The sequence below is a fragment of the Gossypium raimondii genome, chromosome 10 (genome assembly GCF_025698545.1).
Source record: "Gossypium raimondii isolate GPD5lz chromosome 10, ASM2569854v1, whole genome shotgun sequence".
NCBI classification, from domain to species: Eukaryota; Viridiplantae; Streptophyta; class Magnoliopsida; order Malvales; family Malvaceae; genus Gossypium; species Gossypium raimondii.
This window is the reverse complement of record NC_068574.1, coordinates 46,940,276-47,228,633: the sequence shown is the minus strand read 5'-3', so window position 1 is coordinate 47,228,633 and position 288,358 is coordinate 46,940,276. Positions and strand designations below refer to the sequence as shown.

Genomic DNA, 288,358 nt, shown 5'->3' with positions numbered 1-288,358 from the left:
AACTTAGTGATAGTTAATATAGAATACCTTGGTGGATACTTTTATAATATCGAATGAATATCTATGTGCCAGCTACCATTCTCAACATCTTACTTCTATTTTCGGCAAATGCTTTCACAATTATAGGCTTAGACTTACACGCTAACTACCATACTCTTAGTGTACCAGTTCTCTCTTAATTACCTGATTGACTTGAGATTCTTCCAGACATTTCATTAATCTCTTCTTTCTCTTAAAAAACACAAAAGTACTTTTTAAAAGAATATACCTTCAGAGCCTATTTTATATAGACCGTCTCTTCACACATACACTGATTCCAGAACTGCTGGTCACAGATACTGTTTACTGGTAGATTCTTACACCTTTGATAGATTCCCACGATGAGTTGGATTCCATCAATTTACCAAATCCAATCATTTTCTAATTCAACCTTAATGCATGCTTATACTGATAATGAATTATCCAGATCGTTACAGAACACAAATCTACCCAAGGTAACAAACAACTCAGATTCCATAAGATTTCAGATTAAGACATATTATTCTTCAGATATGGCGGATACCAGATACTCAAATTTCAGCACTATATAACACAGTCGAACTCAAATTGATAATTTCTAATGTCTTTCATAACCACAAATACACCCATATTCAAAACTAACAAATTACCATGGTGGATACCCTTTTTTGAACATAAAGATACACACTTATTTTCAAGAACTTCCTTAGAAACTTATTTGGTTACATCACAGATCTAATTCAACCAAATTAACTTCGGACGAATCATAACCTTATCATAGTAACATCTATCACAGAACACTCAGAATTTATCCAAAACATACCATAAGGGTGGATAATCATATTCTACCATACGAACTTAGTAGAATACGCCACGAGGGCCAAACAAAATACACCACAAGGGCAACATACAAAATCACATGTTTAATATTCCGACTAATTTTTCCCAAAAGGTGCCATGAGTTTCTCTTTTATGGACTTGCACATAAATTTCATGTATCGTGATCTGCCAGTTTGATCTACACATTATCAAAGGCTACACCATGAACATTCATACAATCTTACTTGCCATGGGTCTTAGCCACATGAATTTACACACTTTCATGTATCATGATCTTCTAGTTCAGTCTTCGTTTTACTAGAGGATACACCATGAGTGTTTTCATATCCTATGATGCCATGGGTCTCAACCTCATGGTCTTACACTTGTTTTCATATCATGGTCTACAAATTTGGTTATAACACCCTAAGTCTGGTGGGTCTAAGGTTTTGGCGCATAGTAGTAAAATAGTCTATATGGCGAAGTGTAATCTTCCCAATTTCTTATTGTGGCATATACATGCGGGCGTTTAGTAACTGCCAGATATGTAGGTAAGGATTTTGTTTCATGCTACTCTAATATATTACGGAGAAGTTTGTGTTAGGCGATAAAGGTTAAGTATGGTATGAGTTGGCGCCAAAGCTGTAATACATGTTGTTTGTTTAGAGTACTGTACTAGTTAGATCATAAGTATTTTGGTTAGATATCAACTAGATAGCCTAGCCCGATAATTGTGAATACAAGGTACTTATTTATAATTTTCTCGGGAACTGTAGACCATTAATAAGGTAAGTTCTAAAATGTGTGGCAGTTGTTAAGTCCAACTAGGTAAGTGGGTCATATTTATATGTGTGAGAAGGGTTTTGAGGGAGGTTCTTCTTCTTCCTTAAAAACACTACTCTCTAATTCTTTCGTTAGAAAGTATAAATGTATCCCTTTCTCATTTAGCTAGAAACATTGATTCTAGATCTAATTAGTGGTTATTCCATCTTTGGGTAAGTGTTTTGCCTTTGCATGTTAAGTTCTAAAAGTGTAAGACTATAAGAGTTGTATGAACAGTAAAGCTTTAAATACAAGTTATGCATGAAGTTATCCGCGATTGAGATGATAAGTAAATTGTATGTATAAGAGTTGTAATAGTAAATTTATGTTTCTAAGTAGTTGTTACTTCTGATTCAAAAGGGATGTATAAGTCTGGAGCTTAGAACTGTAGTAGGTGAGTTAAGGTGAGTCACTATCTTGACTCTATTATGTGAATTGTTCAAATAAGAAGTATAAATATATGCACATTCATAGATGGGATAATCATGTCCATGGAAAATGGTAAGGCTCTGGGTATAGTAAGGATGAGAGATGCTCTGTAATAATATGCATAAAGTTTTATTAAAGGATTACTATTTAATAAGCATGCAAGTAAAAGTCTGGTATAGGAGGTGTATGAGTTTGTAAGAAGGTGATTATCTGGGTAAGTAAATACTGAGCTAACGTTCTATTGTGAATCCTCTGGTAGGGCAGTTATATAGCTAACCAGATTGGCATGTTATAGATTGAAACCTAGTGTAAGACCATGAGGTAGAGGCCCATGGTAGCTTGCTATGATTTGGAAACTTTCATGCTATAACCTCCAGTAAGATGGAGACTATATTGTCAAAACATGACACATGAATGTATCTAAGACCATGTGGTTAAGACCCATGGCATTATATGTCTGTTTGAATATTCATGGTGTAGCCCTCAATGATGTATGAATTGAAATGGAAGATTACGGTACATGAATCTCTATATAAGTCCATAAGGTAGAAACCCATGACACCTTCTGTGAAGTCCGTCGGGATAGTAAACACGAGATTTTGTATGATGCCTTTATGGTGTATTCTGTGTGGCCCTTGTGGCGTGGTCTATCATGCATGGTACGCTGTGTATATCTATCTTTATTGTAAGATATGGATAAATTTTGTTAGTTTTGTAATAAGGTTGGCTGAGATAAGGTATTGATATGCCCAGGTTTATGAGTTGAGTAAGATTTGTGAAATAATTGAATAAGTTTTTGGAAAGAACTGTGTAGCTATATGATAATGAAGGTATCTACCACAATGATCTGACAACGTTAGATATGGTTATATTTGTAGTTATGTGTGGCATAAGAAATTGTCAATGTGAGATTATCTGTGTTATGAAATGATTGAATCAAAGTTACTTGGAATCTGTCATATTGAGGTTATGTTTCGATTGTAATGATCTTTTCTGAAATTGTATAAAGTCTAAGTTATGGGTATTCTGAGTATATATGTTTCTGAAAATAATTAATGTGGAATTCTTCTAATGGGTTTATGTGGTGCATTACAAGTGTGGGTTGTATGATATTGAATTTAGAAATGACTTGGTTAATAAATTGATGGTAATTAGTTCTATATAAGTATTCACCAGATGTGATGTATCTGAAGGTATGATCTTTTGAGAAGTATATATGAAATAAAGGTATTTACAAAATGTTTGGAAGGATCTTCAGTTAGTTAGATAAAGAATATTGTAGAGAAATCCGCTCGAAATAAATGATTCAGAAGGATGGTCGAGGAATAGAAGTTCTTATAAGAAAATAAAGTATCCACCCAGGTAATTCCGTGATAAGGTTTATTAAGATCTCTTAAACTTACCATGTTCATTGTTGTTTCAAGTATTCGACACAAGTTGCGCCAGGAAGGATGATGCTAGGAGTATGCCAACGTAATGGCGAAGAGGTCTATTATGCATACAGTGGAAATATGCCGTAGTCTAGGATTGTGCCTTGTATGATCGTCCTTAATAAACTTCTATATTGTAAAGATTTGTATCAAGTCTGTTGTAACAAGTTATTTTATAACACTTCTTTGGTTATCAAATGATAAAATTTTTAGTTAAAAGGTTAAATAAAATAATTAGAGAAATGAGAAATTGTTAACAATTTTTTAGATTATTAATTAGTGTATGTGTAAAACCTGAGATTTGGACCTATTGAATCAGGTCGGGTTGAGGGCGTCACACTGGTTAGCAATATAACTGCCCTAATAGAGGCATCCCAAATGAAAGTTTATTCAGTATTCACTTACCCAATTTTTTTTGCACTCCTAACTAATTCATACTTTTCATATAAGACATTACTTCCATGCTTACCACCAACATTCTATTTGTACATTACATATGCAAGAGTCAGGATAGAGACTCACCTGATACTCACCCACTAAAGATTGAAACTCTAGACTTAGATATCCTTTTTGAACCAGCAACAACAACTGCTTAAAGAACATATGATCACCATAAAAACTCATTCACATACAAATTACTATCATCTCAATAACTAATAACCCCCACGCAAAGCCTTGTACTTACAACTTACTATTCATATACCTTTTACAGACTTACACTTTCAGAACCTAGCATGCACATCTGTAATACTTACCTGGAGATGGAATGACCACTGGTTAAACTAAGAACCTTTGCTTCTAGCTTAATGAGGAAGACATACAATTGGATTTAAGAAAAAAATCAAAGAGTAACATTTTTGAGAAAGTAGAATCTTATTTCAGAACCCTTCTCACACATATATAACCCAACCTCGCTTAGTGGAACTCAACAAGTGTGACTTAATTCAGAATTTGTCTTTCTTAATGACCTACAGATTCCGAGAGAAACATTAATGAAAATCCTTCATTATAGAGGTTAGACCAGTCAATCTAGTTGGTTCTTAACCAGGTCACTTTATAACCCAAGCAACACAGTACTAAGGCATGCAAGGCGTACTTTGCATTCGGTTATAATTCATACCATAATTACCATGTTGCTTAAAATTTTTTTATTTTTAAATAATAGAATAATCTCAAATGGATTTTTCACTTATTTACACGATGTTTAGTATACACCTGCACATATTTTCCAAAATAAGCAATTGGGAGAATTACACTTCGCCAAACAAATTATTTCATTACTATACACCTTAACCTTGGATCCGCTAAACTTGGGGTCTGACAATAACTATCATAAATGCAAAGTATTTTTATGAAAAAACAACCATGATGAAGAGTATTTGAAACTATATAGGTGGCAAGATGCTATTGGTTCCCAAAATTGTGCATTTAAGAAGGAGCATTGAAAAATCTATAAATCAAGAACTTTATCTTCCTTGAAACCACATTGTCATTTTAAAGTTCTTATTTTTCTGCTACTTAGAACTTCTTCTTAGTAAATGCAGTTTAAGATTTGCTTTATTTCATCATTGTTTTTGCGATGTCATCGAAAAAATTGTTAAACTTGTCAAGAAAGGAGGATAAACTGGTAGGTCTACGTCACAAAATGATGAAGGTAGGTACTCTACCATTAACAATAGAGCGAGAACGACTAATCCAGGAGAACAACAATGACTAGGAGTAATAAAGAGCAAATCCTTGAACACCTAAGGGATGTAGATGAATCGATGCAATTGGTGAATGTAGGTGCACTACAACGGAAAAGGAAATGCAGAGGATGCTGTGGTGCAGGGGCCTCCTCATGAGGCATCCCAAGTATTATGGTGGAGGAAGGTCAAGATTCTACCTGTCGTTATACCTGCTAGAGGTATGGTCCCATTTGTTACCTCATCAATTTGCCATAGACTTACCGGATTCTTATAGCTCAACACTTGGGTAGCTAGTCGATGTAAAAAAATTGTATTGAGGTTGTTTGCTAGAAATCAGTTTATAAAAGAAAAAAAGAAAACCTAAAACGCCAAAATCTAATACCAAATGATAAAGAATGAGACGGATGAATGCAGAAGCGGATTGTAAAGTTTGTCAAAGTCACAGATTTGACTTAGGGCTCTAGATGTTCGGAAAGAAACTTGGAAGGCAATTAAATCCAAGTTAGATAAAATAATTAAACTAAATAACTAAGATAATTAAAATAGAATAATAAATCTATGATTAAAACAATAAGGAAGAAAATAAAGAAGATATGAAAAGATAGAACGTGGCGTGTAGAAGTCCTAAGAAGCCTCAGAAACATGAAGAATCCACAACCCCACTCAAGTGGCTCTAATTTCCCTTTCAAGATAGAAACCTTGGCAAGAAAAAGTTTGAATATGACCCCCACAATCTAAAAAGATTGTTAAAACTCTTCTAAAAGAAACTCAAGAGAAATTCTTAAAAAAAGAAAACTTAAAGATAAATTATAAACTTAAAAGAGAAGTTGAATAATAATGAATTGAATGAATTGTGTGCAATGCAAATACCTATATATAGGCTAGCTAAATAAATCTAAATAAAACTCTTAAGTATACTAGAACTCTAATTTAATCTAAATAAGAAGTAGTTTTAAACTAAACTTTCTTGTTAACATAAAACTCCTAAATAACTTAAAATAATTAATAATTATAAAACAATTGAAATAAAATAATAAGTAATGATAAATACAATATTGGGCTCATATGTAATAAAAATTAAGCCTAAAACCCGAACCCAATATGATTTAAACTCGAATTAAAAGCCCGAAACTTGTAATTCCTGTCATAATCCCGTTCAAAAATTCTGCTCGTATAGTCTTCACTAAAACGGTCATAACTTGAGCTCCTAGACTCAAAATCGAGTGACTTAAAATGCATTTCAAGGCTAAGAGATACATCTTCAAACGCCATGAGACATCTCAACCCATAAATGTCAAGATCCCATTGAAAAAGTCATCACAAGTCTACTAATTTCCCAAGCTTGAAAATTGACAGCTTCAGTGAATGAAATTTAATAAATTTCACTCGATCCGTGCATGTATCTTTCCCCGTTTCCTCAAAAAGATTCATCCTCGAACTTGTATTTGATCGAAAGCTGATTTGATTTGCTTAGCCTTTGACATTGTTGTTGAGCCTTGAGGTAGTGTGATCCCATCACATTCATGGGTCTAACATTGGGCATTGAGACTCGCTTCATTCCCCCCTTCCTTAAGAAGATTTGTCCCCGAATCTTTAGCTACACAAAATTAAAAGGGATTAGAATAAATAACAATCAAATGAAACAAATACTTACCTAAGCCTTCTTGTGCGCCAAAATTATTTTTAGGATCAAATATATGATTTTGATCTCCCAAATCAGCATGGATCAAGTATCTCTTATTCAAAAACAAACCCTCAACACTAAACAAAGAAATATAATGAACATGAGTGTTCAAGTAAAAAATAACTTGTAACTTTTTTTGAATATGCACGGTCATCCATAAGAATTTTCGAACGATAAGTCAAGAATTTCACATAATTATAAAAATAAAAATATTAATATTATTATGTAAAAATTCATCGTTAATGGTCAAGATAGAAAATTTTGTTGTAAGAGGAGATATATAAAATGCTTTTAAAACCTATTTGATGCAACAAAATTACTATTTTTAACCTTTACAAAGGTAGATAAACCCATAAAATCAGTTGAACTTTCAGAACATGGTTTAATGAAATTTGACAAATGAGAAAACATGTTGTAAGAAAATATTTGACAAACAAAATCCGTAGCATACTTATCAAAAACATTCAAGGTATGCCTTCTTAAATTAATTTATGTTGTTTCCTTACATTCTTTATCTTGTAGCACTTGTGGGGAATTATCAATATTCAACTTACCTTTTTCCCACAAGTAAAATCGTCTATCGATGGTAGAGTAATATAATTGAAAGTCCGTCAATGGATCCATGAAGTCCTGTAATGAAGAAACACCATTAAACAAATTTGGGTTAGTGTAGCACCCCATACTCGAGCTAGACATTATGGCCGAATCTGGCGATGCGGAATGGAATGGGATTTGAAGACAAGATTGTCAAGTTAAAATCGTTACAGCTAGTTAACTTTTATTTAATTCGGAAAAAATAAGTGCTAGTTGATTTGCTTTAAAACTTGTCTCTTAGAGGAAGCTTTTGTAACCAATTAATTTAGGGAAAATTGTTTCTATTTATGAAAACCTTAGTTTTTAGAAAAACCGTGTTTTGTTGAGTTACAGTTTAAAAAAATCCATAAAAACAGTATAAAGTCCCAAATTTAAAGCCAACCAGTCCATAGTCGAAAAGTTACATAAAAAACCGCAAATAAGTAATACATTCTAGACATTAACGGAAAACAATTTGAAATTTACGTGTGGCCACCGTCGAGTCCTCCGCTGCACCGACCCGTCAAGTGTGGGGATTACGTGTACAGATTAAACAGAGAAAGGGTGAGTTTTCGCAAACTCAGTGTGTAATCCCCACAAAAAATATGCATACAGATAATCAACAAAATTTATTTAGATACAGTTTGAGCCCTGTGCCCATCACAAAATTAGTTTGGGCCTTCGCCCATTTAGACACAGTCTCCGAAATATATTAGGGCTTGGCCCATATCATATATAGAATGCAGATACAGTAAATCAGAATCCTAGTCACCAGCCTCTACACACCATCTCCGTCCAACCCTACACACCATGTTGGGATTAAATCAACCCACCCATCCCTACACACCATGCTGTACCGAAATGCGGCACATAATCAGAAGGTTGCAGCTGAGCTACCAAATAATAGGCTTAATAGCCTTTCAGACACTTCCTCCAAATATCATCAACCCACCCCGATGAAATGCAACATACAAAATATGTCATGCCATTATGCAATTAACAGTACATACATTCAGATATCATAAGTCATGCTCGGTATAGAAATCGGTCAAACAGATCACACATTTAGGGGTCTAAGTAAAGCTTACCGACCCTACAATAGGTCCACCATCGACTTGGGCGACCCCTGCAACCTTACAGAACTTTTTAGAGGAATAGGCTCACACGCCCATGTGGCCCACTCGACCATGTAACCCAATCGACCCAAATTGGCCTTGGCCACGTGATCCATTTTTAATGTACCCTGTGCTAGCTAAATATTCATATATGTTTCACTATTTACTTATGTGTTCCTCCAAAGCTGTCTACTTGAGACACTGTTACTAAATTATTTATATCTTGAGCTACAAAATTCCAAATTAAAATCCACTTGATGTCTTTGAAAATACACTCAAATACCTTTCTACCATAAAATTTATAGAATTTTTGGTTCACCCAATAAGTATAGTAAAATCTTCAAACTTACCTCTACTCTGCTGTCTGACAGCTTCGACCCTTCTTTGCTAAAAAATAATGATCTCTTAGTACAAAATTTGGATAAAGTACCCATTTGTTTCTATTGAAAATAGACTCATTAATAATATAAACATGTAAATTTTAACCTATAATTATTTTTCTCCAATTTTTGATTATTTTCCAAAGTCCGAACAGGGGAACTCGAATTCATTCTAACCTTGTCTCACAAACATTATTATATCTCACGATTTACAATTTCATTACTTACACCATTTCTTCTATGAGACACTAGACTCAATAACCTTTAATTCCATATTTTTTCATCCTCTAATTCAATTTTCAAAATTTATGGCGATTTTTCAAAATTAGCCTACTGCTGTCCAAATAGCAAGCAATTTCGGCTTTTCGCCGAATCCCTTTGTTTGCATTTCAGGTACACACCTAGTTTTGTTTGATGAGAAAACAGTCCCCGGGCACTCCAAAGCCTATAATCAAGACACTCAACATCAATTTAACAGATTTACAAGTGAATTAACAACCAAGAACGAACAGAAACCCAACTTACCTCCAACGATAACCCTCCGTTTAACTATTGTTAAGATGAGAACACTGAATTCACCAGTCCGAGCCTCGTCTTACGACCAAATCGCAGCGAAGAAACATTACCACTTTAGTTACTAAGAGATTCATGATAGAAACGGTGAGAAACAATTACTGAAACTAAGTGAGCACTAACCGCGTGCGAAAATGATGGAAAATAAATAGATTAGGGAAAAATCAAGAAGAAGAAAAAGAAGAGAAAGATGGAAAAACTCAGAGAATTTTGGCAAGAGGAGAGGGAGAAGAATAGACGGCAAAATTTTTTTGGAAACGAGCGTCAAAAATTCAGTTATGGGAAAAAATAAAATAAAATCACGATAACCCCCAAAATCCCTTAATCTTCTCCCCTAATTCCCACTACACATCCACAACTTTATCCCGAAATCTGAGCAAAAAAATAATACCATTTCCTGCATAGGGATTCGAACACAAGACCTCCACCATAATAACACACCATTTAACCACCAGACTGGCAGACTCATTCTGATGTAATTTACCCAACAATCAAATAAAAGCCTACTGAACAAGATTAAGGCCTAATTCATTCCAAATACCAAAATTTTTCCAAGCGAAGACTTGAACTTGGGACCTCCCAAACGCTCCTAGAACATATAACCACTAAAGCTGACAAATATTTGTGTCATATTTTCACAATAACGAAATGAGAATTTTTGGGGCATTACAACTCTACCCCTTAAAAGAAAATTTTGTCCTCGAAATTCTACCTGATCAGAACAGATAAGGATATTGCTGACGCATCGTATCTTTAGGCTCCCACATGGCCTCCTCAATGCTATGATTACGCTACAGAACTTTCACTAGGGAATAGACTTTTTTAGAAGGACCTTTACATCACGCTCCAGAATCTGAACTGGCTCCTCCTCAAAGGTCAAGGCTGGCCTAACCTCAATCTCCTCAATAAAAACAACATGCATGGGATTAGAGCGATAGTGCCTCAACATCGAGACGTGAAAAAAATTATGAATACGGTCCAACTTCGGAGGTAACTCCAACTGATAAGCAACAGGTCCCACACATTTCAGAATGCGGTAAGGTCCAACAAAACGAGGGCTCAGCTTGCCCTTGCGACCGAACCTTAGAACCTTTTTCCATGGCGAGTCCCTAAGAAAAACTAAGTCCCCACAGAATACCTGATCTCACGCCTCTTCAAATCCATATAAGATTTCTGCCTGTCAGAAGCTGCTTTCAAATGATCTCGAATCAATCTAACCTTATCCTCTGTCTCAGAGACCAACTCAGGACCTAGAACACGTCACTTGCCCAACTCTGTCCAACATAAAGGAGTGCGACACTTACGACCATACAGTGCCTCGTAAGGTGCCATCCGGATGCTAGACTAGAAGCTATTATTGTAGGAAAACTCCGCTAACGGCAAGTACTCATCCCAACTGCCTCGAAAATCAATAACATAGCTCCTCAACATGTCCTCTACACCCTATCCAACTGACCATCTGTCTGAGGATGGAAAGCAGTACTGAAGTCTAATATTAAACCCAGAGCCTCATGAAGCTTATTCTAGAACCGAGACGTGAAACGAGGATCCCTATCGAAAATGATCAAGACAGGTACCCCATGTAGTCTCACTATTTTCGATATGTAGAGCTTAGCTAATTTTTGAAGAGAAAAGTCTGTCCTTACTGGGATGAAGTGAGTAGACTTTGTCAATTGATCCACGAGTACCCAGACAGAATCCTTCTTAGTGGGTGTTAGAGGCAACCCACTAACGAAGTCCATCGTTACTCGCTCCCATAACGGTATCTTAACCGGCTGCAGCAAACTCGAAGGTAACTGATGCTCAGGCTTAACCTGCTTACAAGTCAAACAGCGACCAACAAAGTCTGTAACCTCATGCGTCAACCCTGGCCACTAGTACAATTCCCAAAGATCTCGGTACATCTTGTTCCAACCGGGATACATAGTATAGGGACTACCATGCGCCTCTCTCAGAATCGATTGCCTTAAATCATCATCATTCGATATACAAATCTGACAACAAAAACAAAGTACTGCTTCACTGTTTATCCTAAAATCAGTAGTGCCACCATTCTCAACCTGACGAAAACACAACCTGAGAGACTTATCCCCCAACTGTTTACCTCGAATCTATTCAATCCATGTCGGTTTGACCTGAAGTTTTGCCAATAGACTTCCATCGTCGAATAGGCTAAGTCGAGCGAACATCACTCTCAGATCGGTCATAGCCCTACGGCTCAATGCATTGGCCACCACATTGGCCTTGCCAGGATGGTACTCAATGGTACAATCATAATCCTTAAGTAGCTCAACCCATCTATGCTGCCTAAGATTTAACTCATTCTGAGTGAGGAGATACTTGAGGATTTTATGATCAGTGTAAATAATACATTTCTCACCGTATAGATAATGCCTCCAGATTTTCAATGCAAAGACTACGGCGGCCAACTCCAAATTGTGCGTCGGATAGTTTGCCTCGTGTGTCTTAAGTTGACGAGACGCATATGCAACCACTTTACCATCTTGCATCAATACACATCCCAAACTGACATGTGATGCATCACTATAAATAGTGAACTCCTTTCCAGGTTCAGGCTGTACCAAAACAGGAGCCTTAGTCAGTACAGTCTTAAGCTTCTGAAAGCTCTCTTGCTGCGCATTAGTCCAGTCAAATGGTACACCTTTACATAACAGCTTAGTTAAGGGTGCTGCGATCAGTGAAAATCCTTCCACAAACCGTCGATAATAATCTGCCAACCCCAAATAACTGCAGATCTCAGACACATTCTTAGGCGAATTCCCTCAGCAGACACCACATGACCTAGAAATGTTATTTCATGTAACCAGAACTCGCACTTACTGAACTTAGCATAGAGCTGTTTTTCCCTCAAAATATGAAGAACAATCCTAAGGTGCTCGTCATGCTCATCCTCAGTCCTCGAATAAACCAATATGTCATTAATGAACACCACTACAAACTGATCTAGATAGGGCTGAAACACTCGGTTCATCAGATCCATGAAAGTTGTCGGTATATTAGTCAATGTAAATGGCATCACTAGGAACTCGTAGTAACCATAACGAGTCTTAAATGTCGTCTTATGCACATCAGCCTCCTTAACCCTCAACTGATGATACCCAGAACACAAGTCAATTTCGGAAAAAACAGACACCCCTCGGAACTGGTCAAACAAATCATCAATCCTTGGAAGTGAATACTTGTTCTTAATAGTCAACTTATTTAGTTGTTGGTAGTCGATACATATCCTCATGGATCCATTTTTTTTCTTAACAAACAGTATCGGTGCTCCCCATGGGAACACACTAGGGCGGATGAACCCATGATCCAATAACTCTTGAATTTGAGCCTTGAGATCAGTAAGCTCCTTCGGTACCATTCGATAGGGACCGATAGACATCGGAGCTGTACCAGGGTAAAGCTCAATCCAGAACTCCACTTTCGATTTGGAGGTAAACTGGTAGCTCCTCAGGAAAGACGTCTAAAAAATCCCTCACAGTTATGAAGTCCTTAATAGTAGAGTCCCAAGCAGCGAAAACACTTACGTAGGCCAAATACGCATCACATCCCTTGCGAACCAGTTTCTCAGCTACCAGTGTAGAGTTCATGTTAGCTAAGTAATTCCGGCGTTCCCCAATCACAACTATATTACCCCCTTCAGTTATCAATACGACCCTCTTAGTCGCACAATCCAAACTGAAATGATTCTTGACCAACCAGTCCATCCCCAATATCATATCAAACTCCCAAAATGGAAGCTCCATCAAATCAGCCTGAAATACTGCCCCTTGAACCTCTAAGGGAACATCTCTGTACAGTTTGGTAAATGTAACAAATTGCCCCAGCAGGCTCAGCACAGTCACCTCACTAAAAGTACTCTCAACCAGAATCTCTAGGTTTTTGAAAATAGAACAGACAATATAGGAATGCGTAGATCCTATATCTATCAATGCAGTGTAAGGCACAACAAAAATAAGAAACGTACCCGTGATGACGTACGGAGCATCTCTATCCTCTTGGCGACGAGTAGCATAAACTAGGGCCGATTATCTCGCTTCAGCCTGTCCAGTACCTCTGCCTGGTGCTCTCTGCCCATAACCCATACCATTATCACTCCTAGCCTGATCACGGCCCCTAGGCGGTTGCTGAACTACCCTCGATGGCTGTGCAGTACCAGAACCCGTAACTTGCACCTGATTGGTCCTCAGCGGACACTCCCCAACACAGTGCTCAGTAGACCCACATCCTAAACAAGCCCCAGTCGTCCTCCAACATTCACCCAGATGGCGCCTTCCACAATGTCCGCAAAGCGTGATTCCAGTAGATGCAACAGGGGCCCTAACTCTAACTATCCCACCAGATCTGTCATTTTTCTTAGGCCTCATCCCAGAAATCGAGGGCTCCGAATCCCTCTTATTCTTGCCTCTCTCCTTATCCCAGTTTTGCCGCTCAGTGTGCTTCACCTCCTCGGTGATCTTCGTGTTCTCTACCAATGCTAAAAAGTTATGCTCCCTCTACGGAGCTATCAGAACTCTCAAACTATCCCTGAGTCCATCCTCGAAGTGGACACAGTGCTTATATCCAGTCGCCACCATGCCTCACTCATAGCGGCTCAATCTCAGAAACTCGACCTCATACTCGGCCACTGAACGATCCCCTTGTGTGAGATTCAGAAACTCACGTCTTCTAGCATCGATGTAGCTTGCCCCTACATATTTACCTTAGAAAGCAGACTTATAGAAATCTTATGTCAATCATTCGGGCTGAGTGCCCTCCTTAACAGTCAGCCACCATTGGCATGCTTCATCGCGAAGCAAGGAAATAGCCCATTTCAATTTCTGTTCAAGGGTAAAGTCTAGATCGTCCACGATTCTTTCCGTGGCCTCCATCCAGTACTCGACCAGGCTAGGGGCGACTCTAGTGACACCCCTGAATAGTTCAGCCCTATTAGATCGGAGTCGTCCTGTAACTCACCTTCGACTCTCAGATCTAGTGTTGGGCCGAGTGACCCTCTCTAATATCCTCAGCATAGCCTAGGACAAGGTGTTGTCCCTGGCCATATGATCATGAGACCCAGCCTCTGTAGCAGGTGAAACCGGCGTCTCGCACATATCTAGATTTGGCATGCTACCTAACGACAAGGACTCAGCTCGAGCCCCTCTACAGCCTCTACCTCGGCCTCTAGTATCCTGTTCACGAATACCTCGTGCGCTCATCTTAGAATTCGTAACTTGTCTGTGTTAATAGTTTTATGAATTAGTTACAGTTTTGATATCTATTAGTAAATATTTTATGCAAAATAGTATTAGAAGTTTAGAGTTTGTTATCACGAATCGCAGTCTTACTACAGTTTTCAATTTTGCTACTTTTTTCACTATACACTATCTACAATGTTCTCAGTACAATATACTACCTATAATAGTTTCAGAATACGCTACTCATATTTTTAAAAACTTATCATAGTTTTTAGAACACTTACAGAATTGACGCCGGAGACTCGGTGTACCACATACTCAGTCAAAAATATTTCAAACCATTTAAAAATCATTTCTTTAAAACCAATTTTTAAAACCCAAATCCACAGTCTAGTTTTGCAACCTTGCTCTGATACCACTAAATGTAGCACCCCAAACCCAGCCTAGATGTTAAGGCTGAATCTGGCGATGTCACATGAAATGGGATTTGAAGACAAGATTGTCGAGTTAAAACCGTTACAGTTAGTTAACTTTTATTTAATTCAGAAAAAAATAAGTACTAGTTGATTTGCTTTAAAACTTGTCTCTTAGCGGAAGCTTTTGTAACCAATTAATTTAGGGAAAATCGCTTTTATTTACGAAAACCTTAGTTTTTGAAAAATTGTGTAGTTGCAGTTTAAAAAATTCATAAAAATAGTATAAAGTCCCAAACTTAAAGCCAACCAGTCCATAGTCCAAAAGTTACATAAAAAACCCCAAATAAGTAATAAATTCTAGACATTAACAGAAAACAGTCTAAAATTTACGTGTGGCCACGGTCGAGTCCTCCGCTACACTGACCCGTCAAGTATGGGGATTACCTGAACAGATTAAATAGAGAAAGGGTAAGTTTTTACAAACTCGGTGTGTAATCCGCACAGAAAACATGCATACAGATAATCAACATAATTCAGTTAGATACAGTCTGGGCCTGTGCCCATCACAGAATTAGTTTGGGCCTTAGCCTGTTCAGATACAGTCTTAGAAATACATTAAGGCCTTGGCCTATATTAGATACAGAATGCAAATACAGTAAATCAGAATCCTACCCACCAGCCTCTACACACCATCTCTGTCCAACCCTACACACCATGTGGGGATTAAATCAACCCACCTATCCCTACACACCATGCTGTACTGAAATGTGGCACATAATCAGAAGGTTGCAGCTAAGCTGCCAGATAATAGGCTGAATAGCCTTTCAGACACTTCCTCCAAATATCATCAACCCACTCCGATGCAATGCAACATACAAAATATGTCATGCCATTATGCAATTCATAGTACATACATTTAGATATCACCAACCGACCCTACAGTTGGTCTACAGTCGACTTGGGCGACTAGTGCAACCTTACAAAAATTTTCAGAAAAATAGGCTCACATGCCCATGTTGCCCACTTGGGCCAAATTGGCCTTGGCCACGTGATCCATTTTTAATGTAACCCGTGCTAGCTAAATATTCATATATGTTTTCACTATTTATTTATGTGTTCCTTCAAAGCTGTCTACTTGCGTCACTGTTACTAAATTATTTACATCTTGAGCTACAGAATTCCGAATTAAAATTCGCTTGACGTTTTTGAAACTAGACTCAAATACCTTTCTACCATAAAATTTGTAGAATTTTTTGTTTAGCCAATAAATACAGTAAAATCTTAAAACTTACCCTTGTTCTGTTGTCTGACAGCTTCGACCCTTCTTTGCTAAAAAATAATTATCTCTTAGTAAAAAATTTGGATGAAGTACCCATTTGTTTCTACTGGAAATAGACTCATTAATAATTTAAACTTGTAAATTTTAACCCCTAATTATTTTTCTCTAATTTTTGATGATTTTCTAAAGTCAGAACAGGGAAACCCGAACTCATTATTTACACCGTTTCTTCTATGAGAAACTAGACTCAATAAACTTTAATTCCATATTTTTTTCATCATTAATACGATTTCCTCAATTTATGGCAATTTTTCAAAATTAGCCTACTACTGTTGTCCAAACAGCAAGCAATTTCAGCTTTTTGTTGAATCCCTTTTTTTGTCATTTTGGGTACACACCTGGTTTTATTTGATGCTAAAACAATTCCCGAGCACTCCAAAGCCTATAATCAAGATACTCAACATCAATTTTACGGATTTACAAACGAATTGACAACCAAGAACGAACAAAAACCCAACTTACCACCAACGATAATCCTCAGTTTAACTATTGTTAAGATGAGAACACTGAATTCACCAGTCTGAGCCTCCTCCTACGCCCAAATCACAGAGAAAAAACATTACCACTTTAGTCACTAAGAGATTCATGACAGAAACGAAGGGAAACACTTACCGAAAAAACATTACCACTTTAGTCGCTAAGAGATTCATGACAGAAACGAAGAGAAACACTTATTGAAACTAAGCGAGCACCAACCGCGTGCGAAAACGAAGGAAAATAAATGGATGAAGGAAAAATCAAGAAGAAAAAAAAGAAGAGAAAGATGGAAAAAATTAGAGAATTTCGGCAAGAGGTGAGGGAGAAGAATAGATGGCATAATTTTTTTGGAAAAGAGAGTCAAAATTCGATTATAGGAAAAAAATAAAATAAAATCCCGATAACCCCCAAAATCCCTTAATCTTCTCCCCTAATTCCCACTACACATCCACTACTCAAAATCCCCCTATTACACAACTTATGCCGATATCAGAGCAAAAAAATAATACCCTTGCCTGCATAGGAATTCGAACACAAGACCTCTACCATAATAACACACCATTTAACCACCAGACCAGCATGCCCATTCTGATGTAATTTACCTAACAATCAAATAAAAGCTTACTTAACAAGAGTAAGGCCTAATTCATTCAAAATACCAAAATTTTCCCAAACGAAGGCTTGAACTTGGGACCTCCCAAACACTCCAAGAACACATAACCACTAAAGCTGACAAATATGTGTCATATTTTCACAATAATGAAATTAAAAATTTTGTGGCATTACAGTTAGGGTTAGTTAAAACATAATCACTCCTTACTTTTGAATGGGTATTTTCTTACTTTTTATTTTCTCTTTCCACTTGAGAACTCTCCAATTGTAACTCATATGGATTTTCACTCACCAAATTTGGACCATCAAGTAGACTTTTATCACTTAAGGTCTCTTTTCTCTCTGTCTTTTCACATGATTCTTTCTCACTTCCCATATCCCTCTCACAAGTATTATGAATATTCAATTCAATACAATATATCTCAGTAGGAGAGCATGACATTTCTATTTCATCTAACTCTATAGATTCAAGGAAAGAATTCTCATTATCATTTTTTTCTGATTCACAAAGTTCGTCATCTTCTTTGATCAACAAAAGTCTCGTGTTGGCACAATCACGACTATAGTGTCCACTCCCTTTACACGTATAACATTCATTGTCTCAAGCTCTTTGTTGTTTTAGTGAAAAATTAGTAGAAATGAGTTGCTTGAAAGATGTAGAAGAATGTTCTGTAAGAGCCTTACTTTTCCACTCAAAAGGTTTAGTCATAGCATGTTTTGGCAGCAACTTATTAATAGCATAAGAAGGTTTTGAATTCTTGAAAGTAGAATTAGAACTTGTACCTCGATAATAGTGTGATGCGCCAAGTGGACGAGATTTATGTTGCTGAAATTGTTGCTTAGTCTCAATTACCTTGTGTACCATCTCCTCAAGATCAATATAGGTTTGAAGATTAAGAGCATTGGCTATCGAAATGTTCAAGCCATCTACAAATCGCACCATGGTAGTTTATTCATCCTTCCATATATTTTCTCTTTGCATAAGCATCTCCATCTCTTTAAAGTACTCATCAACAAATCGATTACCTTGAACAAGGTGTTGAAGTCTTATTGAGACCTTTCTATAGTGACGAGAAGGAACATAACGCTTCACATCACTTGCTTCAACTCATCCTATGTTTCAATTACCCTTTCGTAGTTCATTTGACAATCAATTCCAATTGGAATTTTTCCTCTTCCCGACATTTATAGTAATGAAACATAAGTTCAATTTTTGATTCCCACTCACAATATGCTTTGGGATCATACTTCCCTTAAAATGGTGGAATGTTGAACTTTGGTTTAGCTAAAACATGTTGCCTAAAATCATTATTAACCAAAGTCTTATCATTTTTACGAGAGACACGTCAAGCATTATTTGCACGAAGACAAGGCTGATCAATCTTATCTCCCCAATTACGATTCTGACGCTCAATTTTTGTACTTAGACATTTTAAATTTTTGTTGATTGTGTATAGAATAGTGTCACGTTACTAATCTCGAGCATTTTGAACATCTTGATCCATTCTCAACTTCCCAATCATAATATTGTGAATCATTGTGAAAGCCTAAAAAGAACACAACACTCATGAAAAGAAAAATTAAGCAAACCTCACTATTATGCACTCAAAAATAACAATCAAATGCTTGACTTTAAATAATTATTAAAATAATAACTCACTTGTTGGAGTCGTGGTCTTGAAACCACTATTTTTGACACCACTAAAACTGGGTTGTTACACCTATAATCATTCATCTTAAACACTCAGTTGAACATATTAGCACTACTCGAGGCCTGTGTTGGCCTAATGGGTCACAACACTCGTAAAATTTGTTAAAAACACTTATTTCACTGATATTTAATTCTAAATACTAAATAATGAAAACATAATATTAAAAACTAAATTACCTAGAAAAATAACTCTTTAAGGGCGAAAATAACCTGAATTAACTACTACATTTGACGACAAGTCAAATATCCCCATACTTAAGTGTTTGCTTGTCCTCAAGCGAAGTAAACAAAAACAAATTAAAAGCTAAAAGCGAACTACTGAAAAATAATAAATAATTATACAAAGGAAAGAAAATGTACTCAAGCTAACTTGATAAAGGAAATTGGAGAGAAATATATTAATAGGACAAGGTAAATAAATATGTAATTCTAGAGTACTATACAACTGACTCACAATTTCTAAAGTTAGACGGGTTAGTTCGACAAGTTACAAGCCAAACAAATAAAACAATTTTAAGTATAAGGTTTCATCAAAATATATGTACAAATATACACGTAGGTTCAAATGACTATAAGTGGTAAAACCATCAAGACTCGACACAATTTCATCCTTGTAAGGTACTACCTAAGTCACATAGCACTTTTTGGCTTCTAACGTTCCGCAACTGAGGTTGGTTTGGAATTCAAAGATGAGGCTCGACAAAATGATTCACCACGAAGGTAGTTTGGCATATGATATTGTTCCCAAAACTCCCCAAAGTATACATAAGCTCACCACCTTATATCTGCTTCTCTCACCTGCCTTATTTCTCCATATACTAAGGCATCGTATAATATTCATGAGTACAATCATTTGAGCTCGTAATTTGTTTTTGAACAAATATGAGCGTACTTTTTTCCAAATTAGTTTGTTTTTATTTTTCATCAATATTTTATCGATTTGCATTTTGCCTTATTTTTCTATAAGCTCAAAATCTTATACTCACTATACCTTACAATTCCTTAGTTCACTCAATTTTTTTATTTTTATTAAACCACCGAGATGTATGTACTTAATCTCTCAATATCGATGGTTGGACGTCTAAATCCATGCAAGGACAAAGAAATAAGGGATCAAATAGAATGTGTAATAGGCTTAAGGTTTCATGTCGGTTTCATTAAGAGAATGGATTAAGGCTCAAAATAGGTACTAGGGAAAATATTTACGGGATAGCTTTTTGGCTTAAAAAGTTGTCTACCAAATAATGCCTTAGGTCGTCCATAGGTAATTCTATACATGGATTAAATTCGCCATGTCTATCAATTTCTATAGCTTATAATTCAATTAAACATGCATGTTTTTTATATATTTATTTATCACATGGTATACTTAACATCTTAAATCTATTCAAAATGTAATGAATTAAACTCAAGAGTCTAAAATTAAAAATTTAGAAACAATTATTATCAAACTATTTTTACAATTTATTCACACAATCCTATTAACATGCTTATAACCAATCACTTGTATTTCTACAAACTCAATCATATAGAAAACATGCAATTAAAATTTAAAACTACTTAAAATAAAGGAAAATAAAATAACAAAAAATTTTAAAAATTTTCCTAAGTCACCCCACACTTTATTCAGTAGATTGCCCTTAATGCACAATAAAAATATAAAGGAAAGAGGATACACCTGATTGGCGTGATTTGTGCAGCTCGATTGGTGGGAATACTCCTTTTAGGTAGTGCCCATCAAAAAATTTGGGCTCTTGCTAAGAAAAATGCAATATCTTTTTATATATAATACCAAAGTTCTTAAAAAAATTAAAACAAACCAATAACCATCATCCCAAAGAAACAAACTTAAGTACAATGTCCAAATTAAAAATTATTCAAAATTAGTCGGAATTAGGCTCTGACTCATCCTCATCATCTTCTTCTTCTCCTAGCGATGGAAATTGCATGAACATGTTTGGTAGTGTGTTGGTGTCGACCATTCATTTAATGGGTTCTCTCTAACCCTTTTTTTCGTAAACTAACAAATATACCTTATATCAAATCTCTAGCTCACAGGGTTTTTCTAAGCACCTTTTGACAATTAGTAATGGCGGATCTTTATCTATGATCCATGGTTAGCCATCCTGTATTTGCTTGCACACCAGACACTACTAGTATGTCCTTTCCCATAACTCTTTCTGGTGGGGTTACCACCTGTATGCCCTGCTGGCTTACAAACCTACCATTCTAGTAGTGGCTTCTCATTTTCTTTACATTCTTCAATTATTGGCAGATTCCTTCAACTCGCTATCCATTGTGCCACATACTTTAATCATTCTTCTAACCTTTTTCCTTGTTTTAACTTTTCCAACAATTACCATTTTGGATAAGCGCTCGTGTTTACTGTCCCAGTGGACTATTCCATGTTTAGAATCTTGATGGTCTCCACAAGCTACCATAACCTTGCCATGGTTTTACTCACCTGGTCCCGTTGCTTACTGTCCCGACAGACTATCCCGTGTTTAGTGCCTTGAAGAACTGTCCCGTGATTAACATCCCGTTACACTATCCTATTTGAATGTCTCATTGGATTATCTATGATGCCATAGCTTCTTTTAGCTATGGTCTTACACATTATTACCCCAATATTATTGTCCCGACGGACAGCCTGGGTTTCCATGTTTCCATAGTCCAACTATGCTCTTACTCCTATTTTCCATGATGTCATAACATCTTTCAGCCATGGTCTTACTCATTTTCATCCTGATGCCATAACATCTTTCTACTATAGTCTTAGTCAGTTTAGACGAATTGCCTCCGATCAGTCCCATGGCATAGCCATGATCTTTACTCTTCCTATTTCATTTTATCCATTCCTATATTTCCCCATCATATACCTTGATGCTTGAACACCGAAGTGCCCTTTTCACACATCACGATTTGCTTTCAGCAATACAATATGGCAGTATTAAATAGATTTACTCTCTTTTCCCATTCCTAACTTCGTCTAACCCGTCATTGATCCCGTTTCATTATTTTCCATTACCATGTATACTAAAAAATGGTGGATGCTCATAAACTTGTGAAACCATGCATTAAAATTTGATAGTTCCATGTTTAAGTACATAAACTCACCTGATGCTTATTCGCCTTTCCCAAACACTAGAGCTTCCATTCTCCTGGCAGCTAAGCATGACAACCAAATCATGGGTTAAACTAAAAAATCTCCATTTAAACTTAGTTTTCTAGAAACATTGGGAACCCTTAAAAATGGTTTCTAGAAACTCTTCACTTTGTTTCTAAATATTCTGTACCATGAATGGCTTAGAGCCTTACCAGCTCACTGAACTCCCCTCATTTCCTACTGAAATTCCATTGTTATCGCTCCATGTAGAGCTTTCTGATAGCCATCTCTTCTAGGAGCTACTAAGGATGAAGATAAAGAAGAAAAATGAAATAGACTAGAGAAGAAGTCTCCCGAGAAGTCATTTCCCAACTATGTATAGCCTTTCCCGCATGATCCTCAACTGTTTTACATCCACCCATTCTTAATCATTTTGTTCCCCACTAAGGAACCGAATGGTTCTAATCTAACCGAACCATACTTGGTTCTCAATCTTGTCCAATTTTAATTGTTATCTTTTCCTGATTTTTCAGTAGAGATCGCCAACTTTTGGCCTCTTTCAATTTAACCCCTAAAGGTTCCGAGTTTCTGGATTTAAAGGAATCCAACTGTGATAGATTAATCTTAAATGGAATTGTACTCATTACTAGATGAGCATTACTAGGTTTTAGCCAATTTATATAAAAAAATATTTCTACCCATCAGAGTTTCCATAATGTTCCTCTTCTAAATTTACTAACAATAAAATAAAAAAAAATCATACCTATAAGCTTTAATGTTCCTACTTATCTTATTAATTGTAAAAAATATTTTTAAAATTTATTTTTGAAACCTCCCTGACAACAACACCAACAACTTGACCGCCTATAAAAGAGTTATCATTTATAGTAAAAATAATACCAAATATATATATACGATTAAAATGGTGGTGTTCGTAAGTACATGGGTCAAATTGTAATATAGTTTAGCTAAAACGAAACACTTGGAAGTATTCCTCTCTAAGGGTATACACTAGGTTGATGTAGATATTGACAATGAGGGACTTGTGTTCCCCTTTCATTCTAAGAAACGAAAACAACGTGAGTGTTTGTCTTGTGCGTTTGTTTGTGTTGATACTAATACTATTCTAACTTCTGTTCTTTGTGTAGGTTCGGAAGGTATGACGAGTAGCAAATACCCTATTGCTGCTGATGTTTTGCTTACTATACTTGGGAAAAAGAGATGCATCTCCTTGATACCTAATCGAACACTGCGAGCACCCTTAATAGCGGAAAAAACTCAATAAAACGTCCTCCCAAAAGGGGACGGGATGACACTACAAAAAATGCCTCCTTTGGTTTAGGGAGGAATATTATTGCGAAATCTTTCTTTGGGAAGAGGGTGAAGGACAATTCAGTGTAGACCCTTCCCAAAGGTGAAGGATGGAGAACTCCCATTACAGGAGGCGAAGGGAAGGATAAATATGCTAAAACTTCTACTAACCCTCCTATTGGTAGTACACAATTGGTGCCTTCCTATACAACAGACTCTATAATACTTCCCTTAGATGAGTGATGAACAATTCTTGCAAGTTATGTTATCATATCCTGATGGATGTAACGTGATACTTGTGCAGGCTTTAAAAATCTCTTTAAGGGGACAAGGGTTACTATTGAGATGTCTATGCACTTTATAGTGGACTTCCATGACTCCTCTAGTACAACTAAAATAAGGATCAAAGTCATCGAGGATTGGGTAAAGATAGCTAAGGGGAAGCTTAAAGCTGTTGAGAAAAAGGCCTGGGATGACATCAAGTATTGGAAAGGCCAAGCAAATGCTTATAAAAAGGAATGAGATGTAGCCTAAAAAGCCTTGGCCCAGTTGAGGGAGAAGCTGCAGACAGAGCAATGTGAATGCAATTACATCTAGCCATCTTTACATCCACAACATAGATATTAAACCACTCAATGGGTTAACACTTACGAGAGAGATGACCTCGAGTTAGATTTTTTTATCCTGATGGTCACAAGTGGGAAGAGTATGTCGAGAGGATGAGAGCTCAATGTGTAACAACCATTCTCAAAGGGGAGAGCTTAGAAGTCCAGGGTGCAGCAGAGGGGGAAACCAATACTTCTGATGTTGGTAAGGATCTACCCATTAAGAAGCCTCTTGTAAATTCTAGTGAGGGTTTAGATATTGATAATTGGTGTATGTTGTACTATATCTTTATATGAATAATACTTTATGCGTTTCTTTAATGCCTTGCATTTGACTGTTTCCTTCTTTGCTCTTCTTGGCATGTTTTACGAATGGTATTCATAATAGTGACTCTATATAACATATGTTTTGATAGTTTCTTTTTAAATTCCAAATACTCTGACTCTTGATTGTTTTGTAAGGAGAGCAGTCATTAGTTGAAGTATTCAATCAAATTATTCTCTCTAAATGTTTGTTGTGAATTGAACTAAGTAGTAAGTGTTAGAATATACTCTTTCATAGAAATATTGTCTTGCTTGTGAATGGTTCACTGGCTTAACACAAATATTTATCAGAATAAAGGAGCAATAATAACTTTTTCCCAGATACATGGGGGAGGATTACTGTAGCAACCTATACTCGACTCGATCTATAACTCCTTATACCCAGCCTAGTCGTCGAACCAAAATACTAGGACACTACACTACCGTCTCACATCGATTTCATCATAATTGTCACATTTAGTACACATACATCATTATTTTCTTTTGTTACTATAGCAATCATGCGAATATTATGACATGCAAACTCAAATTAACGTTTAACCATGCTAACATTTGACGAACAAACATAAAATGGACATACATCGAGCATTGGGACCACTTAATTTTCCAAAACATTTTAGATAGGTATCGATGCTAAAAGAGTGGTATTGATATTTTCTTTAAGTGGTATCAATACCACATGAAAAATCGACACCAAACTTGCATTCTGTTTCTCACCAAAATTTCCAAACGTCAACAACTATCGGTACCATTCGCAAGGTATTTATTATTTTACCTCGAGTATCGATACTCGGGCCAAGGTATCGATACCAATTCTATATTCTAACTCCCTACACTTTTGAATTTACACATGTATCATTTTTAAAACCCACATATCAATACCTCTGCTTCAGACTATCGAATTTCAGCATATATCAGTAATAAAAACATTCAAACACAACCCTAAATAACAAGTTTCATTCACCTAGTTAAATAAACATCAAATTATCCAAAATAACAGTCCAAGCATCATATTCAAGTCCACATACCTCCAAACATAAATACCTTGCAAATACCCCAAAAATGTCGTAGCAAAACCAATATAAAATCTACCACATTGCCCTAAACTCCCATATAAAAAATAACTAGCAATACCTACTATAGTGACTAAAGAATGACTTGGATCAATCCCTTGAAGGCCACACTGCTCACACCGGGAACGCACCTACTCTGCAAAGCTTAAAATGGAGTAGGTGAGCTGAACAAGCTCAGTGAATGCTTAGAATAACCACTTTGTAAACAGACATATCTCATATTCATAACATATTAAACTCTAATATCATATTTCACATGTATAAGCATCTTCCATTAATTCCATTACACATATATCTCAATAATCACCTAAATAGTTAAGCATATATCAAAGCACATTTTAATCACATTTAGTCACTTTCAATCACGTTTTATGATAGTTTGAATCTTGAGGATATTAAACATAATGTGGACTCTCTCACCATACATCGAATACACGGATCTCCAACACACTAATAATGACTCATAGAGTCGTACATATCCCATAAGTGAAACGTATCGTTAACACTCTCTAACACACCAAACATACATATCCTGGTGAATGGAGCGTAGCTCACATTCCCTTATCTCTCCAAAAACTATCCCTGGGCCTCAATGCCCCATAAACCACATCACAAATGTGAGTACGCACAATCCTTTTAGAGCTTGGTAAGTTCCACATCCCAATATTGCTACTACATGGTAAGGTCCCTCCCAAGTAACTGAGAATTTTCCTTTTTGACCAATTGGTTGACTAGCTTCTACATTCCTCATCATTAAGTCTCCCACCTAGTATTGTTTGTCGTAGACTTTGGAATTAGAGTACTGCACCACCTACGAAGCTTGGATTTCCATTCTAAGTGGTGCTTCATCACTTCATCTAAGAAATCTAGATTCTCTTAGAGATTGTTTTCTTTGGCATGCTCAGTATAGTGAATTATTTGGTACGTGTTGAGGTCAATATCAGCTGGTATTACAACTTCGATGCTAAACATAATATTGAAAGGGGGTTTCTCCTGTCCCTGAGTCTAATGTGGTCCATAAAGACTTGAGGATACTAGGCAATATATCCAACCATCTACCTTTTGTGTATTCTAACTTCTTCTTCAAGCACTAAAGGATCTTCTTATTAGTGGCTTTTGCTTGCTCATTCATTTGTGGGATTTTTACTGAACTAAGCACCAAATCTATATGGAGGCTATCACAAAATTCATTGAACTTTATTGGGAATTACATCATGTTATCAATAATGATCAGGCGTAGGATATTGTATATGCGTATGATAACTTTCAAGATAAAGTTCTCCACCTGCTTTTCTTTGATGGTGGCTAATGCTTTTGCTTCTATCCATTTCGTAAAATATTCTATGGTGATGACAATATACCTCTTATGTGTTGTGGCTTATGGAAATGGTCTTACAATGTAAATACCCCATTTGCAAAAGGCTAAGGACTAGAGATGGTATGTACATGTTCAACAGGCGTGCGGGGGAAGGTTTTTATGTCTTTTTGCATGGTGAGCCAATAGTACCCCTAATATGAGTACCAAGGCCCACTTTCAGACCCATTATTTTATTATGTTTTATTTTGAATTTTTATAATTATTAAGTATTTTAAGTTATTTAAGAGTTTTATGTCAACAAGAATGTCTAGTTTAAAACTACTTCTTGTTTAGGTTAATTAGAGTTTTAGTATACTTAAGAGTTTTATTTAGATTTAATTAGATAGCCTATATAAAGGCCTTTGCATTGTACAACAATGAATTCATTTATTATTCACATTGAGTTAATAAAATTCTCTTTGAGTTTTCTTTTTAAGAATTTCTCTTGAGTTTTCTTTTAGAAGACTTTTAACAATCTTTTCATATTGTGGGGATCTTCTTCAAGCTTTTTCTTGTCAAATTTTATTTCTTGGAAGTAAAATAAAAGCCGCTTGAAGGGGGTTGTGGATTCATTGGGTTCCCAAGGCTCTATAGGAATTCTACACACCATCTATCTATTTTGTTTTCTTCTTTATTCTATTTTGTTCCTATTTAATTATTCAAATCTTTGATTTATTTACTTGTTTTTTGTCCTAATTATCTATTTTAATTGTTTCCTTTAATTTTTTTGACATTTTATATTTGACTTGAATTTGTTTGTGTTTTAAGTTTCTAGACCTCTGAGTCAAATCTGCGACTTGGAAAAACTTACAATCATGTTTTGCACTCATTCACACATTGAGTATGTATCATTTTGTATCATATTCTTGGGCATTTTAGGTGTTTTTTGTGTTCTTATACACTGATTTCCACCAAACAACCTCAAAATAGTTCTTTTTACCCAGAAAGTTTTTGGGAAAAATATTTTTTAGTTGTTAAATTTTTTTTCAAGCAATATAAAATTTTACATACTGATTCCTACCACTCTTTTACAATATTAAAGAATATTTCTCAAAAAAAAGTGAAAAAAGTGGAAAAAAATAGAAAAATATGAAAAATAAACAAATTAAAAAAGGTTTTGTGGGTTGAATTTCATGTGGAAACTTTCAAGATCAAATCTACATTATTTGGTAAGGCTCTAGTTCAATTTTCGTGATTTTTTGAAATCGAGAACACCTCGAACGAATTTTGTCAAGCTACTACACAATTTTTCAGGTTTCCAGGTTTTAGGGATTTTCATTGACTCTTAGCCTTAGGTTTTCACTTTTTTTTATTCCTTTGCAAATTCTAACACTTTATTATTTCTTGTGTTAGTAGGTTAAAGCACGCTACACATTCCTTCCTTCATGTAACATAATTATTTGGTGTCTAGCTAATTTTAGAGTCCTAGTGCTACTAGGTTTTCTTTGCTAGTTTGGTTATAATACATTATGATTAATTGATATAAACACTTTTAAAACACTCACAAGATTAATTCTTACCTCATTGAGAATTTTATTTTATTTTTGAGTGCATAACGGTGAGGTTTTTTTTTTCTTTTTGAGTGTTGTGTTTTTTTATCAAACTTTCAAAATGACTTGTGATACCTTGTATTTGAATCTTTGATTATGTTGAACAATGATTTTGTAAAGTGATTTTTGTTAGATTTTGATTTTAGGATTAAATTGTGAAAATGACAAAAGTTTAGGGTTTGATAGTGAATTTCATGTTAATTAGGGATTGTTGAAGGGCCTAGTATATTTGAATAGAATTTTGATTTGACAAAAATGGTTATTTTGATGAGTTTCGATTTAAGGGACTAAATTGCAAAAATTATAAAAGTTTAGGGTATTTATGTAAATTTGAAAAATAAAAGGTTATTAGTTGTAAAATGGATTGAAATGTGAAATGTAAGCTGATATTTGAGAAATTTTACATTTTAGATCAAGATCTCGTAGACACTCGTGGAAAAGGAAAAATAGCGAAATAGTCCCTAAACTTATACAACTACTACAATTCAGTCAAGGTAAGTTTGAACGGTTTAAAATTTAACATCTATATCAATTGTTGAATAGTATAACATGATACCAATATATATATATTCAATTAATGATAATGAAAGATTATTTGAGATATGTTATTGAATTTGATGTTCGGGTTGAATTGAATGCGGGATAGAGTATAATCGTGATATGGTGTGTTGTGGGGGATTCGAGTGGAGATGGTTTTAGAGGGATGTATATATTTATTTCCCGAGTAAATTGAGGTTCAGTATTTGTTGCGAAGTCTCCTGTTATACTCTCTATTTGGCGTGTTTTAGTTGGACTAGCTCTTATCAGTATTGGCATTTTTCGGTTGGACTAGCTCTTATGAGCATTGGCGTTTTTCAGTTGGACTAGCTCTTGTGAGAATTTGGTGTGTTTTGGAGGGATTCGCTCATATGAGCATCTGGCGTGTTATGGTTGGATTGACGATGCGCTTCTATCCGTAAGTCATTCTTCGAATTGAAAATCTCAGTAAGGTAATTTGTTTAACGAATTTGATGGATTTGCTATACATTTGAGCATTAAATTGAATGTATGTGATTTTTTAGTTGAGATTGTGGATGACATGAAACCTTCATGGTTGAATAGTTATTGTTTGAATTGTTGTAATTACTTCGGTAACATTTTTCATTTAAATACATTAAACTTACTAAGCTTCATTTATTTTACTTTTGTTATTTAATGTTCTTGTAGATACTCGAAAGGTTGGATGATCAGTTCAGCACTCAAGTTACACTATTCAGCTTAACTCGATAGTTTTTGAAATGTTTGATTTGGTTTATATGGCATGTAATAGGCTTCTGTGTTGATATTACTAATGTTTTGAAAATAGTAAAATGCTAAGTAAGATATTATGTATGAATTGCTAACTTATATAATGAATGTGAATGAGGTAGATGTTTCAATGAAAATAGAATGGTACATTGGTTACGTGTTAATTTTATGAATTGATAAGTTGTGTTTGAGGTTTTATTTTGATGTAAAATTGTATATACTTATGGTACCAATAAGGGTACATTGGTTAGACACTTAATAGATTGATTTGGTATGTTTTTTGCTTGATTAATGTTATTTTCAATAGGTGCTTTGGTTGGTAAATAGTTTACTAGGATCCAAGTAAGTTTGAAATGGTAAACCTATGGTATAAGGTTCATTTTAGGTCCACACAGCCTGAGACACCGGTGTATGACTCAGCCGTCTGTGACACACGACCATGCGACACAGTCGTGTGTCCCCTATAGGTTTAAGGCTCACAAGTCAAACAGTTACAAAGCCTAGAACACGGCCTGGCACACGGGCGTGTAAGGCTATTCTGAGCGTTACACGGCCTAGCGTACGAGCGTGTGGCTTGGTCGTGTAATGCAGCTCAGAGAGTTCCATAGGTGAGTACACAGGCTGGGACACGGTCGTGTGTCCCTATTTTGAAGGTTATATGGCCTGAGACACGAGTGTGTGTCTTAACCATGTGAGGCACACAGCCTGGCTACACGGCCGTGTGACCCCTACAATCCAAATTTTCTAATTTTTTCTTAAACTTTCCAAATGTTTTCAATTTAGTCCCGGATTGTTTCTAAAATATTTTTAGGGCCTTGAGGGTTCGATTAAGGGACATTACGAATGAAATTGAATATAATTAGATTATATTTGCATTAATGTATGAATTGAATGGTTTACTATTTTGTTTGTATGGTAATGCTCCATAACCCTATTTTGGTGACAGATACGAGTTAGGGGTGTTACATTTAGTAGTATCAGAGCTACGGTTTAGTCAGTTCTCAGACTAAACGTAGCATGTGAAATGCCTAGAATTACCTGCCATATAAATTTGTGATAGTGTGATGTGTTTTATCCGATCTAACCTTTGTTTTTCTTTTAGATTATAAAGATGTCAGATGGATCTGATCATGTCGACAATGATGAGGTTAATAGTAATTTACCGACCTTTAATCATGGGACGAGTAGTAATGTTTCAATTCATCCAACACTGAATCATAAACATAAATACATGTTCCTTGGATTTATGAACCAATGGTTCAATGAGTTTATGCAAATGAATACTCTGGGTCAATGACCTTTACCCCCTTTTATACCTCATGTTATACCTCCAGTTGCACCTCTAGCTCCTCTCGTGATTGAGCCTAGTTGAAGTATTTCGATTGAGAAACTTAGAAAGTGTGGTGCTGAAGAATTTCGAGGTAGATCAGAAGATGATTCGGTTAAAGCTGAGTATTGGCTTTAGAAAATCTTACGCGTTTTCGAAGAAATGGCTTGCCCTCCTGATGATTTTCTTAGATGTCTCATTGCATTACTAAAAGAGGAATCGTACAGTTAGTGGACAACGTTGGTAGCTTTGGTACCGAGGGAGAAAATTTCCTGTGATATCTTTCAGAACGAGTTTAAAAAGAAGTATGTCGAGAAATAGTATCTAGACAAGAAAAAGACAGAATTTCTTATGTTACATCAGGGAAATAAATCGATGGTTGAGTACAAGAGAGAATTTGTATATCTTAGTAACTATGCCCGAGAGATTGTGCCCATTGAAGAAGAGATCTGTATCCAATTTGAAGATGGCCTGAATGATGAAATCCGAATGATGATCGGAGGTAATGAAATTCAAGAATTTATTGTTTTATTCGGTCGTGCATAGAAAATGGAAGAAGTGTACAATCGTAAATAAAAAGAGATCAACGGATTCGAGAGTTTCACAAGAGAAGTTCTTCTAAATCGTTTTCCGCATCACCAGCAAAGAAAACTAAATAAGACTTTAGTCGAGCTATTTCAGTGTCTGAACATCCGAACAAACGTAAATCGATTCAGCATGACTTTAAAGCTCCTATTAAACTAGTTGATAGTATGGGAAGTGTACGGAACGCTCCGAAGCCCAGTTGTAGACATTGTGGAAAATTTCATCTTAGCTAGTATAGAACTAAGTCAGGATTCTGTTATAAATGTGGGTCGACTGATCACTTTCTCTGAAATTGTCCTAAACAGTTAAAAGAAAATGAAGAACAAAATGAGAAGCAAATGTCTACATCTCAGAAAGGTAGACGTCCGGGCCAAAATAGTACTACTGGACTACTTGTACAAGAGTAAAGGACACTGTTGTTTGATCAGAGGCTAGAGTAAATGCTCGCACATATGACATTCGAGCCAGAAAGGAAGGTACTGCTCCTAATGCGATTGCTGGTATATTTTATCTCTTTGATGTTACTGTGTATGCGTTGATTGACCTTGGGTCAACTTATTCTTATATTTGCACTGCATTAGTAATGAAAAAGAAATTATATGTTGAATCTACTAAATATGATATTCAAGTTACTAATCCACTAGGTCAGAGTGTGATAGTTAACTTAGTTTGTTGTAAATGTCCATGAAAAGTTAGAAGCTGTGAATTCCCTGCTGTTTTGATGTTACTACCCTTTCAAGAATTTGATATTATTCTCAGTTTGGATTGGCTATCGTTGCATGATGTTGTAGTAAACTGTAGGCAGAAATAGATTGATTTGAAATGTTAGATAGAATAGGTGATTTTAGTTAAGTCTGATGGGCCGAAAAATGCTGTTCCAATCATTTCAGCTATTTTTGCATAGAGATTGATACGCAAAGGTAGTGAAGCGTTTCTAGCATACATTTTTTATATCAGAGATTCAAAATCGAAGTTAGATAAACTAGCAATTATTAATGAGTTTATTGATGTGTTTCTTGAAGAGTTAGCGGGTTTGCCTCCTGATCGTAAAGTTGAGTTTGTGATTGATCTAACTCCTTGAACTACACTGATATCAATATCAACGTATTGTTTGGCACCAATTGAATTAAAAGATTTGAAAGCATAATTGCAAGAGTTATTAGATAGAGGCTTTATTCGACCGAGCGTATCTCCCTAGGGTGCATCAGTATTGTTTGTGAAAAAGAAAGATGACTCTTTGAGATTGTGTATAGACTACAGACAATTGAACACAGTCACGATAATTAATAAGTATCCTTTGCCAGGAACTGACAATTTGTTTGATCAATTAAAAGGTGCCACAGTGTTATCGAAGATAGATCTCAGATCCGGGTACTATCAATTGAAGGTTAAAGATTGTGATCCATCAAAGACGAAAACTCGTTACGGTCAATATGAGTTTCTAGTAATGCCATTTGGTTTGACTAATGCTCATGTTGCTTTTATAGATTTAATGAATCGAGTTTTTCAAGCTCATTTGGATAGATTTGCTATTGTGTTTATTTATGATATATTGATCTATTCCAAGATAGAATCCAAGCATGCTCAACATTTGAGAATCGTGTTACAGACTTTGAGAGAAAAATAGTTGTACACAAAGTTCAGTAAGTGTGAATTATGGATTCGAGAGGTTGGATTTTTGGGTTCCATAGTATTAGCTGATGGGGTTTGAGTTGATCCGAGTAAAGTTTTTGCTGTGATGAATTGGACAATTTCGAAGAATATTTCTAAGGTACGAAGTTTTCTGGGTTTAACAGGTTACTATCGACGTTTTGTTAAAAACTTCTCGATTATTGCTTCACTGATGACTAGACTACTATAGAAAAATGTTGAGTTTATTTGGTCTGAGAAGTGCCAACAGAGTTTTGATCAATTGAAAAACATGTTGACAGAAGTTCCAGTGTTGACTTGGCCTAAATTTAAGGTAGCATATGTTGTTTATAGTGCTGCGTCTTTCAACAATTTCGGTTGTGTGCTTATGCAGGTAGGAAAAGTAGTAGCTTATGCTTCTCAATAGCTAAAGCCACATGAAAAGAATTATCCTACTCATGATCTTGAGCTGGCCACGATTGTATTTGCTTTGAAGATTAGGAGACATAATTTATACGGCGAGAAATGTCATGTGTTTACGGATCACAAAAGTTTAAAGTATTTGATGACTTAGAAAGAACTGAATTTAAGACAGAGACATTAGTTAGAGCTACTGACAGGTTATAATTTGGTTATTGATTTTCATCTGAGAAAGGCTAATGTGGTCGCAGATGCACTCAGTTTAAAGTCGTCATTGTTTGCACTTCGAGTGTTGAACGCTCATTTAGCTCTGAATGAAGATGGTTCTATGCTGGCAAAGTTGAGAACCAAACCCCTATTTCTACAATGGATTTGGGAATTGCAAAAAAAAGATCCAAAGTTGACGTTGAAACAAAAATTGGTTCAGAATGACATCAGTACTGAGTACAATATTACTGATAACGGTACATTGCGTTATAGTGATAGAATTTGTGTTCCAAATGATTCAGATTTGAAAAGAGATAATTTGTCTGAAGCTCACAGTACTACGTATTTTATTCCTCCTGGTAGTACGAAGAAGTATTGTGACTTGAAACAGATGTACAAGTACAATATTTCTGATTTAGTCCTGGATTATTTCTAAAGTATTTTTAGGGCCTGGAGGGTTCGATTAAGGGACATTATGAATGTAATTGAATGTAGTTAGATTATATTTGCATTGATGTATGAATTGAATGGTTTACTGTTCTATTTGTATGGTAATGCTCTGTAACCCTATTTCGACAACGGATACGAGTTAGGGATGTTATAGACACATTAGTCACTGAAGTGACTCTCTAGCACAAAATCACCTAAAGCACACCCTAACCTTATAACACCCCATTTCTAACTAATAACTATCTAATCTTTTTGCAAAAGCGATTTGTGAACCATTTTAAAACTTCCTTTAGGAATTTAACCCTAAGGGTATCTAGGTCATTTCAGCACTTAAAGCTAAACAAACCTGATTTTAATTCTAAATGGTTACTAAGTTTCTTATAGTCAATTTATGAAACCCCTGATATTATTTTTAATTAGTGAAACCCCTGATATTCTTTTTAACTAGTCATTTTCCCTTAATTCGTTTATTAATTAAAGCTATATTAGCTAAGTTTTATTACCTTAATCATACATACAACTCTAATTAATCTAATTACAACTAATAAACAACATGTGTTTAATAATTTAAACATTCAAAATCATGCTTAACGAACAACAATTAAAACATACAATAGACTTACCTTAGCCACAAAGCTATCCACTCCTTGACAAACTACGATTAAAATGTATTAGTGAGAATTTCATGCTTCAATCACCATATTTTCAATCACCATGTTATCACTTAGCAACATACAATACTACACTCAACATTTAACCATAAAACCAAACATAAAAAAAAACAAATATAACATCTCAAAATTAATATCCAAATGTAAGTCTCAAACATCCATTACAAGTGTATCAAATTATCCCAATTGAGTGCCACAATTCCCTTGAATTTATCTATAGAAAAGCCCTTAATCTATACTACCAAGTAGAATTAAACTTGGACCAACCTTGCCCTTGCTCCTCGAATCCTCAAAGCTAGAAAAACTCTGCACAAAGCTGTGAGGGTGTGAGCTGAAAAATCTCAGTGAATGGCCATAAATTAAATAAGTAAATCACACCAAAGACATACTTAAACCAAGGCAAATCATGTATCAAATTTCAGTTATATGATTCATAGTTTCAATTATATTTTCACGCTGAATTATGGCATTCAATTGACTGAAATTTCCAGCATCAATGCAACATCATAACATCATAATTCCACATGTTATTCCATGAGTAAAAATCACATTTATTATGGCATATGAAAACATATTATATTTAACAAGCACACACTTATATTAGCAAATGACATCCATAGCAAAATATAAACATGTGATCATGCATTGGATAAACGGATCTCCAATCTTCCAAATATCGAATACAATACTCCGGTTCAGTGGGGTGTAGCCATACACTCCTTTATGTTTCCTCGAAATCTCCAATGATTGAGTGGAGAAAAAAGGCTCAACACTCCCTTATTCACTCCAGCAATGTCAATACTCATAAAGCCGTATGCTCACAAATAACACATGTAGTGGTGAGTACTCACTAATCCTATGGTATGTCATCTATATCTAATGGATCCACCATGCAATGTTGCCAATATAACCAAACACACAGGGCATAAATACTGATATTTAAGCACTTAATTCAGGATATAAAAATTTAATTTAAAGCATGTCACTTAGTAATTTTAACATCAACATAGATAAGCTCAATAAGTGTCTTTGTCCATGGATCTAAAACCAACTATAAAATCATCATTAAGTGATCTAATATATAGTAATCCATGCTCCAATTATTAATCAATCTAATTCAAATCAACCATATCAAACACTCTATTCATAGTTTCCATAAATCATTTACAAATATGCTTTCATAAAATTAAAATCAAATTTGAAATGTAAACCATTTGAGATACAATTGAATCACTAGAAACACAATTCAAAACCTCAATTCAGAATGTAAACAATCATGTTTACCAATTTCCTTTAAAAACCACTCACATTCACACTTTGCTTTTCAAGCCAAAGTGTATCAAGTAGTTGTGTTTAGACCTCAATTCTAATCAGCAGTGGCCCCTCCTCGATGTGGATCTTAAGCAGAGGTAAAATACATGTTACAAGTTATCATTAAAAACAATAAAATTGAAAAATCATGAACTACACAGATCTAAAACGCCTCTCCAATCTGCCTTACTGAAAACTCATGATCGATCTGAAACACAAATTTCAACACCCAAATGACCTTCTCTACACCAAAAATGATTTCTAAACATCATTCCTAATCTATCAACACAAAACCTAAACATCAATTTCACCAAACAAACCGTTTCATAATTTTTCAGAAAATCAACTCATGTTTTTAGTTAAAAAAATGGATTTGTCAAAAATGATCAACCAAACGAGTTTGAGCTTAAATATCCATTTAAACTTGGACTCCAAATCAAAACCATGAATTCACCATTGATGAATCTCATGTTCAATAGCTAAGAGATCAAGATTTGAAAAGCTATTTTAATCAATTTAGATTGAAAATAATGATTAAAACAACGTTAGAATGAATTTAGACTTGAGAAAATACCTTCAATCGATCTAGAATCACCAATATTGAAGATTGGATCAAGATCTTTGAAGAACTCGGATGAGTTTTTTCTCAACTTTAGAAATCTTTTCTAGAGAATTTTGAGAGAATAAAAGATGAGATCAAATCTTTGATATGTGGACTTTGAAAATGAAAAATAAAAATGAGAGAAAATGCTTAGAAATCAGTTGATAATTGTGTGTGAAGTGAGGAGGCTGCAGCGTTTTTGAACTAAAGAACCCCCACCTGATTTCCAAAAATTGGGGAAATTGTCATCAGGCCACTCCCGCAATTCCCTTCTTTTACTAAATAATCTTTTCCCTCCAAAATTCTAAAAATATGGGTAATTTTCCATAGAACCACTCAAATATTTCTCTTGTTTTGCAAAATGGTCCTATGTAATCAATATTTTGAATTCTCTCAATTAAACCCCCATTTTAATTGATTTTTCAATTCTAATTCGACCCAAAATATTTATTTTACCCAAAAATTATTTAAGACTATAAAATTAATTTTTCTAAAAATATTTTATTTCGGAATATTATTTCCTTATTTTTAAATGAAATTAAGCTAACTAACTAATAAAAATTACTAATAAACCTGATTAACTCCTAATTTTCACTTGGAACCCATTAAACTTACCCGAAACTGCCAGACTTATTTTTAGGGCCTTACAAATTACTTCAAGGAGATGAAAATGCTCATACAACGAGATAATGTGGATGAGGATGTTTTTTTTTTAACTTTAGCTAACCTTAATGATTTTTTGCCTAGTGTCTTTTCATCTGTTTTGCGAGATTATGAGGATGTTTTTAATAAGCCACCTGAAGGTTTACCAACTTTGCTAGGTTTTGACCACCAAATTGACTTAGAACTTGGTACAACAATTCCAAACTGTCCAGCTTACCGAAGCAATCACAAGGAGACAAAGAAGTTACAAAGGCAAGTGAAAGAGCTATTAAAAAAAGCGTACATTAGAGAAAGTTTGAACCCTTGTGCCGTCCCGGTCCTATTGGTGCCTAAGAAGGATGGTTCATTCTGAATGTGTTGATTGTTGCCCTATCAATAAAATAACAGTAAAGTATAAGCATCCAATCTCTAAACTTGATGACATGCTTGATGAGTTACAAGGTTTAATAATTTTTACTAAATTTGATTTAAAAAGTGGTTCTCATCAAATTCATATGAGGGAAGAGAATGAATGGAAAACAACCTTTAAAACTATGTTTGGATTGTATGAGTGACTTGTTATGCCCTTCTGTCTAACTAACACACCTAGTACTTTCATGAGAATAATGAATCATGTTTTAAGGCCTTATTAAGGTAAGTTTGTGGTAGTATATTTTGATGATATTATGATTTACTCAACTTCTTTAGATGATCATGTTTTCCATGTTAAATTTATTTTGGACATTCCTAGAACTGAAAAGTTACTTCCCAACCTTGATAAATGCAATTTTTGTTGTTATAAACTAGCCATTTTAGTTTTATAGTAAGTGCTCAAGGTATTCATGTCGATAAGGACAAATTAAAGGCAATTAGGGAGTGACCCACTCCTAAAACAATTAATGAGGTGGGATCTTTTCATGGTTTAGAAAGTTTTTATAGATGTTTTGTGAAGGATTTCTCCACTATTGTTGCCCCATTAATTGAGGTTATTAAAAAGTCTGTGAATTTTAAGTGGAGAGAAGCTCAGGAAAAGGCTTTTCAAGCCTTAAAGGATAAGTTATGTTCTACTTCTGTTCTTAAATTATCTAATTTTTCTAATACTTTTGAACTTGAATGTCATGCTTCAGTTATTGGAAATGGAGTTGTATTGATGCAAGACAAGAGCCCTATCGCATGCTTTAGTGAAAAATTGAATGGGGCGCAATTAAACTACTCAACTTAAGATAAGGAGTTGCTTACATTAGTTCAAGTTCTACAAGTTTGGAAACATTACTTGCTGCCAAATGATTTTTTATCCATACAAATCAAGAATTCCTAAAATGGTTAAAGGGACAAGGTAAGTTGAGAAAAAGACACGCTTGATGCGTAGAACTCCTAGAGACATTCGCATATGTAATTAAGTACAAAACAAGTAGAGAAAATGTAGTTGTTGATGCCTTATATCGTAGATATTCTTTGATAACTACATTAAATGCTAAAGTCTTAGGGTTTGAACATAAAAAGGATTTATACTTAAATGATATTGATTTTGCAAATATTTTTTCTAATTGTCAGAATGTTGCCTTTAACAACTTTTATCTTGTAGATGGGTTTCTATTTTGCCTAAACAGTTTATGTGTTCCACAATGTTCCATGAGAGAGTTATTAAATCGTGAGGTATGTACTGAGGGCTTAATGGGACACTTTGGTGTCGCCAAAACACTAGATATTTTACAAGAACATTTTTTATTTACGGCACATGAGGAAGGATGTTGTAAAGGTATATTCTAAATGTATTGCTTGTAAATAAGCAAAATCTAAGGTAACGTCTTATGAACTTTTCACTTCTTTGTCGATTCCTTCTTCACTATGGGTATACTTATCCGCGGATTTCATTCTTGGTTTGCCACGAACTAGAAAGGGTCAAGATAGTATTTTTGTTGTTGTTGACAAGTTTTCAAAGATGGCTCACTTCAATCCTTGCCACAAAATGAATGATGCAACACATGTGGTTGACTTACTTTTTAGAGAGGTAGTGCGCCTACATGGGATAACCCACACCATTGTATCTGACAAAGACGTAAAGTTCCTAAGCCATTTTTGGAAAGTGTTTTATGGTAATCTTGTTACTAAATTATTATATTCTACTACATGTCACCCCCAAATTGATGGACAAACTGAGGTAGTCAATCGAGTCTTAGGTACTTTACTACGAGTTGTTGTGGGTAAGAACCTTAATAGTTGGGAAGAATGTTTTCCATTTGTTGAATTTGCATATAACCGATCTATTCACTTTACAACTGGCTATTCCCTATTTTTACTTGTTTATGGTTTTAATCCACTAACTGTACTTGATCTTATGACATTTCCTATAGAAAAAATTTCTAGTTTGGATAGTGAGAAGAAAGCTGAATTAGTGAAATCCATGCACGAGAAAGCAAGGCAACAAATCGCCAAAACAAATGAAACGAATGCCAACAAAGCTAACTAGGGGTGTAAGCAAGTTATAGTTTAGCCTGATGATTAGGTTTGGGTCCATATGAGAAAATAAGGATTTTCGACTAGAAGCAAGAAAAATTGGACCCACGTGGTGATGGAACTTTTGAAGTACTCAAGCACATTAATGATAATGCATATCAAATCGATCTTTTCGATAAGCATAATGTTAGTGCCACTTTTAATGTCGTTGACCTTTCTCCCATTGATATTGCAGATTCAATGAAGAACCCTTTTGTGGATGAGGCAATGATACGAGCAACCCGGTCCAATTCAAAGGTTATAATAAAGATGGACTTAGTTTCCCTCAGTGCCCAATCACGAGATCTAAATCCAAGTAGTTAAAGTCAAAACTCAACTTATTCGTTTAAGACTTTATCACAAAAAAGTTTGAGAAAAAGAGTTGAAGCTTCAAGATGATGGATTTTGGAGTTTAATACAGAGCGAGGATGAATTAGAAGAGACCAATCTTGTTTGTGGGCCTAAAATCTCAATCTATGACGACAAGCCCATGTGGAAGATGTTAACAAGCCTAGGCATTTCATTTCAAGGATACCAATTAAACCCACACGCCTAGTCATGTAACAAATAATCAAGTTATAGTAATTATTACAGAAATGACGAGTTTTGGGCTTTTAATTCAAGTTTAAATCATATTGGATTTGGGTTTTATGCTTAATTTTTATTATATATAAGCACAATATTATATTTATTAGCTCTTGTTATTTTATTATTTTTATTCTAATTTTTATAATTATTAAGTATTTTAAGTTATTTAGGAGTTTTATGTCAACAAGAAAATTCAAGTTAAAACTACTTCTTGTTTAGGTTAATTAGAGTTATAGTATATTTAAGAGTTTTATTTAGATTTATTTAGCTAATCTATATAAAGGCTTTTGCATTGTATACAACAAATCAATTCATTATTATTCAACAAATTCTCTTTTTAGTTAATAAATTCTCTTTAAGTTTTCTTTTCTCAAGAATTTTTCTTGAGTTTTCTATTAGGAGATTTTTAACAATCTTTTCTGGTTGTGGAGATCATATTCAAAATTTTTCTTGTCAATTTTTCTTTCTTGGAGGGGAAATTAGAGTCACTTAAAGGGGGTTATGGATTCTTCTTGTTTCCAAGGCTCCTTAGGACTTCTCCACTCCATGTTCCATCTTTTTCATCTATATTTTTTAATTTCTTCTTTATTGTTCTATTTTATTTATCATAGTTATTTATTTTAATTTGTAACACCCCAAATTTTGGGCCTAGAAGAAATATGTTTTGAATAAGGGAACAGTTCGAACACTGCACATAAATATTTAGCTGTGACAGAAAGTGACATAAATGAATGTCTGCTTCAGTGGTTAAGTGATTTAGGAGTGTTTGGAAGTGTCTGAGAAGTCAGGGGTTCAAGTCTTGGGTTGCGCAATGGGGTATTTATTTTGCTGCTTGAGTCTTGTAAGTGGCAGAGTTGGAGTGAAATACTGCCGAAGGAAGTTTGAATTGGTCATAGAGGGAGTTGAGGAGAAATCGGTGGAGTGATAACAAGAGAGATTTGAGGAGAAAATCGAGGAGTTGATGAGTAGAAGAGTTGTGCAGATTTTGGAGTCTGGCACTCTAAGAAATTCGGCTAGGGGGTTACTAGTGCCGAATTGGTCTTTTGGTTGGTAAAGTTTCTATATTTAAGAGAATTCTCTCATTCACAGTTGAAATTTTGGTCAATTTCAGTTTTGTTTGGCTTTTCTTTCTCCCCTTTTGTTTTTTCTGTGCCATTTTTCCCAAAGGATCTTGGGAACCTCTCAGGTTTGTTCATCTGCCTTCTCCTACTTCCATTTTATTCTTTTGTTGGAGTGGCCGAATAGTTCTTTGGTATCCTATCTACCGAATCCTTTTCCCTTTCTTCTCTTTTTGTGTCGAATCTTCTTTGCACTTCTCTTTTTCTCCTTTTTTATTTTGTGTTACAAGTATTATCGACTACCGGTAAGTGCTACTGTTCCCTTCTTTCTCTTTACCTAAAATCAAATAGCCTCCTCTGTAATACTTTGATTTTTTTATTATTGATGCTTTTCTCTCGATGTGCTGCCTATTGTGGTATTAAGGTTTTTCCTCGAGAAGTGGTACGGTGTAAGCGTTGTAAATTTGTTGAAATCATCCTCTCATCCCTCGACCAAGGTAGGTAGGCTAGTATTCTTATATGAAGGCCAAATGTTCTTGGTTCTCTTTTTGATTATGTATGGATTTCAACCACATGAATAAGCAATACCGATTAATGTGTGGTAGCATTGCAGATATCTGTTAGCAAGATTGAATCAGTCGACATCGTTTGCAAGTGGCTAAGCCATTCTTTTGTTAGTCAAGGCAAGTAATAAATTGGTTTTGATCAAGGATGTTTAGAAGGTGATTAGTCTTTCTTGTTTAGCGTCTAATGGAAAACGTGTTTGAATGCAGATTTTAGGTGTTCGCAGACTTAGGTGCGCCTTCGCAATCAGGTGTGTAATCACACCCTCACTTAACTGCAAATCGGCAAAAGCTAAAAAGCCGTGAACATGACGTTTGAGACCACACGGGCGTGCAATCGCTCGAGTGATGAGCCCTACGTACGATTTGTGGGCAAATTACCGAAATACCCTTGATGGGTAAAATTATCGAAATACCCTCGATGAGTAAAATTATCAAAATACCCTTGATGAGTAAAATTACTGAAATACCCTCGAAGGGTAAAATTATTGAAATACCCCCGAAGGGTAAAATTACTGAAATACCCTTGAACGGTAAAATTATCAAAATACCCCCGAAGGGTAAAATTACTAAAATACCCTCGAAGGGTAAAATGATCGAAATATCCTTGAAAGGTAAAATGACCGAAATACCCTCAAAGGGTAAAATGACTGAAACACCTCCATAGGGTAAAATGACTATTATGCTCCTAAGAATTGAAATGTGTGTATGAACGACTTGTTCTATGATATATATATATATAACTGTTACTGAGTATGACATACTGCATACACGTATGATTTATGACATACTGCATAGGGTTGGGATTCTGATATGGGGGAAGTGTATTGTACTGGTGGCTTTGCCACAAATCTGTCTTGGCGACTTTGTTGCGTTCTTGATCTTGGCAGCTCTGTTGCATTCTTTATCTTGGCGACTTTCTTTGCGTTACTATCTTGGCGACTTTCTTTGCGATATTGGTGTGTTGGCTGGGTGGGTCAATTTTATCCCTACATGGTGTGTTGGTGGTACGGAGTGGTGTGTTGGCTTGATTGGGATGGGTTGCATTACTGCATTTGCCTTGTTACTGTATTGGGCTAAGGCCCACACTTTGTTATTGTATTGGGCTAAGGCCCACTCTCTGTTACTATATTGGGCTATGGCCTACACACTGTTACTGTATAGGGCTCTAGCCCAGACTGATTCTGCATGTTGTATGCTGATTATTTGGTAGAGGATTACACACTGAGTTTTCGTAAACTCACCCTCTCTTCTAACTGTGCAAGTAATCCTAAGCCTTAGGCGATTCGGTGCTGCGAGAGACTTAGAGGTGGCCACACAACTGCTGCTATTTAAAATTTACTTTAATTTTTATTTAATTTAATGTTGGGTTTTATTTTTGTAATAAGGCCTTTAAGTAGCTTATATTTTTAATTGGGCTTTTGCTTATTTATTTTAAACTTAGAAACAAGTTTTTTTTTCAACGAGTCAAATTTTTTGAAAAACACTTCAATGTGACACACTAGATACGATCATAACTCCTAGGCCGGCTTTGGGGTGTTACACAATTATTTTCATTTATTTTTTTATCTGACTTGGATTCATTGTGTTTCAGGTTGTGCCAAAATCCATGTTTCTTTTCGAACATCTAGAGCCCTAAGTCAAATCCGTGACTTGAACAAACTTACAATCATGTCCCCTGTCACCTTATCATTTGGTATCAAATTCTTGGGCATTTTAGATATTCTTTGTGTTCTTATAAATTGATTTCCAGCAAATAGTCTCAAAAGAGTTTTTGTTTTTACGCAAAAACTTTTTGGAAAAAAATTATTTTTCAATTGGTAAACATTTTTCAAAAGATCTAAAATTTTACATGCTGATTCTTAGCACTCTTTTAGAATATTAAAAAATATTTTCCACAAAAAAAAAGTGATCAAAAAAGAGGAAAAACATAAACATAAAAGAAAAATAAAAAATTATTCTTTAGGTTGAGTTTCATGCCAAAATTTCCAAATCAGATTTTTGTTATTTGGGAAGGTTCTAGTTTAAATTTCATGATTTTTGGAAATTGGGAACACCTCGAACAAATTTTTTCAAGTTGCTCCGCAATTTTTTGGGTTTTCGAGATCCATTGACAGACTTCCAATTATATTATTATACCATCGATAGACGATTTTCCTTATGGGAGAGAGGTAAGTTAAACATTGATAATTCTCCACAAATGCTACAAGGTAAGAAAGGCAAGGAAACATTCTGATTTAAAAAGGCATACTTTGAATGTTTTTAATAAGCATATTACTGATTTTGTTTGTAAAATATTTCATTACAACATGTTTTCTCATTGGTCAAGTTTCAATAAACTATGGTTTGAAAGTTCAATTGATTTTATGGGTTTATCTAGGTTTGTAAAGGTTACTTTTGTTGCATTCGATAGGTTTATTAAAGAACTTTATGCATTTGATCTTGCGAAAAATTTTCTACCTTAGACTTTAAATATGATGTTTTACATAATAATATTAAACTTACGGATTTTGATTATTATGTGAAATTATTAACTAATCTTTGGAATTTATTATGGATGACCATACGTATTCAAATAAAGTTACAAATTATTTTATACTTGAACACTCATGTGCCTAATATTTATATTTTTAGTGTTGATGGTTTATTTTTGGAGGAGAGGTACTTGATCCAAGCTAATTTGGGAGACAAAAATCATATCTTTGATCTTGGAGATAGTTTTGGTGCACAGGAAAGATTATGTAATTATTTGTTTGCTTTTATTGTTATTAATCCTAATCCCTTTTTTTATACAACTAAAGATTCGAGGACGAATCTTCTTGAGGAATGGGGGAACAAAACAAGTCTAAATGTCAACTTTCAAATCGATACATGTGATGGGCTTACACTACCTCAAGGCTCAACAACAAGATCAAAGGTCAACCAAATCAAACCAAGTTTTGGTTAAAGTTAGTAAGTGAGGATAAACTTTTCGAGGCAACGAGGAATGAAACATGCTCGGAATGGGTGAAATCTATTAAAGTCAATTTAGCCAAGCTATCAATTTTAAAGATGAAAAGATTAGTCAACTTGTGACAAATTTTTGGATGGGTTCTAGACATTCTAGATTAATATGTCTTCATAGCGTTCTAAGATATATCTTTTAGCTTCGACACACACTTTGAATCACTTGATTTCGAGTTCGAGAACTCAAGTTATGATTGTTTTAGTGAAAACTGCATGAGTAGAATTTCTCGACGGGATTATTACTGAAATTACGAGTTTCAGGCTTTTAATTCGAGTTTAAATCATATTGGTTTTGGGTTTTAAGCTTAATTTTTATTATATATAAGCCCAATATTCTATTTATCTTCTCTTATTATTTTATTATTTTTTTATTCTAATTTTTTTATAATTATTAAATATTTTAAGTTATTTAGGAGTTTTATATCAACAAGAAAGTTTAGTTTAAAACTACTTCTTGTTTCGGTTAATTAGAGTTCTAGTATACTTGAGATTTTTATTTAGATTTATTTAACTAGCCTATATAAAGGCCTTTGCATTGTACAACAATGAATTCATTCATTATTCACTTTGAGTTAATAAAATTATCTTTGAGTTTTCTTTTTAAGACTTTCTCTTCAGTTTTCTTTTAGAAGAGTTTTAACAATCTATTCAGATTATGGGGATCATCTTCAAGCATTTTCTTGCCCTTTCTTGGAGGGAAAATTACTGCCAATCGAAGGGGGTTGTGGATTCATCGGGTTTTCAAGGCTCCTTACGACTTCTACACACCATTTTCATCTTTTCCATATATCTGTTTTATTTTCTTCTTTATCTTATTTTGTTCCTATTTCATTATTCAAATCTTTGATTTATTTTATTATTTTTTTATCTTGATTATCTATTTTAATTACTTCTTTTAATATCTGAATTCGTAGATCTAACTTGGATTTGTTTCTATTTTAGGTTGTGTCGAAATCCAAATTTATTTTCGATTGTCTAGAGCCTTAAGTGAAATCCACAACTTGGGCAAACTTACAATCCTATTCCTCACTCATCCACACATTCATTTCGTCTCAATCACTACTGCAAAACTTTCTAGGCCATGGCCCTTACATCTAGATGGTGCCCACAAATGCGCTCATAAACCTTCCGTATCACACACACTACTTCGAAAGGCCATCGGCAACTCAAAAGCGGATGGAGGAAAGCTTTATTATAGAGGACTACATCAATAAGTGTGCACTAAGAGGCTAGGAAAGAAATGCAATCAAGTTCCTTAGGATCAAAGGTCTTGAATCACTGGATAAGAATTCCACTAATGGTGTTATCCATGTATTTCCAAAGTCTATGTTGAAAACTTGTCCTACTGAATGTGAAATGGGGACTTTTTTTATGCTCTAGTAAGATTTTATCCCTTTCCTGGAATCCCACAATAGATGCAACTCGAGACAAAAAATTAGCCTTTGTGTTCATAGATTGGGGAACCTTGTCAACTTAAACTTCTAGAAAGCTCTATAATAGTTTTATTGCCATGAAGTATGCAACACTCCACCCTCAGTCTGATATATAGGAGGGGCATTTTTATCTGTGGATGTTCTTTTATTTTCTTTGTTTTTCTTATTTTCTCTGGTTTGCCATAGAAGAGAGAAAGATTAAGGAACGTTCGTGTACAAAGGGGAGAGACTGAGGATTAAGTTTTAGAAATTGGAAATTTTGCATGCTGGTAAGTTTTCTAATCTCTCTACATTAGCGGGTTTAAGAAAAGAAGGAAGTTAAGGATTTAAGTTGACTATTCTTTTTGTTTTGTTTTGGGTAAAGAGACGAATAATCATTTAAATGGTCTCTGCATGCAAAAAAATTAGAGTTTTTATGATAATGAATGGTTTTATTGGATTCTGAAATGGTTGTTGTGTTGTATTGACTAAGGAGGCTAGTGTAACAAGGGGAAAAGACTTAAAAGATGGATTTGGCGATAACTTCCAAGTAAGTCCCAGTACTCAGATCTTAAATGGATGTTCCTTTTTAAATATTGTGTGCTAAAAAAGGCTAATTTAGTGTTATGTAAATGACAAGTCATTCTATGACTGTAAGTAGAGGTGTCTTGTTGCATGCAGTGTGTGATGAGCTTACAAATTATGATTATGTTATGAGGAATTAATGATGTATGGTGATTGTATGTGTTACGGTATGCAATTCCGCAAATGATTGTGAGTTAACTATGTTAAGTAAATGAAAGGTTTGGTATGATGCATTGTTGCATATTGAATTGATATGATTGATTGGTAGTAAGTATGCTTATGATGAATCAATAAAATGACTGGTGTGTGATAAATAGTAATTATTGGTTGAGGGTTCGTGTATGTGATGCATACTATTTAGGTGGCTTTGAGGGAGGTTCGATTGGATTGAGCCAAGAATGGAGTTTTTAAATGGTACGAAGAATAGTGTGCACCAGTATATGAGAGCCCCTTGTGTGGGACATTTGAGAGCCCTTTATGGGAAGTATGGAAGACCATGGCCATGACAATACTGTATATGTAGAAGCCCGTGAGGACTATCTAATATATGGAAAGTCATCCAAGACTATCTTTTCTGGAAGTCTATACGGACTATCTTTTATGAAAGTTCGTGAGGACTATGTAATATAAGGAACTATCTTGTAAATATGATTTTACACTATGTCTTTTGTATGAGTCCAAAAAAAGGTGATCTACTATTATGAGAAGGCCATTGTGCCTGTGCTAGCAAATAAAGTGAGTCTGATACAAGTTATGACTGTTTTTTGACTTATCCTTATAGTTTTGCATCTACAGTAGTTATGGAATTCACTTTGGTGAGAGCTTGCAGGTTCATTCGGGGATTCGAATATAATTTTATAGGTACGCCAAGAATGAATCTGCGTGCTAGTAGCACATTCTATGCTTGAACCTACAATACAAGCAAATTGTATGGAATTCATATTATATATATAACAGTTCGCCAGGTTCTTTGGGGGATGATACAAGGGTATTTTCCTATACTTCCAAAATGAAGGAATTGTTTATCTAAGTAAGTATTGTGTTCAAGATACTGTTTGAAACATTGGTATCTGACTATGTAGTTGAAAGTAGATCCACCTACTAGAGGCCGTTAGATCAAGCACTAATAATGGTTCATAGTGGAAGGCATTCTTTATGATCTATTCTTCAACTTAGTTATAACACAAGATAGATGCATGAGTATCTTTCTTGAGTACACAAGTGAGAATTCGTAGAAAGTATTTTTTGAAGAACTACGAAAAGGTCCTTAAGGAAAATCATTAAAGAAAGGATTTGCGGAATTACTTGCCAACATACTAACGTTTCTATCTGGGTATTCTTTATCATACATCGCTAAGATCTCATCAATGAAACGTTACACAGTCAAGTCCACACCAACATGATTTGATGGATGTGTTCTTCACAAGGAAAGTCATGTGGTTTCCAAATGTTGAAATAGTAGTTCATTTGTGCTATGCTGATGCCAGGTATGGACCACTCACTAGGTTCAATCGAAATTACAGTTGTGTTTCTATGAATTGTAGGTTTAGTAGTTGTTTCTAGAAATCAATAAGTGACCAAGCCAGAATTTACCAAGATCAGGCAACTTATTTTGTGGTCGTAGCAATGTGCATACAACGAGGCGACCCAAGGCGGAGTCTTAGGGTCTGAGTCAAGTTGTAACCAAGACTAAAAATCGATTTCAAATTTTCAAGTCACTAAATTAGTTCAATATAATGGAACTTCCAGTGAAATTGTTCCTTATGTGTCTTAACATGGTAGTAAATCCCTTATTTATCTAGGTTGCAAATGTCTATTTGTCTTCACTCAGCATCCGAAGAGTACTAAATTAAAGATTTGTATGTAAGAGTTAGCATTATAAATTTGAGTTATTGTATTGCTAAAAAGGAGCATTTTAGGTAATAGTTAATGAAGTGTAGCACCTTATAGTTCAGATCCGACGATCGGGTCGGGTATGGGGTGTTACAAACTCAATATCAATTGAACTTTTACAATTTAGTCATTGAACTTTAATTAACCAATTTATCAATTAAATTACTTAACAAAGTTTCAATCTATTTTCATACTAACTTCCTAAATTTTTATTTTTTGCCCTTACGGACCCAGTTTACGAAAATGAGATTTTAAAATCGTATTTTCTTACACCACTGAAATTTGGATCGTTACAAAGGTGAAACACAGGGTCAGGGGAATGACTGTGGGCTACAACAAAGGTAAGATTTTTCTTTTTTGGTTTTGGGAAATTAGGTTTTAGGGTTAGAAAGTTAGAATTTTAGTTTTTTTTTGTTTAATGTTTTTTAATTATTATTACATTTTTAGTTTTTATTAAATTTTTAATTTTAAATTATTATTTTATTTTTATTGGGTTTGGGTATTTGAAATTTTGGATTTAATTTTGGCTTGATTGAGATATGGTAAATGGCATATTGGGTTTGGGTATAATTAAATATATTATATTTTTATATGTAAAGTCAGTGTCATTGATTAAAATAATTTTGAATTTCAAAACTGAAATCGAGCCGACATTACCTTGAGTTAATCACCTAATGTAACCGAGTTAAACTCGAAACCAACTAAACTAATTTAGAAAAATGAATTTTGGTTGGTTCGATCGATTTCTATCGACTTTTTCTCACCTCCTAAACATTATAGATTAACCCGACAAGTTACTATTGAATATCAAATACGATAGAAAAAATCAATAAATATAAATAAGATAATAGATAAGAGCACACCAAATTTATGAAATTCAACAAATTATCTACATCCTCAAAATCCAATATCTAATGATAACTTCACTAATACTAAAAAGATTACAAACTAATGAAATCCTTAATTAAAGGAATTACCCAAATGTATACTAAAGTATACACACTTTCTTGGAGAGATTGGGATGATTTTGAAAGCAAAGGCTAAAATCCTTTTTATAGCAAAAGGTAAGGCGGCTACTGTTTGCTCCCATTCTGTGAGGAACAAACATGCCGACACGAACAGTGAAGAATTTTTGGATCGGTGGAGTTCAACTAAGTTAAAAACCAAAAAAAGCAAAAATCGATTAACTAAATCTAATCGAATTGACTAAATTCAGTTCGGTTGTTTCATTTTTACCTTTTTAAGTTTGGTTCGATTAATTCAATTGCAGTAAAAATTTTTATTTATTCGATTATTGTTATAAAATAATCAAATCGTTCCAACCACCGAATGCACATCTCTAATATGGATTGTGAATTTTCACTCATCAATATACCAGGTAAAACCTTTTTTTTTCTTTTTTTGAGTTTATTTGTTTATTTTATTTCTATATATGTCAAAGACAACCCAAATTCTTTGACTGTAATGAAAATAAAGATGACAAAAGCTCGATCACCACCACTCTTATGTAAATAATTAGAAGACAATTTAGGTTTTAAAAGGAAAAAGAAAATATAAAAAACACACCATTAAAAGCAATGACCACTCTTTAAAACCAAGAATCAGAATTCAAAGCAACCAATATCCTAGTTGCAGGATTCAGGATTAGCCAATAGATAAGCTTCAACAGGCTTGTAAACTCCCTCACTTCCCTTAATGAGAGCCTTGATTTCATCTTCAGTGATTACATTGTCGCCAACAGTGTAGAATTTCATTGAGCTCTTGCAAATACTTCCTCCACCTGCAGCTGCCTCAAACTTGTTCTCATAGCTGATTTTTTCAAGTTTGTCCCCCAAAGGCCCACCTTCGATTAAATCGTAACTGTATGAAAAATTACTTTCATCATGTCCTCCTATCTGGTGCTTCATATATTGGAATGGAAGGCCTAAACAAATAAATACTTGTTATCCAACATACTCGTGTAAAACAGACTACAAAAAGGCCAATGAAAGAACTAACCTTCAACAAAGTTGATTTTACGATACTTCCAGAGCTAGGATTAGCTTCAACCTCAATACTCTTGACTGCATTAGGTGCAGCCGTGGGCCAAACTTTCGGAGCTTCAACAGTAAAGGCCTTGAAAAGCCTGGAAGGGGCGACTGGGGAGGTAGACTCATAGTCATAAGTGACAACACCCATGATTCTAATATTAACTGGGACTTTGAGTTCAAAGAAGAGAAGAAGTGGATGATTGAGTGGTTGAGGTGTGAGATGATAGAGAACTAGGATGCTATTTATACACTGAACTTGAAGCGTAAAAAATTATTATTCTCATTTTTTAATTGGATTTATATCCAACATTGTTATTAATTTTCATTGAATTGGTACTAGTCAAAATAGGCAGCCAGAACTTTCTTATTAAATCGCAAATTGGTGAGTTCAAATATTGTATCAGTTTGTCTTCTACTTATCTACTTATTTGCTTAATTTATTGTTTTCAATAATGCTTATTTAAATATATAGAGGAATAATGAATTGTGCTGACAGAGACTTATGGTTCAATTAATTTGATGTGCTGACGGTTTTATAAGCATTGATTAAAATTGTCTAAAATTATTATTTTAAGAAATTATTTTATTAAATTCAAAATAAATCGTGTTAGTTAGAGATTTTTTAATAAAAAGATATAACAAGATCAAACTAAATGAACAAAAGCACTAGCAACTTTATCATGTTTAAGGAGATCAATTAACTCCCTAAGCGTGCCTATTAATCTATGCATACCATCAATTTAAACAGAAAACATTTTAACTAAACGATTAGCAACTTGATTTCTCTCCCTAGAGACATGCCTAGCTGTCCAATGCTCCTTGTACTATAAAATCTGCTTAATTCATCAAACCAAGGCCTAAATTGATACCCCAAATAGTCATCTTGAATAGCATTGACTGCCTCCAAGCAATTTTCCAGAATTAAGGCTTTAACATACCCCTTTTCTTATAACAATAGTAAAACATCCCAAATACTCAAGAGTTCAGCATCAAAGACTAGACAAACACTTAAATTATGATTGAACCTGACAATCCAATCACCAAACTGATCTCTCACTACACCACCAGCAGATGTGCATCTTGTACTCACATTCATTGCCCCATCAGTATATAGAAAAACACAAAGATTCAACAAAGATTAAACCAGAGCTCCAATGCACCTACTAAACATCATAGTCAAATGAACATTTAAAAATTGTTGAGCCCAACATACTGAAACTTTAATTATCTCTTAAGCATTCCAAGTCAAACACTATAAAATGAATAACTTCTTGTTCTTCCAAAGACACCATGATATTAAACCAAATAAGCAAGACCAAAAAACTTCCTCAGAGTGTACCTTTAAACGTGAGGATAAGTTAGAAACTAAATAGTCTGCAAAGTTGTTAACAGAGAAAAAGTTATCACTCTGATTTACAGGCACTACGCTCAGCCATACATGTTTCACCATAGAGCAATCTCTAAGGACATGAAGAAGGTCTTCAGAGGCATGGCCGCAAACTGGGAAAGAAGGATCCTGACCAATTCTTCTCCTAACACATTCCATACTTGTGAGCAATCTTTGCTTTAAAGTAAGCCACATAAAGAAACGAACTCTTTGCGCCCCTTAAAATTTCCATGCTCTCTTACAAGTCTCATATCTAGGCCTCCTAAAATTCTCCTGAATCATGTGATACGCCCTTTTAACAAAAAAAGATCCAATAGGTTGATGGCTCCTAGCAATCCTGTTCGGACCCGCTGAAGAATGGGGTGTCGAAATACTGACTATACACCGAACAATGTCTTGAAACAGCCACACTCGAAATAAATCAATATTTCACACCTCATCCACCGTTACCGTCACGTTAAGCATATAGTCAGGATCCAAGTTAGCATGCGAAGGGATTAGCCGCATCAAAGGTCCTACACTCGCAATCCAATGATCTTTCCAATAACAAATCGACCTTCATTCCATCTCCCATGGACCATACTAGATTATCTTTAAGCAAAGACCAAACCTTGGATAGAGCCCTCCAAAGGAACAAACTTGAACTTCTCAAAATGCTCTCTGGCAACCTCTCCTTCATACCATACTTCGAAATGAGAATCCTAACCCATAAAGCATTGTCGTTCAAAACCAAATTAAACTTCAATTTCAACAAAAATGACTTGTTCTGATCCTCCAAATGATGAAACCCAAGTCTTCCACAAGAACGAGGCTGATAGACTGAATCCCAACTAACTAACGTCAACTTCTTGTTCCCACTCGACCAACCCCAAATAAACTATCTGACCAAGCGCTCAATCTCATCACATACTCATTTAGGGTTCGTTTGTTTACATGTAAAAGGTTTTACGGAAAAAATTTTCTGCATTTTCCTGTGTTTGTTTCACAGAAAATAGCTTGGCCAACAGAAAATGACATACAGGTCAACGAAAAATAAGCCTTTTTCCTTGTAAAATGACTCACCCTTTTGAAAAGGTCATTTTTCGGAAACGAGCTCCTCAATAGATAATTTTACTTTTATATAAAAATTAAATTAAATCAAGTTTAATATTATTATACTGATAATAAATTTTATTTTTATTTTTATTTTTAAAAATATTTAAAATATTAATATAAAATATTATATTTTTAATATTATTAAACATACGTATTTAATTATTTATATTTAGTCATATAATAAATTATTAATATAATTAACATAATTTATTATTTTTAATAAATTATTTAATATTTAAATTTTATTTTAATAGTAGTTTTTAAAATAATAATTTTAAATAATATTATTCACATATTATTGAAAATATCAATATTAATATTTTAATACTAAATATTTATTACAATTATAAATATATTAATAATAAATGTTTTGTAGTATAAATGTTAAAATATGTCATAAGTCTATATACTCTTTACAAATTTGCAATTTAGTTTATGTACTTTTATTTTAAAGAATTTAGCCCTCTACTTTCTAGATTAGAAAATCAAGTCCAACTGCTAACATTGTTGATTTTTTGTCAATTTTGTTAATGTCACATTTTAAATAAAAAATGCTCAGTTGGTAGTCATGTAACTAAAAAGGATCATTGCAATGAACATAAATTTAACAAAATATTTTTAATATATGTAAAAACAATGTAAAATATAAAATTATAGATATAAAATAAACTCAATTAAACAATGAAAAAAAATCTCAAATGTATGTTTGTTTAATTGAGAACGACTTTTATGAAATATTTTTAAAGAACTTGCCAAACAAAAGAAAATATTTTACACAAATTCATCCAAACACCAGAAAATATTAGCTTTTCCAGAAAAATAAGTCATTTTCTAAAAATCATTTTCCGAAAGCCATTTTCAAAGAAATAAACGGAACGTTAGAATCATTAAAGACTACATGAAATATTTTGCAATGGATAAAAGTACATATTGTGCTAAAGTATCTGTCCGAGCTAAAGATAACTTCCTGGCGTCCCAATTATACAACTTACTTTGAACCTTATCCACCACAAATCTAAGAGTACTTTTGGTGACCCTTTCTTAAAAAATAGGAACACCCAAATACGAACCGGGATTATCCACTTTTTGGAAACCAAGCAAACTACTAATTCCACTACCCACCACCTTGTTAATCCCTTTTGAGAAAAAAATATTAGTCTTCCGAGCCTTAACACAATGACCAGAGATATTGTAGAAATTATCCAAAATCTCCTTTAGGAGTAGTGAATGACCCAAGTCAACTCTGGTAAAAATTACCTGATCATCAACAAAGAATAGATGTGATAAATCCGGCCCAGCTCTAGACAATCTAATTGGATGCCACTGACCATTAGAAATAGCCAAACTAAAACTATACCCAAGCCATTCCATACATAGAACAAACAAATACAGAGATAAAAGTTAGCCCTAACAGATCCCTCTCGTCGGCTTAAATTTCTATGCTGGAATCTCATTCCAAAGAACTTGCACGGAGAACCTGATATTCCATCCATAATGACCTTTATAAAAAAACCAGAATATCTACAGGTCTTAGCAAAGCCTCGGTAAAATCTCACCGCACTCGATCATATGCTTTTTCTAGAACAATTTTAACAGCCATTCAAGACTTCTAGTGGCGTTTCCCTCTCATGGAATGAATGACTTCCTGTGCAATGAGGATATTATTCATAATATTCCTCTTTGCAATAAAACTCGTCTGCTCTTGCGCAATTAATTTAGGGAAGATGCACCTAAATCGATTAGTAATGACTTTCATGACTAGCTTGTACAAGATTGAACACAAACTGATAGGCCTAAACTATTGGAAACTTTCCAGATGCGCAATCTTAGGAATGAGGACAATGACTGTGTTATTCAAATCTGGTTCAATTGACCCACCATTAAATACCCTTTTAACCCACTCACAGACAGCAATTCCACAACATTCCACTGACTCAGAAAAACAAAGCATGAAAACCATCGCTCCCAGGAGCTTTCAAAGGAGTCATGTCAAACAAAGCTTTTTTTTATCTCCTCATCTGAAATTGCCTTCCACATATATGTGGAAAACGGAAAATAGTAGAGTAATTTACTATAATTATCAGTGATTGATATACTAGTTACAAGTTTAAATATCCAACCTTGAAGCATCTCTCAAAGATAATATAATGATTCCATGAGGATTTATGGGTGTTTTTTTAATGCCTTCGTTCCTTTTGTAGGGCTCAGGAGTTTTGGTTAACCTGCTCTCCCAATACAAACGTTAGAAAGGGGAGATGATTTACAACACTATGAATTGAAGTAATTCATGTTCATTTTATTAAATTTTTTTACAGGTTATAATTCCCTATGATAAAGAAAATAGAATATAATAAAATTACTGTCAAATTATTGTACTAAGGATAATAATTAAGATCAATCTCTAAGGCAACCAAACTAGTTAGTTTGTCTATTCCCATCGTGGTAAGCAAGAAACGCACAAGGTTTTTTTTTTTTCCTTTTTTACAATCTCTTTATATGTTTTAATTATATATGCTCTTTTAAAAATAATATTTAAAATTATTTATAATCCCTCTCTAACTTATTAATAGGAGGATAATGCGCTTCAGCACATTCGAACTCACATCCTCCTATATTGACAATAATGCCCTTGTAAAATAAGTAACTCAATTGTCCAAACACAAAATTTTTTTTAGAATATAGAATATAAGGAGGTGAATGAACATTTAATTCTTCCATATAGGATTTAACATATATAAATTTTCTTTGTTTTAGTTTAATAAAGCCTTCTTAATCAACTTAGTTTAATTTTAATAATAATTAAATTTTATTTTATTGTTTTGGATTGAATAAAACTTAAATAGTTACTACTAAGTAATTTAAAATTGGATCCTTGTAGGCATAATATCTATTTATCACTTTATTTTTCATCAATACGTGCATTAGTCTTATAAATTTTAACTCATCAATATACTAGGTAAAACCTTTTTGTTTGTGAATTGGTGTTTATTTTATTTCAGTATATGTCAAAGATGATACAACCCAAATTATTTGATAGTAATGAAAATAAAGATGATCAAAGCTCGATCACCACCACCGCTCTTATTAAAATAATCATAAGAAAGTTTAAGTTTTAAGTGGAAAGAGAAAATATAAAAAACACACCATTGAAAGTAATGGCCACTCTTTAAAAGCAGCATGAGAATTCAAAGCAATCTATATCTTAGTTGCAGGCTTCGGGATTAGCCAAGAGGTAAGCTTCAACAGGCTTGTAAACTCCCTCACTCCCTTTAATGAGAGCCTTGATTTCATCTTCAGTGATTACATTGTCGCCAACAGTGTAAAATTTCATCGAGCTTTTGCAAATGCTTCCTCCACTTGCAGCTGCCTCAAACTTGTTTTCATAGCTGATTTTTTCAAGCTTGTCCCCCAAGGGCCCACCTTCGATTAAACTGTAGCTATATGAAAAATTATTTTCGTCATGTCCTCCTATCTGGTGCTTCATATATTGGAATGGAAGGCCTAAACAAACAAATACTTGTTATCCAATATACTCATGTAAAACACGCTAAAAAATGCCAATGCCAATGAAAATGAAATATCTAACCTTCAACAAAATTGATCTTTACGATGCTTCCTGAGCTAGGATTAGCTTCAACCTCAACACTCTTGACGGTATTAGGGGCAGCTGTGGGCCAAACCTTGGCGGCTTCAATAGTAAAGGCCTTGAAAAGCCTGACAGGGGCGACTGGAGAGGTAGATTCATAGTCATAAGTGAAAACACCCATGATTCTAATATTACTTTAAGTTCAAAGAAAAGAAGAAATGGATGATCGAGTATTTGAGGTGTGGGATGATAGAGATCTAAGATGCTATTTATAGACTGAACTTGAAGCGTAAGAAAGTCATTATTCTCATTTTTTAATTGGATTTATATTCAAAATTGTTATTAATTTTCATTGAATTGGTACTAGTCAAAATGGATAAAAATCTTCTGCTGCCCCACCTCCCTGCCCCAGCACTTTCCTTTTTTTTTAAAAAAAATTGCCCAACGTGTACCTTATACTTTATTTGGCTAATCTTATACGAACCTGCGAAGTTATTAAGGCGGAGCACATGAACACAAATATTTTCTCTTAATGAAATTTATCTATGTAAAAAATATAAACCCAAATATATGATTGGTTCTACACCTTAAATAATATGAAAAAATATAAACACAAATATATGATTCGTCCTACCCCTTAAATAATATGGACTAATCCCATGAAATAATAGAATACTGTAGATGAACCTCTAAATTATTTTTCATATTATATTATAATTTTAATATTATTTTGCTCCTATTATGCATCAAGCGTTTTTTATATATAGCAAGCATTTTCTTGAGTTTATTTTGTGCTTTTGATTCATGCTAGAAATTTTATTACACGTATATGTGTGAAAATTATATACCTAGAACATATATATGTTTAAAAATAATATATAATAAATAAAAATATATGGTTTAAAATTAATAATTATAACAATATATATGTAATATGTACAAAGTTCAAACGAAAAATTTAATTTAAATAAATTTATAAATCCATTAACCATGTATTCCATCTTTGTATATGTTAATTTTAGATTTTTATTTAAATATTATCTAAAAGTATATAATCTTTTTCCATAACAAAACATGATGATAATCATTTAATAGAAAATGTATATAGTTTTTTCTAACTGAGTAGCTGCTAGATTAACCCGTGACATCAACTCAATTAGGGATTTAAATAATCGTATAGATACACAATGTGAGCGGAGAAAACATTTTATGTGAAGAAATATTTTTTAAAATTTATTCAATAATGATTATAGGTGTAGTGGACACAATGTGGGTGGGAGAAAACATTTTATGTGAAGAAATATTTTTAAAATTTATTCAATAATGATTATAGGTGTAGTGGTAAAGAACTTGTTTATAAATTTATTAAACACGTGTTCAATTCTTGGATATGTTAGTTTTAAATATACTTAAATATTACATAAAAGTATAAAAAGACAAATAAGCCATCAAAATAATAATAGTAATCATTTAATAAATATATTCATCACAATTATTTAACTTATAAAATCTATTTGATATATTATTTAAAGTTAATTACGAAATATAGATAAACTATTTATTAAATATGCTTTAAATTATAAATAATTATATTCTACATTTTATAATTATATTTTAAACATTTCACATTATTGTAAGTAAAATTTTATAGTAGAATATAATATTAAAATAAATAATTTAAAATTAAATTAATTAAATGATAAGTAGCTCTTATCTGTTTATCATTTTCACACTTTTATAGAAAACATTTATTGGATTGTTTTAGTTTGAATTGTTAAATATGTGAAAATATTAAATCATTGAAAATATTAATTTTCAATTAATTTATTTTTAATGGTTTATCAAACAGGTCTAAGTTTAGTAAATTTATTTGTATAAAATTTTACATATGTAATTAATAATTATTTAATATAATTAAAGTTTAATTTTAGACATTAATAATGAATTTTCAACCCAATTTATTTAGTGCAAAACGCTAATATTGAGCAACTTTTTTAAAAAAAAAAAAAAAGAAGGAAAATTAGTTCTGGGGCTTTGGACAGGGAGACAGGGGCGGCTTATTTGGCAGACGATTTTTATTCGTCAAATCCGTGGGAAGACTTGGACTATCTAGAAAGCAAGTTGCCTGCGGAAAACGTGGTTGAATATAGTAATACTGTTATAATAAAATAATATTAGTCTTCTTTTGATCACCTGCTATGAGTTTACTTTTGGCCAAGTGTTTTCATTTGGATGCTCTCCAAATCAGGAAAAAGAAAACAAGAAAATATAATTTTATTAACCTATATTTGTAATAATACATGTTTTTTATTTGAATGTGCAGGAGATGCAGATTAGGAAGTTGGAACTCTTGGCATTGAGCATTTGTTTTTGCATCTCCATAAATATTATAATGTATTATTTGTTTATTGTAGTAAATTGGCCTTGATATTTGCATTTAATAATAATTTTTATTTATTTTTATATCCTATTTAAAAATCATTATTAATGGAATTTTTTTTTACTTCACAATATATGTGAAAAATCGAGACGGAATAATTATGACAAATTTTAGTGATGAAAATGTAATAGAAATGATAGGAGATCAAAAATTAGACGGAGTTTTTATAGCAAAAAATTGAAATGTGACAAAATTTAGTGACGCAAATAGTGACAGAAAAAACTTGCAATGATATAATATGGTAACGGCAGCTGCCCGATTTGACAACTAGTGATTGAAAACGCAGACAATTGTGACGACTTTTCGTCACAAATTTAATGACATTGTGAAAAACCTTATTACTGAGGGGGCATCTGTAACAGAATATTTCCGTCACTGAATTGACACAAAATGGATTTACTTTATGACAGATTTTGTTGGTCACTCACTCCTCAAATTCTGGTAGTAACTGTACAACTAAAGTGAATAAAATATTTTAAAATGTTATAGCTGGAGAGTTTGTGATCAAAAGGTTGAGATCGAGTCATGGTAATTTAAGAGCATCACGTGTACTAAGGAATAATTTTTCACCGACATATAGAATAGGTCATAAGCTTGAGTTTAAAACAAATATTATTGGATAATACAACATATTACTTTAAATAAGAGTGAAAAATATATCAACATATCACTTAATTCCACACACACAAAAAACACAAACATATAAACTCACTCAAAGTTTGACAAATTATGCAACTTAAAAGTACCTAAAATGCTAATGTTCTCATTGTAAAAAATAGTGCGATGAAACCCAAAATATAATTAAAATTCAAAAAGTATAAAAGAAAGAAGAAATATAATTTTTATTTCAAGGACAAGAGAAGTTAAGCACATAACAAACCAAAAGCAACATTTTATACCAACTGTAATTTTGTAACTTTAAAAACAACTTAAATACAAAAAAAATCATCTTAAATAATTTAAGAGAAAATTAAAAGACATGACCTAAAAACAAATTAAAAGACACAACTTAAAAACAAAAATTTGTAACCTCTAGAAAGAGAAAATCAAACACAAAATTATATCCTAGAAGAATTAAAAACATGCAATTAAAAAGAAAGAATTAGTAACCTTCAAAGAATTTGATATATAAAATTAAATACAATAAAAAAAGTATTACACCTTGTGACTCCTATATATTAATTTAATTATTAATAAAAAAGGTACAATTTGACCCTATTTATTTCATAAAGCTCCTTTAAAAGGAAAATATATGGCCTTATTTATTTCATAAGATATTTTCAACAACTATATAGTATACAGAATATAGATTACTGAATTAAAAGTAAGAAACACTTTCCTTTGCGTAGTTGAAAACAAAATTTAATGGAAAATATGCCTGTTTTCTATTAGCTTTGGGGATTAAAATAGACTAGATTCTTGGTGAAAAATTCTTTTAGAGGATAAAAACAAAACCAAAAAAAAAAAATGTAAAATTTTCTCTCATGGTGTTTACGAATTGGATTTTGAAAACTTAGACTATTTCTGACAATTATCAAATTAATAGTATGTGAACAAATTTAAATAATTTATTCAACGAAAATATATAATAAAATTATAAAATTTTACAAATCTAATTAACAATTAGTTGAAAATATAATAGAAAATATTGACAATAAATTCTGTAAATTTAAAGATTAATAGTTCTAGAATGATAATTTATCATAAATAATAGTAGTATAAATAATTGATAAATTAGTTGTACAATTGATAACAAAATGAAAAATACAAGTATGATAATTTAATTGTTTATGAGAATCAATTTCTCCATTCAACTATCAAATAATCAATTTAAATATCAAAATTAAGGATATTGATTTTTTAGGCTAAAATACTAAAATCCCTTAAAAAATTTTAAAAATAAATTAATTTCCTAATTGAAATGTGTAATCAATTAAACCCTCGTAATTGTCTAAAGTTGTTCGCAACCCATTAACTCCTTGCTGACTAAATTTAATAAATCGTGGTGAAACATGATTTGCTAGAAACCCTTTCAATGTAAAACCATCACATTATCATCACTTTTATTCACATGGATTTAATGTAAAGTAAAGACATGGATTTATAAAATAAAAGTAAATAATTAATTGAAAGTAGAATATATCAGTAAAACTTATAATTACTTTAAGAACCTCGGTTGGATCTATGTCCAACTTGATTTTTAAACAATATGTTTAGATAGATGTTTGAACACAAGTTCAAACAAAAACACTAGCAGTTAGCAAATAAGAGAATGAGAGAAATAAACATAAGAGATTTGTTAGTGTAGTTTGGATTCACCAATCCTATTCTACAGAGTCTCGCTCGGTGAATTATTGTATTTAACAATTGATCCAACCACCTATTGATTAAATCTCAATCTACCCTTACAAAAGAAGCAATTGTAGCACTAATAGAAAATCCTAACTTATTACAAATCACTCACCTAAAACCTCACAATACAATCAATAAAACTATGAATAATGCCTATGAAGTGAGTGCGATAATACAAATAAATATCGCCAAGTAATAAAACAAGTCATCACAACACCCTTCCAAAAGTAGCATCCATTCATATGAATAAGCTGCCTATTTATAGGCCAAATGAGGCAGCCTTCCACATTAGTTTATATAGAGATAAAATTAGCCTTAACAACATAATAGTCTTGGATAAATAAGGTCCAAAACTTATTCCAAGATATAGCTTGAAAAAACCAAGAACATAAGCACATAAATCAGCAAGGATAAAGGCCAAAATGATAAGTATAAGCCTCATCTGATAAAGCATGTCAATCTCAAACTTCCTTAAGCAGTCATACTCGGCCACTAAGGTTTGATGTCATGCTTGAAATATAATGGGTTAATTGAAGTGATTAATCAAGAAATGAGATATAAACTGAATGGTTAAGAGTTAGTCCCACATCTTAGAGATCCTAGGTTCAAGTTTCCTCCCTCTCATATTTTTCTTATTTGGGTTAGTATGTTTCCCCCTATTGACCCAAGTTCGAGTCGTCCATATCCCTTCCATTTCCTTTTAAATTCGGGCAAGAATTAGGATATTTACCCTTGTCGCCCCTAGGGTTTACAAACCCTAGCTCTTTAGTCATTCCTTTTCCTATTTTGATTAGGATTACCTCTTTACAAAATTTTAGTAAAATTCTTCTAAATCCTATATTTGTTTTTTACCCTTTTCTTTTCCTTTCCTTTTCTCTCATATTTGCATAATAATTTCATTCTAATCTTTGATAAATATTTTGCTACCCGAATCAAATCAACCTTCATTCTATCATTCTTTTTATCGGGTTTGTAATTGTCGTTAATAGTATCCCTTTTCTTGCTATGAATCGGTAAGTACATCTCGTTTTTTATGTTTAGATCCCGAATTTTTGTAATATTTCTATCCGCTGATAATATTACATTGATTAATCATTCTTTTACGGTTCTTGGCAAATCTTTTGTTAATCTTGTCAAATCTTGAAATCAACAGTTAATCCTTGTGAATTTGTGGTTTGAAGGACATAATTTAGGTGAATCAAATCAAATTTGATTATGAAGAACGTCGATCGAACTCCCGGTGAAAGGTGTGTGTTCTTTTAGTAGTGAATTGGGGCAAACCATGTGTAGGATTAGTGCCACACGGTGTTCTGCAAAGGCGTGTGGACCACATGGGTTGACCACACGACCATATGCCTCTGTAAACCCTAGGCTAGTTCGTGAACCACACAGCCACAGCTCTTCCACACAGTCGTATCTCTTATGTAGGGTAATATTTATGTTTGCCACATGACCACAATCTATTACATGGTTGTGTAACCTTTCCACACGGTTTATAGCTTCTCACACTGTCTGACCACACAACTGTATGTCCCATGTTTTACAATTTTGCCAAAAATTTTGTGAATTGTTCATTTTAGTCCCTGTATAATCCTTGAATTAATTTTAGAGATTTTATTCACTCGATTGAGTCCTTGATATTATGAACCTACTAGAATCTATGAGTTAATGATTTAATTGCTACTGTATAATAATGATATGTGAATGTTACATGTCTACACCCACTATTTTTCTGATGAACTGATACTATTATTCTTACCACTATATTTCCAATTGCATATTCAGCATGCTTACTATTATTGTTGAATCGAATACATGTTAAGCATGTCTACTGCTAATGTTAAACTGAATACATGTTAAGCATGTATGTTGTTTCTACATGATACTGTTACAAGCATGTCATAGTGCATTGCATGGGGTGGGACAATTGAAAGGAGGAAGTACTGGTAGTTTAATAATCTTCAACACTGGTGGTTCATCCACAAATTACTGGCAGCTTGTCTACAAACTTTCTAAACTAAAAATACTGGTGGTTCAAACACAACTTTTACTACTGGCAATTTACTTGCAAATACTGGTGGTTCATCCACAAACTGGAGTATTATTGGTTGGGAGAGTTCTGGAAACTCTTACTGTGGAGTGTAGTGGAGTATGGCTAGGAACTTTCTTGTTATTTATGCATTGCATTAACATTCATAAGCATGCTCAAAGGAATTGTCTAATTCTGCTATGCTATACAATTGCAATTTTACTAAGAACTGTTATTTAGTATGCTTTGTTTATTGTTTCGCACTGGTTTACTTGTGATCGAACTCACATTGAGTTTTTCAGCTCACTCCCCCTTTTATTTCAATATTTATAAATAACCCACCAAGTTAGGACGCAGACTCGACACCCAGAAGGTCTCGACTCGGATCATTTTTTAAGAATATTTTAGATTTCTTATTTGAAAATTTATGTTATTAAAAAAATGCATTGTTTTATTTTTGAACTGTGGTATGAGACTTAAGTTTTGGGATTTATATAACATAGATGTCATTTATTTTGATTATAAGAGGTAGGAATATGGGTTTTAATTAATTATGCATGAAATATTGTTTTATTCAATTGTGTTCGTATCACTTTTACGCTACATAAATAAATGAATGAGGTTTGAAAAATATGAAAATTTATAATTCTACAATTCAACTTTTGCAAAAAAAAAAAAAAATCGTTAAGATCATCCAATTTTAGAAACTAAATTGTAACCCTTTGTCGAAACCACTTTAAAACAAAAATGTGTCGACTTTTATTTTGAAAATGAAAATAAAAAAACAAGAGTCGCCACTGATATTTTTTGAGGTGTAATCGAATCACCTTGCAATTCAATCGTTTTAATAAAACATTTTAATTTTACTAAAACAATGATTTTGGTTTACAGAATTCAAGAAAAACGGGTTCGGGAGTCGGTTACGTGCGAGGAAGGATTAGCACCCTCGTCATGCCAAAAATTGGTACCTAATTGATTAATTAATGTCTTAATGTCGAAAAAATGAAAATTCGAAAAGAAATTAAAAAAAATATGATCCTTTTGTTAAAATTACTTAAAAAATTTAAAGAATGGTGTATTTCACGTTAATCGAGAAAAAGAATTATATCTCGTGAGTTAGGACACAATATCTTAAATCCCGAAATGAGAATAAACACCAAAAAATTATTTATTTTTAGAAATTTTGATCATCTCGGTTTCGGAGAAGAAATCAAATCCCGTAAGTTGGAACACGATCCTTTTCTGATTCCCGATATAATTTTTAAAACATTTGTTTTTTGTTAAAAAAAGGGTTCGTATATTTCTGACCCCGTAAGTTAGGGTACGATCTTTTCGAATCCCAAAATACGAAGTATTATTTATTTATTTTAAAAAAAATATGCATTTGGGTCGAAATTGATGCAATACTTAAAATGATATACGAATAAAATATTAAATTGACAAATGACTACAATACAGTATAAACAAATATAACAACAATGATCACATAACATACATCACTTAAATACTAATTAATCAAAGAACAATAAGATCAATAATAATGATACTGAATAATAATGGTATAAACAATAGTAAAAAAACATAACAAGACAATATCAAAATTTAAAAAAAATAAATAAATATACGAAATAGCGTTGAGAAAATTAATCTTGGAAATATTTAAAAAACTATTATACTATGAATGAAATTAGGGTTATGGTAAAAATAGAAATAATAAATAAATAAATAGTCTAAAGCTTTGAAATTACATAAAAAAGGAAATAAAATAAAATAAATGCATTCAAAGTTCTTAAGTAAGTAAATAAAAATATAATGGATATAATAATGAAAAAACTAATTGATTTAATGATATAGTTATAATAATAAATATATAAATAATAAGGGTAAAATAATAATGGTAATAACAATTTTAAATTAATTAATTTACTAATAAAATAGCTAAAATAGCAAAATTGGGCTAAATTGAACTTTAAAACAAAGTTTTGGGGCAAATCAGAAATAAATGCAAAAGGGAGGACCCTCCTGAACACGCGAATAATAAGGAGGGACTAAAAGGGTAATCTTCCTTTCCTCCAAAACGCATCGTTTCATTCGGGATTAAAATGCGGTGAAACAAAATTAACAGGCTAAATTCAAAGAAATAAAAATAAATAAAAAGGATCTAATTAAAACCAGTATAAAAAAGTAGAGGGACTAGGGTTATCAATAACCCATTCAGCAAAAACACGCGGATCCCCCATGGAGAGGGTCGGGTCGCTCGCGGGTAGCCTTATATGGCGCCGTTTTGAGGCCACTGAAACAGGCCCTAAACGACGCCGTTTCATACTTATTTTAAAATCAACATTTTTTTTAAAAAAAAAATCAGTTTCTGCCATTTTTTACAAAAAAAAACTATCATCGTACCACAAAAGGATATTTGGCTCCTTTTCGAGTGAATCTGAAGGCGTCGTAAGGTAAGCCTTTTTTTTACTCTTTTTTTATTTATTGTATTATTTTTTTAAAAAATGAATCGAAACAAAGAGAAAAAAACGAAAATCTACCTTCAATCTATCTCCTTTTTTTTGTATTCTAAAATCTCTGGTTGTGATATCAAATATTTTTCTATTTTTTATTTGATTCGTGAATCCTTTTATAGATTTGTAATCGGCTTTTTATAGCCGAAAAAAAAGAAAATATGTAAAAAAGAAATCTATTCTGTTATCCAGCTATTTTCATTTGCTGGCATATTGTTGCTCGCTTTTTACTGCTATTCGTTTCTGTTTCAGGTGTATGGGGGAGCGATGAGGTGGAGGTGCAACACGCACGAAGGCCTGGTTCCTAGCTTTCGCGCAGACTGTTCCAGAAACCCCTAGGGTTTCTCGAGATTTCAAATTGGGCCACTTCAAGTCGGGATAAGGTTTAATTGGGTCTAGGATTGGGTTAGATTTTGGGTTTTTTTGTATTTGTTTATTTTGGGTTGTTTTTGTAATTCTGGACTTTTTATTTTATTAGACTTTTATTTTTTTGATTTGGTTTATTATTATCATTATTTTGTTTGTGTGGGCCCAGGAAGATTGGGCCTGCTACAGCTGCCTCTCTTTGCCCATTGTCGTGTAACGAGAACGGAGCAAAGACTTTTAAGAAGGATCAATCTTGCCCGGTCTCTGAATCTCGACTTCTTTGATGCCTCTCTTCTTCAAGTAGCATCATTCTAACCCACTGCATCTTTAGGGGTATGGTAATTTCAATCTACTCCACTGTAACTTCAGGGAAATAAGATTTGCTATCTTCAGTCTGCTCCACTACAACTTCAGTGAGATAAGGCTGGTGGCTTCAATCTGCTCCACTGCAACTTCAGGAAGATAAGATCCACCATAATTTGTATCTTTAATCTGTTCCACTACAACGCCAGGGAAATAAGATTTGCTGTCTTCAGTCTGCTCCGCTGTAACTTCAGAGAGATAAGGTTGGTGGCTTCAATCTTCTCCACTGCAACTTCAGGAAGATAAGATCCACCATAATTTCTAGCTTTAATCATTCTCTTTATGTAACGTCGGGAAAAAAGATTTGTCAGATTCGATCTGCTCATTGCAACTTCAGGGAGATAAGGCTGGTGGCCTCAATTTGCTTCACTGCAAATTCAGGAAGATAAGAACAGCCATAATTTGTAGCTTCAATCTGCTCCACTGCATCTTCAGGGAAATAAGATTTGCAATCTTCAGTCTGCTCGCTGGAGCTTTAGGGAGATAAGGCTGGTGGCTTCAATCTGTTATACTGCAACTTCAGGAAGATAAGATCTGCCATAATTTGTAGCTTTAATATGTTCCACTGCAACGCTAGAGAAATAAGATTCACTGTCTTCAGTCTGCTTCGCTGCAACTTCAGGGAGATAAGGCTGGTGGCTGCAATCTGCTCCACTGCAACTTCAGAAAGATAAGATCCACCATAATTTGTAACTTTAATCTGTTCCACTGCAACGCTCGGGAAATAAGATTTGCTGTCTTCAGTCTGCTCTGCTACAACTTCAGGGAGATAAGGCTGGTGGCTTCAATCTGCTCCACTGCAACTTCAGTAAGATAAGATCCACCATAATTTCTAAATTTAATCTGTTCCACTGCAACGCCAGGGAAATAAGATTTGCTGTCTTCAGTCTGCTCCGCTGCAACTTCAGGGAGATAAGGTTGGTGGCTTCAATCTGCTCCACTACAACTTCAAGAAGATAAGATTCACCATAATTTCTATCTTTAATCTATTCCACTGCAATGCCAAGGAAATAAGATTTACTGTCTTTAGTCTGCTCCGCTGCAACTTCAGGGAGATAAGGCTGGTGGCTTCAATCTGCTCCACTGTAATTTTAGAAAGATAAGAACCACCATAAGTTGTAGCTTTAATCTGTTCCACTGCATCTTCAGGGAAATAAGATTCGCTGTCTTCTGTCTACTCCGCTGCAACTTTAGGGAGATAAGGTTGGTGGCTTCAATCTGCTCTACTACAACTTCTAGGGTGTAACAGCCCAATTTTGGGCATAGTCGGAATAGTGGTTTTGGGACCACAAATCCAATAAGAAAATTTATTTTTATTATATTTTTATGGTCTACAATTTTATGGAATGATTTCGTGAAAAGTTCGTTCAAAAATTTTGACGTTTGGGCACTTAATTTAGTCAAAAGAACTAAATTGTAAAAAGTGCAAAACTTGAGTTCTAAAAGCTAGAGGTGTCCAATTGTTATGAAATTTTAAATTGGAGGTCCTTAAATGGTAATTAGACCATTGGTTATATGGACAAAAATGGACATGAGAAAAGTGAAATAAGATATTTTTAAGTTAGGGGCATTTTGGTAAATTGGTAATTAAATGGACTAAAAGACAAAATAAAAGCCAAAATTTCTTGTCCGCCTTCTCCATATGGCTGAATATGTCATGGAAGCCATGGCTAGGGTTTTGTTCAAGCTTCCAAGCTTCATAGTAAGTCCATCTTTGCCCCGCTTTTAATGTTCTTTACATTTTTGAGATCCTCGTAGCTCGGTTTATCTATTTTTACCGTTATTTTGAGCTAGGGTTTGTGTTTAAAAATTTACCCATAGATGAAATGCATGTATTTTGATGTTTTATGGAAGAATATGAATGTATGGAGTGTGATAAGCAACTTTTACTATGTGATTTTTGATGAAATTGCATAAAAAAACTAATTTGTAAAAAGTTATAAAATGTGTGTAAGTGTGTGAATAAGTGAAAATTTTGGACTGCTATAGTTATGGAAATGGTTTGGATAGGTCTAAAATGAAAATTAAATAAAAATTATTTTACGAGCCTAGGGGTAAAATCACAATTTTGTGAAACTTTAGGGGAGAAAATGTAATTTTTCCATAATGTGATTTTTGGACTAGATTGAATAATGTGAGTATTAAATAAGTTAAATGTGTTATTATAAATCAAGAAAGACGAGAAATTGATCTTGATCAGTAAAATGTTGAAACGTGAAAATTCCCGATTAAACCTTCGGAATAAAAAGGATACGAATGAGATAGTTGCGGTCACATGTGTAGTAATAAGTGAAGGCTACTATGTGTACCGGATTACATTGACTATAAGGGTGGTGCTATGTGCTGATCCACCGGGTATCATTGATTATACGGGTGGTGTTATGTGCTGATCCACTGTGTATCATTGACTATAAGGGTGGTGCTATGTGCTGATGCACCGTGTATCTGTTATTATTTGTGGGACGGACTATGTGCAGGCCACCGCGTATCTGTTATTATTGGTGGTACGGACTCTGTGCAGGCCATCGTGTATCTATTATTATTCCGATGAGTTCAACGGGAAATTGACTAAGTGTAATTGAATATGACTATGTGAAAAAATAAGTACAGATATAAGTGTGAAAATTTATGAACAATGTGCTCGATATTTAATCGAACCTTCGATAAGATGAAATGTAGTAAGTGAAATTATGAAAGAGTAAAATTTACAACAAAACAGTTTTGGACAGCAGCAGTTGTGTGACTTTGAAAAATCACCAAAAATGATATAAATCGAATTAGAGGCTGAATAAGATATGAAATTAAGACCGAATGAGTCTATTTTCATATAAAATAAATATATGAGAAAAATAGTTTTATATTATGAGATATTTTAATTTTAGTGAGACAGAGTTAGAATGATTTCAAAATCCCTGTTCTATCTTTGGAAAATTGTTAAAATTTGTAATAAAATAATTATGGGCTAAAATTTATATGTCTAGAATCCTGAATGAGTCTATTTTCAAAAGAAACAAACAGAAATTTCATCTGAATTCTGTACAATAAGATAATTCATTTTTAGTAAAGAGGGTTGGAACAGTCAAACAATGAAATAGGGAAACTTTAGAGAATAAACTGTACTTATTGGCTAAACCAAAATTCTAAAAATTTTATGGTAAGAAGATATCTAAGTCTAGTTTTAGGGAAAATTAATGGATTGAAATTTTGATTTCTGTAGCTCTAGATATAAATAATTTAGTAACTTTGACTCAGACAGACAACTTTGAATTTACATATAAGTAAATAGTGAAAATATGGATAATGTTATTTAAGCGTGTTATATACATTAAGGATGTGGAATGGAGAGGAGGAGGAAAATATATGAATGACTTGTGTATAAATTGGACGTATGTCCGAATATAATCGATAAACGTTGAATTGAATGGTAAATACGTATTGGTATTGAATTTATTAATAGCAATTGTTGAATTTTGAGTAATATGTTTAGTAAATAAAAATAAAGTGAATATCGATATTGAATTTAATGATATTGAATTGTATGTGAATTGAATGAAATTGAAATGAGGCATTGAATTGTTAAGACTTGTGAATTGCATAATTATGTATTGGACCTCGTAAGTCCTATTTAGAGACTCAAAGATAATAATTTGAAAGTTTTAATTTTGGATGAAATTTTATGATTCAGTTTAATATGTTTATAAGTGTATGTGTTTTGGTAATGCCTCGTACCCTATTCCGACATCTAATATGGGTAAAGGGTGTTACATAGGGTGTGTGACCAGATGTTTATGCACAAATGTAGAATTTCCTTCTTCAAGAATAACTTCTTCTTATTGCTTGGCAATCATTGCTTGTCTGTTTATTGAAACTTTATCGTCGACACGATATTTTGCTGTTTTGTTCAATCAATATTTTGACAACAAAATCCGAAGGGATAGTCTTAATGTAGACTCTTCCTTCTCAGATATTTCCAACCTTTAAACCTGGTGCGTTCCAAACAATAGTCCTGTTTTAGGTTCTTGTATCTTTTAGAAACTTCTAGAATAATATGCAAAACTTCCTTTGTGAAAGTATTGTTAGTCCATTAATCATTATTCCAATGTAACATGCTTGCAAAAGATCATAACAATGGATTAGAATAGATTGATTTAGAGCATAGCTCAAAATGAATAAATTATTAAGGATAGTAAAAAAAAGAATTGGTTGAGAACACTTACCTTGGAAAGAATAAAGTATTCTAAGAATAGTAAATTCAACATTATAAACACTATATCGCAGCTTGAACTTCTCTGTACCAACTTTCTAAAAGTCATTTTGAATTTGACATGTGTTTAAGATATCTACAGTACTTTGTCGATGCCCCAGATGTCGCATTCCCTTTTCTGTTGATATAGGTATATCAAGATCACCGCATGCCCCATTTTGATCAATATTTGAGCCGCCCTTTTCGAGTTTTCAACTCAAATCCCCTTTGGTCTCAAGGCGCCCTTTGCGGTTTTTCACCTTGGTCCCTTCTCTTTCTTTAGGTGAAGTACCTCTTGACCGAATCTGAGTTTACAGGATTAGGCAAGTTTTTACCATCCATCTCACTCAAAATCAATGCTCCTCCAGAAAAGGCCTTCTTTACAACATAAGGTCCTTCCCAATTTGGCGTCCATTTCCCTCTAAAATCCTTTTGTAGAGGAAGAATCTTTTTCAAAACCAAGTCCCCCTCGTGGAATTCTTTGGGACGAACATTTTTGTTGTAGGCTCGCATCATTCTTTTTTGGTACATCTGACCGTGGTGAATAGTTTTTAGCCTTTTTTCTTCTTTTAGGTTCAACTGATCATATCGAGATTGGATCCATTCGGTTTCATCCAACTTTTAGCTCAGCCAATACCCGTAGAGAAGGAATTTCAACCTTAATGAGAAAAACTGCTTTCATCCCATAAACCAGAGAAAAATGGGTTGCCCCGGTGGAGGTCCTGATAGACGTTCGATAAGCAAAGAGGGCAAATGGTAATTTCTCAAGCCAGTCTTTGTAAGTCTCAGTAATTTTCCCCACAATTTTCTTGATATTTTTATTGGCCGCCTCCACTGCACCATTCATTTTTGGGCGATATGGTGACGAGTTATGGTGTCTGACCTTGAATTGACTGCTGACTTCTGCTATTGTACTGTTGTTAAAATTCAACGCATTGTCAGATATGATTCTTTCAGGCATTCCATATCGACATATGATCTATTTTTTTAGGAATTTGCTGACTGCTGACTTTGTAACATTAGCATATGAAGCAACTTCCACCCATTTCGTAAAGTAATCAATGACCACGAAGATGAAACGATGCCCATAATGCATGCTTCATATTCTGCCATGTTGTTTGTGCAATCAAAATCCAATTTGCTAGCAAAAGGATAATGATCTCCGCTTGGGGATACTAAGATTGCCCCAATTCTATTGCCCACAGTGTTTGAGGCTCCGTCAAAGTTTAGCTTCCAAATGTGACCCACTTGGGAATTTTCTTCAGTAGTTTCCACATACGTCAAGTCCTCGTTCGGGAAATCAAAATCTGAAGGCTCGTAATCTGCCGTCTGGCCATCCTCCCATTCAAAGCAGTCGACTCTATCATATACTTTAAAGGGTCTAACTTTGAAATTAGCCAAGTTGTATGGTACAACATATACTGCTTCAATCTCCGAGTTGTCCAGATTAGGGCACAACATAATTTCTCAATGGGTGAGTATCTCATTTCACAATCAGTGAATTTCTTACTGAGATAGTATATCTCCCTTTCTTTCCTTCCTGTCTCATCATGTTGGCCTAGCACACATCCCATGGAATTAATAAACACTGTTAAATACAATATTAGTGGCCTATTCAGGCTAGGTGGTGACAGCACTGGAGTATTTGACAAGTACTGTTTTATCTTGTCGAAAGCTTTCTGACATTCTTCATCCTATACACCTAGATTATGTTTCATCAGAGGACGGAATATGGGGTCACATTTCTCGGTTAGTTGTGAAATGAATCGAGCAATGTAATTCAGTCTTCCTAAGAAACCTCGAACTTCCTTCTGCGTACGTGGTGGAGGTAATTCTCGTATCGCCTTGAATTTATCTAGGTTGATCTCGATTCCTTTTTCACTGACTATGAAGCCTAAAGTTTTCCTGACCTAGCTCTGGAAGTGCATTTTGCTGGATTGAGCTTGAGCTGGAACTTCCTCAATCTTAAGAACAATTTTCTCAGGACTTGCACATGTTCCCTTTCTATTCTGGATTTTGCAATCATATCATCGACGTAAACCTCGATTTCTTTGTGCATCCTATCATGGAACAACGCTACCATGGCTCTTTGATACGTTGCTCCTGCATTCTTTAATCCGAATGGCATCACTTTATAGCAAAACGTTCCCCACAGGGTTATGAATGTGGTCTTTCCCATGTCTTCGGGATGCATCTTTATTTGATTGTATCTAGAGAAGCCGTCTGTAAAAGAAAACAATCCATAAAAGAAAAAATGAGTAGCCTACTGTATTATCCACCAAAGTGTCAATGTGAGGCAATAGAAAATTGTTTTTTGGGCTGGCCTTGTTCAAGTCCCTGTAATCCACACACATTCGTACTTTCCCATCTTTTTTAGGGACTAGAACGATGTTGGCTACCCATTTTGAATATTTGACTGTAACACATCAAACCCGGCCTAAACATTAGGGCCGAATCTGGTGATGTCACATTATAGCACCCCTTACCCGTATTCTACGTTGGAATAGGGTACGAGGCATTACCAGAATAAATACACTTATAAACATATTAAATCAAGTTATAAAATTTCATCCAAATTAAAAAAATTCAAATTATTATCTTCGAGTCGCTAATTAGGGTTTACGAGGCCCAATACATACCTATTCATATGCTCAATATATCTGTTAAATCAATCCAATATTGAAGAATCCACTTTAAGTCAGAATCAATATTAATCACAATCATAAATCTTTTCATGTTATTTTCATATATCACTAACTGAACTTTGAATGTCAATTTACGAATATGTAATTCACTAACACATTCTGGTATACACAATGTTTAATTGATGAAATCATTTAATTGAGCTCAATTTCATATTCACTCCGAATTTTCTTCTATATCTATAAATGCTTTCACTTACCATTTACCTAACTAATTTCTCGAACCAAGCTATCACACAACAATAATACATCACTTGTGCTTCATGAATTCAATGTTCGAATCTTATCACCATCAAATCCATGTCATTCGAATACTTAAAGTTTATTCAAACATATATTATTACGTTTCATATACCAAGCATATGTCAAAATTACGAATACATAATCAATTCATTTGTCTTTTCTTTGACTAGCAAATTAATCTCAAAATTCATAACATTTCATTACTTAAGATATGCCATAAAACACTCCTTTAACATAAACTAGCACCATGGCCGAATTTTTAGTATGCTATTTATTCCCCTTTTTCCCGAATCACATAGCAAAATATTACAAATATGTATATATTTGAATACTGTAATTATGCATCAACTTACCAACATGAGTTAATTCATGAGCCACTCATGACATCATTTCATGCCAAATATACCACACGCATATGCTATGAAACTTTATTCTCTCTCATGAGCTTACCATGACCAATAATGCACCAATATAAGCATCACTCCTATTTCAACATTTATTGATTATAATCAGACATTTAACAAATTATACACAATTCATTCATATACTTTATTTTCCTCCTCCTCCTCTCCATCCCACATCCTTTATGTATATAACATGCTTAAATAGCATTATACATAATTTCACTATTCACTTATATTTAAATTCAAAGCTGTCTAGTTGAGTTATAGTCACTAAATTATTTTTATCTGGAGCTACAAAGCTCCAAATTAAGTTCCGTTAATTTTCCCCAAAACTATACTCACATATCTTCTTACCATAAAATTTTCAGAATTTTTGGCTTATCCAATTAGTACAGTTTATTCTTTAAAGTCACCCCTGTTTCACAGCACAACATCTCTGACCTCTCTTCACTAAAAATGAATTATCTCATTGTATAAAATTTACATGATATTTCCGTTTATTTACTTTGAAAATAGACTCATTAAGGATTATAATAATATAAATTATAACTCATAATTATTTTTTACAATTTTAATTATTTTCCAAATTCAGAATAGGGATTCCTAAATCAATCCGACCTGCCTCACTAAAATTCAAATATCTCAAAATATATAACTCTTTCGCTTTCTCTATTTCTTTTATGTAAAAATAGACTCATTAAGATTTCATTTCATATCTTATTCACTCTCTAATTAAATTTCCACCATTTTGGTGATTTTTCAAAATCACACTATTGTTACTATCCAAAACTATTTTGTTGCTAATTTTACTTTTTCATAATTTCACTTTTTCACTTTCAATCATTATTCAATTCAATTCCACACATATATTCATCATTCAATCACACTTAATCGTTACATGATCTCATGTATTTTCACTTAGTAAATTTCCCGATGAACACTTCGGAATAATAATAGATACACGGTGGACTCAGCACATAGCAACCACCCTTTGTAATCAATGATATCCGGTGGGATCAACACATATCAACCACCTTATAATTAATGATACCGGTTCACATAGTAGCCTACACATAGTACTACACATGTGACCATCACTATCTGATACACGTAATAGCCTGCACATAGTACTACACACGTGATCGACGCTATCCGGTACGCATAGTAGCCTGCACATAGTACTACACATGCGACCTATCATTCTGGTACACGTAGTAGCTTGCACATAGTACGACACACGTGACCATCACTTTAACTTTCACATAGTGGCCTACACACAGTCCATGCCACACATGTGATCATTTCTGTCACTTCATTCGTATCCCTTTTTATTCCGAATGTTCAATCGGAAAATTTCTCACTTTTTCTCATTTTTTCCTTTTTCACTAATCAAAGTCAATTCCTTGTCTTTCTTGACTTATAATAGCACATTTAACTTATTTAACACTCACATTATTCAATTCAGTCCAAAAATCACATTTTGCCAAAAGTACATTTTTCCCCCTAAAATTTTACAAAATTACAATTTTGCCCCTAGGCTCGAAAATTAAAATTTATTCCTTTTTCATATGTTTTATGACACGTTGAAAATTTTTCCATTCTATGGCAACATCAAATTCTCACTCTAACACTTACTTATGAACATTAGGTATTTTTACCGATTATATCAATTTACTCGTTTTCACTTAAAATCGACTAGCAAAAGTTATTTAACATAATTTCAAGCTTCATATTCTACCATAAAATATCAAAATAAACATATTTCACCTATGTATATTTTTCCAAATATGAACCCTAAATTAAATTATTGCTAGAATAAGCTAAATCAAGTTACCGGGACTCTAAAAATGTAAAGAACATTAAAAACGGGCCTTGGAATCACTTACTATGGAGCTTGGAAGCTTGAAAACGCTAAATATGGCTTCCCCTTTGCTGATTTCGTTCACCATGGAGAAGATGGACAAATTTTGGGCTATTTTGGCCTTTTTAATTCTTTTAATTACTAAATGACCAAAATGCCCCCAACTTAAAAATTTCCTATTTCACTTATCTCTTGTCCATTTTTGTCCAACAAGTTTAAGGACCTCCAATTTAAAATTTCATAACAATTGGGCACTTCTAACATGTAGAACTCAACTTTTGCACTTTTTACAATTTAGTTCTTTAGACTAAATTGAGTGCCCAAACGTCAAAATTTTCGAACGAAATTTTCACGAAATCATTTTCTGAAATCGTAGACCATAAAAATATAATGAAAATAAATTTTTTTTTCTCGTCAAATTTGTGGTCCCGAAACCACTATTCCGACTAGCCCAAAATTCGGGCTGTTACATTGACCACTTGTAAGAACCCAATATCAAATTGCTTTTTGACTTCTTCTTTTATTTTTAGCACAATATCAGGCCTCATGCTTCGGAGTTTTTGCTGAACTGGCTTGCAATCTTCTTTTATAGGAAGGTGGTGTACCACAATGTCAGTGCTTAACCCGGGCATATCCGAGTATGACCATGCGAAGACATCTTTGAATTCTTGGAGTAACTCAATTAGGTCTCGTTTCATCTTTGTGGTAATGTCAGTTCCAATCTTCACCTCTTTTCCTTCTTCTAAGCTCACAATTTCCATTGATTCCTTGTGAGGTAGGATTTGTTTCTCCTCTTGTTCTACCATCCTTAACAAGTCCGGAGATAAGCCATAGTCTACGTCATCTTTAAAGTCATGGGATCCCTCTAAACACATGTCTTGTTCAAAAGGAAATTCTGAGTCTGTAGCAGCGTCACTCATGTAATTGATATCCAGGGACCTATTGTAGGTACAAAAGAATACACAAAGAATGTATGAATTTAAGAATAATTATTTGTACAATATGATTATGAATGTAATGGAAGAATGATTTGGAAGAAAATCTCCAAAAGAATGAAAAATAATTACTCATACAGAAAGAACGAAAGAATATTTGCTCAAAATGAATACAAAGAGCCTATTTCACAAAGGGGTTCTTATCACTTCTAGGCTAAAAGCAATAAGAGTGTTCTGAACATTACTACGGGTAAGCTCTAAAAACTACAGGAATTTCTTCTGCAGTTCAATTTTTTAGCACGCTCCCTGGTTCATAAGGGTGGATATCTAACAAGGCCCCTCCTTCAGTTGCTTCTTCGTATATAGCATTGATGTGAACATTTCCAAACATTGTACATATGCGTCTCTCTTCTTTAATTTCTTCACAAAACTATATCTCTTTATTGTCTATAATGCTTTGAACCAAGGCTCTGAATTCCACGCACTCTTGGATCTTGTGCCCCTCTTCGTGATGGAACTCACAGTAGTTCCTTATCTTTTCGCAACTTCCTTCTGAATCTGAAATGATTAACCCCCTTCTTGCCATCTCCTTCCAGACCCATCTCAAAGGAGCTTGATTCTTCTCCCCATATTTTCACTCATCATGTTTACCCCATTATCAGCATGATTGGGTAGTGTAACGATGTTTGGTTGGTAGGTTTTTGTTGGTTTCCAGATTAACTGAAATGATTTTAATCAATTAGGATCTTTTGGTGGACTTTAATGCATATGATGTAATGTAAAGAAATGCATGAAATGAATGCAAAAAGACATCAATTCCGATTCAATTCCATTTAGAAAACTTTACTAGAAAACAAAGTTCTTTACATAAAACAAATTACATATACCGCTTCGCCCTAATGCTCAGAATTTAATTTTCCTAAGCAGTGAAGCTAACTCTTGCCCCCGGTTTGATTCCAGTTTGTACGTTACACTCAGTATATCGGCCTGTACTGCCAAGTCTGTAAGTAATCGGCTACCTCTCGAATCTGAGCCACAACTTCTCCCATATTGTGATCTCTTCTATTGCTTTAAGGAATTCAATTCGGATTTCATAGTTTTGTAATGCCATCTCTAATTCTTCTACTCTTCTTTTCATTTCCTCAATCTTGCCTAAGCTCGCTCTTAGCTCCATCACAGAATTACGATTTCGATAATGATGAAGAGTTTTCTCAAGTTCAGCCACCTTAGCTTTTAGTTCACCTTTTTCATTTCGATTTTTTGACAAAATCTTCTCTAAGGCCTCGTTTCGCATTTGAGCCTCTTGGAATTTCCTTTCCCATCTATCAGCTTTGCTTTTTTCCTCTCGAATCTCTTGACACCACTATTCTGAAGTTTTCCCCAACCTAGCGGTTCTCATTAATAAATGCAACTTCTTATAGTGTATCTTCAAACTATCCAAATCTTCCTCGGCTTTATTCTTCCCTTTTCTTAAATTTTCGGTTTATTCTTCCCTTTTATTAATTTTCAGTTTCTAGCTTCTGAACATCAACATCTAATCTCAAGTGCATTTTTTCTCCCTCCAACTATTCTATCTTCTTTCCTAACTTTTAATTTTTCTTTTCAAAATCTTGCTTTATGATTTCTATCTCAGATGTGACCACTTGCAAATATTCCTCTATCAATCGAACGCCTTCTAGACTTGGCCCAGGGATATTGTCATTGACCCTCTTACTCTACCACCCATAATATTCGGGGGTCGTCATTGGTCCTACGGTAAATCTTTTCATCCAACGAGTTTAATTCCAGGCGTTAGACATTTTTCGAATCTTTTTCTTGTAGTTATCACCCTTATAAGAAAACTCACATTGAGCCAGCCCTTGTGTTGCCAGTATGAACTGTCTTGATTTATATTGTCTTAAAACGAGCTGAGGAGCATATCCGACAGCTCCTCAATTTCCAAGCAAAGGGACCCAGTCGAAGTTTCCGCATCAGTACAAAATCTCATCGGGTACCAACCAAGGAGCTCTCCATCCGACATCTTCATCTTGGAGATTTTGAAAGATCGTTATCCATCTTTCTTTTCTAATGCCGTCGCGCCTCAACGTCATTGCTAATTCTTTCAATAGAGAATAACTCTCGGAGAATCCTCGATAAGAAATTTTATCTACTTTCTAGAAGTGACTGTGGAACCAAGCTAACAGAAGCTGTGCACAACCAATGAATCTTCCTTCACCCGTCCTCCGACACGCATTTAAAGATCTGAATGTCTCAGCCAAAATTACCGGGACAAGCTTGACCCTCCTATCTAGTCGATCAAACAAGTCCGAAACTGCCTCATCTATGTGTCCCAGCACTTTAGGAAAAATAATTAACCCATAAATACTCAAAGCAAAATCATCGACCTTTTTCTTCGTATCAGGGTGCACCAAAATCAGATTTCGCAAACTTTTCTAAGGGATACATTTGCTTTCTCCTTTTTGCTTGATCTGTGTTGTAACCCACTGCTCACTCATTCTAGTGATGTTCATTAACTTCTTTACAAAAGTCGGGACATTGACGGCTCTAGAGTAAGCTTTGTCAGCTTGAATCCTCGAGCAACGCAGCAAAGCTGTATATTCCTCCACGGTAGGTACCAAGTCTACCTTCCCAAAGGTAAAGCAGCTATAGGCAGAATTCCAAAATTGGGCCAGAGCTCAAAACAGATGCTTGTCTACCTTGATATCAAGTAAATAAGGCAAATCACCATAATTACCATAAAACAACTGTTTAACTTCATCATTCCATTGAGCCCAAATTTCTTTCAACTCTTGGAGATTGTTCTGAGTCACGCTAATATGAGTGAAGTCCCATAATTCTGATGTGTACCCCTCCGTCAAGTTATCACCTTTCTCAAATTGCGTTTTCTCTAACCACACTCGGACAACCACATTATCCTCCATTTTATCAAGAAATTCATTCTCCATGGCAAGCTCTCTATTTAGTAATCGAAAGCGAATCGACACCTTTTTTTATATGATGAGCATGTCATGCAAACACAATCAAAACAAAGCAAGTTAGTACATTTAAAACAAAAATTTAAAGTAATCAAGAAATCATAAACAAAGTATCTACTCGATCGACCGCTAGGGGTGTGGAGTAGTCCTACCTAGGGTAGGCTCTTAGGGCTTACTACATGTGGTTCGGTTCTAAAGAAAAAGGTACCTGAACCAACAAATTCCTCAATCTTCACCCATTATAGGTTCATACAGACCGAGTTCAGTTCAAGGGAATACATTTCTCTAAACAATACGGAGATGAAAATCTCACGAAGGCATAGGTACGGATGTATCCCGAAAGTGATCCACTATCCTATACGGAGGTGAAAACCTCACGAAGGACTAGTTTCTCACTCCTACTTAAGAGGGTGTAACCAAGTAATTATGCAGTGCAATATGTAGTGATTTAAAAACTTGAACCAACAAAGCAAACGTACCACAGTGATGCAGACTATAAAAATGCAATGAAAGAATCATAAATTGAAATTGAATTTTCAACTTTCGACAAAAAGACAGAAATTAATCAATTTGTCGCTCGAATATCAAAACTAGTCCTCAGTGGAGTCGCCAAGCTGTCGAAACCACTTTAAAACAAAAATGTGTCGACTTTTATTTTGAAAATGAAAATAGAAAAACGAGAGTCGCCACCGACTTTTTTGAGGTGTGATCGGATCACCTTGCAATTCAATCGTTTTAATAAAACGTTTTGATTTTACTAAAAGAATGATTTTGGTCTACGGAATTCAAGAAAAATGGGTTCGGGAGTCGGTTATGTGCGAGGAAGGATTAGCACCCTCGTCATGCCCAAAATTGGTACCTAATTGATTAATTAATGTCTTAATGTCGAAAAATTGAAAATTCAAAAATAAATTAAAAAAAATATGATCCTTTTGTTAAAATTACTTAAAAAAAATTAAAGTATGGTGTATTTCACGTTAATCGAGAAAAAGAATTATATCTCGTGAGTTAGGACGCAATATCTTAAATCCCGAAATGAGAATAAACACCAAAAAATTATTTATTTTTAGAAATTTTGATCATCTCGGTTTCGGAGAAGAAATCATATCCCGTAAGTTGGAACACGGTCCTTTTCTGATTCTCGAGATAATTTTTAAAAAATGTGCTTTTTAAAAAAAGGTTCGTATATTTGGAATTATCGAAAAAAATTGAGACCCCATAAGTTAGGGTACGATCTTTTCGGATCCCAAAATACGAAGTATTATTTATTTATTATAAAAAAATGCATTTGGGTCGAAATTGATGCGATACTTAAAATGATATCTGAATAGAATATTAAATTGACAAATGACTACAATACGTGTATAAACAAATATAATAACAATGATCACATAACATACATCACTTAAATAATAATTAATCAAAGAACAATAAGACCAATAATAATGATAATGAATAATAATGATATAAACAATAGTAAAAAAACATAACAAGACAATATCAAAATTTTTAAAAATTAATAAATAAATATACGAAATAGCATTGAGAAAATTAATCTCGAAATATTTTAAAAAACTATTATAAAATGAATGAAATTAAGGTTATGGTAAAATAGTAATAATAATAAATAAATATTCTAAATCTTTGAAATTACATAAAAAGGAAATAAAATAAAATAAATGCATTTAAAGTATTTAAGTAAATAAAAAATATAATGGATATAATAATGTAAAAACTGATTGATTTAATGATATAGTTATAATAATAAATATATAAATAATAAGGGTAAAATAATAATAGTAATAACAATTTTAAATTAATTAATTTACTAATAAAATAGCCAAAATAACAAAATTGGGCTAAATTGAACATTAAAACAAAGTTTTGGGGCAAATCAGAAATAAATGCAAAAGGGAGGACCCTCCTGAACACGCGAATAATAAGGAAAGACTGAAAGGGTAATCTTCCCTTCCTCCAGAACGCATCGTTTCGTTCGGGATTAAAATGAGATGAAACAAAATTACCAGGCTAAATTCAAAGAAATAAAAATAAATAAAAAAGATCTAATTAAAACCAGTATAAAAAGTAGAGGGACTAGGGTTGGGTCGTGCGCGGGTAGCCTTATACGGCACGGTTTTGAGGCCACTGAAACAGGCCTTAAACAACGTTGTTTCATACTTATTATAAAATCAACATTTTTTAAAAAAAATTTCAGTTTCTGCCATTTAAAAAAAAAAACAAAACTATCAATCTCCCTTTCCCATGCTAGGGTTTTTAACCCAACCTCAGTCGCCGCGCCTCCGACACGATTCCACCGTGAACGGTGGTTGGAGCTGCACCACAAAAGGCGTTTTGGCTCCTTTTCGCGCGGATATGAAGGCGTCGCAAGGTAAGCCTTCGTTTTTACTCTTTTTTATTTATTGTATTAATTTTTTTTAAAAATGAATCGAAACAAAAAGAAAAAAAACGAAAATCTACCTTCAATCTATCTATTTTTTTTTGTATTCTAAAATCTCTGCTTGTGATATCAAATATTTTTCTATTTTTTTATTTGATCCATGATTCTTGTTATAGATTTGTAATTGGCTTTTTATAGCCGAAACAAAAAAAAAAGAAAATATGTAAAAAAAGAAATCTATTCTGTTATCCAGCTATTTTCATTTGCTGGCATATTGTTGCTCGCTTTTTACTGCTATTCGTTTCTGTTTCAGGTGTACGGAGGAGCGATGACGTGGAGGTGCAACACGCTCGAAGGCATGGTTCCCAGCTGCGGCACGGACTGCTCTAGAAACCCCTAGGGTTTCTCGATATTTCAAATTGGGCCAGTTCAAGTCGGGCTAAGGTTTAATTGGGTCTAGGATTGTATTAGGTCTAGGATTGGGTTAGATTTTGGGTTTATTTGTATTTGTTTATTTAGGGCTATTTTTGTAATTCTGAACTTTTTATTTTATTAGACTTTTATTTTTTGATTTGGTTTTTTTTGTTTGTATGGGCCCGGGCAGATTGGGCCTGCTACACCTTTTGAAACACACTAAGTTTTCTTCAAAAATTAAAGTAAACATTTTAAACAACTGTTTTTATACTTTGATAGTTTTTTTTAGGTCATTTTAGTGGCAAATGTAATATTCCAAATTTTATCTGAACGTCTAGGTTCGGTTTGGAGGATTACAATTGATGATATCAGAGCCTAGGTTATCTAAACTCGAACTGTAAATTTTTTAATAAATCTACACGCATGTCATAGAAAGGAGTATTTAGGGAAATATCATGCCATAAATTTTTTAAAAGTTATTTTTCTACAATAAATTAAACCCGAGACTCCGATGTAGGTCCTACTTTAGTTAACCATTACTCTCGAAACTTTAGACAAACAGTAAACCTTAGATTGTGAACAAGAAGAATAAATAATAATGATTGAACTTTTGTTTGAAAACTGTAGATATACTATTAGATTTTAAACTTTTGAGGATACATTATGAACACTCAAGATAGACGTGGTATGGGTAGGCCGTGTCGGGCTGTACCCGTTGACCCGCCCACTGTTTAGGGAGAAAACCCAATCCTTGAGGAGTACTTAAAGAATTCTTCTGCCAATGGTGGCGGATGCTATGAGAACAAAGATGACACAGTGTCGCAAGTGATACTAAGGGTTTTGTAGAGGGTTGTTGGAGCCCAAACTGGATCAAGGAGTTGTGGATCTATTACGACGAGGCTCTGGTCTAATATGGCTGAAATATTTAGAGGTGTTGCTGCAATAACCCTTATCGTGGCTGAGTATAGGATGGAGTCGACAGAAAAGATTCTAGAGGATCTAGATTGTACTTTAAAACATAAATTAAAGGGAATTGTTTCTTTAGCAAAGGGTGAAGCTTACCACTGGTGGCAATCTATTGTGAAAGGTACATAGGCTGAACGTTTGACCTGGAAATATTTCCAAGAAGCCTTCCAAACGAAGTATGTGCTCGAGGTATGTGGAAGCCCACAGACTCGAGTTTATCGAGTTGAAGCAGTGTGATAGAACTGTGGCAGAATATGAGGCTAAATTTCTGAGGCTCAGCTACTATACCCAAGGTATGGTCACCACAGAACAGGACAAGTGCATAAGGTTAAAAAATAGGCTGCGTTCTGACCTCAGAATATAGGTTGCTCCATACAACAAGTTGCTCCACAACATGACAAGTGAAAGTTCTAGCCCAAAATAAGGCCCAAAACTAGAGATTAGGTCAGTTACCTCCGGGGGGCCTCAAAAAGTATAGGGCATGAATCGATTTGGTGGTCATAATTAGCGTATATGTTATGCACCTTAGCTTGCTAGATATTTCTTACAGCCATCTCTATGACAAGAGAAGTTAGTTCATCTAAATTATTTTCAATAAAAGATTAATTTACCTCATTTACCCTTATCGATATTTCTTGTCAAAACTCGAGCTGTTGTGAATTGGATGCCATGACTAAAATTAATTCCATAGCCTTGTGAGGGGCCTTGTTTACCAAAGCACCACCACTGGCAGCATTTATGATCTTTTGCTTCATCAGAAGGAGCCCTTAGTAAAAATATTAGATGAGTAGCTATTTTGAAATTCCATGTTTTGGACAACTTGAACACAACTGTTTAACTCACTTCCAATATTGGATGAGTAGCTATTTTAAGGTTGTTATTATAATTGATCAGGAGTATATATATATGGATTTAGGGATTATGGTTTAAGGGCTGAGATTTAATGTTTAGGGGTTAGGGTCAGGGTTAGACGTTAGAGGTTGGAGTTAAGGATTTAGGGTTTAGCTAGGGATTTAGGGGTCGGGTTAGGGTATTGGGTTTAGATTAATTAGTTTTTTCAATTTATATTTTAAATATGTTCTTATATAATTGTAAAAGAGGTAATAATAAATTTGTTTACGGTTTTATGGTTTCGGTATATGATTTGGTTTCGGTATATTATTAATTTAAATTCGAATTTGAATATTAATGCTCAAATAATTCATGAATAACACTTAAATACTTAAATAAATTTGTGAATTTGAATTGAAACCATTCAAAATATGCATATACCGAGTCGGTATCATTCCTATTTTGATCACTTCAATAAAAAAATCTCATATACTTGTTACTCCTTGTTTGTTTTCATTAATTTATCTATTTGAGAAAGAATATAATAAATTAGTTAATTAGATAAATTTATTCATTTATCAATAAAATAAAATATTATAAATTTCAAACTTTATACAAAAAATAAATATTATAAAGATAATATTGTTTATTGCTACTTTATACAAAAATTTTACTATTAATTATTGTTTAATCAATTTTAACTATTTTATGATTATTAAAGATTTAGGGATTTTTTTGGATGGCCGTGCTATTTTAAGGATTAGGGGGTATGGATTTAGGGTTTGAGATATAAGGGTTAGGGGTTAGGGGTTAAGGGTTTAGGGGTTTAGGATTTAAGGGCTAGGGGTTAAAGGGTTAATGATTTAGGGTTTAAGAATTCAAGGGTCGGATCAGGGTTTTGGGTTAATTTAGATTAATTTGTTTAAATAATATTTTAAAAATTTAATCTAAAGTACCAATTGATATATTTAAATATTAGTTTAAATAGAATTAATAAATAAGTTAAAAAATTATTGATATATATTATATGGATGGATATATATTTAGGTATAATTATTTATTTTTGGAAATATATAGAGAGAGAGGACCAAATACATAAGAAATGAAATAAAAAAACAAACAAAAAAGACAAAAAAAAACCTAAAATTTACAAAATTAATATAATTGTTACAAACGGCGCCGTTTCTGAATGAATAGTTAAACTTTCAGTGGCGTTTTTTTGAAAACGCCGCAAATATTAGAGCATTAGTGGCATTTTTACAAGAAACGCCGCAAAAGTGTCTTAAAATTTTGAGTAAACGACGCCGTTTCTCTCCACAATTTTTAACTTATAAAAAATTTAGAATTATTTACTTAAAACGTCACCGTTTGGCTTAAAGTACGTTAAGTATTAGTGGCGTTTTAACATAAAACGCCAGAAACAATGCAAGTTGAGAGTAGCAAAACGGCGCCGTTTCTGTTTATGACTTTAAATATTTGTGGCGTTTTCGGCAAAACGCCGGAACTTTGGAAGCAATAGCGGCATTTGTACAATAAACGCCGCAAAAGGGTATTAAAATAATGTCTAAACGGCGCCGTTTCTGTACACGATTTTTAACTTAGAAAAAATTTAGAATTATTTATTTAAAACATCACATACTGGAATGGAAAGCCTAACCAAATAATACGCCTATCAAGCATACCCGTATCGAACATATGTTAAAAAAAGGATAAAAGAAAGTGAAAATTAATTAAAGGACTAACCTTCAACAAAGTTTATCTTCACGATACTTCCGAGCTTACCATCTTCTTGGAGCTCAACACTCTTGATTGCATGAGGGGCAGCTCTGGGATAAACCTTATCACCTTCAAGAACAAGGGCTTTGAAAAGCCTAGCTGGAGAGATTGGGGAAGTTACCTCAAAGTCATAAGTGATAACACCCATGATTCTTAATTACTTGGGAGTTTGAAGGGTTTTCCTTTTTCAAGTTATAAGGAGAGAAAAATGGATAGAGTGTTTTGAGGTGCGAAAAGAAATTAGATGCAAGATGGTATTTATAGACTGAACTTGAAGCTTATGAACTTAACTTTTTTCAATTTTTAACTAGATTTATTTCTAATATTGTTATTAATTTTCATTGAGTTTGTATTAGTCAAAATTGCATCCCATAATTTCTTAATAATATCCCACTCTTTTCAGTTATAGTTACAGCTTGTTCATTATTATTTTTATATGCTTGATTTTTCTTTTTCAAACATGCTTAACATATTATATATATATATATATATATATATATATATATATAGAGAATAATGAAATATGATTGAAAGAAAATAGGATTCAATGGTTAATATAATTTTGGCTCTTCAAATCTGGTATTCAAATTTTAATTTCATCATATAATTTGGTATCTCAATCGTAACGTAATTAAAATATGCTAATGTGGCACTGATAATTAATAACATGGCACATATGACAGAAATTTTAAAATAATAAAATTTTAAAAAATTATAATTCTTTCCACAGAGAAAATCAACCTAGACAAATGTTGTCCAAATTCATTTGGATCTGAACAACTATTTGTTCAAGTTCATTCTAAATATTCTTTTTTAGTATTTTTTATATTTTTAATTTTTTAATAATATATCAAGACTGTTTTATTATCATTTTGAAATTATATATATATATTTACAAAATTATATAAATATTATTTCAAGCCAAAATGAATCTAGACAAATGATTGTCCATTTTCAGTTGAATTAGGACACCAAATTGTCCAAATTCATTTCAAACTTGTATTTTAGTACTTTTATATATTTTTATTTTTTCATAAAATATCATATGTTTATATTATTAATTTTAAATTAATAATATATAAAATCTGATTTTTATATAGTTTATAAATTTTCAAATTTTATAAAATCTGAGGTAAAATAATATGTTTTCTAAAATATCTATATCTACTATTTTATGAAAAATTAAAATATATAAAGTTAGTAAAATTTTCTAGAATAAACTAGACATTCTATTGTTTGATTGATTTGCATCCAAACAATCATTTTTCAAGTCCATTCTAACATAAAATAATATTTATAATTTTTGTTTATAAAATCATATATCTTTGAATATTTGATTAGATTTTATATAATTTAAATTTAAAAATAATATAATAATATAAAAAACCATATATGCTATAAAAATTTAATATATACGAATTTATTAAAATCATGTCCGGAATGAATATGGCTATATTCATTCCGATGTGAAATTATATTTATATATTTTTTATAAATTTATATATTTTAAATAGTTTTATTTCAAAACAATAATATACAAATCTAATATTTTATGAAAATAAAAATATAAAATTAATAAAAAATTTTAAAAGAATCTGGACAAATGATTGCTCCAGTTCATTTGTATTTAGGTAACCATTTGTCCAGGTTCAATTTAACATAAAATAATATTTATTTTTATTTTTAAATTTAAATTTCGTTAACATTTTTAGATTTTATATAATTTAAATTTAAAATATAATAAATAAAAATTGGATATATTTTACAAAATTAAAATACATAAAATTATTAAGAAAATAACTGGACTAAATCTGGAGATGTAAAATTACAATTATATTTTTATAAAATTATATATTTTAAATATCATTTAGATTTTTATTTTTATTTTCTAAATAATAATATAAAAACATTATATGTTATAAAACATTAAAATATATAAAAAAACTAAAAACATATCTAAAATGAATTTAACCAAATGATTGTCCAGATTCATTCCCATATGAGAAACAATTTTATAATTTTATAAATTTGATATATTTTAAATATTTTTATTTTTATTTTTATTATATGTTAAAATGTGAGGCTATTATATATCCTCATATTATCTGTCACCAGTGTTACTTTAACAATTGTAACAACTTAAAGTATTAAAATGTAACGGAATTAAAGTTTAAATACTAATTTAATAAAAATAATAATAGTCAGATACAAATCACCAAGTTGGATGACAAAAATATATATTAACCCTTCAATTAATTTTGATTTGGTAGACGGTTTTATCAAGCACTGGTTAAAAATTATTTAATTTCTTTTATTAGATTAAAAATAAATTGGGTTATATATATATATATATATATTAAAATATCATTTTAATCAATATCGTTAAACATCAAATCAGATTGTTAAATTTTCAGTATTACAAGACAAAGGCAACTTTGAACTTTGATTTTTAGTTTATAATTGTTAGAGTTATGCGACTCAAATTCTAAGAGATTGCTTATAAGTTAAGTTAAGCAAAATATATTTTATAAGTTAAGTTAAGCAAAATATATTTTCTTTCTAGAAGATTTAGTATTTATTAGTATAATATATTTAGTATTTATTAGCATAGTTTATTTGACTTACTAATTTAGCCTATAAATAGGTTCTTTTGCAACCTTAGAAAATACACCCATTAGAGATTAGAACTCATAACACATTTAGAGAATTTTGTGTTTACGTTTTGAGGGTTATTTATTTTCAAATTTTCAGAGATTAGTTTTTATTTCCATATTTTGTACTCTTTGTTCTATTGTCATTATAGTAAAATTATTTTTGCCCGCGGTTTTTATCCTCTTTGGAGGAGTTTTTCCACGTTAAATTTGTGTGATCAATTTCTCAATTTATTCCACTATTTCTTTACTTGTTGCTTAATCCGCTCGATTCTAACAAGTGGTATCAGAGCTAGTTCAATTTTTATAGATCAGGCCGTTTAGAGATGGCAGCAACAATGTTTGAAATTGATAAGTTCGATGGTGAGACAATTTTCAATTTGTGGCAAGTTTGGATGATGACAATTCTAGTTCAAACCGGATTGAAAAAGGTTATCGGGAAAAAGGCTGATAATCTAAATCAAATGGAATGGGAAGAGGTTGATGAAAAGGCCTTGTGTACAATCCATTTGTGCCTCACGAATACGGTATTACAGGAGGTATTGATAAAGAAGACATCATCTGCCTTATGGAAAAGGTTAGAAACTCTTTATGCGACTAAGTCTTTAGCTAACCGTTTAGTGTTAAAACAACGTTTATTTACGTTTCGCATGAACGAAGGTGAGCTTCTTAGAGATCACATCAGTCAATTTATTACTCTTTTAAATGATTTAAAGAAAGTTGAGGTTCATATTGACGATGAAGATTAGACTATGCTATTATTGTGCTCTTTACCCTCTTCATACAAGTCTTTCAGGGAGACCCTGATTTATGGTAAAGACAAACTCTTGTTCGAAGATGTGAAGGGTCATTTGTTGAGTAGAGACAAACTCGAGAATGAGTTTGGTTTGGATAGCAAGGTAGATAGGCGAGCTTTCGTTTTGGTAGCATCAAAGAAACGGCAAAAGGTGTCACTATTGTAAAAAGTTAGGTCACGTCAAAGCAGATTGTTATAAATTGTGAAATAAAAGAGCTGTTGAGAGTAACGAGGAAGATGTAGCTAGTGCTAATTTGGCTGATGAAAGCGGTGGTGATTTCTTATTAGTGTCAACAAGCAATAACTCCAAGCTCACGTCCAAGTGGATCCTAGATTCGGGATGTTTTTTCTACATGTGTACCAATAGAGAATGGTTCTCCACATACAGTTCGGTTAAAGGTGGAGTTGTGCGCATGGGAAACGATTCATCTAGTAAGGTAATTGGTATTGGTACTGTTAAAATTAGGGTACATGATGGGACGATTAGGACACTCTCAGATGTCAGGTATGTACTTGATTTACGAAAGAATATCATATCCTCGAGCATTTTAGACTTGAAAGGATGCAGAATCAACATCGAGCCGAGCGACATTAAAGTATCTCGTGGAGCTCTCGTTTTATTAAAAGGTAAAAGAACTGGCAGTCTTTATATTTTGGAAGGTTCTAAAATGACCGGTGAAATCAGACATCCCTCATTCGTTACGAAGTGGAAGTCAACTCGTTTGGAGCGGAGGCAATTTGGTCATAGGAGGGAAAAATGTATGACCGTTTCGTTGAAGAGAGGTTCTCTTTTGGATGTAAGTTTTGAAAAGTTAGGGCACTGTGTTTGTGAAAATTAGACCCAGGTTAGTTTTGATTTGGCAGTGCACAAGTCGAAGGATAGAAGTCTTCCAACTTCTAAGCATAGATTTGACTCAGTTAATTCCCTGCATAGTTCAAGATAGGCCCGTGGCGGGCTTTGGCAAAGATGGCATTGTAAGAATTCATGTTAAGGTGGAGATTGTTAGAGTAAGAGATTGCTTGCAAGTCAAGTTAAACAAAATATATTTTCTTTCTAGAGGATTTAGTATTTATTAGTATAATATATTTAACATTTATTAGCATAGCTTATTTGACCTACTAATTTAGCCTATAAGTAGGTTCTTTTGCAACCTTAGAAATACACCCATTAGAGATTAGAACTCATAACACGTTTAGAGAATTTTGAGTTTACTTTTCGAGGGTTCTTTGTTTTCGAGGTTTAGTTTTTATCTCCATATTTTGACTCTTCGTTCTTTTGCCATTATAGTAAAATTATCTTTGCCTATGATTTTTTATCCTCTTTGGAGGGGTTTTTCTACGTTAAATTTGTGTGTTCAATTTCTTAATTTATTCCGCTATTTTTTTTACTTGATGCTTAATCAGGTCGATCCTAACAATAATCATAAGTGAGAAAAAAAAAAAACAGAACAAAATAAAATATAATTAGAGTGAAATTCTTGGGAAGACTTGGACTATCTAGAAAGCAAGTAGCCCGCTGAAAACGTAATTGAATAATATATAATTATCAAGTTCATATAAAGTTTACTCGACTATTATTGTTTTGTTTCATATGAGGACTTGATTTGGGTTTGTCATTCAAGAACAGTGTTTTACGGAGAAAGAGTTCGTGAAAATTATCATTTACTATTCAGATAACGTTGCTTAACTGAGCTCACCAAATCATAATTTTTATTTTAAAAAGAAATTTATTCTAGAATTACATATTGAATTATTTTTGAGGTTGGATTGAAATTTTATCAATGTTTGTCAAATTACTCCTACTCTCATACTAAAATAATAATTTTGTGCTTCTCAAGTCAATACGACAAAATGCTACTCTAATCTTAAAATAATAAAAGAGTAAACATGGTAAGATTTAGAAAATAAAAATTCAAAAATAATAATTTTGTGCTTCTGAATATTGTTTTAATGATTTAATTTCAGGTTTATGAATTGAATTTTTTGTATTAGATATGGATAGAATTAAAGATCTAGTTGGTGATTCAAGTTTAGAATTTTAGGTTGATTTCTTTGGCCTCCAACTTATCACTTCTTTTCATCTGTTACTACAACCTATTATATATATAGGGTTAATATTAGCATTTGATTCATTCACAATAAAAAAATTAATTCTATAATTATAGGTCAAGTATTGCACTCAATCTCTCCTTTTAAAATTTTTTTATTATTTTTGTATACAGTAATTTCCTATATAACTATATTTTACTGATATATACTAAAAAATTTAATCATCTTAAATTCTTATTATGCATTTATTTTCGATATAATTATAAATTTAATTTTAACATTCACCTCTTTTGTCAATTTGAGTATTATTTTTATGTGAAATTTGGTTGTTTAACCTTTTAAAAGAGTTGAATTTGACTGTCAATCTTTTAAAAAGATCCATTTTTTCTATAACTTTTAAAATTTTGAATTTTTAAAAGTTTTATTTTTAAATATTTATTGACATTATATATAAGACAAATAACATTATATCACTAGAAAATATAAGTCAACATCAATTAGAAAAAATATATAAATATTAAAAACTGATTTTATTATTATATTTTCATGTAAGATGGAAACTGGCGTCTTATTTGATAAGACAGATTACCGAAAAGGCTTAAAAAATAATAAAGTCAATTACCTTCTAGAACTTTCATCGCATGTCATGAGATAAAAAAATCCAGTAAAATCATGACGCGTGAAATTAATGAGTTAAGTTTAAGGGTAAATATATAAATAATCATCCAATTATTGTCATGTTTCTATTTTGGTTACTCAAGCTTAAAATTTTCTATTATAGTTATTAACATTATTGAAATTTAATATTTAGATAAATCATCCGTTAAGTCATTAATGGAGTACTAACTGACCACTTTTCATTAGCATAATAATAAATTTTACCTTTAATGTTCACATATTCTATCAATTTGGTATTAATCTAAAAAATAACAAATTTAATCCTCAACTTTATACATTATGTTAATTTAGTCTTGATTATTAAATTTTCAAATTTAAAATAAAAATTGAAAATATAAAAAATCATTTAAAATTCATCCTACATACAAATTATAAATAAATGAATACCCATTTTTTTCTTAACATTAAATTTATTTATTGAAATAGTTTTATAAATGAATTATTTTAAAAAAACCAACAAACAAGGCATAAATCATATTCAAAGTTTTCCCTTTTTTTTAGTTTTATTGTATAAATAATAATTTATTTATTATACGTTTAGCCTTGTTCCTTAGTCCTCACCAAAATTGCTGAGTGTTGGACACCGTCTTCACCCACAACCATCAACACGAATAACCCTTACTCTGAACTCATCGATTTCCACATCCTCCATCATCATGCCATGGAACTAGGAACTGATTGTGGAGCTATCAGCATGGTCTTCCACTTACTGTATCTCCAAGACCTCATCCTCACTTGTAGATCCCCAATCATGCTCGCCTTTGAACATAACCTCAAACACAACAAACTCGTTCTAAGAAACAACTTAAAGATATCGATTCTTGATGTATATGTTTTACCCAACCTAAAAATGGTGATTGTTGATGTTGAAAAAAGAGAAGAGTTGAATCTGTTTAAGTCTTCTTCATGTGTTTTCCCTTAAATTGTTCATTTGTAAAACTATTATTTAATAAAAAAAATGTTATGTTAGAAAATGAGAAAATAGATATTCATTTATCTTTAAATATTTTTGTAATTTTGTAATTTTTTATTATAAAATCTTATGACTTTTTTATCAAAATGAACTTTTAAATAATTTTTAATTTTGAAGAATCAAAACTAAATTGACATAATGTGCAAAGTTGAGGCTTAAATTTGTTTTGTTTTTTAGAATTAGGACCAAATTGATAGAATCTGTAAATATTGGAGGGCTAAAATTATAATTATGCTAATGAAAAGCAACCAAGGCAGCACTCCTTAGTGATTTATCGGATGAGTGACTAAAATATTAAAATTTAATAACGTTAAAGACTAAAATAAAAATTTTAAACCTAAATAATCAAAACAAAAACACACTAACAGTTAGGTGATTATTTGTATAATTTACTTTAAGTTTAACTTCAATTGCGTTTGTTAAATCATTTGAAAATTTTCAAAAAGAGAAATTTTAACATTAATTTTTTAAATAAACTTGATAATTTTATTAAAATTTTAATTAATACAAAAATTTTAACAAAAAGTGTTGAATAAGATAAGTAGAAAATAACTATTTATCACTTTTAATAGAATGGTAAGTAGATTTTATTTTAATAATAAAATATTTTTGTAAAAATTTAGATATCCAAATTAGTATTTTTAATGTTTATATAAATTATACAAAATAAAATAAAATATTAATATCCATATGATTAAAGGCAAGAAATAAATAATTTTACAAAACATTACTAACTTTTTTTTGGTACTTTGCATATCTATTTTAAAGTCCATGTTTGAGGTTCGTGGTTGTCTGTAACACCCCATAACCTCAAACCGTCACCGAAATTGGGTTACAAGGCATTACCGGATATCTTGGATAATACAATAATTCTTAAATAAATAACAAACATATATAATCATAAATTCATATAAATTCTTACTAATTGACTTCATTCATTCATTTTTAAAAAAAAAAAAATTGAATATAACCCCTTTATAACTATTGAACCTTTCCTGCAAATTTCAAATTGCAACCAATGCATTTATATACTCAATTATACCAAAATACCCTTTATCAAAGTGTACCCAAAATGACATAACACATAATGTTTCTATTCTAAACTAAACATTTCCAACTCAAGCCATATCACATAGCTTGATCAAAACCCAAAATTCATACCAAAAACTAACTATACATGCCATATTTACATTAATTGCATAAGGTCCAAAAGTACCGAAAATCGTTTTGATAGTGTGATAGCAAATCTCCGACCTCGCCCGAAATCGAGCTAGCTTCCGGAATCTATCGAACATAAGAAAATGAATGAAGTAAGCGTTAAGCTTAGTAAGCCATATAATATAGAATTAAAATTTACCAATTTAACATTTAAGCATTAAAACAATTAAAAACAACTCATTTGTCCACAAAGTCTATTCACATCACCATCCACGAGTTAGTCATATAGCTAAATATATCATGTCATCCCTATAATTCATATATTCATAAAACAACAATCCATGTAAATCATGTATTTCATGTAACTTTTAAATCATGTAAAATATAACATTTATATCAATTCTTTCCTATTCGTATAACCTGTAATTCATCAGTAATAACAGAAATTTATCCGTATCAACCGTAACTTATACATATCAACTGTAGTTCATCCATATAATTACATAGCTTATTCATATAATCAGTAACAATAATTATGCTCGTTGAACCTATTAGAACATCGAGGGATACACGGGTGATACACTATAAGTGTATTTATCAGAAATTCATCAATTCATTGTCATTTTCGCTCTTTCGAGCCATGATTAGTAAGCTCATTTCGAGCTGATAAACGATAAACTCTATCGAGCTGAAACGGTAAGCTCCATAGAGCTGAAACGGTACGCTCATACGAGTTGTGGTGAGTCCGCAACAAATGCAGGAGCTCGACCAAACGGTAACCCTAGTGACAAGTCACTCGTATCCAATGATTTTCTAAAGTTCAAAAGGGCTCGGTTTTAACCAATTTCATCAATTAAGCAATGAAAAATCAATAACTCAATTTCTTAATTCATATGTATATATATATCTAATATAATTTAGTACATACATTTAAATACTCAAAATTTCATATTCAGTGCCTATTATCATACCAAAACAATATAATGTATATAGTATTTATAACATTTCATTTGCATTTATGTAAACAGTAATATAATAGTATACCGTAATTTAAAATTCAAATAGATTATTCATTCAACTTACATACATTCAGTTTTGGACAATTACAGTTATTTAATAATTCAATTCTAGCTATACGAACTTACCTTGTATTTGCTCGAATACTTTCGTCTACCTGTCTAACTTTTGTTTCCCCCGATCAAGTTCCGAAATTTGTTTATCTTGATCTATATAAATTTAAATTTTCCGAAATTTGTTTATCTTGATCTATATAAATTTAAATTTAACTCATTTATTCACCAAATCAATCAATTCAATCCATATAAATATATTTTGACATTTTTACAAAATAGCCCTCATATTTTCACATTTTGACACTTTAGTTCCTAATTCACAAATACACAAAATATATGAAATTTCTTTATACGTATTCTTAGTGAATACTATATATCTTCTAATCAGCCCACATTTTCATTTATTTCACATTTCTAACATAATGTTTCTATTTTTTAATTAAATCCCTAATGCTCATTTTTGTCAAAATTTACTTTATAAAACTTATATATATTTCAATACCCATCAATAATCTAGCATAATACTTCAAAATATACTAGTATTCAACAATGACACATTTCAAAATCATTAAAATTTTCAGAAATTGAGGTACGGGCTAGCTAGAAAACAAAGCAATGATCTCAAAAATATAAAAATTATTAAAAACGGAATAAAAACCATACCCTAATTGAGAATCTAAGCTTGGCCGAATGTAAAAGCCATGACTTTGGCTTTCTAAACTTCAAAATCGTGCAGAAAGAAAATGGCTGCCACTTTCTGTTTTGTTTTTTTTTTTTACTTTAATTCAATATTAATAACCATTTTACCAAATTAACCTTAATGAAATAAAAGCATAATTCACATATTTTAAGGTCAGTTATAACCAGCACCACTATCATTGGTCCAATAACATAATAAGGACCTCTCATTCAATTTATCAGCAAATAAATACTCTTAACTTATAGCATGCTACTTTTACATTTTACACGATTAAGTCTTTTTTATCAAATTAAGTATTTAAACGATAAAATTTCTTAATGAAATTTTTATACTATAATTCCATCATGCTGTAAAACTTATTAAAAATAATATAATAAATATTTTTACTCAGTTAAGTGGTCCCGAAACCACTGTTTCGATCAGACTCAAAAACGGGTTGTTACATTGTCCCTCTCAACAATGTCATCCCCAATGTTTGAATGTACGTTCTCCCCTTATGAGTGTAATGTACCTTACCATTGCACCTTACCACTTTGTTAACTATGTCTTAGATTTTTTTATTATTTCAAAATTATGTAATATGTTAGTTGCTACTTAGGTGGAGTTTGTTTCTACTTAGTTGGTTGATTAGTTCCTTTTTTGGTACATTTAGTCCCTATTTTATTTGTTTTCTTTTCGTTATTTCATTTTTTAAATGTACCCTAGAAAAGAGTTGAATGTTATGAAATAAATGCAATCAAGTTTTCTTCTCTTTTGTGCCTACTAAGTGTTTGCTGAATTTTCTCTTTAAGGATTTTTTTTTCTCGTGCTTTTGTTTTCAAATTCAAACTTAATATTTGGTATCAAAGTCAGTTTGAATGAAAACAACTTGTTAGGGAAATGATGACATCTTAAGCAACATTTTTCCAATCATTCATTCCTCGTTTTAATGGTTATTATGATCATCGGTGCATGCTGATGAAAAATTTTTGAGGTCCAAGGAGTAGTGGAATGTTGTTGATTCAAGTATAGTAGAACTAGCAACTAGAGCAGTGTTGACACAACAACAAAAGGAAAAACTTGACACTTTAAAGTTGAAGGATCTCAAAGAAAAATATTATCTGGCAGCTTTTAACTTAAAAATAATATAAATATCGAGTATTTGATCACTAATTGAGTGAATTTTGATTATATTTAAATAATGGGAATCATTTAATGAAGAAAGTGATTTTATGATATTTTGTATTAAATTTATGCATAACTTAATTATTTTTGGCTACTTATTGATCTTGACATTATTTAATGCAGTTAGACCAAGAAAATTAAGCATGATTTATTCATAAAATAACGTTACATGGACATACCCAAATTCACTCTACATGGACAACAAACACATGTAAAATGGGTCATGAAGAGGTTGTTTTTGATCCAATTGAAAATGGACCAATTGATGGACAAGTCTAGTAAGCAATTGGGTCACCAAACCGTCCAAACAAGGGAGAACAAACCCAAATTCGGCAAAGGCATTTGGACTACTAAGAAATTCATTTTTGGGAGATTCACTAGAGGTCCCTGCACTTGCAAACAAATCAGAAAATGGCACACAAACTTTGGCCCAGAAACCGTCCACCCCTTGCTTGATTCAAGCATGATATAATGCAGAAATCAAGCAACCAAACAACTCCCTCTTCCAATATATGTGGCTGGCCAAGCAAACGAGTAACTAGGGGGATTTTTCAGACTATCTTTAGTAAACTCATCCACTAACCTTCACTATAAATATACACCTTCATTCCCCATTTCAAATCGTCCCTCATCCCTCACCTAACATTCATCATTCATTTTCTCTTATCATTCAGTAACCTCTCATTTCTCTCATTCATAAACCTCCATTTCCCCCTTCATTTAGTTAGCAATTCCTTGAGAAAATTCTCTCTTGGTTGGCCACCTTGAGGTGCATCTTGTGAAGGAGAAATTAGGAGGATTGGAGGAAGCCACCACAATCAATTCTAGAGGATTTCCAAAATTATTCTGAGTGTTTTCTTCCTTAATCTTTATTGTTGTTCTTGTTATTCAACATGTTTGATGTTTGCTTTAATGTTTTTTCAGTAACAATGGTAGCCTAATTTTGTTTAGCTAGGATGATTGCATCAATTCAATAAAGTTTATTTAAATCATGTTATGATGTGTTGTGCTCAGTCGATCATGTTTTGAATTAATCTCAAGCATGTATTTCATTCATACGTGATTGGGTGCATCGGAATTAGCGGAGCGATCCTAACCAGAAGACGACTAATGGACACAACAGTTCAAAAGTGCTTTCTTAATTTAGATCCTAACCCGACTAAATTAAAGGTTCATAATAACTTTAATGAGCTCTATTATCTTGCATAGTTTTTAAGTTTATGTGATTAAATTGTTTGAAACCTAACCCATCCCTGTTACTTCACATGGATTCTAAGAAATCCTTAGTTTAATATGATCAGTAAAATACATGTTTTACTAAGTAAAATATTTTGAAATGACTTAATTTGGTTTTAAACTCATGAAAGATTGAGTTGCCATGAAATATTTTCTGAAAGATTATTAACATGATGAAAATGAACTAAGTTAATTGATGTGATTATTCTAGCCTATTCATGTTGTTGTTGTTGTAATCTTGTGAATTTTGTTGCTAAATCAATCTCATTCATTTTATTGAATACGTTGCATTTAGGGATCATTTTGCATCTAGATAGTTATTTTTACTTAACATCAACGAATCAAAACTATTGTGGTTTTCTCACCAAATTGTTAACTTTATTTTTACAAAATATTGATTAGCATATACAGTCCTTGTGGAGACGATAACTCTTATACTTACTTATTACTTGATAACGACTGTGTAGACTTGCTCAAACTACGCGGTACAAGTTTTTGGCGCCGTTGCTGGGGACTTTTAATTTAATCATTATTTGTGAAATTATTTCTTGCAATTTGGTTTTTTATTTTTATTTTTTAATTATTTTTTGTTCTTTATTTTTTGTGATTTTCTTTTTAGGTCTTCATGAGCATAGATCGAATCATTGATTTACTCCCTGTAAACCTTTAAACTGGGTGGGCATTTAGACAAAGAAGATGAGAAAGATTAGCCTAGAGACAAGCCGCAAAAAAGAACCTTAAGAATCAAAAGGAACTTCAAGGGAATGAAGCTGCTAATGCTCATAATCCAATCGTTATTGCCGATGATAGGGATCGACCCATAAGACAGCATGTCGTGCCATTTTTTAACAAACTACATCTAAGAATTAGGAGACTAGAGATCGAGGCATTACAGTTTGAATTAAAGCCTGTGATGTTTTAGATGCTTAAAACAATTGGCCAATATAATGCTCAAAATCCAATCGTTATTGTCGATGATAGGGATTAACCCATAAGACAGTATGTCGTGCCACTTTTTAACAAACTAAATCTGAGAATTAGGAGACTAGAGATTGAGGCACTGCAGTTTGAATTAAAGACTGTGATGTTTTAGATGCTTCAAACAATAGTCCAATTCAGTGGAATGCCCACAGAAGATCCACATCTTTACCTTCGATTGTTTATGGAGGTGAGTGATTCCTTCAAGATATCCACTACAACTGAAAACACACTGAGGTTGAAGTTGTTTTAATACTTGTTGCGAGATCAGACACGAGCATGGCTTAATTCATTGCCATCCAATTCAATTTTTGCTTGGCAAGAATTAGTTGAAAGCTTTCTGGTAAAGTATTTCCCACCTAGCAAAAATGCTAAGTTGTAGAATAAGATCATCACTTTTTAGCAGATGGATGATGAGTCCCTATACGAGGCATGGGAAAGATTCAAAGAGCTACTATGTAAATTCCCTTACCATAGGATTCCGCATTGCATCCAGTTGGAAACATTTTAATGGTCTTAACGCACACACAAGGTTGGTGGTAGATGCTTCTACGGATGGTTCTCTTTTGTTGAAGTCCTATAATGAGGCTTACGAGATCATTGAGAGAATAGCCAGTAACAATTACCAGTGGCTGACAAATAAAGTAGCTTCAGGAAGACGAATAGATGAAGTGCATGAAGTAGACGCCTTTACTTCAATCTTAGCTTAGGTATCGTCTATCTCTTCAATGTTGAAATAGTTTACTACTAACAATTTAAATCATGTTGCAGCTCAACCACCAATCCACTACCAAGGAGCTGGACTGAATAACAATTACATGCAACATAGATCAAATCAACTTCTTGGTTACAAGTTAAAAAACCACCGCAACTTGAATCTTCCAATAATGTGATGAATTTATTGAAGGCATACATTGCTAAGAATGATGCCTTGATTCAAGCCAAAGCAACAACATTGGAGAATTTGGAAAATAAAGTGGGATAGTTAGCTAATGAGCTTAGAAGCAAACCCCAAGGTGCTATACCAAGCAACATAGAAATTCCTCTACCAGCCAAGTCTTCTAATAATATTGAGAACTTATTAAAAGTATACATGGTGAAGAATGATGCAACTTTGAGAAATTTGAAGAACTAGATGGGGAATTTAGCCAATGAATTTCGAAATAAACACAAGGAGCTTTGCCCAGTGACATTGACAACCTAAGAAAATTGAGCAAGGAGAATTGCAAAATGGTCACTTTACGAAGTAGAAGGACTTTGGAACCCAATGAAGTTAATGTTGAAGATGAACCTCCCAAGACAGAGGAAAATTAACCAACAATTGAAATTCTTACACTAGAGAAGCCAGACTCTGCAAATTCTAAAGAGATAAAATCTAAACTAGTGAATTTTGATAAGCTAACCCATTCGTTAGATGCAGATATATTACCTCGGAAGAGTTGTCCAGTCCAAGCCAAAGTTCCACAACCTCCATATCCTCAAAGACTCCAACAACATAAGCAACTACATAATACTCAATTTAAGAGAATGTTGGATGTGTTAAAATAACTACATATCAACATTCCGTTGGTGGAAGCTTTGGAGCAAATGTCAAACTATGCGAAAGTTATAAAGGAATTTCTGTCTAAAAAGAGAAGGCTTGGGGAATTTAAAATTGTAGCCTTGACTACAAAATGTAGCCTATTTTTACAGATCAAGTTGTCTCTTAAGTTGAAGGATCTAGGAAGTTTCACTATACCTTGCAAAATTGGAGAATCCTATTGTGGTAAGGCTTTGTGTAATCTAGGATCGAATATCAACTTGATGCCTACGTCTGTGTTTAGACGATTAGGTATTGGTAAGGCCAGACTGACTATAGTTACACTCCAACTAGCAGATCAATCGTTGGCATACCCAGAAGGAAAGATCGAGAATGTCTTGGTACGTGTTGAGAAATTCATATTTCCTACTGACTTTATTATACTAGATTTTGAAGCAGCCAATCATCCTAAGAAAGCCTTTCATGGCATCAGGTAGGACGATAATCGATGTACAGAAAAGTGAACTCACCATGCGAGTTCAAGATGAACATGTGACTTTTAATGTACTTAAGGCCATAAGATCTCCTGATGAGGTTAAAGATTGTTTTACTGTCTCCAAGGAAGATTCACTGGTTCTTGCAAAATTAGAATACAATGACCCATTGGAAGGTATTTCATCTGACTCTCCACATCAAGATAAGGATGATACATGTTTGGAAGCTAACTCAAAAAGATTCAGTTCAAAATTTCAGTTCAAATCATTAGAGCTATCATCACATGAGTACAAGCAACCCAAACCATCAAGAGAAGAGCTACTTGAGTTAGATTTAATAGTTCTGAAAAGGTCATTAGATACTGGAAAATGATCTATCGAGGGACAAAAGAGTTTTATTCAATCTTGAGTATTTGATCCCGGGAAACTCAAGTTTCAATAGTTAAAAGCAAGGATCATGGATCCCATCAATGACATTCAATGAGTGAGACATGTGTTAAAGAAAGAAGAAACACAAATAATGAGCTAACTCTATTAAGGATCATCACGGGTAGGAAAATTTGTATGAATGATAGAAAGGCGAGCAAAATAAAGTAGAAATACCATTTCCTACTGTTATTCTTTGATCAAATATTGAATATAATTACTGGGCAACATTATCTCTTCTTTCTAGATGGATACGATTTGTATAATAAATGGTCGTTTGACATCACCTTTGTCAGTGAAAATCATCAATACCATTGAGGGAGTTCTCTTCACTCTCTGTCGTTAATTTATTTTTAGTTTTTTTTCAATAGATGACATGATTAGAAAATTTTCTTGAATTTGTATATTAAATTAATTATGTCTAAGAAGATTAGAACTTAACTGCGAGCATTTGTGATCCATCCAACATTTCCTGGGAACTTAATTTAATATAATGTTTTGAGAAAAATTTATCTGAGTAGCCTAGAGGAATTTTAATTTTTGTTTTTAATTTTAAGTTTAGTTTTATGTTAAATAAAAGGGTCAAGTTGGCCCAAGATTTAATCAGTTTATTTCTATAAAATTTTATTTCAATGTAGGTAATAAAATGTTTTGTAGTTTTGGGCTCGAGGTGCAGAACAATGATGAGGAGAAAAATATCCAACACTCGTTGCCCCTTCCCTTCGCCACAACATCACTTCCCCACGCTGCAGCAATCTAGGAAAAAAAGGGATGACACAAATTAATAAAATTGAGAGGAATTTCTTTTATTTCTTTTTCTTAGTATTATTTTTTAGGATATTTTTACTTAGGAATATTTTATTTTATGCATAAAATCAATTTAATAATTTGCAAACATGAATAAATTAAGCTCAATGCTTTTTCTCTAATAAAAAGTGAAGTAGTGTGGAAATGTGAATGAACATGTCTAGGATTTGATTGTTAAAAAAGACTTGGTACTTAAGAAGTCTTAATGACTCACCTCTCTTTTCTTGCTAGTCTACCTAGTGTTCAGTTCTCATTCATTACTTTGTTTACACAATAAGGATATTGCTTCTTTTTAATGGGGTAAGGAAAAATTTGCATGAATTTTAAATTTTTTCTTAAGTATGATTCAATGCTAACACATAAGTATGCTAAAATAAAATGATGTTCAGAAAAAAAAAATTGTTCATAAGTTAGCTCAAATGCAAGCATGATTTCTGATTTTATCTGAGTTTTTTTATGTTATCTTAGGTTATGGAATGCTTGTATGTTCTTAGGTCTTATGTAGTTTTTTGCCATGAAAATTTAATTTCCTTAGAAATAGACATGCATGAAGGTTTAAGTCCTTAGAATTGGCTTAGTAACTTTCTTGAGGAGAGATCATATGAGGCATAAGAATCTAAACATGATTTAGGTACAATTTTTTTTAGATCACTTGAGCCTTTCAAGCCTACCATATGAATTTGACCCTTGAAACTTTAGTTGGGGCCTTTAAGCCTATTTTATTGCTATTCACCTACATCATAAGCCATATTACTATCTTTTTAAGTTTTATCCTATTTTTTTGCACCTATCTTAACTGTACTTGTCTTGATGAGCAAAGATTGAGGAAAAATTCAGAAAGATGTATATGTTCTCTGTGTGTTTAAAAAAGAGAGAGAAAAATCTTTGTTCAAATGTCAAAGAAAAAAAGAGCAAAATAAATGTTCAAGATATTGAGAAGTCTTGATGGGAATAAAGCTTCAAATTAAGTTTGGGGTGTTTAAACCCATTATTAGGAAGGATGTACCTCAAAAAGATCGACGACAAAGTTATGGTTAAGATTACTGAACCTAAAAAGTCACTTCTTTTTATCCCTACCTTGAGCCTAGCCCCATTACAAACCTATACAAGACCTATTGATTTTGATAATTATGCCGACTACATTAGTTGAGAGGAATTGCTAAGTTCAACATATGAGGACCATTAATTAAACCTTGTAATTGTTTTGCCTAATTGATAAGGAAACTTTGATTGAGTGGTAAATATTATTTATGATCTTGAAAAGTGTGCACTCTATGAATTATACTAGCATTTTCCCGCTCTTAGTATAAAATTTTGAAATAATGTTTGCATGGGACCGACTTATCAATAAAAAGTGTTTGTGCGCATGATTTTGTGTATGTATGTTTATGTGCAAAAGTTGATTCTACTTAAGGATTCTATTTTCACCTACTACAAGATTGTCTTATCTAAATTTTTGCTTTACATTACTCAGGACGAGTAATGGATTAAGTTTAGGGGTGTGTAAACTCTAATTTATATAGCATTTTTATGATTTTTTGGCACCTTTTAACTTAAAAATAATATAAATCCTGAGTATTTGAACACTAATTGAGTGAATTTTATTTATATTTTAATAATAGGCATCATTTAATAAAGAAAGTGATTTTATACTATTTTGTATTAAATTTATGGATAATTTAGTTGTTTTGGTTACTTATTGATCTTGACATTATTTAATGCAGTTGGACCAAGGAAATTATGCATGATTTATTCATAAAATAAAGTTACATGGACATGCCAAAATTCAACCTACATGGACGACAAACACATGTAAAATGGGTCATGAAGAGGTTGTTTTTTATCCTTGAAAATGGATCAATTGATGGACAAGTCTGGTAAGCAATTAGGTCACCAAACCGTCCAAACAAGGGAGAACAAACCCAAACTCGGCAAAGGCATTTGAACTACTAAGAAATTCATTTTTGGGAGATTTACTAGAGCTCTCTGCACTTGCAAACAAATCAGAAAATGGCACACAAACTTTGGCCAAGAAACCGTCCACCCCTTGCTTGATTCAAGCATGATATCATGCAGAAATCAAGAAACCAAACAACTCCCTCTTCCAATAAATGTGGCTGGCCAAGCAAATGAGTAACTGGGGGGATTTTTCTCACTATCTTTAGTAAACTCATCCATTAACCGTCACTATAAATACACACCTCCATTCCCCATTTCAAATCATCCCTCATCCCTCACCGAACATTCATCATTCATTTTCTCTTATCATTCAGTAACCTCTCATTTCTCTCATTCATACACCTCTATTTTCCCCTTCATTTAGTTAGCAATTCCTTGAGAAAATTCTCTCTTGGCTGGCCACCTTGAGGAGCATCTTGTGAAGGAGAAATTAGTTAGCAATTCCTTGAGAAAAGGCATTTGGACTAGTAAGAAATTTATTTTTGGGAGATTTACTGGAGGTCCTTGCACTTGCAAATAAATCAGAAAATGGCTCACCAACTTTGGCCAATAAACCGTCCACCCCTTGCTTGATTCAAGCATGATATCATGCATGAATCAAGCAACCAAACAACTGCCTCTTCCACAATATGTGGTTGGCCAAGCAAAGGAGTAAATGGAGGGATTTTTCACACTATTTTTAGTAAACTCAACCGCCAACGTTCACTATAAATACCCACCTCCATTCCCCATTTTAAATCATCCATCATCCCTCACCTAACATTCATCCTTCATTTCCTCTTATCATTCATGAACCTCTCATTTCTCTCATTCACGAACCCTCCATTTTCCACTTCATTTAGTTAGCAAGTCCTTGAGAAAATTCTCTCTTGGCTGGCCACCTTGAGAAGCATCTTGCAAAGAAGCAGTTACGAGGATCGAAGGAAGCCACCACGATAAATTTTGGAGGATTGCCAAAATTATTCTGAGTGCTTTCTTCCTTAATCTTTATTGTTGTTCTTGTTATACAACATGTTTGAAATTTGCTTTAATGTTTTTCATTAACAATGGTAGCTTAATTTTGTTTAGCTAGGATGATTGCATCAATTCAAGAAAGTTTATTTAAATCATGTTATGATATTATGTGGCTCAATTGATCATATTTTAAATTAAACTCAAGCATGTATTTCATTCATACGTGATTGGATGAATTAGAATTAGCTGAGCGATCCTAACCAGATGACGGCTAATGGACACAATAGTTCAAAAGTGCATGCTTAATTCAGCTCCTAGCCCAACTATATTAAAGGTTCATTATAACTTTAACGAACTCTATTATCTTGCATAGTTTTTAGGTTTATGTGATTAAATTGTTTCAAACCTAACTCGTCCCTATTACTTCAGATTCTAAGAAACCCTTAGTTTAATATGATCAGTAAAATGCATGTTTTACTAAGTAAAAGATTCCGAAATAACTTAATTTGGTTTCAAACTCATGAAAGGTTGAGTTTCCATGGAATATTTTTCAGAACATTATTAACATGATGAAAATGAACTAAGTTATTTGATGTGATTATTCTAGCCTATTCATGTTGTCGTTGTTGAAATCTTGTGAATTCTGATGGTAAATCAATCTCATTCATTTTATTACATACATTGCATTTAGGGGTCATTTTGCATCTAGTTATTTATTTTTACTTAACATCAACCAATCAAAACTATTGTATTTTTCTCACCAAATTGTTACCTTTAATTTTACAAAATATTGATTAACATGTATAATCCTTGTGGAGACAATAACTCTTATACTTACTTTTTACTTGATAACAATTGTGTACAGTTGCACAAACCACATGTAACACCCCAAAATCTGGCCTAGATGTTTAGACCGAATCCTGGAGGTTACACTGACCATCGAAGTGATCTAGAAGCAATTTGACAAAACGAATTGTTAAAATCTCTTTTTGAACACGGTTTGCTAAATTTGAACTAAACCATTTAACCATTTAGGATTGAAAACAGAAAATTGAAGTTACAATAAAACATCCAAAAATATAATTCTGTAGTTTTTAAAATTCAGTCCAAAACGAAAATTATACCACAGTTCATATAAAACATTTAGAGTTTAAAACAGCTTAATAAAATAAGAATTGAAGAAAACTTATTAGCTTGACTCAAAACATATCACTTCAAGACCTCCGACATGCCGAGTCCAGCTTCAGAACAGAAGAGTACTTGAAAGGGGAAAAAAACTAAGGTATGAGCTACAAGAGCTCAGTATGAGTTCAAGACCAAAAGCAAACCTCCAAAAGACAGAATATCTCAAAGATTAGTCCAGAACAGTATATGCTCATGAATCACATTCAAAATCTCATAACGGTATGACAGTATAAGATATATCCAAGCATACCATAACACATATCATTTATGCACATTTGTACACCAATCCAATTATCAACACACCAACACTCACATACACAAACATGTATCCAGATGTGTGATGTATGCAACAAGTTAAAAACAACCCCACCCAACCAAACAAACGCCTCTCTGACCCCCTTGCACACCACGAATGAGCTATAGAAAGCCCAACCAACCCTACACACCACATAAGACCTTGAAAGGCCCATCCACCCTACACACCACATATGTGGAACTAAGCCACTCTAAATAATAACAATATGCAACTAAGCTGTCATATGTTTATATTACGGCATCACCGCTATTAGGTATTGCAGTTAAACTGCCTAATCAAACTTCCTTCTCTTCACAACCAAAACCCAGATTTTCATGCAGATGCACAATGCACACAACTTATAGATAATCATACACCATTCATACGGAAACAGAAGTGCATATATTCAACTGATCAGATTCAGAATAAGTTATGTCTGTATTTATTTACTAGGTAACATCACATAACATTTATACAAACTATTAAATTAATGCTATAATCACAAAAAAATGCACCAATCCGAGCTAAGACAGAGTCTCAACACACTTACAGAGGCCTAACCGAGAGTCAGGTAGACAGACACATTAAACAGGCTAGTTTATGACTTAAAGCAAAAATTTATGAAATAGGGCCATACGGTCATGTGGAAGTGCCTAGGCCGTGTAGAGGTCGACACGTCTATGTGATGGTCTACATGCCCGTGTGCAAGCTGCACATGCCCGTGTGGAGGAGACACATGCCCGTGTCACCCAGTTACATGGCCATGTGAGTAGCCTGTGTAACTCTTTGTCCAAAATTGATAAAACAGGGTGTAAAGTAGACATGACCATGTGGACATCTCACACGCCCGTGTGGCTAAGAGATACGGCCGTGTGACCAAGGCACACTCAATGTGGAAATTGACTAAAAATCCACAAATCGAAGCCACACGACCATGTGGCACCAAAATTCACCCAGAAACCGTAATTCCCAATTTCACATGGCCGTGTGAACCACCCGTGTACGGAACACGCTCGTGTGGCCACCCGTGTGGTCACAAAACCACACCAAAATAGGCTGAAAAATGTGCTTTTGGCAACGAAATGGACCCCAACCTTTGGTAACCTAGAGATATACCAAAACACGCAGAATTTCATGTAGTTCAATATCGAAATTAGTCAGTTTTAGAACACACACCTGATTCACGATAAAAAGCACCAAGATTGATCGATTCACTCCCACCACACCATTTGAAAACTTTAATTTCACTCACAACTACACTTCGTAGACCGAGGCTCCAAACGAGTTTGAAATCTATACACCTACATTTTAATTTTTAATTTTAATTTTTTAATTTCAAAACTCAACAGTTTTACCTTTTTTCCCCATGACTTTTACTGATACTCAATCACGATTTCAAACGCTATGTAGACCGAGGCTCTAACCTCGAAAGACTACGATCTTTTTCCTTCCCATAATCTATGCACCTACATTGAACCATTTCTCTAGTTCTTTCTAGGCTAGCCTCGACTACTTTTTCTAACACTTCTCTCACTACCTGAGTCAACACCTCATTACCAACCTCCGGGTTATCGCTACCCGTAGCTGGCGAAACCGCATTGACCTTCGGCTCCTGAAAAGACACATGTCCGGGAGAGGCTAACGACTCCTCGAGAGTCTCACTAGGCTGATCTTCACGGTCTTGTTTACCACCAGAATCCATAATGATCTTCGAACTAATTCTCTTAAGAGGTCTATAAAACAAAAATCAAATATAAACATAAATAGCTAAACATTATAGTTCTTATTACATTCCCAAATTTTTGCACAGGCTAGCATTGGAGTCTCAGACATCTCATTTTTGTAAAACTATTCCAAAACAAAAATCATTTCAAAGTAATATGGTATGGTTTATCAAAAAATTTTTAAAACGCACATGCGCGCACACGAATACGTAAAAACACAGGCCAATTTTTTTAAACCTGGCTCTGATACCACTAAATGTAACACCCAAATATCTAGCCTAGAAGTTTAGACCGAATCTCGAACCTACACATGTCGTGTAATCACATACGGCCTGCCACACGGCAGTGTGACGCTAGGCAGTTTCAAAAATAGCCCCTATTTTTTTTATTTTTTACGAGTTTCTGGTGAGCGTTTCAGGTTAGTTCACACACTTAACTGTTTATTTGACAAACCACACGTCTAGAGCTCACAAAACCTACATTCGTTCATTAAATCATACTAAATAGTCGAGGACAAACTCATCTAAAATCACATACTTAACTCAAAATTTCAGACCTTAAAACAAAATCTGAGTACTTCTCCGAAACAGTGTCCAAATAAAAAATTACTTTACGAGAGGAAATCTAATTTTCACACTCTTCGCCTAACCAAAGATAAGAACGTTTGTCATAACCAAGAACGAAAACAAACACTAATACAACCTCTACCTTGAATGAAGAATGGTTAAAATCCTAATATCAGAAAATTAATATGACATTACTTACACTTTACTCGAATTATGCCCCAACAATCGAACTCCACACAACGATTACCACTAAAACACAAAATGGCAGTAAAGCAAAAATCAAAATGGAAGAAAAGAATAAAACAAAAGGAAGAAACAAAAAGAAAAGAAAAGAAAAAGCAAGAAGCCAAAAAAAAATGTGAAAAGGGAGTGGGTGAAGGATGGTAAAATTAGGTGAGTGATGCTAGGGATTTTAAAAAATTAAATTAAAATAAAATAAATACAAATTTACCTTAATCCAAATCCTTACCCACCAATTTTTTTTTCAAGAATTTAACTTGAACCATGCACTTTTAGGACCTGGAACTCTTGAAGAATCTTTTCCATTTTCGGTTATATATAGAAAGATAGAAATAAAATGTCCACAATTTTTGGTCTTCACTTAATTTTGCTAGGTATAGGTGCTTTTCTTCTAGCATTCAAGGCTCTTTATTTTTGGGGGTGTATACCATACCTGGGCTTCGGGAGAGGAGATGTACAAAAAATTACTAACTCAAACAAAACCGAAGGAAAAAAAATTCCAAACTTACACAACACAAGATTCAAACACAAGACCAATGGGTAAGCTAACAAACACCTTACCACCAAACCGGCAGACTCATTCTGTCAACAAACTTGCGAAAATAAAAGTTAAGCTCTAAGGCCCAAGCTTGACATAATGCCAAAATTAAGAGGAAGAATTTAAAACAAGGGAATCAAACTCAGGATCTTAAACAAACTTTCAAGGCACTTAACCATCACACCAAATCTCATTATTTGACATAATTGCACAATCTAAATATAAGAATTTTGGGGCGTTACATTCGGGGTATCTTCAGGGGTGTATTGCGACGCAATACTGAAGGCAGTCTTGAAATTCTTCTATTATGCTCCCTATGTTGCGACATCTAACTCTCCGTGTTGCAACACAACGACTAGTATCGAGTTAGCGCACCTTCTAATGGTCTCCTGCACGCTTACAAAGCATATTAGCTTACCCTTAGGCCTCATTCGACCCCTAAGGTCAATAAAAGAGTCAAATTACATATTTTATTGAATGTAAATAGAATTACAAAAATTTAACTAAAACTTAACAAAAGTACTTGTATTCAAGCTTCTAAAGTGTGAAAACTAGTTCAATCTGCTACATCGAATTATGGTAGATCAGTAACACACTTTGATTTTTCATTCAATGCACTCACAAGAAATGTTCCTTAATGAACAAGAATAAGTGACCTTAATTCAGTACATCACCTATACAAGTCTCCTTAATTTATAAGGAATCGAGACTTGCTAGCATACTATATCAGTCACAATCAATCTTCCATAAAACCAGAAAGACAATAAGCAAAAGAATATATTCCATAAACTCATGTAAGTCTTGAATCTTCAAGATACACCTCCAAGTTTAATCTGATTTGATCTAGTCTTGCCAAAGTTGGGAAGTTGATATCCTTTATACAAATCCAAACCAATCTCCAAGATATGCTGCTATATGCACTTTGAATACCAAAGATGGGCTTCCAGTCGTCCAAATTATTAGCTAGAACCAAAGCCCAAAGATATTTTTTTGCCAAAATTTTTATCAAATTTTTATCTATATTTCTTATCTTGGGTTCTTATGTTTTTCTAGTTTCTTTTATCAAATATTTATCTATATTTCTTTTATAAAAAATTATATTTATTTCTTTATTTGTTTCAAAAATACATATAAAGAATTGCCAACTTTCAAAAGAATAAATTGCAAATTCAACTTGCTGATAATTAACTTTATGTTAGTACTCATGTACAACTATATATTGGGAGAGAAAGGAAAGGAAGCGTGAAACTAGAGGAAAACCCCATAAAATAATTTTAAATTAACTATTGCAATTGTGTAATCTTGACTTGTAAGGTAAATATTATACATAGTGACGTAATTAATTCTCTTTGTAGATTGTGGGGTATAAGTAAAATTGAAAACGTATGGGTACACCATGATTACATTGTAGCAGTTTTATGCTTTCTTTTGGATTTAAAATACACATTCAATTATCTATAAGAAACTTTGTTGAGCTTCAGATTTTGCTTAACCCAAAGGATATATGAAAGAAAATTTGTAGAGTGTTTACAAAATATACACGAGGTAAAACCCAATTATTTTTATAAGTTTGTATGTTTATTTCATTTCATTATATATCAAAGATAATACAACTCAAACTCTTTCAGTATAACAAAATAAAGATGATCAAATCCTGAAGGCCACCACTCTTATTAATATAACAATGGAAAGACAAATTAATATCTTAGTTGCAAGCATCGATATTAGCCAAGAGGTAAGCTTCAATGGCCTTGTAAACTACCTCACTCCTTTGAATGAGAGCCTTGATTTCATCTTCTGTGATTACATAGTCGCTAATAGTGTAAAATTTGATCGAGCTCTTTCAAACACTTCCTCCACTTGCAGCAGCCACAAATTGGTTCTCATAGCTAATTTTCTCGAGCTTGTCCCCCAAAGGTCCGCCTTCGACCAAGCTGTAACTGTATGGCAAATTGTTTTCATCATGGAAATTCAAAAGAAATATTTAAAATTAAGAACAATAAATAAATAATTAAAATAATAAATAAATAAATAAAATGGCAATTCAAAAGTGAAAGATTGATCGAATAAATTGATGGATATGATGGATAGATAAATAAGTGCCAAATTGAATCCTTTAAAACATAAACCTTAAAAAATTCAATTAATCGCTCTAATCAACTCTCCAAGAAATAATCTTTCATAAATTGAAGGATGAAGAATAGATTCCCCGACCGCTTGAAGAATCGAGAAGAAAACTACTAATAAAAATCACAAGAAAGCAATTTTGTTCTAATCAACCATCCAAAAATTCTTCGCAAGTCGACTGATCTTTCAAACATGAAAATTTGCCACTCCAAGCTCAAAGAAACTGAAAATTAATGAACTAACTAACCTTCAGCAAAGTTGATCTTTACAATACTTCTAGGCTTATCATCACCTTAGAGCCAACACTCTTAATTGAATGACGGGCAACCTTAGAGTAAGCCTTGGCACCTTCAAGAACAAAGGCATTGAAAAGATTAGCTAGGGAGACTAGGAGGTTACCTCAAACTCATAAGTGACATCACTCATTATTCTAAAATCGCTTCGGAGTTTTCAAGTCTTTTCTTTGTGTTGATAGAAGTGAAGAAGGAATTCGTGATTGAGTGAGTGTTTCGATGTGTGGGAAGATAGAGAACTAGATAGTATTTATAGAGAGAACTAAGATAGTATTTATGAAGTTGAACTTAGCTCTCTCATTTTAATGATTTTATGTATGTTTTAGCTTGCCTTAATATCTATCGGTCTCTATGATAATATGATGTTTTAAATGTAATGATTGTGAATAGTTTGAATGTGTTTTTCATATGTGAAATATGTGTGAATTGGTATGATATGGTATTTGTTTAAGTTTAGTATGATTTGAGGAAATTCACATTTAAAATGTGGCATTATAGTTGAAATAGCCACTTTGTCTTGAGATATCCAGAATAAAAATCAGATTTAGTTAATGATTTCTTTTTTTGCTTTTTCCTAAGAAGATGCAAGTCAAAATTTATTTAATGAGGTTTGGGTTATGTTAACAAAATTTAATATTTGACGATTTTGAATATTTAAGATTGAAAGTTTTTAAACCATACTTGCAAGTGAATTCAAGCAGTGTTGAATCCAAGCGAATTGAGGCATTGAGTAAGAATAAGGTAAAAAAAATTAAGAACACAAGATATGTTTATACGGTTCGGTTTCACTACGTCTATGGGGTCTTGTCCAGAAAGATAATCAACCACCTTAGCAATATGTACAACATGTGATTTCAACCTCTAACACTCCTCAGATTGGACTCTTTACTTTGGTAATTAAGATCTAAACAGTTCTCCTCTAAATTTTCCCCTTGAAAACTTAAGACATTAACCAAGTAACACACTTTGATTATTCACTGAATGCAGTCACAAGAAATGTTCCTTAATGAACAAGAATTGCCAACTTTAATTTTTATTAATGAGCAAGAAAGATGGTTGTCCCAGCTTATTTGAAATTAAACAACTCTTTGTTTAGGTTCATTCTAAATGTGTTGTTTTATTAATTTTATAGTTTTATAAATTATCAATAACTTTATTTTTTTTTTTGAATTTTGAATTTTTAGAATTTCTAAATAATTATTAATATTTTGTTTCTCTTTTATAGCTTTTCACTCTTCTAGGATGAATCTAGACAACCCTTTCTCCACGTGCATTCTAGATATAATTTTTTATTTTTTATTTTTTTTAAAAACATATTTTTTTTACTGATGTGGTATACATCATGCCAAATTATCATTCCTCCCACATTATGTCACTTGTCATCTACTCGTGCTGCTATCAATCACATTAATACTATTAACGATCAAATCAGTTAACTAATAATTTTCACGAGTAAATATTATGCATAGTGGGTATACGTCAAAATTGAAGACATATGGCTACACCATGATTACACTATAGCAGTTTTAATGCTTTCTTTTGGATTTAAAATAAAAATTCGAACAATTTACCATTAAAAACCTTTTTTTTAAATTTATCGAAATAGGCCCGGTATTTTATTATTTATCGGAATGGGCCATTTTCCCCTAAAGCGTGTCCACGTCAGCGCGAAGTCAGGGGACGTGTCAGCAAATCGCGTCCACGTCAGTGTGCTTTGCTGACGTGGCAACAAATCACGTCCACATAAGCGCGATTTGTGTCCACATCAGCAAAGCGCTCTGACGTGGAAGTGATTTGATGCCACGTAGCGCGCCCCTGGGGACGCGATTTCCCCGCGAGTGACCAGTGCAATGGTCATTTTTTTTGACCGTTGCCCACCCCAACGGTCAAAAAAAATCAATAAATACCCCCACCCTTTATTTTTTTTCACAAACTAATCCTCTCGCAATTATTTTCTCAATTTTCTCTCAAATGCCTTCCAAATTTCTCTCAAATTCATATTTAATCTCAATTTGCTCTCAATTTCCTCTTAAATTTCTCTTAAATCCCTATTTTAAAATAATTTTTTTTTAAATTTTATAATCCTGCTTTGATTTTATCTTAAAAACCCATAAACACGAAACATAATCCAATTTTGAATAAATTACAATTAATTTAATTAGAAAACCCTAAACCTTAATCCCTTATTTGTTTACTTTTTTCTCCAAAACCCTAAAAATCCTAAAAACCCTAAACCCTAACCCTAAAAACCAAAAACCTAACGTGAGAAAAATGAGGAAAACACGTCCCCGAGGGCGCCCTACGTGTCAGCAAATCGCTTCCACGTCAGCGCGTTTTGCTGATGTTGCAACAAATCGAGCCCACGTAAGACGTGGACGCGATTTGCTGACACGTCCCCTGACTTCGCGCTGACGTGGATGCACTTTAGGGGAAAACGGCCCATTCCGGTAAATAATAAAATACCGGGCCCATTTCGGTAAATTTTAAAAAAAAGTGGCTGTTTTTAGCATTTTGCCCTAAAAATTTGATTATCTAAAAAACAAACTTTGTTGAGCTTTAGATATTGCTAAAACAAAAAATATATGAAAGAAAATTTTTCTTTGCAAAATATATATGAGGTAAAACCCAATTATTTTTGTAAGCTTATATGTTTATTTTATTTCATTATATATATCAAAGATAATACAACTCAAACTCTTTGAGTATAATAAAAATAAAGATGATCAAATCCTAAAGACTACCAGTCTTATTAATATAACAATGGAAAAACAAATTAATATCTTAGTTGCAAGCATCGGTGTTAGCCAAGAGGTACGCTTCAATAGCCTTGTAAACTACCTCATCCTTTGAATGAGAGCCTTGATTTCATGTTCAGTGATTATATAATCGCCAACGGTGTAAAATTTGATCGAGCTCTTGCAAACACTTCCTCCACTTGCAGCAGCCACAAATTGGTTCTCATAGCTGATTTTCTCAAGCTTGTCCCCGAGAGGTCCACCTTCGATCAAGCTGTAACTGTATGACAAATTGTTTTCATAATGTCTTCCAATCATGTGCTTCAGATATTGGAATGGAAGACCTAAGGAAATAAAATACTTGTTATCCGACATACTCAAGTCAAACAGATACCAAAAGAAGAAAAGAGCTAAAAGAAAGTGAAAATTAAAGAAGTGACTAACCTTCAACAAAATTGATCTTTACAATACTTCCTGGCTTACCATCATCTTCGAGCTCAACACTCTTAATTGCATGGGGGGCAGCCTTGGGGTAAAACCTTGGCACCTTCAAGAACAAAGGCTTTGAAAAGCCTGGTCGGGGCGACTGGGGAGGTTACCTCAAATTCATAAGTTACAACACCCATTATTCTAAAATTATTTCAAGTCTTTTCTTTGAGCTGAAAGAAGAGAAGAAGAAATGGATGAGTGAGTGAGTGTTTTGATGTGTGGGAAGCTAGAAAACTAGTATATTATTTATAGACTGAACTTGAAGATTATTTCAATTTTTGATTGGAATTATATATATATATATATATATTGTTATTAGTCAAAAAAGCATCCCAGATATGTCTAAGGAAATTTCCAATTTATGACTTCATATGTATATATATAGAACGGAAAATGCTTATATAAGTATTAACTGTTATAGGACTTGATGAAAAGTAGTGAGTTGGCTGATCCTGGATGCTGAACATGAAGCATCGACTAGTTCTATAATTCTATCCATATTTAGTATTAATAATTTACTTCATTTAAAATCATATTGGGAAATAATAATTCAAATTCACTGCTCTAGAACGTCAAAAACAATTCAATATATAAATCTCGATCCAATTTCTTATTTGAAAAATAATGATTTGGTGACCTTTATTTTAAATTAACTTCATTACAATTTTCACAAAATCGAATCCATAAAATCAGAATTCTTTGTGTGAATACAAATATCAACAAAACAATACATAATATTAGAATTTTATATTTCAACATACTTGATATATGTATATTCAATTAAAAAAAAAAACCATTCTAGACAAGTCCCAGTCTTCCTAAGGGTGCAGCCGTACTGTCGTGAATACATAGAATAGAGTTTAGGACTCTTTTCTTTTTCAAGTGAATTAAGAGACGAGACAGAAAACGTTAAAGAAAAAAAATCTGAGGATGCCCAAATCATTTTCTTAAAAAAATAAAAAATAGGATGTGGACACTATTATTTTTTAAAAAGAATTTTTTAATAATTTGTGTATAATATTTTGAATCAATTCAGACTGAATTTAGATAAATAGAGTTTCACATGCAAATACAGATGCACTTTAACCTCGTTTTGTATAATTCCATTTTAGGATTTTTACTCTTTTTTTTAAATATATACTCATTTGGCTTGCCTTCTTAATATACTTATCCTCGTCGTATGTCTCGTGTCATCTTTTCATTGCTCTCGCCAACCACACCAGCATCCGTTAACAGTCAAATCGATTAACGTTTGTTTTTATAATTTAAATTCCACACTTAATTTTTAGTTTATCAAACATCACATTAATTTTAACAATTTCTTTTTGGTTTTCTATTTTTGAATATATTGGTGTGATTTCATTTGGGTTTTAGGGTTAATTTGATGAAAGTTAATTGCTAGTATTTTTAGCTAATTATAAAGTCTCATCAAATTAACTCTAAAACTTGAATTAACCACTCAAAATTGAACATTGTTATCTTCAGATGCCAAAATATATATTTTTCGACAAATACTGGTACCACATTAAACAAAAAAAAATACAAGTACCATGTTAGAAAAATGTCAAACTTAAGTCAAATATATGTCCGTGGTGGAACGACATGGATCCATCTCGCATAAAGCACAAGTGCTTTTCAGGAAAAGTTTATTAGTATAAATATCACAAACCAACTCGATTTTCAAAATTTTAATTTTTAAACCAGATTTTTTCCTACAACTAGGAGGTCAAGAATTGGGTATTAGGATGTGGGCTCGAGAGAAAAATTGAGTTTAACATCATAGAAATTAAAATAGGATAAAATAATTAAATAAATAATAATGGCAATAATAAAATATTAAAATGATTATTGGGTCTAAAATTAGGTGGTGAAAATTAGGATTAGGTGATTGGTTATTAAATAACTTAAAACGAAATCGGGTTTGATAATAATTGAGAAAAATGTGTTTTAATTAAACTAAGGTCTGATTTGAAAAACAAGGGAAAATAGAGAGTCCTCAAAAGGTAATTTTCCCTTAACTAAAAAAAAAAAAAACACTGCTAATCTTGCTTCTTTAAGCAATCGTCTTCTTGCCTCCCATTTAACTTCACATTCAACATTTAGCTTCAGATTCGAAATTTTTCCCAAGCTCAAATTTGATATTTTATCTCAAAATTAACTCATCCTTGTGATTTTCGAGCTATCCAAACCCCTCAACACCTTTCAATTTTAAAGAAAAATAATTAAATACTCATCAATTTCGTTTTTATTCTTCTCACGTTCAGCTTTGAATTAGTTCCCCAACTTGTTGTTTTCTTCAAATTGAGGTAATGTTTTGACATATTATGAGTAGATTAAGGTTTTTTTTCTTTCTAATTCGAAATTTAATCGAGTGGGTTGAGAGTTTTAAGATTTAAAGGTTTTTAATCAAATTTTGGTTCAACAATGGTGAAATCTGAAATAATGATTAAACCTACTGTTTTGATTGATTTCTAATCTATTTTTAACTATATAGAAGGTACTTGATCTCAATTTGATAGATCAGTATCCAATTTTAATAAATTTCGAGTTCCCCTTTTATGTGTTCCTACAAGCTTAATTTTTCGAAAATTTTAATTTCGTTAGATTAGATCAAATTAAATGTTTATATTTGTAATAATAGGTTAAATAGAATGTTTAAAACCTTAATTAAGGTTTAGGAAAAAATTGAGTGAGGAAACCTCATATTTCGGTAAAATGAGTTGATTTTTGCTTGAAAATGGTGGATCTCATGTTTCTTGGATATGCTTAGGTTTTAAAGTGATTTCTAACTCATTTTGATCTAATTAAAATGTATTTGATCTTAATTTAACAAATCCTTAAGGAGTTTAAGCAAATTAAATGTTTTCCCCTTTTAAAAGATCACAAAAGCTTCATTTTTTTGAGAAAATTAGATTAGTGAAATTGGATGAAATTGATGGTTTGAATATATAATTAGATGATATTTAGGATGTATGAAGTTGAAATATAAGCTTATAAGTGATATTTGAGTTGTTAAACACCTATTTCGACAAAACTAGTTAAGTTTTCGATATAGAGGTTAAGAGGCTTTGATCTATGATTTTGGAATGATTTAATGGTGTTTGTTGCTATTAGTAATGTCTTGGTAATATGTTTGATATGCATGAAAAGTACCAATTCATTTGAGAGCCTCCACAAGCATGGACAAGGGCAAATTAAAGCTTACTTCAACATGGTAGTTGAAACAATGGTTGCTAAGGTGAGTGGCGTGATATACTGCATTTAAACTCCAGTATGCAGGCTAAGGTAACATATGCAAAACCCCTACTTAGTTAATATGCGAACCTTGATTTTTCTTGGTGCAAACCATTGCAATTTTGTTTGAGTGTAGGGTATGCATGTTGTGTAATTTTAATGAGCCAAATGCATGAATTTAAAACAAGCATGTGGTTATAGGAATAAAATAGACAGGCTGCAGCTATAAACCATTTACTTAACGTGATAATTGTATTTGAATTGTGCATTTAATTATTGCGTGTGAGCATAATATTAAAGGTGAGCTAACCTACTAAATAGGTATGTGTATATATGTAATATATATGGGCTATATTATATAATACATATGTGTAGGTTTTGTTATATATATATGTGTGGTTCTTGATTATATATAGGTTTTGTTATATATATGTGTGTGGTTCTTGATTATATATATAATATATATACATATTTGGGTCATGTTTTATATAATATATATGTATATGGGTTTTGTAATGTTTACCAACTAATAAGTTTTTTTAAAATAAAATAACTTCACATGTTTTGAATAATAAAAAGAGGATGTTGACACTATTATTTTTAAAAAGAATTTTTATAATAATTTTGTATAATCAAAGTGAATTTAGATAAATAGAGTTTCACACGCAAATGCACTTGAACCTCCTTTTATAAAATTTCATTTTAGGATTTTTATTTTTTTAAATATATACTCATTTGACTTACCTTGTTAACATACTTATCTTTGTGGTATGCCATATGTCATCTTTTCATTGCTCTCGCAAACCACACCAGCATCTGTTAACAATCAAATCGATTAATGTTTTTTTTTATAATTCAAATTCAACACTTAATTTTTAGTTTATCAAACATCACCTTAATTTTAACAATTTCTTTTGAGTTTTCTATTTTTGAATGTATCGATGTGATTTCATTTGGATTTTAGGATTAATTTGATGAAAGTTAATTGCTAGTATTTTTAGCTAATTATAAAATCTTATCAAATCAACTTTAAAACTTAAATTAAGCACTCAAAATTTAACATTGTTATGTTGATATGCATTCTCTTTTCGCTTCCAAAGTGTTGCTAATTGAAAATAATGTTCCAGTGATTAACAAGTGGTAGTCTTCAGCTTTTGTCGTGCCTTCTGCTTTTCTTCCTTATGTAGACTTCTCGTTTTCAAAATCTAGTTAATTGATAACCACTCATTTTTTGTGGATAGCTTGTGTGCGAACTCGCCCTTCGCAATGGATGGTTTGAATGCATACCCGTCATTTTTAGTAAATGGATTTTAAGAACTGAAGCAGTGTTTTCCTGTAAGTGTATAGGGGATGCTTCTAGAAGAGATAGAAGGGATGTATGGGACATTAATTGTGCGGGCTGACTATTTTATCTTGGGAATATATATCAATGATGGAATGATGCATGTTATGTCATAGTGGGGCACGCGTTAATCTGTACTTAGGCTTTGTTAATTGGACGGTAGTCCCTGAATCTGTCACACTCCAGAAAGTATTCAAGTACCTTCTTATGGATAAAGAGGTGTAGGGTGACAAAGAGTCGGACTTGGAGAATGGTTTTGATCAGGGTAAGTTTCCAAGCCTTGGAATGAAAGTTTCCCCAATGATGTAGAGAAGGAAGTTGCCCAAATCATCCGAGGAGACATCCGGAACCCTGGAATATTTTAGAATCCAAAGAAATAATACAACGAAACATTATTAATTATTTGATAACTCTAAATTATATAGACTTTTTCAACACATTTTTTTGAGTAATTCTTGGACTAAATTAAAGACAAATTTCTACTTTTAATTATTTACATGCTACTTTGACATATTTTCCCCTTTTTATCACAATTTTTGTGCAAGATGAGGAAATTTGGTTTCAAAGCTCACCTACTCAATGCTTGATGCTATAGTAGTGGTGTGTCGTTGCAAGTACCAAAAATATCCTATCCCTAAATAATGAAAAGAAATAGTATAGGGAATAGGGTCATATCCTTAGGGACTGGATCACCACAGCTCCTTTTTTCTCGAAATCTTGGGCACAGTCGTGCCTAAGAAAAACAGCTAACCTAGGAAAAAGAATAAAATAAAACAGAATTAAAAATATGGATGAGTCAAAATTAAATAGATCGAAATCGTAATTGTGATAAGAAGCAGAATTGAGAAAAAATGATATTCCAATTGAAGGATTCAAGCTTCCGGTTATCTCGATCCTCCTTTGGTTCAATCATAGGCTTTTAGGTGATCCTTCTCATGACTGAATAAGCCAGTTATAGTGGAAGAGGACGCCTACAACCACCAGCTCCACTAAGGTTTTAGCCTTACGATTTAAAGGAACCTGACTCTAGCCAAGCATCACTTTTGTGGGACGGTCTTACACTAGATCATCGTTTCTCAATGGCAAATGCCATGCCATTTCATCTATTGGGCTCGACAACCTTTGACGTAGTAAGTTAGAGAATCAACTGTGCAACCTTCCCAAAACATACAAATCGGTTGTCTTTGCCCAAGATAAAAAGATTAACTTTGATAAGACATGGACGGAAGCGTGAGTCATGTAATGCAGAGAAATAATGAATACTCATTAGGAAGGACTAAGTGCGGGTTCTAAGCCTCATGAACTCTTTTAAGGGAGTCTTGATAACCTTTGGCTAGATGAGTTTAGTGACTCATGCTTTTTAGGAAAAAAAACACAAGTTTAATAGAATGAAATTTTATTAGAAAAGAAAGAAACAAAAATGCTAAGAGCCTTAGGGGGAAGGAGGTTTTTATAGAAGTGATGAGTCAGTATTCATGTCACTGCATCCCCTATTTATAGTACATGAAAAACCGGTTCCTATTTAAACTCTAGATGATAATGTTTAAAATATATAATTTGAAATTAAATCTAAACAATATAATAATCCTAACAATAATCATAAAAATAAATTTCAAATTTTAAAAAAGTTTTATGTCCATAAATTTCTTCTTTGAAATTTTGCCCCACATCTTCCACACTTTGTATTTTCGACACCACTTCTTCCCTCTTTCACATGCTGACCCATTTTGTCTTTAAATTCACACTTTTTGCCCCCAAATTTCCTTTTTCCATCAATTTATTAGCCCATACAAAATAAAAAATCATAAACAGCCTAAATTAATAGGATCGTACTCAAAAAATATATGTAATTAACACATAAAAGTATGTCATTTTAGAGTATTATCATATTCCCCCTACCTAGCCCATGCTTACTCTCAAGGATGGTTCCTATTCCACTATGTAATTTAGATTTTACCATGAAAGAAGCATCACTCCAGAGTTTTATTAAAATTAGGCATAATGCATATGAAAATAAAGAGAACCTTTAGCTTGCTTTAAGTAAAACCGAAAAATACTCCAACTTAAACACACAACAATTAAATCGACTTGGATTATTTCATGAAAGTTAGGTAATTATTACCAAAACACCCTATTTGTTCCACCCTTAGTCCCCAAATTTATTTCTCTTCCTAATTTTTTCTTTGTTTTATTTTTTTGAATTTTATATTTTTTGTTTAAGAATTTTTTGGCCCTGTCGACGTGAAGTGGAATGACAACCCAAGCACCCCACTTCGGTTACTCAGCCCAACACACTCCTAACGTATTATTATTTTTTGTTTAAGAATGTTTTGGTACTTTTGCCTCGAAGTGGAATGACAACCCAAACACCTCACCCTAGTTACTTAGCCCAAGACACTATTAATATTTTTTTGTTTAATTTCAGTTAGCGGAACTTTACCTAACATGTCACACAACCTTTTTACGCGAAGTAGGATGACAACCCAAGCACCCCATCCCAGTTACTCAGCCAGTCATGTTGTAAGCTGTGCTCATAACCACGAAATCATCAGATTTTTTCTCATTCTTTTTAGAAATGGAATTTTAATTTTGGAGGACTATGAAAAACAATCAAGTGTCAAAAATAAGTTTTGGCAACTACCTAACAGTCATGAAAATAAATTTAGCATACATTCGTAGTTGGTGTCCTTTTTGCATTTAGACAATCGATTTTACTATAAGTAAGATATGGTTAACTTCATTAATCATAATTATTTTAGCCTAATAGAAATAAAACAGTAGAGATGAAATCAACATAGCAAAAATCACAACTAACTCAATAGATAAGAATCATGCTCGCGGGTCAAACAGTGGGTATTTCCTGGTCAAAATCTCGGGCATGAAAAAGGGCAGGATATACTTAAATAAATAAATGTGGGCAAAAACAAGCACAAGGCAACAACAACAATAAATGCAACTGTAAAAAAGACTTATAAAATAGAAAAAATAATAAGAAATGTCTCCCCTTACTTAAAACACATTGCCCTCAATGTGAAAATTAATATTAACAAATACGATGAAAAGGACAGGGTTTAGAACACTCTCCATGTTATTTTCGTTACTGTCTTCGCCCGTTTTCAAATTTAATTCTTTGATTCCTCGATTCTCTTGGACATAAGAAGAGTGAATAAAATTATTAACATGCAAGAAAATATAGAAAATAAAATAGAAAATAAAATATATATAAAAAATTAAAAATAAAATTGGGTTGCCTCCCAACAAACGTTTGTTTAACGTCGTTAGCTTGATGGCCCAACTAGTTTGGGGTTGTTCCAGATGAATTTTTTCGATCGTATGGTCTTGGAAATTTGGTGCCTGCACAATAGAAGGTAGAAGTTTAGTGTTCATAGGAGGCAATAATTCATTACCAGATTCTCAAATTGGTTCTGAATCGAAATCATCATCAAACAATGTTTCAAGTTCACTTTCATGAAGTGACTCAAAAGTTTCTTCTACTAAGGAATCAATTATGTTGACATGCTTTACTTTCAAAATTTCACAAGGGTGACTAATAGCGTCATAAATGTTAAACTTCACGATCTCCCCATCAAACTCCATTATGAGGGTTTTGTTACGCATGTCAATCTTAGTACTTGTGGTACTAATGAAAGGTCGCCCCAAAAAGATGTTTGAAGACCTAGGAGCGTTATCCTCTTCCATTTTCACTACATAAAAGTCCACTGGAAAGATACGTCCGTTGACTTTTACCAATACATCCTCAAGGACTCCCTCGGGATGCACAATAGACCTGTCCGCCAATTGAATGATAACACATGTTTTCTTTAAAAACCCACGTTAAGTGATTCATAAATGGAAAAATACATTACATTTATATAGGCCCTTAAATCACACATAGCTTTTTTAATTCCTAAGTGGCCTATTTTGCAAGGTATTGCAAACATGCCCCTATCTTTACATTTTACTGGAATCCTCCATTGCAATACCGCAGATACATTTTCACCAACACTTACTCTTTCATTCGCAATCAATTTTTGCTTGTTAGTGCAAAGCTCCTTAAGGAACTTGACATATCGCCAAATTTGTTTTATGGCATCTAACAACGGAATGTTGATCTCGATGTTCCTAAATGTTTCGAGGATTTCTTTTTCCTTCTAACCTTTCTGATGCTGGTTCAATCATCCCAGAAACTGAGGTTGTATTGTGGGAAATAGAGGTTTCGTTCGGACCTGTTCATTATTCTCCTACTTTTTTTGGGCTGAATCTTGATTAAGATTCTTGTCAGGATTTGGTTCCAATTCTTTTCCCCTTCGAAACGTCACTGCATTTGCATTTTGTCTTGGGTTAGGTTTCGTTTATGACGACAACTTTCCTTGTGAGTTAATTTTCTCAATTGACGTGGTCAACTCTTTTATATATGCCTTTGAAAATCAACAGTTTGATGTTGTATTTGTTGTTGGAAATTAAGCACATCGGCTGCTAATTTATTTATCATGGCTTCTAGAGAGGTACATGAATATTATGTTTGTTGTGGAAACCAGTTTTGGTATGACTGGTTATACCGTGGGTTCGCCCCATGACTCAAGTTAGGATTGTCTTTGGGGTTGTCCATGAAAGTTCCCCACAACATCCAAATGGGCCATAGTATCGTCACACAAACTAGGGAGTGCGTCAGTTGTATGCTCGGGTGCTGTACCAATTTTGCATAGTCGAGTTGGTCCTACTTTTGCTGCAAAAAGAGAATTCACGATATTATTAAGTCTATCAACTTTATCTTCTAAAGTTGAATTACTTAGCTGGTGAACCCTTCTAGTGGGTTCAGGATTGGCTTAAAATTTCTAAGTGTTTGCAGCCATTGTGGATATCAAGTCCCTTTCCTGTTGGAGGTCATGTTGACCAATGCCCCTCCACTGGTGGTATCTATCATATTCATTTCTATGGGTTTCAAGCCCTTATAGAAGTACTAGAGAAGATATTGTTCTATTATCTTATATTGTGGGCAACTTCCACACAACATCTTAAATCGCTCCCAATAGTCATAAAGAGACTCCATATCCTTTTGCCTTATCCCAACAATCTCCATTCTTAACTCAGTTGCATGTGATGTTGAGAAAAATATGTTGAGAAACAAACGAGAAAGATCAACCTAAGTTGTGATAGATCCAGAAGGTAGATAAAATAACCATTCCTTAACAAAGTCTGCTAGGGAAAAAGGGAAAGCACGTAATTTGATTTGATCCTCAGTTACGTCCTGAGGTTTCATACTAAGACAAACCACATGAAACTCTTTCAGATGTTTGTGTGGATTTTCATTTTGCAATCCACAAAAATTCGACACCAACTGGATTAATCCTGACTTAAGCTCAAATTTGGTATCCATAGTAGGATACGCAATGCATAACGGTTGTTGATCTATAGGAGCTTCAGCCATTTACCAAAAAGTTTGAGCCATAGGTTGTTGCGTTGGATTCAAGTTTACATTAACCCTAGTGTTAGACAGTTATTCTTGTGGATTGACTCCTATTCTTTTGTTCTCCTGTGTTTGAGTAGGGGTTCCATTAACCCTAGACTCAACTTCGTCGTCTACTTCTATTTTTGGCTGTCGGTTACTCTTAGTTCCTACCACCTCTGATTGTCTTTTTCGTAGCTTTGTTTCCTTGTGATTAGCTATTGTAGCCTTTTAATTTTATTAATCAAATTCAAGATTTCCTAGAGCAGATCTGGTCATAAAAAAAATAAGATTAGCACGTTGTCAGTCCCCGACAACAACGTCAAAATTTGGTGTGTCGTTGAAAGCACCAAAAATATCCTATCCCTAAATAAGGAAAATAAATAGTACAGTGGAGAAGGGTCAAATCCTCAGGGACTGTACCGCCACAGCTCCTTGTTTCCCGAAATCCTGGGCACAATAGTGCCCAAGAAAATTAACTGACCTGGGAAAAAGTTCAAATAAAATAGAATTTAAAATATGGATGAGTGAAATTAAATAGATTGAAATCATAATTGTGATAAGAACCAGAATTGATAAAAAAATATTTTCCAATTGAAGGATTCCAACCTCCGATTATCTCGATCCTCCTTTGGTTCAATCATAGGCTTTTAGGTGATCCTCATCATGACCGAATAAGCCAGCTATAGTGGAAGAGGATACCTATGACCACTAGCTCCACTTAGGTTTTAGCCTTACGATTTAGAGGAACCTGACTCTAGCCAATTGTCACTGTTGTGGGATCGTCTTACATAAGATCATCGTCTCTCAATGGCGAATGCCACGCCATTTTGTCTCTTGGGCTCAACAATCTCTGATGTAGTAAGTTAGCTAATCGGCTGTGCAACCTTCCTAAAACATAAAAAGCGGTCGTCTTTGCACAAGATGAAAAGACTACTTTTGGAAAGACATGGATGGAAGCGTCAGTCCTATAATGTGGAGAAATAATGAATTCTCATTTAGAAGGGCAAAGTCTGAGTTTTAAGCCTCATGAATTCTTTTGGAGAAGTCTTGATAACCTTTGGCTAGATGAGTTTAGTGGTTCATGCTTTTCGAGCAAAATAAACACAAGTTTAATGGAACGGAATTTTATTGGAAAAGAAAAGAAACAAAAAAAGGCTAGAAGCCTTAGGGGGAAAGTGTTTTTTTACAGAAGTGATGAGTCAGTATTCATGTCACTCCATCCCCTATTTATAGTACATGAAAAACCCTAGGTAGTTCCTATTTAAATTCTAGTTGATAATATTTAAAATATATATTTTGAAATTCAATCTAAACAATATAATAATTAGAACAAAAATCCTAAAAATAAAATTTAAATTTAAACAAAGTTTTATGTCCATAAATCTTTTCTTTGAAATTTTGCCCCAAGTCTTCCACATTTTGTATTTTTGGCACCACTTCTTCTGTACTTCGCATGCTGACCTGTTTTGTCTTTAAATTCATGCTTTTTGCCCCCAAATTTCATTTTACCTTCAATTTAGTTCCTACAAGAAAAAAAACCCAGAAACAACCCAAATTAGCAGGATCGTACTCAAAATATATATGTAATTAACACATAAAAGTATGTCATTTTAGTGCATTATCAAGTAGTCTTCTGCAGAAAAAGCCATACAAAGGAGGGTTGATAATTAATTAGCTATGGACATCGAAAATTAATTAATTATGGATAATGGACAGACTTGAATCAGCTTGGAAATCAGATCGGTGAAGCAGTCAAGCCTACTGCTCAATTTTAAAGTTAAATCGTCCTATTAAGGAAGGGAGAGCGCAAATTCGGTTAACGAGAAGCCCAACCATCCATGGAATAATTAAATCAAGGGTCCCTAGACTTTATAAAAATGTCAAAACAGCCCCAACAAGTTTGCCAAGTGACCATTCAACTCCTTTATTGAAACATGCTTTGTTTTTTCTATTTTTAGCAAAGCCATTCTACTCACTCCTCTTCTCAAGGTGGCTGACAATGGGAAGGGGGATTGACTGCTATTTTTAGCAAATTTCTTTTGTGTTTTCTATTTCGAATTTATTGATTTGATTTAATTTGGGTTTTAGGGTCAAATTGATGAAAGTTAATTGCTAGTATTTTTAGCTAAATATAAAGTTTCATCAAATCAACCGTAAAACTTGAATTAAGCATTCAAAATTTAACATTGTTACTTCAAATGTCAAAATATATATTTTTCGTCAAATACAGGTACCACATTAGACAAAAAAAAGAAGACAAATACCACGTTAAAAATTTCAACTTAAGTCAAATATAAGTCCATGGTGGAACATCAAAGATCCGTCTTGCACAAAGCATAGGTGCTTTTCAGTAAATGTTTATTGCGATAAATATCACAAACCAACTTTGTTTTCAAATTTTTAATTTCCCACTGTGACAGAAAACTGTTTTTAAACTAGAGTTTTTCCAACAACTAGGAGGTGAAGATCTTACCTAGACGATTTAGAGGAGGATGGGAAGGGAATAAATTCGGCGAGTGGGGGAACTAGATCGTCTAGTGTACCTAGTGAGGGTAATCCAATTAGGGGTTGGGAGGAGAATTCCAGGAAAATAAATAAAAATATAGTGCTGCTAGAGTTGTGGTTTATGCCTATGCATTCTCTTTTCGTTTCCAAATTGTTGCTAATTGAAAATAATGTTCCACTGATTAACAGGTGGCAGTCTTCAGATTTTGTCGTGTCTTTTGTTCTTATTTCTTATGCAGACCTCTTGTTTTCAAAATCTAGTTAATTGGTAACCATCCAATGGATGGTTTGAATGTATACCTGCCATTTTTAATAGATGGTTTGTAAGAATTGAAGCGGTATTTTCCTTTTGAGTGCATAGGGGATACTTCTAGAAGAGATAGAAGGGATGTATGGGACATTAATTGTGCGGGCTGGCTACTTTGTGTTGGGAATAAATATCACTGATGGAACGATGCATGTTATGTCATAGTGAGGCAGGCGTTAATCTCTGCTTGGGCTTTGCCAATAAGATGGTAATCCTTAATAAACATAACCGGATCGTAGTTCCTGGAACTGCCATGCTCCGAAAAGTATTCAAGTACCTTTCTAGGGATGAAGAGGTGCAGGGTTACAAGGAGTCAGACTTGGAGAATGGTTTTGAACAGGGGGAAGGTTCCAAGCCTTAGAACGAAAGCTTCCCCAATGATGTAGAGAACGAAATTGCCCAAGTCCTCCGAGGGAACATTCTGGAACCCTGGAAATTTTTGGAATTCAAAGAAATAATACAAAGGAGTGGATGAGAGATTCTAGAAGGGAGGGAAATGGAGTATTTGGTTCTGCTCCCTCCGGGTCATATTTATTTCGGCAACATACATGACTGGGATGATGCTGAAATTGACAAGGAGGGAGGGAAATGCAGTTGTCCAAATTATTCGCAAGAATCAAAGCCCAAATACTTTTATTGCAAAAATTTTTATCTTTATTTCTTATCTTTGGTTCTTATGTTTTACTAGTTTCTTTTATCTTAATTTATTTAAAAGATACAGAACCGCTAACTTTCAAAATAGTAAATTCTTGATTCAGCTCTTTGATAATTAACTTCCTAGAGAAAAGATTGTATGAAACTATGATTCCACGTCATCCCTATCCATTTCCAAGAGAAGAATGACAAATAAGATTTTTCCTCCTGATCTTTAGCATTTCTAGTTGAATTTGAATTTTCTCAAGAGGAAAAATTTGATTTGTTATTCTCATATTGGAAAGGGATAGGGATGATGTGAAATTACAGTTTCATACAACCCCTTCTCTAGCTTCCTATTAATGGGAGAGAAATGAAAGGAAGCATAAAACTAGAGGGAAAACCCCATAAAATGATTTTTAATTCACAGTTGCAATTGTGTGACTTCGATTTGTAATGTAAATACTATACATAGTGTCGTAAGTAATTCTCTTTGTAGATTGTAGCTATAAGTAAAAGCTGAAAACATATGGCTACATCATGATTGCAGTGTTACAATTTTTATTCTTTCTATTCAATTTTAAATACTAATTCAATTACCAAAAAAATTGTTAACCTCGAGATTTCTTTAACACAATGGATATATGAAAGAAAATTTGTAGAATGTTTGCAAAATATATACCGGCTAAAACCCAGTTATTGTTGCAAGTTTATATGTTAATTTTATTTCATTTTATATATATATATATATATAATACAACTCAAACTCTGAGTATAATAAACATAAAGATGATCAAATCCTGATGACCACCACTCCTATTAATATAACAATGGAAAGACAAATTAATATTTTAGTTGCAAGCATCGGGATTTGCCAAGAGGAAAGCTTCAATGGCCTTGTAAACTATGATAGTATTTATAGACTGAAATTGAAACTTAAGAACTTGATTATTTTCAATTTTAATTGGATTTATATCCAATAATGTTATTAATTTTATTAGTAAAAAAGCATCCCAGATATGTCTAAGTAATTGGCCAATTGATGACTTCATATATATATATATAGAGAGAGGAAAATGCTTATATAAATATTATAGTCTGTTATAGGAATAGAAGAAAGAAGTTGAGGTCAAAAAATCAACTGATCCAAAATATATACTTTTGTAAAAAATAAGTATCATTAGACAAAAAAAACATAAATATCACATTAAAAAAGTATCAAAAGTTATGCTTTAAGTTAGGAGTGAGCTTTCGATTGAATCGAGTTGAGTGAAAAAATATTCATTTAATTGAGATAACGAGTCCTATTTTATCATCCTAACTCGATTTGAATTTTTTTCGATTAGGATCGAATAAAATGAGATTCGAGTCGAATCAAATTGAGTGAAATTGTTCATGTTATATCAAAAAAATTAAACATGTCAAATTAAAATCTTATTACAGTACAATTAATTCCATGTTGGAGCACATAAATTTGAAACCAGATACTTTAGTATGATAAACTTCAATCATTAATTAACTTATTTAGGTCTCAATATTATTATTTTAGAAAAGGTTTAAATTTTTAACTTTCTTTATATATTCTCTAGATTTTTTAAAAATATAAATTTTGGAACTTTTATAAGTATTTTGAATTTTTTTGTAATTTTGTTGAAAGAGACTAATTTGCTCATTTTCAAAATTGGCAGGGACCAAAGGGGTATTTACACCATTATGTTATTCGAGTTATTCGAATTGTAAAATTCAACTTGATTCGAACTCGAATTACTTACTCGAGTCAACTCGAATAACTTGATTCGATTAACTCGAAATACAATTTTCTTTTTGATTTTTTCGAATCAAATCAAGTTTTGCTCACCCCTACTTTAAGTCCCTAAGTCTAAGTGTCCGAATTTTAGATGTTAATTACCAAAAGGAGTTGAAATGGAAAAATTCATTTATTTCTTTTCTACAAGTTTTCTAGTCATTCTGGCAAAGGATTAATTCATCAGCAAAATGAACAATAGTGCAAATCTGATTTCAGATTAATTCGATTCCTCCAGAACTACTATTTATGGATTAAAATTTATTTTATTAAATTTTAATTATAAAATATATAATTACTAATAAAATATTTTTAAATATATTTAGAATTAAATGAATATCTAATATATGTTATTAACAAAGCTAACAATACTATTTCTTAGGTCTCTTTGATCGAGTATTCTACTTTAGATAAATCTCTTAATATTTTGTTATTTATTCAAATAGGTTATTACTTATTTAAATAGGTTGTTAAGCTTTACTAGATAAGTCAGGATCACATTTGTAATCTGTATATATATTCTATACTCTATCAAATGTATAGATAAGCTCTTCACTCCATTCAATTACTTATCTCTTTATGGTAATCAGAGCCTCTCAAACTCACACGAGTTAAATTTTTTTCCCCTTTCTTCTTTCCCACTCTCTCCTACTCTGAAACAATGGCAGTCACGGTTGTTAACTCCGACAACACTACTCCCTCAGCCAATACAGTTATCCAATTCAATCTTGCGTCCCAGCTACCGATCAAATTAATCGGTAGCCAAAATTACTCCACATGGAAAGCTCAAGTCTCCATGTTGATGCACGACCACAACATCTTTGGCCACCTTGATGGCTCTTTATCCGCCCCACCACAAACGATCACAACTGACAACCACAATGTCATCAATCCAGCGTATCAAAAATGGTTTCAACAAGACCATCTTGTTCAAAATGCTCTCTTAGCCTCGGTTAAACCAACACTTGCCTCAACCGTGGCCAATGCCCCAACAGCCCACAAAGCCTAGCTTGCCCTTCAAACTGCTTTCGCAAACAAATCACAAACCTGACTTATTACTCTGCAAGACAATCTTGCCCGACTCACAAAGGACACCCGTCCTGTTGCTGATTATCTCCATGATATTAGAACCATTACCGATGAACTTGCCACTGCAGGTGAACCTTTGACTGATGTTCAACTCACGGTTCGTATCCTACAAGGGCTTGGGCCAGAATATACTGCAATCTCTGCTGCCGTTCACTCTCGATCAACTCCGATCTCATATGAGGAATTGTATGAGAAGCTTCTTGATCATGAACTCTTCCTTCAAAATGAAGAGAGAAAGAAACCACCAACCGTTATTGCCGCTGTGGCCCAAAACAATTCCAATCAAAGGCCATCCACCCCAAGAAATCAAAATTGGCGCTCTACATCCAAAAACAATGCTCCATGGCGTCAACAGCGCAACTTGACCACCTCATCATATGACAAACCTCGTTGCCAGTTGTGTGAACGTATCGATCACATGGCCAAGGTGTGTCGGTCACAATATCCCATACTGGTAACACTTACTTAGATACTTCAAATCAAAAATTTCAACTATCCAATATCCTATGCTCTCCTAATATTGCCTATAATCTTATCTCTGTCTCACAATTTTGCCTAGATAACAATACATCAATTGGGTTCTTTCCTTTCTCTTTTGTTGTGAAGGATCTGAGTACGGGAGTGCCTCTAATGCAAGGACCGAATAGAGATGGTTTGTACAAGTGGCCGCGAAACAATCTGTGTCTGCCCACTCCTAAATGCAATGTGGCGGTGCAAAATTTAGACCTGTGGTATCGACGATCGTGACATCCCAATCGTCGAACTTTACTTCAAATTTTAAATAAGTTTTCAATTCCGTTTTCTACTTCAAAAGTTTCATCCGTTTGTACTTCATGTGCTTCGAATAAAATGCATAGGTTGCCATTTTCTGAAAACACATTGCCCAGCACCAAACCGCTTCAAACACTTTTTAGTGATTTATGGGGTCCTTCGCCAGTCATCTCAATTGATCAAAAGCGATATTATGTTCTTTTTGTTGATCAATACTCCCGCTACATGTGGTTATACACTTTAAAAACAGAAGATGAAGTTCAAAACATTTTTAAAACACTTCATCCTATTTTAGAACGATAATTTGACACCAAAATTTATTCCTTATATACCGATGGTGGTAAAGAGTATCTTGGGCTAATACCGTATGTACACACTCATGGCATTCAACATCTAATTTCCCCTCCGTACACACCACAACGAGTAGCCCTTGTTGAAAGACGCCACCGACATGTCATTGAAACCGTAAAGACCCTAATGCACCAAGCCTGTCTACCTAGTACATTTTGGAGCTTTGCTTGTCAACATGCTATTTTTCTTATCAATAAAATGCTGACACCAACACTAGAAAATAGAACTCTTCATGAAATACTATTCAAGGTTAAACCAAAACTAGACAACCTCAAAACCTTTGGCTGCTTGTGTTACCCATGGCTCCGACCCTATGCGAAACATAAACTAGTCACAAAATCCAATCCATGTGTATATCTTGGTTTTTCATCCAAGTACTATAGTCACCAATGTTTTGATCTAGTGTCCTCAAAAATTTATCTCTCCCGAGATGTTGTGTTTTATGAAAATGATTTTCCATTTCAAACTATGTGTGACCGTTTCAAATTGAATTTCAAACTTGCATCTTGGGAATCAATTGATCAACAACAAGAGGCTAATAATCTCAATCAAAATATGGATTTTAGTGTGCATGCAGGTGATTGGTTCCGGCTACTGTCTCCCATCTCCATCGACCAACATCAAGGGTCGCGTCTGTGCTCAGGTACTCTTGCATCTCCTGCTGCCCCTATGCCCGACATTGAACCCAATTCAACCGAAACCACCACCTGCCCTACTTTTCTCCCATCGCCTCGCACTCCAGCTGAAACCAGCACACCCACACCCTCGGCTGATCCCACAAACAATGCTAGCCAACCTGAACCCACAACCAACACGCAACCCACCACCAATATGCATCCCATGATGACTAGATCCAAAAATAATATAACAAAGCCAAAACTGTTCGCAGCTTGTACCACCACCAAAACTTAACATATCTTGCCTACAAATTACAAACAAGCCTTGAAAAAACCCCATTGGCACAAACCAATGCTAGCCGAACATGACGCATTAATTAAAAATCAGACATGGGAATTGGTTCCATATGATCCTCTCAGAATGTGGTTGGTTGTAAATGGTTATTTTAGACTAAATATAAGCCTAATGGTATGATTGATAGGTACAAAGCGCGTTTGGTTGTAAAGGGCTTCACCCAACGAGAAGGCCTAGACTATAAAGCAACATTCAGCCCTGTAGTCAAACCGGCTACCGTGCGGCTTGTGCTCACCATTGCCACTCAAAATTCATGGTCGATTTGTCAGCTTGATGTTAACAATGCTTTCTTACAGGGTACTCTTGATGAAGAAGTATACATGAGACAACCTCCTGGTTTCGTGCATTCCTCGAATCCATCTTATGTCTGCAAATTAAAGAAAGCAATTTATGAATTGAAACAGGCACCACGGGCGTGGTACACGGAACTCACTCGTTATCTGGTTAGTGTTGAATTTCAGCGTTCAAGGTCAGATACATCTCTCTTTATTTATCAACAATCTGGTTGCATGGTATATCTGTTAATCTATGTTGATGACATCATTGTAACGGGCCATGGCACTACAGTTGTTGACAAATTCATTTATGGATTGGCACAACATTTTTCAATCAAGGATCATGATACATTACATTACTTTCTTGGGATTGAGGTAGCCCCATCTCAGGTAGGTTTGTATTTATCTCAGCAAAAATATGTTACTGATTTACTGCATGAGGCCAATATGCAGGACTCTAAGGGCGTCTTGACTCCAATGAGCTCTGACACAATGCTTGTTGCTTTCTCTTCTGATTCGATAGTTGATGGCACCGGATATCGCAAGCTTGTGGGTAAACTTCAATATCTTTCCTTCACACGACCAGATATAACCTTTTCTGTAAACAAATTGGCTTAGTTTATGCACTGTCAAGGAGCATCACATTGGAGGGCCCTTAAACGATTGCTTCGATACCTCAATCAGACATCAAACTATGGATTGCGAATAGTCAAAGAGAACAATCCATGTCTTTTTGCCTACTCCGATGCAGATTGGGCTGGTGATCCAGTTGATCGTACATCCACAACGAGGTACATTACTTACTTGGGCAGTACACCTATCTCCTGGTCGTCCAAGAAACAACGAGCTGTATCTCGTTCCTCCACATAGGCTGAATACCGCGCTGTGGCTGTTGCTGTTGCCGAGACTAATTGGCTCGCTAATCTGCTACGTGAGCTACGGTATACTCTCTCGACACCACCAGTTATACATATAGATAATGTCGGTGCTACTTATTTGTGCAAAAATCCAGTTTTCCATAGTCGGATGAAGCATATTGCCATCGATTTTCATTTTCTCCGTGACCAAGTTGAGAACAAAAGGATTATAGTTCAATATCTTCACGCTGCTGATCAAGTGGCTGACTTACTTACTAAACCTCTTTCTTGCAAAACCTTTGATCGATTGTTCACCAAGTTGTCGCTTGTCAAGCCAACCACCATCTTGAAGGGGTGTAACAAAGCTAACAATACTATTTCTTAGGTCTCTTTGACTGAGTATTCTACTTTAGATAAATCTGTTAATATTTTGTTTGTCATGTCCCAAATTTAAGGTTGTCGGAATAGTGGTTTCATAACCACAAATCTGATGAGAAAAAAATTATTCTTCTTATATTTTTATGGTTTACAATTTTACAAAATGATTTTTTGAAAATTTCGTTTGAAAATTTCGATGTTTGGGCACTCAATTTAGTCAAAAGGACTAAATTGTAAAAAGTGCAAAAGTTGTGTTCTACATGTTAGAGGTGTTCAATTGTTATGAAAATTTAAATTGGAGGTCCTTATATGATAATTAGACCATTGGTTAAGTTCTTAGACAAAAATGGACATGAAATAAGTGAAATAGAAAATTTTTAAGTTAGGGGCAATTTGGTAATCTAGTAATTAAAATGAATTAAAAGGGAAAAAGATGGCAAATTGTGCTGATCTTCTTCAGTTGGACGAAATCAGCAAGGGGGGAAGCCATAGTTAGGGTTTTCAAGCTTCCAAGCTCCATAGTAAGTGATCCCAAGCCCCGTTTTTAATGTTCTTTACGTTTTTAGAGTCCTGGTAGCTTAATTTAGCTTATTCTAGCAATAATTTAACCTAGGGTTTGTATTTGGAAAAATACCCATAGGTGAAAAGTGTTTATTTTGATGTTTTATGATAGAATATGAAGCTATAAATTATGTTAAACAACCTTTTCTAGCCGATATTAAGCAAAAACGAGTAAGTTGACATAATTGGTAAAAATCCCTAATGTACATAAGTAAGTGTTAGAGTGAGAATTTGATGTTGTCATAGAAGAGAAAAATGTTCAGCATGTCATAAAACATAAGAATATGAGATGAAATTTAATTTCCGAGCCTTGGGGCAAAAATGTAATTATTTAAAAGTTTAGGGGTAAAATCATAATTTTGACAAAGCTAGAGTCGAGGGCTTTTTTGATTAATGTGAGTATTAAATAAGTTAAATTTGCTATTTTAGATCAAGAAGAATGAAACTCGAGGTTAGACAAAGGGAAGAATAAAGTTGAAGACTAAGTTGGTGAATTGGGCTATATTTGGTACCGAGGTAAGTTTACGGTAAATAAATGCAATATTTCAATAATTATTATTAATGCTGATATTTTCCAGAAACTATGAATTTATTCCATGAATTTATTTGATGTTGATTCAAGTATAAAATGATAAAGAATTAATATTAAAAAGTTCCATTGATACATAAGAAAAGTACTGGATACAAATGTCATGACATTTGGGTAAAGAGATCCCATGTAAGACCATGTCTGGGACATGGTATTGGCATCCTTGAGATCATGAGAGGTCTCCTGTAAGACCATGTCTGGGACATGGCATGGGCACCGAGATGAGAGGTCCCATGTTAGACCATGTCTGGGACATGGCGTTGGCACTGAGATGAGAGGTCCCCCGTAAGACCATGTCTGGGACATGGCATGGGCATCGACATGAGAACATCCCATGTAAGACCATGTCTGGGACATGGCTTTGGCATGTTTTTACCAGAAGAGACCTGAGTATCCTTATTGTTCCAATGTAACTCAACGGGTTAATGAACGAATCATGTTTAGGAAAGTTCAGTTAAAAACATAAATGGCAAGCTCAGGTAAGTTATAGGAGTTAAGAATTTATTATATTATTAATTGATATTCAATGATGCAGTAAGAGAAGAGTAAGTTATGCATACAAGTATAGTAAGAAAACAAGCAAGAGAACTAGAATGAGATTATCTAAAGAATAAACTAGAGATATAGACACTTGAGTTTAATTATTTGTGTTTAATGTTGTTATTTATTTTCTAGTAAACTTTCTAAACTTTATGCTTATGTATTTTATTTCTCTTTCTCTTATAGTATTGCAAGGCTACTTCAAGGATCCTAAGAAGTCGGAGATCGTCCACACTATCAACCACAACTGCTCGGTATTTTATGATGAAACACGTTTGAGTTATGGCATGTATAGGGACTTAGTTATTTTGCATGTTTGTAATTATGATTTTGCTAAAGAATGAGGTGTAAGTATTTGATGATGAATGATTATTAAAAATGGTTCAGTATGAAGGTGTTTGTTGTTATAAGAGTCTAGGTGATAAATTATGCATGGAAATCATGAAATGGGTAAAATTTTGTAGAGAAATAGAATTGAGGCAGCACAGTGACGTGACTTTGAAAAATCACCTAGGATGGTATAAAATGAATTAGAGGATGAATGATATATGGAATTAAATCTTGTTGAGTTTATTTTCATGGAAAAATAATGGTTTAGAAAAATGAATTTTATATTTTGAGATATGTGAACTTTAGTGAGACAGGGTCAGATCTGTTTTTGGAGTCCCCTGTTCTGAGTTTAGAAAATCATTAAAAATTATAAAAAAATGGTTATGAGTTATAGTTTATATTATTAGATTCCTTAATGAGTCTATTTTCTGTAGGAACAAGTGGAAACACCATATGAAAATTCTATAATGAGAAAATTTATTTTTAGTAACAAGAGGTCAGAACAGTCAAATGGTGAAACAGGGGAGAATTTAACTAATAAACTGTACTAATTGGATGAACAAAAAAATTCTAAAACTTTATGGTAGGAATATATATGAGTCTAGTTGCAGGGAAAATTTTCAGAATTAAATTTCGAGTCCCGTAGCTCGAGTTATAATCAATTTTGTAACTGCTGCGCGATTAAACAGATTTGCTGTAAATAGTAAAATTAATTTTCGAAACAAGTTTTTATGCTCCGAATTAGAAAGGTAAGCTAGGTAATGCCTCGTGCTTGACTCCGGAAACGGTCTCAGGTAAGGGGTGTTACATTGTTATTTATTCAAATAGGTTGTTACTTATTTAAATAGGTTGTTAAGCTTTACTAGATAAGTCAGGATCACATTTGTAATCTGTATATATATTCCATACTCCATCAAATGTATAGATAAGCTCTTCACTCCATTCAATTACTTATCTCTTTAGTTATCATTATATATTTCTTTTTAAAAAAATACATTTTGAAGAGATATAAAACAAATAAATAGGAGACAAACTGATAAAATATTTAGTCACCAATTTGCGATTTAATAAGTTCTGGCTGCCTAATTTGACTAGTACCAATTCAATGACTATTAATAACAATGTTGGATATAAATCCAATTAAAAGATGAGAATAATATATCAGTCTATAAATAACATCTTGGTTCTCAATCATCTCACACCTCAAACTCTCACTCAATCAACTCAAAGTCCCAAGTAGTATTAGAATCATGGGTGTTGTCACTTATAACTATGACTCTACCTCCCCAGTCGCTCCCGCCAGGCTTTTCAAGGCCTTCATTCTTGAAGCTGACAAGGTTTGGCCCATAGCTACCCCTCATGCAATCAAGAGTATTGAGGTTCTCATAAAAGCGCCGCTAAAAGTAAGCAATAGCGGCGTTTTTTTTAATAAACGCCGCAAAAAAAATTATATAATCAAAACAGTATCGTTTTATTTTCCTTTAAAAAAATAGCGCCATTTTCTAAAATTTCCTCCCCCCCCCCCCCGGAAATCCTCAACCTTCCCCCCTAAAATCCCTAATTTCCCACATCCAAGAAAAAAACCCAAAAGCTTATTCAACTCTGTGTTTCTTCCCTACTGAAGCCAAGCCAGTTCTTGTTTGTTCTTCGTCTTAAAACTCTCAAATGGATAAAAGGGGTCCAAAATCAAAGAACCCAGAACCAGGAAACCAAGGAAACGATGAGAAAAAGAGCAAAAAGGGATTGGAAATTGAAGGGTACCGAGTGGAAGGGTTGTCAATAGGAGGGCGTGAAACTTGCATTATTTTTCCCACTCTTATTCAACTCTGAAATATTCCTTGTTTTGTGCATAATCTATTTTTTTTGACACTTTTAGCTCTGAATCTCTGAATCTTTGACTAAATGGATGCGATTATCTCTAGTAAAGATTACTTTCTTTCTGTTTTGCTTTATTGAAGCGAATAAATTTTGGGGTTGTCAATTTATTAAAAGTTTCATATACCTAAGGATCCAGTTATAGAGTTTGCCGAAGCACTTAGGTTTGAGACTAACCTGGCTTTTACCGTCTTGCGGGATATTGCTTCAGGAAGAGATCTTAAGAAGTTCCTCTATGTATGTTGTTACTCTCTAGGGCAACTTTGCAGTTCATAAATTTGAATTTTGGATTTTTACAGTTTGCTTCTTGTAAGTAAAAATGATGTTTGATTTTTGTTTTTGGTTCCAAGGAAAAGAAAAAAATTACATCTTTTAGTGTTTATAATTCTTTAGTGTTTATAATTAATATGTTTGATTTAAAGCTTGCTCCTTGAAGCATATCTGCCATGTATGATGGCTACTCTGTAGCTATATGCCTGCCTTGTTCTGATTTTTTACCATGGTTAGTGTTGTATTCTAGTTCCTTATTTTATTTCATGGAAATGGAGCGCTTTATGCAAAATAGTTCAAACATTTTATTCACTACTCATCTTCTAAAATGATGAGTGTTTATCCTTTTGCAGTATCGGAGTTTAGTGGGAGCTTCTTCAGCATCAGGATTTAACTAACCAGTTTGCCGTAAGTGATTAAATCTTTGCATGCCTTATTTGTCTTTTAGCCTTTCTTTGATAATCCTTCCAACTTATTGATAAACGGATCCTGAAGTCTGTATATTAGAAATGCAGTCTACTGGATTGACAGAGGAACCTGTTACCAAAGGTAACTACGATGGTTATGTTTCTGACTTATGGCATGTGGTCTGAAGAAGGGGAAAGAAATTATGTTATCTACTGACAAATGCGAATATCATTTCAAGTTTGATTTATAGATGAGACAATTCCTTTATTTTATCTTACTCAGGTGAAATTTCACATGGTCGAATTATACAACAAGACACAAAGACTTCCAAGTCCTTCCATAAATGCATCAGCTCCTTTCGAAAAGGTAAGTATGAAGCAGAACCATCATAATGAAATAAGGTAATATTTGATCTCTGCTCTTTGGGAGAAGCAAAATAGAGAAACCAACATGATATACTCTCAAATTCAAACATTTTATTATAAGTTACATGTTATTTAATGCTTAATGGTAATCGTGAACTTTGTTAACTGTGTGTCTTGCATTATTGGTTCATTCAAGCAATATATGTGTGAACTTGGTAAATGATTCTTACAAAAATTGAGGTGAAATTTTCATCCAAGTGAAAAATATCTAGAAATTAAGTACTTAATGAAAAATGTAAACAATTCATGCAAGTATGTGGCCACTGGACTTGCACCACAGCATGGAATTGGTTAATCGATTTAATTATTATTTATGTTTGTTAGTTGCATTATTCAACCTTCAATTAGTAGCTGTCTGTAAGATTTGAAAGGAAAAAAAGAAAGGAAGTAGTAGCTGTAAGCAGTAAGTAGGTATGAAAAAGTAAATTGTGTTTTATTGGGTGACTGGCTCACATGATTAAAGAAAAACTTTTTTATTTAAAAAAACTTTTTATATTTTATATGTTAATATTTTTTTTAGTTTTAATTTGTACTATTTTATATGTTAATTATACATAATCAGTGAAGCTCAGTTCCTTTGTTTGAATTCTTATGCTTTAGGTAGATAAGGGTTTCTCTGTCTCGCCTAAAAACATTTTGTACTTCAAATAATAATATGCCATATGAAAATAAAATATTTTACCAATAAAATAAAATAAAATAAAACAAGAATCGAATATCAAAAATTCAACATAGAAGAAGTTTAATCAATTTGCTTCTTAATTAATTGTTAATCTTCCCAATGGCCGCCTACCAAAGAAAACGAAGTTTTGCCAATCAAACTAGGTATCTGCTTTCTTGGTTTTTATATATATTCTTTTCTTTTGACAAAGAACTTGAGGTTTAATTAAATTTGACTAAAGACATGGGGTTGAACTAATTTGATTCTTGTTTTTATTTTATTTTATTTTATTTTATTGGCAAGAAAGATAAAATATTTTATTTATCAAATAATCTAAAAGATTTTGAATTCTTATGCTTTAGGTAGATAAGAGTTGTTTTTAGTTGTTTTCTTAAATTATTTATGATTATATTAGTTGCAATAATGAAAAATAATTTCATTTATGTACTATTAGGTTAAATGGTAAATTCTTTTATATAGTTGCTTTGGCTCGTAAGCTTACACAGTTATGCGGTAACTTGCATGATTCTAGTTTTTCTTTTTTGGGAATAGGTAGCTCGTTTTACATTAGTCAATTATGTATGCCCTCGGGTAGTTTTGCCTTAATGATTTGTTTTATTTGTACTCCATTACTTGAAATCGCTTTTGAGCTGGTTTTCTTATTTTCATGTCAAGAACACGGATCTTGAAGAAAAAAGTCAAGATCAATTCATAGGCTGTGGGGACAAAGGTTGTCTTTGATGAGGAAGGCAACACAGTGCTCCACTTGCTATGTTGGTGACAAGACGAAGCGGCGATATCTTGCTTGACCAAGGTATAATTATCCCTTCATTGGCCAATGTTGCTACGATTTTTATTTTTCTTGAAATACCTGAGTCTGGCACCAATGTTGGAATCATGTTTGGACATGATGGGTATAGAGTTATGACCCTTCAGATTCATGGAAAAACTTGGAAAAATTGAATATATCAATGATCAATTTAATTATTATGGTGTTCTTCTTTTTTCTGTGCCTTAGTTCTCTTTTATGCTATATAAGACATTTCTATATAACGTTAAACAACATGTGAGTGCAAAGATGTTTCGCTTCGCTTTTGCAAATTAATACTATTGTTCCTTGTTAAAAAATTGAATAGTTTAGACAATCATTAGAAAGAATGCCTATTTGTGACACATGGAAGAGCAATGATTGATATTGTTTGTTAGTATGGTTCAACCTGCTACTAAAGCTGCACATAATTGTTTGTTATATTTATTTTTTGAGCCTTAATGGCTATATATATTTTTTATTTTTAACATCTCTGTTGTTTGCCAAGTTTGTTGGTTTATCTGATCATTTGGTTTTGCATCCTTTAGATATTGAAGGTGTAGTGGAGGATTCAATCTCTTCAAGCTGGAAAAGCCAAGGCTTAGTACTTCTTCAAGTAGAGTGTTATTTAATGTTGCATTCCATGGTCGTTTATCTTAGTCGGAACTTGAATTAGGTGTTATTGAAATAGGGTTTTGTAGCTACCTTGTATACTAGCTTCTTTAACCATGATTGTTAATTATTACGTGTTTTGTAGCTTCTTTTATATTTGGCCGAGTTAATATAGATCATATGAGTTTGAACATAATATTTTAATTCTAAATTTAAATTCATTAATTTTATATTTACCTTTAAAGTTAAAATTTTAATAGAAAATTTAATTTAATTAAATTTTTATCCTTAAAAGTATATAGTTTAAAGTTTAAATATAAAAAATAAAACATTATATAATATTTATCATAGAAATAAATATTATTTAATTAAATTTTTTTTAGAAGTTATGTTTTTAGTTGCATTTGTGAAAAAGTGTCGCTAAAAGTCATTTTTATAGAAAAATGTTATGACCTATAGTGGCGTTTGTTGTAGAAGTGCCGCTAAAGGCCATGGTATTTCGTGGCGTTTGTGGGAAAAGCGCCATTAAAGGTCATGGTTTTGAGCCGGCGTTTGTGGAAAAAGCGCCGCTAAAGGTCATGGTCTTTAGCGGCGTTTGTAGGAATGCGCCGCTAAAGGTCATAGTCTTTAGCGGCGCTTTTCCCACAAACGCCGCTAAAGGTCATGATCTTTAGCGGCGTTTATTTTTGAAAACGCTGCTAAAGTTAGTGACGTTTTCATTAGCGGCATTTTTTGCGGGGTTTTTAAAAGCGCCGCAAATACTTTTAGCGGGACTTTTTAGCATCGCTAAAGGCCTAAAAAAGCGCCGCTAAAAGCCTGTTTTGGTGTAGTGTTGATATTATATTATATTCAATTAAAAAACCTTTTCTGGATAAGTCCAAGTCTTCCTAAGGCTGTTCAGAGGGTGCTGCCATACATATAAGTTTATATTTTGAAATTTGAATCTTCACATGCAAATGCAGTTCAACTTCTTTTCCACACTTATATTCCGTGATTTTCTTTTAAATATATGTTAAACATACTTAATCTCATGGCATGTCATGTGTCAGTTTCTGGTTGTTCTCGTCAACAATGCCGCATCTTTAACAATCAAACCGTTAACCATAGTTTTATAATTCAAATTCAACACTTAATTTTTAGTTTAGCAAATATCACTTTAATTTTAACAATTTCTTTTGAGTTTCCTATTTTTAATATATATTGATGTGATTTAATCTGGATTTTAGGGTTATTTTGATGAAAGTTAATTAATTGATAATATTATTAGCTAATTATAAATTTTCATCAACTCTAAAGCTCGAATTAAAAACTAAAAAGTTAGCAGTGTTACCTTTAGGTGGCAAAATATATACTTTTTGTAAAAAAATAAGCACCATTAGACAAAAAAAAAAACACACAAATATCACATTAGAAAAAATACCAAAAGTTATGCTTTAAGTTAGGGGTGAGCATTCGATTGAATCGAGTCGAGTGAAAAAAATTCCATTTAATCGAGATGGTGAGTCCTATTTTATCATTCTAACTCGATTTGAATTTTTTTCGAATAGGATCGAGTAAAATGAGATTCGAGTCTAATCAAATTGAGTGAAATTGTTCGTATTATATTAAAAAATTAAACATGTCAAATTAAAATCTTATTACAAGACAATTAATTCTATGTTGGAGCACATAAATTTGAAACCAGATACTTTAGTATGATAAACTTCAATCATTAATTAACTTATTTAAGTCCCATTATTATTATTTTAGAAAATGTTTAAATTTTTAACTTTCTTTATATATTCTCTAGATTTTTTTAAAAAAAAATATAAATTCTGGAACTTTTAAAAATATTTTGAAATTTTTTTGTAATTTTTGTTGAAAGAGAGACCAATTTGCTCATTTTCAAAATTGACAGGGACCAAAGGGGTATTTACACCATTATGTTATTCGAGTTATTCGAATTGTAAAATTTAACTTGATTCAAACTCGAATTACTTACTCAAGTCGACTCGAATAACTCTATTCGATTAACTCGAAATACGATTTTCTTTTTGATTTTTTCGAATCGAATCGAGTTTTGCTCACCCCTACTTTAAGTCCCTAAGTCTAAGTGTCCGAATTTTACATGTTAATTCCCAAAAGGGGTTGAAATGGAAAAATTCATTTCTTTCTTTTCTACAAGTTTTCTAGTCATTTTGGGAAAGGATTAATTCATCAGCAAAATGAACAATAGTGCAAATCTGATTTCAGGTTAATTCGATTCCACCAGAATTACTATTTATGGATTAAAATTTATTTTATTAAATTTTAATTATAAAATATATAATTACTAATAAAATATTTTTAAATATATTTATAATTAAATGAATATCTAATATATGTTATCATTATATATTTCTTTTAAAAAATACATTTTGAAGAGATATAAAGCAAATAAATAGGAGACAAACTGATAAAATATTTAGTCACCAATTTGCGATTTAATAAGTTCTGGCTGCCTAATTTGACTAGTACCAATTCAATGAATATTAATAACAATGTTGGATATAAATCCAATTAAAATATGAGAATAACATATCAGTCTATAAATAGCATCTTGGTTCTCAATCATCTCACACCTCAAACTCTCACTCAATCATCCTTTTATTCTTTTCTTTCAACTCAAAGTCCCAAGTAGTATTAGAATCATGGGTGTTGTCACTTATAACTATGACTCTACCTCCCGATCGCTCCCTTGAGCTTTTCAAGGCCTTCGTTCTTGAAGTCGACAAGGTCCGCCCATAGCGCCCTCATGCAATCAAGAGTATTGAGGTTGAAGCTAATCCACGCCCTGGAAGTATCGTAAAGATCAACTTTGTTGAAGGTTAGTTCTTTCATTATTTTCACTTTCTATGGCCTCTTTCCAATGCGGTCAACACGAGTATGTCGATAACAAGTATTTTATTTGTTTAGGCCTTCCATTCCAATATATGAAGCACCAGTTGGAGGACATGATGAGAACAAATTTTCATACGATTCTGATTTGATTGAAGGTGGGCCTTTGGGGACAAGCTTGAGAAAATCAACTACGAGAATAAGTTTGAGGCATCTGTAGTGGAGGAAGTGTTTGCAAGAGCTCGATGAAATTTTACACTTTTGGTGACTATGTAATCACCAAGATGAAATCAAGGCTCTCATTAAAGGGAGTGAGGGAGTTTACAAAGCTATTGAAGCTTACCTCTTAGCTAACCCCGATGCTTGCGACTAAGATATAGGTTGCTTTGAATTTTCATGCTTCCTTTAAAGACAATCGATTTTAATGTTGTGCTTCGATATTTTCTTTTTCATCTTAAAGCCTAAACTGTCTTATGATTGTTTCAATAAGAGTGGTGGTCTTGGTTGAGCTTTGATCTTCTTAAGTCATTTTCATTATAGTGAAAGAATTTGAGTTGTATTGTAACACCTAGAAAAGATTTTTTTAAAGGGGCAAAATGTAAGCAACCTACAAGTTGGGTGACCAAAATGAAAGTGTAAGCATGATGTGGCTTTGTAACGCCTAAATTTCTTAAATTGGTTTCTGTGAATTTTAACATAAATGTGTATATGCTTCAGTGGCTAAGTGTTTTGGATGTGTGTTTAATGTCTTGGGTTCAAGCCCTATTTACGGAAAGTAAGTATAGCCTGATCTCTGTTGGGTGGGCTTATATTATATTTCTAGTATGATTATGATAGAAAGTAAGTATAGAGGCCACCTCGATTTCTAGAACACAATGTCGTATTACCTAATCTGAGAAATGTTTCTACAAGTATGGGTCATCCCAAATATAATATTGAGCTTCTCTTTTAAGTTTGTCCCTCATGGAACGAGATAACCTAGTAATGAACCTGTAGCAAGGAAGTTTACCATATTCGCATACCACGGGAAATACTCTTGGGTCAAAAATAGGCCCTAATCAGGAAACTCATCCTTTATAAAAGTGTCGTCACAAGGTGTTTTTAACCTACTCAAGTGGTCAGCCACCTAGTTTTCGCATCCCTTCTTATTTCGAATCTCGATGTCAAATTCTTGAAGCTGCAAAACCCACCTAATGAGCCTTGGTGTGTAGCGAACATGAATTAGAAATAGCCTTGCATTTTTGTAACTTAGGACAATTATTTTTCCAATACTCTTTCACAAGCTTCTGCACAACAATTGGTATCAGAGCTAGATTCGTACTTGGGGAATACAATCGTTCACAGCACTGTTCACATACAGTAGTTGGGATTGAGGAGTAAAATGGAAAAGGTATCGTCATCAGCAAATACTACTGTGACCAATGCAAAATTTGAAGTAGAGAAATTTGATGGTACCAATAACTTTGGTATGTGGCAATGTGAGATCCTGGATGTCTTATGTCAGCAAGAGCTGGATGTAGCCCTTGAAGAAAAACATGACAAGGAGTGGGCTAAGATAAATAGACAGGCATGTGGAACAATTCGCCTATGTTTAGCCAAAGAGCGGAAGTACTCTGTCATGAGGGAGACATCAGCGAAGAAGTTGTGGGATACATTGGAAGAAAAGTTTCTAACAAAAAGTCTTGAAAATAGGCTTTATATGAAAAAGAAACTTTATCGATTCACATATGCACCCGGTATGTCGATGAATGACCATGTGAACTCATTCAATAAAATTTTAGCAGACTTGCTAAATTTGGATGAGAAATTTGAAGATGAAGACAAGGCATTACTATTCTTGAATTCTCTTCCTGATGAATATCATCATCTTACCACCACATGGCTTCATGGGAAGGATACGATCACATTTGATGCAGTCTGTAGTGCGTTGTATAGATCTGAGACTCGAAAGAAAGATAAAAAGATCACGAGATACAACTACGTAAGTCTTAACGATGAAGAGGTCGTTCATGACAAAGAACAAATCTGTAGAAGAAGTAAGTCCAAAGGGAGACCTGCCAAATATGAATGTGCTTTTTGTCGTGAGAAAAGACATTGGAAAAAGAATTGTCCTAAGTTACAAAAGGGCATGGCTATTTCTGATTCATGTGTAGCGAAGCATGATGAGGAGTCAGACTTTAGCTTGGTTGGCATGGCAATGGCATGTCATACAGATGAGTGGATTTTGGATTCGGGATGTACTTATCATATGTGTCCTAATAAGAACTGGTTTTCTAGTCTTAAAGAACTAGAAGGCGGAATTGTTTTTATGGGCAATGACAGCGCTTGTAAGACAATGGGAGTAGGTACAATCCAATTGAAGAATCACGACGGCTCAATTCCCAGGAAAGAGAGGTGGATCACAAGGATCGCTTAAGTACCAAGTATTTCCTAGCCAGAATATTCCTCAATTGTAATTTAATAGCACAATAAATCACTACAATCACACTCACAATTCATGCAGAATAATACAATAAAGAACACAAGAATTTAACGAGGTTCGACAAATTTTGCCTACGTCCTCGGGCACTACCAAATATATTTCACTCCAAAATACAAGTGAGAATTTACAAAGAGAGAGAGAGAGAGAACAATGCCTTAAGTAGAGAATGGAAAATATGAGATACAGAATGAGAGATGGTTATGCCTCTTTATAGTTGAGGTTCAGGGATCAACTTGCAAAGTCACTTTAAAATTATGGACCAAATATTGCAAATATCTCAGATTTCTTTTGCTAATATCTTGATACTTATATCTTTGACTTTCCAATATTTGATACCCTTATCTTTGACTTTATTTGATACCCATATCTTTTACTTTCCATAAATATGGATGATTTCCAATATACCCTCTTCCATTTTCACCACATAAAATTTCGTAGGAAAGATAAGCCCGTTGACTCCTTCGAGATGCACAATAGACCTATTCGCTAATTGGATGATAACACATGTTTCCTTTAAAAAACTCACGTTAAGTGATTCATAAATGGAAAAAGACATTACATTTATAGAGGCCCCTAAATCACACGTAGTTTTTTTAATTCCTAAATGGCCTATTTTATATGGTATTACAAACATGCCCCTATCTTTACATTTTGTTGGCATCTTTTACTGCAGCACTGCAAATACATTTTTACCAAAACTTTCTTTTTCATTTCAAGTTAATTTTCACTTGTTGGTGCAAAGCTCCGTAAGAAACTTGGCATATCGCGAAATTTGTTTTATGGCATCCAAAAATGGTATGTTGACCTCGACTTTTCTGAATGTGTCGAGGATCTCTTTCTCTTCCTTACCTCACCAATCTTGTTTCAATTCTCCTAAAAATAGAGGTTGAATTTTAGGCAAAGGAGGTTTTGTTCGAACCTGTTCATTCTTCTCCTACTTTCCTGGGTAGAATCTTCATCAAAATTCCTGCCAGGATTTGGTTTTAGTTCTTTTCCACTTTGCAACATCACTGAATTTGTGTACAGCTTCTTGGATCGCTACAGCTTCTTGTTCCTTGAAATTTTGGGCACAATCGTGCGTAAGAAAAATGTCTAACCTGGAAAATAAATAAATAAAATAAAAGAATTAAGAATATGGACGGGTTGAAACTATATAAATTGAAAACGCAATTGTGAAAAAAGAATATTTTAGAAAAGTGTTTTTTTTATTTGAGGGATTCCAGCCTCCGGTTATCTCGATCCTCCTTTGGTTCAATCGTAGACCTTTAGGTAGTTCCTCTCATGACCGAATAAGCTAGCTATAGTGGAAGAGGATGCCTACGACCACAAGCTCCATTTTAGATTATAGCCTTGTAATCTAGAGAAACCTGATTCTAGCTAACAGTCACTCCTGTGAGACCGTCTTACACTAGATCATCATATCTCAATGGCAAATGTCACGCCATCTTGTCTCTTGAGCTCGACAACCTCTGACGCAATAAGTTAGCAAACTGACTGTGCAACTTTCTCAAAACATACAAAGTGGTCGTCTTTGCACAAAATGAAAATATTACTTTTGGAATGGCATGGACGAAAGTGTCAGTCCCGTAATGCAGAGAAATGATGAATACTCGTTGAAAAGGGTTAAGTGTAGGTTCTAAGCCTCATGAACTCTTTTTGAGGAATATTGATAACCTTTGGCTAGACGAGTTTAGTTACTCATTCTTTTTAGGAATAAAAACATAAGTTTAATTAAACATAATTTTATTGAAAAGGAAAAGAAACAAAAGGCTAAGAGCCTAAGGGAATTTCAGCTATGGGGAGGGAGATTTTTACAACAAAATGGAATGGCCAATTCATGTCACTCCATCCTTATTTATCGTACATGAAAAACCCTAGTTGATTCCTATTTAAAATTTAAACGATAATGCTTAAGAGATATAATTAAAATTAAATCTAAAAAATATCATAATAATCTTAAAAATAATCCAAAATTAAAAAAATAGAATTCAAATCGAAACAAATTTTTATCTTCACAAATCTCTTCGTTAAAATTTTGCCCCAAGTTTTCCACACTTTGTATTTTCGACACCACCTCTTCTCTATTTCGCATGCTGACCCGTTTTGTCTTTGAATTCTTACTTTTTGTCCCCAAATTTCCTTTTTCATTCAATTTAGTCCCTACAAGATAAAAAAACACCATAAACAACCCAAATTAGTAGGATCGTACTCAAAATATATATGTAATTAACTCATAAAAGTTTGTCAATTTAGAGTTTTATCAGAGGATTTTATGCTTTCATTCAACTTAGCCCTTGAATTCTTGAATGTTTTGTTAAGAAATTTTCTTAGTTTTTGCATGAGAGTTATCTTTTCTAAATCTAGAGTTTTATTGATTCAATTTTGTGATAATTAGTAGATTTTATGCCTTTTTATTTATACTTTAATGCAAGAGATAGTCAAGCATGATAAGTTGTTTTTAGAAAAATTCATTTTAGTTTTTCTCCTTGAACTTAATTCTTATGTTGAATTATAAATTTAAAATTTTTACATAAAAATCATATTTTTTTGAGCTTTTGAGCCTTTAGAGCATCCATCCTTATATTCTCATGTTATTTTTGGTTTTGAGTGTGTCATTAAGACCAGTTATTCTAGAACTTGCCTTTCTTATGCATGTTTAGGATACATTAATGATTTGATATGTTGAGACGATAGAGACACTTATTATTGGGTTAACCTTTAAAAAACTTACCCACTTTATTGCCCACTAGTAAACCCCTTTGAGCCTAATCACTTTTTATTCATTTATCACCCACTCGTTTTAACCCTTAAAATCCCATTAATCTTTGAATTACCCTTTTCTTGTTTTCCTTTAGTCGAGATTAGATTTTGGTAAGTTTCCTAACCATGTTCGATCATTCATATTCCTAATTTAATTAAAAAATAAAGAAATGAAAAAACTTTGGGCTACCTTATTTTATTGTGAGATCACTTTTCATGTTATAGCCATATTATCTTATTTGTTGAGCTTAAATCTTCACTATTATATTTTTTATAAAGCCTTACTTCAATTTTTTTTATATTATTCCTGTCAATTCTTTTCAATTCAACATCTTTTTTCTTTTGGTTTGTTATCTCATCAATTCAATTCTTGACTGTAATCACCTTGTATATCCTTCCATACCCTTAACCCTTCCATTCCAACCCTTATTAAGACTTTTTGATCTTTGTGTCTTCTCATATTTGTAGTGGTGAAGATCAAATTCTTAAGCAAGCTTATGGTAATAACATTTCTCGTTTGACTATGGACTGCATATTAATTAGCCTTTAAACACAAGCCTTATTTGATTGTAAGCTTACAAGTCAGTTTTAATATTAATAGTGTTACAATGAAACATCGAAGTATTCCAAGGATCGAACCCAAAAGAAGAGGCGATTCAAAAATAAATAGCATACACAATAGAGTCTAAGTGGTTACTAATATGATTTTGTGGTACGACAATCCACAATAAATTATTTTGCAAGAAAATTAAATATTCTACCCTAGGGACAAAATTGCAAGAACTGTAAAGTACAGGGACTATCCAGCAAATAACCAATAGAGGTTGGTTGAATTCGATGTTGTTCACCAAATTTCAGACACGAGGACATGAATTGCTTAAATTACTAAATGGCTCCATTTTATCTTCTGATCTCAATTTTAACGACTTACACGAATTAGGTCTGACTTATCTTTCGACCTCACCGGTTAATCCAGGACTAACGGATGGTTTTGCGACAAGATTACCTTCTGATCTCACTTTATCTTAATATTCCCTTATGGGAGTCACTACCTAAGTTCTTAGTTCTATTCAATTTAGTCCAATTTGTTACGATTTAGTCATTTGTCCAAAGCATTTAGTTTACCCACACCTTTATCAACTGACCTCCTTAATGGTTTAGCTACACATGCTCAAAGTGAAGAAAAGAAACATAGAAATGGAAAATAAGGCAGCCATGAAATTAAAGCTTGAGAAAAATATAAAAATTGAGATTTTTATGCAAGAAGACTTAAATAACATGAAACCAAAAGGATTTAACAGAGAAATATAAGGCAAGAAACATAAAAAGAACAATCTTTGACAAATTTAAAGTAAAATAAACTGAAATACATGAAACTAAAGCTTAGAGAGTCATGAAAGTAAAGTACATGGACTAGAAATGTAAATAAACCTTAGCTATAGTGTTAACCAACCTAACTAGCATAAGGAACAACAAGAACAAGAAGTAAATGCTGAAAATTAAACTCTAATCTAAGGTAGAAGAAGAGAAAAATAAAAACCTAGAAAGAGTGCATAAAAAACTTAAGAAAACCTGGAGAAAACTAAACCTAAACTAAGCTAATGTGTATCTCTTTCCTCCTAAGAAATTTTTGGCTATTTTGATGTGTATTTAGATGAATTTTTAGTGCAAAAAAGGCCCATACACGGGCTTTGTGTGATTTGTGGGATAGATAGACAAAAATTACCCTTTTTGTCCAAGTCTGTCCCTCTGACGGAGGTGATATCGCATTACCTAGGAAAGGATATTGCCATATCTCGAGTAGTGTTGAAACTTGGGATCTTCCTTGGGAGGTGGATATTGCGATACCTAAAGGGATATCAGGATGCCATTGAAGGTTGTCATTGGTCTTCTATACTGTCGGAGGTGTCACGATCCCAAGGGTTGGATATTGGGATACCTTGCCCTAGGTGTCGTTCTCCTTCATTTTTTACCTCTAAGACGTCCCTCGGCACTCAAACACACATTACGCCTCCAAATATCACTAGCGGCCAATTTAGGTAAAAAAAATAGACAAAATTGAGACATCTTCACTTATTATCCGAAAATATGAAAATACTAAAAAACTATGATAAAACTCTATTTTGCTCAAGAAAAAGCTCCTTATGTAAGTTGGAAAACCCTCACACTAAAGTCTTTGTCTATCCTCAAGCAAACACACAAAACATGCAAAAAGGCGACCCTTGGACTACATTAGGTAATTAAGTTATATAGTTGTACAACAACAAATTTGCACAAGAATTACTTCACATGAAATTTAAGAATGATATCTAGCTAATTTACTTACTCCTAATAGAAACATTATTAGTTCAATAGTTAAAGTGTCAATAGAGGTAAAGGCAATGTAAATGAAAATATGTATAAATCTTATCCGTCAATATAGATTATACGGATCGCTAATAGATATTTAAAAAGAACTATTCATGCTCATTCTAACAAGTGCAAGCTATATACAAATTAATCTATCGGTGACTTATTCGAGTCACAAAGGTATTTTAGGCTTGTAACATTCTGAGGCTGAGGTAGGAACGGATTCAAAGGAAGTTCATCTCAAAACAATTCAAGCATTGTGAATAGTATAACACACGACATTGTTCCCAATTCCCTCCTTACATCTCACCGCCTTATTTCTCCTTCTCTCACCTTCCTTATTTCTCTAAAAATATGGAAGAGACTAGTCGATATTAGCTCATTTTTGTGCACTAAGATTTTGAGACTATTTTAAGCTCCTTTCTTTTTTCTTGTTTTTGAGCATTTTTATACTATTTTTGCTCTTTTCCCTCACAATGCTTTTGATTCTCACTTTCATTTTTTTCAATTTTTTCTTTTTTTAAGCACTGTTTCTAGCAAGAATTAATTACTAGCAAAGTCGACCCCTCTTCACTAATCACTCGAGTACATTTTTGTGAGAAACCTCCATAATGTTCCTACCTTACCCTCGATGTCCATGGCAAGATGTCCATTCAATAGTGTGTTACAAAGTTCAATAACTGTGAAGGGTTGAGTTTCAAACTCAATTTTGATTCAAGGTTTCAAACATAGAGGTACATTAAGAAGGGTAATGTAAAGCTCAAATTCAGGAGCTAGGGATAATGTAATGTTTAAGGTTGGTCCTTTAGGCTCAAGGCTATACAAACAATGCCTAAGGTCTTTCTTGGATTAGTCACCTAGAACTCATCTATTAAGCATGCATCTATTTAAACGAATAGTTAGAAATTTGAATCATTTATCTACAAGGATCCATATCTTTTATTCATCCTACGATACACTTTATACATTTTCATTTCGGTTGTTCCCTCAAATCTCTAATACCTATTAACTAAGTGAACTAGTTAATGTACAATTAAGAGCAAGAAATTATTTAGTATCATTCAAAATTTACAAGTTTGGCAATCTTATATACGCATTTGATATGTAAAATGACTAACTTATTACTTAATATTAATCCAAGCACCATGCAATAACAAAACTAAAAACAAAGAAGAAAAATATCTTGATTTTTGAAAAATTAAAATCGAAAACAGAAAATATTTTTGGGATTTTTTGAAATTTGTTTGAAAAATGAATAAAAGTAAAATAAAAAAATAAACACACACAAAAACTTATGTGCATTCCCCCCCACACTTAGACTACACATTGTCCTCCATGTGTACAAAATAAAGGTTAGGAGGTTACCAGACTTCCCTAGAATGGAGCATCAGACTAGCTTGGGCGTTCCCTCTCGTTGAAGCTCTATATGTTGTGTAGTCTGTCAGGGTAACTCAATACACATAAGAAAAATAATCAAAAAAAAAAAACAACAATAGCAAACACACAATAATAATATAAAAAATAAAATCCAAAAGTGTTTAATAATTTACATGCCGCACTAAAAATAAATAAAATGCAAAGACATGTAACTAATCCGAGTCATCCTTGGACTCCTCAGTCGGTCCTGCGATTCGTTTCCCTTTTCCACTCACAGTGGGTTTTGACGGTTGCATCTAAGATAAATTTGTAGGATCTCGAAAGACGGGTGCCCCTCTTCGTTGCTTTATGGATACAAAGTCACTCTCAAAGTTTCCCTGATAGGAGAAGAAAAAGTCATCTTCCGTGGCCTCGTCATCTATTTCTTTCTCGTCCTCCTCTTATTGCTCGGTCGCGTCTTTCTTAGTCTCAGACGAGTGGCCTCTGATGGGGTTGTCTCCAATAATACTTGTGGTAGGATTATGAAATTTCTCTATTGTCCCCATCACCATTCCAACACGGTGGCACAAATCGATAATCAAGTAAGGAAAATATATTCGAACCTTGATGCCGGATATATATTTTTGGATCTCTTTATTAACCCACTTCCTGAGGCTGATTCGTTTTCGTTGCAAGATACAATATAATAAGGCTGCTCAAAAAACATTAACAGTATTAATGTTGAGTAATGGTGATATGCGAGTGCAAATAAATTTCATCCACATTTTAGCTATGGGAAACATTATAGCTTGATTAAAAGATAGGGGTAATTATTGTACCCCTCTCTTTTCCATTCTCCTCCCCTCAGTTAAAAACAATAAAACGACATCCAAATCAACATTTTCAAAATTATTCAGATCCATGGTCTGTAAATAATCAGTTTCATAATAAGGGACTCCATAATATTCGTTAATGGCTCTAGGGGATATATCGATCTTTTTGTCCCTCACATACACTTTGTTCTTTTCAGAAAATTTTAAATTGGAGTAGAAATCAAAAAACAACTAGAATTACAACTGGCATGGCACCGTGGCAAGGTTCATCCAACGATGAAAATGGAATAAATCCCAAACATCCTCGCAATCTGAAGCCGATGGGTCAAAGCCCCTTTCAAGTATAAAGGTTCGTCCTTGAATGTTTGACAAAAAGGCTTCAGCCTCTTTCAACTTAAATTTATCAGGAACATACTCCGATGATAAGTGGTTCGGGTAGAGACTTAGCTCATTTTTTCATTCTTGGAGGCATGGTTATCAATTTTTACACAAGGTAACTATAATGCAAAATAGAATTTAAATTTTTTTTCTAATTTTATTATTATTATGAGTTAACCTTGCCTATAATAGCCCCAATTTGTTTGTCAAGGTTTTGCCTACTATAGAGAGATAGTTGTTATTCACCTATAATAGGATGTTGTTATAGTGAGATAATTGTTATAAACCTAGCATAGATTCATATAATGAATTTCCATCATCAAATGAAGAAAGTAAGAATTATGTTAAAAAAAGAAACTAGGAATCAAACCAATGAATTAAAAGATAAGTTTATAAATTATTGCTTTCTTCTATTTTACACTCTTTCACATGACTAATTATGTTCATAAATCTAACAAGTTCAATTTATCAATATGAGTTATCCAATTAAATTAATTAATTTATCATGACTTATTAAATTCAAATATTTAATTTATAAGTTTATTATGTTACAAATTCATAATATAATATTTAATTGGGGAACTTAATAGTTTATTTAATTGATATCTTTAATTCCAATCGTTGAAGAATTATCTAGACAGCCTTTTCTCCACGTGCATTCTAGATGTCTGGTGTAGTATACATCATGCCAAATTATCATTCCTCCCACATCATGTCCGGTGTCATCTACTCGTGCTGCCATCAACCACATTAACATTACTAACGATCAAAGCAGTCAACTAATGATTTTCACGACTTGTAATGTAAATATTATACATAGTGACATAATTAATTCTATTTGTAGATTGTGGGGTGTACGTCAAAATTGAAAACATATGGCTACACCATGATTACACTGTAGCAGTTTTTATGCTTTCTTTTGAACTTAAAATAAAAATTCAATTATCTAAAAAACAAACTTTGTTGAGATTGAGAATTTGCAAACACAAAGAATATATGAAAGAAAATTTGTAGTCTTTGCGAAATATAAATGAGGTAAAACCCAATTATTTTTGTAAGCTTATATGTTTATTTTATTTCATTAAATATATCAAACATAATACAACTCAAACTCTTTGAGTATAATAAAATAAAGATGATCAAATCCTGAAGACCACCAGTCTTATTAATATAACAATGGAAAAACAAATTAATATCTTAGTTGCAAGCATCAGTGTTAGCCAAGAGGTAAGCTTCAATAGCCTTGTAAACTACCTCACTCCTTTGAATGAGAGCCTTGATTTCATCTTCAGTGATTACATAGTCGCCAATGGTGTAAAATTTGATCGAGCTCTTGCAAACACTTCCTCCACTTGCAGCAGCCACAAATTGGTTCTCATAGCTAATTTTCTCAAGCTTGTCCCCGAGAGGTCCACCTTCGATCAAACTGTAACTGTATGACAAATTGCTTTCATCATGTCCGCCAATCATGTGCTTCATATATTGGAATGGAAGACCTAAGGAAATAAAATACTTGTTATCCGACATACTCGTATCAAGCACATACAAAAAAAAAAAAAAAAGTGAAAATTAAAGAAGTAACTAACCTTCAACAAAATTGATCTTTACAATACTTCCTGGCTTACCATCACCTTCGAGCTCAACACTCTTAATTGCATGAGGGGCAGCCTTGGGGTAAACCTTGGCACCTTCAAGAACAAAGGCTTTGAAAAGCCTGGTCGGGGCGACTGGGGAGGTTACCTCAAATTCATAAGTTACAACACCCATAATTCTAACTATTTCAAGTCTTTTCTTTGAGCTGAAAGAAGAGAAGAAGAAATGGATGGGTGAGTGAGTGTTTTGATGTGTGGGAAGCTAGAAAACTGGTATATTATTTATAGACTGAACTTGAAGATTAAGAACTTGATTATTTCAATTTTGATTGGATTTATATATATATATATATATATATATATATTGTTATTAGTCAAAAGAGCATCCCAGATATGTCTAAGGAAATTTCCAATTTATGACTTTATTTATATATATATATATAGAAAGGAAAATGCTCATATAATTATTAACTGTTATAGAAATTGATGAAAAGTAGTAAGTTGGCTGATCCAGGATGCTGAACATGAAGCATCGACTAGTCCTATAATTCTATCCATATTTAGTATTAATAATTTACTTCATTTAAAATCATATTGAGAAATAATAATTCAAATTCACTGCTCTAGAACGTCAAAAACAATTCAATATATAAACCTCGATCCAATTTCTTGTTTGAAAAATAATGATTTGGTAACCCTTATTTTAAATTAACTTCATTACAATTTTCACAAAATCGAATCCATAAAATCAGAATTCTTTGTGTGAATACAAATATGAACAAAACAATACATAATAGACTGTCTATTTGGTGTTATTCCTTTTCTAGAAGGAAACTGAAGGTATTGTATGGAACAAAATATTAGAATTTTATATTTCAACATACTTTATATATGTATATTCAATTTAAAAAAACTTTCTAGATAAGTCCAAGTCTTCCTAAGGGTGTTCAATTTCATTTGGCTTGCCTTGTTAACATACTTATCCTCATAGTATGCCATGTGTTATCTTTTCATTGCTCTTGCCAACCACACTAGCATCTGTTAACAATCAAATCGATTAATGTTTGTTTTTATAATTCAAATTCAACAGTTAATTAAATTGAGCTATCCAAACACCTCAGCACCTTCCAATTTTAAAGGAAAATAATTAAATCCTCGTCAATTTCGGCGTTATTTTTCTCACGTTCAGCTTTGAATTAACTCCACAACTTGTTGTCTTCCTCAAATTGAGGTAATGTCTTGACTTATTATGACTAGATTAAGGTTTGTGTTTTTCTAATTCGCAATTTAATCAAGTGTGTTGAGTGTTTTTAAGATTTAAAGCTTTTTAATCAAATTTTGGTTCAATAATTGTGAAATCCAAAATAATGAGTAAACCTAGTATTTTTTATTGATTTCAAATTTATTTTGAACTAAATAGAAGACATTTGAACTCAATTTGATAGATCCGTATCCAATTTTAATGAATTTTGAGTTCCCTTTTTGTGTTCATACAAACTTAATTTTTAGAAATTTTAAATTCATGAGATTAGATAAAATTAAAGGTTTATATTTGTAATACTAGGATAAAATTAAAGGTTTAGGAACAAAAATCGGTTAGGAAACCTCATATTTCGGCAAAATGAGTTAATTTTTGGCTTGAAAATGGTGGATCTCGTGTTTCTTGGATATGATTTGGTTTTTAAGTCAATTATAACTCATTTTGATCTAATTAGAAGGTATTTGATCTTAATTGAACAAATTCGTAAGGAATTAAGGCAAATTGAATGTTGTTCCCCATTTAAAAGAACACATAAGCTTGATTTTTTGGGAAAAATTAGATCGGTGAAATTGGATGAAATTGATGGTTTGGATTTGTAATTAGATTATATTTAGGATGCATGAAGTTTAAATCTAAGCTTAGAAGTGAGATTTGAGTGGTTAAACACCTATTTTTGCAAAACTAGTTGAGTTTTTGATATAGAGGTTAAGAGGCTTTTATCTACGATTTTTGAATGATTTAATGTTATTGTTTGCTATTAGTAATGTCTTGGTAATGTGTTTGATGTGTATGAAAAGTACCAATTCATTTGGGAGCCTCCACAAGCATGGATATAGGCAAATTAAAACTTACTTGAGCATGGTAGTTGAAGCAATGGTTAATAAGGTGAGTGGCCTGATATACTGCATTTAAACTCCAGTATGCAGGCTAATGTAACATATGCAAAAACCCTGCTTAATTAATATGCGAACCTTGATTTCTCCTGGAGCAAGCCATTGCAATTTTGTTTGAGTGTAGGGTATGCATGTTGTGCGATTTTAATGACCCAAATGCATGAATTTGAAACATGCATGTAGTTATAGGAATAAAATAGGCAGGCCGTAGCTGTAAACCATGTACTTAACGTGATAAGTGTGTGCGAATTGTGCATTTAATTATTGTGTGTGTGTGTGTGTGTGAGTATAATATCAAATGCGAGCTAATGTACTAAAAAGATATGTGTATATATGTAATATATATATGCATGGGTTATGTTATATATAATATATATGCGTGGGTCTTGATTATATATATCATATATAAGCATATATGGGTCATGTTTTATATAATATATACGTATATGGGTTTTGTAATGCCTGTGATCTAATAAAAAAATATAACGTAAACTCTTATAACATGTGAATTTTATTGATAATGTACATATATGCATGCACGAACCAATATGTGAATTATGAGCTCTATGATAATGCAAGCTCTGATTAGTGCAAAATTATATTAGTGTGAAATGCTAGGTACGAGCTCAACTATAGTGCGAGCCAATTATATTTTTGTAATGTGGTATATTGTGAACCAAGTTAACTTGGTGAATTATATCATTATGGTGAACTGTGTTAATTTTGTAATATGTATTAACATGGTAAACTATATTAATTTTCCAAACTGTGTGTTGTAAGATTTTGATTTGTATTATATGTAAGCTAAGCTATTACTTGGCCTATACTAAATAAAATATGCGAACAATGATTTATGTGAGCTATGTCATGAATGATATGTGAACTATGTTATGTGTGCAATATATGTTGCATGAAAGTTATATTATTTGTGAATTTTGAATTGTAAATTGTGTTACAATGTGCGAGCTCTTCTTAATTGCTAGCTCTGTTATACTGAATATTCTGAATTTGTTAAAGAGATATTTTGGCATTGTGACCTTATGGAACCATTTGATTAAGTTGGCATGTCATAGGATTGTGAGTAATCACCCTCTCATTATTGTGATGGGTATTATGCTGGGATATAGCTTTGGAGAGATAAGGGAATGTTGAGCATAGTTCCATTCAACAGAAATAGCACAAGGCTTTATGAGTCGAGAGTGTTGGAGAGTGTGAGTATTCGTACTACACTTATATCAGAGAAAGCATAGGGCTCTGAGTCCAAAAGTGAGGCGTTATAAGGAGATCCGTTTATCCTATATGTGGCGATAAAGTCCACTTATAGGCGATGATAGAGTCCCCTACATGTTTCATAATCACAAAAATGTCAATTTATCATTATTTGAAATATATGAGTTATTATAGAGTATGAACTGTTATTTTGCATAAAATATTATGTGGAATGTAACTATTATGTGTTCTAAACTGTTAATTGGAATGAACTGTCATTTGGTATGAACTATTATTTCATATGAATAGATGTTTTATGCGAATTGATAATTTATTTGATCTGCCAATTTTATGCGAATTACTTATTATATGTGCACTACTTATTTTATGAGAACTATTCTGTCGTGTGAGTTACTATTTTGTGTAGACTTTAATAATATGTGTATCGTTATCATATGTCACCCTTTAACCTAACTGATGTGTTTATTTGTAGTACGTTGAGCACTCACTGAGCTTTCTTAAGTTCACCCACTCTTTTATATCATTGCAGTGATTTAGCTTGTGAATAGGTAGGGAAATGAGCCATCCAAGTGATCCATAACAAGGCTATACCTTGGTATGTTGATGTGTTCCCAAATCCAATTGAGGAAGGCAGTGTGGGACCAAATTATAGGATTTAGAATTAGAGCTAGTTGTAATTGTTGGGTTGTAATTGGACGTTATGGACTATTTAATTGGTTTGATTTGGAACTTTTATCACTGCTTTAGATAGATGATTGAATGGTAGATTGTGAATGCTTGATGAATAGTATGAGTAATTGTTCGACTAACTTGTAAGTGTAGGTTGAAGAGCCACTAGTTATCGAGGTAAGTCTTATATGTTTTACGTGTGATTTGGAAATTAATCATGAGCTTAGTTTGCAAGGAAATGTAAAATTGGACAAGTTATGTAAAAAGTAGGTGGGTTGTGAACTAATTAAATGATGATGATTTTATGAAGAGACGATGATGTTTTAATGAATCTTCCTAGATAAGATTTATACATATTACTCTACTATACTATTTTAAACCTTGTGAAATGGTGTGTTCCAACATTTTAATATATTACGATTTAAATCTAATTTTTTAAATAAAACAACTTCTAAAATCTTTACAAACATAACCTTTTAAATAAGCTATCACCAGCATGAATGTTCAATTGAAGCTTTTAGATTATTTGCTTGTTAATAATTTAATTTACAAATTACATTGATAATATGATGATCAGCGTAGTGAAGCGAAAGCATGACATTAGGACTTTACATATTTAAATGAATAAATCTCTGAGGTGTGATTTGCTATGTTTTGACAAAGAGTCAATTTGGTGGCTAACGTAACGTTTAAAATTCAGGTCGAACTGTCTCGGCCGAGTTTGGGGTGCCAAAGAATATATCCAATGTGTGGGGAGACTAGATCATTTGGTGTACCTCGCGAGGGTACTCCGATTAGGGGTAGGGAGGAGAATTCCATGAAAATAAATAATATAATGTTGCTAGGGTTGTGCTTTATGCTTATGCATTCTCTTTTTGTTTCCAAATTGTTGCTAATTGAAAATAATGTTCCACTGATTAACAGGTGGTAGTCTTCAGCTTTTGTCGTGTCTTTTGTTCTTCCTCCTTATGCAAACCTCTTGTTTTCAAAACCTAGTTAATTGATAACCTCCCAATTTTTGTGGATAGCCTGTGTGCAGACTTGCCTTTGCAACAGATGGTTTGAATGCATACCTGCCATTTTTAATAGATGGTTTGTAAGAATTGAAGTGGTGTTTTCTTTTTAAATGTATGTGCGGGCTAGCTATTTTGTCTTGGGAATAGATATCACTGATCGAACGATGCATGTTATGTCATAGTGAGGCAGGCGTCAATCTCTGCTTGGGGTTTTCCAATAGGATGGTAATCCTTAATAAACATAACCGGATCGTAGTTCCTAAAACTGCCATGCTCCGAAAAGTATTCAAGTACCTTTCTAGGGATGAAGAGGTCTAGGGTTACAAGGAGTCAGACTTGGAGAATGGTTTTGAATAGAGGGAAGCCTTGGAATGAAAGCTTCCCTTATGATATAGAGAATGAAATTTCTCAAATCCTCCGAGGGAACATTCTGGAACCCTGGAATTTTATGGAATTTAAAGAAATAATACAAATGAGTGGATGAGAGATTCTAAAAAGGGAGGGAAATGAAATATTTGCCTCTGCTTCCTTCGGGTCATACTCATGTCGGCAACATACATGACTGGGGTGATGCTGAAATTGACAAGGAGGGAGGGAAATGGAATATATGCACTTTGGATACCAAAGATGGGCATACAGTTGTCCAAATTATTAGCTAGAATCAAAACCCAATTATTTTTATTGCAAGATTTTTTATCAAATATTTATCTTTATTTCTTATCTTGGGTTATTATATTTTACTAGTTTCTTTTATCTTAATTTATTTAAAAAATAAATATAAAGAACTGCGAACTTTCAAAATAGTAAATTCTTGATTCAGCTTGTTGATAATTAGCTTTCTAGAGAAAAGATTGTATGAAACTGTTATACCACGTCATCCTTATCAATTTCCAAGAGAAGAATGAAAAATAAGATTTTTCTTCCTAATTTTTAGCATTTTTAGTTGAATTTGAATTTTTTCATGAGGAAAAAATCTGATTTGTTATTCTCATATTGGAAAGGGATAGGGATGACATGAAATCACAGTTTCATACAATCCCTTCTCTAGCTTCCTATTATTAGTTATGTACGACCATATTTAATGGGAGAGAAATGAAAGGAAGAATAAAACTTGAGGGAAAACCCCATAAAATGATTTTCAATTCACAGTTGCAATTGTGTGACTTCGATTTGTAATGTAAATATTATACATAGTGTCGTAATTCTCTTTGTAGATTGTAGCTATAAGTAAAAGCTGAAAACATATGGCTACATCATGATTGCAGTGTTACAATTTTTTTTATTTTTTCTATTCGATTTTAAATAATAATTTAATTACCAAAAAAAATGTTAACCTCGAGATTTCGTTAACACAATGGATGTATGAAAGAAATTTTGTAGAGTGTTTGCAAAATATATACCAGCTAAAACCCAGTTATTTTTGCAAGTTTATATGTTAATTTTATTTCATTATATATATAAAAGTAATACAACTCAAACTCTTTGGGTATAATAAACATAAAGATGATCAAATCCTGATGACCACCACTCTTATTAATATAACAATGGAAAGAGTCTCCATATTGTGGGAAACTTGCACACAACTTCTTAAATTGCTCCCAATAGTCGTAAAGAGTCTTCATATCCTTTTGCCTTATCCCAACAATCTTCATTCTTAACTTAGTTGCGCGCGAGACTGGGAAAAATCTATTGAGAATAAAATGGGAAAGATCAACCTAAGTTGTCATAGATCCAGGAGGTAGATAAAATAACCATTCCTTAGCAAAGTCTGGTAGGGAAAAAGGGAAAGCACGTAATTTGATTTGATCCTCAGTTACGCCCTGAGCTTTCATACTAAAACAAATCATATGAAACTCTTTCAGATATTTGTGTGGATTTTCATTTTGCAATCCACGAAAAGTCAGCAGCAATTAGATTAATTCTGGCTTAAGTTCAAAATTAGTATCCATAGTAGGATACGCAATGGATAATGGTTGTTGATCTCTAGGAGCCTCGGCCATTTGCCGAAAAGTTTGAGCCATAGGTTGTTGTGTCAGATTCAGGTTTACATTAACCTTAGCGTTAGACACTTCTTCTTGTGGGTTGACTCCTATTCTTTTCGTTCTCCAGTGTTTGAGTAGGGTTTTCGTTAACCCCAGACTCAACTTCGTCGTCTGCTTCTATTTTTGGTGGTGGGTTACTCTTAGTTCATACCACCTCTGATTTCCTTTTTCGTAGCTTCAATTCCTTGTGATTAGCTATCGCGGCCTTTTAATTTTCTTAATCAAAGGCAAGATTTGCTCGTGCAGATATGGTTATAAAAAACAAGATTAGCACGTTGTCAGTCCCCGGCAACGACGCCAAAATTTGATGTGTCGTTGAATGCACCAAAAATATCCTATCCTTAAATAACGAAAATAAATAGTATAGGGAGTAGGCTAAAATCCTCATGGACCGGATCGCCACGACTCCTTATTTCTCAAATCTCGGCATAGTCGTGCCCAAGAAAAATAGTGACTTCGAAAAGGTTAAAATAAAATGTAATTAAAAATATGGATGAGTCAAAATTAAATAGATCGAAATCATAATTGTGATAAGAACCGAATTGAGAAAAAATATTTTCCAATTGAAGGATTCCACCTCCGATTATCTCGATTCTCCTTTGGTTCAATCATAGGCTTTTAGATGATCCTCCTCATGACCGAATAAGGCGACTATAGTGGAAGAGGACGCTTTCGACCACCAGCTCCACTTAGGTTTTAGCCTTACAATTTAGAGGAACTTAACTTTAGCCACCGTCACTTTTGTGGGACCATCTTACACTAGATCATCGTTTTCAATGGCGAATGCAAAACCATTTCGCCTCTTGGGCTCGACAATCTTTGACGCAGAAGTTAGCGAACCTACTGTAACCTTCCCAAAACATACAAAGCGGTCGTCTTTGCACAAGATGAAAAGACTACTTTTGGAAGGAAATGGACGAAGGTCACCAGTAATGCGGGAAATGATGAATACTCATTAAGAAGGGCTAAGTGCGGGTTTTAAGCCTCATGAACTCTTTTGGAGAAGTCTTCATAACCTTTGACTAGATGAGTTTAGTGGCTTACACTTTTCGAGAAAAAACACACAAGTTTAATGGAATGAAATTTTATTGGAAAAGAAAAGAAACAAAAAGGCTAAAAGCTTTAGGGGGAAGGAGTTTTTACGTATGATATGTCAATATCGTGCCACTCCATCCCCTATTTATAGTACATGAAAACCCTAGGTAATTCCTATTTAAACTCTAGATAATGATATTTAAAAGATATAATTTGAAATTAAATCTAAAAAATATAATAATCCTAACAATAATCCTAAAAATAAAATTCAAATTTAAACAAAGTTTTATGTCCATAAACCTCTTCTTTAAAATTTTGCCCCAAGTCATCCACATTTTGTATTTTTGGCACCACTTCTTCCGTACTTCGCATGCTGACCCATTTTGTCTTTAAATTCACACTTTTTGCCCCCAAATTTCTTTTTTTCTTCAATTTAGTCCCTACAAGATAAAAAACCATAAACAGCCAAAATTAGCAATATCGTACTCAAAACGTTCATGTGATTAACACGTAAAAGTATGTCATTTTAGTGTATTATCAAGTAGTGTTTTGTAGAAAAAGCCATACGGAGGAGGGCTGATAATTAATTAGCTATAGAAATTTAAAATTAATTAGAATTATGGATAATAGACAGACTTGACCAAGCTCAAAAATCAAATCAGTGAAGCAGTCAAGCCTACTGCTCAATGTTGAAGCTAAATTGTCCTATTCAGGGAGACCCCAAATTCGGTTAACCAGAAGCCCAACCATCCAGGGAATAATTAAATTAAAGGTCCCTAAACTTTATAAAAATTACAAAATAGCCCCAAAAAGTTTGCCAACTGACCACTCAACTCTTTTCTTGAACATTCTTTGTTTTCGCTATTTTTAGCAAAGCCATTCTACTCACTCCTCTTCTCAAGGTGCTTGACCATGGGTAGGGGGATTGGTTGCAAGTTTTAGCAAATTTCTTTCGAGTTTTCTATTTTGAATATATCGATGTGATTTATTTTTGGTTTTAAGGTTAATTTGATCAAAGTTAATTGCTAGTATTTTAGCTAATTATAAAATTTCATCAAATCAACTGTAAAACTTCAATTAAGCACTCAAAACTTAACATTGTTATCCTCATATGCCAAAATATATATTTTTCGTCAAATACAAAACCACATTGGACAAAAAAATGACAAGAGCCGAATTAAAAATTTCAACTTAAGTCAAATATAAGTCCATGGTGGAACGTAAAAGATTCATCTCGCACAAAGCATAAGTGCTTTTCAAGAAAAGTTTATTGAATAAATATCACAAACCAACTCCGCTTTCAAATTTTTAATTTTCTACTATGACGAAAACCGCTTTTAAACCAGATTTTTCCAACAACTAGGAGGTGATGATCTTACCTAGATGATTTAGAGGAGGATGGTAAGGAATAGATTCAACAAGTGGGGAACTAGGTCGTCTGGTGTACCTCGTGTGGGTACTCCGATTAGGGGTTGGGAGGAGAATTCCATGAAAATAAATAAAATATAATGCTGCTAGAGTTGTGGTTTATGCCTATGCATTCTCTTTTCCTTTCCAAATTGTTGCTAATTGAAAATAATGTTCCACTGATTAACATGTGGTAGTCTTCAGCTTTTGTCGTGTCTTTTGTTCTTCTTCCTTATGCAGACCTCTTGTTTTCAAAATCTAGTTAATTGATAACCACCCAATTTTTGTGGATAGTTTGTGTGCAGACTCGCATTTTGCAATGGATGGTTTGAATGCATACCTGCCATTTTTAATAGATGGTTTGTAAGAATTGAAGAGTTATTTTCCTTTTAATTGTATAGGGGACGCTTTTAGAAGAGATAGTAGGGATGTATAGGACATTAATTGTGCGGGCTGACTATTTTGTCTTGGGAATAGATATGCATGTTATGTCATAGTGGGGCAGATGTCAATCTCTGCTTGGGCTTTGTTGATAGGACGGTAATCCTTAGAAACCTAACCGGATGGTAGTCCCTGAAACTGCCACGCTCCGGAAAGTATTCAAGTACCTTCTTATGGATACAAGGAATCAGACTTGGACAATGGTTTTGAACAGGGGAAAGGTTCCAAGCCTTGGAATGAAAGCTTCCCCTATGATGTAAAGAACGTAATTGCCCAAATCTTCCGAGGGACATTCCGGAGCCCTGGAATTTTTGGACTTCAAAGAAATAATCTAAAAGAAGTGGCTGGGAGATACTAGAAGGGAGGAAATGAAATATTTGCCCTGCTCCTCCGGATGGTATTCATTTCGGTAACATACATGACTGGAATGATGCTGAAATTGACGAGGAGGAAATGGAATATATGCACTTTACCAAAGATGGGATGCAGTTGTCCAAATTATTAGCTAGCCAGAATCAAAGACAAATTTTATCTTTATTTCTCATCTTCGGTTCTTATGTTTTACTAGTTTCTTTTATCTTAGTTTATTTAAAAATACATATAAAAACTACCAACTTTCAAAATAGTAAATTCTGATTCAGTTTGTTGATAATTAGCTCCCAATTATTAGTCATGTACGACTATATTTAATGAGAGAGAAATGAAAGGAAGCATAAAACTAGAGTGAAACCCCATAAAATGATTTTCAATTGACAGTTGCAATTGTGTGACTTCGATTTGTAATGTAAATACTATACATAGAATGGTAAGTAATTTTCTTTGTAGATTGTAGCTATAAGTAAAAGTTGAAATCATATGGCTACATCATGATTGCAGTGTTACAATTTTTATTCTTTCTATTCAATTTTAAATACCAATTCAATTACCAAAAAAAATATTAACCTCGAGATTTCGTTAACACAATAGATGTATGAAAGAAAATTTGTAGAATGTTTGCAAAATATATACCATTTAAAACTCAGTTATTTTTGCAAGTTTATATGGTAATTTTATTTCATTATATATATATAAATAATACAACTCAAACTCTGAGTATAATAAACATAAAGATGATCAAATCCTGACGACCACCACTCCTATTAATATAATAATGGAAAGAAATTAATATTTTAGTTGCATCGATTTGCCAAGAGGAAAGCTTCAATGGCCCTATAAACTATGATAGTATTTATAGACTGAAATTGAAACTTAAGAACTTGATTGTTTTCAATTTTTAATTGGACTTATATCCAATAATGTTATTAATTTTATTAGTCAAAAAAGCATCCCAGATATGTCTAAGTAATTGGCCAATTGATGACTTCATATATATAGAGAGAGAGGAAAATGCTTCTATAAATATTATAGTCTGTTATAGGAATAGATGAAAGAAGTTGAAGTCAAAAAATCAACTGATCCAAAATGCTCAACATGAAGCACCGACTAGTCCTATGATTCTATGCATATTTAATATTAATAATTTAATCCATTTAAAATAATATTGAGAAATAATATTTCAAATTCACTACCGTCAAAAACAATTCAATATATAATAGACTGTCTATTTACTATTATTCCTTTTCTAGAATGAGACTCGAGGTATCATAAGAGACAAACTTTGAAGTTAAAGAAAAGTATATATTTCAACAAACTTGATATTATATTATATTCAATTAAAAACCTTTTCTGGATAAGTCCAAGTCTTCCTAAGGCTGTTCAGAGGGTGCTGCCATACATATAAGTTTATATTTTGAAATTTGAATCTTCACATGCAAATGCAGTTCAACTTCTTTTTCCACACTTATATTCAAGGATTTTCTTTTAAATATATGTTAAACATACTTAATCTCATGGCATGTCATGTGTCAGTTTCTGGTTGTTCTCGTCAACAATGCCGGCATCTTTAACAATCAAACCGGTTAACCATAGTTTTTATAATTCAAATTCAACACTTAATTTTTAGTTTAGCAAATATCACTTTAATTTTAACAATTTCTTTCGAGTTTCCTTTTTTAATATATATTGATGTGATTTAACTGGTTTTAGGGTTATTTTGATGAAAGTTAATTAATTGCTAATATTATTAGCTAATTATAAATTTTCATCAACTCTCAAGCTCAATTAAAAACTAAAAGTTAGCATTGTTACCTTTAGGTGGCAAAATATATACTTTTGTAAAAAATAAGCACCATTAGACAAAAAAAAACACAAATATCACATTAGAAAAAGTATCAAAAGTTATGCTTTAAGTTAGGGGTGAGCATTCGATTGAATCGAGTCGAGTGAAAAAATTTCCATTTAATCGAGATGGCGAGTCCTATTTTATCATCTTAACTCGATTTGAATTTTTTTCGAATAGGATCGAGTAAAATGAGATTCGAGTCTAATCAAATTGAGTGAAATTGTTCGTATTATATTAAAAAAATTAAACATGTCAAATTAAAATCTTATTACAGTACAATTAATTCCATGTTGCAGCACATAAATTTGAAACCAGATACTTTAGTATGATAAACTTCAATCATTAATTAACTTATTTAAGTCTCATTATTATTATTTTAGAAAATGTTTAAATTTTTAACTTTCTTTATATATTCTCTAGATTTTTTAAAAAATATAAATTCTGGAACTTTTAAAATGTTTTGAAATTTTTTGTAATTTTGTTGAAAGAGAGACCAATTTGCTCATTTTCAAAATTGACAGGACCAAAGGGGTATTTACACCATTATGTTATTCGAGTTATTCGAATTGTAAAATTTAACTTGATTCAAACTCGAATTACTTACTCAAGTCGACTAGAATAACTCTATTCGATTAACTCGAAATACGATTTTCTTTTTGATTTTTTCGAATCGAATCGAGTTTTGCTCACCCCTACTTTAAGTCCCCAAGTCTATGTGTCCGAATTTTACATGTTAATTACCAAAAGGGGTTGAAATGGAAAAATTCATTTATTTCTTTTCTACAAGTTTTCTAGTCATTCTGGCAAAGGATTAATTCATCAGCAAAATGAACAATAGTGCAAATCTGATTTCAGGTTAATTCGATTCCACCAAAATTACTATTTATGGATTAAAATTTATTTTATTAAATTTTAATTATAAAATATATAATTACTAATAAAATATTTTTAAATATATTTATAATTAAATGAATATCTAATATATGTTATCATTATATATTTCTTTTAAAAATACATTTTGAAGAGATATAAAGCAAATAAATAGGAGACAAACTGATAAAATATTTAGTCACCAATTTGCGATTTAATAAATTCTGGCTGCCTAATTTGACTAGTACCAATTCAATGAATATTAATAACAATGTTGGATATAAATCCAATTAAAAGATGAGAATAATATATCAGTCTATAAATAGCATCTTGGTTCTCAATCATCTCACACCTCAAACTCTAACTCAATCATCCATTTATTCTTTTCTTTCAACTCAAAGTCCCAAGTAGTATTAGAATCATGGGTGTTGTCACTTATAACTATGACTCTACCTCCCCAGTCGCTCCCGCCAGGCTTTTCAAGGCCTTCGTTCTTGAAGCTGACAAGGTCTGGCCCATAGCTGCCCCTCATGCAATCCAGAGTATTGAGGTTGAAGCTAATCCTGGCCCTGGAAGTATCGTAAAGATCAACTTTGTTGAAGGTTAGTTCTTTCATTATTTTCACTTTCTATGGCCTCTTTCCAATGCGGTCAACACGAGTATGTCGGATAACAAGTATTTTATTTGTTTAGGCCTTCCATTCCAATATATGAAGCACCAGATTGGAGGACATGATGAAAACCAATTTTCATACAGTTACAGTTTGATTGAAGGTGGGCCTTTGGGGGACAAGCTTGAGAAAATCAACTACGAGAATAAGTTTGAGGCAGCTGTAGGTGGAGGAAGTGTTTGCAAGAGCTCGATGAAATTTTACACTTTTGGTGACTATGTAATCACTGAAGATGAAATCAAGGCTCTCATTAAAGGGAGTGAGGGAGTTTACAAAGCTATTGAAGCTTACCTCTTAGCTAACCCCGATGCTTGCAACTAAGATATAGGCTGCTTTGAATTTTCATGCTTCCTTTAAAGACGGGTCAGATTTTACTGTTGTGCTTCTGATATTTTCTTTTTCATCTTAAAGCCTAAACTGTCATATGATTGTTTCAATAAGAGTGGTGGTGCTGGTTGAGCTTTGATCTTCTTAAGTCATTTTCATTATAGTCAAAGAATTTGAGTTGTATTGTAACACCTAGAAAAAGATTTTTTTTAAAGGGGGCAAAATGTAAGCAACCTACAAGTTGGGTGACCAAAATGAAAGTGTAAGCATGATGTGGCTTTGTAACGCCCTAAATTCCTTAAATTGGTTTCTGTGAATTCTAACATAAATGTGTATATGCTTCAGTGGCTAAGTGTTTTGGATGTGTGTTTAATGTCTTGGGTTCAAGCTCTATTTACGGAAAGTAAGTATAGCCTAATCTCTGTTGGGTGGGCTTATATTATATTTCTAGTATGATTATGATAGAAAGTAAGTATAGAGGCCACCTCGATTTCTGGAACACAATGTCGTATTACCTAATCTGAGCAATGTTTCTACAAGTATGGGTCATCCCAAATATAATATCGAGCTTCTCTTTAAGTTTGTCCCTCATGGAACGAGATAACCTAGTAATGAACCTGTAGCAAGGAAGTTTACCATATTCGCATACCACGGAAATAATCTTGAGTCAAAATAGGCCCTAATCAGAAACTCATCCTTTATAGAAGTGTCGTCGGAAGGTGTTTTAACCTACTCAAGTGGTCACCACCTAGTTTTCGCATCCCTTCTTATTTCAATCTCGATGTCAAATTCTTGAAGTCGCAAAACCCACCTAATGAGCATTGGTATCTCTTCTTTCTTTGTGATCAAATACCTAAGAGCTACATGGTAAAAAAAATAACCACTTTATATCCCAATAGATAAGACTGAAATTTATCCCAAGCAAAGACAATAGCTAAAAGTTCTTTTTCTGTGGTAGTGTAATTTCTTTATGCAACATCTAAGGTTTTTGCGGCATAAAAAATAACATGGGCTATCTATCTATCTTTTTCCATAACATGACCCCCACACTTCGGTCACTTACATCGGACAAGATTCCAAAGGATAATTGCAATTTGGTGCTTGCACTATAGGAGCGGATACCAACTTCTGTTTTAGTGTGTCAAAAGCCTCTTAGCATTTTGGCCTGAACTCAAATTTCTTATCTTTTTGCAATAATTCGCACAGTGATTCAACTAATTTTGAGAAGTTCTTTATAAAGCACCTATAAAATCTTCATGGCCAAGGAAAGAACGGATTTCCTTTACAGTTGAGGGATATGGCAAAGAATTTATAATATCAGTTTTGGCCTTATCGATCTCAATCCCTTTAGATGAAACTATATGCCCTAGAATTAAAAACATTTGTCTACCATAAAATGACATTCTCGTAATTCAAGACAAAATTAAATTCTATGCATCTACTTAAAATTTTCGTGAGGTTTTTAAGGCATTCATCAAAAGAGTCCCCATGCACAGTAAAATCATCCATAAAAACTTCAATAATGTTTTCTACATGTTCAGAAAATACACTTATTCATCTTTAGAAGGTTTTCGGTGTGTTACAAAGTTTGAATGGCATCCTGCTATACACAAATGTGACGAATGGGCATGTGAAAGTGGTATTTTCTTGGTCCTCGGGTGCGACTGGGATTGGGAAAAAACCTGAATATCCATCAAGACAGCAATAATGAGTTTTTCCAGCTAAACGTTCAATCATGACCTATAAAAGGAAGACAGAAATGGTCTTTTCTAGTATATGAATTTAACTTCTTGTAATCAATGTAGGCACACCACCATTCTACACTCGAGTGGGTACTAGAACGCCTTCAAAATTTTTCTTTACTGTCACGCCCATTTTCTAGGGCACGACTTGCACTAGACTTACCCAACTGCTGTCAGAAATGGTCCTACCAATTGCCTCATTATTGTCCTTTAGTACTTGTATCAAACATTCCTCATCGAACTTGAAAAGTTTATTTGAAACTATAATCAGTAAGGTCTTATCATTCCCTAAAAATGCGTACTTGAGATGCTTGGGAAGTGGTTTTAAATCCAATTTTGGTGCCTGCACAACAGAAGGTAGCACTTTAGTGTTCATAAGAGGTAATAATTCATTAACAAATTTGTAAATTGGCTCTGAATCGAAATTATCATTGGACAATGTTTCAAGTTCATTTTCATGAAGTGACACAAAATTTTCTTCTACTAAGGATTCAACTATGTTGACATGGTTTACATTTAAAATTTCACTAGGGTGACTAATAGCGTCGTAAACATTAAACTTCACGATCTCCCCATCAAACTCCATCTTGAGGGTTCCGCTACGCATGTCAATCTTAGTATTCGTGGGCAACTTGCACATAACTTCTTAAATCACTCTCAATAGTCATAAATAGACTCCACATCCTTTTGCCTTATCCCAAAAATCTCCATCCTTAACTCAGTTGTGCGCGATGCTGGGAAAATTCTGTTAAGAAACAAACGGGAAGCTCAGCCTAGGTTGTAATAGATCCAGGAAGTAAATAAAATAGTTATTTTTTAGCAGAGTCTGAAACAAGGTTAGTACATTGTCAGTCCCTTAGTACATTGCCAGTCCCTAACAAGAGGGCCAAAATTTGGTGTCGTTGTTGAAAGCACCAAATATATCATATCCCTAAGAAATAACGAAGAGAATGGTATAAGGAAAGTAGAGTCAAATCCTCAAAGATTGGATCGCTACAGCTTCTTGTTCCTTGAAATTTTGGGCACAATCGTGCATAAGAAAAATGTCTGACCTGGAAAATAAATAAATAAAATAAAAGAATTAAGAATATGGACGGGTTGAGACTATATAAATTGAAAACGCAATTGTGAAAAAAGAATATTTTAGAAAAGTGTTTTTTTTATTTGAGGGATTCCAGCCTTCGGTTATCTCGATCCTCCTTTGGTTCAATCATAGACCTTTAGGTAGTTCCTCTCATGACCGAATAAGCTAGCTATAGTGGAAGAGGATGCCTACGACCACAAGCTCCATTTTAGATTATAGCCTTGTAATCTAGAGAAACCTGACTCTAGCTAACCGTCACTCCTGTGAGACCGTCTTACACTAGATCATCATATCTCAATGGCAAATGTCACGCCATCTTGTCTCTTGAGCTCGACAACCTCTGACGCAATAAGTTAGCAAACTGACTGTACAACTTTCTCAAAACATACAAAGCGGTCGTCTTTACACAAAATGAAAATATTACTTTTGGAATGACATGGACGAAAGTGTCGGCCTCAGTAATGCGAGAAATGATGAATACTGTTGAAAAGGGTTAAGTGCGTGTTCTAAGCCTCATGAACTCTTTTGAGGAATATTGATAACCTTTGGCTAGACGAGTTTAGTTACTCATTCTTTTAGGAATAAAACATAAGTTTAATTAAACATACTTTTATTGAAAAGGAAAAGAAACAAAAGGCTAAGAGCATCAGGGAATTACAGCTATGGGGAGGGAGATTTTTACAACAAAATGGAATGGCCAATTCATGTCACTCCATCCCTATTTATGGTACATGAAAAACCCTAGTTGATTCCTATTTAAAATTTAAACGATAATGCTTAAGAGATATAATTAAAATTAAATCTAAAAAATATCATAATGATCTTAAAAATAATCCAAAATTAAAAAAATAGAATTCAAATCGAAACAAATTTTTATCTTCACAAATCTCTTCTTTAAAATTTTGCCCCAAGTTTTCCACACTTTGTATTTTCGGCACCACCTCTTCTCTATTTCGCATGCTGACCCGTTTTGTCTTTGAATTCTTACTTTTTGTCCCCAAATTTCCTTTTTCATTCAATTTAGTCCCTACAAGATAAAAAAAACCATAAACAACCCAAATTAGTAGGATCGTACTCAAAATATATATGTAATTAACTCATAAAAGTATGTCAATTTAGAGTTTTATCAGAGGATTTTATGCTTTCATTCAACTTAGCTCTTGAATTCTTGAATGTTTTGTTAAGAAATTTTCTTAATTTTTGCATGAGAGTTATCTTTTCTAAATCTAGAGTTTTTATTGATTCTATTTTGTGATAATTAGTAGATTTTATTCCTTTTTATTTATACTTTAATGCAAGAGATAGTCAAGCATGATAAGTTGTTTTTAGAAAATTCATTTTAGTTTTCTCCTTGAACTTAATTCTTATGTTGAATTATAAATTTAAATTTTTACATAAAACCATATTTTTTGAGCTTTTGAGCCTTTAGAGCATCCATCCTTATATTCTCATGTTATTTTTGGTTTTGAGTGTGCCATTAAGACTAGTTATTCTAGAACTTGCCTTTCTTATGCATGTTAAGGACACATTAATGATTTGATATGTTGAGATGATAGAGACACTTATTATTGGGCTAACCTTTAAAAAACTTACCCACTTTATTGCCCACTAGTAAACCCTAATCACTTTTTATTCATTTATCACCCACTCGTTTTAACCCTTAAAATCCCATTAATCTTTGAATTACCCTTTTCCTGTTTTCTTTTAGTCGAGATTAGATTTTGGTAAGTTTCCTAACCATGTTCGATCATTCATATTCCTAATTTAATTAAAAATAAAGAAATGAAAAACTTTGGGCTACCTTGTTTAATTGTGAGATCACTTTTCATGTTATAGCCATATTATCTTATTTGTTGAGCTTAAATCATCACTATTATATTTTTTATAAAGCCTTACTTCAATTTTTTGTATATTATTCCTGTCAATTCTTTTCAATTCAACATCTTTTTTCTTTTGGTTTGGTATCTCATCAATTTAATTCTTGACTGTAATCACCTTGTATATCCTTCCATACACTTAACCCTTCCATTCCAACCCTTATTAAGACTTTTTGATCTTTGTGTCTTCTCATATTTGTAGTGGTGAAGAACAAATTCTTAAGCAAGCTTATGGTAATAACATTTCTCGTTTGACTATGGACTGCATATTAATTAGCCTTTAAACACAAGCCTTATTTGATTGTAAGCTTACAAGTCAGTTTTAATATTAATAGTGTTACAATGAAACATCGAAGTATTCCAAGGATCGAACCCAAAAGAAGAGGCGATTCAAAAATAAGTAGCATACACAATAGAGTCTAAGTGGTTACTAATATGATTTTGTGGTACGACAATCCATAATAAATTATTTTGCAAGAAAATTAAATATTCTACCCTAGGGACAAAATTGCAAGAACTGTAAAGTACAGGGACTATCCAGCAAGTAACCAATGGAGGTTGGTTGAATTCGATGTTGTTCACCAAATTTCAGACTCGAGGACATGAATTGCTTAAATTACTAAATGGCTCCATTTTATCTTCTGATCTCAATTTTAACGACTTAGACGAATTAGGTTTGACTTATCTTTCGACCTCACCGGTTAATCCAGGACTAACGGACGGTTTTGCGACAAGATTACCTTCTGATCTCACTTTATCTTAATATTCCCTTATGGGAGTCACTACCTAAGTTCTTAGTTCTATTCAATTTAGTCCAATTTGTTACGATTTAGTCATTTGTCCAAAGCGTTTAGTTTACCCACACCTTTATCAACCAACCTCCTTAATGGTTTAGCTACACATGCTCAAAGTGAAGAAAAGAAACATAGAAATGGAAAATAAGGCAGCCATGAAATTAAAGCTTGAGAAAAATATAAAAATTGAGATTTTTATGCAAGAAGACTTAAATAACATGAAACCAAAAGCATTTAACAGAGAAATAGAAGGCAAGAAACATAAAAAGAACAAGCTTTGACAAATTTAAAGTAAAATAAACTGAAATACATGAAACTAAAGCTTAGAGAGTCATGAAAGTAAAGTACATGGACTAGAAATGTAAATAAACCTTAGCTATAGTGTTAACCAACCTAACTAGCATAAGGAACAACAAGAACAAGAAGTAAATGCTGAAAATTAAACTCTAATCTAAGGTAGAAGAAGAGAAAAATAAAAACCTAGAAAGAGTGTATAAAAAACTTAAGAAAACCTGGAGAAAACTAAACCTAAACTAAGCTAATGTGTATCTCTTTCCTCCTCAGAAATTTTTGGCTATTTTGATGTGTATTTAGATGAATTTTTAGTGCAAAAAAGGCCCATACACGGGCCTTGTGTGATTTGTGGGATAGGTAGACAAAAATTGCCCTTTTTGTCCAAGTCTGTCCCTCTGACGGAGGTGATATCGCATTACCTAGGAAAGGATATTGCCATATCTCGAGTAGTGTTGAAACTTGGGATCTTCCTTGGGAGGTGGATATCGCGATACCTAAAGGGATATCAGGATGCCATTGAAGGTAGTCCTTGGTCTTCTATACTGTCGGAGGTGTCACGATCCCAAGGGTTGGATATTGGGATACCTTGCCCTAGGTGTCGTTCTCCTTCATTTTTTACCTCTAACACGTTTCTCAGCACTCAAACACACGTTACGCCTCCAAATGTCACTAGCGGCCAATTTAGGTAAAAAAATAGACAAAATTGAGACATCTTCACTTATTATCCGAAAATATGAAAATACCAAAAAACTATGATAAAACTCTATTTTGCTCAAGAAAAAGCTCCTTATGTAAGTTGGAAAACCCTCACACTAAAGTCTTTGTCTATCCTCAAGCAAACACACAAAACATGCAAAAAGGCGACCCTTGGACTACATTAGGTAATTAAGTTATATAGTTGTACAACAACAAATTTGCACAAGAATTACTTCACATGAAATTTATGAATGATATCTAGCTAATTTACTTACTCCTAATAGAAACATTATTAGTTCAATAGTTAAAGTGTCAATAAAGGTAAAGGCAATGTAAATGAAAATATGTATAAATCTTATCTGTCAATATAGATTATACGGACCGCTCATAGATATTTAAAAAGAACTATTCATGCTCATTCTAACAAGTGCAAGCTATATACAAATTAATCTGTCGGTGACTTATTCGAGTCACAAAGGTCTTTTAGGCTTGTAACATTCTGAGGCTGAGGTTGGAATGGATTCAAAGGAAGTTCATCTCAAAACAATTCAAGCATTGTGAATAGTATAACACACAACATTGTTCCCAATTCCCTCCTTACATCTCACCGCCTTATTTCTCCTTCTCTCACCTTCCTTATTTCTCTAAAAATATGGAAGAGACTAGTCGATATTAGCTCATTTTTGTGAACTAAGATTTTGAGACTATTTTAAGCTCCTTTCTTTTTTCTTGTTTTTGAGCATTTTTATACTATTTTTGCTCTTTTCCCTCACAATGCTTTTGATTCTCACTTTCATTTTTTTCAATTGTTTCTTTTTTTAAGCACTATTTCTAGCAAGAATCAATTACTAGCTAAGTCGACCCCTCGTCACTAATCACTCGAGTACATTTTTGTGAGAAACCTCCATAATGTTCCTACCTTACCCTCGATGTCCATGGCAAGATGTCCATTCAATAGTGTGTTACAAAGTTTAATAACTATGAAGGGTTGAGTTTCAAACTCAATTTTGATTCAAGGTTTCAAACATAGAGGTTCGTTAAGAAGGGTAATGTAAAGCTCAAATTCGGGAGCTGGGGATAATGTAATGTTTAAGGTTGGTCCTTCAGGCTCAAGGCTATACAAACAATGCCTAAGGTCTTTCTCGGATTAGTCACCTAGAACTCATCTATTAAGCATGCATCTATTTAAACGAATAGTTAGCAATTTGAATCATTTATCTACAAGGATCCATATCTTTTATTCATCCTACGATACACTTTATACATTTTCATTTCGTTGTTCCTCAAATCTCTAATACCTATTAACTAAGTGAACTAGTTAATGTACAATTAAGAGCAAGAAATTATTTAGTATCATTCAAAATTTACAAGTTTGGCAATCTTATATACGCATTTGATATGTAAAACGACTAACTTATTACTTAATATTAATCCAAGCACCATGCAATAAAAAACTAAAAACAAAGAAGAAAAATATCTTGATTTTTGAAAAATTAAAATCGAAAATGAAAATATTTTTGGGATTTTTTGAAATTTGTTTGAAAAATGAATAAAAGTAAAATAAAAAAAATAAACACACATAAAAACTTATGTGCCTTCCCCCCCACACTCAGACTATACATTGTCCTCAATGTGTACAAAATAAAGGTTAGGAGGTTACCAGACTTCCCTAGAATGGAGCATCAGACTAGCTTGGGCGTTCGCCTCTCGTTGAAGCTCTATATGTTGTGTAGTCTGTCAGGGTAACTCACTCCACATAAGAAAAATAATAAAAAAAAACAACAATAACAAACACACAATAATAATATAAAAAATAAAATCCAAAAGTGTTTAATAATTTACATGCCGGACTAAAAATAAATAAAATGCAAAGACATGTAACTAATCCGAGTCATCCTTGGACTCCTCAGTCGGTCCTGCGATTCGTTTCCCTTTTCCACTCACAGTGGGTTTTGACGGTTGCATCTAAGATAAATCTGTAGGATCTCGAAAGACGGGTGCCCCTCTTCGTTGCTTTATGGATACAAAGTCACTCTCAAAGTTTCCCTGATAGGAGAAGAAAAAGTCATCTTCCGTGGCCTCGTCATCTATTTCTTTCTCGTCCTCCTCTTATTGCTCGGTCGCGTCTTTCTTAGTCTCAGACCAGTCACTCAAGTATTCGGGCCATTCTATACTTTTTCCCCCTAGGCTCTTCACAAACATGTCCATCCCTATTTTCATGGACTGTAGGAGTAATATTTTATATCGTACGCCGGCCTAGCCTACGCTCTCATTTTGTAGGCTCATAAGTCTTTTTCACCTTTGCCTTCGTGGATTTCTTTGGGGGAGCTAGAGGCATCTCCATTTTTTGTTTGCGCCGCTGATTCCATTATTGTATTTGTTTTCTCTGAAGCTCCCGAAATTGGTGCATGGGGTTGTCTCCAATAATACTTGTGGTAGGATTATGAAATTTCTCTATTGTCCCCATCACCATTCCAACACGGTGGCACAAATCGATAATCAAGTAAGGAAAATATATTCGAACCTTGATGCCGGATATATATTTTTGGATCTCTTTATTAACCCACTTCCTGAGGCTAATTCGTTTTCGTTGCAAGATACAATATAATAAGGCTGCTCAAAAAACATTAACAGTATTAATGTTGAGTAATGGTGATATGCGAGTGCAAATAAATTTCATCCACATTTTAGCTATGGGAAACATTATAGCTTGATTATTGTACCCCTCTCTTTTCCATTCCCCTCCCCTCAGTTAAAAACAATAAAACGACATCCAAATCAACATTTTCAAAATTATTCAGATCCATGGTCTGTAAATAATCAGTTTCATAATAAGGGACTCCATAATATTCGTTAATGGCTCTAGGGGATATATCGACCTTTTTGTCCCTCACATACAGTTTGTTCTTTTCAGAAAATTTTAAATTGGAGTAGAAATAAAAAAACAACTAGAATTACAACTGGCATGGCACCGTGGCAAGGTTCATCCAACGATGAAAATGGAATAAATCCCAAACATCCTCGCAATCTGAAGCCGATGGGTCAAAGCCCCTTTCAAGTATAAAGGTTCGTCCTTGAATGTTTGACAAAAAGGCTTCAGCCTCTTTCAACTTAATTTATCAGGAACATACTCCGATGATAAGTGGTTCGGGTAGAGACTTAGCTCATTTTTTCATTCTTGGAGGCATGGTTATCAATTTTACACAAGGTAACTATAATGCAAAATGGAATTTAAATTTTTTCTAATTTTATTATTATTATGAGTTAACCTTGCCTATAATAGCCCCAATTTGTTTGTCAAGGTTTTATGTACTATAGAGAGATAGTTGTTATTCACCTATAATAGGATGTTGTTATAGGGAGATAATTGTTATAAACCTAGCATAGATTCATATCATGAATTTCCATCATCAAATGAAGAAAGTAAGAATTATGTTAAAAAGAAGAAACTAAGAATCAAACCAATGAATTAAAAGATAAGTTTATAAATTATTGTTTTCTTCTATTTTACACTCTTTCACATGACTAATTATGTTCATAAATCTAACAAGTTCAATTTATCAATATGAGTTATCCAATTAAATTAATTAATTTATCATGATTTATTAAATTCAAATATTTAATTTATAAGTTTATTATGTTACAAATTCATAATATAATATTTAATTAGGGAACTTAATAGTTTATTTAATTGATATCTTTAATTCCAATCGTTGAAGAATTATCTAGACAGCCTTTTCTCCACGTGCATTCCAGATGTCTGGTGTAGTATACATCATGCCAAATTATCATTCCTCCCACATCATGTCCGGTGTCATCTACTCGTGTTGCCATCAACCACATTAACATTACTAACGATCAAACCAGTCAACTAATGATTTTCACGACTTGTAATGTAAATATTATACATAGTGACATAATTAATCCTATTTATAGATTGTGGGGTATACGTCAAAATTGAAAACATATGGCTACACTATGATTACACTGTAGCAGTTTTTATGCTTTCTTTTGAACTTAAAATAAAAATTCAATTATGTAAAAAACAAACATTGTTGAGATTGAGAATTTGCAAACACAAAGAATATATGAAAGAAAATTTGTAGTCTTTGCGAAATATAAATGAGGTAAAACCCAATTATTTTTGTAAGCTTATATGTTTATTTTATTTCATTAAATATATCAAACATAATACAACTCAAACTCTTTGAGTATAATAAAAATAAAGATGATCAAATCCTGAAGACCACCAGTCTTATTAATATAACAATGGAAAAACAAATTAATATCTTAGTTGCAAGCATCAGTGTTAGCCAAGAGGTAAGCTTCAATAGCCTTGTAAACTACCTCACTCCTTTGAATGAGAGCCTTGATTTCATCTTCAGTGATTACATAGTCGCCAATGGTGTAAAATTTGATCGAGCTCTTGCAAACACTTCCTCCACTTGCAGCAGCCACAAATTGGTTCTCATAGCTAATTTTCTCAAGCTTGTCCCCGAGAGGTCCACCTTCGATCAAACTGTAACTGTATGACAAATTGCTTTCATCATGTCCGCCAATCATGTGCTTCATATATTGGAATGGAAGACCTAAGGAAATAAAATACTTGTTATCCGACATACTCGTATCAAGCACATACAAAAAAAAAAAAAAAAGTGAAAATTAAAGAAGTAACTAACCTTCAACAAAATTGATCTTTACAATACTTCCTGGCTTACCATCACCTTCGAGCTCAACACTCTTAATTGCATGAGGGGCAGCCTTGGGGTAAACCTTGGCACCTTCAAGAACAAAGGCTTTGAAAAGCCTGGTCGGGGCGACTGGGGAGGTTACCTCAAATTCATAAGTTACAACACCCATAATTCTAACTATTTCAAGTCTTTTCTTTGAGCTGAAAGAAGAGAAGAAGAAATGGATGGGTGAGTGAGTGTTTTGATGTGTGGGAAGCTAGAAAACTGGTATATTATTTATAGACTGAACTTGAAGATTAAGAACTTGATTATTTCAATTTTGATTGGATTTATATATATATATATATATATTGTTATTAGTCAAAAGAGCATCCCAGATATGTCTAAGGAAATTTCCAATTTATGACTTTATTTATATATATATATATATATAGAAAGGAAAATGCTCATATAATTATTAACTGTTATAGAAATTGATGAAAAGTAGTAAGTTGGCTGATCCAGGATGCTGAACATGAAGCATCGACTAGTCCTATAATTCTATCCATATTTAGTATTAATAATTTACTTCATTTAAAATCATATTGAGAAATAATAATTCAAATTCACTGCTCTAGAACGTCAAAAACAATTCAATATATAAACCTCGATCCAATTTCTTGTTTGAAAAATAATGATTTGGTAACCCTTATTTTAAATTAACTTCATTACAATTTTCACAAAATCGAATCCATAAAATCAGAATTCTTTGTGTGAATACAAATATGAACAAAACAATACATAATAGACTGTCTATTTGGTGTTATTCCTTTTCTAGAAGGAAACTGAAGGTATTGTATGGAACAAAATATTAGAATTTTATATTTCAACATACTTTATATATGTATATTCAATTTAAAAAAACTTTCTAGATAAGTCCAAGTCTTCCTAAGGGTGTTCAATTTCATTTGGCTTGCCTTGTTAACATACTTATCCTCATAGTATGCCATGTGTTATCTTTTCATTGCTCTTGCCAACCACACTAGCATCTGTTAACAATCAAATCGATTAATGTTTGTTTTTATAATTCAAATTCAACACTTAATTAAATTGAGCTATCCAAACACCTCAGCACCTTCCAATTTTAAAGGAAAATAATTAAATCCTCGTCAATTTCGGCGTTATTCTTCTCACGTTCAGCTTTGAATTAACTCCACAACTTGTTGTCTTCTTCAAATTGAGGTAATGTCTTGACTTATTATGACTAGATTAAGGTTTTTGTTTTTCTAATTCACAATTTAATCAAGTGTGTTGAGTGTTTTTAAGATTTAAAGCTTTTTAATCAAATTTTGGTTCAATAATTGTGAAATCCAAAATAATGAGTAAACCTACTATTTTTTATTGATTTCTAATCTATTTTGAACTAAATAGAAGACCTTTGAACTCAATTTGATAGATCCGTATCCAATTTTAATGAATTTTGAGTTCCCCCTTTTATGTGTTCATACAAGCTTAATTTTTTAGAAATTTTAAATTCATGAGATTAGATAAAATTAAAGGTTTCTATTTGTAATACTAGGATAAAATTAAAGGTTTAGGAACAAAAATCGGTTAGGAAACCTCATATTTCGGCAAAATGAGTTAATTTTTGGCTTGAAAATGGTGGATCTCGTGTTTCTTGGATATGCTTTGGTTTTTAAGTCAATTATAACTCATTTTGATCTAATTAGAAGGTATTTGATCTTAATTGAACAAATTCGTAAGGTATTAAAGCAAATTGAATGTTGTTCCCCATTTAAAAGATCACATAAGCTTGATTTTTTGGGAAAAATTAGATCGGTGAAATTGGATGAAATTGATGGTTTGGATTTGTAATTAGATTATATTTTGGATGCATGAAGTTTAAATCTAAGCTTAGAAGTGAGATTTGAGTGGTTAAACACCTATTTTTGCAAAACTAGTTAAGTTTTTGATATAGAGGTTAAGAGGCTTTTATCTACGATTTTTGAATGATTTAATGTTGTTTTTTGCAATTAGTAATGTCTTGGTAATGTTTTTGATGTGTATGAAAAGTACCAATTCATTTGGGAGCCTCCACAAGCATGGATATAGGCAAATTAAAACTTACTTGAGCATGGTAGTTGAAGCAATGGTTAATAAGGTGAGTGGCCTGATATACTGCATTTAAACTCCAGTATGCAGGATAATGTAACATATGCAAAAACCCTGCTTAATTAATATGCGAACCTTGATTTCTCCTGGAGCAAGCCATTGCGATTTTGTTTGAGTGTAGGGTATGCATGTTGTGCGATTTTAATGACCCAAATGCATGAATTTGAAACGTGCATGTAGTTATAGGAATAAAATAGGCAGGCCGTAGCTGTAAACCATGTACTTAATGTGATAAGTGTGTGCGAATTGTGCATTTAATTATTGTGTGTGTGTGTGTGAGCATAATATCAAATGCGAGCTAATGTACTAAAAAGATATGTGTATATATGTAATATATATATGCATGGGTTATGTTATATATATAATATATATGCGTGGGTCTTGATTATATATATCATAAATAAGCATATATGGGTCATGTTTTATATAATATATACGTATATGGGTTTTGTAATGCCTGTGATCTAATAAAAAATATAACGTAAACTCTTATAACATGTGAATTTTATTGATAATGTACATATATGCATGCATGAAGCAATATGTGAATTATGAGCTCTATGATAATGCAAGCTCTGATTAGTGCAAAATTATATTAGTGTGAAATGCTAGGTGCGAGCTCAACTATAGTGCGAGCCAATTATATTTTTGTAATGTGGTATATTGTGAACCAAGTTAACTTGGTGAATTATATCATTATGGTGAACTGTGTTAATTTTGTAATATGTATTAATATGGTAAACTATATTAATTTTCCAAACTGTATTGTAAGATTTTGATTTGTATTATATGTAAGCTAAGCTATTACTTGGCCTATACTAAATAAAATATGCGAACAATGATTTATGTGAGCTATGTCATGAATGATATGTGAACTGTGTTATGTGTGCAATATATGTTGCATGAAAGTTATATTATTTGTGAATTTTGAATTGTAAATTGTGTTATAATATGCGAGCTCTTCATAATTGCGAGCTCTATTATACTGAATATTGGGAATTTGTTAATGAGATACCCTCTCATTATTGTGATGGGTATTGTGCTTGGATATAGCTTTGGAGAGATAAGGGAATGTTGAGCATAGTTCCATTCAACGGAAATAGCACAAGGCTTTATGAGTTGAGAGTGTTGGAAGTGTGAGTATTCGTACTACACTTATATCAGAGAAAGCATAGGGCTCTGAGTCCAAAAATGAGGCGTTATAAGGAGATCCGTTTATCCAATATGTGGCGATAAAGTCCACTTATAGGCGATGATAGAGTCCCCTATATGTTTCATAATCACAAAAATGTCAATTTATCATTATTTGAAATATATGAGTTATTATGGAGTATGAACTGTTATTTTGCATGAAATATTATGTGGAATGTAACTATTATGTGTTCTGAACTGTTAATTGGAATGAACTGTCATTTGGTATGAACTGTTATTTCATATGAACAGATATTTTATGCGAATTGATAATTTATTTGATCTGCCAATTTTATGCGAATTACTTATTATATGTGCACTACTTATTTTATGAGAACTATTGTGTCGTGTGAGTTACTATTTTGTGTAGACTTTAATAATATGTGTATCGTTATCATATGTCACCCTTTAACCCAACTGATGTGTTTATTTGTAATATGTTGAGCACTCACTGAGCTTTCTTAAGTTCACCCACTCTTTTATATCATTGCAGTGATTTAGCTTGTGAATAGGTAGGGAAGTGAGCCATCCAAGTGATCCATAGCAAGGCTATACCTTGGTATGTTGATGTGTTCCCAAATCCAATTGAGGAAGGCAGTGTGGGACCAAATTATGGGATTTAGAATTAGAGCTAGTTGTAATTGTTGGGTTGTAATTAGACGTTATGGACTATTTAATTGGTTTGATTTGGAACTTTTATCACTGCTTTAGATAGATGATTGAATGGTAGATTGTGAATGCTTGATGACTAGTATGAGTAATTGTTCGACTAACTTGTATAAGTGTAGGTTGAAAAGCCACTAGTTATCGAGGTAAGTCTTATATGTTTTACGTGTGATTTGGAAATTAATCATGAGCTTAGTTTGCAAGGAAATGTAAAATTGGACAGGTTATGTAAAAAGTAGGTGGGTTGTGAACTAATTAAATGATGATGATTTTATGAAGAGATGCATGATGTTTTAATGAATCTTCCTAGATAAGATTTATACATATTACTCTACTATACTATTTTCAACCTTGTGAAATAATGTGTTCCAACATTTTAATATATTACGATTTAAATATAATTTTTTTTAAATAAAATGACTTCTAAAATCTTTACAAACATAACCTTTTAAATACGCTATCACCAGCATGAATGTTCAATTAAAGCTTTTAGATTATTTGCTTGTTAATAATTCAATTTACAAATTACATTGATAATATGATGATCAGCGTAGTGAAGCGAAAGCATGACATTAGGACTTTACATATTTAAATGAATAAATCTCTGAGGTGTGATTTGCTATGTGTTGACAAAGAGTCAATTTGGTGGCTAACGTACCATTTGAAATTCGGGTCGAACTGTCTCGGCCGAGTTTGGGGTGCCAAAGAATATATCCAATGTGTAGGGAGACTAGATCATTTGGTGTACCTCGCGAGGGTACTCCGATTAGGGGTAGGGAGGAGAATTCCATGAAAATAAATAATATAATGTTGCTAGGGTTGTGCTTTATGCTTATGCATTCTCTTTTTGTTTCCAAATTGTTGCTAATTGAAAATAATGTTCCACTGATTAACAGGTGGTAGTCTTCAGCTTTTGTCGTGTCTTTTGTTCTTCCTCCTTATGCAAACCTCTTGTTTTCAAAACCTAGTTAATTGATAACCTCCCAATTTTTGTGGATAGCCTGTGTGCAGACTTGCCTTTGCAACAGATGGTTTGAATGCATACCTGCCATTTTTAATAGATGGTTTGTAAGAATTGAAGTGGTGTTTTCTTTTTAAATGTATGTGCGGGCTAGCTATTTTGTCTTGGGAATAGATATCACTGATGAAACGATGCATGTTATGTCATAGTGAGGCAGGCGTCAATCTCTGCTTGGGCTTTTCCAATAGGATGGTAATCCTTAATAAACATAACAAGATCGTAGTTCCTGAAACTGCCACGCTCCGAAAAGTATTCAAGTACCTTTCTAGGGATGAAGAGGTCAAGGGTTACAAGGAGTCAGACTTGGAGAATGGTTTTGAATAGAGGGAAGGTTCCAAGCCTTGGAATGAAAGCTTCCCTTATGATATAGAGAATGAAATTTCCCAAATCCTCCGAGGGAACATGCTGGAACCCTGGAATTTTATGGAATTCAAAGAAATAATACAAATGAGTGGATGAGAGATTCTAAAAAGGGAGGGAAATGAAATATTTGCCTCTGCTTCCTTTGGGTCATACTCATGTCGGCAACATACATGACTGGGGTGATACTGAAATTGACAAGGAGGGAGGGAAATGGAATATATGCACTTTGGATACCAAAGATGGGCATACAGTTGTCCAAATTATTAGCTAGAATCAAAATCCAATTATTTTTATTGCAAGATTTTTTATCAAATATTTATCTTTATTTCTTATCTTGGGTTATTATATTTTACTGGTTTCTTTTATCTTAATTTATTTAAAAAATAAATATAAAGAACCGCCAACTTTTAAAATAGTAAATTCTTGATTCAGCTTGTTGATAATTAGCTTCCTAGAGAAAAGATTGTATGAAACTGTTATACCACGTCATCCTTATCAATTTCCAAGAGAAGAATGAAAAATAAGATTTTTCTTCCTAATTTTTAGCATTTTTAGTTGAATTTGAATTTTTTCATGAGGAAAAAATCTGATTTGTTATTCTCATATTAGAAAGGGATAAGGATGACATGAAATCACATTTTCATACAATCCCTTCTCTAGCTTCCTATTATTAGTTATGTACAACAATATTTAATGGGAGAGAAATGAAAGGAAGCATAAAACTTGAGGGAAAACCCCATAAAATGATTTTCAATTCACAGTTGCAATTGTGTGACTTCGATTTGTAATGTAAATATTATACATAGTGTCGTAAGTAATTCTCTTTGTAGATTGTAGCTATAAGTAAAAGCTGAAAACATATGGCTACATCATGATTACAGTGTTACAATTTTTTTATTTTTTCTATTCGATTTTAAATAATAATTTAATTACCAAAAAAAATGTTAACCTTGAGATTTCGTTAACACAATGGATGTATGAAAGAAATTTTGTAGAGTGTTTGCAAAATATATACTAGCTAAAACCCAGTTATTTTTGCAAGTTTATATGTTAATTTTATTTCATTATATATATATAAAAGTAATACAACTCAAACTCTTTGGGTATAATAAACATAAAGATGATCAAATCCTGATGACCACCACTCTTATTAATATAACAATGGAAAGAGTCTCCATATTGTGGGAAACTTGCACACAACTTCTTAAATTGCTCCCAATAGTTGTAAAGAGTCTTCATATCCTTTTGCCATATCCCAACAATCTTCACTCTTAACTTAGTTGCGCGCGAGGCTGGGAAAAATCTATTGAGAAAAAAAAGGGAAAGATCAACCTAAGTTGTCATAGATCCAGGAGGTAGATAAAATAATCATTCCCTAGCAAAGTCTGGTAGGGAAAAAGGGAAAGCACATAATTTGATTTGATCCTCAGTTACGCCCTGAGCTTTCATACTAAGACAAATCATATGAAACTCTTTCAGATATTTGTGTGGATTTTCATTTTGCAATCCACGAAAACTCAGTAGCAATTAGATTAATCCTGGCTTAAGTTCAAAATTAGTATCCATAGTAGGATACGCAATGGATAATGGTTGTTGATCCAGAGGAGCCTCGCCTTTTTGCGAAAAGTTTGAGCCATAGGTTGTTGTGTCAGATTCGGGTTTACATTAACCTTAGCGTTAGACACTTCTTCTTGTGGGTTGACTCCTATTCTTTTCGTTCTCTAGTGTTTGAGTAGGGTTTTTGTTAAGCCCAGACTCAACTCCGTCGTCTGCTTCTATTTTTGGTGGTGGGTTACTCTTAGTTCCTACCACCTCTGATTTCCTTTTTCGTAGCTTCAATTCCCTGTGATTACCTATCGCGGCCTTCTAATTTTCTTAATCAAAGGCAAGATTTGCTCGTGCAGATATGGTTATAAAAAACAAGATTAGCACGTTGTCAGTCCCCGGCAACGACGCCAAAATTTGATGTGTCGTTGAATGCACCAAAAATATCCTATCCTTAAATAACGAAAATAAATAGTATAGGGGAGTAGGCTAAAATCCTCACGGACTGGATCGCCACAGCTCCTTATTTCTCGAAATCCTGGGCATAGTCATGCCTAAGAAAAATAGCTAACTTCGGAAAAGGTTAAAATAAAACAGAATTAAAAATATGGATGAGTCAAAATTAAATAAATCGAAATCATAATTGTGATAAGAACTAGAATTGAGAAAAAAATATTTTCCAATTGAAGGATTCCAGCCTCCGATTATCTCGATTCTCCTTTGGTTCAATCATAGGCTTTTAGATGATCCTCCTCATGACCGAATAAGGCAGCTATAGTGGAAGAGGACGCCTTCGACCACCAGCTCCACTAAGGTTTTAGCCTTACAATTTAGAGGAACTTGGCTCTAGCCAGCTGTCACTTTTGTAGGACCATCTTACACTAGATCATCGTTTTTCAATGGCGAATGCCAAACCATTTCGTCTCTTGGGCTCGACAATCTTTGACGCAATAGTTAGCAAACCGGCTCTGCAACCTTCCCAAAACATACAAAGCGGTCGTCTTTGCACAAGATGAAAAGACTACTTTTGGAAGGAAATGGACGAAGCGTCAGCCCCGTAATGCGGGGAAATGATGAATACTCATTAAAAAGGGCTAAGTGCGGGTTTTAAGCCTCATGAACTCTTTTGGAGAAGTCTTCATAACCTTTGACTAGATGAGTTTAGTGGCTTACGCTTTTCGAGAAAAACCACACAAGTTTAATGAAATGAAATTTTATTGGAAAAAAAAAGAAACAAAAAGGCTAAAAGCTTTAGGGGAAGGAGTTTTTACGTATGATATGTCAATATCGTGCCACCCATCCCTATTTATAGTACATGAAAACCCTAGGTAATTCCTATTTAAACTCTAGAAATGATATTTAAAAGATATAATTTGAAATTAAATCTAAAAAATATAATAATCCTAACAATAATCCTAAAAATAAAATTCAAATTTAAACAAAGTTTTATGTCCATAAACCTCTTCTTTAAAATTTTGCCCCAAGTCATCCACATTTTGTATTTTTGGCACCACTTCTTCCGTACTTCGCATGCTGACCCATTTTGTCTTTAAATTCAAACTTTTTGCCCCCAAATTTCTTTTTTTCTTCAATTTAGTCCCTACAAGATAAAAAACCATAAATAGCCAAAATTAGCAATATCGTACTCAAAACGTTCATGTAATTAACACGTAAAAGTATGTCATTTTAGTGTATGATCAAGTAGTGTTTTGTAGAAAAAGTCATACGGAGGAGGGCTAATAATTAATTAGCTATAGACATTTAAAATTAATTAGAATTATGGATAATAGACAGACTTGACCCAGCTCAAAAATCAAATCAGTGAAGCAGTCAAGCCTACTGCTCAATGTTGAAGCTAAATTGTCCTATTCAGGGAGATCCCAAATTCGGTTAACCAGAAGCCAAACCATCCAGGGAATAATTAAATTAAAGGTCCCTAAAATTTATAAAAATTACAAAATAGCCCCAACAAGTTTGCCAACTGACCACTCAACTCCTTCCTTAAAACATTCTTTGTTTTTGCTATTTTTAGCAAAGCCATTCTACTCACTCCTCTTCTCAAGGTGGCTGACCATGGGCAGGGGGATTGGTTGCAAGTTTTAGCAAATTTCTTTCGAGTTTTCTATTTTGAATATATCGATGTGATTTATTTTTGGTTTTAAGGTTAATTTGATCAAAGTTAATTGCTAGTATTTTTAGCTAATTATAAAATTTCATCAAATCAACTGTAAAACTTGAATTAAGCACTCAAAACTTAACATTGTTATCCTCATATGCCAAAATATATATTTTTCATCAAATACAAAACCACATTGGACAAAAAAATGACAAGAGCCAATTAAAAATTTCAACTTAAGTCAAATATAAGTCCATGGTGGAACGTAAAGATTCATCTCGCACAAAGCATAAGTGCTTTTCAAGAAAAGTTTATTGGAATAAATATCACAAACCAACTCCGTTTTCAAATTTTAATTTTCTCTTGTGATGATGTACAAGACCAATTTTGACCCTACCAATAGCCCAAGGCCCAAAATCTAAATTGGCCCAATTGGGCCCAAAATTAAACAACATCGGGAACCCTAGGGTTCCTCGCTTTCTCAACATAGCATGCAGTGGCCATGTGCGCCAGACGGACTCCGAACTCGCTCCTGGTCACCTCACCACACTTTTGCTCGATATCGCCGCACCTACTCCTGCAAAAATAGAAGCCAAACAGATAGAAACAAGCAAAGACCCGAAGACAATAGCAAAGATTGAATTTTTATTCGGGTATAAAAACCGATTTGTAAATGTAAAGTAGGGAGGATATATTATTTTCGGTACAAAACCGATTGAAAAACATTGTAAAGGGGGGAATGATTTCAAGAAATAAAGAGTAGAAAAAAAAACAGATTAAAGGACTCTTTGTTTTCGGTATAAGATCTATTTCCCTTCTTTCTATTTTTTTTTCTTTCTTTATTTTCCTTCCTTTTGAAACTGTTTATATACATACATATATTTCTTTAGTTTTCTTTTTTAACTATTATACATATATATTGAAAAAAGTTATAAAAAAGGAAAAAGAAAAAAAAGCGCACCTTTTCAACTTTCCGGCCACCGTGGACGGCGGCGCCGTCGCCAGTGACCGACGGCTGGCGAGGCGGTGGTCGGCCCGTCCTCTAGCCGGATTCTGGGCTGAGAAAGGGGAAGGGGAGAGATTTTAAGAGAAAGAAATTTTTTTAGAAAGAGGGCTGAAAGTGAAGTGTTTTGAAAAAAAACTTGGCTTAAATAGGCTTCCAAAACGGCGTCGTTTTGGGCAGCCTTCTCAGGCACCAAAACGGCGCGGTTTTGATCTGACCCATTGGTGACCCGACCCGCTCCAGGAGGATCCGCGTGTTTTCGACGGAAGGGCTAATTGCACCTTTAGCCCTTCCACTTTTTAATGGTTTTATAATAAAGTCTTTTGTTGTTTTTAATTTGGCCCCGCGGTTTTTGCGCTTATTCCAATTTGGTCCTGAACGAAATGACGCGCTAAAGGTTGGGAATATTTGCTCAATCAGCCCTCCGTTCTTTGGGCGCATTATATTTTGGTCCCTCAGAACCCCTTTTGTCGTTCATTGGCATTTTAAACTCCAAATTTTGTCTCAAATTTCGATTTAGCCCTTTGTTTTATTATTTTTAGCTATTTTATTAATAATATTGATAAATTATACATTATTATAATTGTTATTATCGTTTGTTATTGTTAATATATTATTCTTTGTGTTTACTTATTTAAGCTTAAAGTGTAGGTGTCTTATTATAGTTATTATTATATAATTACTCATATTTTTATGTTTTATAATCCATATATATATGTAAATCCATATACGTATTCATATTTTTATTTTTATTTTATTTTATATGCTTACATATATGTACATATTTACATTGTTTTATTATATATATATATACTTTTATATTTTATAATTTTAAGCATTTTGTTATTTACTTATTTATTTAAGTTCTCATTATTATTTTAAGAAAATGTTTTATTTTTATTTGCTTATACATTTGTTATTTTGTGAGTTGTTGGTTTGTTCATTTATTTATTTATTTGGATTGCTATTGCTCAGATCATTTTATACTTTCAGATTCATTATGGTTCGCCATGCATAACAACAATGTAATTTGTTTTCACATTCTTTACTACGACCTCGTGTTTTATTTTACTCGTTATAACAAGATTTGTTTAAGAAAAATAGCATTTCGTGTTTAGATTCGAGAAGATCATACCCTAACTTACTGGTTTCGATTTTCACGATATATCTAAATACACGAATCTTTTCAAACTCAGTTTTAAATGATCTCGGATTTACAAAATCGCGTCCTAACTTCTTCGGTCGTGATCTTCCTTTTAAATCCGAGATAGCCAAATATTTTTAAATAATCATTTTTATTCGCGTATCGGGAATTCGAGACATCGTGTCCTAACTTACTGGATATGATTCTCTTTCTCGATTAACGTAAAATATTTGTGTGGATTTTCATTTTGCAATCCACGAAAAGTCAGCAGCAATTAGATTAATTCTGGCTTAAGTTCAAAATTAGTATCCATAGTAGGATACGCAATGGATAATGGTTGTTGATCTCTAGGAGCCTCGGCCATTTGCCGAAAAGTTTGAGCCATAGGTTGTTGTGTCAGATTCAGGTTTACATTAACCTTAGCGTTAGACACTTCTTCTTGTGGGTTGACTCCTATTCTTTTCGTTCTCCAGTGTTTGAGTAGGGTTTTCGTTAACCCCAGACTCAACTTCGTCGTCTGCTTCTATTTTTGGTGGTGGGTTACTCTTAGTTCATACCACCTCTGATTTCCTTTTTCGTAGCTTCAATTCCTTGTGATTAGCTATCGCGGCCTTTTAATTTTCTTAATCAAAGGCAAGATTTGCTCGTGCAGATATGGTTATAAAAAACAAGATTAGCACGTTGTCAGTCCCCGGCAACGACGCCAAAATTTGATGTGTCGTTGAATGCACCAAAAATATCCTATCCTTAAATAACGAAAATAAATAGTATAGGGGAGTAGGCTAAAATCCTCATGGACTGGATCGCCACAGCTCCTTATTTCTCGAAATCCTGGGCATAGTCGTGCCCAAGAAAAATAGCTGACTTCGGAAAAGGTTAAAATAAAACAGAATTAAAAATATGGATGAGTCAAAATTAAATAGATCGAAATCATAATTGTGATAAGAACCAGAATTGAGAAAAAAATATTTTCCAATTGAAGGATTCCAGCCTCCGATTATCTCGATTCTCCTTTGGTTCAATCATAGGCTTTTAGATGATCCTCCTCATGACCGAATAAGGCAGCTATAGTGGAAGAGGACGCTTTCGACCACCAGCTCCACTTAGGTTTTAGCCTTACAATTTAGAGGAACTTAACTTTAGCCAGCTGTCACTTTTGTGGGACCATCTTACACTAGATCATCGTTTTTCAATGGCGAATGCAAAACCATTTCGTCTCTTGGGCTCGACAATCTTTGACGCAGTAAGTTAGCGAACCGGCTGTGTAACCTTCCCAAAACATACAAAGCGGTCGTCTTTGCACAAGATGAAAAGACTACTTTTGGAAGGAAATGGACGAAGCGTCAGCCCCGTAATGCGGGGAAATGATGAATACTCATTAAGAAGGGCTAAGTGCGGGTTTTAAGCCTCATGAACTCTTTTGGAGAAGTCTTCATAACCTTTGACTAGATGAGTTTAGTGGCTTACACTTTTCGAGAAAAAACACACAAGTTTAATGGAATGAAATTTTATTGGAAAAGAAAAGAAACAAAAAGGCTAAAAGCTTTAGGGGGAAGGAGTTTTTTACAGAAGTGATATGTCAATATCAGGCCACTCCATCCCCTATTTATAGTACATGAAAAACCCTAGGTAATTCCTATTTAAACTCTAGATAATGATATTTAAAAGATATAATTTGAAATTAAATCTAAAAAATATAATAATCCTAACAATAATCCTAAAAATAAAATTCAAATTTAAACAAAGTTTTATGTCCATAAACCTCTTCTTTAAAATTTTGCCCCAAGTCATCCACATTTTGTATTTTGGCACCACTTCTTCCGTATTTGCATGCTGACCCATTTTGTCTTTAAATTCACACTTTTGCCCCCAAATTTCTTTTTTTCTTCAATTTAGTCCCTACAAGATAAAAAACCATAAACAGCCAAAATTAGCAATATCGTACTCAAAACGTTCATGTGATTAACACGTAAAAGTATGTCATTTTAGTGTATTATCAAGTAGTGTTTTGTAGAAAAAGCCATACGGAGGAGGGCTGATAATTAATTAGCTATAGAAATTTAAAATTAATTAGAATTATGGATAATAGACAGACTTGACCAAGCTCAAAAATCAAATCAGTGAAGCAGTCAAGCCTACTGCTCAATGTTGAAGCTAAATTGTCCTATTCAGGGAGACCCCAAATTCGGTTAACCAGAAGCCCAACCATCCAGGGAATAATTAAATTAAAGGTCCCTAAACTTTATAAAAATTACAAAATAGCCCCAAAAAGTTTGCCAACTGACCACTCAACTCTTTTCTTGAACATTCTTTGTTTTCGCTATTTTTAGCAAAGCCATTCTACTCACTCCTCTTCTCAAGGTGCTTGACCATGGGTAGGGGGATTGGTTGCAAGTTTTAGCAAATTTCTTTCGAGTTTTCTATTTTGAATATATCGATGTGATTTATTTTTGGTTTTAAGGTTAATTTGATCAAAGTTAATTGCTAGTATTTTAGCTAATTATAAAATTTCATCAAATCAACTGTAAAACTTCAATTAAGCACTCAAAACTTAACATTGTTATCCTCATATGCCAAAATATATATTTTTCGTCAAATACAGGTACCACATTGGACAAAAAAAATGACAAGAGCCGAATTAAAAAATTTCAACTTAAGTCAAATATAAGTCCATGGTGGAACGTAAAGATTCATCTCGCACAAAGCATAAGTGCTTTTCAGTAAAAGTTTATTGGAATAAATATCACAAACCAACTCCGTTTTCAAATTTTTAATTTTCTACTATGACAGAAAACCGTTTTTAAACCAGATTTTTTCCAACAACTAGGAGGTGATGATCTTACCTAGATGATTTAGAGGAGGATGGTAAGGGAATAGATTCAACAAGTGGGGGAACTAGGTCGTCTGGTGTACCTCGTGTGGGTACTCCGATTAGGGGTTGGGAGGAGAATTCCATGAAAATAAATAAAAATATAATGCTGCTAGAGTTGTGGTTTATGCCTATGCATTCTCTTTTCCTTTCCAAATTGTTGCTAATTGAAAATAATGTTCCACTGATTAACATGTGGTAGTCTTCAGCTTTTGTCGTGTCTTTTGTTCTTCTTCCTTATGCAGACCTCTTGTTTTCAAAATCTAGTTAATTGATAACCACCCAATTTTTGTGGATAGTTTGTGTGCAGACTCGCATTTTGCAATGGATGGTTTGAATGCATACCTGCCATTTTTAATAGATGGTTTGTAAGAATTGAAGAGTTATTTTCCTTTTAAGTGTATAGGGGACGATGTATAGGACATTAATTGTGCGGGCTGACTATTTTGTCTTGGGAATAGATATGCATGTTATGTCATAGTGGGGCAGATGTCAATCTCTGCTTGGGCTTTGTTGATAGGACGGTAATCCTTAGAAACCTAACCGGATGGTAGTCCCTGAAACTGCCACGCTCCGGAAAGTATTCAAGTACCTTCTTATGGATACAAGGAATCAGACTTGGACAATGGTTTTGAACAGGGGAAAGGTTCCAAGCCTTGGAATGAAAGCTTCCCCTATGATGTAAAGAACGTAATTGCCCAAATCTTCCGAGGGACATTCCGGAGCCCTGGAATTTTTTGGACTTCAAAGAAATAATCTAAAAGAAGTGGCTGGGAGATACTAGAAGGGAGGGAAATGAAATATTTGCCCCTGCTCCCTCCGGATGGTATTCATTTCGGTAACATACATGACTGGAATGATGCTGAAATTGACGAGGGAGGGAAATGGAATATATGCACTTTACCAAAGATGGGATGCAGTTGTCCAAATTATTAGCTAGCCAGAATCAAAGACAAATTTTTATCTTTATTTCTCATCTTCGGTTCTTATGTTTTACTAGTTTCTTTTATCTTAGTTTATTTAAAAAATACATATAAAGAACTATCAACTTTCAAAATAGTAAATTCCTGATTCAGTTTGTTGATAATTAGCTCCCAATTATTAGTCATGTACGATTATATTTATTGAGAGAGAAATGAAAGGAAGCATAAAACTAGAGTGAAACCCCCATAAAATGATTTTCAATTGACAGTTGCAATTGTGTGACTTCGATTTGTAATGTAAATACTATACATAGAATGGTAAGTAATTTTCTTTGTAGATTGTAGCTATAAGTAAAAGCTGAAATCATATGGCTACATCATGATTGCAGTGTTACAATTTTATTCTTTCTATTCAATTTTAAATACCAATTCAATTACCAAAAAAAATATTAACCTCGAGATTTCGTTAACACAATAGATGTATGAAAGAAAATTTGTAGAATGTTTGCAAAATATATACCATTTAAAACTCAGTTATTTTTGCAAGTTTATATGGTAATTTTATTTCATTATATATATATAAATAATACAACTCAAACTCTGAGTATAATAAACATAAAGATGATCAACTCCTATTAATATAATAATGGAAAGAAATTAATATTTTAGTTGCATCGGGATTTGCCAAGAGGAAAGCTTCAATGGCCCTATAAACTATGATAGTATTTATAGACTGAAATTGAAACTTAAGAACTTGATTGTTTTCAATTTTAATTGGACTTATATCCAATAATGTTATTAATTTTATTAGTCAAAAAAGCATCCCAGATATGTCTAAGTAATTGGCCAATTGATGACTTCATATATATAGAGAGAGAGGAAAATGCTTCTATAAATATTATAGTCTGTTATAGGAATAGATGAAAGAAGTTGAAGTCAAAAAATCAACTGATCCAAAATGCTCAACATGAAGCACCGACTAGTCCTATGATTCTATGCATATTTAATATTAATAATTTAATCCATTTAAAATAATATTGAGAAATAATATTTCAAATTCACTACCGTCAAAAACAATTCAATATATAATAGACTGTCTATTTACTATTACTCCTTTTCTAGAATGAGACTCGAGGTATCATAAGAGACAAACTTTGAAGTTAAAGAAAAGTATATATTTCAACAAACTTGATATTATATTATATTCAATTAAAACCTTTTCTGGATAAGTCCAAGTCTTCCTAAGGCTGTTCAGAGGGTGCTGCCATACATATAAGTTTATATTTTGAAATTTGAATCTTCACATGCAAATGCAGTTCAACTTCTTTTTCCACACTTATATTCAAGGATTTTCTTTTAAATATATGTTAAACATACTTAATCTCATGGCATGTCATGTGTCAGTTTCTGGTTGTTCTCGTCAACAATGCCGGCATCTTTAACAATCAAACCGGTTAACCATAGTTTTTATAATTCAAATTCAACACTTAATTTTTAGTTTAGCAAATATCACTTTAATTTTAACAATTTCTTTCGAGTTTCCTATTTTTTAATATATATTGATGTGATTTAATCTGGGTTTTAGGGTTATTTTGATGAAAGTTAATTAATTGCTAATATTATTAGCTAATTATAAATTTTCATCAACTCTAAAGCTCAATTAAAAACTAAAAAGTTAGCATCATTACCTTTAGGTGGCAAAATATATACTTTTGTAAAAAATAAGCACCATTAGACAAAAAAAACACAAATATCACATTAGAAAAAGTATCAAAAGTTATGCTTTAAGTTAGGGTGAGCATTGATTGAATCGAGTTGAGTGAAAAATTTCCATTTAATCGAGATGGCGAGTCCTATTTTTCATCCTAACTCGATTTGAATTTTTTTGAATAGGATCGAGTAAAATGAGATTCGAGTCTAATCAAATTGAGTGAAATTGTTCGTATTATATTAAAAATTAAACATGTCAAATTAAAATCTTATTACACTACAATTAATTCCATGTTGGAGCACATCAATTTGAAACCAGATACTTTAGTATGATAAACTTCAATCATTAATTAACTTATTTAAGTCTCATTATTATTATTTTAGAAAATGTTTAAATTTTTAACTTTCTTTATATATTCTCTAGATTTTTTTTAAAAAAATATAAATTCTGGAACTTTTAAAAATGTTTTGAAATTTTTTTGTAATTTTTGTTGAAAGAGAGACCAATTTGCTCATTTTCAAAATTGACAGGGACCAAAGGGGTATTTACACCATTATGTTATTCGAGTTATTCGAATTGTAAAATTTAACTTGATTCAAACTCGAATTACTTACTCAAGTCGACTAGAATAACTCTATTCGATTAACTCGAAATACGATTTTCTTTTTGATTTTTTCGAATCGAATCGAGTTTTGCTCACCCCTACTTTAAGTCCCCAAGTCTATGTGTCCGAATTTTACATGTTAATTACCAAAAGGGGTTGAAATGGAAAAATTCATTTATTTCTTTTCTACAAGTTTTCTAGTCATTCTGGCAAAGGATTAATTCATCAGCAAAATGAACAATAGTGCAAATCTGATTTCAGGTTAATTCGATGTAACACCCCTTAACCGTATCCAACACCGGAATAGGGTACGAGGCATTACCAAAACACATACACTTGTAAACGTATTTAACCGAGTTATAAAATTTCATCAAAATTAAAACTTTCAAAATAATTAACATGTTTCTATAACTTTTCACAATATATCCTCAAAATATTATAATCATAATAATTAGGGCTCATGAGACCCGATACATACTCATGCAATTTAATGCTTCATTTCCATTTCATTCAATTCGCAATTTCTCATGCTCATAATTTAAATCATATCACTAGCAATTTCCATTTAATTCACGTACAATTCAATGACATCAAATTCAAAACTAATACGTATTTACCATTTAACTCAATGTTTATTGATTATACCATTCAATAACACATTTATGAAATTCTCAATTTAGCAATGAAAATATCACTTTAGTTTGAATAACAACATCGTCCTGATATAAATACACTACCACTTATCCATTTACTTTAATTCTTTCGAGCCCATTTGTCACTTACCATCCTTAATCAAATTAGGGAACGGTCACGGAAAATTAAGTACTTCACTTTCACTTTGCCATAGTATAACTATGGTCTTACGTATGATCACTTATCACTTGTCCCTGATCAGATAAGTGTAGCCACCTATCACTTTGTTTCTTGATCAGATAAGTGTAGCCACTTATCACTTTGTCTCTTGATCAGATAAGTGTAGCCACTTATCACTTTGTTTCTTGATCAGATAAGTGTAGCCACTTATCACTTTGTCTCTTGATCAGATAAGTGTAGCCGAAGCTATCACTTATCACTTTTCACTTGTCACTTGATCAGATAAGTGTAGCCGAAGCTATCACTTATCACTTTCCACTTTCCACTTGTCACTTGATCAGATAAGTGTAGCTGAAGCTATCACTTATCACTTTGTCACTTGATCAAAAGTACTCAAATCCGGCGTTCCGCTCAATTTGATCATTTATTCATATATCAGGCTTACCAACATGTGTTAATTCATAAACCATTCATGGTATTATTTCATGCCAAATCATATACTGAATATACCATACACACATACTATGAAACTTTATTTTCACACATGAGCTTAAACCATGACCAATAATGCACAAAAATAAGCATCATTCATATTTCATCGTTTATGAGTTATAATCAAACATATGACCATTTATACACGAATCATTCATATATTTCCCAATTTTCCTCCTCCTCCTCTCCATTCCACATCCTTAATGTGTATAACACACTTAAACAACATTAACCATAATTTCAATATTCACTAACATGTATATTCAAAGCTGTTTATCCGAGTCAGAGTCACTAAATTATTTTTATCCGGAGCTACAGAGCTCCAAATTAAGATCCGTTAATTTTCCTGAAACTAGACTCACATATCTTCATACCATAAAATTTTCATAATTTTGGTTCAGCCAAATAGTACAGTTTATTCTTTAAAGTTTCTCCTGTTTCGCTGTCTGACAGTTCCGACCACTCTTCACTAAAATTAATTATCTCATTGTACAGAATTGGATGATGTTTTAGCTTGTTTCTTCTAAAATAGACTCATTAAGGATTCTAACCATAAAACTATAACTCATAATCATTTTTTTACAATTTTAATGATTTTCCAAAGTCAGAACAGGGAACCTGAATTCATTCTGACCTTGTCTCACAAAATCTATTATATCTCATGATTTACAATTCCATTGCTTACATCATTTCTTTTATAAGAAACTAGACTCAATAAGCTTTAGTTTCATATTTTATTCATCCTCTAATTCAATCTCTACAATTTTGGTGATTTTTCAAAGTTACACTACTGCTGCTGTCCAAAACTGCTTTAGTGCAAAATGTTGATTTCTATTTTGCCCCAAATTTCACAGTTTATACAATTCGGTCCTTTCTCAATTAACCCTCAATTAATCTAATTTTCTCAATTAGTACTTTACTAGACATTATAAGTTGTTACACAACTATTGAAATTCAGAATTTCCACATATAACTCTATCTTCAAACTCTTTTACTATTAGGTCCCAAACATTCACTTTCTATTCAATTCTTTCAATAAAATCAGCATATGAACAATTTAAAGCTCTAATTTCATGCTAAATCATCATATACTTCCAGCACATATTCATATCAACTTTCAACTTCTTTCATAAAATCAAAAACTAATGAATTTAACAAGTGGGCCTAGTTGTAAAAGTCATAAAAATACAAAAATTTCAAGAAATAGTCAAGAATTGAACTTACTTGTAATAAAAATATGAAGAACCAGCTTGAAGAAGCCCTTCCATGGTGTTTTAGCTGATGAGAATTCAGAAAAATGAAGAGAAATCTAGATAATTCCACTTGGGTCCTAACTTTATTAAGCAAATTTTGCAATTTTCCAATTTTGCCCTTAATTCTCCTTACTTTCTTGCTGATTTCATGCCTCTGTTGTCCAGCCCAAATAGACCTTGGGTCTATTTGTCTTTAATCCTCTTCCTTTTATCATTTAAGCTATTTAATCATTTCTCAAAATTTTGCATTTGTTACAATTTAGTCCTTTTGTTCAATTAATTATCGGAACTTTAAAATTTCTTAACTAAACTTTAATACTAACTTTTAACACTCCATAAATATTTATAAAAATATTTATGGCTCAGTTTAAAATCCCCGAGGTCTTGATACCTCATTTCGATTCTAATTATTTTAATATTTATTTCTAGTGCACTATTCACTATTTCAAAAATTTTCCTAACTTCATATTTAACTTATACTTACTAAATTAATAATATTTTCTACCCATTTGTCGAATTTAGTGATCTCGAATCACCGTTCCGACACCTCTGAAAATTCAAGCCATTACATTTTTTTTTTCGTCGGATTTGTGGTCCCGAAACCACTGTTCTGACTAAGCCTAAAATCGGGCTATTACAATGCCCCTCCACTGGCGGCATCTATCATATTTATTTCCATGGGCTCCAAGTCCTCATAGAATTATTGGAGAAGAGACTGTTCGTTTATCCCATGTTGTGGGCAACTTGCACATAACTTCTTAAATCACTCTCAATAGTCGTAAATAGACTCCACATCCTTTTGCCTTATCCCAAAAATCTCCATCCTTAACTCAGTTGTGCGCGATGCTGGGAAAATTCTGTTAAGAAACAAACGGGAAAGCTCAGCCTAGGTTGTAATAGATCCAGGAAGTAAATAAAATAGTTATTTTTTAGCAGAGTCTGAAACAAGGTTAGTACATTGTCAGTCCCTTAGTACATTGTCAGTCCCTAACAAGAGGGCCAAAATTTGGTGTCGTTGTTGAAAGCACCAAATATATCATATCCCTAAGAAATAACGAAGAGAATGGTATAAGGGAAGTAGAGTCAAATCCTCAAAGATTGGATCGCTACAGCTTCTTGTTCCTTGAAATTTTGGGCACAATCATGCGTAAGAAAAATGTCTGACCTAGAAAATAAATAAATAAAATAAAAGAATTAATAATATGGACGGGTTGACACTATATAAATTGAAAACGCAATTGTGAAAAAAGAATATTTTAGAAAAGTGTTTTTTTTTATTTGAGAGATTCCAGCCTCCGGTTATCTCTATCCTTCTTTGGTTCAATCATAGACCTTTAGGTAGTTCCTCTCATGACCGAATAAGCTAGCTATAGTGGAAGAGGATGCCTACGACCACAAGCTCCATTTTAGATTATAGCCTTGTAATCTAGAGAAACCTAACTCTAGCTAACCGTCACTCCTGTGAGACCGTCTTACACTAGATCATCATATCTTAATGGCAAATGTCACGCTATCTTGTCTCTTGAGCTCGACAACCTCTGACGCAATAAGTTAGCAAACTGACTGTACAACTTTCTCAAAACATACAAAGCGGTCGTCTTTACACAAAATGAAAATATTACTTTTGGAATGACATGGACGAAAGTGTCAGTCCCGTAATGCAGAGAAATGATGAATACTCGTTGAAAAGGGTTAAGTGCAGGTTCTAAGCCTCATGAACTCTTTTTGAGGAATATTGATAACCTTTGGCTAGACGAGTTTAGTTACTCATTCTTTTTAGGAATAAAAACATAAGTTTAATTAAACATAATTTTATTGAAAAGGAAAAGAAACAAAAGGCTAAGAGCATCAAGGAATTACAGCTATGGGGAGGGAGATTTTTACAACAAAATGGAATGGCCAATTCATGTCACTCCATCCCTATTTATGGTACATGAAAATCCCTAGTTGATTCCTATTTAAAATTTAAACGATAATGCTTAAGAGATATAATTAAAATTAAATCTAAAAAATATCATAATGATCTTAAAAATAATCCAAAATTAAAAAAATAGAATTCAAATCGAAACAAATTTTTATCTTCACCAATCTCTTCTTTAAAATTTTGCCCCAAGTTTTCCACACTTTGTATTTTTGACACCACCTCTTCTCTATTTCGCATGCTGACCCGTTTTGTCTTTGAATTCTTACTTTTTGTCCCCAAATTTCCTTTTTCATTCAATTTAGTCCCTACAAGATAAAAAAAACCATAAACAACCCAAATTAGTAGGATCGTACTCAAAATATATATGTATTTAACTCATAAAAGTATGTCAATTTAGAGTTTTATCAGAGGATTTTATGCTTTCATTCAACTTAGCCCTTGAATTCTTGAATGTTTTGTTAAGAAATTTTCTTAATTTTTGCATGAGAGTTATCTTTTCTAAATCTAGAGTTTTTATTGATTCTATTTTGTGATAATTAGTAGATTTTATGCCTTTTTATTTATACTTTAATGCAAGAGATAGTCAAGCATGATAAGTTATTTTTAGAAAAATTCATTTTAGTTTTTCTCCTTGAACTTAATTCTTATGTTGAATTATAAATTTAAAATTTTTACATAAAAACCATATTTCTTTTGAGCTTTTGAGCCTTTAGAGCATCCATCCTTATATTCTCATGTTATTTTTGGTTTTGAGTGTGTCATTAAGACCAGTTATTCTAGAACTTGCCTTTCTTATGCATGTTAAGGACACATTAATGATTTGATATGTTGAGATGATAGAGACACTTATTATTGGGCTAACCTTTAAAAAACTTACCCACTTTATTGCCCACTAGTAAACCCTAATCACTTTTTATTCATTTATCACCCACTCATTTTAACCCTTAAAATCCCATTAATCTTTGAATTACCCTTTTCCTGTTTTCTTTTAGTCGAGATTAGATTTTGGTAAGTTTCCTAACCATGTTCGATCATTCATATTCCTAATTTAATTAAAAAATAAAGAAATGAAAAAACTTTGGGCTACCTTGTTTAATTGTGAGATCACTTTTCATGTTATAGCCATATTAACTTATTTGTTGAGCTTAAATCATCACTATTATATTTTTTATAAAGCCTTCAATTTTTTGTATACTATTCCTATCAATTCTTTTCAATTCAACATCTTTTTTCTTTTGGTTTGGTATCTCATCAATTCAATTCTTGACTGTAATCACCTTGTATATCCTTCCATACCCTTAACCCTTCCATTCCAACCCTTATTAAGACTTTTTGATCTTTGTGTCTTCTCATATTTGCAGTGGTGAAGATCAAATTCTTAAGCAAGCTTATGGTAATAACATTTCTTGTTTGACTATGGACTGCATATTAATTAGCCTTTAAACACAAGCCTTGTTTGATTGTAAGCTTACAAGTCAGTTTTAATATTAATAGTGTTACAATGAAACATCGAAGTATTCCAAGGATCGAACCCAAAAGAAGAGGCGATTCAAAAATAAGTAGCATACACAATAGAGTCTAAGTGGTTACTAATATGATTTTGTGGTACGACAATCCATAATAAATTATTTTGCAAGAATATTAAATATTCTACCCTAGGGACAAAATTGTAAGAACTGTAAAGTACAGGGACTATCCAGCAAATAACCAATGGAGGTTGGTTGAATTCGATGTTGTTCACCAAATTTCAGACTTGAGGACATGAATTGCTTAAATTACTAAATGGCTCCATTTTATCTTTTGATCTCAATTTTAACGACTTAGACGAATTAGGTTTGACTTATCTTTCGACCTCACCGGTTAATCCAGGACTAACGGACGGTTTTGCGACAAGATTACCTTCTGATCTCACTTTATCTTAATATTCCCTTATGGGAGTCACTACCTAAGTTCTTAGTTCTATTCAATTTAGTCCAATTTGTTACGATTTAGTCATTTGTCCAAAGCGTTTAGTTTACCCACACCTTTATCAACCAACCTCCTTAATGGTTTAGCTACACATGCTCAAAGTGAAGAAAAGAAACATAGAAATGGAAAATAAGGCAGCCATGAAATTAAAGCTTGAGAAAAATATAAAAATTGAGATTTTTATGCAAGAAGACTTCAATAACATGAAACCAAAAGGATTTAACCGATAAATATAAGGCAAGAAACATAAAAAGAATAATCTTTGACAAATTTAAAGTAAAATAAACTGAAATACATGAAACTAAAGCTTAGAGAGTCATGAAAGTAAAGTACATGGACTAGAAATGTAAATAAACCTTAGCTATAGTGTTAACCAACCTAACTAGCATAAGGAACAATAAGAACAAGAAGTAAATGCTGAAAATTAAACTCTAATCTAAGGTAGAAGAAGAGAAAAATAAAAACCTAGAAAGAGTGTATAAAAAACTTAAGAAAACCTGGAGAAAACTAAGCCTAAACTAAGCTAATGTGTATCTCTTTCCTCCTCAGAAATTTTTGGCTATTTTGATGTGTATTTAGATGAATTTTTAGTGCAAAAAAGGCCCATACACGGGCCTTGTGTGATTTGTGGGATAGGTAGACAAAAATTGCCCTTTTTGTCCAAGTCTGTCCCTCTGACGGAGGTGATATCGCATTACCTAGGAAAGGATATTGCCATATCTCAAATAGTGTTGAAACTTGGGATCTTCCTTGGGAGGTGGATATCGCGATACCTAAAGGGATATCAGGATGCCATTGAAGGTAGTCCTTGGTCTTCTATACTGTCGGAGGTGTCACGATCCCAAGGGTTGGATATTGGGATACCTTGCCCTAGGTGTCGTTCTCCTTCATTTTTTACCTCTAACACGTTTCTCAGCACTCAAACACACGTTACGCCTCCAAATGTCACTAGCGGCCAATTTAGGTAAAAAAATAGACAAAATTGAGACATCTTCACTTATTATCCGAAAATATGAAAATACCAAAAACTATGATAAAACTCTATTTTGCTCAAGAAAAGCTCCTTATGTAAGTTGAAAACCCTCACACTAAAGTCTTTGTCTATCCTCAAGCAAACACACAAAACATGCAAAAGGCAACCCTTGGACTACATTAGGTAATTAAGTTATATAGTTGTACAACAACAAATTTGCACAAGAATTACTTCACATGAAATTTAAGAATGATATCTAGCTAATTTACTTACTCCTAATAGAAACATTATTAGTTCAATAGTTAAAGTGTCAATAAAGGTAAAGGCAATGTAAATGAAAATATGTATAAATCTTATCCGTCAATATAGATTATACGGATCGCTCATAGATATTTAAAAAGAACTATTCATGCTCATTCTAACAAGTGCAAGCTATATACAAATTAATCTGTCGGTGACTTATTCGAGTCACAAAGGTCTTTTAGGCTTGTAACATTCTGAGGCTGAGGTTGGAACGGATTCAAAGGAAGTTCATCTCAAAACAATTCAAGCATTGTGAATAGTATAACACACAACATTGTTCCCAATTCCCTCCTTACATCTCACCGCCTTATTTCTCCTTCTCTCACCTTCCTTATTTCTCTAAAAATATGGAAGAGACTAGTCGATATTAGCTCATTTTTGTGAACTAAGATTTTGAGACTATTTTAAGCTCCTTTCTTTTTTCTTGTTTTTGAGCATTTTTATACTATTTTTGCTCTTTTCCCTCACAATGCTTTTGATTCTCCCTTTCTTTTTTTTCAATTTTTTATTTTTTAAGCACTATTTCTAGCAAGAATCAATTACTAGCTAAGTCGACCCCTCGTCACTAATCACTCGAGTACATTTTTGTGAGAAACCTCCATAATGTTCCTACCTTACCCTCGATGTCCATGGCAAGATGTCCATTCAATAGTGTGTTACAAAGTTCAATAACTATGAAGGGTTGAGTTTCAAACTCAATTTTGATTCAAGGTTTCAAACATAGAGGTTCATTAAGAAGGGTAATGTAAAGCTCAAATTCGGGAGCTAGGGATAATGTAATGTTTAAGGTTGGTCCTTCAGGCTCAAGGCTATACAAACAATGCCTAAGGTCTTTCTCGGATTAGTCACCTAGAACTCATCTATTAAGCATGCATCTATTTAAACGAATAGTTAGCAATTTGAATCATTTATCTACAATGATCCATATCTTTTATTCATCCTACGATACACTTTATACATTTTCATTTCGGTTGTTCCCTCAAATCTCTAATACCTATTAACTAAGTGAACTAGTTAATGTACAATTAAGAGCAAGAAATTATTTAGTATCATTAAAAATTTACAAGTTTGGCAATCTTATATACGCATTTGATATGTAAAATGACTAACTTATTACTTAATATTAATCCAAGCACCATGCAATAAAAAACTAAAAACAAAGAAGAAAAATATCTTGATTTTTGAAAAATTAAAATCGAAAACAGAAAATATTTTTGGGATTTTTTTTTAAAATTTGTTTGAAAAATGAATAAAAGTAAAATAAATAAAAAAACACACATAAAAACTTATGTGCCTTCCCCCCCACACTCAGACTATACATTGTCCTCAATGTGTACAAAATAAAGGTTAGGAGGTTACCAGACTTCCCTAGAATGGAGCATCAGACTAGCTTGGGCATTCGCCTCTCGTTGAAGCTCTATATGTTGTGTAGTCTGTCAGGGTAACTCACTCCACATAAGAAAAAAAAAAACAACAATAACAAACACACAATAATAATATAAAACATAAAATCCAAAAGTGTTTAATAATTTACATGCCGGACTAAAAATAAATAAAATGCAAAGACATGTAACTAATCCGAGTCATCCTTGGACTCCTCAGTCGGTCCTGCGATTCGTTTCCCTTTTGCACTCACAGTGGGTTTTGACGGTTGCATCTAAGATAAATCTGTAGGATCTCGAAAGAGGGGTGCCCCTCTTCGTTGCTTTATGGATACAAAGTCACTCTCAAAGTTTCCCTGATAGGAGAAGAAAAAGTCATCTTCCGTGGCCTCGTCATCTATTTCTTTCTCGTCCTCCTCTTATTGCTCGGTCATGTCTTTCTTAGTCTCAGACCAGTCACTCAAGTATTCGGGCCATTCTATACTTTTTCCCCCTAGGCTCTTCACAAACATGTCCATCCCTATTTTCATGGACTGTAGGAGTAATATTTTATATCGTACGCCGGCCTAGCCTACGCTCTCATTTTGTAGGCTCATAAGTCTTTTTCACCTTTGCCTTCGTGGATTTCTTTGGTGGAGCTAGAGGCATCTCCATTTTTTGTTTGCGCCGCTGATTCCATTATTGTATTGGTTTTCTCTGAAGCTCCCGAAATTGGTGCATGGGGTTGTCTCCAATAATACTTGTGGTAGGATTATGAAATTTCTCTATTGTCCCCATCACCATTCCAACACGGTGGCACAAATCGATAATCAAGTAAGGAAAATATATTCGAACCTTGATGCCGGATATATATTTTTGGATCTCTTTATTAACCCACTTCTTGAGGCTAATTCGTTTTCGTTGCAAGATACAATATAATAAGGCTGCTCAAAAAACATTAACAGTATTAATGTTGTGTAATGGTGATATGCGAGTGCAAATAAATTTCATCCACATTTTAGCTATGGGAAACATTATAGCTTGATTAAAAGATAGGGGGTAATTATTGTACCCCTCTCTTTTCCATTCCCCTCCCCTCAGTTAAAAACAATAAAACGACATCCAAATCAACATTTTCAAAATTATTCAGATCCATGGTCTGTAAATAATCAGTTTCATAATAAGGGACTCCATAATATTCGTTAATGGCTCTAGGGGATATATCGACCTTTTTGTCCCTCACATACACTTTGTTCTTTTCAGAAAATTTTAAATTGGAGTAGAAATAAAAAAACAACTAGAATTACAACTGGCATGGCACCGTGGCAAGGTTCATCCAATGATGAAAATGGAATAAATCCCAAACATCCTCGCAATCTGAAGCCGATGGGTCAAAGCCCCTTTCAAGTATAAAGGTTCGTCCTTGAATGTTTGACAAAAAGGCTTCAGCCTCTTTCAACTTAATTTATCAGGAACATACTCCGATGATAAGTGGTTCGGGTAGAGACTTAGCTCATTTTTTCATTCTTGGAGGCATGGTTATCAATTTTTACACAAGGTAACTATAATGCAAAATGGAATTTAAATTTTTTTTTCTAATTTTATTATTATTATGAGTTAACCTTGCCTATAATAGCCCCAATTTGTTTGTCAACGTTTTGCGTACTATAGAGAGATAGTTGTTATTCACCTATAATAGGATGTTGTTATAGGGAGATAATTGTCATAAACCTAGCATAGATTCATATCATGAATTTCCATCATCAAATGAAGAAAGTAAGAATTATGTTAAAAAAGAAACTAGGAATCAAACCAATGTAATTAAAAGATAAGTTTATAAATTATTGCTTTCTTCTATTTTACACTCTTTCACATGACTAATTATGTTCATAAATCTAACAAGTTCAATTTATCAATATGAGTTATCCAATTAAATTAATTAATTTATCATGATTTATTAAATTCAAATATTTAATTTATAAGTTTATTATGTTACAAATTCATAATATAATATTTAATTAGGGAACTTAATAGTTTATTTAATTGATATCTTTAATTCCAATCGTTGAAGAATTATCTAGACAGCCTTTTCTCCACGTGCATTCCAGATGTCTGGTGTAGTATACATCATGCCAAATTATCATTCCTCCCACATCATGTCCGGTGTCATCTACTCGTGCTGCCATCAACCACATTAACATTACTAACGATCAAACCAGTCAACTAATGATTTTCATGACTTGTAATGTAAATATTATACATAGTGACATAATTAATTCTATTTATAGATTGTGGGGTATACGTCAAAATTGAAAACATATGGCTACACTATGATTACACTGTAGCAGTTTTTATGCTTTCTTTTGAACTTAAAATAAAAATTCAATTATGTAAAAACAAACTTTGTTGAGATTGAGAATTTGCAAACACAAAGAATATATGAAAGAAAATTTGTAGTCTTTGCGAAATATAAATGAGGTAAAACCCAATTATTTTTGTAAGCTTATATGTTTATTTTATTTCATTAAATATATCAAATATAATACAATTCAAACTCTTTGAGTATAATAAAAATAAAGATGATCAAATCCTGAAGACCACCAGTCTTATTAATATAACAATGGAAAAACAAATTAATATCTTAGTTGCAAGCATCAGTGTTAGCCAAGAGGTAAGCTTCAATAGCCTTGTAAACTACCTCACTCCTCTGAATGAGAGCCTTGATTTCATCTTCAGTGATTACATAGTCGCCAATGGTGTAAAATTTGATCGAGCTCTTGCAAACACTTCCTCCACTTGCATCAGCCACAAATTGGTTCTCATAGCTAATTTTCTCAAGCTTGTCCCCGAGAGGTCCACCTTCGATCAAACTGTAACTGTATGACAAATTGCTTTCATCATGTCCGCCAATCATGTGCTTCATATATTGGAATGGAAGACCTAAGGAAATAAAATACTTGTTATCCGACATACTCGTATCAAGCACATACAAAAAAAAAAAAAAAAAGAAGTGAAAATTAAAGAAGTAACTAACCTTCAACAAAATTGATCTTTACAATACTTCCTGGCTTACCATCACCTTCGAGCTCAACACTCTTAATTGCATGAGGGGCAGCCTTGGGGTAAACCTTGGCACCTTCAAGAACAAAGGCTTTGAAAAGCCTGGTCGGGGCGACTGGGGAGGTTACCTCAAATTCATAAATTACAACACCCATAATTCTAACTATTTCAAGTCTTTTGTTTGAGCTGAAAGAAGAGAAGAAGAAATGGATGGGTGAGCGAGTGTTTTGATGTGTGGGAAGCTAGAAAACTGGTATATTATTTATAGACTGAACTTGAAGATTAAGAACTTGATTATTTCAATTTTTGATTGGATTTATATATATATATATATATATATATATTGTTATTAGTCAAAAAGAGCATCCCAGATATGTCTAAGGAAATTTCCAATTTATGACTTTATTTATATATATATATATAGAAAGGAAAATGCTCATATAATTATTAACTGTTATAGAAATTGATGAAAAGTAGTAAGTTGGCTGATCCAGGATGCTGAACATGAAGCATCGACTAGTCCTACAATTCTATCCATATTTAGTATTAATAATTTACTTCATTTAAAATCATATTGAGAAATAATAATTCAAATTCACTGGTCTAGAACGTCAAAACAATTCAATATATAAACCTCGATCCAATTTCTTGTTTGAAAAATAATGATTTGGTAACCCTTATTTTAAATTAACTTCATTGCAATTTTCACAAAATCGAATCCATAAAATCAGAATTCTTTGTGTGAATACAAATATGAACAAAACAATACATAATAGACCGTCAATTTGGTGTTATTCCTTTTCTAGAAGGAAACTGAAGGTATTGTATGGAACAAAATATTAGAATTTTATATTTCAACATACTTTATATATGTATATTCAATTTAAAAAAACCTTTCTAGATAAGTCCAAGTCTTCCTAAGGGTGTTCAATTTCATTTGGCTTGCCTTGTTAACATACTTATCCTCATAGTATGCCATGTGTTATCTTTTCATTGCTCTTGCCAACCACACTAGCATCTGTTAACAATCAAATCGATTAATGTTTGTTTTTATAATTCAAATTCAACACTTAATTAAATTGAGCTATCCAAACACCTCAGCACCTTCCAATTTTAAAGGAAAATAATTAAATCCTCGTCAATTTCGGCGTTATTCTTCTCACGTTCAGCTTTGAATTAACTCCACAACTTGTTGTCTTCTTCAAATTGAGGTAATGTCTTGACTTATTATGACTAGATTAAGGTTTTTGTTTTTCTAATTCACAATTTAATCAAGTGTGTTGAGTGTTTTCAAGTGTGAAGACGTTTGAACTCAATTTGATAGATCCGTATCCAATTTTAATGAATTTTGAGTTCCCCCTTTTATGTGTTCATACAAGCTTAATTTTTTAGAAATTTTAAATTCATGAGATTAGATAAAATTAAAGGTTTATATTTGTAATACTAGGATAAAATTAAAGGTTTAGGAACAAAAATCGGTTAGGAAACCTCATATTTCGGCAAAATGAGTTAATTTTTGGCTTGAAAATGGTGGATCTCGTGTTTCTTGGATATGCTTTGGTTTTTAAGTCAATTATAACTCATTTTGATCTAATTAGAAGGTATTTGATCTTAATTGAACAAATTCGTAAGGAATTAAAGCAAATTGAATGTTGTTCCCCATTTAAAAGATCACATAAGCTTGATTTTTTTTGAAAAATTAGATCGGTGAAATTGGATGAAATTGATGGTTTGGATTTGTAATTAGATTATATTTAGGATGCATGAAGTTTAAATCTAAGCTTAGAAGTGAGATTTGAGTGGTTAAACACCTATTTTTGCAAAACTAGTTAAGTTTTCGATATAGAGGTTAAGAGGCTTTTATCTACGATTTTTGAATGATTTAATGTTGTTTTTTGCAATTAGTAATGTCTTGGTAATGTTTTTGATGTGTATGAAAAGTACCAATTCATTTGGGAGCCTCCACAAGCATGGATATAGGCAAATTAAAACTTACTTGAGCATGGTAGTTGAAGCAATGGTTAATAAGGTGAGTGGCCTGATATACTGCATTTAAACTCCGGTATGCAGGATAATGTAACATATGCAAAAACCCTGCTTAATTAACATGCGAACCTTGATTTCTCCTGGAGCAAGCCATTGCAATTTTGTTTGAGTGTAGGGTATGCATGTTGTGCGATTTTAATGACCCAAATGCATGAATTTGAAACGTGCATGTAGTTATAGGAATAAAATAGGCAGGCCGTAGCTGTAAACCATGTACTTAACGCGATAAGTGTGTGTGAATTGTGCATTTAATTATTGTGTGTGTGTGTGTGAGAGCATAATATCAAATGCGAGCTAATGTACTAAAAAGATATGTGTATATAAGTAATATATATATGCATGGGTTATGTTATATATATAATATATATGCGTGGGTCTTGATTATATATATCATATATAAGCATATATGGGTCATGTTTTATATAATATATACGTATATGGGTTTTGTAATGCCTGTGATCTAATAAAAAAATATAACGTAAACTCTTATAACATGTGAATTTTATTGATAATGTACATATATGCATGCATGAACCAATATGTGAATTATGAGCTTTATGATAATGCAAGCTCTGATTAGTGCAAAATTATATTAGTGTGAAATGCTAGGTGCGAGCTCAACTATAGTGCGAGCCAATTATATTTTTGTAATGTGGTATATTGTGAACCAAGTTAACTTGGTGAATTATATCATTATGGTGAACTGTGTTAATTTTGTAATATGTATTAATATGGTAAACTATATTAATTTTCCAAACTGTGTATTGTAAGATTTTGATTTGTATTATATGTAAGCTAAGCTATTACTTGGCCTATACTAAATAAAATATGCGAACAATGATTTATGTGAGCTATGTCATGAATGATATGTGAACTGTGTTATGTGTGCAATATATGTTGCATGAAAGTTATATTATTTGTGAATTTTGAATTGTAAATTGTGTTATAATATGCGAGCTCTTCTTAATTGCGAGCTCTATTATACTGAATATTGTGAATTTGTTAATGAGATATTTTGGCATTGTGACCTTATGGAACCATTTGATTAAGTTGGCATGTCATAGGATTTTGAGTAATCACCCTCTCATTATTGTGATGAGTATTGTGCCTGGATATAGCTTTGGAGAGATAAGGGAATGTTGAGCATAGTTCCATTCAACGGAAATAGCACAAGGCTTTATGAGTTGAGAGTGTTGGAGAGTGTGAGTATTCGTACTACACTTATATCAGAGAAAGCATAGGGCTCTGAGTCCAAAAGTGAGGCATTATAAGGAGATCCATTTATAGGCGATGATAGAGTCCCCTATATGTTTCATAATCACAAAAATGTCAATTTATCATTATTTGAAATATATGAGTTATTATGGAGTATGAACTGTTATTTTGCATGAAATATTATATGGAATGTAACTATTATGTGTTCTGAACTATTAATTGGAATGAACTGTCATTTGGTATGAACTGTTATTTCATATGAACAGATGTTTTATGCGAATTGATAATTTATTTGATCTGCCAATTTTATGCGAATTACTTATTATATGTGCACTACTTATTTTATGAGAACTATTGTGTCGTGTGAGTTACTATTTTGTGTAGACTTTAATAATATGTGTATCGTTATCATATGTCACCCTTTAGCCCAACTGATGTGTTTATTTGTAATATGTTGAGCACTCACCGAGCTTTCTTAAGTTCACCCACTCTTTTATATCATTGCGTTGATTTAGCTTGTGAATAGGTAGGAAGTGAGCCATCCAAGTGATCCATAGCAAGGCTATACCTTGGTATGTTGATGTGTTCCCAAATCCAATTGAGGAAGGCAGTGTGGGACCAAATTATGGGATTTAGAATTAGAGCTAGTTGTAATTGTTGGGTTGTAATTGGACGTTATGGACTATTTAATTGGTTTGATTTGGAACTTTTATCACTGCTTTAGATAGATGATTGAATGGTAGATTGTGAATGCTTGATGAATAGTATGAGTAATTGTTCGACTAACTTGTATAAGTGTCGGTTGAAGAGCCACTAGTTATCGAGGTAAGTCTTATATGTTTTACGTGTGATTTGGAAATTAATCATGAGCTTAGTTTGCAAGGAAATGTAAAATTGGACAAGTTATGTAAAAAGTAGGTGGGTTGTGAACTAATTAAATAATGATGATTTTATGAAGAGATGCATGATGTTTTAATGAATCTTCCTAGATAAGATTTATACATATTACTCTACTATACTATTTTCAACCTTGTGAAATAATGTGTTCCAACATTTTAATATATTACGATTTAAATATAATTTTTTTAAATAAAATGACTTCTAAAATCTTTACAAACATAACCTTTTAAATACGCTATCACCAACATGAATGTTCAATTAAAGCTTTTAGATTATTTGCTTGTTAATAATTCAATTTACAAATTACATTGATAATATGATGATCAGCGTAGTGAAGCGAAAGCATGACATTAGGACTTTACATATTTAAATGAATAAATCTCTGAGGTGTGATTTGCTATGTGTTGACAAAGAGTCAATTCGGTGGCTAACGTACCGTTTGAAATTCGGGTCGAACTGTCTCGGCCGAGTTTGGGGTGCCAAAGAATATATCCAATGTGTGGGGAGACTAGATCATTTGGTGTACCTCGCGAGGGTACTCCGATTAGGGGTAGGGAGGAGAATTCCATGAAAATAAATAATATAATGTTGCTAGGGTTGTGCTTTATGCTTATGCATTCTCTTTTTGTTTCCAAATTGTTGCTAATTGAAAATAATGTTCCACTGATTAACAGGTGGTAGTCTTCAGCTTTTGTCGTGTCTTTTGTTCTTCCTCTTTATGCAAACCTCTTATTTTCAAAACCTAGTTAATTGATAACCTCCCAATTTTGTGGATAGCCTGTGCGTGACTTGCCTTTGCAATGATGGTTTGAATGCATACCGCCATTTTTAATAGATGGTTTGTAAGAATTGAAGTGGTGTTTTCTTTTTAAATGTATGTGCGGGCTAGCTATTTTGTCTTGGGAATAGATATCACTGATGGAACGATGCATGTTATGTCATAGTGAGGCAGGCGTCAATCTCTGCTTAGGCTTTTCCAATAGGATGGTAATCCTTAATAAACATAACCGATCGTAGTTCCCAAACGCCACGCCTCAAAAGTATTCAAGTACCTTTCTAGGGATGAAGAGGTCTAGGGTTACAAGGAGTCAGACTTGGAGAATGGTTTTGAATAGAGGGAAGGTTCCAAGCCTTGGAATGAAAGCTTCCCTTATGATATAGAGAATGAAATTTCCCAAATCCTCCGAGGGAACATTCTGGAACCCTGGAATTTTATGGAATTCAAAGAAATAATACAAATGAGTGGATGAGAGATTCTAAAAAGGGAGGGAAATGAAATATTTGCCTCTACTTCCTTTGGGTCATACTCATGTCGGCAACATACATGACTGGGGTGATACTGAAATTGACAAGGAGGGAGGGAAATGGAATATATGCACTTTGGATACCAAAGATGGGCATACAGTTGTCCAAATTATTAGCTAGAATCAAAATCCAATTATTTTTATTGCAAGATTTTTTATGAAATATTTATCTTTATTTCTTATCTTGGGCTATTATATTTTACTGGTTTCTTTTATCTTAATTTATTTAAAAAATAAATACAAAGAACCGCCAACTTTCAAAATAGTAAATTCTTGATTCAGCTTGTTGATAATTAGCTTCCTAGAGAAAAGATTGTATGAAACTGTTATACCACGTCATCCTTATCAATTTCAAGAGAAGAATGAAAATAAGATTTTTCTTCCTAATTTTAGCATTTTAGTTGAATTTGAATTTTTTCATGAGGAAAAAATCTGATTTGTTATTCTCATATTGAAAGGGATAAGGATGACATGAAATCACAGTTTCATACAATCCCTTCTCTAGCTTCCTATTATTAGTTATGTACGACAATATTTAATGGGAGAGAAATGAAAGGAAGCATAAAACTTGAGGGAAAACCCCATAAAATGATTTTCAATTCACAGTTGCAATTGTGTGACTTCGATTTGTAATGTAAATATTATACATAGTGTCGTAAGTAATTCTCTTTGTAGATTGTAGCTATAAGTAAAAGCTGAAAACATATGGCTACATCATGATTGCAGTGTTACAATTTTTTTTATTTTTTCTATTCGATTTTAAATAATAATTTAATTACCAAAAAAAATGTTAACCTTGAGATTTCGTTAACACAATGGATGTATGAAAGAAATTTTGTAGAGTGTTTGCAAAATATATACCAGCTAAAACCCGCTTATTTTTGCAAGTTTATATGTTAATTTTATTTCATTATATATATAAAGGTAATACAACTCAAACTCTTTGGGTATAATAAACATAAAGATGATCAAATCCTGATGACCACCACTCTTATTAATATAACAATGGAAAGAGTCTCCATATTGTGGGAAACTTGCACACAACTTCTTAAATTGCTCCCAATAGTTGTAAAGAGTCTTCATATCCTTTTGCCATATCCAACAATCTTCATTCTTAACTTAGTTGCGCGCGAGGCTAGGAAAAATCTATTGAGAAAAAAAAGGGAAAGATCAACCTAAGTTGTCATAGATCCAGGAGGTAGATAAAATAATCATTCCCTAGCAAAGTTTGGTAGGGAAAAAGGGAAAGCACATAATTTGATTTGATCCTTAGTTACGCCCTGAGCTTTCATACTAAGACAAATCATATGAAACTCTTTCAGATATTTGTGTGGATTTTCATTTTGCAATCCACGAAAACTCAGCAGCAATTAGATTAATCCTGGCTTAAGTTCAAAATTAGTATCCATAGTAGGATATGCAATGGATAATGGTTGTTGATCTGTAGGAGCCTCGTCCTTTTGCCGAAAAGTTTGAGCCATAGGTTGTTGTGTCAGATTCGGGTTTACATTAACCTTAGCGTTAGACACTTCTTCTTGTGGGTTGACTCCTATTCTTTTCGTTCTCCAGTGTTTGAGTAGGGTTTTTGTTAAGCCCAGACTCAACTCCGTCGTCTGCTTCTATTTTTGGTGGTGGGTTACTCTTAGTTCCTACCACCTCTGATTTCCTTTTTCGTAGCTTCAATTCCTTGTGATTAGCTATCGCGGCCTTCTAATTTTCTTAATCAAAGGCAAGATTTGCTCGTGCAGATATGGTTATAAAAAACAAGATTAGCACGTTGTCAGTCCCCGGCAACGACGCCAAAATTTGATGTGCCGTTGAATGCACCAAAAATATCCTATCCTTAAATAACGAAAATAAATAGTATAGGGGAGTAGGCTAAAATCCTCACGATTTGGATCGCCACACTCCTTATTTCTCAAATCGGCATAGTCGTGCCCAAGAAAAATAGCTGACTTCGGAAAAGGTTAAAATAAAACAGAATTAAAAATATGGATGAGTCAAAATTAAATAGATCGAAATCATAATTGTGATAAGAACTAGAATTGAGAAAAAAATATTTTCCAATTGAAGGATTCCAGCCTCCGATTATCTCGATTCTACTTTGGTTCAATCATAGGCTTTTAGATGATCCTCCTCATGACTGAATAAGGCAGCTATAGTGGAAGAGGACGCCTTCGACCACCAGCTCCACTAAGGTTTTAGCCTTACAATTTAGAGGAACTTGGCTCTAGCCAGCTGTCACTTTTGTGGGACCATCTTACACTAGATCATCGTTTTTCAATGGCGAATGCCAAACCATTTTGTCTCTTGGGCTCGACAATCTTTGACGCAGTAGTTAGCGAACCGGCTGTGCAACCTTCCCAAAACATACAAAGCGGTCGTCTTTGCACAAGATGAAAAGACTACTTTTGGAAGGAAATGGACGAAGCGTCAGCCCCGTAATGCGGGGAAATGATGAATACTCATTAAAAAGGGCTAAGTGCGGGTTTTAAGCCTCATGAACTCTTTTGGAGAAGTCTTCATAACCTTTGACTAAATGAGTTTAGTGGCTAACGCTTTTCGAGAAAAAACACACAAGTTTAGTGGAATGAAATTTTATTGGAAAAGAAAAGAAACAAAAAGGCTAAAAGCTTTAGGGGGAAGGAGTTTTTACGTATGATATGTCAATATCGGGCCACCCATCCCTATTTATAGTACATGAAAACCCTAGGTAATTCCTATTTAAACTCTAGATAATGATATTTAAAAGATATAATTTGAAATTAAATCTAAAAATATAATAATCCTAACAATAATCCTAAAATAAAATTCAAATTTAAACAAAGTTTTATGTCCATAAACCTCTTCTTTAAAATTTTGCCCCAAGTCATCCACATTTAGTATTTTGGCACCACTTCTTCCGTATTTCAGATGCTGACCCATTTTGTCTTTAAATTCACACTTTTTCCCCAAATTTCTTTTTTCTTCAATTTAGTCCCTACAAGATAAAAAACCATAAATGACCAAAATTAGCAATATCGTACTCAAAACGTTCATGTAATTAACACGTAAAAGTATGTCATTTTAGTGTATGATCAAGTAGTGTTTTGTAGAAAAAGCCATACGGAGGAGGGCTGATAATTAATTAGCTATAGACATTTAAAATTAATTAGAATTATGGATAATAGACAGACTTGACCCAGCTCAAATATCAAATCAGTGAAGCAGTCAAGCCTACTGCTCAATGTTGAAGCTAAATTGTCCTATTCAGGGAGACCCCAAATTCGATTAACCAGAAGCCCAACCATCCAGGGAATAATTAAATTAAAGGTCTCTAAACTTTATAAAAATTACAAAATAGCCCCAACAAGTTTGCCAACTGACCACTCAACTCCTTCCTTGAAACATTCTTTGTTTTTGCTATTTTTAGCAAAGCCATTCTACTCACTCCTCTTCTCAAGGTGGCTGACCATGGGCAGGGGGATTGGTTGCAAGTTTTAGCAAATTTCTTTCGAGTTTTCTATTTTGAATATATCGATGTGATTTATTTTTGGTTTTAAAGTTAATTTGATCAAAGTTAATTGCTAGTATTTTTAGCTAATTATAAAATTTCATCAACTCAACTGTAAAACTTTAATTAAGCACTCAAAACTTAACATTGTTATCCTCATATGCCAAAATATATATTTTTCGTCAAATACAGGTACCACATTGGACAAAAAAAATGACAAGAGCCGAATTAAAAAATTTCAACTTAAGTCAAATATAAGTCCATGGTGGAACGTAAAAGATTCATCTCGCACAAAGCATAAGTGCTTTTCAGTAAAAGTTTATTGGAACAAATATCACAAACCAACTCCGTTTTCAAATTTTTAATTTTCTACTGTGATAGATGTACAAGACCAATTTTGACCCGGCCCAATAGCCCAAGGCCCAAAATCTAAATTGGCCCAATTGGGCCCAAAAATTAAACAACATCAGGGAACCCTAGGGTTCCCAACATCGAGAACCCTAGGTTCCTCGCCTTCTCCAAGCAGCATGCTGTGGCCATGTGCGCCAGACGGCCACTCGAACTCGCTCCCTGGTCACCTCAGCCACCTGCTTTGCCTGATATCGCCGCACCTACTCCTGCAAAAACAGAAGCCAAACAGATAGAAACAAGCAAAGACCCAGAAGACAATAGCAAAGATTGAATTTTTATTCGGGTATAAAAACCGATTTGTAAACAGAAAGTAGGGAGGATATATTATTTTCGGTACAAAACCGATTGAAAAACATTGTAAAGGGGGGAACGATTTCACGAAATAAAGAGTAGAAAAAAAAAACAGATTAAAGGACTCTTTGTTTTCGGTATAAGATCTATTTCCCTTCTTTCTATTTTTTTTCTTTCTTTATTTTCCTTCCTTTTGAAACTATTTATATACATACATATATTTCTTTAGTTTTCTTTTTTAACTATTATACATATATATTGAAAAAAGTTATAAAAATGGAAAAAGGAAAAAAAGCGCACCTTTTCAACTTTCCAGCCACCGTGGATTTGCAGTGCTGTCGCCGGTGACCCATGGCCGTGAGGCGGTGGTCGGCCTGCCCTCCGGCCAATTCAATGAGAAAGGGAAGGGAGAGATTTTAAGAGAAAGAAATTTTTTTTAGAAAGAGGGTTGAAAGTGAAGTGTTTTGAAAAAAACTTGGCTTAAATAGGCTTCCAAACGGCGTCGTTTTGGGCACCTTCTCGAGCACCAAAACGGCGCTGCTTGATCTCGACCTGCTAGTTAACCCGACCCGCCTCCAGGAGGATCCACAGAAGTTTTCTTCAAGGGCTAATTACACCTTTAGCCCTTCCACTTTTTAATGGTTTTATAATAAAGTCTTTTGTTGTTTTTAATTTGGCCCCGCGGTTTTTGCGCTTATTCCAATTTGGTCCTGAACGAAATGACGCGCTAAAGGTTGGGAATATTTGCTCAATCAGCCCTCCATTCTTTGGGCGCATTATATTTTGGTCCCTCGGAACCCCTTTTGTCGTTCATTGGCATTTTAAACTCCAAATTTTGTCTCAAATTTCGATTTAGCCCTTTGTTTTATTATTTTTAGCTATTTTATTAATAATATTGATAAATTATACATTATTATAATTGTTATTATCGTTTGTTATTGTTAATATATTATTCTTTGTGTTTACTTATTTAAGCTTAAAGTGTAGGTGTCTTATTATAGTTATTATTATATAATTACTCATATTTTTATGTTTTATAATCCATATATATATGTAAATCCATATACGTATTCATATTTTTATTTTTATTTTATTTTATATGCTTACATATATGTACATATTTACATTGTTTTATTATATATATATACTTTTATATTTTATAATTTTAAGCATTTTGTTATTTACTTATTTATTTAAGTTCTCATTATTATTTTAAGAAAATGTTTTATTTTTATTTGCTTATACATTTGTTATTTTGTGAGTTGTTGGTTTGTTCTTTTATTTATTTTATTTGGATTGCTATTGCTCGTATCATTTCTTTACTTTCGTATTCATTATGGTTCTGCCATGCATAACAACAATGTAATTTGTTTTCACATTCTTTACTACGACCTCGTGTTTTATTTTACTCGTTATAACAAGATTTGTTTAAGAAAAAATAGCATTTCGTGTTTAGATTCGAAAAGATCATACCCTAACTTACTGGGTTTCGATTTTCACGATATATCTAAATACACGAATCTTTTCAAACTCAAGTTTTAAATGATCTCGGGATTTACAAAAATCGCGTCCTAACTTCATCGGGTCGTGATCTTCCTTTTAAATCCGAGATAGCCAAATATTTTAAATAATCATTTTTATTCGCAGATCGGGATTCGAGACATCGTGTCCTAACTTCATCGGATATGATTCTCTTCTCGATTAACATAAAATATGCTTATTTTTCCAAAAATTTTCAACATTTTAATACAAGGATCGTATTTTTAAAATCCTTCAAAGTTTTCAATTCTCGACATTAAGACATTAATTAATCAACTAGGTACCAATTTTGGGCGTTACGAGGGTGCTAATCCTTCCTCGTACGTAATCGACTCCTGAACCCGTTTTCTGAATTTCGTAGACCAAAATCGTTGTTTTAATAAAATCAAACTGTTTATTAAAAACAACTTTTCGAGGTGATCCAATCACACCTCATAAAAAAGGATTGGTGGTGACTCCCGTTTCACTTTTCAAAACCCAAGTCGACCCCGTTTTTCATCCAAAAAATGGTGTCAACAGCTTGGCGACTCCACTGGGGACTTTAAATAAGAGAGTCAAGCCACGAGTTGATTATTTCTTGTCTTTTTGTCGAAAGTTAAAAATCTGATTTAAATTTACGATACACTCATTGCATTTCATTTGTTTTGAGTTATAGTTTTCATCTTGTTTTGTATTCTAAACTTTTTATATCTCTGCACGTTGCATTGCATGACCGTTGGTCATACCTTTTAAGTGGGAGTGAGAAACTACGCCTTCGTGAGGTTTTCACCTCCGCATGGGATAGTGAATCGCTTTCGGGATGCATCCGTACCTATGTCTTCGTGAGATTTTCATCTCCGCATGGCCATAGGGAAATGTATTCCCCTGAACCGAACTCGGTCTGTATGAGCCTATAATGGGTGAAGATCGAGGAATCTGCTGGTCGGGTACCTTATCCTTAGAGCCAAACCTCATATAGTAGACTTAGGAACTTAACCTAGGTAGAGCCACTCCAAATCCCTAGTATTTACCTGATTAGGTACTTTTTGTTTTGCGTGCTTGCTTATGTTTTGTTCTAACCCCTCTTGTTGTGTTTTGATTATGATTACATTACATTGCATTTGGAATCTTAGGAAAGAGATATTGATTCAAGTCCGATTACTAATTAGAAAGCTTGTCATGAAATACGGATTCCTTGATAAAGTGGAAAACAATATGACTTCCCAAATATATTCCGAGAAACACAAGAAGGGCGATGAAAGAGTTCGTGATCTTTACTTCGTGGCCTAAGGGTTCGAGACGATTGTCCAAAAGCCTTCGACAAGTTGATGAGCCTTATGAAGATGGGCCAATGATGGATCGCGACCAAGATCAAGAAAATGAGCTAGCAATGGCATCTATTGGCGAGATTACCTCAAGCATGTAGATGAAGAAAAAGACCGATGTTGTTTCTGGGAATATGAGGGTGAAGTCGTACATGTATCCATTTTATGTAAGGGAATTTGCTTTCTAGAAAAGTTTTCTAAAATGTAATTGAATCAGAATCAATGTCTCTTTAGGCATACATCTCATGCATTTGCATTACATGCATTAGAGTCCATTTAAAGAGTCTAATTGAGTAAATTTATTTCAGCTAACTGAAAACCAATCAACCAAACATCCTTACTAAGACTCGCCACAAAGCCAAAGAAATGGATCAAAGATTAGAGAAACTGGAGCAAACGCAAAAAGAGATGCAAGACCAGTTGCAGGTGCAAATGAAAGAACATATGGAAAAGATCCAGAAAGACATGGTACAAAAGATGAAGGAGTCTCAAGATGACCTAATTACTAAATTGACGCAATTAATACCCAAGGGAGTGGATAAAGGGAAAGGTCCTGTGATTTGCGATGAAGAAGAAAACAATGATGAACCACTTTTTCCTCCAGGTTTTACGCCTCCGCATGCGCAAGTTCAGACTGAACCACATCCACGAAGACCTTCTGTTTCGATTAGGCCTCAGCATTTTCAAGGTGATGCTTTAATGCCGAAGAACCTTCAGGACGGATCTGGTTCTAGTCCTGGCGATAATCTGGTTAATTTTGTTGTCCCAGATTTCGATGAAATAGCTGAGAAAGACAATGTGAAGGAAGAGTTACCAAAGCAGTTTGAGGACAAATGGAAATGGATTGAAGAGAAGTTTAGGGCGATAGAAAGTATCGACAATTATCGAGGGATTGATGCTAAAGACTTAAGCTTGGTCCCAGATCTGGTACTGGCCCATAAGTTCAAAATGCCAGAATTTGAGAAGTACAATGGGACTAGTTGCCCGGAGGTACATATTACTATGTTCTATAGGCGTATGGCCGGATACGTCAACAACGACCAACTGCTCATACACTGCTTTCAAGATAGCCTCACAGGGGCAGCGTCTAAGTGGTACAATCAATTGACGCGCACTGCATTAGTTCTTGAGGATTTAGCACAAGCCTTTATGAAACAATAAAGTCATGTAGCCGATATGGTCCCCATGTAATTACCTCAGAAAATATGGAGAAAAAGCCTAATGAAAGTTTTAGGCAGTACGCACAAAGGTGGAGGGAGATTGCCATACAAGTTCAGCCACCACTCCTGGAAAAAGAGACAACAATGCTCTTCATCAATACGCTGAAGGCCCCGTTCATTACGCATATGTTAGGAAGCGCAACAAAAAGCTTTTCTGACATAGTTATGAATGGCGAAATGATTGAGAATGCTATAAGAGCTGGAAAAATTGAGGCCGAAGAGAGTGATAAGAGGGCAACCCCAAGGAAAAGGGAAAATGAGGTGAACAACACAGGTTACTCAAGGTCAGTAAGTCATCTAGGTAAAGGGGTCGCTAGTCAACAAGGTTCATCAAGACAAGAATCGTATGTGAAGCAAGGCACTGAAAACCTCCAGTTCACACCAATTCCGATGTCGTATAAGGAGCTGTATCAAAGCTTATTCAACTCGCACATTATCGCCCCTCTCTACACGAAACCTCCATAGCCTCCGTACCCCAAATGGCACAATGCGAATGCACAATGCGAGTATCATGCGGGAAATGCGGGGCATTCCATAGAAAACTGCATTGCCTTTAAGAAACTGATCGAAAGGCTTATCAGTATGGGCGTCGTTAAATTTGATGATTCCTCCACTGAGGAAAATCCATTACCCAACCATAATTGACGAGTGGAGTGAGTGAAATGCACAAACGAATGAAAAGGAACCTTGTTAGATATCTGCCCTTATAAATCTGGAGTGTTCTAAGCAATTAGACTGCAGAAGAAATCCCTATAGTTTTTAGGGCTTATCTAGAGTAATGTTCAGAACATTTTGTTGTTTTTAGCCTAGAAATGATAGAAATTCCTTTGTGAAATAGGCTTATGTCTGAACGTCATTATTTTAATGGAATGCATCTTTGCGATCTTTTGAACCAATATTCTTTCATTTCTTGAATGATTATTCTTTTATTCTTTCATCCAAATCATTTTTTTTCATTCATAATCATACTGTGCAGATAATTATTCTTAAATTCATACATTCTTTGTATATTCTTTTGTACCTACAATACGGCCCTAGATATCAACGACATGAATGACACTGCTACCGACTTAGAATCTCCTTTTAAGCGAGACATGTGTTTAGAGGGATCTCACGACTTTGAAGATGACATAGATTGTAGCCTATCCCCGGACTTGTTGAGGATGGTAGAATAAGAGGATAAACAGATCCTACCTCTTAAGGAGTCATTAGAAATTGTGAGCTTGATGAAGACTAGAATTGACCTGACCACAGAAACGAAGCAAGACCTTGTTGAGTTACCTCTAGGGTTCAAAGATGTCTTTGTATGATAATACCAGGGTATTCCTCGATTCTTAAAGCCTGCACAATAGCACGATGGCAGAAATTTATAGTGCGAACGATGCAATTCTTTGCAGGGGCAATGCCTCTCTCGTTGAGTCAACATAGCTTTGCCCATTTGAAGTCTAGTTTCCATCCCTTCAAGATGTTGTTGGATTTTGTCTGGATTAAAGAGGAAGATCCAAAGTTTTCTGTCGTAGTTGCGTCCCAAAAGGGCTCTGTGGAAGAAATCTGGTACCAAAGAAGGTTTCTCACATACATGATGAAAGTGGAAGATTTTATGTGGAAGGCTTTAGAATAACATTGATTCTGGTCGAAAAACATGACCAGGACTTGTCTGATCTCATGAGTTCAGACTCAAAAAAATAAAAAAAAATCAATCAAAAAATCAAAAAATCAAAAAATCAAAAAAATCAAAAAAATAAAAAAAATCAAAGTCAAAAATAGGAGAAAAAGAAAAAAGAAAAAAGGAGAGGTCAAGGCGAAAACCCGCAAAGGGCGCTTTGACCAAAGGTGGATCTGAGTTGAAAACCCGAAAAAGGGCGACTAAAATTTTGAGCAAAATGGGGCATGGACATCACCATTATCGAAGACTTCTAATGGGCATTGCTTCATTTTGAGAGGCTACTTCATGAGCCAAAGTCATCGTATACCGATACAGAATTTTAGAGAAGAGGGTATTGGAGAATGCATTGAGCTTAAACAATAGCACGATAGCTGAGGTCTCAAATTAACTCAGAAGTGGACACCACGATTTGTCACTGAAGTTCCTAGAGTTGAACATCGAAAATTGAAGGAAAATGAGTGAGACTTACAAGGATTGACGTGAGAAATTACCATTTGCCCTCATTGTTCGTCGAACATCGGTACTGGGGCAACACCCCTCTTTTTGGTTTACAGGATTGAGGTAGTTCTACCTATTAAAATCCCCTCATTGCTTGTTGAAGGGATCCAATCGCGATGTGATCAGTTGGCCCTAGGAAAATGGTTAAAAGCTATTCATCTGGGTCAGATTGACCATAAATAAATAATATGAGCCCATAATGAACAGGCTCGTCTCAGAGAATTCCACAAGAGGGCTGGATGTTGAAAAATATTCTTCCTTAACAAAAGGATTCTAAAGGGAAATTAATGCCAAACTAGGAAAGTCCCTGTGTTGTAAAGAAGATCATTTTCAGAGGAGCACTGATCCTGAGTGAGATTGCTAATCCTATAAACTCGGATCCAGTTAAGAAACACTTCGGAAGGACCAAGGTGAAAACCTGCAAAGGGCACTTTGAGTAAAAAAAAAAGAGATGAAAAAAATGAAAAAATGAAAAATGAAAAAAATGAAAAAGTAAAAATGGAGAGGCTAAGGGGAAAACCCGCAAAGGGCACCTTAAGCCAAAGGGGATTTGAGTTGAAAACCCGAAGGGCGGCTCAAATATTGATCAGAATGGGGCACGAAGTGATCAGATTAGGGGCATGTGGTGATCTTGCTATACCTGAAAGCGTAATGCGACATCTTGGGGCATCGACAGAGTCCTGTAGATCTCCTAAACACATGTCAAACTCAGGAAAGTCTTCAGAAAGTTTGTACGGAGAAGTTCAAGCTGCGATATTTGGGGCACCTAACCTTCATACTATTTATATATTGAATTTGTTGTTGTTCTTGGAATACTTCATATTTTTTCAAGAAACGTGTTCCAATCAATTCTTTTTTATTCTTGCTACCCTTGATAATTCATTCATTTCGAACTTGCTCTCAAATCAATTCTATTTCATCCATCGTTATATTCTTTTTTGCTAGTATGTTGCATTGGAATGATGACACTTTCACAATGAAAGTTTTGCATATTACTCTAGAAGTTTCTAAATAATATAGGAACCTGAAACAGGACTATTGTTTAGAAAACACCAAGTTTAAAGGGTGAAATATCTAAGAAGGAAGGGTCTAAGTTAAAGACTATCCTTTCAGATTTTGTTGTCCAAACATTGATTGAGAAAAATGACAAGATGTCGTGTTGGTAGCAAAGCTTCAATGAACCAATAAACGATGTTTACTAGGCAAAAAAAAAGGTCTTCTGGGAGAAGAAAATTTTTGCAATTGTGCATGAGCATTTGGTATGACACCTTGGGGATGAGGTAAAGGACCAAAGAGTTTCACATTCAATATCATTGAATTGCGGTAGGAGAAGATTGAGAAAAGCCATACCTTTCTACCCTTGGGTTACAGTGGGAGATTGATGGTACAAATTTTATGTCCCAGTGGATTAAACTTTGACGTGCACAGTGGGGGCAATCAGATTAAGTGTTTCTTTGGGTATGCTAGCCGAGCAAGAAGGCGGTGTAGCACGTCAGTGATAAAGCCTTAATAAGCTTTTGTGTGATGATAACCTAAGCATTAAGGAATCATTTTCATGACTTTTTGCATGTCATTCACACATGTCTAGTTAAGAGTTTTGATTCATTTTGATCATGCCATCCTAATCATTAGGCATAATTAGGATCATTATACAGGTCATGTTCCCTAGAGAACAAATCTGTGAACATCGAAAACAAAGCCTTGCCTTCATTGGTTGCAGTGGAGCTGGTTAAAGATAACAGATATTGCATTCTGCGTTAACAATGCAGATCGAAAACAAAGCCTTCCTCCATCGGTTGCGGTGGAGTGGTTAAAGATAGCGATCTTGCCTTCCTGCGTTAACAATAAGCGATCAAAACAAAGCCCGCCTCCATCGCCATGTGGAGTCGGTTAAAGATAGCGATCTTGCCTTCTGCGTTACCAAAGAAAGCGATCGAAAACAAAGCCTTGCCTCCATCGGTTGCGTGGAGCTGGTTAAAGATAGCGATCTTGCCTTCCTGCGTAACAATAAGCGGATCGAAAACAAAGCCTTGCCTCCATCGGTTGCAGTGGAGCTGGTTAGAGATAGCAGATCTTGCCTTCCGGCGTTAACAACGAAGCAGATCGAAAATAAAGTCTTGCCTCTCTCGATTGTGGTGGAGCTGGTTGAAGACAACCGATCTTGCCTTTCTGCATTGACAGCGAAGCAGATCGAAGACACAAACCTTGCCTCTCTCGATTGTAGTGGAGCTGGTTGAAGACAACAGATCTTGCCTTCCTGCATTGACAGCGAAGCAGATCGAAGACACAAACATTACCTCTCTCGGTTGTAGCGGAGCTGGTTGAAGACAACAGATCTGGCCTTCCTGCATTAACATCGAAGCAGGTCGAAGACACAAACCTTGCCTCTCTCGGTTGTGGTGGAGCTGGATGAGGACAGCAGATATTGCCCTCCTGCATCGACAGCGGGGCAGATCAAATATAGAAGATTTTACCTCCTTGTGACTACAGTGGAGTACATTGAAGCCGATAATTCTATCTCCCTGGTTGGCAGTGGAATAGACTAAAGATTAAATATGATAGATTTTACCTCCCTGTGACTACAGTGGAGTACATTGAAGCCGATAATTCTATCTCCCTAGGTAGCAGTGGAATGAATTGAAGATTACAGATCCTATTTCCCTAAGCAGTAGTGGAGTAGGTTGAAGATTGCAAGATTCTGTCTCCCTAAGCAGTAGTGGAGCAGATCGAAGATGGTGAATCTTATCTTCCCAAGATAGTGGAGTACATTGAGCCGTTAATCCTATCTCCCTAAGCAGTAGGGGAGTAGGTTGAAGATTGCAGATTCTGTCTCCCTAAGCAGTAGTGGAGCAGATCGAAGATGCTAAATTTTATCTTCTCAAGGTAGTAGGGAAGCAAATTTAAACCACGAACCTCGCCCTCTGAAGTGCAGTGAAGTGGATCAAAGCAACAAGACACAGTTGACTGGGATAAAGCTACTTGAAGAGGAGAAGCGTCGAAAGAAGTTGAAACTCGGCAAGACCGGGCAAAATTGGTCTTTCTTAGTCTTTGCTTCATTCCCGTTACACGATAATGAAGCAAAGAGGGGCAGCTGTACAAGACCAATTTTGACCCGGCCCAATAGCCCAAGGCCCAAAATCTAAATTGGCCCAATTGGGCCCAAAAATTAAACAACATCAGGGAACCCTAGGGTTCCCTGCCTTCTCCAGCACCGCATGCCAGGGCCATGTGCGCCGTACGGCTACCGAACCTGCTCCCTGGTCACCTCAGCCACCTGCTTTGCCTGATATCGCCGCACCTACTCCTGCAAAAATAGAAGCCAAACAGATAGAAACAAGCAAAGACCCATAAGACAATAGCAAAGATTGAATTTTTATTCGGGTATAAAAACCGATTTGTAAACAGAAAGTAGGGAGGATATATTATTTTCGGTACAAAACCGATTGAAAAACATTGTAAAGGGGGGAATGATTTCAAGAAATAAAGAGTAGAAAAAAAAACAGATTAAAGGACTCTTTGTTTTCGGTATAAGATCTATTTCCCTTCTTTCTATTTTTTTTTCTTTCTTTATTTTCCTTCCTTTTGAAACTGTTTATATACATACATATATTTCTTTAGTTTTCTTTTTTAACTATTATACATATATATTGAAAAAGTTATAAAAAGGAAAAAGAAAAAAGCGCACCTTTTCAACTTTTCGCCACTGTGGATTTGCGCGGCGCCGCCAAGGACTGACTACCGCATGGCGGCGGTGGTCGGCCCGTCCTCTAGCCGGATTCTAGGCTGAGAAAGGGGAAGGGGAGAGATTTTAAGAGAAAGAAATTTTTTTAGAAAGAGGGCTGAAAGTGAAGTGTTTTGAAAAAAAACTTGGCTTAAATAGGCTTCAAAACGGCGTCGTTTTGGGCACCTTCTCGAGCACCAAACGGCGCGCGTTTTGATCTCACCCATTGGTCGACCCGACCCGCCCGGGAGGATCCACAGAAGTTGGACGGAAGGGCTAATTGCACCTTTAGCCCTTCCACTTTTTAATGGTTTTATAATAAAGTCTTTTGTTGTTTTTAATTTGGCCCCGCGGTTTTTGCGCTTATTCCAATTTGGTCCTGAACGAAATGACGCGCTAAAGGTTGGGAATATTTGCTCAATCAGCCCTCCGTTCTTTGGGCGCATTATATTTTGGTCCCTCAGAACCCCTTTTGTCGTTCATTGGCATTTTAAACTCCAAATTTTGTCTCAAATTTCGATTTAGCCCTTTGTTTTATTATTTTTAGCTATTTTATTAATAATATTGATAAATTATACATTATTATAAATGTTATTATCGTTTGTTATTGTTAATATATTATTCTTTGTGTTTACTTATTTAAGCTTAAAGTGTAGGTGTCTTATTATAGTTATTATTATATAATTACTCATATTTTTATGTTTTATAATCCATATATATATGTAAATCCATATACGTATTCATATTTTTATTTTTATTTTATTTTATATGCTTACATATATGTACATATTTACATTGTTTTATTATATATATATATACTTTTATATTTTATAATTTTAAGCATTTTGTTATTTACTTATTTATTTAAGTTCTCATTATTATTTTAAGAAAATGTTTTATTTTTATTTGCTTATACATTTGTTATTTTGTGAGTTGTTGGTTTGTTCATTTATTTATTTATTTGGATTGCTATTGCTCGTATCATTTTTATACTTTCGTATTCATTATGGTTCTGCCATGCATAACAACAATGTAATTTGTTTTCACATTCTTTACTACGACCTCGTGTTTTATTTTACTCGTTATAACAAGATTTGTTTAAGAAAAAATAGCATTTCGTGTTTAGATTCGAGAAGATCATACCCTAACTTACTGGGTTTCGATTTTCACGATATATCTAAATACACGAATCTTTTCAAACTCAGGTTTTAAATGATCTCGGGATTTACAAAAATCGCGTCCTAACTTACTGGTCGTGATCTTCCTTTTAAATCCGAGATAGCCAAATATTTTTAAATAATCATTTTTATTCGCGTATCGGGAATTCGAGACATCGTGTCCTAACTTACTGGATATGATTCTCTTTCTCGATTAACGTAAAATATGCTTCTTTTTCCAAAAATTTTCAACATTTTAATAAAAGGATCGTATTTTTAAAATCCTTCAAAGTTTTTAATTCTCGACATTAAGACATTAATTAATCAACTAGGTACCAATTTTGGGCGTTACGAGGGTGCTAATCCTTCCTCGTACGTAATCGACTCCCGAACCCGTTTTTTGAATTTCGTAGACCAAAATCGTTGTTTTAATAAAATCAAACTGTTTATTAAAAACAACTTTTCGAGGTGATCCAATCACACCTCATAAAAAAGGATTGGTGGCGACTCCCGTTTCACTTTTCAAAACCCAAGTCGACCCCGTTTTTCATCCAAAAAATGGTGTCAACAACAGAAAACCGTTTTTAAACCAGATTTTTTCCAACAACTAGGAGGTGATGATCTTACCTAGATGATTTAGAGGAGGATGGTAAGGGAATAGATTCAACAAGTGGGGGAACTAGGTCGTCTGGTGTACCTCGTGTGGGTACTCCGATTAGGGGTAGGGAGGAGAATTCCATGAAAATAAATAAAAATATAATGCTGCTAGAGTTGTGGTTTATGCCTATGCATTCTCTTTTCCTTTCCAAATTGTTGCTAATTGAAAATAATGTTCCACTGATTAACATGTGGTAGTCTTCAGCTTTTGTCGTGTCTTTTGTTCTTCTTCCTTATGCAGACCTCTTGTTTTCAAAATCTAGTTAATTGATAACCACCCAATTTTTGTGGATAGTTTGTGTGCAGACTCGCATTTTGCAATGGATGGTTTGAATGCATACCTGCCATTTTTAATAGATGGTTTGTAAGAATTGAAGAGTTATTTTCCTTTTAAGTGTATAGGGACGCTTTTAGAAGAGATAGTAGGGATGTATAGGACATTAATTGTGCGGGCTGACTATTTTGTCTTGGGAATAGATATGCATGTTATGTCATAGTGGGGCAGATGTCAATCTCTGCTTGGGCTTTGTTGATAGGACGGTAATCCTTAGAAACCTAACCGGATGGTAGTCCCTGAAACTGCCACGCTCCGGAAAGTATTCAAGTACCTTCTTATGGATACAAGGAATCAGACTTGGACAATGGTTTTGAACAGGGGAAAGGTTCCAAGCCTTGGAATGAAAGCTTCCCCTATGATGTAAAGAACGTAATTGCCCAAATCTTCCGAGGGGACATTCCGGAGCCCTGGAATTTTTTGGACTTCAAAGAAATAATCTAAAAGAAGTGGCTGGGAGATACTAGAAGGGAGGGAAATGAAATATTTGCCCCTGCTCCCTCCGGATGGTATTCATTTCGGTAACATACATGACTGGAATGATGCTGAAATTGACGAGGAAGGGAAATGGAATATATGCACTTTACCAAAGATGGGATGCAGTTGTCCAAATTATTAGCTAGCCAGAATCAAAGACAAATTTTTATCTTTATTTCTCATCTTCGGTTCTTATGTTTTACTAGTTTCTTTTATCTTAGTTTATTTAAAAAATACATATAAAGAACTACCAACTTTCAAAATAGTAAATTCCTGATTCAGTTTGTTGATAATTAGCTCCCAATTATTAGTCATGTACGACTATATTTAATGAGAGAGAAATGAAAGGAAGCATAAAACTAGAGTGAAACCCCCATAAAATGATTTTCAATTGACAGTTGCAATTGTGTGACTTCGATTTGTAATGTAAATACTATACATAGAATGGTAAGTAATTTTCTTTGTAGATTGTAGCTATAAGTAAAAGCTGAAATCATATGGCTACATCATGATTGCAGTGTTACAATTTTTATTCTTTCTATTCAATTTTAAATACCAATTCAATTACCAAAAAAAATATTAACCTCGAGATTTCGTTAACACAATAGATGTATGAAAGAAAATTTGTAGAATGTTTGCAAAATATATACCATTTAAAACTCAGTTATTTTTGCAAGTTTATATGGTAATTTTATTTCATTATATATATATAAATAATACAACTCAAACTCTGAGTATAATAAACATAAAGATGATCAACTCCTATTAATATAATAATGGAAAGAAATTAATATTTTAGTTGCATCGGGATTTGCCAAGAGGAAAGCTTCAATGGCCCTATAAACTATGATAGTATTTATAGACTGAAATTGAAACTTAAGAACTTGATTGTTTTCAATTTTTAATTGGACTTATATCCAATAATGTTATTAATTTTTATTAGTCAAAAAAAGCATCCCAGATATGTCTAAGTAATTGGCCAATTGATGACTTCATATATATAGAGAGAGAGAGGAAAATGCTTCTATAAATATTATAGTCTGTTATAGGAATAGATGAAAGAAGTTGAAGTCAAAAAAATCAACTGATCCAAAATGCTCAACATGAAGCACCGACTAGTCCTATGATTCTATGCATATTTAATATTAATAATTTAATCCATTTAAAATAATATTGAGAAATAATATTTCAAATTCACTACCGTCAAAAACAATTCAATATATAATAGACTGTCTATTTACTATTACTCCTTTTCTAGAATGAGACTCGAGGTATCATAAGAGACAAACTTTGAAGTTAAAGAAAAGTATATATTTCAACAAACTTGATATTATATTATATTCAATTAAAACCTTTTCTGGATAAGTCCAAGTCTTCCTAAGGCTGTTCAGAGGGTGCTGCCATACATATAAGTTTATATTTTGAAATTTGAATCTTCACATGCAAATGCAGTTCAACTTCTTTTTCCACACTTATATTCAAGGATTTTCTTTTAAATATATGTTAAACATACTTAATCTCATGGCATGTCATGTGTCGGTTTCGTTGTTCTCACAACAATGCCGCATCTTTAACAATCAAACCGTTAACCATAGTTTTTATAATTCAAATTCAACACTTAATTTTTAGTTTAGCAAATATCACTTTAATTTTAACAATTTCTTTCGAGTTTCCTTTTTTAATATATATTGATGTGATTTAATCTGGGTTTTAGGGTTATTTTGATGAAAGTTAATTAATTGCTAATATTATTAGCTAATTATAAATTTTCATCAACTCTCAAGCTCGAATTAAAAACTAAAAAGTTAGCATTGTTACCTTTAGGTGGCAAAATATATACTTTTTGTAAAAAAATAAGCACCATTAGACAAAAAAAAACACAAATATCACATTAGAAAAAGTATCAAAAGTTATGCTTTAAGTTAGGGGTGAGCATTCGATTGAATCGAGTCGAGTGAAAAAATTTCCATTTAATCGAGATGGCGAGTCCTATTTTATCATCCTAACTCGATTTGAATTTTTTTCGAATAGGATCGAGTAAAATGAGATTCGAGTCTAATCAAATTGAGTGAAATTGTTCAGATTATATTAAAAAATTAAACATGTCAAATTAAAATCTTATTACAAGACAATTAATTCCATGTTGCAAAGACATAAATTTGAAACCAGATACTTTAGTATGATAAACTTCAATCATTAATTAACTTATTTAAGTCTCATTATTATTATTTTAGAAAATGTTTAAATTTTTAACTTTCTTTATATATTCTCTAGATTTTTTAAAAAATATAAATTCGAACTTTTAAAATGTTTTGAAATTTTTTTGTAATTTTTGTTGAAAGAGAGACCAATTTGCTCATTTTCAAAATTGACAGGGACCAAAGGGGTATTTACACCATTATGTTATTCGAGTTATTCGAATTGTAAAATTTAACTTGATTCAAACTCGAATTACTTACTCAAGTCGACTAGAATAACTCTATTCGATTAACTCGAAATACGATTTTCTTTTTGATTTTTTCGAATCGAATCGAGTTTTGCTCACCCCTACTTTAAGTCCCCAAGTCTATGTGTCCGAATTTTACATGTTAATTACCAAAAGGGGTTGAAATGGAAAAATTCATTTATTTCTTTTCTACAAGTTTTCTAGTCATTCTGGCAAAGGATTAATTCATCAGCAAAATGAACAATAGTGCAAATCTGATTTCAGGTTAATTCGATTCCACCAAAATTACTATTTATGGATTAAAATTTATTTTATTAAATTTTAATTATAAAATATATAATTACTAATAAAATATTTTTAAATATATTTATAATTAAATGAATATCTAATATATGTTATCATTATATATTTCTTTTAAAAAATACATTTTGAAGAGATATAAAGCAAATAAATAGGAGACAAACCGATAAAATATTTAGTCACCAATTTGCGATTTAATAAATTCGGTGCCTAATTTGACTAGTACCAATTCAATGAATATTAATAACAATGTTGGATATAAATCCAATTAAAAGATGAGAATAATATACCATCTATAAATAGCATCTTGGTTCTCAATCATCTCACACCTCAAACTCTAACTCAATCATCCATTTATTCTTTTCTTTCAACTCAAAGTCCCAAGTAGTATTAGAATCATGGGTGTTGTCACTTATAACTATGACTCTACCTCCCGATCGCTCCTTGAAGCTTTTCAAGGCCTTCGTTCTTGAAGTCGATAAGGTCCGGCCTATAGCGCCCTCATGCAATCAAGAGTATTGAGGTTGAAGCTAATCCTCGCCCCGAAGTATCGTAAAGATCAACTTTGTTGAAGGTTAGTTCTTTCATTATTTTCACTTTCTATGGCCTCTTTCCAATGCGGTCAACACGAGTATGTCAGATAACAAGTATTTTATTTGTTTAGGCCTTCCATTCCAATATATGAAGCACCAGATTGGAGGACATGATGAAAACTTGTTACAGTTTGATTGAAGGTGGGCCTTTGGGGGACAAGCTTGAGAAAATCAACTACAAGAATAAGTTTGAGGCAGCTGTAGGTGGAGGAAGTGTTTGCAAGAGGTCGATGAAATTTTACACTTTTGGTGACTATGTAATCACTGAAGATGAAATCAAGGCTCTCATTAAAGGGAGTGAGGGAGTTTACAAAGCTATTGAAGCTTACCTCTTAGCTAAGCCCGATGCTTGCAACTAAGATATAGGCTGCTTTGAATTTTCATGCTTCCTTTAAAGACGGGTTAGATTTTAATGTTGTGCTTCTGATATTTTCTTTTTCATCTTAAAGCCTAAACTGTCATATGATTGTTTCAATAAGAGTGGTGGTGCTGGTTGAGCTTTGATCTTCTTAAGTCATTTTCATTATAGTCAAAGAATTTGAGTTGTATTGTAACACCTAGAAAAAGAATTTTTTTTAAAGGGTGCAAAATGTAAGCAACCTACAAGTTGGGTGACCAAAATGAAAGTGTAAGCATGATGTGGCTTTGTAACGCCCTAAATTTCTTAAATTGGTTTCTGTGAATTCTAACATAAATGTGTATATGCTTCAGTGGCTAAGTGTTTTGGATGTGTGTTTAATGTCTTGGGTTCAAGCCCTATTTACGGAAAGTAAGTATAGCCTGATCTCTGTTGGGTGGGCTTATATTATATTTCTAGTATGATTATGATAGAAAGTAAGTATAGAGGCCACCTCGATTTCTGGAACACAATGTCATATTACCTAATCTGAGCAATGTTTCTACAAGTATGGGTCATCCCAAATATAATATCGAGCTTCTCTTTTAAGTTTGTCCCTCATGGAACGAGATAACCTAGTAATGAACCCAGAAAAGGAAGTTTACCATATTCGCATACCACGGAAATAATCTTGAGTCAAAAATAGGCCCTAATCAGAAACTCATCCTTTATAGAAGTGTCGTCGGAAGGTGTTTTAACCTACTCAAGTGGTCACCACCTAGTTTTCGCATCCTTCTTATTTCAATCTCGATGTCAAATTCTTGAAGCTGCAAAACCCACCTAATGAGCCTTGGTATCGCTTCTTTCTTTGTGATCAAATACCTAAGAGCTACATGGTAAAAAAAAAAAACCACTTTATATCCCAATAGATAAGACTGAAATTTATCCCAAGCAAAGACAATAGCTAAAAGTTCTTTTTCTATGGTAGTGTAATTTCTTTATGCAACATCTAAGGTTTTTGCGGCATAAAAAATAACATGGGCTATCTATCTATCTTTTTCCATAACATGACCCCCACACTTCGGTCACTTACATCGGACAAGATTCCAAAGGGATAATTGCAATTTGGTGCTTGCACTATAGGAGCGGATACCAACTTCTGTTTTAGTGTGTCAAAAGCCTCTGAGCATTTTGGCCTGAACTCAAATTTCTTATCTTTTTGCAATAATTCGCACAGTGATTCAACTAATTTTGAGAAGTTCTTTATAAAGCACCTATAAAATCTTCATGGCCAAGGAAAGAACGGATTTCCTTTACAGTTGAGGGATATGACAAAGAATTTATAATATCAGTTTTGGCCTTATAGATCTCAATCCCTTTAGATGAAACTATATGCCCTAGAATTAAAAACCTTTGTCTACCATAAAATGACATTCTCGTAATTCAAGACAAAATTAAATTCTATACACAAATCCGTTTTCGGTATGTTACAAAGTCCGAATGGCATCCTCCTATACACAAATGTGACGAATGGGCATGTGAAAGTGGTATTTTCTTGGTCCTCGGGTGCGACTGGGATTGGGAAAAAACCTGAATATCCATCAAGACAGCAATAATGAGTTTTTCCAGCTAAACGTTCAATCATGACCTATAAAAGGAAGACAGAAATGATCTTTTCTAGTATATGAATTTAACTTCTTGTAATCAATGTAGGCACACCACCATTCTACACTCGAGTGGGTACTAGAACGCCTTCAAAATTTTTCTTTACTGTCACGCCCATTTTCTAGGGCACGACTTGCACCAGACTTACCCAACTGCTGTCAGAAATGGTCCTACCAATTGCCTCATTATTGTCCTTTAGTACTTGTATCAAACTTTCCTCATCGAACTTGGAAAGTTTATTTGAAACTATAATCAGTAAGGTCTTATCATTCCCTAAAAATGTGTACTTGAGATGCTTGGGAAGTGGTTTTAAATCCAATTTTGGTGCCTGCACAACAGAAGGTAGCACTTTAGTGTTCATAAGAGGTAATAATTCATTAACAAATTTGTAAATTGGTTCTGAATCGAAATTATCATTGGACAATGTTTCAAGTTCATTTTCATGAAGTGACACAAAATTTTCTTCTACTAAGGATTCAACTATGTTGACATGGTTTACATTTAAAATTTCACTAGGGTGACTAATAGCGTCGTAAACATTAAACTTCACGATCTCCCCATCAAACTCCATCTTGAGGGTTCCGCTACGCACGTCAATCTTAGTATTCGTGGTACTAAGGAAAGTCACCCCAACAAGATGTCCGAAGACCCAAGAGTGTTATCCTGTTGTGCGGAAGCGTGTAAAAGAGTAAAATTATTGTACTAAAAAATCACACTAAGTTCAATTCCTAGGAAAGAGAGGTGGATCACAAGGATCGCTTAAGTACCAAGTCTTTCTTAGCCAGAATATTCCTCAATCATAATTTAATAGCACAATAAATCACTACAATCACACTCACAATTCATGCAGAATAATACAATAAAGAACACAAGAATTTAACGACGTTCAGCAAATTTTGCCTATGTCCTCGGGTACTACAAAATATATTTCACTCCAAAATACAAGTGAGAATTTACAAAGAGAGAGAGAGAGAGAGAGAGAGAGAACAATGCCTTAAGTAGAGAATGGCAAATATGAGATACAGAATGAGAGATGGTTATGCCTATTTATAGTTGAGGTTCAGGGATCAACTTGCAAAGTTACTTTACAATTAGGGACCAAATATTGCAAATATCTCAGATTTCTTATGCCAATATCTTGATACCCATATCTTTGACTTTCCAATATTTGATACCCATATCTTTGACTTTATTTGATACCCATATCTTTGACTTTCCATAAATATGGATGATTTCCAATAATCTCCACCTTGAAGATTTGATTCGAATAATCTTATCTTCACACAATTCTCTCTGCCTTTGTCAACAACACTTGATAGTGCCTTCTTCAACTGTTAAACATGCAGAATATTGATCAAGTTCAAACAATGTTGAACTTGATTGTTGTTACCACCTTGGTCATCATATCTGCGGGATTATCTGCAGTCTTAATCTTCTGAAGGTGAATTTTCCCCTCATTAATAATTTCCCGCACAAAATAGAAACATACGTCGATATGCTTTGTACATGCATGATAGACTTGATTCTTTACTAAATGAATATCACTTTGACTATCACAATACACGTTAATATGCTTCTGAACCAATCCCAAGGTTTTAACCATACCTTGTAACCAAATAGCTTCCTTTACAGCCTCTGTTACAGCCATGTATTCAGCTTCTGTGGTTGACAACGCAACTGTAGACTGCAGTGTAGACTTCCAACTTATTGGTCCTCCAGCAAGTGTAACACATAACCAGTGGTTGATCTTTGTTTGTCCAAATCACCGGCATAATAAGAATCAACGTACGCAATAACAATTTTACCAAGTGTAGTATCCTGCTTGAACAGTAATCCAATATCCATGGTATTTTGAATATACCGTAGAATCCATTTCACAGCTTGCCAATGTCCTTTTCCAGGGTCATGCATATACCTGCTCACTATACTAACTGCCTGTGAAATGTCGGGCCTTGTACACACCATTACATACATCAAGCTACCTACTGCATTAGAATATGGAACTTGTAACATATATTCTTGTTCCGCATTCGTCGAAGGAGATAGTTGTGTAGAAAGCTTAAAATGAGAAGCCAACGGGGTACTTACAGCTTTTTTCTGCTCGTTCATGCCAAACTTCTGCAGTACCTTCTTCAAATATTGCTTCTGAGAAAAACTAACTCTTCCATGAGCTCTATCCCTACATATTTCCATGCCAAGAATCTTCTTAGCTTCACCTAGATCTTTCATCTCAAACTCAAGGTTGAGTTGAGTCTTCAATCTCTAAATTTCAACTTTACTCTTAGATGCTATCAACATATCATCAACATATAAGAGCAAGTATACGAAAAATCCTTCTTGTAGCTTCTGAAAATACACGCAATGATCAAATTTCCTTCTTGTGTACTTCTGCCCTTTCATGAACTGATCAAATCGCTTGTACCACTGCCTCGGAGATTGTTTCAATCCATAAAGCGACTTTTTCAGTTTGCAAACCCAATTTTCTTTATCAGCAACCTTGAATCCATCTGGTGAGTCATATAGATTTCCTCTTCCAAATCACCGTGTAAAAATGCGGTCTTCACATCGAGCTGAACTAGTTCAAGATCATAGTGTGTAACCAAGGCTAGCAAAATCTGAATAGACGAATGCTTCACAACTGGAGAAAACACTTCATTGTTGTCTATTCCTTTTTTCTGGGCGTAACCCTTTCCTACCAATCTATCCTTGTATCGAACTTCATTTTTACCAGGAAATCATTCCATCTTTGCATATACCCATTTGCATCCAATTGCCTTCTTTCCTTTGGGTAGTGTCATCAACTCCCAAGTCCTATTTTTATGAAGAGACTGCATTTCTTCATTCATAGCTTGCTTCCACTTTACACCATCAGGGTTACTTCTTGCTTCTGTGTAAGTAGAAGGAACATCATCATCTGCAATTAGAAGTGCTTAGACCACCATATCATCAAAGCGAGCAGGCATACGAATCTCTCTTCTTTGCCTTCTATATGCAATTGAATCATGTTGCTGTAGAATTTCTTGGGTCGAAACTTCTTCATCATTTGTTCCTTCAATATTAGCTGGATCATCATTAACCTTTTCAAGCTCCTCCTGCTGCAAAGTGCCACTAGTTTTGTTATTCTTTTGTGAATCCTTGTTCTTCATCATGGTTGATTCATCAAAAGTCACATCTCTACTGAAAAAAATCTTCCTTGTATGAGGACACCAGAGACGGTATCCTTTTACTCCACCGGTTATACCCATGAATAATGCTTTCTTTGCTCTTGGGTCTAACATAGATTCTTTTACATGATAATATGTAGTGGAACCAAAAACATGTAAAGAATCATAATCAGTAGCAGGTTTACCAACCCACCTCTCCATAGGAGTTTTTCCATTTATTACAGCTGATGGCAACCGGTTAATTAGATGGCACGCTTATGTAACTGCCTCAGCCCAAAATTCCTTGCCCAATCCAGCATTGGACAACATACATCGAACTTTCTCCAGTATAGTCTGATTCATACGTTCTGTCACCCCATTCTGTTGTGGTGTATCTCGAACAGTGAAGTGTCGCACAATGCCCTCATCTTGACATACTTGTAGAAATGGATCATTCTTGTACTCAGTACCATTGTCTGATCGAAGTCGTTTGACCTTTCGACCTGTCTGAGTCTCCACCATCTTCTTCCATTTCAGAAATGCATCCAAAACTTCATTTTTCCTTTTCATTTGATACACCCATACTTTTCTTGAATAACCATCAACAAAAGTAACAAAATAGTGCATACCTCCCAAAGAAGCCACTTTAGTAGGTCCCCATACATCACTGTGAACGTAGTCCAGAATTCTTTTTGTATTGTGAATTGCTGAACCAAATTTTATCCTTGTCTGCTTTCCCAGAACACAATGTTCATAGAATTCCAATTTACAAGAATTTTCACCTTTCAACAAGCCTTGCTTCTCCAAACTCTGGAAAGCATTTTCACCAGCATGTCCCAATCGCATATGCCATAACCTGGTAGCCTCTGAATCTGCATATTTCGCAGAAGCTGTTGATGTTGATCCAATAACTGTACTTCCATTTAAATAGTACAAATTATTCCTTCTTGTGCCTTTCATCACCGTCAATACCCCAGCTACTACCTTTAGTAATCCATCTCTCAAAGTGATTGTGAGCCCTTTAGATTCTAGGACCCCTAATGAGATGATATTTTTCTTCAAGCTAGGTTTGTAGCGAACATGAATCAGAAATAGCCTTGCCCTTTTGTAACTTAGGACAATTATTTTTCCAATACTCTTTCACAAGCTTCCGCACAACAATTGGTATCAGAGCTAGATTCGTACTTGGGGAATACAATCGTTTACGGCACTGTTCACATACAGTAGTTGGGATTGAGGAGAAAAATGGAAAAGGTATCGTCATCAGCAAATACTACTGTGACCAATGCAAAATTTGAAGTAGAGAAATTTGATGGTACCAATAACTTTGGTATGTGGCAATGTGAGATCCTGGATGTCTTATGTCAGTAAGAGCTGGATATAGCCCTTGAAGAAAAACCTGACAAGATGGATGACAAGGAGTGGGCTAAGATCAATAGACAGGCATGTGGAACAATTCGCCTATGTTTAGCCAAAGAGTAGAAGTACTCTGTCATAAGGGAGACATCAGCGAAGAAGTTGTGGGATACATTGGAAGAAAAGTTTCTAACAAAAAGTCTTGAAAATAGGCTTTATATGAAAAAGAAACTTTATCGATTCACATATGCACCCGGTATGTCGATGAATGACCATGTGAACTCATTCAATAAAATTTTAGCAGACTTGCTAAATTTGGATGAGAAATTTTAAGATGAAGACAAGGAATTACTATTCTTGAATTCTCTTCCTGATGAATATCATCATCTTACCACCACATAGTTTCATGGGAAGGATATGATCACATTTGATGCAGTCTGTAGTACGTTGTATAGATCTAAGACTCGAAAGAAAGATAAAAAAGATCATAGAGATACAACTACAGAAGTCTTAACAGTAAGAGGTCGTTCGCACAGCAACAAATCTGGTAGAAGAAGTAAGTCTAAAGGGAGACCTGCCAAAGATGAATGTGCTTTTTGTCGTGAGAAAAGGCATTGGAAAAAGAATTGTCCTAAGTTACAAAAGGGCAAGGCTATTTCTGATTCATGTGTAGTGGAGCATGATGAGGAGTCAGACTTTAGCTTGGTTGGCATGGCAATGGCATGTCATACAGATGAGTGGATTTTGGATTCGGGATGTACTTATCATATGTGTCCTAATAAGAACTGGTTTTCTAGTCTTAAAGAACTAGAAGGCGGAGTTGTTTTTATGGGCAATGACAGCGCTTGTAAGACAATGAGAGTAGGTACAATCCAATTGAAGAATCACGACGGCTCAATTCCCAGGAAAGAGAGGTGGATCACAAGGATCGCTTAAGTACCAAGTCTTTCTTAGCCAGAATATTCCTCAATCGTAATTTAATAGCACAATAAATCACTACAATTACACTCACAATTCATGCAGAATAATACAATAAAGAACACAAGAATTTAACGAGGTTCAACAAATTTTGCCTACGTCCTCGAGCACTACCAAATATATTTCACTCCAAAATACAAGTGAGAATTTACAAAGAGAGAGAGAGAGAGAGAACAATGCCTTAAGTAGAGAATGACAAATATGAGATACAAAATGAGAGATGGTTATGCCTCTTTATAGTTGAGGTTCAGGGGTCAACTTGCAAAGGCACTTTACAATTAGGGACCAAATATTGCAAATATCTCAGATTTCTTATGCCAATATCTCGATACCCAAATCTTTGACTTTCCAATATTTGATACCCTTATCTTTGACTTTATTTGATACCCATATCTTTCATTTTCCATAAATATGGATGATTTCCAATATATCCTCTTCCATTTTCACCACATAAAATTTCGTAGGAAAGATAAGCCCGTTGACTCCTTCGAGATGCACAATAGACCTATTCGCTAATTGGATGATAACACATGTTTCCTTTAAAAAACTCACGTTAAGTGTTTCATAAATGGAAAAAGACATTACATTTATAGAGGCCCCTAAATCACACGTAGTTTTTTTAATTCCTAAATGGCCTATTTTACATGGTATTACAAACATGCCCCTATCTTTACATTTTGTTGGCATCTTTTACTGCAGCACTGCAAATACATTTTTACCAAAACTTACTTTTTCATTTCAAGTTAATTTTCAGTTGTTGGTGCAAAGCTCCGTAAGAAACTTGGCATATCGCGAAATTTGTTTTATGGCATCCAAAAATGGTATGTTGACCTCGACTTTTCTAAATGTGTCGAGGATCTCTTTCTCTTCCTTACCTCACCAATCTTGTTTCAATTCTCCTAAAAATAGAGGTTGAATTTTAGGCAAAGGAGGTTTTGTTCGGACCTGTTCATTATTCTCCTACTTTCCTGGGTAGAATCTTCATCAAAATTCCTGCCAGGATTTGGTTTTAGTTCTTTTCCACTTCGTAACGTCACTGAATTTGTGTTTTCTCTTGGGTTAGGTTCCATTTGTGACAGCACCTTTCCCTATGAATTTATTTTCTCAACTGACAAGGTCAACTCTTTTATAGATGCCTTGGTTTTCTTTTGAAAATAAATAGTTTGTTGTTCCATCTGGTGTTGGAAATCAAGCACATTAGCTGATAATTTATTTATCATGGCTTCTAGAGAGGTACCTGAAACTTGCATTTATTGTGGAAACTAGTTTTGGTATGGCTGATTATACTGTGGGTTCGCCCCATAACTCAAGTTAGGATGGTCTCTCAATCCTGGGTTATATGTATTAGCGTAAGGGTCAAATTCCCTTTGGGGTGGTCCATGAAAGTTCCCCACAGCATCTAAATGGGCTATAGCACTATCATACAAACTAGAGCATGTGTAAGTTGTATGTTTAGTTGCTGCACAAATTTTCCATAGTCAGGCCAATCATGCTTTTATTGCAAAAAAAGATTTCAAGATATTAGTAAGTCTATCAACTTTATCTTCTAAAATTGAACTACTTAGCTAGTGAACCCTTCTAGTGGGTTTAGGATTGCCTCAAAATTACTGAGTATTTGTAGCCATCATGGATATCAAGTCCCTGGCCTGTTGGGGGGTCATGTTCACCAATGCCCCTCCCCTGACGACATCTATCATATTTATTTCCATGGGCTCCAAGTCCTCATAGAATTATTGGAGAAGAGACTGTTCTTTTATCCCATGTTGTGGGCAACTTGCACATAACTTCTTAAATCACTCTCAATAGTCGTAAATAGACTCCACATCCTTTTGCCTTATCCCAAAAATTTTCATCCTTAACTCAGCTGTACGCGATGCTGGGAAAATTCTGTTAAGAAACAAACGGGAAAGCTCAGCCTAGGTTGTAATAGATCCAGGAAGTAAATAAAATAGTTATTTTTTAGCAGAGTCTGAAACAAGGTTAGTACATTGTCAGTCCCTAACAAGAGGGCCAAAATTTGGTGTCGTTGTTGAAAGCACCAAATATATCATATCCCTAAGAAATAACGAAGAGAATGGTATAAGGGAAGTAGAGTCAAATCCTCAAAGATTGGATCGCTACAGCTTCTTGTTCCTTGAAATTTTGCGCACAATCGTGCGTAAGAAAAATGTCTGACCTGGAAAATAAATAAATAAAATAAGAGAATTAAGAATATGGACGGGTTGAGACTATATAAATTGAAAACGCAATTGTGAAAAAAGAATATTTTAGAAAAGTGTTTTTTTTTATTTGAGGGATTCCAGCCTCCGGTTATCTCGATCCTCCTTTGGTTCAATCATAGACCTTTAGGTAGTTCCTCTCATGACCGAATAAGCTAGCTATAGTGGAAGAGGATGCCTACGACCACAAGCTCCATTTTAGATTATAGCCTTGTAATCTAGAGAAACCTGACTCTAGCTAACCGTCACTCCTATGAGACCGTCTTACACTAGATCATTATATCTCAATGGCAAATGTCATGCCATCTTGTCTCTTGAGCTCGACAACCTCTGACGCAATAAGTTAGCTAACTGACTGTACAACTTTCTCAAAACATACAAAGTGATCGTCTTTGCACAAAATGAAAATATTACTTTTGGAATGACATGGACGACAGTGTCAGTCCCGTAATGCAGAGAAATGATGAATACTCGTTGAAAAGGTTTAAGTGCAGGTTCTAAGCCTCATGAACTCTTTTTGAGGAATATTGATAACCTTTGGCTAGATGAGTTTAGTTACTCATTCTTTTTAGGAATAAAAACATAAGTTTAATTAAACTTAATTTTATTGAAAAGGAAAAGAAACAAAAGGCTAAGAGCATCAGGGAATTTCAGCTATGGGGAGGGAGATTTTTACAACAAAATGGAATGGCCAATTCATGTCACTCCATCCCTATTTATGGTACATGAAAAACCCTAGTTGATTACTATTTAAAATTTAAACGATAATGCTTAAGAGATATAATTAAAATTAAATCTAAAAAATATCATAATGATCTTAAAAATAATCCAAAATTAAAAAAATAGAAATCAAATCGAAACAAATTTTTATCTTCACAAATCTCTTCTTTAAAATTTTGCCCCAAGTTTTCCACACTTTGTATTTTCGACACCACCCCTTCTCTATTTCGCATGCTGACCCGTTTTGTCTTTGAATTCTTACTTTTTGTCCCCAAATTTCCTTTTTCATTCAATTTAGTCCCTACAAGATAAAAAAAACCATAAACAACCCAAATTAGTAGGATCGTACTCAAAATATATATGTAATTAACTCATAAAAGTATGTCAATTTAGAGTTTTATCAGAGGATTTTATGCTTTCATTCAACTTAGCCCTTAAATTCTTGAATGTTTTGTTAAGAAATTTTCTTAATTTTTGCATGAGAGTTATCTTTTCTAAATCTAGAGTTTTTATTGATTCTATTTTGTGATAATTAGTAGATTTTTATGCCTTTTGTATTTATACTTTAATGCAAGAGATAATCAAGCATGATAAGTTGTTTTTTAGAAAAATTCATTTTAGTTTTTCTCCTTGAACTTAATTCTTATGTTGAATTATAAATTTAAAATTTTTACATAAAAACCATATTTTTTTGAGCTTTTGAGCCTTTAGAGCATCCATCCTTATATTCTCATGTTATTTTTGGTTTTGAGTGTGTCATTAAGACCAGTTATTCTAGAACTTGCCTTTCTTATGCATGTTAAGGACACATTAATGATTTGATATGTTGAGATGATAGAGACACTTATTATTGGGCTAACCTTTAAAAAACTTACCCACTTTATTGCCCACTAGTAAACCCTAATCACTTTTTATTCATTTATCACCCACTCGTTTTAACCCTTAAAATCCCATTAATCTTTGAATTACCCTTTTCCTGTTTTCCTTTAGTCGAGATTAGATTTTGGTAAGTTTCCTAACCATGTTCGATCATTCATATTCCTAATTTAATTAAAAAATAAAGAAATGAAAAAACTTTGGGCTACCTTGTTTAATTGTGAGATCACTTTTCATGTTATAGCCATATTATCTTATTTGTTGAGCTTAAATCATCACTATTATATTTTTTATAAAGCCTTACTTCAATTTTTTGTATATTATTCCTGTCAATTCTTTTCATTTCAACATCTTTTTCTTTTGGTTTGGTATCTCATCAATTCAATTCTTGACTGTAATCACCTTGTATATCCTTCCATGCCCTTAACCCTTCCATTCCAACCCTTATTAAGACTTTTTGATCTTTGTGTCTTCTCATATTTGTAGTCGTGAAGATCAAATTCTTAAGCAAGCTTATGGTAATAACATTTCTCGTTTGACTATGGATTGCATATTAATTAGCCTTTAAACACAAGCCTTATTTGATTGTAAGCTTACAAGTCAGTTTTAATATTAATAGTGTTACAATGAAACATCGAAGTATTCCAAGGATCGAACCCAAAAGAAGAGGCGATTCAAAAATAAGTAGCATACACAATAGAGTCTAAGTGGTTACTAATATGATTTTGTGGTACGACAATCCATAATAAATTATTTTGCAAGAAAATTAAATATTCTACCCTATGGACAAAATTGCAAGAACTGTAAAGTATAGAGACTATCCAGCAAATAACCAATGGAGGTTGGTTGAATTCGATGTTGTTCACCAAATTTCAGACTCGAGGACATGAATTGCTTAAATTACTAAATGGCTCCATTTTATCTTCTAATCTCAATTTTAACGACTTAGACGAATTAGGTTTGACTTATCTTTCGACCTCACCGGTTAATCCAGGACTAACGGACGGTTTTGCGACAAGATTACCTTCTGATCTCACTTTATCTTAATATTCCCTTATGGGAGTCACTACCTAAGTTCTTAGTTCTATTCAATTTAGTCCAATTTGTTACGATTTAGTCATTTGTCCAAAGCGTTTAGTTTACCCACACCTTTATCAACCAACCTCCTTAATGGTTTAGCTACACATGCTCAAAGTGAAGAAAAGAAACATAGAAATGGAAAATAAGGCAGCCATGAAATTAAAGCTTGAGAAAAATATAAAAATTGAGATTTTTATGCAAGAAGACTTAAATAACATGAAACCAAAAGCATTTTACAGAGAAATATAAGGCAAGAAACATAAAAAGAACAAGCTTTGAGAAATTTAAAGTAAAATAAACTGAAATACATGAACCTAAAGCTTAGAGAGTCATGAAAGTAAAGTACATGGACTAGAAATATAAATAAACCTTAGCTATAGTGTTAACCAACCTAACTAGCATAAGGATCAACAAGAACAAGAAGTAAATGCTGAAAATTAAACTCTAATCTAAGGTAGAAGAAGAGAAAAATAAAAACCTAGAAATAGTGTATAAAAAACTTAAGAAAACCTGGAGAAAACTAAACCTAAACTAAGCTAATGTGTATCTCTTTCCTCCTCAAAAATTTTTGGCTATTTTGATGTGTATTTAGATGAATTTTTAGTGCAAAAAAGGCCCATACACGGGCCTTGTGTGATTTGTGGGATAGGTAGACAAAAATTGCCCTTTTTGTCCAAGTTTGTCCCTCTGACGGAGGTGATATCGCATTACCTAGGAAAGGATATTGCCATATCTCGAGTAGTGTTGAAACTTGGGATCTTCCTTGGGAGGTGGATATCGCGATACCTAAAGGGATATCAGGATGCCACTGAAGGTAGTCCTTGGTCTTCTATACTTTCGGAGGTGTCACGATCCCAAGGGTTGGATATTGGGATACCTTGCCCTAGGTGTCGTTCTCTTTCATTTTTTACCTCTAACACGTTCCTTAGCACTCAAACACATGTTACGCCTCCAAATGTCACTAGCGGCCAATTTAGGTAAAAAAATAGACAAAATTGAGACATCTTCACTTATTATCCGAAAATATGAAAATACCAAAAAACTATGATAAAACTCTATTTTGCTCAAGAAAAAGCTCCTTATGTAAGTTGGAAAACCCTCACACTAAAGTCTTTGTCTATCCTCAAGCAAACACACAAAACATGCAAAAAGGCGACCCTTGGACTACATTAGGTAATTAAGTTATATAGTTGTACAACAACAAATTTGCACAAGAATTACTTCACATGAAATTTAAGAATGATATCTAGCTAATTTACTTACTCCTAATAGAAACATTATTAGTTCAATAGTTAAAGTGTCAATAAAGGTAAAGGCAATGTAAATGAAAATATGTATAAATCTTATCCGTCAATATAGATTATACGGATCGCTCATAGATATTTAAAAAGAACTATTCATGCTCATTCTAACAAGTGCAAGCTATATACAAATTAATCTGTCGGTGACTTATTCGAGTCATAAAGGTCTTTTAGGCTTGTAACATTCTGAGGCTGAGGTTGGAACGGATTCAAAGGAAGTTCATCTTAAAACAATTCAAGCATTGTGAATAGTATAACACACAACATTGTTCCCAATTCCTCCTTACATCTCACCGCCTTATTTCTCCTTCTCTCACCTTCCTTATTTCTCTAAAATATGGAAGAGACTAGTCGATATTAGCTCATTTTGTGAACTAAGATTTTCGACTATTTTAAGCTCCTTTCTTTTTCTTGTTTTGAGCATTTTTATACTATTTTGCTCTTTTCCCTCACAATGCTTTTGATTCTCACTTTCATTTTTTTCAATTTTTTCTTTTTTTAAGCACTATTTCTAGCAAGAATCAATTACTAGCTAAGTAGACCCCTCGTCACTAACCACTCGAGTACATTTTTGTGAGAAACCTCCATAATGTTCCTACCTTACCCTCGATGTCCATGGCAAGATGTCCATTCAATAATGTGTTACAAAGTTCAATAACTATGAAGGGTTGAGTTTCAAACTCAATTTTGATTCAAGGTTTCAAACATAGAGGTTCATTAAGAAGGGTAATGTAAAGCTCAAATTCGGGAGCTAGGGATAATGTAATGTTTAAGGTTGGTCCTTTAGGCTCAAGGCTATACAAACAATGCCTAAGGTCTTTCTCGGATTAGTCACCTAGAACTCATCTATTAAGCATGCATCTATTTAAACGAATAGTTAGCAATTTGAATCATTTATCTACAAGGATCCATATCTTTTATTCATCGTACGATACACTTTATACATTTTCATTTCGGTTGTTCCCTCAAATCTCTAATACCTATTAACCAAGTGAACTAGTTAATGTACAATTAAGAGCAAGAAATTATTTAGTATCATTCAAAATTTACAAGTTTGGCAATCTTATATACGCATTTGATATGTAAAACGACTAACTTATTACTTAATATTAATCCAAGTACCATGCAATAAAAAAAACTAAAAACAAAGAAGAAAAATATCTTGATTTTTGAAAAATTAAAATCGAAAACAGAAAATATTTTTGGGATTTTTTTGAAATTTGTTTGCAAAATGAATAAAAGTAAAATAAAAAAAATAAACACACATAAAAACTTATGTGCCTTCCCCCCCACACTCAGACTATACATTGTCCTCAATGTGTACAAAATAAAGGTTAGGAGGTTACCAGACTTCCCTAGAATGGAGCATCAGACTAGCTTGGGCGTTCGCCTCTCGTTGAAGCTCTATATGTTGTGTGGTCTGTCAGGGTAACTCACTACACATAAGAAAAAAAAAACAACACTAACAAGCAAACAATAATAATATAAAAAATAAAATCCAAAGGTGTTTAATAATTTACATGCCGCACTAAAAATAAATAAAATACAAAGACATGTAACTAATCTAAGTCATCCTTGGACTCCTCAGTCGGTCCTGCGATTCGTTTCCCTTTTCCACTCACAGTGGGTTTTGACGGTTGCATTTAAGATAAATCTGTAGGACCTCGAAAGACGGGTGCCCCTCTTCGTTGCTTTATGGATACAAAGTCACTCTCAAAGTTTCCCTGATAGGAGAAGAAAAAGTCATCTTCCGTGGCCTCGTCATCTATTTCTTTCTCGTCCTCCTCTTATTGCTCGGTCGCGTCTTTCTTAGTCTCAGACGAGTCACTCAAGTAATCGGGCCATTCTATACTTTTTCCCCCTAGGCTCTTCACAAACATGTCCATCCCTATTTTCATGGACTGTAGGAGTAATATTTTGTATCGTACGCCGGCCTAGCCTACACTCTCATTTTGTAGGCTCATAAGTCTTTTTCACCTTTGCCTTCGTGGATTTCTTTGGGGGAGCTAGAGGCATCTCCATTTTTTGTTTGCGCCGCTGATTCCATTATTGTATTTGTTTTCTCTGAAGCTCCCGAAATTGGTGCATGGGGTTGTCTCCAATAATACTTGTGGTAGGATTATGAAATTTCTCTATTGTCCCCATCACCATTCCAACACGGTGGCACAAATCGATAATCAAGTAAGGAAAATATATTCGAACGTTGATGCCGGATATATATTTTTGGATCTCTTTATTAACCCACTTCCTGAGGCTGATTCGTTTTCCTTGCAAGATACAATATAATAAGGCTGCTCAAAAAACATTAACAGTATTAATGTTGAGTAATGGTGATATGCGAGTGCAAATAAATTTCATCCACATTTTAGCTATGGGAAACATTATAGCTTGATTAAAAGATAGGGGGTAATTATTGTACCCCTCTCTTTTCCATTCTCCTCCCCTCAGTTAAAAACAATAAAACGACAAAAAGGCTTCAGCCTCTTTCAACTTAAATTTATCAGGAACATACTCCGATGATGGAAGTGGTTCGGGTAGAGACTTAGCTCATTTTTTCATTCTTGGAGGCATGGTTATCAATTTTTACACAAGGTAACTATAATGCAAAATGGAATTTAAATTTTTTTTCTAATTTTATTATTATTATGAGTTAACCTTGCCTATAATAGCCCCAATTTGTTTGTCAAGGTTTTGCGTACTATAGAGAGATAGTTGTTATTCACCTATAATAGGATGTTGTTATAGGGAGATAATTGTTATAAACCTAGCACAGATTCATATCATGAATTTCCATCATCAAATGAAGAAAGCAAGAATTATGTTAAAAAAGAAACTAGGAATCAAACCAACAAATTAAAAGATAAGTTTATAAATTATTGCTTTCTTCTATTTTACACTCTTTCACATGACTAATTATGTTCATAAATCTAACAAGTTCAATTTATCAATATGAGTTATCCAATTAAATTAATTAATTTACCATGATTTATTAAATTCAAATATTTAATTTATAAGTTTATTATGTTACAAATTCATAATATAATATTTAATTAGGGAACTTAATAGTTTATTTAATTGATATCTTTAATTCCAATCGTTGAAGAATTATCTAGACAGCCTTTTCTCCACGTGCATTCCAGATGTCTGGTGTAGTATACATCATGCCAAATTATCATTCCTCCCACATCATGTCCGGTGTCATCTACTCGTGCTGCCATCAACCACATTAACATTACTAACGATCAAACCAGTCAACTAATGATTTTCACGACCTGTAATGTAAATATTATACATAGTGACATAATTAATTCTATTTGTAGATTGTGGGGTATACGTCAAAATTGAAAACATATGGCTACACTATGATTACACTGTAGTAGTTTTATGCTTTCTTTTGAACTTAAAATAAAATTCAATTATCTAAAAACAAACTTTGTTGAGATTGAGAATTTGCAAACACAAAGAATATATGAAAGAAAATTTGTAGTCTTTGCGAAATATAAATGAGGTAAAACCCAATTATTTTTGTAAGCTTATATGTTTATTTTATTTCATTAAATATATCAAACATAATACAATTCAAACTCTTTGAGTATAATAAAAATAAAGATGATCAAATCCTGAAGACCACCAGTCTTATTAATATAACAATGGAAAGACAAATTAATATCTTAGTTGCAAGCATCAGTGTTAGCCAAGAGGTAAGCTTCAATAGCCTTGTAAACTACCTCACTCCTTTGAATGAGAGCCTTGATTTCATCTTCAGTGATTACATAGTCGCCAATGGTGTAAAATTTGATCGAGCTCTTGCAAACACTTCCTCCACTTGCATCAGCCACAAATTGGTTCTCATAGCTAATTTTCTCAAGCTTGTCCCCGAGAGGTCCACCTTCGATCAAACTGTAACTGTATGACAAATTGCTTTCATCATGTCCGCCAATCATGTGCTTCATATATTGGAATGGAAGACCTAAGGAAATAAAATACTTGTTATCCGACATACTCGTATCAAGCACATACAAAAAAAAAAAAGTGAAAATTAAAGAAGTAACTAACCTTCAACAAAATTGATCTTTACAATACTTCCTGGCTTACCATCACCTTCGAGCTCAACACTCTTAATTGCATGAGGGGCAGCCTTGGGGTAAACCTTGGCACCTTCAAGAACAAAGGCTTTGAAAAGCCTGGTCGGGGCGACTGGGGAGGTTACCTCAAATTCATAAGTTACAACACCCATAATTCTAAAACTATTTCAAGTCTTTTCTTTGAGCTGAAAGAAGAGAAGAAGAAATGGATGAGTGAGTGAGTGTTTTGATGTGTGGGAAGCTAGAAAACTGGTATATTATTTATAGACTGAACTTGAAGATTAAGAACTTGATTATTTCAATTTTGATTGGATTTATATATATATATATATATATATATATATATATATATGTTATTAGTCAAAAGAGCATCCCAGATATGTCTAAGGAAATTTCCAATTTATGACTTTATTTATATATATATATATATATAGAAAGGAAAATGCTCATATAAGTATTAACTGTTATAGAAATTGATGAAAAGTAGTAAGTTGGCTGATCCAGGATGCTGAACATGAAGCATCGACTAGTCCTATAATTCTATCCAAATTTAGTATTAATAATTTACTTCATTTAAAATCATATTGAGAAATAATAATTCAAATTCACTGCTCTAGAACGTCAAAAACAATTCAATATATAAACCTCGATCCAATTTCTTGTTTGAAAAATAATGATTTGGTAACCCTTATTTTAAATTAACTTCATTGCAATTTTCACAAAATCGAATCCATAAAATCAGAATTCTTTGTGTGAATACAAATATGAACAAAACAATACATAATAGACCGTCTATTTGGTGTTATTCCTTTTCTAGAAGGAAACTGAAGGTATTGTATGGAACAAAATATTAGAATTTTATATTTCAACATACTTTATATATGTATATTCAATTTAAAAAAACCTTTCTAGATAAGTCCAAGTCTTCCTAAGGGTGTTCAATTTCATTTGGCTTGCCTTGTTAACATACTTATCCTCATAGTATGCCATGTGTTATCTTTCCATTGCTCTTGCCAACCACACTAGCATCTGTTAACAATCAAATCGATTAATGTTTGTTTTTATAATTCAAATTCAACACTTAATTAAATTGAGCTATCCAAACACCTCAGCACCTTCCAATTTTAAAGGAAAATAATTAAATCCTCGTCAATTTCGGCGTTATTCTTCTCACGTTCAGTTTTGAATTAACTCCACAACTTGTTGTCTTCTTCAAATTGAGGTAATGTCTTGACTTATTATGACTAGATTAAGGTTTTGTTTTTCTAATTCGCAATTTAATCAAGTGTGTTGAGTGTTTTAAGATTTAAAGCTTTTAATCAAATTTTGGTTCAATAATTGTGAAATCCAAAATAATGAGTAAACCTACTATTTTTTATTGATTTCTAATCTATTTTGAACTAAATAGAAGACATTTGAACTCAATTTGATAGATCCGTATCCAATTTTAATGAATTTTGAGTTCCCTTTTATGTGTTCATACAAGCTTAATTTTTAGAAATTTTAAATTCATGAGATTAGATAAAATTAAAGGTTTATATTTGTAATACTAGGATAAAATTAAAGGTTTAGGAACAAAAATCGGTTAGGAAACCTCATATTTCGGCAAAATGAGTTAATTTTTGGCTTGAAAATGGTGGATCTCGTGTTTCTTGGATATGCTTTGGTTTTTAAGTCAATTATAACTCATTTTGATCTAATTAGAAGGTATTTGATCTTAATTGAACAAATTCGTAAGGAATTAAAGCAAATTGAATGTTGTTCCCCATTTAAAAGATCACATAAGCTTGATTTTTTGGGAAAAATTAGATCGGTGAAATTGGATGAAATTGATGGTTTGGATTTGTAATTAGATTATATTTAGGATGCATGAAGTTTAAATCTAAGCTTAGAAGTGAGATTTGAGTGGTTAAACACCTATTTTTGCAAAACTAGTTAAGTTTTTGATATAGAGGTTAAGAGGTTTTTATCTACGATTTTTGAATGATTTAATGTTATTTTTGCTATTAGTAATATCTTGGTAATGTTTTTGATGTGTATGAAAAGTACCAATTCATTTGGGAGCCTCCACAAGCATGGATATAAGCAAATTAAAACTTACTTGAGCATGGTAGTTGAAGCAATGGTTAATAAGGTGAGTGGCCTGATATACTGCATTTAAACCCCAGTATGCAGGATAATGTAACATATGCAAAAACCCTGCTTAATTAATATGCGAACCTTGATTTCTCCTGGAGCAAGCCATTGCAATTTTGTTTGAGTGTAGGGTATGCATGTTGTGCGATTTTAATGAGCCAAATGCATGAATTTGAAACGTGCATGTAGTTATAGGAATAAAATAGGCAGGCCGTAGCTGTAAACCATGTACTTAACGTGATAAGTGTGTGCGAATTGTGCATTTAATTATTGTGTGTGTGTGTGTGTGAGCATAATATCAAATGCGAGCTAATGTACTAAAAAGATATGTGTATATATGCAATATATATATGCATGGGTTATGTTATATATATAATATATATGCGTGGGTCTTGATTATATATATCATATATAAGCATATATGGGTCATGTTTTATATAATATATACGTATATGGGTTTTGTAATGCCTGTGATCTAATAAAAAATATAACGTAAACTCTTATAACATGTGAATTTTATTGATAATGTACATATATGCATGCACGAACCAATATGTGAATTATGAGCTCTATGATAATGCAAGCTCTGATTAGTGCAAAATTATATTAGTGTGAAATGCTAGGTGCGAGCTCAACTATAGTGCGAGCCAATTATATTTTTGTAATGTGGTATATTGTGAACCAAGTTAACTTGGTGAATTATATCATTATGGTGAACTGTGTTAATTTTGTAATATGTATTAATATGGTAAACTATATTAATTTTCCAAACTGTGTATTGTAAGATTTTGATTTGTATTATATGTAAGCTAAGCTATTACTTGGCCTATACTAAATAAAATATGCGAACAATGATTTATGTGAGCTATGTCATGAATGATATGTGAACTGTGTTATGTGTGCAATATATGTTGCATGAAAGTTATATTATTTGTGAATTTTGAATTGTAAATTGTGTTATAATGTGCGAGCTCATCTTAATTGCGAGCTCTATTATACTGAATATTGTGAATTTGTTAAAGAGATATTTTGGTATTGTGACCTTATGGAACCATTTGATTAAGTTGGCATGTCATAGGATAGTGAGTAATCACCTTCTCATTATTGTGATGGGTATTGTGCTTGGATATAGCTTTGGAGAGATAAGGGAATGTTGAGCATAGTTCCATTCAACGGAAATAGCACAAGGCTTTATGAGTCGAGAGTGTTGGAGAGTGTAAGTATTTGTACTACACTTATATCAGAGAAAGCATAGGGCTCTGAGTCCAAAAGTGAGGTGTTATAAGGAGATCTGTTTATCCAATATGTGGCGATAAAGTCCACTTATAGGCAATGATAGAGTCCCCTATATGTTTCATAATTACAAAATTGTCAATTTATCATTATTTGAAATATATGAGTTATTATAGAGTATGAACTGTTATTTTGCATGAAATATTATGTGGAATGTAACTATTATGTGTTCTGAACTGTTAATTGGAATGAACTATTATTTCATATGAACAGATGTTTTATGCGAATTGATAATTTATTTGATCTGCCAATTTTATGCGAATTACTTATTATATGTGCACTACTTATTTTATGAGAACTATTGTGTCGTGTGAGTTACTATTTTGTGTAGACTTTAATAATATGTGTATCGTTATCATATGTCACCCTTTAACCCAACTGATGTGTTTATTTGTAGTATGTTGAGCACTCACTGAGCTTTCTTAAGTTCACCCACTCTTTTATATCATTGCAGTGATTTAGCTTGTGAATAGGTAGGGAAGTGAGCCATCCAACTGATCCATAACAAGGCTATACCTTGGTATGTTGATGTGTTCCCAAATCCAATTGAGGAAGGCAGTGTGGGACCAAATTATGGGATTTAGAATTAGAGCTAGTTGTAATTGTTGGGTTGTAATTGGACGTTATGGACTATTTAATTGGTTTGATTTGGAACTTTTATCACTGCTTTAGATAGATGATTGAATGGTAGATTGTGAATGCTTGATGAATAGTATGAGTAATTGTTCGACTAACTTGTAAGTGTAGGTTGAAGAGCCACTAGTTATCGAGGTAAGTCTTATATGTTTTACGTGTGATTTGGAAATTAATCATGAGCTTAGTTTGCAAGGAAATGTAAAATTGGACAAGTTATGTAAAAAGTAGGTGGGTTGTGAACTAATTAAATGATGATGATTTTATGAAGAGACGCATGATGTTTTAATGAATCTTCCTAGACAAGATTTATACATATTACTCTACTATACTATTTTCAACCTTGTGAAATGGTGTGTTCCAACATTTTAATATATTACGATTTAAATCTAATTTTTTTTAAATAAAACGACTTCTAAAATCTTTACAAACATAACCTTTTAAATACGATATCACCAGCATGAATGTTCAATTGAAGCTTTTAGATTATTTGCTTGTTAATAATTCAATTTACAAATTACATTGATAATATGATGATCAGCGTAGTGAAGCGAAAGCATGACATTAGGACTTTACATATTTAAATGAATAAATCTCTGAGGTGTGATTTGCTATGTTTTGACAAAGAGTCAATTCGGTGGCTAATGTAACGTTTGAAATTCGGGTCAAACTGTCTCGGTCGAGTTTGGGGTGCCAAAGAATATATCCAATGTGTGGGGAGACTAGATAATTTGGTGTACCTCGTGAGGGTACTCCGATTAGGGGTAGGGAGGAGAATTCCATGAAAATAAATAATATAATGTTGCTAGGGTTGTGCTTTATGCTTATGCATTCTCTTTTTGTTTCCAAATTGTTGCTAATTGAAAATAATGTTCCACTGATTAACAGGTGGTAGTCTTCAGCTTTTGTCGTGTCTTTTGTTCTTCCTCCTTATGCAAACCTCTTGTTTTCAAAACCTAGTTAATTGATAATCTCCCAATTTTTGTGGATAGCCTGTGTGCAGACTTGCCTTTGCAACAAATGGTTTGAATGCATACCTGCCATTTTTAATAGATGGTTTGTAAGAATTGAAGTGGTGTTTTCTTTTTAAATGTATAGTCGTAAAGAGTCTTCATATCCTTTTGCCTTATCCCAAAAATCTTCATTCTTAACTTAGTTGTGCGCAAGGCTGGGAAAAATCTATTGAGAAAAAAATGGGAAAGATCAACCTAAGTTGTCATAGATCCAGGAGGTAGATAAAATAACCATTCCCTAGCAAAGTCTGGTAGGGAAAAAGGGAAACCACGTAATTTGATTTGATCCTCAGTTACGCCCTTAGCTTTCATACTAAGACAAATCATATGAAACTCTTTCAGATATTTGTGTGGATTTTCATTTTGCAATCCACGAAAAGTCAGCAGCAATTGGATTAATCTTAACTTAAGTTCAAAATTAGTATCCATAGTAGGATACGCAATGGATAATGGTTGTTGATCTGTAGGAGCCTCGGCCATTTGCCGAAAAGTTTGAGCCATAGGTTGTTGTGTCAGATTCGGGTTTACATTAACCTTAGCGTTAGACACTTCTTCTTGTGGGTTGACTCCTATTCTTTTCGTTCTCCAGTGTTTGAGTAAGGTTTTCGTTAACCCCAGACTCAACTCCGTCGTCTGCTTCTATTTTTGGTGGTGGGTTACTCTTAGTTCCTACCACCTCTGATTTCCTTTTTCGTAGCTTCAATTCCTTATGATTAGCTATCGCAGCCTTTTAATTTTCTTAATCGAACGCAAGATTTCCTCGAGCAGATATGGTTATAAAAAACAAGATTAGCACGTTGTCAGTCCCCGGTAACGACGCCAAAATTTGATGTGTCGTTGAAAGCACCAAAAATATCCTATCCTTAAATAACGAAAATAAATAGTATAGGGGAGTAGGCTTAAATCCTCAGGGACTGGATCGCCACAGCTCCTTATTTCTCGAAATCCTGGTCATAGTCGTGCCCAAGAAAAATAGCTGACTTGGGAAAAGGTTAAAATAAAACAGAATTAAAAATATGGATGAGTCAAAATTAAATAGATCGAAATCATAATTGTGATAAGAACCAGAATTGAGAAAAAAAAAATTCCAATTGAAGGATTCCAGCCTCCGATTATCTCGATTCTCCTTTGGTTCAATCATAGGCTTTTAGATGATCCTCCTCATGACCGAATAAGGCAGCTATAGTGGAAGAGGACGCCTTCAACCACCAGCTCCACTAAGGTTTTAGCCTTACAATTTAGAGGAACTTGACTCTAGCCAGCTGTCACTTTTGTGGGACCATCTTACACTAGATCATCGTTTTTCAATGGCGAATGCCAAACCATTTCGTCTCTTGGGCTCGACAATCTTTGACGTAGTAGTTAGCGAACCGACTGTGCAACCTTCCCAAAACATACAAAGCGGTCGTCTTTGCAAAAGATGAAAAGACTACTTTTGGAAGGAAATGGACGAAGCGTCAGCCCCGTAATGCGGGGAAATGATGAATACTCATTAAGAAGGGCTAAGTGCGGGTTTTAAGCCTCATGAACTCTTTTGGAGAAGTCTTCATAACCTTTGACTAGATGAGTTCAGTGGCTCACGCTTTTCGAGAAAAAACACACAAGTTTAATGGAATGAAATTTTATTGGAAAAGAAAAGAAACAAAAAGGCTAAAAGCTTTAGGGGGAAGGAGTTTTTTACAGAAGTGATATGTCAATATCAGGCCACTCCATCCCCTATTTATAGTACATGAAATACCCTAGGTAATTCCTATTTAAACTCTAGATAATGATATTTAAAAGATATAATTTGAAATTAAATCTAAAAAATATAATAATCCTAACAATAATCCTAAAAATAAAATTCAAATTTAAACAAAGTTTTATGTCCATAAACCTCTTCTTTAAAATTTTGCCCCAAGTCATCCACATTTTGTATTTTTGGCACCACTTCTTCCGTACTTCGCATGCTGACCCATTTTGTCTTTAAATTCACACTTTTTGCCCCCAAATTTCTTTTTTTCTTCAATTTAGTCCCTATAAGATAAAAAACCATAAACAGCCAAAATTAGCAATATCGTACTCAAAACGTTCATGTAATTAACACGTAAAAGTATGTCATTTTAGTGTATGATCAAGTAGTGTTTTGTAGAAAAAGCCATACGGAGGAGGGCTGATAATTAATTAGCTATAGACATTTAAAATTAATTAGAATTATGGATAATAGATAGACTTGACCCAGCTCAAAAATCAAATCAGTGAAGCAGTCAAGCCTACTGCTCAATGTTGAAGCTAAATTGTCTTATTCAGGGAGACCCCAAATTCGGTTAACCAGAAGCCCAACCATCCAGGGAATAATTAAATTAAAGGTCCCTAAACTTTATAAAAATTACAAAATAGCCCCAAAAAGTTTGCCAACTGACCACTCAACTCTTTTCTTGAAACATTCTTTGTTTTCGCTATTTTTAGCAAAGCCATTCTACTCACTCCTCTTCTCAAGGTGCTTGACCATGGGTAGGGGGATTGGTTGCAAGTTTTAGCAAATTTCTTTCGAGTTTTCTATTTTGAATATATCGATGTGATTTATTTTTGGTTTTAAGGTTAATTTGATCAAAGTTAATTGCTAGTATTTTTAGCTAATTATAAAATTTCATCAAATCAACTGTAAAACTTCAATTAAGCACTCAAAACTTAACATTGTTATCCTCATATGCCAAAATATATATTTTTCGTCAAATACAGGTACCACATTGGACAAAAAAAATGACAAGAGCCGAATTAAAAAATTTCAACTTAAGTCAAATATAAGTCCATGGTGGAACGTAAAAGATTCATCTCGCACAAAGCATAAGTGCTTTTCAGTAAAAGTTTATTGGAATAAATATCACAAACCAACTCCGTTTTCAAATTTTTAATTTTCTACTATGACAGAAAACCGTTTTTAAACCAGATTTTTTCCAACAACTAGGAGGTGATGATCTTACCTAGATGATTTAGAGGAGGATGGTAAGGGAATAGATTCAACAAGTGGGGGAACTAGGTCGTCTGGTGTACCTCGTGTGGGTACTCCGATTAGGGGTAGGGAGGAGAATTCCATGAAAATAAATAAAAATATAATGCTGCTAGAGTTGTGGTTTATGCCTATGCATTCTCTTTTCCTTTCCAAATTGTTGCTAATTGAAAATAATGTTCCACTGATTAACATGTGGTAGTCTTCAGCTTTTGTCGTGTCTTTTGTTCTTCTTCCTTATGCAGACCTCTTGTTTTCAAAATCTAGTTAATTGATAACCACCCAATTTTTGTGGATAGTTTGTGTGCAGACTCGCATTTTGCAATGGATGGTTTGAATGCATACCTGCCATTTTTAATAGATGGTTTGTAAGAATTGAAGAGTTATTTTCCTTTTAAGTGTATAGGGGACGATGTATAGGACATTAATTGTGCGGGCTGACTATTTTGTCTTGGGAATAGATATGCATGTTATGTCATAGTGGGGCAGATGTCAATCTCTGCTTGGGCTTTGTTGATAGGACGGTAATCCTTAGAAACCTAACCGGATGGTAGTCCCTGAAACTGCCACGCTCCGGAAAGTATTCAAGTACCTTCTTATGGATACAAGGAATCAGACTTGGACAATGGTTTTGAACAGGGGAAAGGTTCCAAGCCTTGGAATGAAAGCTTCCCTATGATGTAAAGAACGTAATTGCCCAAATCTTCCGAGGGACATTCCGGAGCCCTGGAATTTTTGGACTTCAAAGAAATAATCTAAAAGAAGTGGCTGGGAGATACTAGAAGGAGGAAATGAAATATTTGCCCTGCTCCTCCGGATGGTATTCATTTCGGTAACATACATGACTGGAATGATGCTGAAATTGACGAGGAGGAAATGGAATATATGCACTTTACCAAAGATGGGATGCAGTTGTCCAAATTATTAGCTAGCCAGAATCAAAGACAAATTTTATCTTTATTTCTCATCTTCGGTTCTTATGTTTTACTAGTTTCTTTTATCTTAGTTTATTTAAAAATACATATAAAGAACTATCAACTTTCAAAATAGTAAATTCCTGATTCAGTTTGTTGATAATTAGCTCCCAATTATTAGTCATGTACGATTATATTTATTGAGAGAGAAATGAAAGGAAGCATAAAACTAGAGTGAAACCCCATAAAATGATTTTCAATTGACAGTTGCAATTGTGTGACTTGATTTGTAATGTAAATACTATACATAGAATGGTAAGTAATTTTCTTTGTAGATTGTAGCTATAAGTAAAAGCTGAAATCATATGGCTACATCATGATTGCAGTGTTACAATTTTATTCTTTCTATTCAATTTTAAATACCAATTCAATTACCAAAAAAAATATTAACCTCGAGATTTCGTTAACACAATAGATGTATGAAAGAAAATTTGTAGAATGTTTGCAAAATATATACCATTTAAAACTCAGTTATTTTTGCAAGTTTATATGGTAATTTTATTTCATTATATATATATAAATAATACAACTCAAACTCTGAGTATAATAAACATAAAGATGATCAACTCCTATTAATATAATAATGGAAAGAAATTAATATTTTAGTTGCATCGGGATTTGCCAAGAGGAAAGCTTCAATGGCCCTATAAACTATGATAGTATTTATAGACTGAAATTGAAACTTAAGAACTTGATTGTTTTCAATTTTAATTGGACTTATATCCAATAATGTTATTAATTTTATTAGTCAAAAAAGCATCCCAGATATGTCTAAGTAATTGGCCAATTGATGACTTCATATATATAGAGAGAGAGGAAAATGCTTCTATAAATATTATAGTCTGTTATAGGAATAGATGAAAGAAGTTGAAGTCAAAAAATCAACTGATCCAAAATGCTCAACATGAAGCACCGACTAGTCCTATGATTCTATGCATATTTAATATTAATAATTTAATCCATTTAAAATAATATTGAGAAATAATATTTCAAATTCACTACCGTCAAAAACAATTCAATATATAATAGACTGTCTATTTACTATTACTCCTTTTCTAGAATGAGACTCGAGGTATCATAAGAGACAAACTTTGAAGTTAAAGAAAAGTATATATTTCAACAAACTTGATATTATATTATATTCAATTAAAAACCTTTTCTGGATAAGTCCAAGTCTTCCTAAGGCTGTTCAGAGGGTGCTGCCATACATATAAGTTTATATTTTGAAATTTGAATCTTCACATGCAAATGCAGTTCAACTTCTTTTTCCACACTTATATTCAAGGATTTTCTTTTAAATATATGTTAAACATACTTAATCTCATGGCATGTCATGTGTCAGTTTCTGGTTGTTCTCGTCAACAATGCCGGCATCTTTAACAATCAAACCGGTTAACCATAGTTTTTATAATTCAAATTCAACACTTAATTTTTAGTTTAGCAAATATCACTTTAATTTTAACAATTTCTTTCGAGTTTCCTTTTTTTAATATATATTGATGTGATTTAATCTGGGTTTTAGGGTTATTTTGATGAAAGTTAATTAATTGCTAATATTATTAGCTAATTATAAATTTTCATCAACTCTCAAGCTCGAATTAAAAACTAAAAAGTTAGCATTGTTACCTTTAGGTGGCAAAATATATACTTTTTGTAAAAAAATAAGCACCATTAGACAAAAAAAAACACAAATATCACATTAGAAAAAGTATCAAAAGTTATGCTTTAAGTTAGGGGTGAGCATTCGATTGAATCGAGTCGAGTGAAAAAATTTCCATTTAATCGAGATGGCGAGTCCTATTTTATCATCCTAACTCGATTTGAATTTTTTTCGAATAGGATCGAGTAAAATGAGATTCGAGTCTAATCAAATTGAGTGAAATTGTTCGTATTATATTAAAAAAATTAAACATGTCAAATTAAAATCTTATTACAGTACAATTAATTCCATGTTGCAGCACATAAATTTGAAACCAGATACTTTAGTATGATAAACTTCAATCATTAATTAACTTATTTAAGTCTCATTATTATTATTTTAGAAAATGTTTAAATTTTTAACTTTCTTTATATATTCTCTAGATTTTTTAAAAAATATAAATTCTGGAACTTTTAAAAATGTTTTGAAATTTTTTGTAATTTTGTTGAAAGAGAGACCAATTTGCTCATTTTCAAAATTGACAGGACCAAAGGGTATTTACACCATTATGTTATTCGAGTTATTCAATTGTAAAATTTAACTTGATTCAAACTCGAATTACTTACTCAAGTCGACTAGAATAACTCTATTCGATTAACTCAAATCGATTTTCTTTTGATTTTTCGAATCGAATCGAGTTTTGCTCACCCCTACTTTAAGTCCCCAAGTCTATGTGTCCGAATTTTACATGTTAATTACCAAAAGGGTTGAAATGGAAAAATTCATTTATTTCTTTTCTACAAGTTTTCTAGTCATTCGGCAAAGGATTAATTCATCAACAAAATGAACAATAGTGCAAATCGATTTCAGTTAATTGATTCCACCAAAATTACTATTTATGGATTAAAATTTATTTTATTAAATTTTAATTATAAAATATATAATTACTAATAAAATATTTTTAAATATATTTATAATTAAATGAATATCTAATATATGTTATCATTATATATTTCTTTTAAAAAATACATTTTGAAGAGATATAAAGCAAATAAATAGGAGACAAACTGATAAAATATTTAGTCACCAATTTGCGATTTAATAAATTCTGGCTGCCTAATTTGACTAGTACCAATTCAATGAATATTAATAACAATGTTGGATATAAATCCAATTAAAAGATGAGAATAATATATCAGTCTATAAATAGCATCTTGGTTCTCAATCATCTCACACCTCAAACTCTAACTCAATCATCCATTTATTCTTTTCTTTCAACTCAAAGTCCCAAGTAGTATTAGAATCATGGGTGTTGTCACTTATAACTATGACTCTACCTCCCCAGTCGCTCCCGCCAGGCTTTTCAAGGCCTTCGTTCTTGAAGCTGACAAGGTCTGGCCTATAGCTGCCCCTCATGCAATCCAGAGTATTGAGGTTGAAGCTAATCCTGTCCCTGGAAGTATCGTAAAGATCAACTTTGTTGAAGGTTAGTTCTTTCATTATTTTCACTTTCTATGGCCTCTTTCCAATGCGGTCAACACGAGTATGTCGGATAACAAGTATTTTATTTGTTTAGGCCTTCCATTCCAATATATGAAGCACCAGATTGGAGGACATGATGAAAACAAATTTTCATACAGTTACAGTTTGATTGAAGGTGGGCCTTTGGGGGACAAGCTTGAGAAAATCAACTACGAGAATAAGTTTGAGGCAGCTGTAGGTGGAGGAAGTGTTTGCAAGAGCTCGATGAAATTTTACACTTTTGGTGACTGTAATCACTGAAGATGAAATCAAGGCTCTCATTAAAGGGAGTGAGGGAGTTTACAAAGCTATTGAAGCTTACCTCTTAGCTAACCCCGATGCTTGCAACTAAGATATAGGCTGCTTTGAATTTTCATGCTTCCTTTAAAGACAGGTCAGATTTTAATGTTGTGCTTCTGATATTTTCTTTTTCATCTTAAAGCCTAAACTGTCATATGATTGTTTCAATAAGAGTGGTGGTGCTGGTTGAGCTTTGATCTTCTTAAGTCATTTTCATTATAGTCAAAGAATTTGAGTTGTATTGTAACACCTAGAAAAAGATTTTTTTTAAAGGGGGCAAAATGTAAGCAACCTACAAGTTGAGTGACCAAAATGAAAGTGTAAGCATGATGTGGCTTTGTAACGCCCTAAATTTCTTAATTTGGTTTCTGTGAATTCTAACATAAATGTGTATATGCTTCAGTGGCTAAGTGTTTTGGATGTGTGTTTAATGTCTTGGGTTCAAGCCCTATTTACGGAAAGTAAGTATAGCCTAATCTCTGTTGGGTGGGCTTATATTATATTTCTAGTATGATTATGATAGAAAGTAAGTATAGAGGCCACCTCGATTTCTGGAACACAATGTCGTATTACCTAATCTGAGCAATGTTTCTACAAGTATGGGTCATCCCAAATATAATATCGAGCTTCTCTTTTAAGTTTGTCCCTCATGGAACGAGATAACCTAGTAATGAACCTGTAGCAAGGAAGTTTACCATATTCGCATACCACGGGAAATAATCTTGAGTCAAAAATAGGCCCTAATCAGGAAACTCATTCTTTATAGAAGTGTCGTCAGAAGGTGTTTTTAACCTACTCAAGTGGTCAGCCACCTAGTTTTCGCATCCCTTCTTATTTCGAATCTCGATGTCAAATTCTTGAAGCTGCAAAACCCACCTAATGAGCCTTGGTATCTCTTCTTTCTTTGTGATCAAATACCTAAGAGCTACATGGTAAAAAAAATAACCACTTTATATCCCAATAGATAAGACTGAAATTTATCCCAAGCAAAGACAATAGCTAAAAGTTCTTTTTCTGTGGTAGTGTAATTTCTTTATGCAACATCTAAGGTTTTTGCGGCATAAAAAATAACATGGGCTATCTATCTATCTTTTTCCATAACATGACCCCCACACTTCGGTCACTTACATCGGACAAGATTCCAAAGGATAATTGCAATTTGGTGCTTGCACTATAGGAGCGGATACCAACTTCTGTTTTAGTGTGTCAAAAGCCTCTTAACATTTTGGCCTGAACTCAAATTTCTTATCTTTTTGCAATAATTCGCACAGTAATTCAACTAATTTTGAGAAGCTCTTTATAAAGCACTATAAAATCTTCATGGCCAAGGAAAGAATGGATTTCCTTTACAGTTGACGGATTTCCTTTTGTACAAGTTTTCTAGTCATTCCGGCAAAGGATTAATTCATCAGCAAAATGAACAATAGTGCAAATCTGATTTCAGGTTAATTCGATTCCACCAGAATTACTATTTATGGATTAAAATTTATTTTATTAAATTTTAATTATAAAATATATAATTACTAATAAAATATTTTTAAATATATTTATAATTAAATGAATATCTAATATATGTTATCATTATATATTTCTTTTTAAAAATACATTTTGAAGAGATATAAAGCAAATAAATAGGAGACAAACTGATAAAATATTTAGTCACCAATTTGCGATTTAATAAGTTCTGGCTGCCTAATTTGACTAGTACCAATTCAATGAATATTAATAACAATGTTGGATATAAATCCAATTAAAAGATGAGAATAATATATCAGTCTATAAATAGCATCTTGGTTCTCAATCATCTCACACCTCAAACTCTAACTCAATCATCCATTTATTCTTTTCTTTCAACTCAAAGTCCCAAGTAGTATTAGAATCATGGGTGTTGTCACTTATAACTATGACTCTACCTCCCCAGTCGCTCCCGCCAGGCTTTTCAAGGCCTTCGTTCTTGAAGCTGACAAGGTCTGGCCCATAGCTGCCCCTCATGCAATCAAGAGTATTGAGGTTGAAGCTAATCCTGGCCCTGGAAGTATCGTAAAGATCAGGTTTGTTGAAGGTTAGTTCTTTCATTATTTTCACTTTTTATGGCCTCTTTCCAATGCGGTCAACACGAGTATGTCGGATAACAAGTATTTTATTTGTTTAGGCCTTCCATTCCAATATATGAAGCACCAGATTGGAGGACATGATGAAAACAAATTTTCATACAGTTACAGTTTGATTGAAGGTGGGCCTTTGGGGGACAAGCTTGAGAAAATCAACTACGAGAATAAGTTTGAGGCAGCTGTAGGTGGAGGAAGTGTTTGCAAGAGCTCGATGAAATTTTACACTTTTGGTGACTATGTAATCACTGAAGATGAAATCAAGGCTCTCATTAAAGGGAGTGAGGGAGTTTACAAAGCTATTGAAGCTTACCTCTTAGCTAACCCCGATGCTTGCAACTAAGATATAGGTTGCTTTGAATTTTCATGCTTCCTTTAAAGACGGGTCAGATTTTAATGTTGTGCTTCTGATATTTTATTTTTCATCTTAAAGCCTAAACTGTCATATGATTGTTTCAATAAGAGTGGTGGTGCTGGTTGAGCTTTGGTCTTCTTAAGTCATTTTCATTACAGTCAAAGAATTTGAGTTGTATTATAACACCTTCACCCGACCCAATCACTAGATCCGGGTGCGGGCATCATAACAGAACTGGATTAATGTTTATACTATGATCTTACTATTTCGAAATCAAACTTTATTACCTATTAATAAATTAACTTACATCAGAGACATAAATTTCTAAAAAGAGTTCCTTGTCTCTACTCCACTCTTAAGGAACTACATAATTACAATATATCCACCCCCACGGCAAAGTTCCTAAGGGTGCTCCCTTCCTATGTGCTTGACTCTACTTAAATCAATCTTCGATTCCAAATGATCTGGCTTGGTCCTCCTCAAGTCCCATATTCTATATATCCTGCAATCACAAAACAACCATTGTAAGTTCAGATGAACTTAGTAAGTTTCATCATTACACGAAACGTACCCTACCTTTTCGAGATTCAATTAAATAATAATACAACAACTCCCTGCTCATTTGTGACATTTCCCTTAAATTGCCGTAGTAGACTTTTCCTATTCCCGACACTATCAACTACCAGATAGCTAGTTGTGCGATTTTCTTCCGGCCATTCTCTTTGTAACAGCCTGTTTTCAATTAAATCAGAACAGTAGTTTCGGGACCACAAATCTAAGGTTAAAAAAATTATTTTATTATTATTATATTTCCTATAGTATGATATTATTACCGTATAAAAATTTCGTTAAGAAATTTTACTGTTTACATGTTCAATTTGATAAAAAGGACTAAATCACATAAAGTGCAAAAGTTTAGTTTTAGTAGCTAAAGGTATTAAATAGCTATAGAACCTTATAGTAAAAGTCCTTATATGGTAATTAGACCACTATTGAAGTTAGTGGAATGTAATGGCTTGGTATAAGTGAAATTATGAATAATTTTAAGGTTAAATTAGTAAATAGGTTGTTAATGTTAAATTAAATAAAACCAAAAAAATTCTCATCTTTTCCAATGTGTTCTTCACCGAAAATTGAAGTAGAAAACAAGATATTTAGGGTTCTTCCATTCGGTTGCATAAAATCTTAGCATGTAAGTGAATTTTCATCCCGTTTTTAATTATTTTTATGTTTTCGGGATCGTTGTAGCTTAATCTAGCTATCCCGGGGGCTAATTTATAAAATTTTTTAAGGATTTGAGTTTTTCCATGAATGAATATTGGTTTATTTTGTTGTTTTATGGTAGAAAATGGATAGTTGTTGATAGATAAACAACTTTTGTTAAGTAATTTTGGTAAAAATGTCAAATAGGGATTAAATTGAAAAATAGAAATTATACATGGTAAATTTGTGAAATAAATGAAATATTGACTTTTCTAGGTACCTATATGAAATTCAGCTATCTTGGGTTAAGCATGAATTGCATAAATTTTCATTTTATGAGCTAGGGACTAAATTGCAAAGAATTTAAAAGTATAGGGGCAAAATGATAAATTTTCCAAAAATATGTTTTGGATTAAATTGAATGAATTATATGCTAAATTGAATTAAATTAATTTGTATAGATCCAATTAGACCTCGTACAGAGTTAGAACGGGGCAAAGAGAAAGTCTCGGATTAATCACCTATATACTTACGTATACTCGTTGAGGTAAGTTCGTGTAATTAAATTGTGTTTATCTGTTCTTAATTGAAATATATAGATGTTATGATTTGTCATATATAATTACCGGGTGCATATCCAATGACGTACGTTGATTACAGATCCCCGTTTGAACCTTAGGAATCTGTAGGATACAAATGACATGTCATTAGGGTTACTTATTTATAGCTCGTGAGAGCATACCGATCTTCAACTCAGATGAGCATACCGATTCACAGCTCATATGATTATACATGTACACGAATAGACGGATTATAGTTATATGAGCTAGCACACTATGTGTGAGCTATCCCAGGTATCCAACGGTATTCTAAACGGTTCAACGGGCAATAATCTGATACGAAATGATATGAGTTTGATACGAACTATTACAAGTATACATATGAAGTACATGGAAATAATGTTAAATGATATATAGATATATGAAACAGATGATACATGTATATGGAATTTGATTAATTGTTGAGCTCATCCATGATTATTGGTTCATATATGTATTTACATGGCTAATATGGTTGGTGTATATGTGCTTAGGCATTTGGCCAAAATGTGTTGGGATATGCCTTATGCTTACCTATTACTTGATTAAATGGTAAGTTAAATTCTAAGTTATATGAACTTACTAAGCTTAAATGCTTACTCTATGTTATTTCCATGTTTTATAATGAATCAGAAGCTCGTTCGGGTTAAAAGATTGTCGGAGCTATATCACACTATCCACTCTTTTGGTACATTTCAGATGTTTAATTTTGGTTATAATGGCATGTATAGGTATTTTTGGCTAATGTTGGCTATATGTTTTGTTGTAAATAAGGCAATTTGATTTAGTTTGTGTTGGCATATTTTAGGATGTATATAAGTAGCATTAACTTAATATGGTTGATGTGTTTTTTGTTTTGTGTTTGAATTATGGAAGTTGAGATTATGGTTTTAATATGCATATTGTATAAGTTTTGTAATTGTTGTGAAATGGCACTTTGGTTGGATGGCATGATTAGTACCATTTGGTATGTTTTGGTAAGTAAGCTCCATGTTGTATTAAGGCAAACATGCGTATGAGTTAGTTGAGTAATTGGCCATATTGAATACATAGTTATACATGTTTTCATATTGTCATTTGAGGTGCCTAAGGGCATATTGGTTGTATGTGATCATACCATTTATATAAGGCTAGAAAATGCATGGATTTGATGCCTTATTATTGCTTCTGTATATGTGCATTTGTGGTTGTGGGTACATGTCAATATGGTTGAGAAAAAATGGCTTGTAAAATGACCTATTATCGTCCACAAGGGCAGTGACCCGGCGGTGTGTCTCAGTCGTGTGTGACACATGGCTAGCTGACATGGCCGTGTGTCCCCTGTAGCTTTCAAAATTTATTACCTATTAATAAATTATCTTACATCAGAGACATAAATTTCTAAATAAAGTTCCTTGTCTCTACTCCACTCTTAAGGAACTACATAATTACAATATATCCACCCCATGGCAGAGTTCCTAAGGGTGCTCCCTTCCTATGTGCTTGACTCTACTTAAATGAATCTCGATTCCAAATGATCTGGCTTGGTCCCTTCTCGAGTCCCTTATTCTATATATCCTGCAATCACAAAACAACCATTGTAAGTTCAGATGAACTTAGTGAGTTTCATCATTACACGAAATGTACCTCGCCTTGTCGGGATTCAATTAAATAATAATACAACAACTCCCTTCTCATTTGCGACATTTCTCTTAAATCGCTGTAGTGGACTTTTCCTATTCCCAACACTATCAACTGGCATATAGATTGTTGAGCGATTTCCTTTCGGCCATTCTCTCTACAACAGCTTGTTTTCAGTTAAATCAGAATAGTGGTTTTGAGCCACAAATCTTAGGTAAAAAAAATTATTTTATTATTATATTTCCTATAGTATGATAGTACTACCGTATAAAAATTCGTCACGAAATTTTACCGTTTACATGTTCAATTTGATAAAATGGACTAAATCGCGTAAAGTGCAAAAGTTTAGTTTTAGTAGCTAAAATTATTAAAAAGCTATAGAACCTTAAAGTAAAAGTCCTTATATGGTAATTAGACCACTATTAGAGTTAGTGGAATGTAATGGTTTGGTATAAGTGAAATTATGAATATTTTTAAGGATAAATTAGTAAATAGGTTATTAATGCTAAATTAAATAAAAACTAAAAATTTTCTCATCTTGTCCAATGTGTTCTTCACCGAAAATTGAATTAGAAAACAAGCTATTTAGGGTTCTTCCATTCGGTTGCATAAAGTTTTAGCATGTAAGTGAATTTTCATCCTGTTTTTAATTATTTTTATGTTTTCGGGATCGTTATAACTTAATCTAGTTAGCCCGAGGACTAATTTTTAAAATTGTTTAAGGATTTGAGTTTTTCCATGAATGATTATTGGTTTCTTTTGTTGTTTTATGGTAGAAAATAGATAGTTGTTCATAGATAAACAACTTTTGTTAAGTGATTTTTGGTAAAAATGTGAAATAGGGATTAAATTGAAAAATAGAAGTTATACATCGTAAATTTGTGAAATAAATGAATTATTGAGATTTCTAGGGACCTATATGAAATTCAGCTATGGCGGGTTAAGCATGAATTGCATAAATTTTCATTTTATGAGCTACGGACTAAATTGTGAAGAATTTAAAAGTATAGGGGCAAAATGGTAATTTTACCAAAAATATGTTGTACATTAAATTGAATGAATAATTTGTTAAATTTAATTAAATTTATCTGTATAGATCAAATTAGACCTCGTACGAAGTTAGATCGGGGCAAAGAGAGTCTCGAATTAATCGCCTTTGTACTTATGTATACTCGTCGAGGTAAGTTCGTGTAATTAAATTGTGTTTATATGTTTTTAATTGAAAGATATAGATGTTATGATTTGTCATATATAATTTCCAAGTGCATATCCAACAAAGTACGATGATTACCAAGCCCCGTTTGAACCTTAGGAATCCGTAGGATACAAATGACATGTCATTAGGGTTACCAAATTATAGCTTGTGAGAGCATACCAATCTTTAGCTCATATGAGCATGCCGATTCACAGCTCGTATGAGTATACATGAGCACACTATGTGTGAGCTATCCCAGGAATCCAACGGTAATCTAAACGGTTCAGCGGGCAATGTTCTGATACAAAATGATATGAGTTATTTTCGTGTTTTGTAGTGAATCAGAAGCTCGTTCGGGTTTGAAGATTTTTGGAGCTATATCACACTACCCATCGACTCTTGTGGTACATTTTGGATGTTTAATTTTGGTTATAATGACATGTATAGGTATTTTTGGCTAATATTGGCCTATATGTTTTGTTGTAAATATAGCCATTTGATTTGGCTTGTGTTGGCATATTTTGGGATGTATATAAGTAGCATTAATATGGTTGATTTTTTTTTTGTTTTGTGTTTGAATTATGGAAGTTGAGATTATGGTTTTAATATGCATATTGTATAAGTTTTGTAATTTGTTGGAATTGTTGTGAAAGGGCACTTTGGTTGAATGGCATGATTAGTACCATTTGATATGTTTTGGTAAGTAAGTTCCATGTTGTATTAAGGCAAACATGCCTATAAGTTAGTTGAGTAATTGGCCATATTGAATACATAGATATACATGTTTTTATATTGTCATTGGAGGTGCCTAAGGGCATATTGGCTGTATGTGATCATACCAGTTATATAAGGCTAGAAAATGCATGGATTTGATGTCTTATTATGGCTTGTATATATGTGCATTTGTGGTTGTAGGTACATGTCAATATGGGTGAGAAAAAATGGCTTGTAAAATGACCTATTGTCGTCAACAAGGGCAGAGACCAGGGCATGTCTCTCAGCCGTGTTGTACAATGGCCAGCTAACATGGCTGTGTGTCCCCTGTAGCTTTCAAAGGGTTACAATTCAGGCTGTTACACGGCCTAACACACGGTCTAGCACACAGGCATGTGGGGTTGCTTTGAAGGGTACACGGCCTGGCACACGGGCGTGTGGCTTGGCCGTGTGACCCAAGTCAATGAGTTACACAGGTACAGACATGGGTTGCGACACGGTCGTGTGTCCCCATTTCGAATGCCCACACGGCCTGAGACACGGGCGTGTCTCCTCCATATGAATGTGTGACCTCTACAGTATTGAAAATTTTTACTATTTCCTAAAAAATTCTCTGAGTTTCTGATTTAGTCCCGACTTTTTTCTAGTACGTATTTTGGGCCTTGAGGGCTCATATATAAGACAATATGAATGATTTTGATTGAATTTTGATGTGAATATTGATTTGCTTTGAAATGTTTGAAATTTTTGTTCGATTGATTTGTAAAGTCCTATAATGCTCCGTAATCCTGTTCCGGCAACGAATTCGGGTTAGGGGTGTTACACTCTCAACATTCGTTCAACCTTGACAGTTTCTCTGTATGTCTCACCATCTCTGTGGACTCTATCCTTTCTTTTACTTAAATTCTTTCTTCCTCTTATCCTCAAAGTGGATTTCTTCTTCCCACCATCATGCCCTATTAGTGTGGCCCTCCAACCTACCTCCTAAAGACCATTGAATATATTTCCTTTAGCGATCATTCCCAATTTGAATAGTCCATGGAGGACTCTTACTATTACCCTAGTCCCGATGGGCTTGTTGTTCTCCCATCCTTTGGGATTACTAGGAAGATTTCCTGCCACTCTAACGGATTAAGTCCCACGTACAACAAATAATAGCTAGATTACTTCTTTGTAATCCATCTTGTCCGAGGTACCATGTTAATAATTCTTATATTCTCATTTGTTGTAGACCATTTTGGCCTTCAAAATCAGTCAACTACCACTAGAGGCCTTATTGGTTCATGGTTTCTTTCTCATCCAGCATCCCCGTCCAACTAGCTATTTAGCTAATACTTCCTTAATGGTTTCCCCTTAAAATGGAATAATCCTGATAGACATTTATGTCATTCGACGTATCCTTCTTTGTTGATGGGTTCTAACTCACCTCTCTTTTCTTTATAAACTAACTGGAATATGTATGACAAGCCACTAACCTTTAGGCTTTCTGAAAAACGCCCACAACGTTCCTTAATAGAGGATCCTTATCTATGATCCTTGGTTATACCAACTTTCGTTCGCTTTTAAACCAAGCACCGCTAATGCGTCAACTCTAGTGACTATTCCTGCTAGGTTACCACCCATATGCTCTATTGGCTTTTACAACTACTTTTGTAGTAGTCTTTTCTCTCTTGATATTTCCTCTTTTATTGGTATATTCCTTCGACCTAGTGGCTATCTAATGCATGCCCATACATCCATTTTCCTTAATGCAGGTTGTCCCATGATTTTTTTTTATTTTTTACCCATTTATCGTCCTGGTGGACTCTCTATGCTACCATAGTTGATCCATGGTCTTACAAAGTATACCCCCTTCCAAGTTTAAGGTCTTGGTGGACTCCATTAGTTGCCATAGTCTAACTATGGTCCTTCATGTCATTATCCTCGTGTTTATCATCCAAGCGAACTATCTACGATGCCAAAGCGTCTTTCAACTATGGCCTTGCACGATATAACCATGTGTTTATCATCTTGACGAACCATCCCTTATTTAGTGTCCCGTTAGACTATCCCATGTTTAATGTCCCATTAGGCTATCCTATATTTAATGTCTCGTTGGACTTTTTATGATGCCATAACATCTTTCAGCTATGGTCTTACATAGTTTAACTCGTGTTTACTATCCCCGCGGACTACTATGATTCTGTAGCGTCTTTCAGTTATGGTCTAGTCATGTTTACCATGATGTCATAGTATGTTTTAGCCATGGTCTTACTCATTTATTCCATGATACCATAGCATCTTACAACTATGGTCTTACTCATCTTTATCATAATATCATAACATCTTTCAGTTATGGTCTTACTCATTTTAGGCGCATAGCCTCCGATCAGTCCCATGGCCTAGCTATGATCTTTCTTGTTTTCTCCTTCCATTGCAACCCATTCATTCCTCCATTTCACTATTCCTAACCTTGATTCTTGAACACCGCAGTGTCCCCTTCACAAGGCACAAAATTAGCATATCACGGGTGCACTCAATAACACTGTACAGCGGTATCTAACAACATTACTCTCTTTTTCTCATTCCTAACTTCATCTAACTCGTCATTAATCCCCTTTCATACTTCCATATGTATACAAATATTTTATAAATAAAGCACCATTAGATCATGCATACTGAACTAAAATGGTGGATACTTATAGACCCATGTAGACTTTAAAAATATTTAGCATTTTAGGATGGAGTGCAGAAACTCACCTGATGCTTCTTCGTCTTATCAGCTTAACCTTTCCAAACGCTAGAGCTTTCATTCTCCAGGAAGTTAAGCTTGACAACCAAACTCATGGGTTAAACTCAACATGGTTAGCTCAAACCTCAATTTTTTCGAGACATACAGAACTCTTAAAATAGATCTTGAAACCCTTATCTCTATTCTCTTAATTCCTACGATTACAAAAGGACTAAGAACCTTACTAGCTTACTGAATTCTCCATTTTTTTGAATTAAGCCTCACTATCATCGCTCCATACATAGTTTTCTTTAATCATGGCTTCCTCAAAGCGACCAAGGAAAAAGATGAAGATGGGAAGAAAATTAAACAGAATGAAGAATAAGTCTCTTGGCATGTCATATCCCCACTATATATAACCCTTCTCGCACGGTCTTCAACCGTTTAGAAACCATTCATTGACAATCATTTTGTCCCCCACAAAGAAACCGACTGGTTCTAATCCAACTAAACCAGACTTGGTTCTCAACCTTATCCAATTTCAGTTGCTATCCTTTCCTAATTTTTCAATAGAGACCGTCACCTTATGGTTTCTTTCAATTTAACCCCTAAAGGATTCTAATTTTCGAGTTTAAAAGGAAACCGAATGTGATATTATCATCTTTGATATATAATGAAATAAAATAAACATATAAACTCATAAAAAATTCATCTGCATATCTTGTAATTTTCATGAAAGATTGTCAAATTTTATTTCATATATCTTAGGGGTTAGCAAAACCGATGGGTGAACAAATTTTTGTTTCTTTTTTCAAATTGGTTTTGTATTCAAAATCCGAAAGAAAATAAAATATATGCTACATAGTGTAGAGAGTTCTTTGATAAAAAATAATTATTACAAATAAGTGAACGAAATATACCAAGAGAAGGTGCAAAAGAAGATGGAGCAATAATAATTAAAAACGAAATGTACGACTTTAGGTAATTTATTAAAAATGTTCCTTGCTCTTCGTTTGGGTAAAGAATTGATGAAGATAATATTGGGGTTTTTTTTTATGTAGAATATGAATTGAATTAATTTAATTAATTGCAAGGATTTTTCTTTACTTTTAGCTTAGGGTGGAAATTAAAGATCATATAATCAAAAAGAAATTTGGGTTTTGTAGACAATTACTAAAGATGAGTTATTTAATTTTATTTTAAATTCCATACATAAAACAAAATTTTAAATTTTAGAAGGAGATTAATTAATTAATTAATTAAATTAATTTCAATGTTATAGTAACAAATCGATGACACTATCAAGGAATAAAGCATTTTTGAACTATTTGCTTAATTGATTTTGATGTTTTGAAACTTAAAAGTTAAATATTGAAAAAAAGTAAAACCTCTAGACATGGGGTAAATAAGTACACTATGACAAATTGTTTTAATGCATTATTATAATTTCTACCGCTTTTTTCACTCCTTAATGCTTTTTTACACCAATCAACACTTAGAAAAAGATTTTTTTAAAGGGGGCAAATGTTAGAGTATGCCCAAAGATCAATCATGAGATGGTTGTAATAACATACTTGATTTATCATGTTTATTAATACAGTGTTACCATTATTATTTCAGTTTCTTTTCTATGTATATAAATAAACTATTTTATAATAATGTCCTGAGAATAATATGATTATTCTTAAAAAGGGTCCTTAGTCAAGTATTATTGTTGGCTAGGACAACAATAATACGTTAAGACTAACATGTAGCTGATTGATGATAGAGAGTTGTCATTGATATGGAGTGTCAAAATCAATGCATGAATATGTATGTTAGAGAACAACATATTGTACTAACCCGTTATGAGTATGTTTCTTGGATTATTATTTAATTGTCACAACATTACTCATAGTGATTAATATGTATATGATCTTCAGACTTGAGATTATCATTATCCCAACATCGTGAGTTGTATATTTTGATACAGTCAAATGTACACCATAACTGGTTGTTCTATAAAGGCTGATGTTGGATATAACATGATCTATGTAGGGGGATATGGTTCATCGATATAGGATAAGTCCCTCCTACATAATGGGAGTAATATCTTAGGCCACTTGATTGAGTGAGACTAGAAATGCATGGTCATGCTCAAATAAGCTGATATGAGATGTCGTACTTATTTGTATATCATAGTCTACTCAAGATATCAATGAACATGGGATGGACTATGCAAGTGTGACTATTCCATGACTTGTGTCCAACCCAGAGATAAAGGACTTAAGCATTAATGCATGAAAGGTTAATCGCAAAAAGGTTATGTCAAATCATGATTTCTTGTAACTTAGGTAGAAATGATACATTGATAGACGCCACTCATTGTTTGTAATATTAGAATCATTCTAGTATTACTGCTAAAGTTACAAGAACCTATAGGGTCACACCCTATGGTTGAAATGAACGGAAGAAAACATAGTTGGTATTGTGTTTGGTTGTCACATGAATTAAATTAATTATAGAATTAATTTAATTGGGTAATCAAATATCGAACATATTATATGTACAAGGTTGTTGTACACATAATGAGAACATATTATATGATTTTGGTTCGTATATAAATTCAAATAAATATAGTTTATCGAAATCATTATTATAATTAATGTAATTATAAATTTCGGTTTAAAACATTGTTATATGTATTTGATTTATTTAATGAATTATGATTCATTATATATACCAATTATAAGAGAGAGATATTAGACAGTTTTAAAAAAACCCTAAAAAAATATAAAATCTCGTTTTTCCTTTGCTTGAAAGTCTAGTAGCCATCAAGCAAAGTCTTCTTCAAAAAAATAGTTTTGGGGATTTCTTCCGTTCATTATCAACTGGGTGGATTGCGTAGAGGCCGAAGTCACTAAAGGTTGCGGCTTGGTTCGATAGTACAACAGAATACTCATTGCCGAGGCATCGCTGTCTATTCAGTTTAAAGATTCGGTAATTTCGAAACCTTATTTCACCCTGATTCATTCCTTACACATGGATCCATGGTTCGGATCGCCGGATGTATTAATTTTTGCTGCGTTGTGGAGGTGTCGGCGTTCCAACAGCAAAATGTAAGCGACCTACAAATTGGGTGACCAAAATGAAAGTGTAAGCATGATGTGGCTTGTACAGTCAATCGCCGTTAGACATTTAAAGTTTGGGTGACTACAATTAAAAAACAATAAAAGTTGGGTACGAAATTGCAAGGATTTCTTTTTGGGTGTCTAAATGTTTGGGGCCACTTATTAGTTTACCCTATAATAAATATAATCAATCTACTTTTCGAACTCTTGCAATAAAAAAATGATTTATTTCTATTACGAAGTTGTAAGGTCAATTTTTAGTTAATGAGGTTATGGTTAAGTTAGCCAAATTTAATATTTTATGATTTTTTTATATTTAAGTTTGAAAGCTCTTAAATAACACTTGCAAGAAATATTTAAGCAATGCTGAAGTTTAGGTACTAAGTATGACCAAGGCCGAAAAACAAAGAACACGTGATATGTTTACACAGTTTGATTTTCCTACGTTTACGGGGCCTTGCTTAGAGAGATAATATCTTAGCAACACATTCTAAAAGTTATTTCAACCTCTAACACTCACCAAATTAGACTCCTTACTTTTGTACCTAAGATCTAGAAAATTCTCTTCTAAATTTTCACCCTAAAAACTTAGGACATTAACCAAGTAACACACTTTGATTTTTCATTCAATGCACTCACAAGAAACATTCCTCGATGAGCAAGAATAAGTGTCTTCAATTCAGTACATCACCTGTATAAGTCTCCTTAATTTATAAGGAATCAAGACTTGATAACATACTATATAAATTATAATGAATCTTCCCATAAAATCAGTAGAATAATAAGCTTAGGTAATTTTTGAATCTTTAAGATATACTTCTAAATTTTACCCAAAGTTGGGAAGTTGATATCATTGATCGAAACACAAACCAATCTCCAAGTTATGTTCCTATATGCACTTTGGATACCAAAGATGGGCTTGTAGTCATCCAAAGTACTAACAAGAATCAATGTCCAAAGGTTTATGTTGCCAAAATTTTCCAACTTAAGCATGGAAAGTTTCTGTGCTCAACAATGCCAGTCGTCGATGAGCACTACTCCTTGGCATTAGTCAAAAATTGCCTCAACAATCTCCCTCTTTGGCAAAATTTTTTAATTAAACCATATTAAGAGAACATACTCAACATAAGATACAAATTCTCTCCTAAGTAACCCCGTTTAATCAATCATATGTAACCATTAACATAATCAATTAAATCAATCATTAATGTTAGAAAGTCGATAAGACCATCAACAATCAAAATGCTAAAACTTATATTATAATATGCATAATTGAGAAAGGGCTCACAAAATAAACACCCAAAGTAATTGGAAAAAGGAGTTTAAATTTCCAAGAGTAATAAAATTATTAAATAAAAGCAACAAGAAAAATAAAAGTAATAAGTGTTAAAAAGTACCATATTTTAGCCTCATTCTTAGTACATCTTTGGATGATTATGTGGAATTAATTATGAATTATATACTCATAATCCTTTATATTCATGTTGTGATGCTTAATATGGTTCTCGAGAGCAATAGGAATAAAAAACGGTGGTAATTAGAGCATTTCGGAAGTTGTGCGCATGCAATAGATTTTTACACAAGCAATCCACATGGCAATGTGGACTCACACGATTGTGTGTCCAGGGTGTGTCGATCACGAGAATCGTGTACATTAATGGCTAAAAGTTACGATTTTTAGGTGGTTTAACACTTTAATAGGATATAAATAGTGAAGTAAAAAAAAGAGGCAACCACCAAGGGAGAGCACAAAATTACCTGGAGAACACCATTGAAGCAATTTTCCACCAAGATTCAAGAGTCCATGTTGATTATCAAGGGAGTTATCATGGATTTCTTTTATTCTAGTGGTTATATTGTATTTTTGGTGTTTACTCCTGCCATTATGAACTAATTCTCTTAATACCTAGGGGAGATGAACCTTAGGATGGATTCTATTGTTAGATTTATATTTTTATGCAATAAAATTTTTGTCTCTTTTTTTTCAATTATGAATGCTTTATTATTCTTAGGTTAATAATTTTAGAGTGTTAATTCATGTTTGATGTGCACAAGTATGAGGTTGAATAGGCCCTTCTTATGATTAGATTTTGAAAAATTGAATAGAGTTGCATGCAATCCTAAAAATTAGACGACATAAATCTATTGGGTTAGGGTCAAATCTAATAAAGGGCCCATAGAGAAAATTAAGGTAATAATAAGGGTTTTAATTAGAAAGAAATTTCAATTAATCAACCTAGAGTTAGCTATTCTTATGCTCGAAAGAGATATTAGCATAAATTAGGGATTTCTATGGATCAAAGAGCTAAGAAAATAAATCGCATAATTAAATTGAGAATTATAGATGAAATCTTGGTGCATTCTTACATAGGCATTGTTTTGTCACTTGGTTAATACTTACTTGTGTTTTTGTTTCATTCTTTGGTGCATTCATTAGTTAATTTAGATAGTTTGATCTAATTTCAGTTAATTATTTGAATTATTACGTTATATAATAGAAATGTGATAATTACTAGTAGTTGTAGTCCTCAACGGAATGAAATTTGTGCTCATAATGCTATATTGTTAATTGATAGGTGCACTTGCCTTGGTCAATTTATTAGTTAGTTTAGCGGAAAAGAAGTTTTTGGCACCGTTACCGGGGACTAGCGTCACGGACTTAGATTTTTCCTGTGCAATCTGTGTGGCCTTAGTCAGTTTCTTTACTAAAAAACCCCTAAGTCAACCTTAACTTGCAACAATTGAGGATTCAACAGAATTCCTCTAAGGCACCAATGAAGAACAATAGAAGAACAAAATAAGAACGAACCTTGAAAGATGAATAAAAGCCACAAAAAAGCAAGAACATTTGAGAGGAAAGTTTAAGTGAATGCTCTCAAAATTCTATTCACAACTCAATACTGTACAATGAGCAGAGAGGCCTCTATTTATAGCTGAGCCTCCCCAAAATCAACGGTATAAATCAAAGTGCATCGATGGCTACAATTAAAAGCTATTTAAAAATCAAATCTCTAAGATTACATAATCGTATCTTTTAAAGATTACATTTAATGTCTAGGATCAGATATCTTTGAAGATCACCTTCCACATTTGCCAAGAATATCTTTGGAAGATCATTTTTCATATTTACCGAGCTCCGGAGATGGGCTTTTAATCCCTCCAAGCAATGGATCAGTCCAATTGGGCCAAATGACCTCCCTTGGATACGATGGATCGTACGAGTTCGTTATGGTTGTGGGCTCCCATGCGCAACCCATGACATTCTCCCCCACTTGTTCTAGCGATGCCCTCGTCGCGTCCTCCTCATGGAACTGGTCAATCTTTCCTTGAAATTGCCACAATGCCTCAGCAGGTTCCCAACTTGCTTCGATGTCAGGAAGTCCCTTCCATCGAACTAAGTATTCATGCCGCACTGTTAGGAAGTCCCTTCCATTGAACTAAGTATTCATGCTGCGGTCGATGGTACTTTCGTCTAATCACAGGATCTGCCTCAATAGTTTTAACTTCACGGTCGTAAGAGACCTTTACCTTCATTGGTGCTCGTTCGGACGTTCTTCGATTTAGATCCTCTTGGTCCCCATAAAATGGCTTAAGCATGCTTACATGGAACACTGGGTGGACTTTGAGCTTTGCTGGCAACTCAAGCTTGTAGGCCACATTGCCTACTCTCTTCACAACTTTAAATATCCCCTCATACATTCGTATGATCCCCTTGTGCAAGCCCGTATATCGCAGAATCAAGTGTAGTTTGGCAAGGACTGAGTCACCCACTTGAAATTGCACATCTCTTTGGTTCTACTCGACCCGCTTCTTGCTGCGTTTACTTGCCTTTTACTTGCCTTGTGTAAACAAGCTCTAGCCAAGTCATTCTTCTCTTGCCAATCTTTCACAAATCGATAAGCTATCGAATTTGGTCCGGTATAATAGGTCACAACAGCGTTGGGTGTGAGTGACTGTTGGCCCGTCACTATTTGGAACTGACTTTGATTCGTGGCCCCACTTCGCTGCAAGTTATATGAGAATTGGGCCACATCTAATAACTTTGGCCAATCCCTTTGGGTGGCACTCACATAGTGTCGAAGATATGTCTCCAACAATGCATTTACTCGTTTGGTTTGCCCATCGATTTGCGGATGCATACTCGTGGAAAAGTTTAAATCTGAGCCTATTGAGTTGAACAACTCCGTCTAGAAACGACCTATAAATCGCAGATCTCAATCACTGACAATAGCAGTGGCACTCCCCAATATTTTACCACGTGTCTAAGGAATAAATGAGCTGTCTCCTCAGTAGGGCACTCTTTGGTTGCCGAAATAAACGTCGCATATTTTGAAAACCTGTCCACCACAACAAAAATACTCGTAAACCCATAAGACTTAGGCAAACCAACAATAAAATCCATGGATAAACTTTCCCATGGTCTTTCCGGAATGGGCAATGGTTGTAGCAAGCCAGCTGGAGTCTTTAACTCGAGCTTGTCTTGTTGGCATACTAGACAAGTTTTCACATAGGTTTCTACATCGTCACCCATGTGAGGCCAATAGTAACGATCCTCCAAAAGGGCCAAAGTACGGTGCATCCTTGGATGGCCCGCCCATCTCGATTCATGACACTCCTTCATGACTTCCTTACATAGTTTCCCATAATGGTGCACATAGATACGACACCCATAAGTGTATAGCAACTCCCCATCAAGCCAAAATCTCCTCGTTGTTCCCTCATTGGCAAGCTCAATCAAATTTTTGGCTGTGGGATCGTGGGACAATCCCTCTCAAATAGGTTCCAAGAAGGAACCATCAGGTTGGCTAATTGCTGCAGACTCCATCTTTCGGCTAAGTGCATCGACCACAATGTTGGCACTCCTCGGCTTATACTCTATTGTGAAATCAAACTCAACTAGGAAAACCTGCCAATGAACCTGTTTGTGAGAAAACTTTTTCTGGGTTACAAAATAACTGTTGGCAATATTATCGGTAAGGACCACGAACCTGGAACCTAATAAATAATGTCTCCATGTGCGCAAGCAGTGTACCACCGCAGTCATCTCTTTTTCTTGGACCGTGTACCTCCGTTCGTCTCATTAAGTTTTCAACTCTCGAAAGCAATTGGATGTCTATCTTGCATCAGTACTCCGCCAATGGCATAGTGTAATTCATTTGTTGGTACCTCATAAGGCCTCAAATAATCTGACAAAGCAAATACGGGCTCCCTTGTTATCTCTTGCTTCAATTGATTAAAGGCCCTCTCACATTGCGGATTCTTATCCCACACTTTCCCCTTTTTGAACATGTCTGTCAAGGGTGTGGTAATTCTAGAGTAGACTTTGATGAAGCATCGATAATAATTCGCCAACCCAAGGAAAGATCTCAACCTCGTCACCTTGGTTGGAGTCTCCCACTCAACAATAGCCCGAATCTTGCTCTCATCCATTTGGATCTTACCACCTCCCACAATGTGGCCTAGAAATGGCAATTGTTGTTGGGCAAATGAGCAC

At 33.4% G+C, this 288,358-nt stretch overlaps 7 protein-coding genes, 2 long non-coding RNA genes, 1 other non-coding gene and 4 pseudogenes across 15 annotated transcripts; 6 read left to right on the top strand and 8 right to left on the bottom strand.

Moving 5' to 3' along the window:
- Positions 1-12,953: 12,953 nt before the first annotated feature.
- On the bottom strand, positions 12,954-14,420 carry LOC128033985 (uncharacterized). Its single transcript, XM_052622488.1, has 4 exons — positions 14,303-14,420; positions 14,163-14,239; positions 13,604-14,045; positions 12,954-13,474 (listed from the first exon to the last, which is right to left on the bottom strand). Exons 1-4 carry the CDS (start codon positions 14,418-14,420, stop codon positions 12,954-12,956), a joined length of 1,158 nt encoding a protein of 385 aa, XP_052478448.1.
- Positions 14,421-50,710: 36,290 nt separating this feature from the next.
- LOC105778423 (major strawberry allergen Fra a 1-3) lies at positions 50,711-51,582 on the bottom strand. Its single transcript, XM_012602133.2, is given in 3 exon segments — positions 50,711-51,262; positions 51,337-51,357; positions 51,360-51,582. Coding segments are annotated over 3 exon segments (477 nt in total). The 5' UTR covers positions 51,517-51,582; the 3' UTR covers positions 50,711-50,963.
- A 5,308-nt stretch (positions 51,583-56,890) lies between these two features.
- LOC105778340 (major strawberry allergen Fra a 1.08) lies at positions 56,891-57,691 on the bottom strand. Its single transcript, XM_012602024.2, has 2 exons — positions 57,437-57,691; positions 56,891-57,351 (listed from the first exon to the last, which is right to left on the bottom strand). Exons 1-2 carry the CDS (start codon positions 57,615-57,617, stop codon positions 57,053-57,055), a joined length of 480 nt encoding a protein of 159 aa, XP_012457478.1. The 5' UTR covers positions 57,618-57,691; the 3' UTR covers positions 56,891-57,052.
- Positions 57,692-78,703: 21,012 nt separating this feature from the next.
- Positions 78,704-87,448, bottom strand: LOC105778342 (uncharacterized). The gene is made up of 2 exons (XR_008189886.1): positions 87,215-87,448; positions 78,704-80,871 (listed from the first exon to the last, which is right to left on the bottom strand). It is a non-coding gene; the product is annotated as an uncharacterized LOC105778342 (long non-coding RNA).
- Positions 87,449-101,077: 13,629 nt separating this feature from the next.
- Positions 101,078-101,183, bottom strand: LOC128034344 (small nucleolar RNA R71). Its single transcript, XR_008190471.1, has one exon. It is a non-coding gene; the product is annotated as a small nucleolar RNA R71 (small nucleolar RNA).
- An 11,932-nt stretch (positions 101,184-113,115) lies between these two features.
- LOC128034099 (major pollen allergen Bet v 1-E-like) lies at positions 113,116-113,963 on the bottom strand (annotated as a pseudogene).
- Positions 113,964-116,459: 2,496 nt separating this feature from the next.
- Positions 116,460-117,340, bottom strand: LOC105778341 (major pollen allergen Bet v 1-F/I-like; annotated as a pseudogene).
- A 1,802-nt stretch (positions 117,341-119,142) lies between these two features.
- On the top strand, positions 119,143-122,082 carry LOC105775955 (uncharacterized). The gene is made up of 2 exons (XR_008189763.1): positions 119,143-119,360; positions 120,205-122,082. It is a non-coding gene; the product is annotated as an uncharacterized LOC105775955 (long non-coding RNA).
- An 18,184-nt stretch (positions 122,083-140,266) lies between these two features.
- Positions 140,267-147,331, top strand: LOC105778675 (major pollen allergen Bet v 1-A). The gene is given in 7 exon segments (XM_012602424.2): positions 140,267-140,420; positions 146,894-146,945; positions 147,035-147,061; positions 147,064-147,120; positions 147,123-147,170; positions 147,173-147,235; positions 147,238-147,331. Coding segments are annotated over 7 exon segments (468 nt in total). The 5' UTR covers positions 140,267-140,291; the 3' UTR covers positions 147,330-147,331.
- Positions 147,332-158,243: 10,912 nt separating this feature from the next.
- Positions 158,244-257,041, bottom strand: LOC105774915 (major pollen allergen Bet v 1-F/I). 6 transcript variants are annotated; one of them, XM_052621984.1, is made up of 8 exons: positions 256,724-257,039; positions 256,557-256,637; positions 213,395-213,439; positions 213,220-213,300; positions 183,955-183,999; positions 183,784-183,864; positions 158,701-158,745; positions 158,246-158,610 (listed from the first exon to the last, which is right to left on the bottom strand). In XM_052621984.1, exons 1-8 carry the CDS (start codon positions 256,902-256,904, stop codon positions 158,312-158,314), a joined length of 858 nt encoding a protein of 285 aa, XP_052477944.1. In that variant the 5' UTR covers positions 256,905-257,039; the 3' UTR covers positions 158,246-158,311. The 6 variants fall into 6 exon arrangements, with proteins under 6 accessions (XP_052477949.1, XP_052477944.1, XP_052477948.1 ...); XM_052621989.1 differs by lacking the exons at positions 213,395-213,439; positions 256,557-256,637 and having other exon boundaries at positions 158,244-158,610; positions 256,724-257,041; XM_052621988.1 differs by lacking the exons at positions 158,701-158,745; positions 183,784-183,864.
- Positions 172,120-173,117, top strand: LOC105784784 (major pollen allergen Bet v 1-E). The gene is made up of 2 exons (XM_012610713.2): positions 172,120-172,393; positions 172,484-173,117. The coding sequence occupies exons 1-2, from the start codon at positions 172,213-172,215 to the stop codon at positions 172,780-172,782; spliced, it is 480 nt and encodes a 159-aa protein (XP_012466167.1). The 5' UTR covers positions 172,120-172,212; the 3' UTR covers positions 172,783-173,117.
- Positions 238,711-269,610, top strand: LOC128032010 (major pollen allergen Bet v 1-A-like; annotated as a pseudogene).
- Positions 268,643-269,610, top strand: LOC105778302 (major pollen allergen Bet v 1-E-like; annotated as a pseudogene).
- Positions 269,611-271,023: 1,413 nt separating this feature from the next.
- LOC105778438 (major pollen allergen Bet v 1-E) lies at positions 271,024-271,855 on the top strand. Its single transcript, XM_012602152.2, has 2 exons — positions 271,024-271,312; positions 271,403-271,855. Exons 1-2 carry the CDS (start codon positions 271,132-271,134, stop codon positions 271,699-271,701), a joined length of 480 nt encoding a protein of 159 aa, XP_012457606.2. The 5' UTR covers positions 271,024-271,131; the 3' UTR covers positions 271,702-271,855.
- Positions 271,856-288,358: the final 16,503 nt, after the last annotated feature.

What these genes read in the sequence shown, in the direction of transcription:
- LOC128033985 (XM_052622488.1), bottom strand. Translation starts at nt 14,420, where the DNA reads ATGGAGGCCACGGAAAGAATCGTGGACGATCTAGACTTTACCCTTGAA. An exon ending in GTGGCTGACTGTTAAGGAGG is followed by an intron (nt 14,240 to 14,302) that starts GCACTCAGCCCG and finishes GTAAATATGTAG; the next exon opens with GGGCAAGCTACATCGATGCT. An exon ending in GCAGAGAGCACCAGGCAGAG is followed by an intron (nt 13,475 to 13,603) that starts GTACTGGACAGG and finishes CTGCATTGATAG; the next exon opens with ATATAGGATCTACGCATTCC.
- LOC105778340 (XM_012602024.2), bottom strand. Translation starts at nt 57,617, where the DNA reads ATGGGTGTTTTCACTTATGACTATGAATCTACCTCTCCAGTCGCCCCT. An exon ending in AAAGATCAATTTTGTTGAAG is followed by an intron (nt 57,352 to 57,436) that starts GTTAGATATTTC and finishes TTGTTTGTTTAG; the next exon opens with GCCTTCCATTCCAATATATG.
- LOC105784784 (XM_012610713.2), top strand. Translation starts at nt 172,213, where the DNA reads ATGGGTGTTGTCACTTATAACTATGACTCTACCTCCCCAGTCGCTCCC. An exon ending in AAAGATCAACTTTGTTGAAG is followed by an intron (nt 172,394 to 172,483) that starts GTTAGTTCTTTC and finishes TTATTTGTTTAG; the next exon opens with GCCTTCCATTCCAATATATG.
- LOC105774915 (XM_052621984.1), bottom strand. Translation starts at nt 256,904, where the DNA reads ATGGGTGTTGTAACTTATGAATTTGAGGTAACCTCCCCAGTCGCCCCG. An exon ending in AAAGATCAATTTTGTTGAAG is followed by an intron (nt 256,638 to 256,723) that starts GTTAGTTACTTC and finishes TTATTTCCTTAG; the next exon opens with GTCTTCCATTCCAATATATG. An exon ending in AAAGATCAATTTTGTTGAAG is followed by an intron (nt 183,865 to 183,954) that starts GTTAGTTACTTC and finishes TTATTTCCTTAG; the next exon opens with GTCTTCCATTCCAATATATG.
- LOC105778438 (XM_012602152.2), top strand. Translation starts at nt 271,132, where the DNA reads ATGGGTGTTGTCACTTATAACTATGACTCTACCTCCCCAGTCGCTCCC. An exon ending in AAAGATCAGGTTTGTTGAAG is followed by an intron (nt 271,313 to 271,402) that starts GTTAGTTCTTTC and finishes TTATTTGTTTAG; the next exon opens with GCCTTCCATTCCAATATATG.